Below are 286,538 nucleotides of genomic sequence, written 5' to 3'. Positions count from 1 at the left end.
CACCGTGAGATTTGTCATCCATCTCAGCAGTATTGCAAATGTCAGATAGTTTAGTATTTTCTCAATGAAGGCACCTTACAACTCAGTACACTTGCTTATTGATAAGTCTCGATTCAAAAACTGCTCAGGCTGGCACTATTTTGGGGAGTTTTCACTCACTTGCATTGTATTTGCTGCACAAAATACAATTCCATCGCCTCTTTACAGGCTTGACACTAACCAGGTTTCCTGCTGAATTTTTGCATCTTCTGCAACATGACACATCATGATGGCGTGAATTTTGGAATGGAAATAAGTGTGCTTAGCAGCTCGTAATGTATACCAGCCTCCTCTGTTGCAGAGTTATTGTTTTCTTGGCACAACCTGTCTCTTATTTTCATAGTTAATTTTCATAGAGAAATCATTTGGATTTGACATGATTTTAGAAAGCTGAGGTTTAAGGATAAACACATTCCTCCAACAGAGCGCAAACAATAGGTGATTAGGTTGTAAACAAAACATGTTTCCGTTTGCCTTATGTTACACCTGATGCTAAAGATAGCAGGTAGGAATCTTACATTTTTTATTTGAATTAAATGAATCGAGGGTGAATGAAACCCTGCAACCCCCAAAACCCTTCATTGCCCATTTTCCAACTTGAATCTCCTCATTGATTCAATCCACACCCCACCCCCCCCCACCCAATCCCACCCTTACCTCCACCTTGATACTCTATGACTCCCCCTCCCCCTCTCCCACTCCCAAACCTTTTAAGATGTCCTAACCTCTTTGGTGACTCCCTGGTGTCTTAAAAACAGGGTTCCTACACATTGTGATTTCAAATAAAGTACCCACCCCCCTAAAAAATGTCTGGCTATTTAAAGGCTTGTCAATGATGTTGCTCTGTAGTAGGGCTGCACGATTTTGGCCAAAATGATCTGAGATGATTATTTGGATAAATAATGAGATCAAGATTATTTATTTATTTTCCTCCTTTTTTATTTTAAAAACATATCCTGCTACTCACCTATTGCCAGGGCTGAAGTGAGGTAAAAACTATATTATGGAATTTTTGGCCCACGCTGACAACTTACAATAGGTCAAACATGACCCAGCAGTGGCGTTCAGTGTAAATCCTCCTCATTTAATTGAACTAAATATTTTAGTTTAATATGAAAGCTTTTGTAAGTAAGGTGGGCATTTAAGAGATTTTAACAGTGAACTGTTCTTTGCTGTGCTTTTTTTTGTCTTGTGTTCTGTTTTATGCTTAGTGTATTTTATTCCCTATTTGGAATAACAATTATTTTATTTTGGAAAAAAAAGAAAGAATGAACTTCCGGTTGATCAAAAAATATGAGAGTAATTTAACTACCTCAAAAGAAGCAAAGTGCAAGATAAGTGCAAGGATTGATGTCACACTGATCCGCTGTTGTCAATGGAATCAAAATGGAATCGTAAATGAAACACAAAATGTATTATTTGGATGACTTGATAAAATGTACATCTGATCAACAGTGCAGACACAAACAAGTTAAGACAAAAAAGGAGGTGGGGCAGGAGAAGCCACTGTGTGGGGCACAGGCTAAGTGTGTGCGCGTGCCTTTAAAAAGGGTAATTATTATGATAATAATTATCATAGTTTCTATGGGCGAAGCATGCATTTTAACGTCATAATTAACGGCCAAAATTGTGATCATGATTGAAATTTCATTCATTTTGCAGCCCTACTCTGTAGCTTAAGATCTGTTGTCCAAAAAACAACACAGGAAGTGACAGTAGGACTACAACTTAACATGGCTTTTTTTTCTGAAAGGTGGAAATAGAATTAAAAAAAATGTCCAGTTCTTTGTGCAATTAGAAACATGATTCAATTTGACATTTTTATACTCAAAAGCCTTTGCAGACCTGTGTAGGAACCCTGATTGAAGGTGACGTTAAGCTAAAAAGAAGGGAAACCCATAAATGTTGTTCCAAGCAGAACAAAAGATCAACAAGGCCGTTAGGACCAAATAAGTGTTGGTTCAAGGAATGGGCTTACTAACATCCCCCTGTCTCCCCCATATCTCCCCTTTTCTTTCTCTGGCTAGGTGGAGGAAGCTCCGTGGTTGGGCATGTTGGCCATGCTGCCGACCATGCCAGCCGCGCCAGCCATACCTGAGGGTCCTCCAAGAGCCGGAGGACTGTGCTTGGTAGGTGAGGTCATGTCGGGCCCACGCCCCTGGGCCTGAGCCTGGGGGACATGGTGGGCGTGCTGCAGGGCGTGGCGCTCCAGCAAGGTGCGGTGGGTAAAGGCCCTGTGGCACACGTTGCACTGGAAGGTGCGCTCGGCACGGTGGGTGCGCATGTGCACGTTGAGCGAGCTCTTCTGGGTGAAGCGCTTGCCGCACATGGAGCACTGGAAGGCCCTGACTCCAGTGTGCACCACCATGTGTTTGAGGAGGTAGTCGCGCAGGGAGAAGGAGCGCCAGCAGATGGAGCACTGATGAGGTTTTTGACCTGGTGAAACAACAAGTACAAACATGTTCATGTAGAAAAGTGACAGTTTGTTGTCCTACGCACCTACTTCATGAGATGGTTGGATGTGTGAACACCCCCCTTAAAAACATATTGAACCTTTTAAACTCATGAAAACTGTGACATCATTTCTTTGAGTGTTTACAAATGGTTCAACTTTTCAAGAGTCTCTAAAACCAAAGATTAAAGGTTTGGTCATGCAACAGTCCACATTTGTACAGAAAATATATGGATCCAAAACATTCCTGAATGTAAAACTTGAACACAACTTTCGATTACAGCATTAGTTTATTTAACTTTTTTCAGGTGCTTCACTTTTGTCAACAACTTGACTCCAATTTTGTCTGTCTTCTTTTTTGTGCTGCACAGGAATTTTGCTGTGGTTTGTGAGATTTTCTTGGAGGAAAACAAAAGAAACAAGGTTTCATAAGAAAGACTTGGATGCAAATCATCAAGTTTTATGCATTAAAACCTAAACTTTGACATTAAAGAGACAAAGCCACTAAGTCTGTGATGAACCTTTGAAGGGTAAAGTTTCAGGTTGATTCATTACAAATATTATCAGAAAGTTTATGCCCCAAACAGCAACAAGCTAGTTTCAAGCCTCAACAAGTTGAAAAAATGTCAATTTCAGCTGGTTTAATATGAAAACAGAGGAAGATCAACCACACACTAATATTTCCTCACTCACTTATTCACCATTTGTCGTAGTGTGTGTAAAGTTATGTGAGGATTCTTACTTTAAAGGCTTTATATGATTTTTCACACTTAAATGTAATAGAAATCAAGTATATCCTCTGAAAATAACTCTGTGAGTCATGACTGTCTACAATGGGTGTAACACCCGAGTCCCACTGTCTGTGATGCTTTCAGAGTTTTCAGAGTCCTATCTTCACTTTGTTTACATCGCCAGGACAGCCGGCTGATTCCTCCCCTCGTGTATAAAAGTTGTTTAATTGAGGGACTAGAGAAAAGAAGAATAACATACTGTACTCACTGCTTAACTGTGTTTCTAGATCACGCTCATTTCAGGTAAATTTACATGCAGTGTGAAGATACGAGCATAATAAAGATTGCTAGCATTAGCATGCTAACACAGCAATGCACCGCAAGTTGTTTTGGTTTCATACTGGTGCTCAAGGGCGACATCTGCTGGATCAAGAAATCGCATATAAAGACTTTAACTCCTGCCCACGTCTAATATATAAAAAATTTTTAAATTATTGACAGCCAAAATTAAACGCTCCTTCAGTAGCATTAAACCCAACACAAACCTTATTATTTCTAAACAAGGTAAATCAAATCTCATCCTCAAATAAATCGAATAAATTGAACAATACTGGTTTGCATGAATACATAACTACATAAACAGCATTCCACCACAAACATTAACCTTGAATCAAAATGAATAAGTGCTTCTCATACCAGTATTTATTCAGTGAAGTTTTGAGGTTTTCTTCCTTCTATGTCTGTGTGTTTGCTGAGATGCAGAGAGTCTGAGCAGGGGGTGTGAGTTTGCGAATTAGATGCTGTTACACTGAGAGCTCCTCTGTGGCTCGTCAATTTCAGTGGCACCACAGCCCTCTGAATCGCTGCTGCCCCTGCTGGGTAGGGGTTGCAAAGTTCCAGCCTCTCCTTTCTCCTTAATGTTAGTTTCCCCCCAGAATAATTTGTTTTTTCTTAGAATTGACAGTCAAAGTGTGTATGTTGTTTAGCCAAATAAGTCTCCAGTCAGTTTCATCAGGATTGATCAAAGGCAACTTGAGATATGAGCAAATATGTGATAGGCCACGCCCACTTTCATTAATCAGTGTAACACTTAAGATTTTGATCAATACTCACCACCAAAGCATCTGAAAATCTGGACCAGAATGTACAATGATTGGATGAGTGGTTAATGAATTTTGCCATTTCTCTGAAAAGCTCTGCCGTCAAATTGTATTACTGATCACGAAAACTAAATAAGCTATCAACAACCGTTGTAAATTATTTAATAAACCTGGTCCAATGAGCATCCACAGAAAATATGGTACCAACTATGTGAAAATGTTATTTTCCTAAAATTAAAAATGGCTGAAGATCCATCATGGTGGACTTTGATGGTTTTTAGAGCTCAAACTTCAAGTCGATCCAACTTACGCTATGGGGGGCATGGCCTGTCAAAAATCGTGTTTTGTTTCAAGTTATTGTGCAAAGTTTCCTGTTTCTATGTCTTTCCATCTCACAGGATTTTGAGCCGCGGCATAAGACTAAAAATAATTACAACCATAAACTCTCAAATAAATAAAAAGGTTGAGGAGAAGTTGGCGTGTCTTACCCGAGTGGATGAACATGTGCTTGCTGTAGTTCTTCCTGGAACGTAAAGATTTGCCACAGTGCGTGCAGTCGAACGAGGTCTCAGATCCCTGGGAAGAAGGGGAGGGGCCCGCAGAGCAGGAGGAGGTGGAGGGAGGCGGAGCCGGGGTCATGGACGCCGGTGGCGGAACTTGTTGACTGGGCTCAGTCGCTGCCATGCTGTCAATCCCTCCCATGGGCCCGCCCACATAGTAGGGAGCGGGCTGTGATTGGCTCACTGGGTACTGGAAAAGAAGCTAAAGAGGGAAAAACAACATCCTCTTTTAGCACGGGGTCATATATATTTATATTTACTTCATATAAATCAAATTAAAATGTGTTTAGCTTTTTCCCATCATTGATTAAATTTTTTTCTATATATGTAGAGGGCTGATCATTGTTGGGATTTTTTCTGATTTTATGGTTTGCTTTTTTTTAATATCACTGTTTCTTTGGGAAAAACAAACAAAAAAAGTTACATTGTTATGATATTTTTTACTCTCTCATACACCATCTTCAAACATTGCTTATATAAGCCTGTTCATTTCAATTATATTGACATAACTTTAGTTTTCCATTATTCTCTTTTCAAATCTTCAAAATCAGAGAGACTGCACAGATTCATATATAATACAGTAGTCCTCAAAAGTTTTCTGTCATGCCTACTCATGGAGGAGGAACATTTTTTTACCTCCCCAACCGGACAAATGGTGACTCAAAGGGTTAACTTAATGCTATTAAGAAGTAAATTAGGGACTATTGGCTGTTTAAAGCATGTCAAGTATGTAAATTCCCAATCAAAACAATAACAAAAGATGACGTTGAGGCTGGCGGGGAATCATGGGAGTTCTCTCTCCATCCCCAGTATTTTGTTTTTGTATGCACCAGGTAGAATAGCAAACAATATGTAAATTTTAACATAATCCAGATTTCTTTGGTCTGGACAGACCGCTCAGTTTTGTAAATGATAAGCACTGATTTCCAAAGCCAATCCGTGTGCACAGTCTTATAAACTGTTGGTATGGATTTGCAAACAGCTTTCAAACTCTTAACTAAGCCTTTGGGGGCTTCGTGCAACACAACTGGTGACCTTCGTGTGGGGAGGCTTGGTACTAAGACGCAGCAAAACCAAGAAAGCGGAATCACATTGGCAGCAAGCAGCTAACATCAATCAATCTATATTTGTATCTATATTTTGCATTCAAAGAGACCCTAAGAGTGGACATTGCTGCATGTGCATTCTGTACAATGTTTTTATAACATAATATAATTCGGGCAGTCAGCGTTATCACACTCATCATGATGCGATTAAGGCTTGAAATCACATTAATCACGTGCTACTTTGTCCCTTTAGGGACACCTTGGGTAAGACATGGCAGCATCTCCCTGTAACCACAGTGAAGGAAGACCTTGCAGCGCCATTGAATGGCTCATTTCACTTTAAAAAACTCCCTTCCAGCTCAGTGGGCCAGTCAAAATTATTATCCTTCTTGTGACATCGAACACTTCACTAATTTACCATTCCCTTTATTTGTTTTAATTTACTTTCCAATCTGCAACAAGTTCCTTTTTTCCATAGTTAGGTTAATGCCCTATAATTCAAAAATGTTTTGTTGGTAGTTTATTACTCTTAACACATTTCAATCCTCTGAATATAAGTTGATTTGGCTTACATAAGTTTTTTTAAGACCGGTTTTGTTGTTAAAGGAAGAATGCATGACTTTTTGTTCCAGTAGATGTCGCGCTTGAGCACTAGCATGAAACCTAAACAAGCGCTATTTAGAATCCTTCGCTCTCCTACAACGACACACCTCCAACTCCTCTCCCCTCGCGTTTGCTCGAAGGAGTTAGCAAATTGGAACGCAGCATAATTAAGCACTAAGTGCTAAGTGCACGCAGCGGACAAAATTGTGCTTGTTGCTGCATTGTCGTGTTAGCAGGCTAATGATAGCATGAATATTATATATATAATTGGACTTTCACAACTGGCTGAAAGCTTCTGAGAAACTCCTGATATTTGCAGAAGGAGCTGTATGTGTGAAAGCAAACAGCCACATGTCTAGCTCTGACTTCACACAGAGTTTCTTCTGCCAGACTCCTCGTATTTTTTCCACAGCAAGTCCAAGTTAGCTAATTTGTGAAGTTAGCAGGATATTATCCGGAGAATTCAACTCAAGCCAATGGGAGGGGGAGTAACGTTTACATACTGTGACTGCTGCACAATGCATAGAGTGTATGCATGCGACTGCTGTGATCTCCATGCACATAGACTATAACTACACATGACATAGATTTCCTCCATTTTTGGGCTTTTTGGGCCTTTATTGTAGAGATAGGACCGTGGACAGAGTCAGAAAGAGGAAAGAGGGAAGTGGGGAACGATTCGGAGGATTACAGCCTCCGTAAATGGGGCGCGAACACCAACCACTATGCTACTGGCTCCCCATGGATTTTCTTCTTTAACGCCCATGTTGGCTTATGCACACACAAAAAAAAGACAGAAAAAATAAAATATTTAGTGTTTGGATAATCTAGTGTGGGGAAAGGCATGAATTATTTACAATAGTCTGCAGTGAGGGTTAAGCCAAGCAGCATCCAGGCTGAACAAAGAGTTGAGATGTGTGTTAAAGTCAAGTGTGTTCGTTTTCCAACTGTAACTCAATCTGCCATTGTAACTCTGCCTTCATTTAACTCTATACCAAGTTTGTAAGAACATTCAGGACAGATTTAACATCATTACAGTGGATAGTATAAGACAGTGAGCACGCTGACCTGGTTGTTGATGGACTGTGTGGTTGGAGGTGGAGTCAGAGGCTTGTTGACCCTTCCTCTGGGGTTGAAAGCCATTGCCTGAGGAGGCTCACTCTGGGGCCAGAAACTCTCTGAAAACACCCCCTGCTCATCATAGAAGTCCTGAAAGACACACAATCACATATGGACTTTATTCAAGATCGAACACACACATCTCCAAACCAAAAAAATGACACCAGTTTTAATAGTTTCATGATTTGGCTACAGCTCAAGGACGGTTGAAAAAAAGATAAAACCCTCTTTCATAAAGCACCTTCTTTTTCAGGTCACAGGTTCTCTTATAATGACATTCCTTATGCATAACACCTTCCTGAGCTGTCTTTGAGAAGGACTCTTACCAGCTCCATGCATGTAGAGCCTGCAAGTCTCCAAGCTTCACCTCAACAAACGAGGCCATGTGTAAAAAATCAAGTCCTCTTTTGTTTACATATATAAAGACCTCATCATTTATTATTTGCATTACTCGGGCTTGACAGTTATATCTGTCAGCTGACAGGCATGTTTTTATCTTAAGGGTGTGGATACTTTTTTGACAGAAGATGTAATGAGAAAACAACGCTGGGGCTGATTTAGAAATGGTTATCATTTAGTTGGTTCATTAGGGACAGTTTACCCATTTTGTTTGACTAAGTGCAACGTAAAAAAAAAAAAAAAAGCTGACTAAGTAACTTAACATTGCGATACATTTTTATGAAATCAGTTCACAATCCAAACAGAAAAGATTTGTACATTCCAGTTAATAAATGCTCCACAATGTCCAACATATCTTTACTTATGACTTCCTTTATCGCTCTTACGGCTTCGGTTTAATGCATCCATGTATTTTATCACTGGCATGTTTTTCTGCATATCTATATATTTAAAAAAAATCTTTTCATAAAGTTTTTATTGAAATATTTTGCTTTTACTTCCATCTATTTTTTTATTGCCGCTGTTTCATTTTCATGTTTCTATTTATTTCAGTTGGTTATGTCGTCTTACATCTTCGGTCCTCCTGGTCTCGAATCATTTGTTGGGTTTATAAATTGTACTTTTTAAAAATGTTTTACTGTACGAGTTCCATTGCTGTCAGGTCATTATGTTGTTTGGGTTCTCTTGTGTTTGGGATCTTATGCTTTGTTCTTTCGCCTTGTTTAAATGAAATTCTCGTCTATGTATGACACAATAATAAAAGGAAAAACTAAAACTCTCTTAATGGAACTGCATCCTGATAACTGTTTGTAGTCAGATTTAGTCTACATGGATGAACAATAAATGTAAAAAGGTCTATTGGTGTTATCAGTTATATTTTTTGTTATCCGTGAATCATTTCACTACTATAATCGGTATTGGTTCCCAAAGTCCGATGTGTTTTGGACTCTAGTATTTAAAACCTGTCTTTAATCCCTTAAAATGCCTTTTATTGTTGCCAAAGTGCAGGGATGAGAAAGACTCACTCCTGCATTGCACTTACAGCAATCAAAGCATTTACGCAAAGAATCACAGAGGAGCATTAAGTTGTCAGCACAGGAACTGGTTAATAACGGGAAAAAAACAAAGGTAAATTATTTTTTAAGCAGAGGCCTGAGTACTAGAGATGAGCCAGAATCCAGTGTTGAAAGGCACTGACAATAAGATGGATGTGGATATTTTTCATATAAAAAAAATATGCTCGTTATAATCCGGAATTTAAAAAAAAGTCAAGTTTTATGTTACGTGCTTCATTGACGCAGCACGAGCCGCCTGAGTCTCTGCAGCTCCAGTCATATTCCTCTGCCCCTCCCTTTTGATTCATTCCCTGAGACCGTGGCTTCATTTCAGTTAGGCCTCCACAACGTACATCAAAATGAAGCTAAGAAAGTGTCCTTTTAACAGGAGGTGTTAACATCCTGTCTTTAAAATTGCTGAAGTCAAAGATCATTTAATTTAGTCCTCCACATTACGGAAGGTTATACACAAGCTCTTCTCAGGCAGTGGGCTGCACACCAGCGGTGTTCTTATTGTTCTTATCTTATACCTAAAGAATGTAAACAATAATACATGTTAAATACAGCCTATGGTTACATGTTGTATCTCAGTCAATTTACACCCATTTAAAAAGTAAAGCCATCATATGTTTCATTGTATTTTGACTTAGTGTTCAGATAGTTCATAAAACTTTAGTTAAAAGAAAGAGAAATAGAAACAGATTCAACTGCAGTGTGATATTATATATATGTTATATGCCAAAAGTAAATCCATTTTAATGCTTTGAAGGCCCAACTGCATTGCCAGAATTAACATGATGTGAAAACCCAATGTTCATTTGTAATTTGATTAAGATTTAATCAAATTACAAATAAAGATAAGTGTTGCAAGAAAACTGAACAAAAAAACCCACCACGCCCACTTCCGGTTTACATCCGAATACAGATATAGATCATTCTTTGGTTGAACAGATACAGATAGTGGTGTCTCTTCACACCCCTACTGTGTGCCTTTTGAAGAGCCACATAGGGAAGATCTATCTATTTAGATTCTAGCTGAAAAATTCACAATAAGAGAAGTCAATTATATTGCCCTCAGAAAGCTCACCTCAGTCGAGCTCTGGCATTTATAACCTATTTTTATCCCTCAACCCCAATATTGCCTATAGATGCAAGAGTACTTGAGTTGAAATGAGATCATCCTGCACAGTGCGGTCCGACCAGTCGATCTACAGTACTGTAAAAACAGAGGCAAGTTGTTTTTGGATGTATGGCTAGGCAGAAAACCTGATGAGTAATACTGGAGTTTAAACCATACATACAATGAAGGGTAGTATGGATTAAAACCTCATAAAGGAATAAAAGACCAAAAAAACAACTAATCATACACTGTATATTAAAACAAGTAACATGTACACAAAATAAATACATTTATTATAATACAATTAATACTAATAATAGGCCAATACAAGCAGTTACAAAAAACCGCCTCTTTATTTTGAAAGTTCTTTTAAAAAGTACAACTGACTGGAATATGAAAAGCTGCAACATTTCAAAAACAGTTTTTGTTACCAAACCAAAAGCAAAGTCTGTTAGAGGGTTACATCCAGTTATCCAACACAGCGCTCTGTAACGTAGTTTGTTTGTATAACTTTGAAGCTACAGACTACAGCAGGCTGTTTCTTTATCGACCACGCAGTTCTGATTGTTGCCCCCACCCCTCAACCACCAGCTGATGCCCCGATGCAGCCTGAACTCTGGGGGTCTTATCCGACGGGAGCATCCAACAGTATCTATCACGGACACATGAGGATCTCAGAGACGCAAGAGGATTTTAATCAATTTGTTTTCTTTCTGTACAACAGTAGTTAAGGCAGAGGGCATGTGTTGTTAATGTGGCTGCCTTAGCTATCAAGCGCAGCGAGAAACACTGAAAATCGAGAAATGGATCTAAATACTGCTCGTTTTGTGGAGTGCTTACATGACAATTTACATAAAAACAACCAGCTGGAATTCCTGAAAAAACAATGCATGTGAACACCGTGATATCATGCATTTTATCCACTGTTATAATTCATGGTTTCTGTATGTTACAATCTACACACTGTAGTAACATATGAGCTGGATAGATTTCTGATTACTGACCATTGCATAAAGAACTGGTAATAAACATTTTGAGAATTCTGACTTTTCCTATCAGGAGGCTATTTTACCTCATACGCAACAGCCTCAGCCTTGCTAATATTAACTGCTGCTAACATAACGTATGCTGAATGAATGTTATCATAACACATGTAGAAACTTGCTTGGAATACTTTAAGCCCTCGTTTGGCACATTGTAGAGTTACATTTAACACCTGATTAACTGATTCTTCTACAGGGGGACCGACTGACAGCTTGAAGAGAAGAAGAGGTAAAGTCTTATATATAAATATTATTATTATTTATATTTATTATATATAAAATAAATATTTTTCATAAAAATTGTCAAATTGGACAGATGTCATTTTCACCTGGCTGGGATCAATTACAGCAAGAGCCAAACAACATCTGTATAAAAGCCTAAATGAACTTTAGAATTAAACTATTTCCATACAAATGCATAATGGGGTTTAAGATAAATTCTGCTATAGCGCTTTTAATTTTTATGTTACAAGTTAATTAGTATACAGACAGAAGATATTGTTTATTAAAAGTACTGTGATATGCAAGTTTGCTTGACAACATGTCATGTGAACTGAAGAGTATCTTCTTAAAAACAGAAGATGTTATTATTATTATTATGAGTAGAGCTGGCCAAATTGGTGATCAAATGCTCTGCTGCTCTTAAAGAAAAACAAGACCCCTTAGTCTTGTCAACAGAGCAGATTTATCCATTTCTAAACTGACTTTCTCTGCAACAATTTTCAGAAAAAATACTGACAGGCAGAGCGGAATCCTTTTGACTCTGTGGCAGATGTTTCTTGTGTAGTCTGCAGGGTACAGCAGGCTGCGGCAGAAATCCGCTCCACAATTTTCTTCCCTCTTACTTCAAGATTTGTGACAGAAATGCTAAGAATACATTTAAAATACAAGCATCATTTTCTAAGTTTCCCTCTTAAACAATTTGCAACGGAGATATTTATTCCGTAAGATGCTCTGGATCTTCCTTCTGCAAGTAAGGCCTGATAAATTATTTAAATGTCCAGTGAAAATTAGCATTACATCTCTTATAACATTTAAAATATGACCAACTTGGTCTTTATCAGTAGGTCTTCTTCATTGGCCTCCAAAGCTGCAGCTCTGAGTAAAACCCACCTGTCCAAAGCCTGCCATAGATTCCTGGGAGCCATCCTGCTCTCCGCCTCTTCTACCGTCCTCCAAAGCATAGACAGTCCCATCTGGGTCCTGAACCCCCTCATCTTTCACCACCACTCCTTCTCCTCCCAGCACCTACAGAGAAAAAAGGTCCAATTCAGTCTTTTATACAGCATAAGGTCTACAACAGTGGCAGGAGCTAAAAAGCAGAAGATGGTCAGCACAGTGACCCTTCAGGCAGGTACTAGTAAGTTTAATGACCTACAGTAAACATGCAGAAGTCCATAGAACATCAACAAGGCAGTTACTGCTGAAGTTAACACGAGAGCTTCTCCTCAGTTGTGCAAAGTGCAGAAACATCTCAGCGATATACGCCAATGCAGTGCGAGAAGAGGGAAAAGCAGAAAAGGAAAGAAAAGAAAACCGTTGCAGCTCTGCATGCCTGAAAGCTGTAACCATGGCAACCCTTCCCCTTATCCCTCTACCTGGAGTCTGAGCGGCTGCCTCTGCTTGCGGCTGTGGCTCGCCCCCCTGTCTCTGTCCCCGTCTCTTCCCCGCTCTCTCCCGTCCAGGTCCTCCTCCTCGCTGTAGCGGTCTATCCCCACCAGGTCATCAGAGAGGTCGGTCGTGTTGCCGCGGAGGCTGTCCCTGCCGATGCTGTCCACGCTGCCCACACCGGAGCTGCAGCCCGCTGAGAGGTTCCCTGTGCTACTAGTGCTGGCTCCGTTGGCCGTCTGCGCCAACAGGTCTCGCAGCTTGTATCTGACATCCTGAGTGCAGCTGGGGCTCTGTTTCATAAGGATTGTGCCGGCCCCAGGGCCCAGTCCGTCGCCTCCACACATGGATCCTGGACCCATGTTGCCCAGCTCCATCAGACTCACGGTGTTAGCCTGATCCATCGGGCCTGGGCCTCCCTCACTGACGCTCGCACCCCCCATCCCCCCGCCCATGTTGCTCGCCCCACATTCAGCCATGAAGTTAGAGAAGTTTGCATATCCTCCACCTGCGGCACTAACAGAACAGCTTCCACTACTCCCTCTCTCTGCTCCTTTCCCACCACCGCGCTCCTCTTGTTTAGGGAGAACTCCACCAAGCATCGCGCTTCCTGCCGCTGCTGCAGCAGCTGCAGCCGCCGCACCCGCCGCAGCCTTCCTCTGAGAGATAATCTGGGTGCACTCGTCGATGACCGTCTTGATCTGCAAGATGCTGGCAGCAGTGAGAATGCAGAGGGCCTGAGACTGCAACACAACCAAAGAGCCGCTGTACATGAAATCAACAAGCTGCTTTACGGTTTCAGCCGGGACCAACGGTGGCACGGAGATCTCAGAGTGACCCAGCAACAGCTTGTCCTGGAAGAAGGGGCTACCAGCTGCCAGGACACAGGCGTGGGCACGTAGTGAAGAATCATGTATCCGCACGGTCACATCGCAGAAGAGGCCCTCCCGCCGCTGCGTGCGCAGAGCCTCCAGCACCGACTGGCTGGAGTTGTGCAGGTGGATGTAGTGCACAGTCTCAGTGCCAGGCGGCATGGGAGGAGGAGGCGAGTCGCTGGGGATGGGGTGGGAGTGGGAGTGGGGATGGGGGAGGGGGGGTAGGTGTCTGGGGTTTTGCGTCAGCTTGAGGGATAAGGAGGACAGGGAGGGAAACGGGTACAGTGCATGGGCCACGGTGGGTCCGCGTCCCCTCAAACAGTCATTAGTCTGCTGGAAGCTTTCAAACTGCTGCGCCGCTGAGGTTCAAGTGTTTGAGGAGCTCCTTTGTTAGCCTGAGAGAGAAGGACATCCACCAGCCTCACTGTCTGCTGAAAACCTGTGAAGATGGAAATGAATAAGAATGATTAATCATGAGGCTAATGTAGAACAAAAACCACAAATATTGCTGGACATTTATTTCAGTAAACAGAAAACAATGGTGCCAAACATTTCATTACTCCAGCTTCTCAAATGTATAACTTTGCTCAGAAAAACTTCACATCTTTGGATTGCTAAATTTTGACTGTAACATGCTGCGAGATTTTTCGATGGGAATGCGTCACAACTTTTTCAACATTTTGTTTTCGTAGACAAATTAAATAATCAAAATAGCAGAAAAAACCCCAAACAAACGGTATCTCCTTTTGTTGCGGTCAGATTCAGGTTTTCTGCACAGATTTGTTACAATTTCGAGTCAAGTCGCAAAGCTGCGGCTGAAGGTGACACAGGTGAGAATTAAGGAGCTGCTAATGAATCATCAATTAAGCCGCGTGCATCATCTGGAGCACCTGTGCGCGAGTCCAGTAGCTCCTGGGGTCAGTGTCTGAGGCTATTCTGCACAGTGGGTGGCCGTAATGCAACACTTAAGACAATTAGTAGCTGTCCGAAGCTCAAGGTATTCCTATCTTTATAATAAACCCATATTGTAAGGTGTATACAGGTGACAGTTCAGGTAAACAGGTGACTGACCAGCCGAGGTTGGCGAGCAGGTTGACGGGGGCAAGCTAACGTTAGCTTAGCGTTAGCTGTTGACATTAGCCGCTCGACTGCCGCTCGGAAATATGCACGAAATGCTCACATTTACACATGCAAACGAAAGCATCAGCATCGAGTAATCCCAAACATACATTGTTCAATGTCGAATGGAAACTGACGAGTCTGACGTAACACAGCAGCAGCTTTGTTAGCATGCTCCCACGCCTCAGTGCGATGCTAACCTTGCTGGATTACTAGCTAGCTAGCGCAAATTCCCGGAGACACAACTAGTAAAGTTAGCATGTCAGCTAACGGGCTACCACCCTTTTTTTCTCTCTCTACAGGACGTACTAATCATGACACCCACGTCAGTGCATGTTGTTAAATCGTGACTACATACCTGCGATGTGCAGTGACAGTTCAGAGCTTTAGTTTTCAGGCAGATGGATGCAGCAGGAAGCCCCTCAGTAATATCGCACCCAACCCGGTGAGAGCTGGAAACAAACACACATTCAAACAAACACACACTCCCAGACCCACGTATACATACAGGGGACAGGCACAAGAAAAAGGGGATGTGGAGTTTCTCCGGCTTAACGCCACATAAACCATCAGCAACAGTGAGTGTACATGCAGTTCTTTTGCACAGGCTCCCACCCTGCAGAAAGTAGGGCAAATACCTGCACACAGGCTCACATAACACACACAGACAGCAACATGGAGGGATAGAAACGCGTGGAAATGCACACCTGTAAGCACACACTAAACGTGTCGTGATTTCCAGATAAGCACAGAACAATATTTAAAATGTAGCATGCACATTTAATGAGGAATACTTGAATTTCTAAACTTGAAAGTTATCATGTCATGCTTTGTAGGCTACTGGATTTGGTTTAAAACTGACACACATACAAGATAAAGATAAACTTTATTGATCGCCCATGGGGGAAATCTTTGCATTACAGGCAGCTCAAGACAACAGGAAAAAGGAATAAAGTTATTCAAAATAAAAATCAAACATATGTACATCAGTTAAATGTTACAAGAACAATCATTTAGATGTACACAGATGAATACATTATAAAAACACTCATTTACACCCATGTTAGTCAAGTTAAAAGCAAGACAAGAGGTAAAGGTAACATTTTTACTATACAAGAAGTTTTTCTGCTGACTTTTGAAAAATGTATAATTTTTATCTACATGGCACTTTTATTAACAAGGTTAAACAAATTATTCACAAAAACACCACAAGAAAAAAAAGAAAGCAAACAAATCAGATGAAAAGAGTAGTTGTGGATAGTTAAACATTAAGAGTAAAGCTATTAAGAGAGGATTTAAAAGAAGCTAATGATCCAGCATATCTGATAGTAATGAGCAGACAGACCTTTAGATAGATCCAGAACTCTTATTGCTGTCATGTGGTTGTGCGCTCTGCTGAGTTGTAGTTTTCCCCAGGAAAGCTGACTCCGTAAAGGGTTTAAAAAGGAGGAGATATGGTGGATTTGATTAACTTGTTAAAAGTTATGTATTAGAGGTGGGGCCATACAATTAAAAAATCTTGTATAAACAACACAATTTTGAGAATAATCAAAAATGTCCAAAGCACAGAAGATGATGTTTAAGTATACTTATGTGATGGTATATAATAGTTTTTTTTTTTCAAGAATTTCTAAGGTTTTTAACAAAGTCTTGTGCTTTTTATTAATTGTATGTTTCTCATGGAGGAGTTTGATATTAAATGCATTCTATGAATAGAATAACATTGTAATAAAGAAAATGTATTCATATTAAATCATAATGAAATCATCATTGACAGATGTATAAATTGGTGGGTGTTTAAATGTACAGTTTGCGCACAGGATACATATGAATGTGTGTTTAAGGGCTATTCTCTCTGTGCTGTAGCTTTGTTCCGGGTTAATAAAGGTCAGTGAGGATGGAGAGTTACATAAAGTCACAAAAGAGGATCCAGGATCGGACTGTGCTTCAAGAACAAACACCTGAAGTGAGTAAACTGTAGTACTCAACCGATAAGGCATGTTTTTACTTGATATAAATGGTTAAGTTAGGGAATTATTGCAAAGGAGAATTAGGCTTGTTGTCAAATATGGGTAGGCTGGTTAAACATTTTAGGTGGGTTGTAGGTAGCCCAGCAGTTCTACACCAGGCAGGGTTCAATTAAATAAAGTGAGGCACAGATAGGAGGGGGATGGGGAGGTTCTCCCAAAGGAAATTTTGAGCAACCCTTCAACCCTTCATTCATGCATGCTGGAGAATGTTTATGCAAAACTTTGTGTTCATGTTGCATGACTTAATCTGTTATTTTTCACATTTTAAAACGGAGTAGTTTGTAAACACAAAACTCATGAGCAAATTCTGTTTACTGCTTTAAGACTTGAAGTAAACAAAGACTCTCAAGACTTTAAAACTGAAGTCAAACCTTAGCAAAACAGAAATACATGAGTTTCAAAACATCAAGGAGATTCATTCAATGTTTATTTTGCTTAAAAAATTAATTTCAAATTATTTTAGTATGATACACTTGAAATAAATGTATTTTTAAATACACTCTCCAGATAGTTTAATATTAGAAACTCTGACTGTATAATACAGACTGTTACCTGCATTCATGCTCTCTCTCTGCCTCAGTGATGGTTTAGAGTCTCCGTGGTGACTACTCTGAGTGAGTTACTCTTTAACTATTAACATGTAAAGTCTATAATGTGCCCTGTTATGCCTCTTACTGATGTGTTGTCATTCTTACTTCACTAAAACCGAAACGTCAGGAGGCTGAATATTTAATTTAATACTAGATATCAGAATTCATTGCTCTTTTTTTGAGCAGTATACTATAAAAGATAGAAACTCAAAAAACAACAACAACCCTCAAACCCAGAAGACGACAGCATGTCCAGCCATCACAAGAAAAGTTGGACAGGCCTGTAGAGTTGTTCAGTTAAAAAGTTTAAAGATTCAATACTTCCTATAAAGTATCTTATAAAATACAAACTATATTTTGATCAGTAATTATAATGCTTTAGATATTTTTAAGCCATTGTTTTTTTTTTTTGAGTCAACTAAATGCATGGCTTAATATTCACGCAAAAATGAAAGGTGTGTTAAAATAGCAGTCTTAAATTCATTCATGCAGCCACTAAAAGCGAGCTGTGCAACGGCTTGTAAAAGTCAAAGTTGAGCCCTCGAAAGTGGAACTCTACATAAATACAATCCAAAGAATTGCATTATCAAAAATCCATAACATTTCTTTATTTTTTTTATCTCTACACATCTGCAGATTATCAGATAGTATAAAACCTGGGCTGGAAATTCTGCCTTTTAGAAGACAGTTGGTAAAAATGTTTGAAAACAACGCAGTAGATTTTTTTTGTTTGGTGATAAAGTTCCCATGAAACAGACAGCAGGGTATTATGTGGTTTCCTATTTGAACATATTTTATTATGTATGCTGGAAGCTAGAGAAATACTTGTTGATAAGTATTTATGAGAAAGAGGAAGAAGAAGAAAAACACAGTGTTGATTCTGTTAAACACCACGTAGGTCCTCTGCGTCATGAGGGAGGCACTCTGACATCTCTGCCATCTCTCCCAGAGGCTGCATCTTCACCAGGCATTAGCCTGTGGGTTCTAAGCTTAGGAAAATATCTCCCTCGTTTTGTAAGGGTCATCATCTCAACTTAAAGTGTCTGGCTGTCATTGAGTTTTAAGTATTAAAGGCACACATCTGCTGCTGCTCCAACATTTAAATAAAGAGACACCAGGATTTACTCCACAACAAAATATAATTTAATGAATTCACTTTTCACTGTGTTGATCACAAATCTATGTTGATGTAAAAAAAAAAAAAAAAAAAAAAGAGCGAGAACAAAAAGAAAAAGATCCAGTGCTTTCCTTTGTCTTAATGTAAGGCATGCAGTCTCCACAAAGCTTTGGACATTGAAAGCTACAGGTTGAAACAGTAGGACACACTAACACGCTGCCACAAATACACACAGAAGCGCTCGTAGTATCCACTCCTCTCTTGGGGCCCAATAAACATTTATTCTTCGCGTATACAATGAGCAAAAATGGAATTCATCACAACACCAAATGTATAGTAGTTCACAAATAGCAACATGATACGCTAACACTTCCACTTCGGGCCTTTTCTACACTCTCGGCTCTTCGGGAAAAAATGGGATGGTGCTGCTGGAATTCTTATGTGAGTTACACTGATAGTTACACTGAAAGGGATTAGAAGCCAAACACATTGTGTGAACAAGTTGTACAGAAAATGCGGGTGATTTTAACAGCCGTGACTCTTGCATTCAACCCTATGCAGCAAGCCCTTTTGGAACAGTTTTTCTGAGCCGAAGGCGTCTGTAAAGATGTGTTTCATGTCATGACCATGAAGTTTAACTGCTGCAGTTCTAACTCTCATATAAAAAGTGCCTATCTATCTTGTGTCTGTGTTGCAAATACCTAATGACCTCTGGGGTTCAAAGTGGCCGCAGCTATATAAATACAATTATATATTTGCCTTCATATAAAAATAAAATTAGCAATACACAAATATTGCACAGCTAAGGAGTTTAGTTTTATCAGATTATTGACAAGCTATTGAGGAAATGTACAAACATTCAAATAATAAACCATCTGTAGTATAAATAAATATTAGATATTAATTCCCTATACATGCAGCATGTCTCTCTGCCTGTGTCGGGGGGCTGGAGCGAGGTGGGGCGGAGTTGGAGTCACGGCTGCCAAGTGGGTGGGTGAGTCGGGCAGTGCGGCGGGTGAAGGTCATGGTGGAGCAGCAGGAAGTTTCTCGAGGACAGATGGTATGGAGCTCCTCAGTGCTGCTGCGCCTCCAGCTCTCTCTGGCGGCAGCCCACAGCGGTGATGAGTGCGGCCCCCTTCCCGCTGCCATCCTCGGACAGCAGAAAATTCACGTCACATTTCGGGGCAAGTTCCTTCACTGTCTGCTGAAAGATCCTAGAGAAGCTGAAGAAAGAGAATTAAAGGAAACTGGTCAGAGGACAAGTAGCAAGAAGAACAGAGATGCTTTCCAGTAAAAGCAACAAACATGGGATTTCTTAAGCTTCATCACTGGTTGTAAGGCCTGTCACATGTAAGGGATGGGCGGGCGGGGGGGGCATGTGATATGATGATTTTGGATAACAGAAGATGGATAATAGACACTGGTATTTTTTCCGCAGAATATCCGGGTAAGCTAATGTAAGATTGCAGCAGGATATTATCAGGAGAATTCCCCTCGAGCAACTGGGGGCTGTTTATCTATCAGTGCATGACCATAGACTTCGCACTGGTACCATCTCCCTGCACATAATTAAACTGCTAAATTATGTTTTCTGTCCGCCAGTATGTTCCTCTCCACTCTTTTGTTGATATTGTGATTATCTCAAACTACACACAGCATTGGTATGAAGGCAACTGTTTTCATTATAGCATTGTAAAGGGGACTGTGTTGCTAGTCAGAGAAAATGAAAAACATGGTAATTTTCAATCAACTCACAAATGATAGCTAAATGTTTGATATATTTATTAGTGTTTCTTTCATATCAATACACTTACTGATGAATGACTGCTTCTTAAGCTTCCTTTTTCCGTGTTAAAAGCCATTAAAGAGCTGAAATGTCCCTTAATTAACATAATGTAAACTCCTCCTAAATTATTTTTGATCTACCCTTGTGAAAATACTGATACACAAAAGTAGATACAAGTTTTTCAGGCTGCTGAATGTGTTATATTCTGTTGTGTTTTGAAGGGGTTGAAACCCTTCCTCCCCTAAACACGCCCTCTATTATAGCCTCCTCCTGTGTCTTACTGTGGGTGCAACTTGTAGAGCGTGCCGTCTACGCCCACGGTGATATCCAGGTGGTCTAATCCTCTGTTCTCACGGATCTTGTCCACCACAGCAGCCATCCCGGCTCCACAGATCTGAGCTGCGCGGCGGGACACCGTGCCGCACACCTCCTTGACGATAATACTGTCATCACAGGTGCTGTCAAGCCCCAGCTGCTGCAGGATCGCCCTGACCTGCAGCAGTGCCAGACGATCGCTGTGGAGAAGCAGGGGCAGGGGGAGGGAAAGAGAGTCAGAGGTCAGCCAACAGCAGGAGAGTCACCAGATACCTCACAGCTGTTCCCAGAGGCTAAGGTAGGCTTAAACAGTGTATAAACTCAAGTCGTCACACTGCATCGCCCTCCTATACGCATACATAGGTGTGATATCCCCCTAGATGCTACTTTTCTGTGAACAATGCAGCTCCCACACATTTTTATGTGCGTCTCCTCTCAATCATACTTTAGTTGCTGTGTTTTTTAGCCATCGATTAAATATAAAAGATATTTTATTGCGCTGCAAACTATGTCTTGTGTTCAAAATTTTAAACGATCTTTTCCTACCAATGGGAAACAACTCATTTATTTTTTCTACTATAGAAATACATAATATTATCTAATATATTATTAATTTATTCATAGAGAGTATCTAACTTCTGTGTTATGACGTATTTCCTACTGAAACTGCATCGAACCAATCACAAAGCAGAACATAACAACGGGATGAACTTGATTGGATTGTTGTCTTCGACAAAGTTTTTTAATTGATCCAAATGAGTTAATGTCCCTGAGTGCACGATCAGTCATCAGACATTTGAAATGTTTGACAGTTATTTTGATGTAGAAAGTCTCAGATAATGCTTTAATTGAAATATAACATAAAACAAACAATTTAAATTGATTACTATTTTTAGTGGTTTCCATTCCATTCTCACTTAAATGATATAAACTTTTGTGGAGTAAAATATCTGCAGTAGTGTTTCTACCTCACTACAGTAACATGCAGAGGGATTTGCTTCTAATCGATTGGCGAGTTGAGTTTACAGATCATACACTTTTTTTCCCAAATAGACTAGATTATTGTTAGATATAAATTTGGGTTATTTAATCTGTTCAAAGGAAAAGTGAGTCATTTATTTACTATTAGTTCTTTCAGGAAATTCCCTTCACAAACTTAAATGCATTGCTCATTTAAATAAATCCCTAGATTTCTGATATCCCTGCTGGACACTTTCTATTTAGGTTAAAATGTTTTGTTTACTTGCACTGTTGTTAATTTACTGCTCTATGTGCCTTTGAATTGCCCCCCGGGGACAAATAAAGTTTTTTGAATTGAATTGAATTGAATTGGAGATAGAGGACAAATAAATCTCTTTACCAATAACTAGACATAGGAATTATTTTTAAATCCCATTTTAACCCAGTGTTTATCTGAATATGTGATTAATTTGAAACTATGCTCAAGTTAAAAAAGAGTAACTTATATTTTCTCCAAAAATGTACTTGTAGATGTAGTTTTTTTTTCCTTAAACATGATAGTTAACAGATGGCTTTATCTGCCTTTGCACAACCAACTTGATAAGTCAAGAAGCTACTGGGCTTTTGTTAAATCCCCAGCTCTATCTATCTCTTAATGATTCACTCACCTCTCTATCTGGGACAGGAACTTTGTCTCAAAGATGCCTCTGGTTTTCAGCGTCTCTGAGATTTGTCCACGGAAGAGGTAACCACGCTTGGTCAGATCAATCAAAATCTGTCTGACTATCTCTCCAAGGTACATACCGCTGCACATCTTCTCATATCTGACATGAAGAAGTAAGAAAAGTTTTATTTGGCATGCAACACGGTCTTCCTTGGTTTGATCAAATCTGCTAAACTTAGATATAGATTCAAACTGGTGGCGTCTTGTTACCTTTGTTTGCCTTCGTTGAGTGAGTTCTCATCAACTGCCTGGTCGTACTTTGTTCTGATATCGTCCAGGCAGCCGTTGTCTCCAAACGCCCCCCACTCCATATTAACACACATACGGCCCTCGTTTCCTTCTACTATCTCAATGTTCTTAGCCTCTTCCATGTAACAAGCATTACTACCCGTACCTGAAAAGACACACAGCAAAGAACTGTCTTCAAACTATCATAACAGAACCTCGTTTTCCAAGACGTGTGGATTAGAGTCTTTTTTAAGCTCTGCAAACTATGAACAAACTAAGGGATAGTATGCTAAATATGACAAAAAAATAACATTTCTGTTGTTTAACTCACCTGCTATCAGCCCCACCTCGCAGGTTGGTTCCTCATATGCACAAGTCATCATCGTACCCACTGTGTCGTTTACGATGGCAACCACGTCCAGCTCAAATTCCTAGGAAACAAACATGAATTAAATTTACAACAGGTAGAAGTATAATGAAACTACAAATCGGTAGCGATAAGCTCTGAAATCAAGAATCATGCGTTGTGTTATAATCAAATAGGCCATGTACAAAGTAGTTAAAGGTCCCATATTCTGCTTTTTCTGGTGTTATATGCTCTTTAGTGTGTTTTCCAAGTGTCCTGTGCATGTTTAGGCACATCTATGTGCATAAATTCAAAGTCCGCGGAAACGCAGCTTCTCCAACGTCCTCCTGTTACCTGCAGCATTAGCTGCATGTAACGCTCGGTTCTAGCCCCCCTCGATAAAAATGTGTCAGTGTGGTGTCATTGTCAGTGTGAGATCACTGATCTAAGTCCATTGGCTCGTTGTGGCAAGCCCAGCAGCTCATGTTTAAATTTCCGAGAAGCATGCTGAGCAACTGACCAATAACGACAGAGCGGATCGGCAGACCAATCAGAGCAGACTTGGCCCACGTGGGGTCTAACAGTGTGGGCTCAACAGAGTGCAGCTGACGGACTCAGAGTGGAGAGGGAGCAAGTACATGAAAACAGACACTTTTTTTTAACTTTAGCTATTGTGAACGTACAAAAGTAGGTACATAGATTAAATATACCAACCCCAAAAAGGGCATAATATGGGCTCTTTAAGTTATTTAAACCGTTACTATTTTAAAGCTTCAAAAAAATATTCCTCTGTAGAAAAATGTGAATGATGATGTCTTATCTATGTTTGACATAATCATTGTAAAACAGAAGTTTGGGTAGTTCTTTTAAACCTGCACCCTTCTTTTGCATCATTTGGTGTCTACATCACTAATAGTTCCAAACACCTTTGAAACTGCTCCAGAGGATGATTTGGTTGGCAGTTCTCAAACAGACTTGGATGGCTGTTTCAGGGGCAAATGTGTCCAAACAAAGACCACCTGCTAGTCATCAGATTGTCGTATTAGTGACTGACAACATGACAGGAAGGATAAACCATTTTTCAATCAAAGACTAAACCGCTTCTTTTAAACCACAAACAGTTGTTATCTCACTCCCTTCAAAGCAACCAGACTCCGTTAACTGTAATTTCCCAGGTTTCTGATCTTCCGCTGCCATGATCGGTTTATTTTTTTGTGCTATTGTGTGTTAGATCTAAGCTAAAACCTTTAAAACACAATATTCGCTAATCGCAATGACATAGCTAACATTTCAAAGCAGTGGTAGACCATTTCGTTTCAATCTAGTGTTTTTGAAGAGAGTGATATCACAGCTGGTTCTGGTTTAAAAGAAGGATCTAACAAACAAAAAGGCTGTCTCTTTGATCGTAAGCTTTTGCCTACTGTTATTAAGTTGTATGTATTGGAACATTACTTTTTGTACCTGTAAAAATATAATAATACTGTATGTCCAAAGTTTAAAAATATGTGAGATTTTTTACAATATTCATCTTGCTGCATACAGATTATTTGAAATCAGGCGATGCTGAGCACAATGCATTACACTCACAAGCTACACAATAAAATACACAAGCTGTTTCAGAGAGTTCAGGAGCTCTGCCAAACACACAAAGTACAGGGTACCATCCCTCTGCTAATTCTGAGCTTTAGATAGATCCCACACTGCACACACAGACAAACACTCCTCCATATTGTCTGACTCTGAAAGTAGTTTTTTCCGGTGTTATGACATGCTATTACTAGAAAAGTCATCACACACTGCGGCAGTCCTGCGCCGCTTTACCTGCCAGTTTAAGAATTACAGTGACAACATACTTACTCGGTTCTCCATCTAAAAGGGTGAAATCAATGTAAGAAACTCATGATGACATGATTATTATAACTTCCTGAACACACTTATCAGTAATAAAATGTCTAATGTATGTATGTGTTATTTATAGTGAGTAATGGGGGGGCGGACTGTAATGTATACCAGCACATAATACAGAGGTGGCATTAGCTGCAGGTAAACATGAAGTTTAATCGTCTTAATGCTGCTAGTGCAAAGTTGTGATTAAGTCCAAATGAGTCAGTATGGCAGGATTAGCATGGAGCTACTTCATGTATTGTAGTGGAATCTCACACATAGGTTGTACAGTTATTGTTTTGTGATGGCTGTCTGCTAATCTGCTTTAAAAGACCTGATCCAGAATAGGGTTTCCAAATTATTACCTGCCGTGTTTCAGAGTAAGGAGCATTTAAAAAAAAAGAAAAAAGAAAAGTCAAATAATAAGTAGTTCTTTACAGGAGGAACATATAGCAGCTAGACAGAACAAGCACATCATGCTAAAGTTCTTAGGATCTGACATTACATTACAAAGGATTTCTGCAAAGCTCAGTCTAATGTTTTATATCTAGCTTTGTAATACAGAATGAGAAAAGAATCTGAGCTACGAAGAACTATGTGCAAGATGCAGTGTTCCATAAAAATCTAATTTCTAGTTCAAATTCCAAGCAACAAGGGCATGGGCTAAGCAGCAAGCCAGTTTTAACCAGTAAACAATTGTTCATTTTCTAGCTCTGGCAGCAACAATGCCACAGAAGCAGTCATTCCTCACATGAAATGTTTTGTGTTGAAAATGATAGAGAACCCTTTGTGTTTGTGTTGAGGTTTGTGTTGCTGATCTTCCACAGTAGTAACGTTATAGCAAAAGAAGATCAGTTGTACTTCTTATTTGAAATTACCTCTTTCCTCTTGATGGCGTCCCGGAGAAGCTCGACCACATCCTCGCCCTCACAGTCTGTGGCCTTAAAGCCTTTGGTCCAGGTTACTAGGATACCCTGCAGAACACATTACACTGGTAACGTTTCTCACTATTCCTGAATAAATAATACAACACCTTATAGCTGTCAAAAGATTGAAGAGGTTACAGCAGTTGATTAAAAAGGTTAACCCTTAAACATCCTACACAGGGGACAACAATGGGGTGAAACAACAAAAAAAGCTATTTGAATGTATCCTTAAACCAGTTTAGTGTTATCTTTAAAAAACTTCAGCCACTTTTTTCCAACCCTTTTGGTCAGCGTTTTGTAATTATATGAAAGGGTATGATTGTTGTAGCTTCATATTTTACTGTAAGGTCATTCTCACACTAAACATTTCATACAGTGCACAAGCACGTTTGATCCTCAAAGTCCAGTTTGTTTAACGAGTTTGAGTGCTCCGTACTCTGCTCAAGCTTGATACAATTCCTTGGCCCTGCCACAGTTAGAAGATCATTGCCTTGCATAATTGAGAAATCTTGAGTATTAGAGGTTATCTGACCAAAACTACTCAAAATAGGCCAAAAGGTCAGTATAGTTTCAGTCATTTCCTCTTTGTTGGGCCTTATTTTGAAATAATTTGTACAGAACATACTGCGTCCAAGCTGGTCTGATGGCATGGGAAGGAGAAGGTGAAACCCAGCGGCAGTCGAGCACTTTTCATTCCCATGTAGTCCAGGAAGTCAGAGATGCAGTACACGATGTGGTCGAAAAGCTGGAAAGAGACATGCTTTCAGTGGGTTTGTGCACTGGGAGATATGGATATGTTGGTTTTGATTCTATTAGATCATGAAGCAGATACACAGTAGAAATATATCTTATTTGAAAATAGGCAAAGTACAGGTGCAAATCTGTAACTCTTCATTTATTTCTAAATAAATGAAATACTCAGTGGCATCAAAAAGAAAATTCTCACCTCTTCTCCAGTGCCCTGCATGACTTCGATGGGAATGGCATAGATTTTGTTATGCATCTCAACTGTTCGCCTTTTGCCACTGCGGATCTTTACCAGAAGCACACGGAAGTTTGTTCCCCCGAGGTCCAGAGCAAGGAAATCTCCGTTCTCTGTAATACAAAGGCGCTTCAAGATTAGGATCAAAGACATTACGAAAAAATAGACCTTTTCCTTAATATGTCCTGCTGCATTCCCACATTGGTTCACCCTGACTTCACATCTAAATTTAGCCTATGTACATGCAGGAAAAAGTTTGGATTATGGCTACTTGTGTTATCAATAGGGCTTTAATCTACCATGACCTAAATCAATTCTCTCTTATTTTACAAGATTACAGCTTTTTGATGCTTAAAAAACTCTGCTGAAAAAGCATTGAATTCGACTTTGTCTTCAAACTTCCAGGATTCACAACATTTCCAATAACCACTTTTTCAGTTTACTGACATACTGTAATTTACAAATGAAGTAGTTGGCTCTCCTCTTGGCTGTTATTTTCTCGTCTAAGCTTTCTAGTGCTGGTGATGTTAATCTTTTTGAGTGATGACGGTTTGAGGTAGATAATCTTTATGGCTTTTCTTTAAACAATGCAGGACAGCCTGATTCATGTGTGCTTATTATCTCTGCAGCTAGGATGTTGGGAAGTTGCCAACTAGACAAACCTTGCTTTTAATTGAACTGGGAATCCTCAACTGAACTGTTGAGTTTGTACTAAACAGTGAACACTGCTTTGAAACATGCCAGGGTAATTTAGAGTTGTATAACCTCTGATGATGTCATGTATTTAAACCTGACCTTAAAACAAGCACAGAGACATGGTTTGATTCAGAGAAAAGATGTTGATGACGTGTGAAATAGTAGAAACATTTATGAAGTGCAGCTTAAGTAGTATCTTAACAGAATGAATGTAAAATCACACACTTGGCCAGAAATACAATGGTACTGTGTGTGTAGATAAAAATATAAAGCCAGCTTGAGCCGGGGTTTCTTGTGACATCTCTGTATAACATGTGATTTAGTAAATCAATGGTGAAAAAAACTGTGTGATTAAAGTTATTGATAAAATCCACATCTAGACAATTATCTAACTGCTCTTAACCAACTTCAAATTAATAATAGAGATGAAATTAAAACAGCTTGAATAGGTGTTTATTATACTTACTTCAGCCTGCTGATGGGCGGCTTGGCTCATAATCAAATTTCATTTTTCCCTTAACTATATTTAACCATTACTGTGATTTATCAGGAGAATTTCTGATGAAGACATCATCACAGAAAAGTTTCTCATACAGAATAAACTGATTCTTAAAAGAAAAATGACATCAAACTAAAATAAATTGAACTTGAATAGATCGGGCAGTTTGAAACTCTTTTTCCCACTTGAAAGGAATGAGAGCACGTTTTTTCTCCAGCAGGCATTCTGGGCTGCTCTGATTAAATACTGTAAAGTAAATACAAATTATGATTCATGTGTTTTCACATGCATATAGAAACAAATCCTCACTCACCTTGTTATGTATTTTTGTTCTCATGTTTCATCTTAGTGACCTGATGATGGCACACTGTATACACTGTATTTACTTTTAATTTTGAAGCTTGAAACTTTTGTGTTTGTTCCCTTCATGTAAACGTTTATAAAAAGATAAAACATGTCCTCTGACACTAGAAAGAGTAGACATACTGATATATGAAATTAAAATCTGGAAATCAGAGTAAGCGTAAGCCACATTCCTGATTTTCCAACTAAGAGAGAAAAGATAGCACTTTTGAAGTTAGGGCAGAATGTCCTCCCCTTCATTCCTTACTGTGTGTTTCTTATTTGTATTCACCTGTTCCATCTGGTGTACTCCTCACAAAGGTAGGCAGCATTTTGACTGTAGCTTCCTTGTGGGTGTCCTCCTTCAGGCCTCTCTCGATCTCCACCCTCATGCGTTTCTTCACTTCTAAAAGCTGCGCTTTGCTCAGCCTGAATTCCGCCATAGTCTGCTGAATCTGGCGCGCCTGCTCCGTCAAACGGTACGCCACTGCTGTCACCATGGCTGCCCCTTTGGCACTCCCACTCTCGGACAGCAGGAAGCGGACATCTGAGTCTGGGACCAGGCGACGCACTGTCTTGTGCAGACGGCGTGCGTATCTGTTCAAAAGATTGACTCATTATACAGATGTGCTCAGTGAGACAAAATCCAAATAGTCTTCAAATTCTAAAACAAAAATGATGTTTTGACATCAGATCCTCTAAGAATGTAAAAAACTGAAGATTCTTTATGATAGTCTTAGGCGGTATTTTACACAGGCCAACTTTTTTCCCTACAGACTGAACTATGTCATTAAATTGAATCTCTTTACTTGAGTTATTACGTATTGTTATCAAAACTCACTGCTAGTATCAGCTCATGAGTACATAGGATTGAGTGATATTGTTGAAATCATTATCATAAAATGAATCTGCATATTCATCACAATATGGGGATGCTGGCATGATCACAGACTCGTCTGTCAAAAATGTTTAATAACATAAACTGGAAAGTGTAGTTTTTACTTGTTTTTGTTACATTTAGTCATTATATTAAAATACATATCCCCATTGAAATATGAACTCTATTTTTAAAGGAGTCCAGGGGCACCTAACCCAAGACAGCAAAAAAGTACAAATGTAAAAATAAAACAAGTAGAAATAATAAAACGATTGATAGACTTATAGCAGCAGGGTTTGTGCATTCATGGGCCAAATCATCCTGAAATTGTTAATTCTTCTATATATAAGGACGAAAATAGAGATCATATTATGATCGCTGAAAACAGCATTAATGAACAACCTGGTTTGCGTCCCTTAGGATTCTTTAGATCATAGTGCTTGCAGTGCCGCCTTTGATCCTCCAAAATGTTCATCTAATCAGTTTGATGTATGTTTTTGGAGTATGGAGTTGTTTTTTATGCAAACTACAACTTCTAGTATGCAGCATCACTGCACTTTCATCTCCACACAACTCTCCTTTCCGACCCTCTCTTAGAGAATACTCACTGAGGGTGCATCTTGTACAGAGACCCGTCGATGCCCACAGTGGTGCGGAGGCGTGCGACTCCTTTGTTTTCCTTTAGGCGGGAGAGGATTCCTCCTAGCGTTGCAGCGACCAGGTTTGCTGAGCGAAAGGACACAATGGTGCACACATGCTGCACAGCCAGACAGTCTTCATTTGAAGGCTCCACTCCGAGCCTTGTCAGGATTTCCATACATTTCTTCAGCCCTTCTTTAGTCCTGAATTGACAAACATTTATTGTTACTGAACGTCTCATCCTTGCTGCTGAAAACAAAAGCAACACACTACTTTTTTGAAGTCCAGACAATCGTGTGTCATTTGCAGATTTTTAAATCAATTGAACTTTATCATTCAAACAAAACATTTCATACATTGATGCCCTTAAAGGCAATAAGAAATGTTGATTTTTAATTTATGTACAAGCTTTGGGCAAGCACATCTCCCCTATAAAACCCAATTCTGTCTCTCTTGTTGCATTGCACTGCATCATATTCTTCCCACTCACTTTTCAATGGCAGAAACATGTTTTGTCTCAATCTTTCCTTTCGTCAGGAGCTCAGGAGTTATCCGTCCCTCAAACAGCAGTCCCTCTTTGGCCATCTTGACCAGAATGAGTCGAACTAGCTCTCCCATATACATCCCACTGGCCATCTTTTCAAAACTGAGAAGAAGAAACACAGCAGTATTTTAGATAAAGTATCATGGATGAAGTATCATGGATGCGCTTTGCGTTTGACATCTTAGGTTTAGTAGAATTGTTGCTCTAGGAGACACAATGTTTGAAGTCCTGCATCATATTTATCTGTTTCTTAAATAAATGTCACAGATGAACTTAGGAACAAAAAAATATATTTTTAGAATATTGTACAAGCAATGATGCCTGAAACAGAACATGCTCATATTTCATAGTAAATTAAACAAAAAAGTGAAATCAAAGACACTGCTTTATTTCACAAGATTAAACGTCTTAACTGGCACAGCTGCAAATTTATGCAACCCTCAATGAACTCTTAAGTGCTTGTTTTTTTCTGCAAAACTGGGTCCACAAAATGTTCTAAATGGTGGGTGTGTTTTGCATTAAAATTACAGCATTTCAGGTCTCTTTGTCTCTTATATAGCAGGTATTGTTTTTTTTCTTCCCCTTTTGGGACCGTGATCTTTTAGTATGGAGATGTTCTCGAGTTAAGAGATGAAATCACTAAACTCCCTAACTTTAACTCTATTAAAGTCTTCAGTTCAAAGTTAAAGTATGTTTTAAGCCAAAACCTGCTCAGAACATTGCTTTAATAGTAAAAGATTAAAGAAAAAACATCTTACAGCTGCTTCCCTGGGTTCATAGAGCCTCTGTCGATCTCACGGTCAAACTCTGTTCGAATGTCTTCCAGGGAGCCGTTATCCCCGAAGGCCCCCCACTCAGTATTGATGCACATTCGGCCTTCATCTCCTTCCACCAGGTCGATGTGACGCAGCTCCTCCATGTAGCACGCATTTGTCCCTGTACCTAAAAGGGTTAGGGTTAGGGAATTATTTTTTGCTCTTAGGAGTTCAGGAGACTGAGTGCCTTATTATTGCAGGGTTATATTTGTTTTACCTTTGGCGCCCTCTCGTGTAGAAATGTGCTCATTGTTCTTTGAGTTGCTTTATTTATGTGTTTATTGAGTTTACATTTTGGACTGATATAAATTTAAAGCAGACTACCAAATAATTGAAGAGCAAGTCGTTTGTTTCCAAAGAATATGAAGACTGTCTTTACCAATGATGATGCCGACTTCACAGCGCTGATCGTCAAATCCGCAGGTCATCATGGTGCCAACTGTGTCATTCACCACGGCCATGATGTCTGCCTCATAATCCTGAAAAGACAGGATTATATTTCACTCAAAACAAATTAAAAAAGAATCAGGCTGTCATGGCTTTGGTCTCAAAGGGCTTTTTAAAAGTAAACCATTATCAATGAATGTTTTATATGTTTTTTTTCCAATCAATAATTATATTGACCATATAGCCAACCACATGTAAATGTTTCATGTTCAAGAGAAAACAAACTTACCCCTCGTTTCTTGATTGCCTTGTTCAGCAGTTTCACAACATCCATGCCTTCTACGCCGCTGGCTTTAAACTTTTTTGTCCATGTCACTAAGACGGCCTATAAAACAAACATCTTTATGAGGCCAAGTTTTAAGTACCAGTTAGACAGACTTGGCAAAACCAGAGAGTCTTCCCATTGATATTCCAACCACAGTGCCTGCTTCCAACAGTACTGAAGGTCAAATTATACAATAGTTAGCTTTTTACAAAAGCAAATATTTACAATGGACGTTTTTCTTGAACATCCTCCAGATTGTTTCATGCTTTGCCTGGATAAGATCAAATTCAATTTAATCCAAAAATATCCCCCATCCCACATTTTAACCTCGAAACTTGACAAATGAAAGAATTAACTAACTGCGATATTGATTATATTAACGTAAAAGTTTATTGTGAAACAGTCATCCTTTTTGCTTGTTAGTCTACAACACATGAAGTGTTTACCTCGTCTAGTTTGGTCTGGGCACAGGGGAAGGAGAACGTAAATCCTACAGGAAGCTTTTTATCCTTGATCTGTTGCTTCTCCATGAAATCTCCCAGGCAATCTGCGACATGGTCGAAGAGCTGCAGACGGGAAACAGACTTTGTGTACTTACACGAGTAACACAAAATAATCATGACAAAAATAACAATACAAGCAGTTACATAAACCTGAACTCCTTTTTTAATTAGAAAGTGCAACGGACTGTGATACGAGAAAGAATGAGAAAAATACATCTTTCTGTGTTATTTATAGAAGCAAAGCAGCTACAGATTAAAACTGATTGTTTTCACCTGTAACTACCAGCTGATACCTCTATGATCGATACAGACACCGTGAAGCAGTGAAAAGCAAAGTTTCTGTGCATCACGTGCTGCCTGAACTGTGGGATGTGAACATATTTACACTGTTTGTCTCACTAACCCCCGCCCCCCCTCTTAGTGCAAACGTCCTTATTAACAGTATACATGTATAACATGTTACATGTCTGGCCAGCTGTCCCGTTGACATTTCATTAAACAGCATCTGTCTGTGCTCTGTCTGTGTAAGTCACGCTCTGATCCGATCACACGGCCTCAGACAATCCCTCATGTTTGGGTTATCATGTTACCATACGACTGCCGGCTGTTCTCTACAAGTTGACTGAAGGTTGCCGTGGCTTCTGACTCCACTTCACTCTTTATTCACAGTGTTATTGAGAAGGTCGTTTTACACACTGTTGACCCTCAATCTGACCCTTCATATACAACTGCGCTTTGTTATGAGGGAAGACAAAAACAGAAGATATCTGCATGGAAACAGTTTGAGTCATCCAGATAGTTTGGGACAATAAAATACGATCTTTGACCCTGATTTTCAAAAGTAAAACGTGAATGATATTTGAAACATAGTGAGTAAATATGTCTGTTTACCCGTGAGCCGCTACCATGGATGATGTCATCAGGTGTGTCATAAACCTGGCTCTCCATTTGAACCGGCTGCTTCTTGTCTCGTGTGACTTTAACACGCAGGATCCTGAAATTTGATCCCCCAAGATCCAGAGCGATGAAGTCTCCTTTTTCTGTCAAAATCAGAGTACAAATAATTGTTACAGATTTTAAAATGTTTTTTTATTGTGTACAAATAAAACAACAAATATTTCAGCTACAGCAGTCATCAACCGAACACTGTTTAATATATCTGAGGACTTCTTTATCAGTTGGGGCAAATAGCTTGATCAGTTTGCTTCTGATGTCACTACTTTGAGGCCAATGTATAAATAGAAGAAAAGTGTCATTTCTTTTTTATTTCAGTCGCTGGAGTTAGCGGTGGTGTTTGAGGACCCATTACAGTATTGCATGTACAGTATCGTTACCACTGCTCATCAGTCTGTAGTTAAAGTAAAACTCTTATTTATTCATGTAAAATATTTTTATATCAAAATGTAAAAGATCAACTTCATCATGAAGCTGGAATGGTGCCTTTTTATAAGCGTACAGTATAAGTGACTTTAGAGAATGGGTGAATGGGTTTATCATAAAATTGCAAACCACTGAGAATAAGATTTTCTTACTTAACACATGTTAGGTTCTAAATTATTTAATCTACAAAGACAAGTCTCCTTTGGGTCCCAAAAATGCTTTAATCCATTCTAAAATGAGGATTTTATCACTTTCTGTCTCTATCAATGTTCAGTGGAGGCATCACTAGTAAAAGAGCTTTGCCGATTATAGGCCATAGAGCACTTATCATGGTTATCTGCAAAAATAATAATGTAAGATACTCAGATGCCATTTCATCCCTGTCTATAAGAAATGTAATGCATACTATTATCATTTGTCTTTTATTAAAGGATCATTTTAATCTCCGTTATCTTTTTCTGGTTAGATAAAGGTTAGAAAAGATCATGTGTAATGCCAAAAGGAAGAAAGTGAATAAATAGTTGCAGTTGTGTCTTCACTCTCAGCTCAAGTGCATGGTCAGGTCTATTTTATTTATCTTGGCATGAGCAACACACTTCACTCAATGCTCAGTCAGCTTTAAGTTGCAGGGCATATGCAGAATACAGATCTGTGACCCAATAAAACAAAATGAATGATGATTAATGTAGGTAAGAGACAAATACAACCATAACTCTTAAGAAGCTCTTTAGGACATAATGCTTTGCATTAAGCCTGATACACTTTATATTCCATTAGTTGATGCTCAGTTGTTTTACTCTTATTGTTATACTCCAGATTTGTAGAGATTGTTCACTTAAATTTCCTTCTGGATTAATATAATCATATCTATTCTTATGTAATCAAACAACACAACCTTATTTTAAGATGCACTTTAGTTGCAACTACCAAAGGGGCTGTGGTGAATAGAGACAGTAATCAGGAACAAAGGTAACATGTCACTCATGGCAAGAAGCCAAACTGTAAATATATCCTCAGAGTTTCTTTCTGATTCTCTAACAGGGATACAACTGTGTTATATTTTATATATTTTGTAGTTGTTTTGAACCTAAAGGTCATTTACCTGCTCTGAACTGTTTAATAATTGTAAGTGAAAGGAAGTGAAAGAAGTTGTAACTTTGGTTTCAAAGTTATATTTCATTTATGACATTAATCTGACACTGATCCTAAGTTAGTACTAATTAAAAAAAAGAAAGGGATCAAGTTTCTTGCAAACAGACTCTAGTTTGTGGATATGCATTTACTGTGGCTGCAATTAGACCGGTGAGCTTTAAGTTACAGGCAAACAGCTCCAACATCCAGCCTCCCAACCGAACAATGTTCTTCATTTAGTGCCACCATGACGGCAGTGTTTGCTGCATTGCTCTTTTTTATCCCCTTGACCTGTGCGGAATGAGAAGTGACCGTGCCTGACATATAGATGTGTTAGTGATGTGCTGCAGAGTGTGTGTCCTTTATATTTTTCCTGTCCCACTATAACCTCACTGCACACTGATCTCCAGGCTACACCTTGGTTTAATAGAAATCAGTTTTACATGTTAGATTTCTTTATTTGTTTATACAGTTAAATCCCAAAAGTATCCATGTCTAACTTTCTACATGTGCAACTCCAACAGTTTCTGGCTTGTGAGTTTATTTGCCCTAACCCATCAAACTATTTTGATGGGTTGACTTTGCTTGTACAACTAAACAGCTTCATATAATTTGTTGGTAAAACTAAATGCATCCTTTTAGAAGTCCAACAACTCATACAACCCCAGAAGTCATTTTCATTGATAAAATCCCAATAGGAAAGGGTTAACACACACTTGTTCTTAGTACACACTTTGTATAAAACTATCCAGTAAGTTTGTTTTCATTACTTTAGGTAATATGTGCAAATCTTAAGCATTGCGCCCCCTCTGAGATCTTTGGCGGGCCTGGATCCCAGGTTGTATACCAATGTTCTAATACAATCTACAGGATTGATTCCTAAATAAGAGCCTCTGTTAGAAGAAAAATACGTCATCATATCTATTATCTATCAAGAAAAACACAAAGAACACATTTTATTCTCATTACTTGAGACATTCTTCCCGCCATATTTATCAGTTTTTACTGTCAGCCTCAACTCTGCCCTTTTCTGACCCCTCTGACCTCCTGTATTTGTCACAACCTGAGGCTATTTATAACGTGAGAGAAGTGAGAAGAGGGGCAGTGTGGCCTGTTTGGGGCAGCAATATGTCTGACAGGCACTTGATGTTATTTCTGTTTACTAAAAAGGACAAGCCGTGCTCTGGGGAAAACAGGCCCAGTTTGACTTTGCCCGATGTGAGTACCGACAATGGTCTGAAGGGTGATATCTTTGAGTACATTAAGCTCATTTAAAGCTGCATGTTGGCTCCGCTGTCCAACATTTAGTATTTAATCCTGTTCTACTAAAAAAAATATAATTCATTAATTTCTCTTGTTTTGCTTTTGCTATATCATTTGTCATTGTGTTACATTCTAGTATGTTATCGAGGACTCTTATTTCATTCCCATGAACATGCACATTCATAATGTAAAGCAGTTACTGTTTTATTACTGCTTGGCAATAACAGGAGATTTCCTCCAACGTGTGAGAATGAATATTTAATGTGCAAAGGTTTGAGTGAAAGTGTTGCTCATTAAATGATGTCTCAGATCAATAGAACTGACAGTATGTTTTTATCTGACAGTGTTGGTTATGAGGTGTATGCAGCCAGTAATCGGTCCTGTTGAGCCGTTTGGCCCCGGAGCTAAAACAATACTGAGGCCAAATCGAGAGCACAAAGAGGCTTATGTCACAGAGCGGGCGGGACAATTTGACCGCATCAGCACATTGTTTATAGCCAGATACAAACAGGAAACATCAGGTGAGGTTTTAACACACTAAAAGTATGGCTTCATCGATATACTTCCATAAAGAAGCTGTACTCTTTGTTTTTTAGTGTGTGAATGGGATCACTTCCCTTTCATATGAATATATTTGTCATTTTCCTGATGTTGATTATTTTCAGAAAATGGTGGCTTTCCTTATTTGTGATTGGTGAAAAAATAATGACGGCATGCATGGGCGCAGCAGCTCCCAGGACATGTTGTGTTCATTGGTTTCATTAATGCATCTACTGATCTGTTTTTAAACTAGTTTTAATGTTTCGATCATTTTTATGTCTTCAGTTATCTTTATAATTTATTCTGATATTTATTAAGTATTTTGTGTTTTGTTGTCTTTGACATCAGAATAATTACAATGAAGTTCAGTTTGTCACGTGAATTAAAGGTTGATAATAAGCTTTCAACATGCTGGACATTTTTAACATTTGATTTTAAAACAAAATGTGATAAATGTGGTCTGAAGTTAAAGATATATTTACTCTCTTTTTAATGTCTTCTTACGAGCCAATAAATCATTTAAATGTTTATTCTTGCGACAGTACTCTGTAACACTGTGGTATGTTCTCTGTGTTTCCTGTTATTTTAGATGGATGCACAGACACTGGGTGGATTTTGGTCTAAGGCGTGTATAAACCCAAACCTCAGGTAAAAGAGAGAGAGAGAGAGAGAGAGAGAGAGAGAGAGAGAGAGAGAACAGTGCAGTTTACACAGTGTTTGTCTCCAAGTTTTGGTAATTAGGAACAAGTAATTACCCAATATTGGCTACTAAGCATACAACGCATACAGTAGGGAAGGAGACGGTTTGGGGTTTAGAAAAGTGTCCATTTGCTGAGTTAAGTTGTTATTTTTCTTTGTTGTAACAGTCATAATAGTCTTGCTGTGAGTATTGTTACAACCTGAGATAACTTGTGGAATAACATCTTTGTCATAAATAAATGGCGGCTGTTTCCTTCATAGATTCATGATTTCGGCTTATCTCAGTGTTTGGATTCTTTTTGGCAGCAGGAACCAATGAAAGATGTTTTGGAATTGTTTGATTCTTACAATAATCCGTTTTTTAAAATATGATTTCTTGTCTTGTCTTGTAATTTCTTGTTCTGTGTAGACGGTACCTGATCCGTCAGGGATGGACCTGACAAAGGTGGGCAGCATCTTGAGAGTGGCGGTGGGGTTGGTGTCTCGGCCGAGCCCGTTCTCTATCTCCCTGCGGAAACGGTTCATGACATCTTTCAGCGTCTCGTCGGAGAAGCGCATGGAGTACAGGTACTTATCAATCTGAAGAAGCGGACACAAGAAAGAAACACAGGTGTCAGTGTATGAAACAGACCATATTATTAAAAACAAAAGTTATGAATTGTTTTATGTAGAGCCACTGCAGATTTTATAATGGGTTCAGACAGTTAGGGCATTTAAAGATGACCTACAGATGTGAAATACATTTGAAATGAAATGAAAAGAAAAGAGTAGCAAAGCGGTTCACAAAGGCAGCAAAATAAAACAGACAAGTCAAAGAACTCCAAGAAGAAACATCAATAAAAGTATGATTATCTAAAGGAAAAAGTAGGCCGTGCCCTGTTTCCTTTCACCTCCTTCATTATATTCCAATGCAAGGTCACCTCAGACTGTGTGGCCGCTCCTTGAACTGATTAATGAGAAGCATGTTGTGAGATTGGGCACCGAGATGGAGTGGTAGTTAAAAAGTCAATAGATTGATTCACCTAACACAAAGACTCACATATTGAGAGAGCTGCCGCCTGAACCAGGACAACTCAACCCTGTAAACCAAAAGACTGTTGTCCGATTTTAAAGTAATTCATTGGATAAGAATACCTACATTGAGTAACTGGATCTGTTGGATTACAGTTAAAGCAAATTATTGTTTTAATCCATGGACCTATTTTTAAATATTCAAGGGGTGCAAATGACAAATGGGAACAAAATGTTTTGTAAATTCTCCAAGGCATTGTTTCAGCAGCAGTAAAAAGGGCTGCAACGAAAGCCCTTGCTACAGCTTAATTTTATCGTGCATCCACTAAAAATGTTTTCCACTGACAGACTCTGAGTTTTATACTAAATGTCTGACAACATTTTGAAAGAAGTCCTACAGATGGACCCTGGGGTTTAAGAGTGCCGGTGTTATGTTGCATTCTTCAAAGCAACTGGCCTTCATTGATAAAAACAATAATTCTACCTCACAGAACACATACTGTATGTGTGCTGCTTAGATAGGTTAGTTATTTTGTGTTTTGTGTATTAGATTAATGTTATTAAGGTTCCAAACCAATGATTTAAAATACAAAAGTCACACAATAACATAATCAAAGTGACAGACGGAGAGAGTAAAAAACAATTACCTCCTTTATTCTGCAAGGTAAAAATGACTGTTTTTGTCAATGGAGTTTGGTGACGGATAGTAGTTTTACTGAGGCAATCTAAAGAAGCAACTTCTGAACTTTTTCTACCTAATAATCATTAAGAGGTAAAACTAATTCAAATAGGGTAACATGTTGAAACATTCCCCTATAATACTTTAATGAATCTCATGAATGGAATCTTGTGTGAGGTCGATTGACCTAGGACTCTCATCGTTATTGTTACATAATCACACAGTGCATGCAATGAGGAACATCACACTCACTAAGCTATACTGTGCCATGAAACACGTTCCTCACATTTGTGTCTCATCATGTTGCTCTGTGAGCCATTATTATTCTTAGCCTTTCAATCAGAGGAAAACTATGTATAGTACTGTGTCTAATTGTCTAAATATGGGGGGCTGCCATGGTTGATTTTACACAGCAGGTCACACCTACCCATTCACACACCGATAGCAGAGGCTTCTATGTAAAGTGTCCATCAGTATTATCATCATCATCAACCTTTATTTAAGTTCTCGCAGAGATCATTGAGGGCGACCCTCATTTACAATGATGCCGAGAAAACATACATAAATGATAAACAACGAGAAATGAGATAAAGCTACTACAGAAAATAAAAAATCAATAAAAGAGCATTAAGAACAATAAAATATATACATTAAAATAATTTAAAAGCTTGAAATTACTACAGTGATAAATCAGTAATTCAAATCAAATAAAACAGTTACGGTCAGGTATTGGGATAATGGAATCATTTTATTAATAAAAATTGTAAAAAAAAAAAAGGCTGGGCCTAAGATTGAACCTTGTGGAACACCCACAAGTAATGTTTCACACATTAACTAATATTCATGTGCTCACACACGGCCGACAAAGTAGTGGGAGAAACTTGGAGTTAAGTGGATTGCCCAAGGACACACCGACGTGTGAATGCAGGAGCTGGGGAACAAACCACTACATAAGGACACCTGGAAGAGAAGGGCATCCTGTCCAGATAGCAGTGTACTCTTTGCACTAACTGATTCATTCTGTATTTGAACCAGTCAAACTTTAGTTCCCAAGCCAAGTATGCAATTTCAAGTTTGTTCCCAATAATATCGGCATAATGGGTTGAATAGCCATCAATTAACTATACTGAGTATCCCGCTTCTTCAGAAAATGTTTAAGTCCTCCTGGAATTTAAAGAAAGTAAGTTTCATTTGACCAATTGTTAGCTGTTCTACATGATTTTATAAAGAGAACATTGTCGCTAAAAAGTCTCAAACATGATGATAATTCTTCCTTTTTCCTTTTGTCACTGTCCTTTAACAGAGGGGAGGCCGTTTTGTCAAATGGTAACTTCTCTATTAATATGGGCTGAATCATTTATATTCAAAACTCACATGGCTGGATAACTTCTGTCCATTCAAGGATTTCTCCCTCATTATGGACGACGATGGTTGTAAATTCCACTAACCTATTTCAGTTGAGGCACGTGCATCTACGTGCTGTGACATCACACATGACATCACAAATCTCCAATTCCCCTTACATCTCACTTAACCTCCCCAGAGATATCTTGCCGGTCTGACATCCCTTCCAGTCGCTTATTTGTACTGGACCTTGAGTCATTTTCTGTGCATTACCAGAGGTCAGATTTTACTGGTGGGGACATTTGTGTTCTGCCTATAAGTTTATGTTACCTCTGTCAGAAGAAATATGAGAATAAATGAGTAGACATGAGAAATATGAGAGAATAATGGTGATAAAGAGCAAGAATCTGTGAGTGGAGAAAGCTGCCACAGAGGGAGGAGATTGTGAAGCTCACGACTTTTCCCAACTGCTCCTCACAGCCACCTGTCTGCTTCAGACGCTCCGGAAACACTCTCTAACGAGGGTCTGTCTGTCTGCGGCCCATCCCCACCATCACCATGACCACAGCCCCTCTCAAGGACATCCATGTAAAACATGGCTAACCCATTAACAAACTAAAATAGAAATTACATTTCATAATGGCCTCCTCTTCCTCTATTTCCCAAATGCTGCATCCTACTCTCACAGCCTGAAACAGGCTAGTTATGGTTACCTGCTATCCATGGCTGCTGTAATATTACACAACTCTCCTGTTCAGCACAGAGAAGACCCAGGTTAAAGCTGCTTTCACCCACCTTCTTGAGTTGATCATCCTTCAACTCAGTGAAGTAGTAGGCCAGAAGCTGAGCCGCTATCATCCTGCCTGCACGTCCGCCCGCTCGGAGCTGTCAGCTGTGACTACGAGAGAGTAAGGAGGAAGGAAAGGAGTGAAAAGCTGCCGTGTGTTGTCTCCTATTCCCCCACGGTGATCCCCCTTTGTCCTGAAGTGAAGGAGGAAACAAAGCCTGAGCTCAGCAACCGAGGCAAGGCAAGGTTAAAGGGAAAAAGTGTGCTGAAACAAGAGTGCAGCAGTGTTCCTGCCTGCTAGTCTGCGACAGGCACACACTCACAGCCTCACACACATACACACACACGCAGTTTAACACACTAACACATACACACACAGAGAGGCTGGGTCTGAGCGTGTCTCCTCCCTCTGTGCTGCTAGCTCCCTGTTCGCTCTGGGGAGATGCAGCAGCTCCGCACTGGAATGGTAGTTTCTGTTATGCCCTGCCCCCACAGAGGACTCTCATTGGCTGGGCTGAGGACGTGAAGGAGAGGAAGAAGGGGAGGGGTAGATGAGAGGAGGGGGCTTCTCCTACAGCAGCAGGAGAGAGAGGCTGCATCTGCATGATAACCTGCCACACTCCTCCCAGCAGCACACAGACTTCCCCATAGCCGGCCGGCACGTCTTACATGTTGCCACGGCACCCAGAGGTGTACGTGCAGAGGGGCAGAACCACTACATGATGATGTCATCATCCTGCTTCCTGCTGCATCATAATCAGCATCAGCTACAGGCTAAAGGGCATCAGACACAAGCTGCAGCATCCAAACATCTCCTAACAGCTTCACACATACTGCAGCGAAATGAAACAGGCTTGTAGCTGACGGTTTTCTTATCTCCTGCAACACTCTCCCCTCGCAAAAGAAAAAAATAAATATAATAGATTTATGATAAAGCAAAATAAATTATGAACACAAAACTTCTACAAGATTATTAATGGTTCACATTTAGGTTAAGATTTTAAAAAGTAAGAAAAGGAGCAGTAAAGATAACAGGAGCAGAAGGATTCCTGCTTTTCTGACGCATAGACGAAAAGTGCTCTGCTTAGTGGACGTACTGTATTCTTCAGCAAGTCATTTAGGATTTCTCTGTATCAGCAACATTCGCCCCTTCTCACATTAATTAAGTGACTTTTTGTTTTGACATCAATAGGTTGACAATAAAAAATATATATTGTAAATAAAAATTCAAAGCCTAGACATTAATGTTAGTTGTGAACAAACTTCTGCTTAATAACAGAATATATGCACGACTTTAATTTTTTTAAAAGCATGTATTAAAGCCTTTTGTCTGCAGGAACGTTTGGCTAAGTGGGCAGCACCACTGTTGTGTTGTTTGATCCTCTAAGAAGGCGACAGCTTTTAGTCAGATAAACAACATCTAACCCTCAATCCTCTCCAACATGCTGTCATTTCAGATTAATTAAATGTGCTTTGAGAAATTAAAATAATTTTCAGTTTTCTGTGACACTCTTTAATATGTTTAAATAATACACATCACATTCACTGGGATCACTTTCTTAATTGCTGATGAAGTCTGATGCAACAAATATTGTCATTGCTATACACAGCAATAGACCCCCCCACCCCCACAGGATGGTTACGTCACCACGCTCTGCGTAAAACGACTCGTGTCTGCTGACTCAATGACGTGCAAAGCCCCTGACTTGCTATGATTTAGGACCTCCCCCCATTATCCGCTTCCATCCTGCCCCCTCCTCTGTCCTATCTTCTGCTGGCTGAAACCCCAAGTTAGTGAGTACATGACTGAAAAGAGCTGCTCCAAAGAGAGGCAGAGAGGGGAGGGGGGCTGAGCATTCATTCCCTCGCCTCTCACACAGAATATCCTACTTGGTGTTATGGCTGCTTCAGGGTCACCTTCTGCAGTGACCTTCACATGAGCAGTTTATTCAGTGTCCCTGCTGACACACAACCCTAATAAACTCTTTACAAAGCTTTTACTAAACATGTTCATTTATGTGTAACATTACCTACTTTTCTCTCTTAGCATTGAGTTAAAGTATCTTTAGCTAACACGGTATTGTTTTAATAGAATGCAGTGGTTAATAAATGTTTCCTGGTCTCTGAGAAAGTGATGGGAAGTTTTCAATACTGGTGGGGACATTTGTGTTCTGCCTATAAGTTTATGTTGCCTCATTGCAGAAGTGTTAGTTATAAGCTCTAGCTGCAAGGACCCATTTTAGTACATAGTACATACACAACAGTACATATGTCATGGCCCCATAGAAAGTATATAAAGATAAAGATAAAGATAAACTTTATTGATCCCCATGGAGGAATTTTTTTCGTTAACAACAGCTCAAGAAAACAGGAAAACGGAATATAATTATTAAAAATAACAAGAAGTTAAAAATCAAACATATTTACACCAGTAAATGGAGTAAAGGGAGAAAAGGGAGAAAAATGTGGGACAATAATACATCTGCGACCTATATTACTATTTTATTAAAGGCAACATTTTAAATAGTACAAGTGCCACTTTGTTATATTCTTTCCATTTTGACACTTTGACATCTTATTATTCAGTAAAGCTCAATTCTGTTATATTCTCCTCTGTCTTTTTTCATTCATTTAACTAAAAAGGCAAAAAATATATTAGATAATAAATCAGATGGGATGTGTCCAACTTGCAGAGAAATATGTTGTGTTAAAAGAAGATAGAAGTTTAATACCCTTTAAAGAATGAATTTGTAGGTAAAGTTTGATAATGGTACTTTTGAAAGGTTTCATTTTTTCCAGAGGATGTCACTTCAGAAAAGGTTTTGTTCGTCTATTTTCTTCAATGAGGTCAGAGATGTCTTCTACAAGATGTGAAAACTCATGCTAAATACGTTTGCAGTTTGTTGATTGTTAAAAAAAAAACGTTGGTTCAAAATATCCAAAAGGTTTTTCCCAATTCCATTTGATCTTTAGGAACATCAAATATCAAGAAAATTAAGGTTGAGTTAAGTTTATCCTCTTGAGTGCCTGAACATGCCAAGGAACATTTCATTGTAACCCTCTCAATTGATTGTGTCACAGAAAAAGAGCATAGCACCTTTGTTGGGAATACAAGCAGAGAGGGTTACTTATATCTTATGGAACTTTTCTTTTGTGGAAGTCAGGCCAATCATTTTCACAATGATTCTCCTGTCAATGTGTTGTTAGAGAGACATACTTGCATGCCAGTGTGTCAATGAAAAGGTCAAATGGTCACTCAAATTATTTGCAATCATTCTTTTTTTTTGATGGGGGTGGGGTGGGCAATGCATATCCAGTGCTCGATTGACCAAAAGGCAATATATATTTGAATTACCCAACAAAAACAAAACAGATAAACATACCTAATCATGCATGTTATTGCAAACAATTTGAGCCATGCTTGTCTAGAAGTGAGACTATTTGGAGGTAAATGTTGAGGCCCCTTAAACTTCCTGCTCCTCATATTATCATGCTCCAATAATTTCTTTTAATCCCCCTCCAAACATGCTGCGTGCTGCATGGGGCCAGAGAGAGGACGGAGGCAAAAATCCAGCAGCACTAACACACACACACACACACACACATATACACACACACACACACACACACATATACACACACACACACACACACACACACACACACACACACACACACACACACACACACACACACACACACACACACACACGTGTTAGTTACTTGGGGAGAATAAATTAATAAGAATCTAACTTAAAAGCAGCACTGCAAGCAATCCTCATTAGTCAAAACTCAAATGATTTTGTTTTTACAGTGCAGACTTGATGATTCAGCTTGATTCAGATGATTTTTGAAGGCACTGAGAATGAGAATAAGTAAATATCCCATTTTTTTCTGTTACTGTAAATTATGATCTCTACTGATTTGTAATGAATGGATGGAGTTGATCAAAGCTAACTGGACCGTTCATTGTCTGCCTCCATATTTAATGTGCACAACTATCGTCTGTATTTGTGGTGCTCAAATAAAGGAAAAATTAATTCAATAAAAACTTGTAAACAAATATTTATATTATAATGTTCATAATTTAGGGTGAAAAAATCAGAGTGTAAATTGAGTTTCAGGTGACGTATAGCTGGAAATATAAATTTAGGAAGATATTTCTTCCTTCATCAAAACATCAGGTAAAAATCCTAAAAGTCCTACATTCTTGGATCTTTTGTATTTAAACTGTATTTAGCAAATTTTTTACTGTTTTACTTCAACTTCATATAGTTTTGTTTAATAGATTGTTTTAACTGAAATGTTGTAGTACTGGTGATGAGCTATGTCAATGCATCTTGTAATGTTTTTTGAGCAGAGCAGTTAAAATATTATATATATATATATATATATATATATATATATGTGTAAAAGTCTTCGTCATGCTTTGTTTAGTGTCTCTGCCTCAAATAGACACCAGGTGGCAGCATTTATCAGTAAAATAAAAACAGCAAACTGAATGCTGATTTAAAGGAACAGTCCACTGAAGTTCAGTACCAGTTTAATGACTTTGACCTAATGAGGGGACTCATGAGTGTAAGTTGCATGTCTTCAGTTCTAATAACTGAAAAGTTAAAGGCTTTTTAAAATGCAACTGCAATTGCAATCAATTTGAATGTACGAATGAATTGATAGTAAATAGCTCTGTTTTGTCTCATAGGTGCAGCCTCAAGATTGGAGGTGGATTGATCCTTTGCAGACACTTCATCTGGACACTTACAGTAAGTCCCAGTCCAACAGACATTCACTATGTAAGGTGTCCCTTCCATCTATTTTTGATTTTGAAAAATCTTTCTTTTCTAGTTACTTTTTGCTTTGTTCAGAAGTGACAAGAAAATGAATGACACATGAACAAGGTTTAAACAGTGTTTTTTTTATAAACTTAAGTCCAAAAAATCGAAACGATGTAAGACATGTATGCAACGTATGAACGAGTGTAGTGTTGTGAAATGCAAACACAACCAAAGCAGCTGCTGGAGGCCTGAAAGAAGAGAGGAACTCGCAGCCCTAAACTCTATTGTATTTGGTCAAGTTAAAAGTAGTAGTCATGTTTCTTTAGCTAAATTTAACCGCCTTCAACCAATCTGCCGATATGTAAATGTGATATGATGGGGTGGCTGTGGCTCAGTTGGTAGAGTTGTCGTCTCTAAACTGGAAGGTTGAGGGTTTGATACCCAGCTCCTGCAACATGTCCGATGTGTCCTTGGGCAAGACACTTAACCCAAAACCTTCTGCAAACTTGCTTCAGCGATGGCAGCATATGAATGTGTATGAATGGGAGGAGTTACTTCTGATGGTTACTTTCCATAGAAACGTGTGAATCGTAGGTGTGACATGTGGTGTAAAAGTGCTTTGAGTAGCCAGAAGACTAGAAAAACGCTGTACAAGCTCAAGTCCATTAACAATTTACCATGATGTCTTTCTCAATACTACCACTAGAAGGCACCAAAATGTTTTTTTAATAGCTAAAAATCTTTTTTCATGAACAAGATTCATTACATTTTAAGGTTTTAAGTTTTGTGAGTTTCCCTGCTGCTTGATAATATCCTTTAAATGTGAGAGAAGCTGCAGGCCAGTGGCCTCTGACAAGAGAAGCAGAAACAATCTTTCAAGTGAAGCCACACGAGAATAACTGCAGGGCAAGAAACTTGTGGCCTGAGGCTTCTTTAGAGTACATTGTAATGTTTCAATCGTAAGCGTTTTACCTACTAGCAGATAATCTTTATATCTTAAGTCATTTAATATATTGAATTAACTTGTGTGAGTAAAAATAGCTGCTGCTGCCAAGGAGTCTTGTACAGTAAGAATTGGGGGTATCACTGTGAGGACTGGCTGTTAAAAATAGCCAGACTGCTGCCCACAAGTGTTGAGCCAAGGAGGACAGGCTGTCTTTAAAAAACCTAAAAAGGTCTCACAAGGCTATCAGTGTTTGGATTTGCCAGAAAATAATTTCAAAATTATCTTTCTGACTCTCGACTGAGTGAATATTTGTGAACGCTGAAGGTAAGGTACCTCTTGTTAATCTAATATGAAGATGTCCTGCCTCTAAAACGAAGGGTAGCTCTAAGCCATTCTAAGATTGATTTAAAGGACTTCTTAAAGGAGTTTCTGTCATTTGGAAATAGTATATCCCTTTAAGAAAACCAGCCATCATTAGTGTTCTTTTATTGTAAACTTCTAAAAGAAGTTTTAAAATATCCTTAAATTTGATAAATGCACTAGAAAAAAAACATACCAGTTTTTAATTCAATAAAACAGTAGTTACAGATGCACACTCTTCATCTCCAAAGTGCAGAATGAGAGGACAAAATTGGGGTAAATGCTATATATAGTCTTAAGTGCGTCCATACATGGGGTGGAAGGGGAACAGCATTCCTCCAGTGACAGGGTAATATTTTTGTTACCATCAGCAAGTGCTTCCCAAGCGGCATCAGGCTGGTCTGCCACCGCTTTGCGCTGTTTTAATCTCTCGGGGTAAGTCACCTTTTCCTAATATTTACTCACCAGAAGGCCAATTTAACTGGAGAATTCATTTTTGCAGGAGATAAAAAAAAAAGGCGAGAAGTGAAGGTGTGAGAAGTGAAATGTGTTAATAAAATGAATGGCTTTGGATAATCTGCCTCCCCTGTGTGTTGTAATCTCCCTGAGCTGTGCTCCTGTACATACCGGGGCATTACGGGGTTGCTGACCCTCTTCTCTTTTTTTTTCACAATTTGTGCCAGCTGGAAAACTATGGGAGAATTTATTTTGTGTTGAAACATTGATTATACTGTATGGAAACATAACAAGCAAGAGGCAGTTTTTTTTAGGTTTGACAGCTGGGTTAGAAGTTCATCTTGTTTGATTTAAAAGATCAGTCTCATTTCCAGCGTGATGGTTTTAATCAAATAGAGTGAGGTCCGGGCGCGGCTGGTAATCGCTCTTTTCTTAATTTCCCTAATCTTGGAATAGGCAGAGTGCTACAAGCTATTCATAGCTGAGCTGTGAGAGGTTGTAAGGTGAAACATTTCAAGTGCTGAGCTCTGGTATATGTAGAAACAATCGCAATGCCTTTTAAATACTGGACTTCTACAAGTTTTACCCCAGAGATAAATGTGTCCTCGTGATATTTATGTAATTCTTTAAAAAAGCAGAGTTATGAGCAAAGTGGTTTGTAATGTATGATGTGTATATTTTCACAGACACAACGAGCATTGCACTAAAATATGATCCTAATACACAGGTGGAATGGGAATGCATATTCTTTACCATAGTAAACATACTGACACTTGTGTAGGAATGGCTCTTTTTTCTAAATGTAAAAGTACTGATTCAACTTCTTGAGAGAAAAAAGTAGCTCAAAAGGATATTACTACCTGCTGTTTTAGTGCAAGTCTAATGAAAGTCGGCTTCATGATGAACGTCTTGCTGCTCTGAACTCACTATGACATCGTCAGCACTGTTGGCTTGATCAATATCAGCCGTGTCATTTAATTTATCAGATTAGCCATTTATTGTGTTTCCCGTATGTTATTGCCGTATCTTTAGAAGTGAAATTTGTTTTTAGGTTTTGAAGGCGGCACTCGATGCTGCAAAATGAAATAGTCAAGTAGTGATAAGTAATGCACCTGTTGAAGAAATGAGAGGAAAGTACAAATATTGAGTTAAATAGTTGGTGGTCATCAAGCATAGTTGGAAACTCTTAAGTAATGAAATATATTTTGTATTTTTAAAAACTCTTCAAGTAAAAAAGTTCAGGTTCTAAAATGTTCTCACATTGTGTAAGTACAAAGTTTCCCTCTGGAGGACATTTCTACCAACTGTTTCTGCAAGAAGAAAGCTCAACCTCGTGTCATATCAGGAATCTTTTAAAAATAAATAATTTTGACTTCAATCGAAATAAGAAATAACATTTAAAATATTCAACTTTAAATATGCTCCGATGTCCATATCAGCTGTTCAAGGACTCCCTTGCTGTTCAGAGTCTGCTCAGATGACGTCGCCTGATTAGCTGGTCCTCCACAATAATGTGTTCCTCTCTTGTCTGTTTTTATCTGTTTAGAAACAAAATCCAAATCAGGTTTCTTCTCATGTACGTAGGTTTACATAAACCACCAATTTGTCTATGTGTTTTTTGGTGCAGCACAATGAACAAATAGATTTTAAAAAAGTGAAAAGCTTGTGAACAGCATTACTCCTATTGTCAGGAACTGAATAAAAAAATAGAGTGAAATGTGTGTGCAAAGGAAAAGGAGAGTTTTGCAGGAAAATACAGGATGATGGTGAAGTGCAAAAACTTGGAGTAAAAATTCTAGACAGTGTGCATTGGAAACAGACTGTTCAAGCATAAAAACAATTTTAAAGTAGATTTTAAATTGAACTTTTTGAGATGCACTGACAGATACATTCAGTATGTGTTATTTTATGATATATGTAGGCTTAAATCTGACTTGATGTTGGGAAGGGGGCACCTAATATTGGAAAATAAAATTTGCATGAATTTACTGATCTTAAATGATCAAAGCCAAAGTAACAACCCAGCTCTGAAATATGAAGGAATAGAAAGTTCAGTTGTCAAAGTTAACTTGTCAGAAACAAATAAAAAAAACTCCAGTTTAATAGAAACCTGAAACTTTAGCTTGAGTATAGAAATAAAGATCATTTACTTCATTACTTTCCACCTCTGTTGCAATCGTGCTTTCAGTACCTGTCAATGCTGCATACTTTACTTTTAAAAGATGACGGCACATGTTCCAGTAAACAGGACAGGACAGACTTGTAATGAGATTGTTTCCATGGCTAACATGTGTTTCCCCTCCCCCTCCTGGTGCTCTTGGCCAGGTCTCCTTCAAGAGTTCCAGTCATGGCTTCCAAAGTCATACCTTGGTATAAGAAGAAGCATGTGAGCCAAGTCAAAACTGATTATGCTTATCATCACACACAAAGCGTTGTGAAGCATCAGACAGAAAGGTATGAAGGTGGTGTTCAGCTGCTGCTTTGAGAAGCTGCTTTGCCAGGTGTAGCAACAGGTAGAGCGTCGAGCTGCTGGGGGCGGGTTTGAAGGAGGCTAGCATACTCCTGCTGCACACGCTTCCTGCTGGCTGTCAAGATTTAAAGCATTGGGGGGCCTGATATTAATAGCCAAATCAGCCCATACCCCACACTTTATTGTCCACTTGGGGAATTTGTTTTGGTCTCCAGTGCTGCGCACCCTTAGCTGGCTCTAGAGTAGAATCAATAATTAAAAACAATAGAAACAAAATCCACATGTAAACATAAAAGCATATACACAAACAACATACATTGTACATTACCCATATTGCAAGATCTGCATAGAAATAACAAAATATATAAGAAAAATAATAACACCATGACACTATTGCACAACCCGTCCTGTACACTCTCCAGAAACATTTAAAATTTTGATCGAGGCTGGCACACAATGGGGGACTTTGTATCGTGTGCCAGATGGTAAGAGCTCATGTTTAGAGTGGAGGATGTGAGATTGGTGAGACAATTCTCTCTGAGCTTGCCTGAGAATGGACTGCTCGTATGTTGACTGGATGGAGAGGTTTTCAGTCATCCTTATAACCATCTCTAACCAGTCTGCACTACACGAGCTAGCTTGGTTTGTAACTGTGCAGAGAGATTATGTACCATGCTGTCATCCTATACATGAGGATACTCTCCAACACAGCCCGGTCAAAGTGATATCACCGTTTCAAAGGCTAATTATGACTTCATTAGCGCTCAGTCTGCAATCTCTGAGCAGCCTGTAAAAACAGTCTCCCAAGCAGCAAGCCCTCCATCCAGGAAACTATCGGACCATAGACTGCATATAAGAAGGAAATGAGGCGCCTAGTTTCTGAATTGAAGCCACTGCTGAAGTGCCTTAAAACTGCATTCTGACTGACAGAGGATAATAACAAGTTAAGTGGATTCAGTAAGAAGTCAAACTGTATTAAGTCAATGAGAAAAGTAAACCCCCTTTTCCCCCGAGGTTTATTACCATTGTAAAACGTTTCCTGGTTTATGGTCTTGATCCCTACTTTTAAGTCCTCTCCTTTTCAGCATGATGTTCATTGGGTATTTGAATAGACATCAAGCAGAGTATGCTGTCATGGTGAAACCTAAAACAAGGACAAAGGTATAGTAATGTGTATTAACCATGGCGTTCAAATATGGCCTCTTCTACTTTTGTAAAGTAGACCTGATAGTAGTACATACCTGAGCCTCTGGAAGCAACAGGTCTAATAAAATTACATTTACCTCTTACTAACTACTGGAGTCAGCTGTCTCAAGTTTCCTTAGGCTATTATGTCAGACCAAATATTATTTTATGACTCATGAGCAAAGCAAATTTAAGCAGTGAAGGTGATAACTCACAGTATATGAGTAAGCAAAATCCTCATTAAAAGGAGAACATTAGAGAGAGCTTGGTTCATGCATTTTAAAGAAAAAGTTTATTACCATATTATACTTATGGTGGTAAATAGTTGGAAAACTTGTTCATTGACCTGTTCATGTTATTTGTTTGGTGAATCATTGAGTCAGTAACCATAGGCCGCAAGTACTTAGGAAGGTATCTGAAATGATTGCTTGTTCAATAACAAAGACATAAAGCTTTGAGAAGATAACAGACCTATCGATACCCAACAACTGACAAAGTACCGCAGTTATAAAAAACTTGTGGAGTGTGTTGGAAATCTTACAGAGTCTTTGGCTGATTTTCTCTTGGGGGGGGGTCTGAAAGCTGTGGAGCTACAACCCTGGACTGGGATACAGAGAAGGCTGTGCTGCTGATGCTCTGCAGCTTCTGCCAGATGTTTTTGGCTTGTTTTGTTCCGCAGTTCATGAGGGACATGCTTTTATTTTACTGGATTGCTCTAGCATGCTTTTAAAAGGCAGACCTGGCTCTGCTATGCGCAGTAGTTTTGCTGAACCTGATACAGAAATTGGAGGCTGCATTAGCTTTGTTGCACCAGTGATCATGGCAGTAAAACAGCCTCAATGCTGCTTCAAGTCGGCGATCAGTTCTGATCATTGGATCCTCCTGTACAGACCTTATGTGTGGTCATGAGGCTCCTGTCTTATGTCAGAGGCCGACCCTTTGAACCTGACCTACCTTTGAGGCCAACTGTAGATACTGATATCAGTACTGACCAAGTTTGTCATGAAGATTTCCATTAGAGTGATTGGAAAAGAAAAACATTGAGGGCCGAGTGTCTTTGATGCAGAACTTTTTTTCTTTCAATTTGATTGTTAAATGGAAATGTATTTTTTATCTTTTAAAAGGGGGTTTTGAGTTTGTTTTTTGCTAAAACAAATTGTGGGTGGGGGGGTATTGGATGAGATTTGCTGAAGTATTTGTTCTTTGCTAGGCAAATAAATTGACAGACTAAGAATGGATTACTTAGGATTCTCTATTGGTGGTTTACAATTCAACTGTTACACAGAGGAGAGATGGTTCTTGAACAGCTACAGAGGAGTTACAACGAAAACTCCTTTTTCTGTGGATTGGTATTATATTTGTTCATCTTTATTAAATGATAAAAGATGGTATTATTTACAAGAAGGACTTCTATTTATCTCAAGATGTCATCATCGTTTTTGTGCTACACTCTGAACTCAAGACAAAAACGCTCTCAGTTTTGCAGATTTTAACACAACTGCTTCTGCAAAACTAAAAAATCCATGTAATGCCTTATGGATGAATTTTCTTTTGAATGTGTGTTCAATAATGAAGAACTTTCCCTCAACAGGAAATCAAGCTCTAAATCATTGAGCCAGGTGCAGGCCCAAGCCACAGAGGCTATGGCGGAACCAGCGTACACCATACCGGCGTTCCGGCAGAGGTGAGTTCTCATTGGCTGCCGTCATATGTCAGTCTATTTAAAGTGTAAGGTAATACAGAACTACAGGCCCTACAAGCTGACTCCAGTCAAGGCAGCACATTTCTTCTGTGTTACTAGTTATTTTGAATATTGTTTTGTAAGGTGTTCATGAGGACGTTTTTGCAGTTGTTGTTTTTTTGAGCTCATAAACTCATTTATCTCAAAACTGTTTGCCATGAGAAACCCAGTGACACTTAAATCATCACTTATACGAATGTAAACGGTTCCTGTATAAGAAGTGGATCAATTGAAGTCTCCATGTTTTGGTAGGACTGCTGAGGGGACAGAGGAGTACCAGAGAGTGAGCACGAATGTTGGGAAAGGATTGGTCGTTATTCAGGAGGAGCTGCAGAGGATGAGGGTTGCTACCAAGGCCAAAGTGGATAGTCTGGCTATCCAGAGAGAGGTGAGGAGAACATATGTACTACGTTAATGATAATATCCTAATGTTGAGTTGTTTTTTGTTTCTCATTGTATATTTTTTATAAATTAATGTTTCCTACAAATTGGCTCATAAACTTAATTTCCCAAACCACAATTTCCATTCACCAGATTAACTGCAGCAATCAGTTGGATGTCAGTGCATTTAATATCTCATCATATGCAGATCACACTTGACATTACATTTAACTGTGACTAACCACCTTGTGCACTGAAACATTGCTCTGACAAGGTGAACTATTTGGAATTTTATCCAGTTTTTAAAAGTACAAAACTGTGAATAACTATTTTTCCAGGGCTAAAACATGTTAGTATTATGAAGATGTAACAGGCTTTAAAACAGACTAATAGTAGATCCCAAACTCTGGAACGCCCTTCAAAGCAGGCCTATCACATTTTTGTCTCCAGTATCATTTTATAGGATCTAAATTAAATGCACAAAGACAGGCGCATGATGCTAACGTTTAAACTTGTCTTTGTCTTGAACATCAGTGCTTACTTCTGCTTGCTGACTTCACCTATTGAATCCTTTTGGTCTGTGCAGTCAGGAACTGTAACTGTTGACGATAACAACATATTTGCATAGAAAGGGATTATAATGATGTCCTCCTCTAGTATCAGTTGGTCTGTGTAGTTACCATGCACCTATCATAGAAACAAATATATAAAAAAGTTTCTCCATTCAGTTCATGTGGTTTTCTTTTTTCAGGTTAAGAACATGATGGTGAAGAGGCTGGATATTTTGGATGATATCCCCAAGATGCCGGACTTTCTGATTGCCCTGCGGCCCCACACAGTGTGGGAGAAGACCCCTGTCAAACTGTTCTGCACTGTGCAGGGAACCCCGAGGCCCATTGTCAAATGGTCAGAATCTTAACATCTCAAACTGATCAGAGATTAAACCACAGTTATAATCTGAAAAGCAGATGATATCGGCTGATTTAGTATTTAGTATTAACCTGAGATCGGCTATAATGAAGTGACTTGATTGAAAAAAAAAAAAAAGTCATGAATTCCCATAAGAATTTTAGATTTTCAAAGATGTGATGGATTCTCCGATTGTTTTGCATTTACAAGTTTTCACTCAAAGCATGAAGGTGTTTGAAGTTTACTGACTGCTGTCTTTTTACAGGTATAAAGGAGGTGTGCCAGTCGACCCCTTGAGTGCTCCAGGAAAGTACAAGATTGAAAACAAGTATGGAGTCCACAGTTTGATCATTAGCAGGTACGACACACAACTTCTTTAAACATTTCAAACAACAATTGTTTCATTTGAACAGTTTTCAAGGGTCAATAGTATCTTCATTAACACTAAACTAAACGTTCACTAAAAAAGATTATTACTGACCATTATTTTGTTGTATTGCTAACAAATTAAGCTGTGTAAGAATCATTTGATAACCCTGGATAATTAACCTCTATGGGCCTGATTTGCTAAAGGTTTGTGTGTCTTAAAACATGTGCAAACTTGATACCACCAGCAAAAAAAGTGCTATCTGATCTACTAACGGCGCGCAGTGAGGATTACGTCTTTCTTATGAGCAAAACAACACGCATTGTCCATTTAGTACATTTGCCTTAATGAATATGCAATATGGGGCATTTCTAGCGTGCAAAATACTGGGAGGAGAAAATGCAAAGAACTGAAGTTAGTACACACATTGCGATTTACCAAGCCTGGCAAAAACTGCGGTGATTGTGACGGTATCTGTATTTAACACCTTTGAAAAGAACGTGCTAAGCCAGGAGACCAGTGTTACGCACAACAGGCTGCTATTACTGAAGTTAGGAGGAGACATAGGTACAATCAAAGAAGGCATAAAGATCACGTTATTCCCTACACATGTTAATATGACATCAGGAAACACCATGATTATACTATATTGTTGCCTATTTATAGCCAACGAAACTGAACATTCCTGAGCGCCACAGAGGACACAGCTCGCACCTCCTGCGCAATGTATGACAATTCATGCAAAAGGTGGAGGGAAGAAAAGAGAGGCCCTGTTTAATGCCGAGGTTTTCTTATAAGCCAAATTTTCTTTTTGTAATATTCCGTTTTATCTGCCATAATTTGAAAATACTGTACGTTTATTTGCCTCTTCCACTGATACATATTTTGCGCTTGCAGTCATCCTGCTTTCCGACCATGACGTAAACCACTATTTAAGACCTAACTTAAATAGTACCGCCTCCACAAGGTTTGCACCTGGTGTCATTCACGCAAATGTTCCGCAAATCGCACACTAACCAAACGTGCAATTCTTTGGAATGAACACGCAATTTAGTTCTCTTTACTTGGGAGCTTAGTTAATCAGGCCCTACGTGGCTACATTTTTGGGTACAAGCTGGAAGCATTATGAGTCTAAGCAGTCGCACTCAGACACGGAACAAAACAAGTGAGCAGTGATCGCCTCGAAGAAAAGGTTTCGGCTCACATCAAATTAAACTATTGAGGAAAATAAGTGTTCCAACTGTAATGACTGGCCCTATGCAATAAATAAGCCTGTTCAAAGTCAGGCGTAAGAAGACTTGAGTACAGGTTGGAGTTCTGTTGGGCCTTAAATCAGAAGCCATACTTCTTATTAAATGTAAAATATAAAAGCCAAAAGCAATCAATTATTTTCATGACAAACAAAAAACAGCACTGAAATAAACTCCTTTGGGAGAGGTGATAATCCCCAGTTTATTTATCTTTATATGTTTTAATTCACTCTATCTTGCAGAGAGGGAAAGGTAGTGTTGTCAGATTGAGGTGTGCCGGCTGGCCGATTCGTCATCTTCAAGACTCCTCAGCTGTTGGCGTAGAAGTGCTGACCTTTGTGTCATTCGAGCCTAGAATTCCTCCCACTGTTGGCTCGCTCTCTCTCTCTCTCTCTCTCTCTTTCCATCTGAGGCATTGGATTTCTCGGTTCCTCGGTCATTGCATTACAGGATTATTGAGGAACCCGTTTTTGTGTCCCTAACTTCATTCCCTTTCTCAGACTCAAAGTGAACAGCTCTATCATATGAAGAGCACAGACTCAGTTTATGTCCCTCACCACATGGAAAATGTCTCTGGTCTTTTAAAATAGTTCAGTCCCGGGTGAAGGTCACATTTCTTCCTTCTATTCTCACCCTCAGTCTCCTCTTCAGTGGCTGTCACAAGGGCGCCACTGCCTGCACACAACTTGTTTTCAAACCTTCATACACGTGAGATTATTTTATCAAAAGAGGCAGAACAAGATGTCTTCTGTCTTTATCCAGGTTTGACTTGAGGAGTGTACAACAGACCTCCGTGTACTCGTCTTTGACTCTGTATATTTCTGCCAAGACTTTAAGATGTGCTGAATGTTGAAATAGTCTTTGTCTAACAAGTTCAACTTTAATATAACCCCTCAACATGTCCATTAGGGATCAATCAACAGCTCTTCAAATCCTGTAAAAGGGCATCCTGTACATGTATGAGCTGAAATGTCAAACCAAACATCTCTTCATAGTTCTTTTCAAGTTTCTAACTCACAACTGACAACTTGGCTTAGGAAAATGTAAACAAAGTAAAAAACTTTCATGAAAATGGCTAAATTGTCTCAATGACAGCCGTCGTCTTGCTTGTTGAACAAATAAAGATATCTATGTTGAATGATGTCAGTCTCATAAGAACAATTTCAACATTTTTGTTCTATTTAGATTATTAGTTCATTAAAAACCTCTGACTTCATTGTGTATTCAGTAACAGTAAAATATATATATCATCATGGACACTTCTTAGAAAATTGTGGTAATCAATTAAACAAAAGGTTTTAGTTAGTTTGAATACATTTGAATGATGTAGATTAAAAAAACAAAAAAAATACTTTGGGTTGCAACTGTCCTTCAGTAACAACCAAAGCTTACTGCAGGATTTATGTAAAACTGAAATGCCCTTAATGACTTGACGAAACGTATTTAAAAAATGGCTAACAGGGGCAAATCAGGGCCCTTATAAAGACCCGGGGTTCACTTTTTACCCACAGGTTTACCCTTTTTATCAGGTTAGATTTAATTTACTTCAGTGTATGATCAGAAATTGTAAATGTAGATAAGTAGTAGTGCTTAGTAAGACAACTTCCAGTGATCCATCTTTTCATTTCTTAATGACAAAAAACAACAACAAAACAAAGAACGTTTTTTTTTCCATTCATAAAAGAGCACAATGAGGTACACACATACATACACACATTTACACACATGCATAGACACGCGTATACACATGAGTTTATAACTTTCATAAAATGATGTAAACAGAAGGAGGGCATCTCAGGGAAATTTGATTCCCACTTCCACCAGAATCCCTCAAACTTGGTTTACTGAAGCCTCAGCAAGAAAGTAAAGAGTTCCTTTCTAAAGATTTCATAGCAGTCATGTGTAGAACAGGTGCCTGGTATGTACTATAGGCCTAACACAAGTGGTAGTACTGAGGTTTGCAAACTGGGAGTTCTTCCAGCAGCAGAAATGAATGTAATAAAATCTCCTCCAACCAAATGCTCTTCTCGAGGTTGAACTCGTTCTTTTTCACGTTTTGAAGTGCCCTATAAAAACTGCATTATGTTTAAATGCTGGTCTTGCCCTGTAGGTGTGTTGTGAGTGATACTGCTGAGTACAGCGCTGTGGCCACCAACCCTCATGGCACAGCTAGCAGCAAGGCAATGGTTGCTGTGAAGAGTAAGTTATTTTCTTATTCTGACTCTTTTCTATTCACATAAAACTCACTTTTCCTATTGCTCTCTTTAATTGTGAGTTTTCTTTCTTAACAGGACCAGCAGGAGCCGGAGAGCTCTGCCATCTTGGACTGGGTGAGGAGAGAGAGGGAGCAGTAGCAGAGGATTAGGATGTGTTAAATTTTTTGTTGGATTCTGGCCCGGACACAAACAAGTTTGTTCACATGTGATCAGTCAGCTACAAATAGCAGAGCATGTGAGAGGTCTGATAAGACGTGGAAACTATTGTAAGGAGCTGTTGTCCTCGTCTGCCCTAACACAAAGTCAGAACAACAGTGGTGTTTGGGAAATAAAATAACTAATCCATATCAATCGAAATTTAATTACATCCAGAACAAGTTGATTCAACACTGAATTTCTTTTAATTTCCTTTAAATTTATATTTTTGAAAACCATGAGATTCAGGTGTCAGGGAGGAATTTTGCACACTGATATTAACTTGGGCTCGTTTTGATAACAACACTCCAGTCCTTACTTGTGACCTCATGGCAAAACAGGAAAACAAATAAGGACTGGATATATTTTATTTCAGTTAAGTCATATGAAGATGACGGAACCACCAATATGGTGTTAAAGTGAATACAAATACTGACAGTGTGCTGCATTTGCGCTTCCCTACAATAAGTCAAAATAACAAGATGTACTGAACACTGATAATAATAATAATTTGTTTCATCTGAATTGGACAGCTTCTTTAAACTCAGTGCAATTCAGGTTTCCGATTAAAATATTTAGTTTTACCAACAACGCCATAAGGAAGTAAGTGGGAGGGGGGCTAAATCTGTTTTGACAAGTTTTTGGAATAAAAATCACAAATATTCACTATTTTAGGATCAATTCTAAACCGTGAAAATGAAAGACTCAAAGGCTGCAAAATGATGTCACAATGGTATTGATCATTTCATTAAACCAAAAAGTTAAAATACTAAATTGACCTCTGCATCATCATCATTTATATTATCCTTTATGTCAGTTCAATTGATCATGATGATTAACAGTGATGTCTTGCCTCACACCCAGTGCCCCATCTGACTGAGATCCATGCCAGTAAGCTGGAGGTGACCCTGCTCGATCGTTTCTCAGTGTCCTTTGGTGTGGAGGATGGCTCCATCAGTCTGGTGTGTACCATGGTGGTGGTACCCGACCTGCCTAACGTCCCCCCCCTCGCCCAGTGGTACAGAGACGGTGAGACACATGTTCATTGGTTCCTTCAAGTGTAGTGACTTTTCACTTTTCGCATTGTTTTTCTTTTATTTTGATTTCGGTAAACTCGGCTTTCCTCTCTCTTTTAGCCCTTTGATTCATGATTTTAATTTGCATCCATTTTTGATCAAGTTTATTTCTGCAGCTTCCTCAGAGTTAACAATTTTTATTGCTAACGGTGCTTTGGTTCCCCAAAACAGATAAACTGCTGAAGCCCAGCAGCCTGGTACAGATGTCTGTGGGTGGTGGTGTCGCCCGTCTGACTCTACCTCAGCTGGCCAAGGACGATGAAGGTCTCTACACCCTCCGCATCTTTACAAAGGACGGCACCGCTGAGCACAGTGCCTACCTGTTTGTCTCAGGTATGAACTCTCTTCATCAAGTAGAGTAAGAGGTTTGTTTGTTGACTTTACCTTGGAAATCCAAGCAGAAAAGAAAACAATTCTGAAGATCTTAGTTTGCTCTTTGGTGGCCTTGTGGCATTAAGTAGTAACTGCAGGTAATCATGGTTTACCTTCACTGACAGTCTGTAGTGTTTGTCTTCTTGATTTTCTAATCAAAGCACACATTCTTGAGGGTCTGTTGAAGTTGGTGTATTGTCATTGGCATATTGAAAAAATATATTTTTGATGCATTTTGTAGTTGTAAATTATTATTTTTTCATAATTTCAATTTGAATAGTGGTCTTAATCTCTTTCTATCTGTAGCCCTCTGTCCATGTATCACCCCTCCTGCCTCTCCTGGTACCATATGTCCTTGTTTCCTTGCTCCCTAGATGCCGCCTCCTCTAAGCCCGGGGCCCCTGGTGCACCAATGAGCGTGAAGGCATATGACATCAACTCAGACTACGTCTTGGTTGCCTGGAAACCCCCAAACACCGTCAATGAGGCAGCAATCACCGGATACTTTGTGGATAGGTCAGTCTGCACCCGGCAAACTCTTCAGCCTTTCTTTTTATAGCACAGAGCTGGCACACGAAAACAAAAACAGTCAAATTACACTGCACCTGAAGGGGAATTCCTGAATAATTCAAAATGTTCATATTTTTAGATATTTCAGACTTATGTTGATGGACTGATCAAAGTTCATCCTATAGAAGTGTTTGTTTTTGCCACTAACAGGCTCAGAATGTTGTTCTAATAGTTTATTAAAATCTTGGAGGGAATCCCTTATTCCTCTCGCCAACTCCAACTCTTGTTCCACCAACGTCTTACTGGACCAACTGAACTAACACTTTGAAATTTCAGCTGGATTTTTCCTATAACATGATTCTGTTTAAAATACCAGAATAACTTCTCGCTGGCGCTGTTCATAGCATTGGCATTCAGCTGTTGTTTAGTGCAGGAACTGTTACCTGGAGGACGGTGTCAAGTAAACTACAGTATGATGTCATTGTATTTGTTAAAAGTTACAGGTTTCAATAGTCTACATGCAGGCCGGCTCACAACAATGTTTGAGCGAGCAGCTTGTTGAGTTTCTTTCACCTTAGTGGAAAATAAAAAGATGCAAGTAATGCAGTTAAGAGACAAAAATAACAAGTTCAATGCCATTGATGTACAAACACGTTTCCACTCATTTTTTTAGTTTTTATTGAATTGCACGGTGTGAATCAAGTTTTAACACTTTTTTGGGGAAAGTTCTGCAACGATTTTTTAAATTGAGTAAGAATATGCACTTCATTAAAGTTTTCTGTGTACTGAGGGTTAGTTGAATAAAAGGGCTTCACTTTATGTTAAAAATGTTCAGATCATCTTCCCTCTCGGATGTGCAGGTGTGAAGCAGGAAAAGACTCCTGGGTCCAGTGCAACGACTCCCCTGTGAAGGTTTGTAAATACCCAGTGCACGGCCTGAGCGTGGGACACTCCTACCACTTCCGGGTCAGAGCCGTTAACAGCGCCGGCACCAGCAGACCTTCACGTATGTCGGACAAAGTGACCGCCCTTGATGCTGCCGAGAGCGAAAGGCTGCAAGGTACCGAGGAAGGTAAATCCAAAATGCAGATGGCCGGATGTGAAAGTTCCCTAACAGGTGTGTTGTTGTCGTTTCCTGAAACAGTGATTAAAATCGAAGGAAGATACGACATAGTCATCAAGGATGATGACCTGGAAGGTAGGGTAGTCTACAAGACTGATCTGGGTTCAGTGATTCACTTTAATCTTTAAGACTCTTTTTTGTAACCTCACAAAACCAAACCCTAACATCTGTCCCTCTTTAAAAACCTCTCAGTACATAACTGAACTAAACGTAACATCTGAACAGGACGTTTGAACGTAAAAACTGCAGTTTCATTTTAAGAAGAGGGGCAAAATAAATGTTATCCTCATTTACATTAAAGAGGCTATTTGTAGATCAACACATGAAGACCATCTCAATCTCCTACTCAACACCTTCAGCTTCTGATTAAGTGAGAATTCAAAGACTGATAGAAGAAAATTAAATAGATTTTTATGAATCATATCATTTTTTCTTAATCTTGTTTACATTGTTACACAAACACGGAGTGAAGAGAAAAAGCTGCATTCAGGAAAACCTGGTGTCTGTGGTCTATTTCCAGGAATATAGTCAGAAAAAAAGGTTCTGTTGAAGTTGTTTTAAACTTTCTCGAGACTTTATCTTGACATAATGAGCATCCATATAATCATGAGTAAGTATGCTTAGTTTTGTTTCTCTCACATTTGAAGGTAGGTTTGAAATAGCCATCAACATTTACAGGGTTACATCATAACAGCTGCAACATTATATCAAAATTAACATTTCTATCCTCTTATTTGTTAACCGAATGTATCACAGAAAAAAACAAACTCCCTCCCTTTCTAAAAGTTGTGGTGCCATCTTGGATCTAACTCCTGTTCCTCCTTTAAAGCTAAAATCAACTGAAATGTTCACAAGAGTTCAACCCCTTAAAGAGTTTCTTTCCTACTAAAAAGTGTGTCGAGTATCTTCCTCCCTTCTCTTTGGCAAACCTTTAACAGAAACCCTGATTTACACACTAAAAGTTTTCAACACGTTAATGAATGAACATATGACCTCTTGTAGAAGTCCCAATGTACCACTGCAGCTTCTAAAATATTACAAAACTTACAGTCTTTAAGTTCTTTGCTAAAGTGTTTATTTATTGTTTATTCTTATAAAAGAAAACATGAACTAGGCTCATTCAAACTATCAAAGTCAGCTCATTTAAATGTATGGTTCAGACTTTGCAGCCTAACTGGAGAGAGAGAATGTGTGTAGATGATGCAACAGATAAATCTGTAGGTCAATCCATCTGGGATGCACTCTTTACTTCACCTCTTCAAAACATTACGGTAAAAGAAAGGGGACTTCTGCATCAGGAGCTGCTGTTTGTACTTTAGGCTTTATCCCCGTTCACTCCTGATCTAGGCTATGTAACTCTACCGGGGGAGCCCACCGACGTACACGCGTCTGAGGTTTTCAAATCGTACCTCGTCCTGAGCTGGAAGCCTCCCAGCCCCCGTGGACGAGCTCCACTGTGGTACATCATCGAGAAGGTGTGTTGCTTCCTCTTAAGCTGTCCTTTACCATCAGTGTAGTCCAGTGATAATCAACCTATAATTATGAAAGCATAAAGAAGATTTGAACCTCTTAAACTCTGGGCCCGGTTGTTCAAAATTAATCCAACAGGGTAAAACTCTTGACAGAGGAATAAAAGTGAGCTGGATTACATGATCACCAAATCCCGATGATTTTTTTCAGGATAAAACCTTTGGAACAACCTGGCCCTGAATTTTCCCTTTAAATGTCCTCCAAAGTTTATTTCTACTAAAACAAAAAAGCTCTTTAAATAATTTCAGTGAAACTTTCAAATGACATTTTCTTTTTATTAGCTTCTCCTCTACTGTAGATGAAACAGGAATATTACAGCTATCTTACACAACATTATCTCTGTTATTCATCTCGATACACAGAATGTTCTCTGACTGATGTTCAGAAAGGGCTTTGATACACAACCCTGTATAATGAAGACACATATCATCATTGTGTATATTTTAGATTTTCATATCAGTCATTTACTTTAGTCTGGCCAAAATGAAACCCTAAGCCCTAATTTTGCAAACACACATAGTCTGTCTATGTGTGTCTCTTTGTATTTGAAGCACATTGATGAGGTTGTCACAGATGGCTGTACCTTCTCATGCCTCCCCTCCTCCCCCCACCCCCCGATTCTCCCACAGTGCTTAGCAGGCACTGGAGCATGGCAGCGGCTCAACACAGCAGTCAAACTTTGCTCCCCCCGTTACCCGGTTTATGATTTGCAAGATGAGCAAATGTACCAGTTCCGAGTGTATTCGGTCAACATGTACGGCTGCAGCGAGGCCTCAGCGCCCTCCGAGCCTGTCCAAAAGGTGGATAAAGATGGTAAGGGCTGCCGTGTTTACGTAAAGCACATTACATGTACATAAACATCTTCTATTTATAACTAACCTATTAGTTATCTACTATCAACTCTTTTTTGTCATCATATTAAGTATCTCTACTGGTCTTTTACTGATTTAAAATGAAAAAGAAAAAAAACTATCAAATCAAACTCTTGATTCATCTTAATGTTGAGCTGTGATTACAGTCAAAAACACATTTAAAAAAGTCTTTAAGAGAAGGAAAGCATTATTATGTCCCTTCTCTTGTGTCAACAGTTGAATAAAAATGGTTAAAAGAATTGTTAGAGTAACTTGATGGAGTCATCAGACAAAGACTGAATTAAATTGAAACAGCTTTGTTTAAAGTATTATTGTATTATTAACATAATCAAACATTTAAAGAATGTAACTAAAAGAGAAATTAAAAGAATATTTCAACAAACGTGGATGATTTTCAGAAATGACTTGATTTTATTGAAGTCATTACAACAATAAAAATGTATTGCTCATATTGTGTGAGCTCTTGTTTGTGCTTAAACATCTTTTCACATCACAATACACTTTCACTATGAAACGACAACATTCATTTCTCTTTTAGTTTAACAAAGTTGTCAATTTTTAGTCTCCTCCCAAATAAGATATGAGTCTCACTTACATTAGAATGTCGTTCTTGTCAACACTGAAAGGCCTCAAAGTATGTTTTGTAGAAACACCACAACAGTTTTATCAAACCGTTGAGCTCAAAACACACAAATGTAAGTTCAAGTACTGTTCCACAACGTGACACACTAAATCTGTCCTTTGTTCAAAGTGAATCACTGTTTGTTGCAGGTACAGAGGTGCCGGTTGGTATGTACAGTTGAATGTGAACACCTTTTAAGAGCACTGTTTCACTCTGCTTTAATATCACAAAGTACTTCATTCTTCTTTCTGTGTGATTGACTTATCTATGAGCCAAAGGTAGAGCATGCAGGACGGATCACTGGAATTTGTCAAATGATTTTTGCAGTGTTCGATTTATACTGTGCAAACGATGGTTATGTTCAGTCAGTTCGGAAAAAGCTGTTTCTTGAAGTTCTTCTGACTTGATACATGAGGGATGTTTTCTTTGAGTATAGGTCTGATGTTTTGATCTGATATCTCCAGGTGAATTGTATACCTTTTATTCCAAACAAAAACAGTGTATTAAAAAATGCAACAATTATTCTTTTTAAAAACATAATTTTAAAAAAATCACTGAAGTATCAAAAAGTGTAAATGTGCTTAAATCCAGTCCCCTCCTACTTCACTGTTGTTTTGTTGTTTCACTGGAGCTTGAAAACAAACTCACATGTTGCATTTTTCCCAGACACCAAACCCTATTTCACAGGCACAAATCCACAGTGTGTTTGTGCACGTTATACACATTGAAAGCTCATGAATCACGGCAAACACTACAGGGAGACACCTTCCACTAATGCACGTTTGATAGAAGGGATTCATTTTGTAATCCACAGTAAAAAAAAAAAAAAAGTTCATATAAAACCTACAGTGAGTAATATTTACAGGTTTCTGTTCTAATAAGAGTAAACATATAAGAATCAGTCTATTGAGAAAGTGTAGAATGACAAGAGTCCAAAAGTCAGGAAATAAAGAGCTGTGAGTAACAGCAGATCTGACTCTGTATCGTCCTGATTAGGTAAATCAAGCTCTCATTGTCCTTGTTTGAAACATGCAGTTTATACTGTATATGATCTTTGATAACTTATGATGTTATTATGAAGTTATTACAAGTTGAAATCAGTTTGTCAAAAGTGAAATGTTGATCCACCTTTGAGCCCATGATTTGAAGGAAGTCCTTCATGAAACCACTATGTTGATTGTCATATAGTATAGTAACATGAGTAGTGTGTAAATGAAAGCATCTTTTCCTCCTCAGGTGTCCCCTCCGCTCCCGGTAAGGTCGTTGCCACCAGAAACACAAAGTCGTCCGTGTTTGTGCAGTGGGAAGCTCCCAAAGCTCTGAAAAACCTGATGGGATATTATATCGATGGCCGCGTTGTCGGCGCCAAGGACTGGTTCCCCTGTAATCACAAACCTTTCAAACACACCAGGTAATTATCTGGAAGGTGTATAAAGACCAAACATCAAGCACATTAAGACTCACTATATTTGCTTTGTAATAACAATGGGAGTACTTTGTAACATTTTTGCAAATTTGGTTTGTAGTAAAGTACAAATGACAGCTTCGGTCAGAATTAGAATCAGAAATACTTTATTTATTCCCTAGGAGATATTTGGTAATGTCAAGTAACAGATACTTTTTTTCCAAACTCAAAATTTGCTCTCGGTGAAGACATTTTGACGTCAAGGAATTGTCAAAATCTGCAGTTCTTTGAGTGGCCACTAGAGGATGGCAGCAAATCTAAGTGCAAAAAAAGGCTTGATGCTGACAGTAAAAGTCATAGAAACCCTCTTTATGTCCAATATGAAATATCCTTTTTTACTGCAGAAATAAAAAGAATACATTTTCAGCCTTGTACAGAAAGCTAATTTATATATCTGTTAAAATGATTCAGGGTTTATTCTTTAAAAACTAAAACATCTGCTTTGATTATATGAAGAGTTATTCACAAATGAAGGGGTGTGACTGTTTTGACTGAGAGGTGGATGCATTGTAGCTGTTTGACAGGAAGCAAAAGACCCCCTCTACCTCTAAGTCTACCTCTGTCTGTTTTTAGATTGGTCGAACATTAGGTTACGATAGCATTTCCAATATGTTAACCGCCGTCATCAGGCTACATACCCCCTCTTCAGAAATCAGTGAGTGAGGTCACTGAGACTAAGTCCATGTTTTATACAGTCTATGGTGGAGCCTTGTGTCAAAATACCCAACTAGACAGCAGAAATAAACAGGTCTGATCCTTGTACAAAACACAGCTTTGGTCTTTTCAGCTAATGTTGACAACATAGCCAAAAAATCCTCATAACTAAAAAAAAAAAAAGGCAGAGGAACTACTTTATTTGTTCTAAATATCAAATTCTTTTTTTTTTTAAATGTTACAATTTCAATATGTGTGTGCACCTCAGGTTTGTGGTCCACGGCCTGATCCCTGGAGAGACCTATGCCTTCCGTGTTCAAGCTGTCAACGTCTTTGGTCTCAGCGATGAGTCTGAGGAGTCCTCTCCCATCGCTGTGGAGTCGGCCCTCGGTAACAACAAACAGACCTCATTTTACATATATAATAAAATGCTTTAAAATATATATATATATATATATATATATAAATAAAGCCTGCAGGCTAGGATAGGTTCTGCAAATCAAACTTGAGGAAATATGTAGCTGAAAACTAAAGGTGATAATAACAGAAACATAATCAATAAACAGTTTGATGTTCAGTTTGGTTACTTTCATTATCCTATCCAGGAAAAGGGGTGGAGTATGGTACGTACAAAAAGGTGTGTTAGTGTTTCCCCACCTGACTTACCCACTGCTCCCACTGTGTCCACTTCCATTGCATCATATGTTTTATCACAGAACTGCATACTGGTAATGTCACCTGCACAGTGGTAACACAATGCACTGATTTGTTCCAGAAAGATCACAAAATATTGTCTTCTCACATGAAACTACTTTAGCAGTTTTTCATCACAGAGGTTCAAACTCTTCTTTTATCATCATACTGTTGTCAGATTTCATACACGCTCTAAAAAAAAGCATAAAGGCCCAAAATAGTTTGCTATGCCAAAAATTTGCTTCACTCTGTAAAACTATGATAATGAAGTTTCTAAAGTGAATATTAAACATTTGATACAATGTGTTATTCAGCCACTCCCAGTGCTCCATACAGCATCACCTTGCTGAACAGCGACGGCTCCTCCATAACTATCGCCTGGAAGAGTCCCAAACACTGCGGCGGCTCTAAGGTCAATGCTTTCTACGTTGACAAGAGAAACGCAGACACTTTGGTGTGGAAGGAGGTCAACCTGCAGGCTGTCACTGAGAGGATCTGCACTGTGAGTGACATCTATCAGATATTCAAAAAGAAACTGTAGAGAAACTATCCCATTACATGTTCATGAAATCTCCACCTCAAACCTCTTTCTTTTTGTCTCTACAGATTGACAGCCTGACAGAGGGAACCTTCTACGAGTTTAAGGTCCAGGCCGCTAACATGGCCGGTGTGGGCGTGCCCTCAGCTCCCAGCGCCGCAATGAAATGTGAAGCTTGGACCATGGAAGAGCCAGGTAAGAGAATAATCTATATGAGATGAAAGTTGATGAGAAATATCTATCTCTGAAATGCAATTTTAAGGTAACTCTAAGTCAGATATTCTTTTTGTTCTAAGATGACCTGATATTTGAAATCTTGCTTAGAACGAAGAAATGAACCAACCTAGAACTGAAGAAAAACCTTGAGGATTCTAATAACAATAATAACTTTATTTATATAGCACCTTTCATGCTAGGTTCATTTCTAATCACATAAGTTTCTTTGTTACATGAATCACCTGTTTCTGCAGCCAAACCACAGACAGACCTCAGAGGCATACCCCTTCTCCCTTCAGTTCAGCTCATGGTTTTTGTTTGACCTCACCTCCAGGCCCCGCCTACGACCTGAGCTTCAGTGAGGTCAGAAGTCACTCCCTGGTCCTCCTGTGGAAAGCTCCCATCTACACCGGAGCTGGTGCAGTCAGTGGATATCTTGTGGACATGGCCAAGAAGGGGTCATCTGAGTTTGTCACTCTGAACCAGGAAGCTGTGAGCCATCGTTATCTGAAGGTAGGAGACCAACAGCTAGAATTATAGCTGTACATGTTTTGAGTAAAAATCCTATTCATGTTTGACCATACAGTTTGTCTATGTGGCTTTTTTTCCCTGGTGGATAAACACAGTAAACACTGGAGCTAGAATACATTTGACAGCCCCCATTATATAAAGACTAGGATTGCACCTCTGCATTTTACACTCCAGACAATTTACATGAATGACTTGAATGGTGACCTGCTGCTGCCTCTCAATTTAACAGATGTGGAGGACTGTGTGAGTGCATGGAGCAGGAGTTTGGTTTCAATCCCTTTCTGATGATTGATTGCATTAAAAAAAGACAGGAAGCAGGAAGCTTTCTGAAAAGTTCTGAAATGTTTAAGCGGAGTATGGAGCATCAGAAGGTTCTCATCCTCCTCCTCCTCCTCTCCTCTCCTCCCCTCTCCTCTCCTCTCCTCTCCTCCCCTCTCCTCCCCTCTCCTCCCCTCTCCTCTCCTCCCCTCTCCTCTCCTCTCCTCTCCTCCCCTCTCCTCCCCTGTCCACTCCTCCCCTCTCCTCTCCTCTCCTCTCCTCCCCTCTCCTCTCCTCTCCTCTCATAGGGGACACTTAAAAGTTTGTTTTGGGGGCATGAGTTAAAGTTTCAGTCTGCTATAGTCGCGTCACTCTGCACATGTGAAGACGGTCCATTGTTTCTTGCAGGTGTCAGGTCTGGAGGAAGGTGAAAGCTACGTGTTCAGAGTTCGTGCTATTAATGCAAAGGGTGTGGGAAAACCTTCTCAGGTGTCCGAGCCGGTCTGTGCCAAAGCTCTGCCAGGTAACAACAAATAAACTACTTTTATATTTACTTTGGCCACACCTTTTGTTGCAAAATACCTGAAAGCATTTTGTTAGTATGATGATAATTTTTATTATGCTGTCAGGTATTCTTATGTAGACATTGTTTCAGCTCAGGTAACACTAGCTGCATTCAAAATAAAGTTATTTAACAGATATACATAAAGCTGGCACTGAATGATAACATGACTTTAAACTTTATTTTTCATGATGAATACCAGATCGTGCTAAAAGAAAAATCGAGTTAAATATTTTAAAATGTTTAATGCAAATTAAAAAAACACTTTCCTGAATGGATTAAATGTATGAAACACTCAAATAAAATAAAATCTTAATTTGAAGCCACTTATTAAAGTCATAAGTGTTGATTACTTCTGTATCACAAACCCTGTCAATAATGACACAAGATCATGTTAGAACATTATTGGTAATTCAAATCTGAAAGTAAAAAAACATCTCTGATTTTGTACAGGTTTGTACTGTGTTCTGTAAGTCAAATAATCAGGTTCAGATTAGTAAGGAAATATATTTTTAGAAAACTTTTGAAACACAGACTTTCCAAATTATTTGGCCCCAAATTATTGAAGGTTAAAACAACAACAACAACATACAATTAGAGATGACACACAAAAATGAATAACATGTACCCTGAAGACAGATTTACCTAAAGAAAATATAGACATTTAATCCCCAAACCCGTATCCCTTTTCCTTTTTCCTTTTCTCCAGATATTTAAGGGAAAATTGTGCTGATATACCCACAATACGCACATAAAGGAAACGTTCTTGTAAATCTTTGAAATTGTTGATAAATCAGGATGTTTCCATCCACTGAACCCTTACTTCTGCTTCCTCTTCATGAGCAGACACTGTGTTTCTATATGTATGATCTATATGTATGATAATATGACAATCCTGAGATTTAAAGAGATACCCAAATTAACTCCAAATCATTTCTGCTGAATCTAAACCTCAGTGTAACATCAAAGATATCGAAGACAGTTTCCTTCATTGTATCTCATTGATAATGTTTATATGTTCTTTATGTTCCCAGGCACCCAGGAGATCGTAGCTGGAGTGGATGAGGAGACCGGAGATGTCTTCCTGTCTCTGGAGGCCTGTGAGATCTGTGACACGTCCAAGTTTGTCTGGTCTAAGAACTACAAACCCATCGGAGATTGCCCCAGAGTGGCTGTGACAAAAAAGGGCAGAACGTAAGAAATGACTGTGATCCTCCAAACATCTCAGTGTTCATTGAACTTCTTTGAAAAGTTTGTTTCCCTTCAAAGCTTCGTCTGCATGTCCCCACTGAATGCTCCGATGATTATAACCTGCTGCTGAGCAGGGTCACATTAACAATGTTTACTTTTTCCTGTGCTGACTGTGTGAGAAAGATGTCTTAAAGACATGGCACTTTGTTTACTTACAAGTCATGTTGTAACACACTTTTTTCATACATATCTTCACAAGATGAGCACGTTATGTAACATTCAGCTTTCTATAAATGTTCCAGGGAAATATATATTGAATCTAGTTCTTAATACATAGTAAACATTAAACAAAAGCCTGAGACTCGTGTAAAGCTCTGATGACCTCAATGGAAGTTTTATTGCTGTGTTTGCTTCTCAGTTCCAGACTGACTTTCACCAACCCTGATAAAGACGATTTGGGAAAATACTCTGTGGTGGTCACCGACACAGACGGAGTCTCTGCTAGCCACACTCTGACTGAGGACGGTAGGTCCTGATACTTCTACATATCTACAATCTACATAAACACTGAACAGATTTTAGATGTGTCTGACTTTAATGTGTTTTTGTTCATTCTTTCTGCAGCTCTGAACACCATGCTGGAGCTCAGCTACGCCATCAGACATCCAGGTGAGTGCTCGTGCGTTTGCAGCAGACTTGCTGCCTCAGTTAAATGAATGAAGTTTTATTTCTAACGCTGTGTAACCTTTGTGTTTCTTTTGTTCCCTTGTAGTTGTTCCTCTGAAACATGGTCTGAACTACGAGATCTTGGAGAAGGGTCACGTACGTTTCTGGGTGCAGGCCGTCAAACTGTCGCCATCTGTGTCCTACAGGTTCATAGTTAATGACAAGGAGGTCACCAACGGGGAGGTAAGACCAATACTGACTGAGTTTTTGAATGTTTCACTATACTGTATTTTTTCTTCCCTTTTTTCTGCGATGATTATCTACAAATAGAAGCAAAAGATCCAAATGAACAATTTGTACCCAGAATTAAAAACTGTTTCCCTCTGAAGTAGAAGCTTTTGATAAACTGATTCCTTTCATGTTTTAAAGAATGTCAACAACTTAAACAAAATGATGACCTTCCTCATTGCTAAAGCTAGCCAAAAGTAAATATAAAATGTTTACTGTTTCTTCTTTATTTTATTAATGAGTGTAAACTGGGAACTAAACTGATTTAAAACTAAACAGAAAGAAAACTGTAAACTTGTTATTCTTATGGCCATTTTAGATCTTTAATTATTAACTCCTTTACTTCTGATTTTGTTTATCTATGATGTGTATATATATATATATATATGTGTGTATGTATACAGTATATGCATATGCTTATGTGTGTATGTGTACATATATATGTATATGTATGTTTGTTATTTTTCATTGTTTATCCTGCTCGACTTCATTGTAAATGAGGGCTGTGCTCTCAATGATTTTCGAGTGTAAATAAATAAAGACATAATTATTGTAGATTTAAATGGATTTCCACTTTTCTCTGCAGGGACATAAGATCAGTCACGACGTGGCCTCAGGAATCATCCAGATGACGGTCGATCTTTTTACCAGAGCCAACGAGGGCACGTACACTGTCCAGATCACCGATGGCAAGGCCAAAACTCAGAGCTCCCAGGTGCTGGTTGGAGATGGTGAGTCTTTCTGCTATAGAGACGTCATCAGGTGGCGGACTAATTTTAAATTTTAAATTTTAAACTTGTTTAGTTTGAACTCTTTAGATTGAAATGATCATGTATTACAATGTGAGAAAAGATCAACAGTTTTAGACGGGTTAGAAAATAATTGAAATTGAAATTAAATGAAGAAATGTTGATGTCATTTTGATGCTTTAGAAGATCTGTAACATTTATTTGTCCACTAGTTGTGTGATAATTACTAAATGACTTTTAAAGAATTTTTAGAGAAAATGTATAAAGTGAGCTGCATGTTTCCTCTGGTTATCCTTCTACATCACAACTCAAACTACATCTATGTGTTATTACCGTTTACTTTCAGTATTAGAGGTGTCATCTTTATTTTAGAGAGAAAATTAATACTGGAAAGAATTTTAAGATTTCAAGATATTTAATATTCACCTTAGTTGTAAATCACAACATCAGCTGTGAGTCTTCTTCTGACATGTTTAATTTTTTTTATAATGATTTTTGCAGATTCAGAATATAACACTAAATGCTGACCAAACCCAATAATTATTCATCATGACTCTGATTCTGTTTCAGTGTTCAAAGTTGCTCTGAAGGAGGCTGAGTTCCAGAGGAAAGAGCACATCAGGAAGCAAGGTAACATGACACATATAATGATCTGAGACACCTTGAGTCTCAGCTGTGACCTTTTATGACAAAATATTCTGAACTCTTCAAAGAATCACTTCAACTTTTTTCCTTTGAAATATCTTCATTGAAATGTTTAATAATGTCAAGTGTCCTATCCATATCCAGAATTGAATCAAAGATGATTAAGTATTAAGATGATTTCCCTTTTTAAACGCCTTTCATTGTATCTCTGTATAAATATGTCTTAGATTTATGATGTCTTAACTTGCATGGTTACATTTTTTGATTCCACATTTCAGGTCCACATTTCTCTGAGTATCTGCATTTCACTGTCACTGAGGACTGCACTGTCATGCTCGCCTGCAAGGTGATGTCAAATGGACTCCGTCTTCAGCACTATTTTATTTACTTTACTTTCATTCTTCTCAATAAAACTGTTTTCTTTGTGCTGTAGCTGGCTAACGTGAAGAAGGAGACGACTTTCCACTGGTACAGAGAGGACGATGAGATCGTTCCAGAAACTCCTCCAAATGTCATGTCTGGAGCCTGTGCTCTCCCCATCCCTCTGGTGACTACATCACAATCTGTTAACTCCAAACATATATATCATATATAAACACTTTTATTATAACATACATCAAATACTTAGTAAACGTTTAGTCAAGTCGTAGTTGTTTTATATTTATAGATTTAAAACGGAAAAATAAATGTGTACAGTTGAAATGTGAGACTAATCTTTGAAATCTAGCAGGGATCATTTTCTCAAAATTAAACGATGGAAATTAAAAATGTAAACATTCAATATATTCATCCACGTGATTCGTTTTGAAATGACCATCTTCTGCAGAATGAGGGAACACGATTATTAATCAGCCGATGGTCGACTGATTAAAGCTCTATCTTTTGCACTTTCTTTTTTGTATATCAAACTGGGTGTTAAGTAAAAATGACCTGGACAGAAAGACATTATAAGTAGCATCCATCACCTGGCACTGGGTGGTCCAACAGAGAGAGAAGCAAAAGCTGTGTGCAGTTTTCAATTTTAGTTGTTGAGAAGAGCAAAAAGGCTTACTATCACACACAAAAAGGAAACTTTCATGACTGCAGACCATTGCAATTTAATGCCAATCCTAAGAAAAGAAGCAAACCTTTGGATGAAAATTACAGTCAGAACCGTAATTGAGGATGCTGTTTAGATTTTTGTTAGGCTGGAGTCTAAAAGTACAGCTGCAATTACTGCTTTTCACCACCAGTGGTGCTCAAGACAACAAAACTGAGATCCTGTTTCTTTAAATCCAAAATGTTTTGACCTCGCAGGGATTGTTTTCCTGTGTTGAAGCTTAAGTTGTTTCTTAAAAGGTGATGCATGTTAGTTCACTAGATAATGCTTCAGATATGAGTAAAATCATTTTTATGATAGCAATGTCCCTATAACATTCATACACATCATGTATCTTTATTTAAAGATTTAAATATTTATTTTAATTATTTGTATGTGTGAAAAAACTGATATTTCTGTGTGGAAGCTTCTCATTTAAACAAAAATGTTTTGTTTGTTTTTCAGTTCTCCAGGAAAGATCAGGGCATCTTCAAGGCCACACTCAGTGACGACAGAGGAAAGGACACGTCTGTGTTTGATATTTCAGGACAAGGTGCTTTTTTATTCTCTTCCCTGACATAACCAAGTTTTTACTTTTATTCTAAACATGTTCTAAAATATGCCTTATGCCTTTCTTTCTTCTCTTTGCAGTGTTTGATGACATCATTAACGCCATTGCTAAGATCGCTGGTAAGTGTGAGCAGCTGACTTCTGCTTCTTCTCAGTCTGTGACTCCTCATGTCACTCAGTGGATGTTGTGAATGTGTTAACCGACTAAAGAATGGACATATGATTCCTGAAAACATTTGCTTAAAACTATGTTCTCAGTGAATCTAGTACGACTTCTTTGCTTCATGCAGCTGGAACTTGTTTTAGCCTGAGGGTCTGTGTGTATCCCAAAAAATGTGATTTCACCTTTAAAAGAGCTGAAGAAGGGGAAAATGCAGCCCCGGGCACTCTGGTGGGAAACAATCTACAAAAATTACTAGAGAGGGAAAGACAAAACCTGCTGTAAAATGTACTCCAAAAACTGTTTTTGAAAAGTTGAGAACATTTTTCCTTTAATTCTTTCCCTCTGATTGTGTTTTGTATGTGTTGCCTTCAGGTTCATCTGCCTCTGATCTGGTGCTGCAGTGTACTCCAGAGGGCATCAGGCTGCAGTGCTACATGAACTACTACACAGAGGAGATGAAGACCATCTGGAAACACAAGTACGCCTAAACTGTTTTATCTGACTCCAGCTTCTGAATGTTTAGGTGTACGGGTGTTACGTTCCCAGAAATGGCTTTGGGATGAGGGGAGGGACAATATAAAAAAAACAAGGCAAAAGAAGGAAGGACCAAAGTATAAGCAAGGTTAAAGGGTTTAACAAACGACTTAAAAACTCAAAACAAGCCACTGTAAATGCAATAACAACAGGAACGCCGATATATCTGAAGTGAATCTAAACACACTAAACTAAAACTAAAATATTGTATAAACTCTAAGGCCTTGAAGAATCAATCCTCCTCCCAAAGGAGGAGTTGGCACTACTGCACTACATGAAAAGACACACAGCCGTAAAGCCCACAGGCTCTCTTTATACTCTGCCCCAGAGCAAGTCAGAGTTCCTCAGGCAGGCTGATCTTAAACTAAGGAGCGCAAACAACAAACACTCAGTCTCTTTATTTTTTAAGGGTGATGCCAAATGTAGATGCATAAGGCCCCTCATATGTTTGTGTCAAAGTTAAAGTAACAAGTCTGTTTGAAAATTTAAGGGAGAGAAAGTACTGCTGTTCCTGTTAACACGTGTTTAGGTGAGAATAAAGTCTTCAAAGAATTTAACTCTGAACTAAAGAACAGCCATCTGAAAACGTATGTACATCCACAAAGTATCCGTACTTCACTAATACCTGCCTCTGCTGTGCTAAAAGGTACAGTAATGTTCTGTGAAAATGATGTAACATTTCAACCAGCACTAATGAAAACTGAATTACAGAAAGCCAACCATGTTAATGTTCGTCTTCATTCTGGCCTCTCGCCAATCCTTTACATCAGAGCAGAAGTCTATCATTTGTCAAAGGAAAGTACTTCCACTGATTTATTATGTAATGGTTATGTTTAGATTATGTTAGGCTTCCTCATTAGCCTGCAGTAAAATCTGCTTCCTCGGTTAGGGTTAGGGTTATTCCTCTAAACACAGTACATAAGAAGCTGTAACTCTACTGAGAGATATCAGAGGCCAGATTTGAGTTTTCCTGATGTCTTTAATTTTCAGTACAAACTGAGAACTCAACTCTGTGTCGTGTGTTGTCAGGGAGAGTAAGATTGCCTCCTCTGAGAAGATGAGGATCGGTGGAACAGCTGAGATGGCCTGGATGCAGATCTGTGATCCATCCGACAAGGAGAAGGGTCACTACTCCATCGAGATCTCAGATGGCGAGAAGACTCACACCAGGACCTTTGATCTCTCTGGACAAGGTTATTAACAAAAAAGACAAGATCCGTATTTATTCTAAAATAGTTGAACAAATAATGATAATCAGAAGTTTAATTCTATGGTTGTTTTCTGGGTTATTTGTGCAATTACGTGTATTTTTTGTTCTCAGTTTATGTAAAGCTTGTTGTGACAGTCCTTATCTTCTTTTTGCAGCATACACTGATGCCTATGAGGAGTACCTGAGACTTAAGTAAGTTGTTTGGTTCTACAATAGTTTTGGAGCATACATTTAGATAATATCAAAATGATTTTAATTATGCCTTTTATTGTTTCCCTCTTTCAGGGCAGCTGCATTCGCTGAGAAAAGTAAGTCTGTTTCAACAACAGAGTTAGTGAGAGGAAACTGTTTATCTGTTCATCATTACAGAGCAGTCAGGTCGTAGTGTGTGAAGTCACAAAGATGTTTTCAGAGACCTCTCTGGCGACATTCTGAACATTCAAAGGCAAGTTTGCTCTCAAGGCAAAGTGTACATCAAAGTTCTCGTCGGAAAGTTCAAAGACTTCACATTCCTCCTCAATCTCCTTCTGAATATCTCAGCCCTGTAAAAGGTCTTACATCATCTCACTGTGCAAACAACGTGATATTCTTCAGTAAAGTAGAGAAACTGATTTTCTTTCTATGTAATGAGAACAGGAGTAACTTAAGGTTTTCTTTTCTTTCCTCAGACCGTGGCAGAGTTGTCGGTGGTCTGCCTGACGTCGTCACTATAATGGAAGAGAAGGTGAGGAGGTGTCACACTGTTCACCTTAAACAGTATCAACATTATGTCACTTTTAATACTTTAAACAAACAATAACAATTATAATGTTACCCTTTCTTTAGAAAGCACATTTTATACAAGGAATAAAGCTTGAAGGCTCAAAACAACTCAAATAAATGCACATGAAAATAAACATATTTACATTACACAAAGGCACAGTGCCACTTTAATTAGAGGGAAGGCTATAAACTGTATAAATAATATCAGTAAAAGGTGTTTTTTAAGTTGATATAAGTAAGAAGTAGTCAGGAGGTTTGGAGGAGCTGTACAGCCCTGACAGCATTCCTTTGAACCAGAACAAAATGTCAAAACAAAAGAAAAAGCTTTGAGGGTTAAGAGTATTGCAATTTTTGGCTTACTTATTTTTATTAGGGACATTCCTACAACTTATTTAAAATTCTGTTTTAAGACTATTTCAATCCAGACTAGTTGACAAGTCTAAAGGTAAGAAAACAATCCAGCAAAATGTATCTTACGCATCTAAACAAGGGATCACAGTATCTGCAGGTAAACAATGTAAATTTGGTCCTCCTCCCACGTTGATGTCCACATGCCTGCACTGGTTAAGCACGACTTCACTTTAATGGGTCTATGAAGTTTAACCTGACACAGCACGCATACAAGTAGATCTCCATTTTCTAGATCAAATACAACAAACCGTGCTGCTCCTATGAGATGCTATCGGTTCACTGTGCTTGTTTATGTCTAAGCAGCATTATGGCCGCGGCCATTAACCAGAGCTTCAGCCCCAGCTGATGGCTGCATTTGACCGACATTAAGCACCGACATTGCGGGCCTGAATTGATCAAAATATTAATAATTTAACCAACTAGTAATCCTGGTGCTGTATTTAATCATTTAATGGGCTAACCGAGGACATCCCTAATCTTTAGTCCATGGCATTTTGCTGATGTTGCTATCACCACACATTTATTGTGATTGCAAAGATAATTCTGATGAGAAGTTTTTCCTGCAGAGAAATTCACTTCTTCATTCTGAATGGGATTGTAGCTGTAGTTAAAATGTAATGCTTTTCAAAATGTCCCTTTAAGAAAAAAATGTTGTTCCATATTTAAGCAAAATAGGACAAATGTTGACTTTAGTTGACTCTTGCCCTCTCCAGTCTCTGAGCCTGACCTGTACCGTGTGGGGCGAGCCGACACCTGAGGTCACCTGGTTCAAGAATGAGCAGGAGGTCGCCTCCAACGAGCACACTAGGGTCATGTTCGACGGTGGCAAGTTTGCCAGCCTTGTCATCAACAAAGTCACTCCCGACGACTCGGGCAAGTACAGCATCAACGTGCGGAACAAGTACGGCGGCGAGTTCGTCGAGATCACCGTCAGCGTGTACCGGCATGGCGAGCAGATCCCAGTGGCCAAAGTAGGACAACCCAAAACACCTGCTGCCACGCCTGCATCCACGCCTGTGCCGCCCAGGTCCCCAGCTCCCCCCTCCAAGACCCCCACTCCCACCCCCTCCAAGTCCCAGACCCCGATGTCCATGAAGAGCCCAACTCCAGCCTCCACCCCTGCTTCTACTCCCGTCCCGAAATCTCCAACCCCGACCCCCAAGTCTCCAACCCCGACTCCATCTCGCGGTGTCAAGTCGCCAACCCCACCCAGATTCATGAAGTCCCCGACCCCACCCAGAAAGTAAATGGTGGTTGCCAGGGGTTTTCTGTTAGCATGAGTGTGAAACCGAGAGCTGTTCATTTAAAGTTTCTGTAGAGGAAGCTGCTGTAAAGTCCCTCTATGTGAGCTAGCTGCAGGAAATAAAACAAACATTAGAGGGACTTTTACAGCAGCTGCAAACATTCAGTAGATGTCCTGTATGGTTAAATCATTCAACTGGTCTCTATGAGGGGAAAAAGCAGAAACAGAGAAGTATAAAAGGCCAGGGTAGATGTTTATGTTAAATGTTTGAAGCGCTGCACCTTCCACCTTAAGGTGGAATGCCTGTATTCATTACTTTTGGATGTTAGAGGATGATACTGGTTTAAAACAACATGGGTCTAATTCTCACTGTTTCATTTTTGTAAGTGGCTTTACTGAAAGAGAAAAATAAGAGCCAAAATAAAAACCTCCAGATTACCTCCAGAGCTTTATTTCATTAAGCTTTTACATATGCACAGTTTCCTCTATAACCAAGGATTTTATTGACTGTGAGGTGTGATCATTATCTTACCACCCGTTGTTATTTTTAGTGAAGTTGGCAGGATTGGGGTTGCTTAAAAACATGGTTGTGATTCTTTATTTATTCAAGAGATGTTACTATTCTCTCAGATTTGATTGATTATAAAGTTATAACAACCAGTGAAAGTGGCAACCAAAAAACGATATAATGTAGACCAAAGCTCTTATAAATCAGAATGATTCTTCTTAAGCTGGATGACCGGGGAGCTGTGAGGCACAGAGCGTGGGTTAAGTCATCAACACCAGGATAACACATGATATCAGATTACTTTTGTTTTCTCTCTAGGTTGGTTTAGTTCTCCTTTAATGAACAGCTTCGTTTTGTCTGGGATGGCTTTCAACATCTGAAGATTGAAAACAAATCACTTCTACTCTGGTCTCTATGCCACAAGGTTCTGTCTCTTTTTTTGTGTACCCAAATGCTTTGAGATGGCAATAAACTGTATCAACCTCCTCCTGTTGTCTTTTGAGAGTTATCACTGCTTCATCATCTTCATCACCCCATCAATAAATAACTCCTGTGGCAGAAATGACAACATATCATTACATATAACAGACAAAGATTCAAGATGTAACAGACACAAGAGGCAAATAAGATTGGAAATCTACGACAGCAAAGATTTAAAGCAGAAAAGTATTCCCCAGCTGATTTAAACTCAGGCTCAAACAGGAAAAACAAAACCTGCTCCTGGCCTGAAACACCTGTGAGCTGAGGTGGGCGGGGCTTGTTACTGTAAGTGGAGCCGACAGGGCAGGTACGACAAGGTATTAGTTTGCACAGGCAGGGCAGTTTCAAATCCACACCTTAGTGCTGCTGGTTTACTGAGACAGACTGCAGGGCTCCACTTTGTTGTTGTGCTTTCAGAGGAAAACGTCATGAGGTAAGTCTGTTTAAGATCTTTTACTGTTATTTGTGAAAGAGGACAAAACTTGTGTTGTAGCATTTAGTGTTGATTGTGGTGGATCACAAGTGTTGGGGAAGTTACCTTAAAAAGCACAGCTGTTACACCCACCAATGACTGCACACTGTTAACACGTTGAACAACAACTACCTGAGAGAAAAATCTGTGTTTCAATAACTACAGCCAATTAGAACCTAGCACAGTCTTGTACAATACATTTCATTTATTATTTTATAGTATCATTCCTACAAAGCTGAACTTGATGTACTGCACAACAAAGCACTGTAAAGATCAAATAAATACAAATGTGAGTTCTAATATATATTTACAAAATTACAAAAAGCATGCTTAAAGTGACTGTTCACCAACCCAAACCAGTAAGACTTGCCTACTTATAAATAGTGGTCTTAAAATCATACATAACACAAAAAGTAAAGTACATAACCACACATTGGAAAGTGCAAAGGATATGAGCTTTGGTTAAGCCACCTGCCTACATAAACCAAAAGTCCATGTGGAGGAATTGCACTTAAATTACAGCCAGAAAACTCCCCCAGAAATATAGAACTCCTCTGAGCATGTGTTACTTATGGGCAAAAATCAATACCTTTGACCTTTGACTAATTGACTTATCTTATTGAGACTTTAACCTGTCCCAAACAGAATAATCCAATCAGGGCTTCACACCAGTATATGTTTGGCAGTAGGAAGAAAACTCAACATATTGCCACGTTTGATAATGACAACGGTGCAATCAAATGGTCTTTGTCAGGTGATCATTTTTTGCGCACAAATAAAACACATTAAATGATAAACTGACAAAGATTAATTGATCATTCATTGTGACTTTTTGTGGCATGAGAAAGTGTGAAGGCCTGTCTTCTTTTTCTTGCTGCTGATTTTTTATTTCCCTGCATCTACTTAATGTGGGTATAATGCCCCTGCTGCATATTTTTGCAGGAAACCTTGAAAATGTCTTATTTAACAACAACTAAAACAGCAAAGGAAACATTCAACCTAATCTCTTTGGATTTTCTCTAAAGGCTGTACAAGTGTTTGTAATTTTAGTACTTGAACTTTACAAGTTAGACCTAAGAGTGTCAAATCAAATGTAATACTCTACTTAACTGCAAAGGCAGATGGCTGTCCACAAATGAGTTTGGTTCTGCTCGCAGTTTCTGCCTTTTTCAGGAAAGTTTTTTTCATCGCCTCTGACTGTTGCCATTGTTGCTCAAGGTGGATCATTGTGTCTCAGTCAATAAAATAAAAAGAGAGAATGGCAGAGACATACCTTTGTGTAAGGTGTCATAAGATAACTGTTTTATGTCATTTGGGGCTTTACAACTAAAACATAATTGATTGATTTTTGTGTATCAACAAGCTGTTCAAAGTGAAGCTCGCCTGTCTCCAACACTGCATCACACCTGATGGACAGGTTTTTGTCACTTATCATGTATAAACAAGTGCTTCTTTTTAGTGTTTATTTAAGTTAACAGTCAAACTTTTTCCCTCCAAAGGTGAAGCAGAGGTCTGACATCATGTCCAATCTGTCCTGCCTGTCTTCTCTCGAAGAAGAGGACAGTACTGTTTATGTGCAGCCACATTACAAAGAGACATACCGGCTGGCAATTTACGCACTGATCTGCGGGGGTAAAGAGGCCTACGAGGAGTTCCTCAGGGCAGAGCAGATCAGCCACTTTCTGTCAAACGAGGAGATCTTATTTATACTGCAAAATGGAGAACTTTGTGCCGTTGAGGACAAGGAGGAGGACTCTCAAGAAAAACGGCTCACAGACAGGTGTGAGACCAGGACCTCGACATACTTCCCAACAGAGTCAGATGATGAGGTGCCCGACCTGGACCTGGGCTGGCCGGAGGTGTCATTGGAGGGTGTGGACACCAGCATCAGCCTGCTGTTCCACCCACCCCGCGACAATACGCCGAGCATTAAAGAAGTGGTGCGCAAACAGATCCAGGAGGCGAGGCAGGTGAGGAACATAAACATGAATGAAACACCTCTGTCTGGACAATTCATGTGCAACGACTCATCACCCTGTATTTGCCACACACATAATTCAATACTGAAGAACAATAGCAATCAATCACACAATGATAGGCGTTGCTTTGCACAAAGGAAAACACAAATCACTCCACATATTTCTCTGCACACAAAGCACACAATGTTTCATGCAGTCAGTATCTATTACAGGAAACTATTAATTAATCTCCTCAAGGTGTTAATCACAGAACTTTGAATCCCTCAATTCTGGTGAAGTACCGGTAAGTACCATACAATTGGTTTACAAGTGGTTCTGTCCTTTAAGGGGACAGACTACAAAACCTTTTGACAGGATTTTTAGCTTGACATAGTTTTGTTTGCTGCAGAAAGTTTCAATTCAATTCACTTCTGTTGCAAAGGATTCAAATAATGTAGAGTTTTTCAGAAATTTGGCCATTTGCAGTTGTGAATGCAAATGGAATAATCCATTCACCCCCACTTTATCTGGAAAGTTTCCTGCAGGCTCCCAGTAAACTTCTGGCTAAAAGGCTGATTTGTGAATGGGCGGATGTGTTTCAGTTGGTAAAGTCGGTCATCTTCTAACCGAAACGTCGGGGATTTGATCCCCAGCTCCTGCAGCTACATGTCCGACTTGTCCTTGAGACTCTGAACCCCAAGTTGCTCCCGCTGCTTCGGCGGCAGCGTATAAATGTGTATGAATGGGCCATAATGCAGCCAGGTACTTCCGATGGTCACTTTCACATAGAAACCACTGCCATCAGTGTGTGAGTGGGTGTGTAGGTGTGACCTTTGGTGTGACCTTTGGTGTGAAATCGCTTTCAGTAGTCAGAAGACTAGAAAAGTAAAATGGTAAATTGACAAGCTCAAGTCCATTTACCAGGAAAATTCTATATTTTTCAAGCTTTCAATTGTTCTTGAAATTTGTAGAAGGTGCCTAAACCCTTACATGAACGTCTCAGACCATTTCGGCAGAATTTTCCACTTTGCACTACTTATTAACATTAACGAGTTCGTCTCTAGTTTTAATAATACATTTTGTTAAGTCTGTCATGATGAGAAATCAAATGTTAAGAGTTTTTGTGGAACTTGTTGCAACTAAGTGACCAGAAAGTTCTTGAAAAATAAGTAGATGATGTGGTTATTGAGGCTGCTTCATTCAAGTAAAACTTGCAGAAACAAATCACAAAAGTTGAACAGATGCATTTCTTCTGACTCAGTCTTCATGTGAGCACATGTGCAGCCATCAGCAGACACAAATGTGTCACTGTAGCTCATCCATGGGAATAAAAAGATAATCCCTTATTTTGATAATTCTGTTTAGGTTTAAAACTGTCAAACCTGAAAAAAACAAAACAAATCAAACAACTTTGGAAGTTGAAAGAGTTTGTCTTTGTCTAATGTTGATGGACACATTTCTGAAAGTGAGTGAACAGTGTTTGATAAAACGCATAAAACAACTTAAGTTAAAAATAACAACAGTGAGACTACTGTATAGCTTAGAAGTTGTATTCGCAACACAATCATCACATTAAGAAATGGTTTATTTTGCAGATATATCTGGAGGGGCAAATTTTGCATCAATTTTGATCGGAAGACATGGTTTCTTCTCAAGCTGCTAATTGGACAATGCAGCATATGGAAAAGGAAGTCTCAGCTGGGAGTCATAAATTTATCTATATACGCCATCAGACAATAGCCAATGTGTGACAAGATGAGAGACAAACTTCGCACAAAATAAAAGATTGGGAGAACAGCTGTAGTAAAAAAAGAGAGACAATGCTGACAAAGCAGTTTTATGCTTCATTAATAAAAACAAGCCAAGTATTACATTTTTATAAATCTTTTTCAGACAGCAGGATTTTGCAGGAATATATTCCTCCTTATATTATTATATCAGATGCCATTTATTCATAAACAATGTAAACGTTAAGAGAAGGTGATCTTTGAACAATGAAACACACACGACTGTTCAGCTACTTTACTTTTCTGAGAAAACTGAGCACCTGAGGCAAACCGTTACTCGTTACTCAATGAACAAGAATATATATGGCCACAGTATGATCAATATGCAACACTATATAAAAACAAAATATTACTCTACAAACACACACACACACTGTGCTCAGCTTCACAGAGACAAAGAGTAAGTTTGCTGAGTATTAAATTAGTTCTGTGGAAAGGAGAGCATGAAGGTCGTGTTTCACTGTTAGATCATGACATTAAACAGCCAACATGTCTCAGCCTGAATCTTCTTCGTGTTCAGCTCCAGGATTTACCGTCTCCTGTAACTAATAATTCACAAATTACAGCAGGGTGTGTTTCTGTGTCTACATGTGTAGGAACTGGACGTTTGTTCTACAGATCTAAAAATGACTGAAGAACTGCACAAACTATATCTGTTTCATATGCAATGTTCAATGTACTCACCAACTGTAAAACCTGTTGTATTAATGTACCTGGAACATATAAACTCCCACTGATCACTATTAAGATCAAAGCTATAAATCTTCAATGCCTCTAAGCATGATAGCAGTCGAGCTTTATTACCTAAGAGAGCCACTTTGATCACAAGTTACAGATCCTACATCAATTACAATATGCTCTGATGTGCTTGATCTGATTTTTTTATCAGGCCAGAAAATGTGACTTTAAATCTAGCTATTAAAGAGGGTAAACTTCAGGGATATTTGTATATTTTGTGCATGGAAAGATCCCCATAAATCAAGACGTATTCATTCATCCATTCACAATGTTGGAATATTAGCAACTATTTTATTTTAAAGGGATTCTTCCTCAAAGAATATGGTAGTTGTTGGTTTATCAATGCTTTGATCTGATACTTTAAGGAACCTTTGTAGAATACAGTTACATGCCATTTAAACAGCTTCTGTTCTTACTCTTTATTCTCATACATCCTCAAGAAATCCTTTGGTGATGCTGAGTAAATGTTGTTTTTTTATTGTATTCAAATTCTTTGTAAATGTTGAATATGCCTCCAGGTTATTGCCATAGCGATGGATGTCTTCACTGACGTGGATATATTCAAAGAGATAATCACAGCCACATTGAGGGGAGTGGCAGTCTACATCCTTCTGGATGATTCACAATTCAAGAGCTTCCTCACCATGTCCCTCAGAGTGGGCATCAACCTCCAGGACTTCAAGGTGAGGCGAACACTCTCTGACAAAAAGCCTAAAACATGAGATCTGTAAATTGTAGGGTGAAAAGGTTGTATCACCAAATGTTCGGAAAACCAGAACACTACTTTTCTCTTTTTAATTTGAGAACATAATGATCATGTGTTAAAGAGGACATATTATACTCATTTTCCACCTCCACAGTCCCATGTGGTCTAAATGAAAGCTGTGTTTCAGTCAAAATATAACATGAATCAAGCACTAGAGGAGGTTTGTGACCCTGTATAAACCAGCTCTCTCAGAGCGTTGCGTTTTGTGTGTGTGTCTCTATGTGTATGTCAGTAGACATCACTCCTTCTCTAGCAAGAACAAAAATGTCAGACCTGCACAAAAGTTTTGCTCTAGTCTGGGGGTGGAGTCCAAGGGTGGAGATACCAGGGGAGGGGAGGGGAGGGTTTTTTTTTTTACCAGAATCCCACTGTGATGTCACAAGGAGAGCAAATTTGAAACGGAGCATTTTTCTCTGTGTTGCAAGATTTTTCATAATATGTCCCCTTTAAGACAAATAGAAACAAAGCACAAAGGTTTGAAGCTTTAAAATAATAAGCTACATACTTTTGTCTAAACTATACCTGTATTTGGGATGACAGGACAAGAAGCCTCAAATTAAACCAAGGAGTAGTGTTTGTTACAAATACATTCAAAATACTGTTACTGAATCATGCTATGCTAATGAACTAGCGACCTAGCTTACCAGCAAGCCTCTACAAGAAATCTTTATTGCTCTGATTAGTAAGCATATAGATGCATGTTGGTCTGCACCCATCGCTACCCTCTCTGGATTATGAAAAAATTAACCATCGGTTTCCTGACTGATTTTTGTTATTGAAGCAGCCTGGTAATGCTTGGTTACAGTATGCGCCAGAAAAGTAAAAACAAATCAGCATCTTAAGTTTATGTTGGACCAAACAGACACAAGGTAAGTATAATAATTTAATAACACATTGATTAAAAAGCCTTAAAACACCTTAGGCTTCCCGTAAAGTGCACCAACAACCCCTGTTATAAGCAAATCCTCCCTCTTAAAGTTATACTTAAAGGACTTTTTGTCTGTTTTAAGGACATACACATCTGTCTTTTGTGTGTGGTAATCCACCAATGATTTTCACAACAGGTGCTGCAATGCACCAACAAAGACCAGGGAAAAGAAACAGACTGCTAGATAGTAAAAAAGTGTAAACAATGCAAATTCATGTTTTTTCATATGGATGTACATGTGTTTTTTACGAAAGCACTACATGTAATGGAAATTTGAAGTGAACACGTCATCTCTCAATGTTAATTTGGCTCTTAAATACATACATGTCAAATGTACAATGTGGCTGACTACACTCCTTGTTCATTACATTATCCGAGTCATCAAAGTGTGAACAGACTGAGAAATATTTATGTCAACTTATGACTACATCTTTCCTCTTGTTCATTTTAATTTGTGCATAAAAAAGATGGTTTCTGACATTTTTTTTTTTTTTTTGGGGGGGGGGGTCATTTTTGTAGTTTGTATTCTGCCTGAGGATGTTTTGCCTGTGGCATGACCTTTCTTCTATTGGCAGAAGCATTTAGTGGATTAAGCCTGACATTTGCTCCACACCCTCTTGAGCTCGCTGTCATTTATCAGCATTCCCCTGCTGAGTTTCTACCTGTCATTACAATGATATGAGGCAGCTGCTGCAGCCGTAGGCCAGACCTGTTGGCGTGTCTGGATTTTCCTGTTGAACAGCATCAGGACGACGTTTTGTCAGCTCAAACAACAAGTAGTCGGAGCACACTGTGACGGCTGTGTGATGTCTGTTTGAATTGCTTAGCCAGTAGCCACATCAAAAAACATGCCCCAGAAATAGAGATATACAGGTTTGATCTTGTTGGGTATCACAAAGGGTAAGCACATTTGTGTGCATTGAAGCTTCTATTATCATGGAAATAGAAAACACTAGTTATACTGTCTTAAATCCCTACTTCCCTTTCCTAATGTTGCTTACTGTTAAAGGTAAATGTTCTGTCCTGCAGTAACAAAGACAAGCGGTCTGGAAATTTACAAACAGGGACAAATGAAAAAATAAGTAAAAATGGCAGTGGCCCCAATGGTCAAAAAATAGGGTTTTTCTTGTTTGATTGATATACATTTACTGTTTTGAATGGGAATATCAACACAATTCAAAGACATTACTTCCCCCTCCCCTTTCATTGGCTTCTTTTTCTAGCTTTAACTTTGTGAATCCTTTTTATGGTTTCTCCATCAGAACATTCGTGTTCGAACGGTTCAGGGGCAGCAGTATCAGTGTCAGTCTGGAGTGAAGTTCCATGGAGGTTTGGAGCAAAAGTTTTTGCTAGTGGACTGTAGAACAGTGGTGTATGGAACGTTCAGGTGAGTCAGTTTTACCTTTTCCCAATCACACCTTTCACCCAACAATTAAACTAAAACGAGCCAAGATTTGAGGAAGATTTTTTTTAAATGAATGGTGACTTTTATTTCTTGTCCTGGAATGTTTCAATAGTTAAAAATAGTAAACAGAAGAAAATCCAACATGCAGGAAACTGTTGTCATACTGAACCCAAATGACACCTGTCATTCATGTACAATCAGTATCAAGATATACTGGATATGATAGACAGGCCTATGATTTATAAAGCTGGTAAAGGGACCCAAATACAGACAACTATGCAATTTGAAAAAGTAAAGTGATTTCAAACAAAACATTATACTGCTTAAACATAAGGGCAATGAGATAAAAAAAAATAAACAAGTCAAGAGAATGCTTGCATGCAGAACATAATGTCATCAAAATATGGTAATATAAGCCAAACCACATCTAAAGGGAAGCACCATAATGAAATATCAGCCAGGGGCAAATCCAAGGTGTGAATGTGGTGAATGCGGTGAATGCGGTGAATGCGGTTTGGTACAATTTTAATAGAAGCTAATTGTACCTTTGTTTCCAAGTCCACCTTTCTGGCCTGATCAGGTACTTGTTTAGTTCTGAGCAATTAAACGATCAAGACAACGAGGAAAAGAACCCAAATGCGGATAACTAGGACACAGGAACTGTTCAAATATATGTGCAGTATATATATATATATATATATATATGTATATATATGTATATATACTGTATATAGATAGATATACAGTAGGCTATATGAGAAAGTTCGCAAATGCAAAATAAAATCCAAAGGTCAGGGCCAGAGCCATAAAAAAGGGAAATTAATATGTGGGTACAGATTCAAGTTGAGGTCAGTTTACTGGAAATCAAAGGCACAAAGCCACATTGACAATTTGGCAACTAACCATGGCAAAGGGGCTGGTATATTCGAACTGAAAGGGAATAAGACAAAGGTAGAAAGGGTTAATGGGTAAAGTCAGAGGACAACTGTACCTAAGTGCGATATGGCTGAGAAGCTTAAGAAAGATGAAGGGACCTAGAGCAGTGTAAATCAGATCAGAAATCAGAGGCCCTAATCCAGATAAAGTCTCAAAAGATTTTAGACATATAAGATTTGCTTAATTTTATTTGTTACTCTAAAAATCTATCCATCATAATAATAATAATAATAATAATAATCATCCTATCTGAATGTACTTCTTTTAATTTATTTTTCAGCTACACATGGACATTTGAGAAGATCAACCTTAGCATGGTCATGGTTGTCACAGGTCAGCTGGTTTGTACTTATGACGAGGAGTTTCGAAGGCTTTACGCTCGCTCCACAGTTCCTGTAGCGGAGTCCAGCAACAAGTTATCCATCCAGTACCTGAGAGATATTGTGGCAATGAAAAGTTCAAACTGCAGTCAACTGTCCGTCAACCAGATTCACATGAGATCCAGAGTGATGCACGGTATGAGAGGTGCTCAGGATGACAGGTTTAACAATGCCGCCATGCTGACCAGGGGACTGAGCATGCAGGACAGACTGCATCAATCTCATTGTGCTGAAATGGGGAATCTGGTACGAGGACACAGTTATGGAGGAGAACTTCAGAATCTACACTCCATGACTCGGCTGAGGATGGGGACCAAAGACTTTGGAGTCCCTCTTGCTACAGAGAGGACTGGATCTAATCTGAGGGTGGGTGGTGACCCGCTGCTAACTAACAGGCTGTCTCAGCAGCATCTTAGGCACCGGACTCATTATGGAGCAGACCAGAATCTGCTACCATTCAACTCTGAAACATCCCTCAACAGGTGGAAGATGGACACATACCTCAACAACAGTGATATGCCGCTAGATGCATCATGTGATGCAATATCCCCAATGACATCTCCATATAGCAGTCATACAGGCTTGAATGATTATCAGTCACAAATGATTCACAGCAGGTCCAGGGACATCAAGTCCAGGATGGAGGAAATGAGAAATAAAAGACTTAGCTTGCAGGAATACACCAATCTCAGGCAGAGTCAAGAGTCATTGAGGTCTATGTATCCGACTCTGGACAGGCCTAAACTGATGACTTCGTTAAGAGGTCTGGACATGAGGCAGAGTATGTCAGAATTAGAGCCAAATCCACAAAACGGTTGGAGCCTTGAACCACCCAACCACAAAGACAGTGAGCCAAAGACAGAAGGCGACAAAAGGGAGCAAATTCTCACTGATGGCCACCGCTCTGCCTCTCACAATGATGTCAAAATGGTTACAGATCGAAGGACAATGCAGACATATGATTGGCGTGAGCCTCTTTCAAGGACAACCTCGGCTGCAAATATAGAGGTGAAACAAAATGATCCATCTCTTAAGCTTTCTCATTTGCAGCCTAGTGGTCTCAGCCTCCAGCACCCAAGAGCTATGGAGTCTTTGACTGAAATCCCTGAAGAGAAAGAGGGTTCGAATTCCCATGTCAACAGTTCAGACTCTGCATTCAAAGAAGGAAATGAGGAGATTCCCATTGAGGACAAAGCTGTTCCAAAGGAGAACTCAATGAGATCAAGCTTACCTTCAGATCCACAGCATCAAGATCTGCCTGGAGGAAGTCTTGGTTCTATAGGTAAGGTGCGAAAAAGCTCAGAATCAGTTACTCCTAAAGAAGCAAACAAATCAATATCCAGTGAGGCAAAGAACTCAAGCACTTCTTCAGGATCTCAGCTTACAATAGACGGTAAGAGTAGTCCCACAACTCAAACAAAACACGAGGAACACAGCCTTCGTAAGAGTAGTCCCACAACTCAAACAAAACACGAGGAACACAGCCTTCATAGGAAGAATTCCTTGAGAAAGAAAGTACAATCACTGCTTACACCAGACGATAAGAAAGTCTCCAAAAAAGAGGAGAAATCACTCCAAAGAAAGGCGTCATTGAGATCACAGAATACCTCAGGGTCGAACCAGTCAGTTAGATCTGACCATTTGCAGGCATCTTCAGAAGAGAAATCTACAAAGAAGGGTCAATCGCCAAGCACCTTAAGGTCTCAGAGCTCCGACAGTGGTGAAGTGGAGAAGCCTAAATCTCCATTTCCGAGGTTATCTCCTCACCGTTCAAGCAAGAGAAAGACAAGCCATGCAGCAGATCAGGACCATGGCAGGAGTAGCACTCCGGACAAGGAGGGAGCGACTGTCTATCGGAGAGAGAAAGTCTACAGTCGATTTGAATATTTGCTCAGCACTGAAAGTATTCCTCGGGATAAATCCATGCACTCCTCAGAGAAAGACAAAGGCTCCTCCATGAACAGACCTGACTCTAACTTATCAGGGGATCAGACACAAAGTGGTTCTGAAAACAAACTGGGAAAATTCATGCAGCGAGTCGGAAATCTGATAAACAAGAACAAGTAGAGTTGCAAGAAGAAACAATCGTCACTGAGATCAAGAATTAAGTCAATTTTAATATGTAGTACTTCTTTTGATTGGTTTAATATTGGGGCTTTTTTATTTGGGATGACATTCATCAGTAATGCCAAAACACAACGTTTTGATGTAAAAATACCAGTAAGTCACGTTGAATGAAGTTAAACAGGCACTATGTAAATTCAGCCGCCAGGGGTCTCTCAATCAAAACAATAACAAAAGATGTTGTCAAGGCTACTCCGCTAGGAAGAGAATATGTTTACCGATGATGTATCCAAGTATAATTTGTATTTTAAAAATGTATCACAGCAACAGATACAGCAACAGTACAGCAGCTTTTAGTAACAGTTGAAGTAACATCCAGTGTTTCCACAGCAATGATAAACTGTCATGTCTGTCATGGCGGCCGCCACAACAACAGGCGTCCCGTTACAACTGTAAAATTATGGATTTATCTGGATTTGATAGATTTTGAAAATATTTGAGCTAATGTAAATGCACAACAAAAATATATAACATAGGTTTAGTCCTTTTTTAACTAATTCAGATATTTTAGTGTAGAATTCTAATCAAATCTTACATATTGTACATTTGAAGCAGAGTCTACGTTGCAAAGAGCACTTGCAGATATGAATGAAAACATAGTTCGTTTTATTATAATTATGGTTGGCAAAAATACATGTTTGCATAACTTACATGTGTTTGTTCTTTTTGGAATTAGGTTAAAGTTGTATTTAGTCCACTCATCAAAATCCAATAGAAAGACTAAAACCAACAGTACATGAAACCTACCAGCATATCTGTTTGTAATCTGTTTTCATTAATCATCCATAATGTTCCTCTATTCCATATAGCTCCATTGTCACCACCTGCTAAGTGGATTTATACCCACTGAAAATAGTCCCCAACGAATGCACTGTTTCTTTAAGTTGCCAAACACATAGGCCGTGACCTGCATTTGGAAAATACCTGGCCCTTTAGAAAATTTAAACCGACCTGCTTTTAAAAATGTGTACCTTAACTAGGAACTAATGGGCTCATGCATTGACAGATGGATTGTTGATTTTTGTCTTAAATGAAAGATTTTTTAAGAAATTCAAGAAACGCTTGTAAGTAAAAAGAAAGATAAAATAAATCATTCTCTAATGATTTTTTTCTTTTTTAATCTGTACAGAGCTTTTATTATTTCATTATCTTTTATTTTAATGTATTGTTAGGTATGTTTCCTATAGCGTCTTGACTTGTTGAAGACAGTCATGTTTGAGGCAAAATTTGTTGAACTAATGGGAAACATTTATTATTACTAAGTTTACAGCATAGACAGCCAAACCATTGAAGACTTAGTCCATTCTCAAAATAATCACAGTAAAGCCTGTTAATTATCAAAAGTTACCAATAAATATAAGCTGCAACTGAGTCTATATTTGCAACCATATATTGTTGGAAAAGTGAATGTAAAAAAACTACAATGTTCACTTTTTGAATGTATACTGTTAAAATAAGCATTCATTGTCAAAACAACTCTTATTAAATGAACCAACTTCTTTTCATAGAACACACATGTCTTGATATTAACACCTTTACCTTTTTTTGTGAAGAGAAGAAAGGTACAGATGAGAAGTCAGAGAAGATAGGTAAGATGTATTTTGGACTGCAAGATAATATGTCAGAAGTGACACTAGCGGCCCCAAGAGGTTGTAAAATTTACTACACGTCAGAAAAAGAAGTTAAAGGGTCGGAAACTTTTTTCCTTTACTTAAGAGAGCCACATGATTGATTATTATTTGGATTTTATTTTCTTCTTGGTCAATCTTGCTCAGTGCCTAAGTCAACCTCTTTTTATTACATTAATAAATAATTGATAACCATTAACAACAGCTACTGTTTGTTCTTGAAAGAAATGAAAGAAATATACATAAACACAAGAAAATTGCATCTCACTGCTTTGCACATTCAGGGTGTACTAATTTCTTTATTTGAAATAATTGAAAATATCTACAATTTGTATAATAATAATAAGATCAACATGATGTATAAAATAAAACGTTTTTTATGAAGCTGTCTCTTATCATGATTTAATGTGTTGGGCAGGAGGAGGCGTGTTTCTCGTGATGCAAAAAGAGAAAACTTCTAAATGAAATACTCGAGGCACTTGTTCCTCTCATCATCTAGTTCTTGTGTCTCAATCTCAAACTTTTTCATGGCAATAAAATACTGAACAAACGGCTCTCCAAGTGCGCTGCGGATAACATGATCGTCCCCCAATGCCTCTAGAGCATCATCAAGCTTTACGGGAATGGCGAACTCCCTCTGCTGACTGGGGGCTTTGTTTGGACTGCTGTCCACGTACAAGTTTCGTCTGATTCCGTCCAGTCCAGCGGCGACAGTAGCAGCCAGCACAATGTAAGGGTTGGCCATGGCTGAGCCCAGCTTGTTGTCAATGTGCGTCTCCCTTCCGCCATGACACTTGATGTTGAAGGAGCTGCTGTTGTCATTGCATCCGCATGTTGCACACAGCACGCGTTTGGGGTCTTTCATGGCCTTGGCAATGTGGCTCCGGCAACCCAGGCCAGGTGACATCAGGCAGCTCAGGGCAGCAGAGTGGGTGAGGAGCCCAGCCAGCCATTTTCTGCCAATCTCAGACAGCTCGCCCGCTTTTTCCCCACTCTGGAAGAGGCTGCGTCGCCCGTTGGCATCCCACAAGCTGTGAGACATTACGCCGGCATTGTACAGGCCATCATCAGTAAAGAAGCTAGCAATGTAACTGTGTTTACGAGCCATTTCTTTGATGCCAGTGCGGAAGGTGAAGGCGCTATCTGCAGCCGCAATCCCAAACTCTGGCCTAAGGTTGATCTCCATCTGGCCTGGACCACTTGCAGAGGCAATGCTGTCTATGTCTGCTCCCATGCAGTACATGCTGTCCACCAGCTGCTGGAAGAACGGCAAGTCATGGTTGCTAAGAAGGGTGGTGGCTGGGAACATGAGAGTCTTTGGTCCAATCCGATCCGGCGCCCCAAGGACGCAGCATTCATATGTAAAGGATGAGTGCAGTGAGAATCCCATGCTTTGTAGCTGACCAAGGAGCTGCTTAGCAATGAGGCGAGGGGAAGTGCGAAGAGGGCTTCCTGTCACTGTGCAGGGGTCGCAGATGACTCGGGCTGTTTGCTCTGCCCAGGGTAAGACCCTGAAGGTTGCTAAATCAGGGATCAGGAGGACATCACTGCTGAAGTTTGCAGCGTTTGCATGGTCCACTTCATTGCTCTTAGGGCTAAGGGTCAGCTCCAAGTAACTTCTTGGCATTGGTATCCCATAAACTGCTTTCTCCTGTGGATGCAACATTTTATTTAGATGAGATATTACAGTTATGTCTTAAAAACTGGGAAATAATGGAGATTTCCTTAGCCTAGAATAGCTAGAGTGTGGGCGGAATCAGTTATTCCTGCTTAATGCAAAGTTCAAAAACTTACATTAAATGTAGGACATTATCAAATTACATCATATTTTCTCATCATCCATAAACAGATAGGCAAATATAACCATTGTGTGTTTAAAGGGTGTTTTGTAGTGTTATTTATTTCTTGAAACATAATGTAACCATCAGCTACAGTTCAGTTGGAGTAATTGTTTCAGAAATATTGGTAGCGATCTACACATTCATGGTTTGGAGCATAGATAGATAGATAGATAGATAGATAGATAGATAGATAGATAGATAGATATAAAGAGTGATTACATGGAAGAAGCGGACAGGTACTGTCTTGGACCTGGACACCCCGTGGAGGTCGGTGGCCTCGAACCTGACGAAGTTGATATTTTCTCTTGCAATCTGCTGCTTGATCTGCTCCATGGCTGAAATGAAACTCTGATTCCCAAAGATCTCAACAGTCTCGTTTTCGTTATCTGTTGGAAAGAGAGGGAAATAATGAACGACTTAAAACACTAAAGCCCAGTCCCAATTGCACATTCAATCCATAATGCCATACTTAAACTGGGGTGTAGCCCGCTCAAGTAGAGCTAAAAGGGCTTTAAATACTTATCTGTGAAATGGGACAATCATATTATGTGATGGACAATTTTACAATTTCTAAACTAAGATATTTTAGCTACTTTTAAAGTTTATCAGGATTATTTGAACTATTGACAATTTGTCAACCCTACATCACCAAATTTTTGATGCCAGCTCAACAACGGAATTACTTTGCCCCATCAATACACCTCATACGACATTAACACTGATAATGGGACATAACAGGGGTGTAAAAGTCCCACCTTGAATTGCCAATATAAATTGCCTCAGATCAGAAAACTATCTGGACATTTTCAGAAACAAGATGACCAGACCTTTTCAGGAGTGTGCACAATGCACAAGTAATATGGCCAAGTGGAGAAAGTGTTCCATTTACGAAAAAATGAACAAAACCTAAACCCAGGTTTCCCTGCAGCATATTTCAAAATAAAGCCCCATTGAATACAAAACCATTTTATACACACCACAGTTATATTCCACACAAGTTCTTTTTGATTTCAAGTTAACACTGAGTAAAGCTGGACTGAAATAATCCTCACATATGTGTACATGTAGGTGAAATGGCATTACAGAAATGCCAAACTTGGTGTAAGGTAGGCTACTGAGAAAAACTATGTTGAGAGAGCACCGACACAAGGTTTTTCAACTGTAAATTACTTGCCTCAAAAAAAAAAAAAACCCGGTCATAATTAGATACAAATGTATGTATTGAAATTGTTAAAAAGATTATGGCCCAGATTTTTTCTTATAGATTTTTAACCTTCCAAATAACTTAAGATCTACTTCAAATATCAAAACTGTGAGCAGACACAACCCATTGAAAAACTCCAAACAGGAAGCAACCCATTGTCGTTAAAACAAATAATAGAAAAGAGTTGTAGATCCTTCTCCTGGATATCAACGCCAAGTTAATACCAACCAATCCTTTCAGAGATTATCACAAATTAAAACAGCTAAATTTTAAAGTCCATTAAGTCAAACATTTAGTCAAAATCCATTTAGAACATTGATTGAAAGTTTGACAATGAAGCCACATTTTTTAAACAAGAAAGATAGAGGCAGGACTTAAGTGATAGAGTCTTGTACCCCAAAATCTTCCAGTGATTTGTCCTTAAAGAACTCAAGCATTTAATTAATTATATCAAGTAAAATGTTGTGATCAAACCAAAGCTTTACTAACCTGTGTGAGAAGCTCCACTCTCTCCCCAGGAGCTGCTGGTTGCATATGTGTTTGTTGTATCTCGTGGCTGTCTATTTGTGTTGGCCTCAAACCTGAACGAGCTGGATGAATCCATGTTGGGAGGTTGCAGAATAGATGTGCTATCACTGGACCTTTGCCCCCCTTTTCCGGAAGCTTCATAGTTGGGTTTGAAGGTGCTAAACGCCCTGTTGGGGTTTCCATCATCCTTGCGTCCATTGGGTCTTCCACCATGGAGGTACGTGTATGGACTGCCAGGCATCCCATTTTCTCTACCTCGGATGCTGAGCAGAGGACTCTCCCTCAGGATGGTCTTCAGCTCCTCCATGGTCTGACGAGGGACTCGGCCAGTCTCGCCATAAGACACCCTGTTTTTAGATGCCGTCTCTGTGGTCCAATCCTCTGTAACTTTAGGTACATCCATCCTTAGATCATCCACCCTCTCTGATGGCTTGTGAGGAAGGTGGCCGATGGAGATCACAGTTGGGGTGTCTGGAGGTAAAGCGGTGCTGGGTGGGGAGTGGATGATACATGGACCTCCTGCTCTACTGCTCCAGTCCACAGGAGGAGCATATTTCCCTGTCACCCTTACTCCTTTTTTGTTGTTCAGACTCATTCCTGTGCCATCTATTTGGTCTTTGCTCCTGCTAGGAACCCCCTCCTGGAAAACACACAATAAGTCTATCACAAGTATGGTAAGATATGGTCATGTTAATATTCATAAAAGACTGCAAGAAATCAAGAAGCAAACAGGTCAACAAAGAAAATAAAGATATATATTAAAAGCAGGAACTGGAACAAATTAGAAAGGTTAGATGATAAGTTGTTACCTTAAAATCTTCAGAGTCATTCATTCTTTTGTTTGCACTCTTTCATAAAATTTGATTTGTTGCTCTCATGTGAAAGCAACGCTTCACACGCACATTAATTTTTATAGACAATTGGTACAATGGTGATGGATTAGAAAATTCTCCAGCAGCCACGGGAGTCCAGCTGGAAACTGGCAGGGACCAGGTGCTGCTAGACTCTGAGCCACTGCTGCTGCTTCAAGCTCATTGGCTGCTCATCGAGGACAATTCAGAGCTGCTATTGTTATGCTGTAGAGGGAAAGTGCAGTGCTCAGCAGCTGTTTGTGCTTCCAGAATAATATGTTGAGCAAAAGTATTTATTCCAGAGAGATAAAAACACAAAACTATGAGGAGCAGACAATGGCTATACATGAGTGATGTGTTCGTTAAAGAGCTGCAGTCTGAGTAAAATCCATCCGCAAACAATGATGTAATCAATATGGAACAAAGCAAATAAATGAGCAGTTTCCAAAAAAAAAAAAAAAAACTCAATCTTTTTAACTTTCGGCTAAAATTCGGTTTCTATAGGCTGCAGTCAGTCTATAATATTCCTTCCTTCCTGCTACATTGTTGTATGAAAAGTGCCATACCAATAAAATGTGATTCGTTGATTGATAACGTTAATATTCATATGTTCTAAAAGGATATTCACAGTGCTCTGATACAACAAAATACCACAGTACATTCATACATCAGTAAAAAAAATATATATTTTAACATCATAACATTTCATACAAAGTAAAACATAAATATGGATGATGTGATAAAGCTGAAAGCTTTGGGGCAACTACTCAAAGAACCTAGAGGGATTGATTGGTCAAAGTCAGTTTGTATTGCTGTTGATTAATGATCATAACTAAATCATAAATACTTCAATCGTGATTAGCTATAGTGAGGTTATAGTCAGTTATATTTTTTTAATCTTATAAATTAAATGTTTTTCTGATGCATGACAGACTGACCCCCAGCAATGTGCAGAACTCCTTCCAAAATGTGGAGACAAACTGGGGCCCAGTCAGACTCCAAATCTCTGGGGAATCCTTGGAGACACAACACGTGAGAGAACATGACCTCGGCCAAACTTGGTCAGAGGTCTGAAGTGAACCATTTTGTTGGTGTTACCTTTAGAGGGGGCAACACTGTGATAAAGTACAGGGAGATCTCTGACCAGTGGTGCTGGGGAACAGGTAGTGGAAGCTGGACACTGGAGGCTGGCTGGCATGAGGACTTGCATCAGGCACATACACTGTAGGCAGCTACATAATCTTTCATAGCCATCCACCAGAAGTCTTGCTGAGCGATGAACAGCCTTAGGCGAACTCAAGGGTGATAGGCCATGCGAGCAGTGTAGGCACAGTGGATGACCGGAGAGCCGATACTGAAAGGCACAACAGTTTGGGGCCAACCAGGGGCAGCCTGCAGGTCCCGGTTGGCATTAATTATCCTCCTCTCCACCTCCCAAGTGTAAGCCTAGATAATGCTGGAGGATGGCAGGATAGTAGAGGGAGACTCAGGAGCAGGGTTAGAGTCAAACAGACGAGAGAGGGCATCAAGCTTAATATTTCTAGATCCTGGACGTTAGGTGAAAACAAAGTTAGCGCTAGAACAGGGCCCACCTGGCTTGCCTAAATTCAGACTTTTGGCTGATCTGATGTGCTCAAGGTTCTTGTGGTCTGTTGAAACTAGGAAACACTTCCAGCAAGTGCCACCACTATTCCAACGCCATCTTAACAGCCAGAAGCTCTTTGTCACTCACGTCATCATTTATTTAGGCAGGACAGCTTTGTGGAGAGGAAGGCGCAGGGATGGAGCTTGTTGTCTTTGGAGCGTTGAGACAGAACTGCCCCTATCCCAGAGTCAAAGGGGTCAACTCCAAAACAAACTGAAAGTAGGGGTCAGGTAGGGTGAGGATGGGGGCTGAGGAGAAGCTCTCCTTGAGCTTCTTAAAGGCTGTGTCGGCTTCAAGTCCACTGAATCTTGACATGGGGTTAGGTTAGAGCATAAAGGGGGGCAGCTATATGGCTAAAGTAATGTATGAAATGTTTATAATAATTAGTGAACCCCATAATTATCTGAACCAGCTTAGAGCTGGTGGGAGTGGGCCAAACAGTCACAGCACTAACGCTGATATATAGTCCGTCTGAATACCTTGCAGCGTAACCATAAAACACAGAAATTATACATTGTCCATATAAAACTCATATTTTTCAATTCATTCAATTCATATCCCCCATGGGGGTTTTCAGGGCTAGAAAGGTGAATGAGGATTCTACCAAAAATTTATTCCAAAGTAGCAAAGTTAATTTTTTGACCGAGACATTATTTTGTTTCGTACTATTGCAGATAAAATCATTTGACTTATAGACTTATTGGAGCTTCATGTGTGAACACAAACAGCTGAATTTTTCACTCTGTCTTTATCTATATTTTCTCCTGCCAGCACCCTAGTATTTTTTCTGCAGAAAGTCTGGGTGACCTGATGTGTGAACGGAGAAGGACGTAATCAGGAGAATTAGCCCCGAGCAGAGTAGGAGGGTTACTGATATTTATTCCCTGAAATCCGTGTACAACCATAGATTGTATGCACACGGCCGGTGCAGTCCACGTAAATGTAATTGAACTGCTGCATTATGTTTTCTGTTCCCCAGTTTGTGAATGCAGTGATTCTGTTGAACTACATGCATCATCATAGCATCATATGGGAAGTCTGATGCTTTGTCTGCCACTTCTGCATCATTCTTTTTACGTCATGTCTTGCCTTTGGAGACCCCTGTCCCCTCTCCCATTTGACAATGATAGTCTCATGCTGTGAAGTTCATGTGTGAACAACCAGATCTGGAAAATTTAACAAGTGCATATGCAGGATTATATGGGATTAAAATGTAAAAAAGTATTTAAAGTATAGCATAGTGTGGAATTTTCTATACTTACCACAACCCAGCATGTGTTTCAACCTATCCTGAATCCCGATAGTGGGGTAGGTTGTAACAAAGGAACACTGTGTATTTGACATCAATTTATGAGGTCTATGATGTTCTTGCAGAGGTTTGAATTTGCTCCATTTGTTTTTTTGTTTGTTCCAAAGTTTGTAAACTCTAGATAAAAAATTCTGCGAGTTACAGCTGCTGAAGCAAACTGTGTTACAACCAATCCATGGTCTCCCATACTATGAAAACATCCAAGTCCCATTTCTTTATTGCCCATATAGAGAGTAAAATATGTTGTTAATAACAACAGTGAATTTTTTCATTAAAATTCTACAAATATAACCATCCAAGGTTAAAAGACAGGAGTGCACACCAATGCTGCAGAGACACTCATGGAAATGATGCAAAAGGTTAAATGTATGGAAAATGTTGTACCCAAAGAAGACTTAGTTGTTAGAATGTTGATTGCTTGCCTTATAAAATAGCTCTTCAGTTTTGAATATGAAAGTAATCAAGCATGTTTTTTAAAAGGTGTTTGTTTAAAGGATGATTTGCGGTGTCTTCTGTCCACAGTGGTCCCAGGAGGTGAGGGGGCAGTCCTGCCTCAGTAGGCCGACACCACCTGACCAGTGCAGCATGGAGGGAGAGAGATGTCTGGGCAGAACACCTCACATTTTTCAGGGTGGGGTTTTTAAAGAGCTTCATCAAGCTGCATACAGTTATATATAGGAGGATTCATGAACTTCCTGTAATTTTTCTTCATAATAAAGCTTAGGGTGTGTCATTCATTTGATAAAGAAATATCTCCAGTTCCTTGTTAAAAACATGGGGGAAAATGTACTGGTAATAGAAAATATAGACTTTAATATGTAAAAGTCTTATAATAATCCTGTTTAATCTCCCTGTAAAGAAAATATATTTTAAAATATATAAAATAATAATATAAAATATATTAGTATGTGTTTGAACTTAACTTGAAAGATCACATGGACCTCTTTGGTTTTAATTCATTCACCTACAGGGTGGTGAAACTGGTTTGACATGCATGACTGAAGTTCAAACTGAGAACAAGACTGTACCTTTTGGTTGATAATTACAGGGTTTAAGTGATTCACATAGGCTATTTTAGTTGTAGTATTTGATAAGCCAAATATTGTCCCAGATGGTTGGAGTGTGGACCAATAGCTAAATTTCTCTTTAAATTATCTTAGAAATACTTAGTTCATTGTTCAACAGTTTACAAGAAGATAGAAGTAGATAATAAAACAATCTTGTGAGCACAAGTTAATATCTTTGTGCACAAGTTAATATATTTTTCTAATTGCTTAACTTTTAGATGACAAAAAAATGAAGAAAGATGAAAAAAGAAGAGATGTTAATCCCATCTTTAAATGCTTCTGCCTTCAAATTGCTTGTTTTCCTTCATTATCTTTCGCATATCAGCTTAGCCGGGTCGTGGTGGCAGCAGGCTAAGCAAGTTGCCCCTGAGCGATCCCAAGGTGTTGCCAGGCCAGAAGTTATAACCTAATCCCTCCAGCAAGCTCTGGGTCTACCCCTGGATCTTCTCCCACTTGGACGTGCCCAGAAGACCTCCCGAGGGAGGCGACCAGGAGGCCCCCATGTATCGCCACCCTATTGTGGTGGAGGGGTTTGCGTGTCCCAATGAACCTGGGAGCTGTGTCGTCGGGGGCACCCTGGTAGGGTCTCCCAAGACAACTTGAGGGTTCAGACAAAGAGCGATTTACAAACCTCCATGAAGACGCAGAAGGGGAACAAAGACACCTTGCCCAGAAGTGGAAGACCCGGGCATCTCTCTGGAGCCAGAGACAGCGAGTGTCTGGTGGCCCGGATTTCCTCCATGGGGCCCGGTCGGGTTCAACCCAAAAACACAACATGGAGCTGCCACACTGTGGGATGGGCATGGGGGTCGGGTGCAGTGCAGTGGCCTTGGTGGGCTGATCCTTGGTGGTGTAAACTGCAAGTTTTGTCCAATAAGAATATATCAATATCAATATATTTGTATTTGTAAAAAAAAAAAAACAATTAAGCAAAAGCTTTCCATTGACAGGAAGACAACTTTTGTTGAACAAGACCAATATTGAACTGCTCCAACTCTGTACAGCAAAGAAAGAATAAATGTTCCTTTATGAAAATTGAATAGGCTACATCTAATGAATTCAACAGAACAATTATCTGACATGAGAAGATGTTAATCAAACCCCTTGGACGTGTGGGGAGCATAGACTGTACATATTACATGCTGGTGGAGAGCAGTGGTACTATATTTGTGTTTTATTTTGAAGGTCCACACAGGAAATGGCTTCGGCTTTCTGTCGAGGCTGCTTCTCGACAGCTTCAGGAGACTTCGGCTCCGCTCGGAGGAACAGCGCCGCACTGTATGGTGGAGAACCGTTTTACCTTTTTACCTTTTTTCTGGAAACCGGCTGTATGATTAAGCTACAATCTTCAATGAGTAAGCATATCCCAGTAAGTAATATGTTTCATGTGGCTGCCATTTTGTTTCATGTTTGTTATTTCTTCGTCTTGTGTTCTTTAAATCAGTCCGTTATGGTTCACCAGCTGGCCTTCACGTTTCTCCGGTGAAATCACGGCCTCCTCGACACAAACCTGCTCTAATATCTCTGTGACCTGGACGTTTTGTGTTTAATATCCTATTTGACGGCAACATCTTTGAAATGCATGTTTGCGCCGGTTTATTTAAGGTTAACTAATGTATGTTCTTCATCATGGAAAGGAAGCGACTGTCGGATCTGCAGCTCAAGACTAGTCACCCGAAGTTCCTGTGTGTTAAAACGGAGGCATTTTTACGCGAAATAACTTCAAAACATTGCAGACATTTTGCACAAACTATCTGAAACAGAGTGCCCTCCTGCAGCTTTGACGAGGCGTCGTGTTTGTCACCTTAAAGAAACGTGTGTTTGTCCACCTCTCGGCTCTTGACAGGGCCTCCAACGTGATATGATGGCGCCCAGTCTACCCTCACACAAAGGACACTTTACAGCAGGCCTGCGTTTTTAACAAGAAGCAGTCTGCAGCATACGATGCCAATAAGACGGCTATTTACATTGTCTGTGTCGGAATATTATTTTTGCATGTTGCGCCGAATGGTAACCATCAATACATGTATGTGTGTATATATATATATATATATCATTTGGTTTTGACTCTCCCGTCTGCCAAACTATCTTGCCCTAATCGTTTCTACGAAATTTCTTCCAATCCTCTTGGTTGGAAAACATCATTGTCTCTGACTCCAACCATGTTCTGAGCAGCTAATATTTATAAATTATACACCATCCAATCCTAAAAACCAAATACAAACCTTATTCTGATAACAAAGAAACATTGCAGGTCCGTACATGCTGTGTGATGTAATAGTAATGCTTTGTGTATGTATGCATGTTTATGTTTTTATCTTTTAAGCTTCTGTCGTAGAAGAAAACAAATCTAAAGACACTGAAGTATCAGCACATAGTATTGATTTTGGTCTTTGTCAAGTAGGAAGAGCAAATATGGTCTGAAATGATTAGATCAAATTGGAGCTGTGGTCTTTGTTTTGTTAGAGGAGTTTAAGGGGACTTTGTGTTGCCATAATTGAGCTCAGTATTTTTCTAATCCAGCCTTCTTACTTAGGCTGTAATACATGGTATATAATTATATTATACACTGGATTACTGGAGAATTATACATCTGCTGGAAATGGCAAAATCAAAAGGATTGTATCTTCTAAAATGTCTTTTTATAAATAGGTGTTTATTTGTAAAAAATGTTTTAAAGAGGATGGTGTACTAAGTACTAAAACAAACAAAGGAGCTTAATCCACCTCCAATATAACCAAATGATTTCACTTTTTTCTTTTACTAAGGAAAACGATTCTTGCAAATACTGTGTTTCAGCAGGAGGTTATAAACACTACTGTCCACTTTTAGTATTTAAGCTGGAGGTAAATGGGGCCTTCAGATATTAACACCTTTCTACTCCTTGTTCTTGTTTTTATGGGAGTAAAAAGCAAGAACATTAAGAACTAAATGGCAGTGGATGCATTTGTGAGTCAGATTTGAGGTGTGTGTGTGTGTGTGTGTGTGTGTGTGTGTGTGTGTGTGTGTGTGTGTGTGTGTGTGTGTGTGTGTGTGTGTGTGTGTGTGTGTGTGTGTGTGTGTGTGTGTGTGTGTGTGTGTGTGTGTGTGTGTGTGTGTGTGTGTGTGTGTGTGTCCTGCTAAAGACCTCGTGGTGAGCTCAGCTCTCACTAATATGACCTAGATGTCAGAAATGACACATCTCTCCTATTGTACATCAGCGGCCATTAGGTAGGATGTAGCACAGCACTGCAGTGTGGCTTTATATAACAAAGTCAGAGGTATAGTTTATTGTTGATATCCCATATTTTCCCCTGGCCCTCTGTGATGCATTAGATCTCTTTTTAAGGCTTGTTGGACAAATGTCTCTTTCTACCTTAACCTGCTCAGAATGGGAATCAAAGCTGTACTGTACTCTTGTGGGGCAGTCAATAGGGCCTTTAAATGTTAATATTGCATAGAATCAAAGCAGTACAGTACCCTAAACAAAGTACAAATATAATGTTTTTATTAACACACATCATCTGGGAAGTTTTAAAGAGCATTTTTTCCACAAATTGTAATGTTAATCACAAAAATTTATAAGAAAAATAATAATCACTTGACGTCTTAAAAATATATTTGAAAATGTATCCTTGAGTCTTGGGAGCAGACGTTGTGTATTTTCCACAATTTACTGTCGCGTAAAGACATTACAGTTGATTCAGAAATGTTAAGGAAGAGAAGTGATGGTTGTAGGTTCAATTTAAATATAATTTTACTGTCACTTAATAATTATTCATCACAAAAGATTCTTGTGCTTTCTAGACTTGATTGATTCGTAGATAAACTTATTGGACTTGTTCAGAAACAATGAAGTGTTGGTTCTTGGAGATTCCTAAAGATGGTTTAAACTTTAACTCCCATAGAATCTAAGCCAATGTCCAAAGGAACAAGGGAAACAAACTTTGGAAAAAAGCCTTTTAACTAAAATGACATCACCAAAACAACCAAAACCCACCACAGTTCCTCTGTATTTGTACCTGTTTTAAACCCATCTCCTCCCTCCTTGTCCCCCTGTGTGTCCTGCAGCAGTTCTGTGGTGTTCTGGGTCACACATTTATGGAGTTTCTGAAGGGCAGTGGGGACTACTGCCAGGCTCAGCACGCTGCCTATGCAGACGAGTGAACAGCCAAACTCGCCATCGATCCGACGCACTTGAGCCAAAGGAGGGACCCCGGAGAGTTGGCAGGACCGGGAAGCCTCCCAGAACCAGCGACAACTCGGCCTGGATGGGGTAACTTCACCCGCTGCACACTGCCCTTGTTGGCTTCTGCCTGGCCAGAACCAAGGTGGAACCAGCCTTGGTTTCCCCCCCCCCCCTTCTTTTTCTTTTGTTTATTCCAAAGGAGAGGGTTTTGAGTTGTTTTCTCTTTTTGTTGGCCGAGAACTACACAAATTTCCCCGTTTTTGCCCATTGCAGCCTTCGTATTTTTAGCCTAGCCAACCTCGAAGGAAAGAAGAGCGGAGGATTTATGTTTCTAGGTTTCTAGGAGCAGATTTTTGTTTGACATTCCCTCCGAGTTTTAACTCCGTGCTTACATCAGTGTTATTACTCTGTGGAAGACTTTTGTTATTTTTAAGTTGTCACAATGGCTCGTATGAACAGACCTGCCCCTGTGGAGATCACCTACAAAAACATGAGGTTCCTCATTACCCACAATCCCACCAACGCCACCCTGAACAAATTCATTGAGGTGAGCCAAAGTGTCATTCTTCTCAAGTTTACATTTATATAGTCCGATAACGAGAGACTTTCAACTTTACAGATATCAGAGTTGACTTTCTCCTTGATGTCTCTAATAAGTATTGATTCGTGTTCGTACAGGAGCTGAAGAAATATGGAGTGACCACCGTCGTGAGAGTTTGCGAGGCCACCTATGATGCCACCCTGGTCGTGAAAGAGGGAATCCAAGTTCTGGTAAGTTCTGGTGATATCCATACATCTAAGCGTACTCATTTTACTTTTTCACATTTTTCCAGCTTTGACTTACATGAACAACGTACCTGGTCAGTTCTAGACTAGAACACAATGTTTAGTGCATGTTGCTGAAAGTCTTCCAATAATTAAACTTAAATGATAATATTGTGTTCACATCTTGGCCTGCTTTTCAGTTGTCCACATGTTGAATAAATCCATCAATTGAATCCAAACAAACCTACACTTATCTGGGTTTTCTATGACTATACAAACAGTCCGCCTCTCTTTAAGGATGCGTCAGACTTATATTTAGGGATTCAAATACTTAGGTAAGGATTATTTTCTATCCTCTATTTTCTGATTTGGCAAGGGCAGTATAACAGGAAGTCAGAAATTAGTTTGAAAAAGATCAATACAGTTTCCAAAAGCCTGAGTTTGTATCTTCACGTTGCCTCCTTTAATTCAAATATATCTTTATGATATATAATATCTACGTCTCATACATAAGAAGTTAAAACCAGGTAGAAAAGAAAATATCTGTTGATTAAACTATCGATCACTGCTCTCTTTGGTTCAGTTAAAGACATAAAACAGCTTTGTGACTCTAAACTCTTTAACAGATTCTTTCTGACACAACAGTGTAATTTTGATTAACACTTTATGTGTAACAACTGAAAAAATAGACTCTGATACTGAAAGACACAGTCCCTCATTCTACAACAACATTTGTGTTTCCCTGTAGATGGTTTCAGCTTTCACACTTCTTTTGTTATGGTTTCCGAGAAACTGGGCAGATGACATCATTTCCCTCTTTCTTCCCCCTTCTTCTCGTCTAGGATTGGCCGTTTGACGATGGAGCTCCTCCCTCCAACCAGATCGTGGACGATTGGTTGAACCTGCTGAAGCTGAAGTTCAGGGAGGAGCCCGGTTGCTGCATCGCCGTCCACTGTGTGGCAGGGCTGGGGAGGTGAGTGCTCGCTGTGGAGGAGGATTAAAGTATTATGTTCTTATCACACCGGATCATATTTTACACGTGATTTCTGATGCTTAGGGTTTGGCAAATAAAAGTGTGGCATTTTCCTCTGTTTGTATTTCTCTGAAGAATATCAAAATGGTTGTTATTGATGAATAGAAAATGAGTTAACAGCAGTTTTTATTTTCCGTCATTTAAGGCTTATTCAATCAAAAATGTCTGGTCCTATCTTATTAAGAGTGTGTTTAGATAATTTGTTTTATATTATTGTAATATACTGTGTGTATATATATATGGAGCTTCAGCACTCTGTCAAAAACTAAAAGTGTCTTACATGCCGGAATTAGAAGCTTTTACTTTACTGAAAATCTCAATATGGACTCGTTTTAAAATCTATAACTGGTGAAATTTTAAAAGATCTTGATATTTAAAGTTTCATACAGTGGTATGGTATTGAGTTTAGAAATTACATGAAGCAAATACGACAGTGTATCTTCTGTTGTGGTTTTATAAAAAGCAGGAGAGTTAACAGTCACATGGATTTCTGGTCATGACTCATACAATCACTCACATTTGTCCCACTTGTGTGTTTGCTCAGCTTTGACAACCTGCCAAACTGTTTTCATCTAGTTTGCTATAAACTGATCCAAGATTCATAAAAAGCTAAATGTCAACTCCCTACATTTTTAATTTGGTGTTTTCATAAATAACAGACAAAAGACCAAAGCTGGTGCATTATTAACCATGGCCTTATCTTTCTTCACATATTAAACACCAACAAACAAACAAAAAAATCAAAGCTACAGTCTTTTTTCAAATCATCTTTCTCTTTAAGGATGATCTCTTAATGTTGTCAGACTCTAAGAATAAGAAACAAAAACAAAACCTTAAATTGACGTATTGTGATCTGACATCCATGATGTCATCATGGATGAAGATGCAGCAGTTACAACAAACTCAAAACATGTGTAACTGTTAGTCGTTATGTTTTTTTAAAATGGAGCTCAGGTTAAAACAGCTGAATTCCCATTTCAGCTCAGCTACAGATTAACATTTTTGATCTTGAATTACTATGAAAAACCCTGAATAAATGTGTTTCTGCTGATAAATGAAACTAGACATGAGCAGTAAAATGACTAGTTTTGAATTAAATCAATTAACAAAACAAAAAAACATCTTTTTAACCAACATACTTGGTCTGTTTTGTTCCTCTGCAGAGCTCCTGTTCTGGTGGCACTGGCCTTGATAGAATGTGGGATGAAATATGAAGACGCTGTCCAGTTCATTCGACAGTAAGAACACGTGACTTTTTGAACTTTAAAAAGTTAGACTGAACTACAAGTTGGCTCAGAAGAATTTCAAGTTTTGTTTGATGTATTTACCACTAAGTGAAACTGTATTTTTCAGGGTTATACTGTTTTCATATTTAGAGGAATGTTTTTTTATAGTTATGTCTTTATATATAACTTTTTTCAGTATTAACTAAAAACACTTTTAAAGATTCTTCATATTTGGTTCTCTTGGTTCTTGAGTGCAGGATATGCAGGGGCAGTACATTTTACAGTTGAATACGTCATTAATTGGAGCTCTCTGTTGTGCAAACATGTAATAGAGACCCGACGATCCCTCAAACATGCAGTATCTGTGATCTGTGTCCTCTATACACAACATATACTTTGTATGAACCTCCTGCCATATGCTCACTATAGTTATATCACTATATAGTTCAGTTATATAGGCCATATATATAGGCCAGTTTTGAGATTTTCCTGCCTTTCTGTAAGTCATATTTTCACAGAATCTGAGTGTTTGTGTTAAAGCAAGCAGCCATGAGTCAGTACTGTAAATAGTTGAGGTATCAGATGGTGAGATAAGAGTGATTCAGTGGGAGGAGTGGAGAGTGCTTCATAGTGTGATGTGTCATCCCTTGTAATGTTTCCAGGTCTCACGTGTTTACTTTGAAATGATGGTTTTGGATTTTTATACAAAGCTAAAAGAATAATGTTCAACATTAAACATATTTTGCCCGTTGATTTGTATGTCATGCCAATTGGTTTAGGATTGAATCTTTTCAGATTAATAATAATGAGCTGCTTCTCCTAATTATTTTCATTTTCACTCAATCTGACAACTATTTCCCCAAAGAACAATTTAGTCTTATTGTCAAAACTATATATATATACTAAGCTCCCAAAGCCTTGCTGCAGAGCTTTATTTGGTATATTTAATGGTTTTCATCTCCAACTCAATTTCTTTTGGGAAGGAGAACTTGACTGATAATTGCACTCGGTGTTACATCATTGTGAAAGATGAACATTTAGGGTTATATAGGGTATATATCTCTAAAAGAACACAAATAACTATTGTCTGCCTTTTTACATAGCTGCTGTTTTCAGAGTATATATATATAGTATATAACAAAGAGCTTCCAGATATTCTGTTTACTTCTCGTGATAGAAACTAAAGAATGATCCAAATCTGCTGAACTGATCTTTATCTGTGTCCTTTTGTTTTCTACAGGAAGCGTCGGGGAGCATTCAACAGCAAGCAGCTGTTCTACCTGGAGAAATATCGTCCAAAAATGCGCCTGCGCTTCAAAGATTCCAACGGCCATCGAAACAACTGCTGCATCCAGTAAAGCCAAACCCCGAGCCACGCCAACCCCCCAAACCATCCACCCCCAACATCAGAAAAGTTAAATTCAACTTCACTGGCTTATCACCTGGCAGTCTTGTTTTCTGAGTTATTGTGTTGACGTTTTTTTTGTTTTTGTTTTTCAAAAATACCCTTTCCTGCCCCTGGTTCAAAATCAAGTGTCATAAAAAAGAAAAGAAATGATTTGTGTGTAACGGAGTCACCGTATTTTCTCTTCATGTGCCCAAAAAAAGAAAAGAAAAAGAGGTTAGTTCAGAGTTGTGTATCGTTGTAAAGTGGGATTAATTCTCTGCATCCCAAAGATTCTGATTGGTCAGTTTACATCACCTGAGAATGTACTTAAATAGACAACAGACTTTACTTTCATGTTACAAATTATTATAATCCCTGTACAATTTATGGGATCCGTTTCCAGACTGACGAGACAGAGGTATGCCTTCCTTAAGATCAGATGGTTCATCCATTAATGCCTTACAATCGAAGTGGAACAAAGGCAATCGAGGCGGGAGTCAACCCCCTCTGGCATTTGGTAAAGGTGTTTCATTTTTCTACTCGGAACAAAAAAAACGTTGCCTTTGTCTTGTGCAGGAAGTCTTACACTCACTTATGCCCTTTCAGTAACTATTTTTAAATATAAAACGCTTAATTGTTGCAATATTTATTTGTCAATTGAAAGTCTAGGACCTTGTTTATTTTCTCTATCAAATCTTCTGTTTACTTATTAACTGCCATGTCAGAAAATGTGATTTTCTTTTTTCTTTTTTTGCTTCAAACTGGACTTCCAACGTCTGCGATATTTTGTATGCCTTTTTATTTGATGTCCGTAACTTAAGACTTGGATACTTGATGATTTTATGTATTTGAAAATGTGTACTATTATTATTAGGTTGGCTATTTATACTATCAATGGATGTGTGATTTAGTACCGTGAGCGACAGTTGTAACTGTTCACCAACTTGTGAGAGTACATTAAATGATACACTGAGAAACAAAAGAGTGGATGAGTGGTTATTATTAAATCACATCTATCACATCTCTTTATTTCAACACTTTGTAAATAAAAGACAAGACTTGAATGAAGAGTTTCTTGACTTGTCCTAACTTTAACCTCTTATCAGCTTTCTTTGTACTGTGTTTATCAGTAACTTCACTGAAATATTGCAACACAACCCTTAAGTTTCCTTACATCCAGTTGCAGCTATGAACAGCAGGCATGCTGTGTGAGATGTGTGATCCATGCTGAAGTTAATGAGGTTGGGAAAACAATTTGGTTTATTGAAAAAGTGTGCTTCTTCTGAAATAAACAGCTCAAAGGACTTCGTGTCTTGTCAAATAAAACGAAAATAAGCAGCAGAATGTGGTCTAAGTGTTATCAATTTGCATTAAGATTTAAACTCAATTGTTTTGGATGATGGGGTGCCACCTTGTGGTTATTGCTAACAATGCACCCTTGAGCATTAAAATCCAATCCTTTATAAACCCTTAAAACATAGTTATGTGCATGTTAAAATGATTTCTTGTTCTCTTATTAAAATCCATTAGATGATATAGAACCTAAGTACTTCTTATTTACCTTGACATGACAGCATCATCTCTATCAATGATAAGTTGTAAAATAAACATTCAGTAATCAAAATCAACTCGCTACGCAGGTACAATCAGCTCAGGTGAAGAGAACACAAGGACCCTGTTCAACATGGTCATCAGAACCCGAACGCTTAACCAGCAACTGACTCCAAACATCCGGCCTCTCCCAGTGTTCTCACCCACTTTCTCCCACTCTCTTTTTTTATTTTACTTTTTCAAGATTTTAACTTTATTGTAGAGATAGGACAGTGGACAGAGGTCGGAAATCAGGGAGAGAGTGGGGAATGACATGTCGGCAAAAAGCTGCATACCTGGAGGACCATAGCCTCCGTATATGGGGCACGCACACTAACCACTACGCTTCCAGTAGTAGCCCAGCTCTCACTCACTTATACGTTTCAAACTTTGCTCTGTTGCTGAAATATCTAACAAGATCCACAAATCAAAGCCATCTACCTGTCTGTTAGAATGTCTCCCTAATGTCCTGATAAAAGCCAGCTTACCCTCTGTCCTCCCTTTCGTCCTATCTCCAACCTAACTTTCCTATCTAAAATCTTCAAAAAAAACAGTTGCATCTCCAGTTCATACTAACTTGACAGACAATAACCTCTATGAACAATTCCAGTCTGTTTCCCCCCCACCTCCATAGCAACAGTCCCCCAACAGAGACAGCACTGTTAAAAGTCCGGAGTCAGCTGCCATGATTAGCTCATTTGTGATTTTTACCCTCATCCTCCTTGATTAGAGTGCGGCCTTTGATACCTTATCTCACAACATACTCCGTGACAGACTAGCTTCTATTGGAATCGCTGACACACCCTTGCTCTGGTTTACATATCTCTCTGGCCGCACTCAGTTCAATCAACTCAAAACCTTAAATTCCCACCCATTTCCAGTCACTACCGGTGTTCCTTAGGGTTCTGTCCTTGGCCCCTTTCGGTTCATCATCTATCTACTTCCTCTTGGTCATATCTTCCGTAAATCTAATCAAGTTATTTTGCTACGCGGATGACACCCAGTTCTACCTGTCCATCAAACCTACCTCCTCCCTCCTGACTTCTTCCCTGTCTGACTGAAGACAGGAAATCCAATCCTGGTTCTCCTGTAAGTTCCTCAAATGAAACAGTGTCACAACCGAGGTTCTTCACATTGGCACCAAATACACAATTTAAAACCTTGACAGTTTTTCTCTCTCTATTGATCACTACTCAGTTTCTCCCTCCCCTCAGGTTAAGAGTCTGGATGTCATCCTCGACAGCGCACTACCATTCCAACCTCACATAAAAAATGTTTTACTCTGTCCGCATATTTCCATCTACATAACATTAATCCCCTCCGCCCTTCCCTCACACCCAACAGTACCGTACCGCCATTCTGGTTCACACCCTGGTTACGTCTCGCATTCATTACTGAAACTCCCTTCTCTTTGGTCTTCTGGCAAGTCCATCCACAAACTTAACTCTGATGCCGCTCGCATCATTTCCAGAACGCCCTCCATTAATTGCATCACTCCTGTTCTTCAGCTCCATTGGCTCCCAGTCAAATATAGTATAGACTTAAAGATTCTGCTCTTCAACTTTAAGGCCTTGAATAAACGTGTGAAATTATCACAACCTGAATCAATTAAGTATTCAAAAAATGTAACTCTGGAATGTATATTTTATGATACACTGAATCTTCTGACATACAATACTCCAATAACTGTTTCAATAAATTACAACACCAAATAAAAATAAAAACATGTTTAACCTCCCACTTCAGGTTTACCTTGTAGGAAGAAGCGTCTTAAGCTGTTGAACATAATGATCAAACTAAATGTTTATAAGTGTAGTCTTGGTAGTTTTTGGCCAGGCTTGGCTATAGAAAACATGCAAAAGGTTATCAAAATGTGTTTATTTCCTCCTTTGTACAACTTGAAGATGTCACTTTGAACTTTGATATAATAAATAAGAAGTCATAGAAAACTGCTAACCGCCATCCAGTCACAAAAACAACAGTCGTCATGACAGAGATATCATTAAACATATTCAACATTTAGGGGAAAAAAGGGATTTAAGTGGATAAACAACAAAGATACAACAAAATGTATGTCATCCAGCAGTGTAATTTTTGTATTGACACATTTACATAAACATACAGAAAACTTTTGGACTTGTCTTGTTGTTGCTCAGAAAGAAATGGGACTGGTAGTTTTATACAAAAACAGTGAGCTCTTAATTTTTCAGCTTTTACTGTACAGAGATGGAAAAATTGAGGTAATTTTTTTATGCAAAGGAGCTTCAAAATGCGAGGTGTGCTGTTCATTGTCCACCTTTATAACCACAAAGATGGCTTCAAGAGATAAAAATAACTTCAAGACGAGAGGACCAAATGAAAAGAAGAAACATACAAACCAAGTGACAAAACCAAATGGTTTTCCTCCAGTCTCTCAGATTTCTACTCTGACTCCTCCTCACATTTCATTTGGGCCCTTCATGCCGGAGTCCTTTGCAGAAACTGGCGATGCCACCATGGGTAAGATGCACTGTGACGACTCACAGTATCCGTTCAGACCTGGAGTACCAGGAGGCCCAGGAACGCCCACTGCTCCAGGAACACCACGGGGTCCTCGCTCTCCATCACGGCCATTTGTGCCATAAGCTGCCCGACCGGCATTACCTGAAAAAATAGAAACAAATAAGAACCCAGGTGAAACAATGACCTAAAGGCTTTATATGCCTTTTTTCACACTTAAATGTAATAGAAATCAACTATATCCTCTGAAAATAACTCTGTGATTCATGACTGTCTACAATGGGTGTAACACCCGAGTCCCACTGTCTGTGATGTTTTCAGAGTTTTCAGAGTCCTATCTTCAGTTTGTTTACATCGCCGGGACAGCCGGCTGATTCCTCCCCTCGTGTATAAAAGTTGTTTAATTGAGGGACTAGAGAAAAGAAGAATAACATACTGTACTCACTGCTTAACTGTGTTTCTAGATCACGCTCATTTCAGGTAAATTTGCATGCAGTGTGAAGATACGAGCATAATAAAGATCGCTAGCATTAGCATGCTAACACAACAATGCACCACAAGTTGTTTTGGTTTCATGCTGGTGCTCATGGGCGACATCTGCTGGATCAAAAAATCGCATATAAAGCCTTTAAAACTAAGTCACATATAATATTAGGTCTTAACCTTTAAATCGAAGCAATTTTCAAGTTACTGTGGAATCAAGCCGTTCAAGTCATTAATTACAGTCACGGGCCAAATCATTAAAACTTTGCTAATGCATCCCATTTTCTACATTTAAAAGTTTAAAATTTAAAATGAGATGTGTTAATGTCATGCTTGTCATTTACCTGGTAGACCAGGGGCACCTGGAGCTCCTTTGGCTCCTCTCTCTGTAGGTCCTCTATCCCCTTTGTCACCCTGATCACCTGCAGAGAGGAAGCATGATAATTAACACCAAGAGGATAACATTTAATTTAATTGACCACATTAAGCAGAAGTTCAAGCTCAGACTTCACACCTCATCTGTTCCTTCATTAACATGAAGATGAACCTGATTGGTCTCTGAGGGGGAATGATGTAAAGTTCAAGTATGTGTAGGATGGTGTAAAAGAAAAGGGTAGGAAAGTTAAACTAGTTTAAAAAATATTTGGATAACATGTTTAACCTCTAGTATTCTTCATACTATACAGCTGTAAACTTCTGCATTACTACACAGTATACTATCTGCTGTAAAATATTTTGATCCAAACCTTACCTTTGATTCCTTTGCGACCCATCACCCCAGCTGGACCCTTCAGACCGGGCAGTCCTCTTGAGCCGGTGTGTCCAGGGAAACCGTTCTCTCCGGTGACTCCTGGAGGTCCAGGAGGGCCAGGAGGACCGGGAAGCCCTGAGATACCTGACTCAGGTCTACTGAGGCTGGCTGCTAGCTGGGCCAGCTGCTCTGTGACACATGAGGACAATTTAGACATTTAGATTTATAACAACAAAAACAATCATGAATATCTGAAGATTTAGAAGTTGCTTTCTCTTCATTATATAGGAGAGAGTGATCTATCTTAATCTTGCCAGTACCAAAACATTTTTTAAAACCAAGACTGCTTAGTCTGATATAAATGTACATTTAATTGATCAACTACATGAAAGTTTCCTTACATAATATGTTAAATAGCTTTGATAGCCAAGGCTTAAACCTAAATGCCATTTTCTTTTGCTTCTGATCCAAGTTAAGAGTTAGTGTGGAGAAATTGAAAACCACAAATGTAGAATTAACAATCAATTAAAAAAAGAGGAAAGTAAAGATAACAAACTGGGTGATAACAAACACTTACCTTGCATTACCCTCATGCAGACTTGTTTGATATGTGTGTCTGTTGGGGTTTTTCCCTTAAAAATTAAGGAAACAAAAGACAGAGATGAGACATTTTTTATTTACGTATATTGTTCAGTTTTTAGCATGATGTTTTTTTTCTCACTATAATTTTTTTTTTCTGTACTGTGAGATGCATTTCTTATAATAAATGCGCTTTAAAAACAATGTTCATTATAAAACTTTTTTTTTTTTTTTGCAAATATTGTATGGAAACATAGGCTGGAATAATTGCCTCAGTAAAGCAAATATATTTAATTCCATCAAACTTAACCCATTATGAAAAACTCTCCTGAAACATTAGGTGAGTTTTCTGTGAAGTATTATCAAAACTTTTTAGTAGGATTATGATTCTGAACATTGGCTATCTTATTTTTTTATCTTAAACAGAACAGGGAATTTAGTCCCTGATTTACGACAACCAGAACTTTCGTTCAGTGCCAAGCAAATCTGATACAGCAGAGAGCTGTCACACAATAGTCCAGAGATAAAATGTCTCACCGCTGGGCCCTGACCCCCAGGCAGGCCTGGTACCCCCATGTCTCCCTGCATGCCGCGAGGTCCTGGCTGGCCCAATTTGCCTTCTTTACCCTGCTGTCCTCGGCCACCCTCTGGTCCTTTATTTCCTGTCTCTCCTGGTGGACCTGTCTGAAATCAACAGCAGCAGTATAAGATGACGTGATGACAGCAGACACTAGCACTTTAAAGAGGACATATTATCCCCTTTTCCACCTTTTCAAACAGTCCCCTGTGTTCTAAATAAAACATCTGTAGTGCTTGGGTCAAAATATAACATGAATCAAGCACCAGAGGAGGTTTGTGACCCTGTATAAACCAGCTCTCTCAGAACGCTCCGTTTTGGTGTGTGTGTTTAAATGTAATGAGCCCCCCTGAGTTTTCCCAGTAGACATCAATCCTCTGTAGCGAGAATAAAAATGGCAGACCTGCGCAAAAATTTTGTTCTAGGCTGGGGATGGAGTCCATGGGTGGAGATATCAGGGGAGGGGAGGGTATTATTTTACCAGAATCCAGCTTGTGTCATCACAAGCTGAGCAAATTTGAAACGGAGCATTTTTCAGACAACAAACAAAGGACTGGATGGGTTTATTTCATATGTTGTGGGTCAGTAGACACTCAGGTTACCCAAATATTCATTCAAAAACACTGTAAAAGTGGATTTAAGAGATCAATTTAAGAGATCAATTAGCAAACACATCTAAATATCTACACATGGTAACCTTTAACAGGTGACATGTTGGTATTTGTTTCAATAAAAAATGTATCTTATAGGTGAAATGTAGGAGTTTGATTTTAAACAAGAAGGAAACAATGTCATTTGTGGTTTGCTGCCAAAAAAAAGACCAAATCCAGACAATAATGGACCAAAAAGCATTGACTGTCCAATGTCCTTTTGTTGCTCCACAGTGAAAGCCATAAACTATACAAAACATGGTCTCAGTCTAAGTAATGTCATCCAAGGACATAATGCAATGAAATTGATATCAGACAACTAACAAGGACCCTACGAGAATCATTCAGTCAGTAAAAACGATGTAGGTCAACATACCGCTCCTTTCTCTCCTGGTTCTCCTTGATCCCCCTGAAAGATACAAAAAAAGTACGTCACTGTTTATTTGTCTGTAGAAAGATCCATTCAGAATACATGTTTAAAAGAAATGTTCACGTCATAGTACCAGAATCGTTTTATATCTTAACAACTGTTAAGTTGAAACTTCAGACTTTTCAGGACTCCTTTTGTGTGTTTCCATCAGGTCACCTCAAGTGTATCAGCATTATTTCCTGGTTTATTTTGTTTTTACTTTCCCAGTGGTACTGTATTTGGATTTTTATGTTGCTTGTTTAATAGAGCTTATCACCATATTTAAAAGGCAGGGTGCTTGTGTGATGCAACACATTTCCATATGAAGTAACATTTTGTTGTGTTTTGTCAGGACAGAACTAACACAGAAAGCACAGTCCTCCCACATAATCAATTCACTTCCTGCGTCTTCATGAGCCTCATCCCCGTATTGAACTAATCCTTTATTAAGTGGTGTAAGAATAATGAAGAAATTTTGTTTTTAACTGTGAGAAATTAATGAAAAAGCCTTCTTAAATCGGAACATTTCCACATAGGCTTGGTAAAAAATTTGATTCACTATTTTTCGTCACAGAAACGTGGCGGCCAATTGAAAAAATCTTTTTGCCTACATGTAATTTATAATAAGTACAAGTTACCAGCTACTGGTTCTTGTGCATAAAACATAACCTACATTAAATCGGAAAAAGCACCCATATAATATTTTCACCACACAACTTGAAGCTAGTGAACAAACCAAAGTTGGAAGCACGCCTTCTTAACCACATCATGGGACCGTATGAGGATAATGTCAACGCAAGGTTGGTCTCAGGCGACTTCATCATGTTCATTTCTGTGTTTGTAAGGATTCCCAGCATTGGTTTTCTATAACTTGTGTTCTTGCATTTTGCCTTCTTTCTGACAGTTTTGTTTTCTTGTTGTCTGACGGTTGTGCAATGAATCTTGTTGTGCCAGTAAAGACTGTTTTATATCACTATACTAGTCTTGTTCGCTGCATGGAGCATTTGAGCTCTGTTATTCCTTTCCAATTTCCAGTCGTTACATATTCCCGGAGACACACTGATGTCTGCATGAAAAAAATGAATTAACATACAGGTGTTTCAGTACTCGATCACTCACCAGTTCTCCGCTCTCTCCTGCTGTTCCTTCAGCACCTGAAGGTCCCTGAAATGAAGATGCATGATAGATTTTTGGCATTTTGTGTGCTCCATCTCAGCGCTCTCAAGTTCAATATTACGATTAATAAAACATACCTGTTCTCCCTGTGGACCGTCAAGACCAACTGCACCCTGAGAAAAACAGAACAAAAAGAATACTTAACAATCAAAGCTGTTGAATTATTCTGAGCAACTAAAACTGTAAAATCTATAATAAATTAAGAACTTTACATACACAAGAATTGTTTGTTCCTTGTTCGGTCGGATTTGACATTTAATTCATACCTTCACATAGAGACTCATGGTTACTTTAATTTTACCTTTTTGTGGTCCTCACATTGAACTTGACATTTTGTTTCAATAATCAGCATTTTAAAAATGAACTCCTTTAAAACAGCAGTATTTGTCTACTTGGGAGCAGCAAAAAAAGTGGGGTCATCATTCAAACCTTCTACCAGCCCCCCCTTTAACAGATGAAGATATCCCCCCCCCCCCCCATCCTTCACCATACATATTAACATACACTCTTTGCTAACAAATTCCTAGATTTTTAGAATTTATCTAAGATTTATATTCAAATACAGCCAACAAATGTGTCCTCTTTTTCCCTGGCGGAGCTTAGAAACGATAAACGAGAAAACGAGTATGATGGGGACAGTTAATGACACAAACAAAGGCTGGGTCCTTCAGAGGACAACATTCAGCAACCCAGACTGAGTGTGGCGTCAGGGGTAAATGGCTACAGTGAATGAAATCAGTGTGTTCACTTATATTGCATTTTTGTGATGTAAGCCAGGGTACTTAAAAAAAGAAAAAAAGAAAATTAGATGTAGATCTACAACTTCTTCATCTTGATTTTTGGGCTCACTTCTAAACTGTATTTATCATGCTGTCATTTTTTGAGTTTCTTACTCTTTCGCCCTTCTGGCCACGATAACCAGCTGGACCTGGAAGTCCTGGGAGTCCTGGATCCCCTCTGCTTCCCTGTAAAATACACAAGTACAAAATAGTAAAGAGCCCTTCGAGTACTAGTTAAATATACAGAATGCACATGCCCACACATTAAGTCATAACACAAGACCAAGTGTGTGAGGCTCAGAAAACTTGACCCAACCACAGAAAAAAGGAAAACATTTTGAGTGTCACATCATCTGAACGGAGAGCTTCAACCTGTCCACCCTCCCTCACATGTTTCTGGGTGTGTGCGGGTCCTGATTGTGGTGAACTGTGGGCCTACAGGTTTCAGGCATTCCTGGGGAACAGAGAGCTCTTTCAGGGGTTCTCAGCTTCTTTTCCTGCCCCCAATTCCCCCCCTGATCTGCAATAAACCCCCCTTGGGCTTTCAGATTTCTGTAACAAGGGGCTATTCATGCCCGCTCACCGTTGGATTAGAGACTTAACAGCAGGGACAGGAGTTCATAAAAGAGCTGCCACTCTTTCATAAAAGCATAGTACAAGGCTTCACTTCCCAGATACTGTACAAAGTGTATCTTGGTGAATGATCCTCATGTTAAATAATACATTTCAGGATAATAGAAAGTATTTGTGGACATTGATTGCTTGTTTTGTATTTCAGGGTTCCAATCTCAAGGTCGGATTGAGCTAAACTCTCAGCACAGAGCAGGAGGTTCAGCTGGAACTTTGTTACTAAATTTTACCTTGTCCTGATTTCATGGATACCACTTCCCGTAACAGTATTACAACAATCTTGTTGTTTTCCTCTGAGGTTTAATTGGTCTAAACCCTTGATGTTTGTCAGCAGGCCAGAAGGAGATCTCAGAAGCTCCAAAAAGCTTACAGAAAGATTTGATTTGACAAAGTCATAGTGAAGGTCTTACTTAAAATGACTCCTTCTTCAAAGTTTTGTCCCCTTTTTTGGCTGTGTGAAATGTATTATTTACTACATCTTTATTTATAAAAACATCAAAGGAACAATGTGGACAAATGACACATTCTGAATTTCTGAATATAAAACATGGGTGTGATAGGGGTTTTCAGTTCATACAACCCAACATTTTATCGTTGATGGTAATAGTAAGTGAGAACGCTTGAAGTATCACAAGCATCTTCTTTAAAACTTTTTGTATAATATAACATAAACTGTAATTCAACAGAGAGCTGTTTGGAGTGCCACAGGATTATGTGCTAGAGCCACATGCTTTATGAGAACTTCTTGAGGCTTTCATTAAACAAACTTTTGGTCCTACTTTCTGTCTTCATCTAAACATTTTGTTCTTTGTTCATATATAAAAAGTATTCAGATCATTATTAAGATGATCTGATGAAACTGTGTACATTAATGAAATACATTTTACTGTAATCAAATATGTAAAAACATGGGGTTATCTGGAGTTGATCTTGCCTTGATCAAACTGGTGGGACTTAACTTGTAAAGCACTGATAAAGGAGTGTGTCAGAAATTGGTGTGAATTGTATTTGAAGTGTTGTTTATACTTTATCCTTTAAAATTTAGACTAGTAAGGTCTTACCCTGGCTCCTGGTAACCCGGCAGGTCCCTGGTGTCCTCTTTCTCCTCGATCTCCCTAAAAGAAAATAGAGAGAGAGAGAAGTAAAATCTGGGTAGAAACACAAATAGATTGTGTAATATTTGTTCGCTGAGGCAACAGAAAGTTTGGTTTGTTATCAGCTGATGTCTTGACTTTTTGTTCATTTGTGAGCAAGCCAATAAAGTTGTGTATTATTCCAAAGTAAATAGTTTGATCATCATTACTTTACTTTCCCAGTGGAAACCATTAAACCATTATCAGTCAAATTTAAATAGTGGCCTCGTCCAAATCTTTTTTGTTTAGAGGGGTACACAAATATATTCCCTATCTCAGAGATGGAAACTGTATCTTACAGTTTTTTTTGTGAATGAAGTTGACTTACTGGTCCTCCTCGGGGTCCCACAGGTCCGACTTCTCCCTGCTCACCACGCTCGCCCTTATAACAAGCAATCATCCAATCATTATCAGAGCAGAGAAACCGAATAAAAGTTGAGGAAATTTCCCCAATTCTATTAATAAAATAAAAATAATAATTATTAATGCTAAATCACTGTTTCAAAGAAGTGTTTCCTGCTTTTTAATTTAAAGCTCCTAAATGATATGAACTTTTCTGTAAAACAACAATTGTGTTAAACGCATACTTGTTTTCCTGGTGACCCCATCAGACCAACAACTCCTGGATCACCTGTGACACCCTTGGGACAAAAAAAGAGACAGCATGGTTTGAGGAGATGTCTACATTTGGCCTATTTTTGTAGTAGAAAAAGCTGTAAATGATGGAGTTTCTTTGTATTGTATACATTTTGATCATACCTCTACACCAGCATGACCTTTTTGTCCATAAGCGCCTGGCAAACCCTGCAGTCAGAAAATAGGATCAACATCTAAACTCAAACGTCACACTGATATTAAAGCATCAGGGGTCAGCGGTTACACTTACAGGAAGCCCTTGAGGGCCTGCATCACCTGGAGCCCCACTTTTCCCTGGAAGACCCTAAAAACAACAGAAACAGAACGGGACATTTAATGAATGCAAACTGCCACATCACAATCCTAAAGCAATCTTCTTTAACTCTCAAAGACTGTCACTGTTCACACAAACTACTGTGAAATGTTAATTAAGAATAACAAATATTTGTTACCTTCGACGCTGGCAGCCCAGGTATTCCCTCACGTCCGTCTGGACCATGGAGGCCCTATCAATAAAATAAATCAGAGGTTTACATAACTGATTATACAAATGAGCCTCTGTTTAAATAAAGAGAGCACTCAGAATAAAAGTGGTAAAAAGTATCAAGCTATTGAACAAATATGATGCATACATGTATTTTCATGCCAATGTGTGAAATACTGTAGTAAGAATGTAAGACCTTATTTAAACTTGTTTTAATTGTTACAGCTTGTGCTTAATCCACTCAGATTGTTCCAGTGTTAGACTGTAATAGATCTCTTGACTTAGACTTAGATTTGCCTATACTGCTAATGAACACAAGAAAAGGAGAGATGATCCTCCTCTGCTGACATTTATAGTGAGCATTTTCCATTAACAAGATGTAGTAGTGTTTTGTAAAAAGAGAAAAGCTATTCATCACTGAGTGTAATGTTTTCCATTTAGATCATTGATATTAGGTATGGAACATTCTTGGATGAAGTAATAGCCTCTGGGAGCGATGGGCACAATTTTTGAGGGCTTCAGGCTTGGCCAGCAGTTAGTGATGAAAGACTTGAAGCCGACACTTCGCTTTCTGTGTGTCGTGTGAGAAACAAAGCCTTAGGGTGGATCATTGGTGGTTAGATGACTGCTGATGGTTTCTGGGTTTTCATTTTGACCCGTGAGTTCCCCCTCTTCTGCTCTCCCCTTCTCCACACAGACTGTTTTCTGCATGCAGGTAATTCCCGCTAAAAGTTAATCTGATACAAATTTGACAATAATGTTATACTAATTTAGATAAAATTTCCCTGTTAACTCCCAAACCCTACGGAGAGAAAGATAGTTCATGGGAAGAAACAAAGTAACGATATAATACTCCCATTCAAGAGCTGTAACTCCATCAACTAGCGTAAATTTGAATGTAGAGGGCCATTAGTAAAGAGGAAAGGAGATATATTGATTTATAGGATAACATCTCACAGGCTCTCCTTTTGGCCCAGGTACTCCTCTGATTCCAGGTGGACCAAGATCCCCCTATGACGAGACAAAGAAGTAACCAACAAATCAATACCAATGCTGTTGATACATATCCAGTGGAAACAGGATTTAAGGACTTTTTTCATCACAGGTGAAGAAATTATTGTTAACTCTATCAGTGTTAATTGTTAACACTGTCACTGTCATGAGCGCTTCATTCTCTCAAAGCTGTTGTCGTGGGGTTTATTTGTGTTTAAGATCTTACATGAACTCCTGCTGGGCCTGGCTCACCGATGGCTCCTCTTTGGCCTCGATCACCCTGGAAAAAAAAAGTTGTTGCTGTTTTTATCCAAGTTTTGTAAAAATAAATATAAGTTGTTTAACAGAGATGATATTAAATGAGTACTCACTGGACCTCCCTGAATTCCCTGAGGACCTAAATCACCAGGTTTTCCCCGAGGTCCCTGTTTGTACAGAAATATAACAGTTAAAGTCAAACAAATGTTTATTGAAGATGCCTTTTCAAGCAGATTAATGGTTGGTTTAAAGTTTTAAAGCATTAAATATTAAGCTTGTTGTTTCTTTCACATTGCCAGTCCGAGGCGGGATATATTTACAACCCTGATACACCTCGCTTGGAAAGTGTAACGCACAGAAGCATTGGGGCAAAGTCATTTTGCCCCTGATCAGCTATCAGACGTTTAACAGAGGCGTAACAGTCGAGACAGTGGCAATGTGTAAAATCGGCGGGGCAGAACAGCACAATTTATACAATGTTATAAACAAATGTTTATATGAAACATGTGTTGAATTCATGAAACATCGCAGCAGTTCATGACTTTTTGATTTCTTACCCTGTCCCCTTTGGAGCCCAATATTCCTGGGAGGCCTCTTGATCCACCTGGTCCCTAAAATTACTCAGCGGATAGAGAAAAGGCACAGAAATGTCCCATGTTAACATGTTTGACTGTGGAGGAGTCATCAAATTTAAAACAGGCCTTATATAGAGAGATGTCAAAGAGAGAAAGGTGAAATATTTTACTGGTAGTCCTTGTGCTCCAACTTCCCCAGGCAGTCCTTGATCACCCTCTTCTCCCTGATAGAGAACATAGATGCAGTTTTAGTGTGTACATTTCAAAGCAGCAAGAAAGATACTAGGGTTATTCTTGACTGTCAAGGGCCTGCAAAGCATATGATTTGTTAATTTTCAGCACACACCGTTCTCATTTAGTAAAACATCCTTTGTTGTGGGTATAGATCAATAATTCTGCACAGTGGGAGAGAAGAGGACTGTACCTTGTGTCCTTGTCTTCCAGGCTCACCAGATTCACCCTTAACTCCTTTGTGGCCCTAAAGGAAAGAGTAACAAGGCAAATTGATACAACAGGACAATGCTAATGCTAGATCTAACGTGATGTGAATCCAAAAAGTCTTATCAGGATCATTATATTTTACTCACCTTCATGCCGGGGAGACCAGAGTGTCCGTGTAGACCAGAGGGGCAGGCGTTGGGACACTGAAAAACACATCAGCCTATTTGAGGTCATGGAAGAGCCCTGCCACCAGGGGGCTCCACTGACAGTGAACCATTGACCCAGCATACAAACAAGTACATTACGGTTGTCATTTTATTTTATTTTATTTTTTGGGGCTTTTTGCTTTTAGTGGAGAGACAGGACAGTGGATAGAGTTGGAAATCAGGGAGAGAGAGTGGGGAATGACATGCAGGAAAGGAGCCACAGGTGGGAAAGGAGCCACAGGTGGGAAAGGAGCCACAGGTGGGAAAGGAGCCACAGGTGGGACCCGAACCTGGGCCGCCTGCCCGGAGGACGACAGCCCCATACATGGGGCGCGCGCACTAACCACTGCGCCACTAGTGACCCACGGTTGTCATTTTTAATGCCATGAAATAATTATACAGAGAATCTAGAGTTACAGGGGCTCTTGGTTGGTGGCAGTTTTTTTAAGTTAAAGAAATTGGAGCTTACCGAGCACGTGAAAACACCAATCTGTCTTTAAGTTGCATAACCACCAAGTGATGTTGAGAATAAAGCAAATGCAGATGAGGGGAAAAACGGCAGTTCCTAAAGTGTGCATTTGAGGCTGGCTACAAAAGGTCTCCATTAGGTCCCATGTTGAAATGTCCAACTTAACACCAGTAGTAAACATGCTAACACCCTGGTATAATAATCAGTTTATGATTAATAATACATTTTATTTAAAGGACTCAAGATCACCTTACAAAGCAGAGATAAAAACAACAAATGTAGGTCTCAATAGCTCATTTATCTTTTTATGGCAACTGTGCAGGGTTGAATCTACTTACCACTAGACATCTACACAGACATTTCAGCGACTGGCTGTGTGTTTGGTATTATCATTCAAAAAAATTGACAAATTATTTGTCTAAGAATTTTGGCATAAATCTGGGCTTGAATGTAGTCAGTACTGGCTCCAGAAAACTAACATGGCAGTGGCAGAATACCAACCCCATTATAACCTTTTAGGAAAAAGAGAGAGCAAATTTGAAAATGGAAATTGGATACTTTTGGATCAAACTTACCAGGTCCTCGCCTTGATATACACCTGGTAGACCCTAGATACAAATAACAACATTTAGTTGACATATAATAATGTTTCCTCTGATTGTGTTTAAAAGCAGTACAGATGAAAACAGTGATATTTACTCTTGGCCCAGCAACACCAGGAAGCCCGACTGGACCTCTCTTTCCTCTCGCTCCCTGTGAGAGACAGACTTTTATCAATAAACTTGTATTCTTATCTTCTATTATATTACGTTTTTAATGTTTACTTTGAATTAATAACATCAAAACTCCACTCACAGCGGGTCCAACTTTTCCCAGTTCACCTGGTAGTCCATCTGTTCCAGGAATACCCTGTTAACAAACAACAAAGACATTATCTGACAATCTCTCTTTTGTAATTAAACTTCTAATATTATTATACTCTTATTATGTAGGCATGGACTGCTATAAATGACTTTGCATTAAGAAACTAAAACTGATCTACATGTTATGACACTTTAATCCAACCATGTTAAAGAGAAACTTATCACTTCAAGTATTCCTGTTTATTTTCTTCCCTCTGGTGGTTAAAGGTATCATATTGCTGCAGTGATGTCAGAGTGTACTGTGGGTTCGGTCAGGGCACTGTGACATCACTTGGTCTTTGATTGAGCCAAAAAACAAAAGAATGTGTTAGTATGATGGGGCAGCTGTGGCTCAGTGGTAGAGTTAGTCTTCTTTGAATCTGTAGGTTAGATGTTCAATCCCAGCTCCTGCAGTCCACAAGTTGAAAGGTTCTAGGGCAAGACACTGACCCCAAATTGCTCTCTATGGCATATCCAGCATCGTGTGAATGAATGTGTATGAATGGGACTGGTTAATAATACTGATGGGCATTTTACATAGCATCCTTTGCCAACAGTGTGTAAATGTGTGAATGTAACATGTAGTGTTAAAGGGCTTTGAGTGGTCAAAAGACCAGAAAAGTGATTTATAGGTGCTATATAAATAAAGCTGTTGTACTCCATGAACCATTTTATAATACAAAAAAATAGAAAAAAATTATCCCAAAATAAATGTTTCCATTCTCAAGCAACACAACTTGCTACTTAATACTTTCCATTTGCATTATGTTACATATGTTTTTAGATTAAATACAGTGCTTATATCGTATGCTGGTGAACAAGTTCCCTTTTAAATGTTACTGTGAAGCTTTGTGTTACTGTAGTGTTTTACCTTAAGCGTTTACAGTATGAAAATCGGCAGCCTACTCTATTGACCTGCTGACGTGTTTAACTGTGAGCTAGTTACCAACCTTTGAAGTATAGCCTATTAAGTGTGATACTCACATCGAGCCCATCAGGTCCTACACCCTGTCAGAGAGAAATCATAGATGGACAGTGTCAGACTGAAACTGGTTAACAGAAGCAAATAAAGAAAACTGTAAGGATTTAATGGCAGCATTTCTCTTTGACTGTATTATTTTTTGTAAACAGCAAGTATCAGTCAAGATGAATTTTAACACAGTGTTGCTGTTGCTTCTAATACTAACTAATAATGAAGAATGTAAACTTGTTAACAATTAAATCTGTGTTTTATTAAAAACGTTTATGTGATAGTTAATGAAAAAAAAAATCAAGATTAATATTTGTACTTACAGGCTCCCCAGAAGGTCCACTAGGGCCAGAATCTCCCTGAAAAAAGACGAGAACAGACATGTTCCAAAGGGTGTTAAGAATAGTTACTATGTTGTTTTGACAAAAGAATATATCGACTGAAATATGTTAATAATAATCTTACTTTAGGCCCCTGTTTGCCCACTGGGCCTGGATCTCCAGGCGGTCCAACAGGTCCCTACAAATATGACACACAAAAATCAAAAAAGCTTACAAATATGTTTATTTAAAAAAATATATATTATTTTGGTAGCTTTGGTTCAACATTTTTTTCACTGTCAAGGCACCTAAACCGATACAACTTAAATCAGGGATCCCCATCAATGAATTTTGCTTTTATACGTTAAACTATAGAAAATCTAGAAAAACAAGTTCTTCATTCTGTCTTATCACACTTAATGCATTTCGGGGACACCCTTGATGATAAAAAAGGTTTCAAAGTTTTAAGTCAATATGATTTCAGACAGTTAGTACCACCTATTTAAAAAAGAGTCTTTTGAATGATCGAAACCAATTAACACGTCCAAATACTGAAACTGTTCATCTCTTGCATGAATTTCTCTCTTATTGTCGTCAATAAATGGAACTATGCATCTTGTAACTTCCACTGCACTGTCACAAGAAACAAGGTGCTGTTACACGACTCTTACTACATGCATTTCTGTACAAGACGTTTTGATAAGCCAAAATTTTACCCAAGTTTGGCAAATATGACTCTGCAAGCATCTTCCGCCTGTTGTTTGCAAACTGTTTGCATGTCGAGTTTGTGGATGTGTTTTTTATCTGTTACCATAATGTCTATGGGCTGTGACAGCCAAAGTTATGTAGTGCAATAAACATCATGCAAGGTCATCAGGCCATGCTGTGGACATGAGAGAGACGCCATTTTCACTGTTGGAAGTTATTGTGCTAATACATTTTAAGGTGGAAAAGTTACATATTGTTGCTTTAAGAGAGAATTTAGCACTATATTGAAGAGACTGGAAGTAAGAAACACAAGCTTTAAACAATCAGATGGTTGGAAACACAACGACAGATAACCTTAACTTCTTATTTATATGCCTATTTTGTCTTCTAGTTGACCTGGACTTTAGGGATACAAACAAGCCAATTGTTTGTAATAATTAGCATCCCAGTGTGTACAGATACACCTTGCTGAGTAATCAGCTGGCTGGTACATGGTCACTTCTCACTAATCAAATAAGAAGGACAGGGGCCAAAGTCAAAGGATCAAAACAGTAGTTCCAAAGCTTATTGGTGATGTCACAATTGATACTTCCACTTTTTATATACACTCTGTGGATGCATTAGCCTTGCAAACAGCCTAAGTACTTAATGAAATAAAGCAATTTGACTTTGCATGTGGCCTCACCAGTAGAGATCAGATGGGTTGGGTATTTAAGGCAGGATAAGGAAGACAAAAACAAAATGCCAATTTTTACTGAACCCATCTCAATCATCATTCATGACCCACTCAGTGGGTCAAGTGTGTGGCAGCTGTCTTCGTACATAAACTCTGCCTTCTGTATCTGAGATGTTTCTGTGCAGTTATGCAACTTGCAGGGCTGACAAATATAGCCAAAAGTAACATCAGAAAAAGTTTGCAGTTCAACAAATAAACCTTTTGAGGCTGGCTCCAATAGCAAGCCAATCTGCATATAGTACAATGTTGGAATGCTCATATTTTCATCTCAATGTTTACAGACATTACAAATGTAATTGTTAATCACGTGTTGGTTATATCATTGGGCATGGTTTACTTCTGTGTATCGTTTTCTGGAGCTGAGTTGGTCTATCTCGCATCCTACCTTATGCAAAACAACAACCTTGAAGCAACAAGCAAACAAAACATAACACATTGGCGGCGACCAATGCAACTGTTGCTTCCTAAAATTTCCAAACTCTGGGAACAATTCACCCTTGATGCTGAAAATAAAGGTTTAGCCTTCAGGGCCCAGGGTGTCGCTTACTTTGGCGCTTACACGATCACTAAGGCCCAGGAGAAGTTTGGCGATTATTGTTGCACACATGCAGCTTAAACGGAAAAAATAATCCTGATATTTCTTGCAGCTACCAATCACATTTTCTCTGCGGCCTTGTCATGATGACAACATAACCCTTATACCCACACACTCTCAAACCCCTGGTTTCTCTCATCACTTGCTCTACCACCTACACTTACGCATTCAGTTATTCACAAACAGAAGTACACTACTAATATAGCCTAACAAAAGGATTGCCAGCGAGATATGTAAAGCGGCACTTGCTTGTCACGAGACCATGTCTATGACAGACATGGTCTCATGACAAGCAAGTATTTAAAGAGAAGGCACATTGGATGTCTCTCTTTTGAAAATCATCTTTCACATTCAACTTAATAGTCCAAAGTTAATGCCACACAGTTTTCTGCCACTTACATTTTCAGTCCCTTACCTTTAAACCTTTCCCCTAAAACATTACATCTTTTTTTCTCCTTCTCTTCTCTTTTTACCATATTGCTATCATTACCAGGCTTCACGTTGAAAAAAAGTATCTGTCTTGCATAGACACTAGTTATGTTTAAAATAGGGCTGTCAGCATTAACAAGTTAAGCACAATTGATTACAGTCTCAAAATGCATCAACTTTATTTCATCGCAATTAACCCGTGCTTTTTTGTTTCTTAAGGCACACAGTGGATAAGCCTCCGCTGTGTCTCTCTGTGGTCACAGTGATGGAAAATAAGAACATTGCTGTATCTTTGAATGTCTCATTTCACTTTAAAAAACGTCTAGACGGCTCAGCTGAAGTATTATCCACCTTGTGACATCAGATATTCCACTTTTTTACTGTTCCGTTTGGCCGTGTTCATTCAGTTTTTATTCTTAACAAGTTTCTTTTTCCGGGGTTAAGTTAATGTCGTAAACTTGATCTACCAAAAGAAAAAAAATATGGCTTGAATTCAGATTTGTAATGGCATATTTTAAGTTTGAGTAATGTTGGATTTAAAAGCTGACAGCTAGATAAGAGCAATTAAGTAATTGTGTAAAACATTATCTTATTAGTCTACTAAGCAATTCAGTAGTCAATGACAAGTCCACTGCCATCTGTTAATTCCTGATAAGGGGACCTTATTGGGCATTATTCATTATCTACTGGACTGGATTGCATAAAATTAGAATCATTATTCACCCAGACCAAAGACTGAAGCTCTAAAATCAAGATATCATTGATTCAAATGTTGGTTGTATCAAGCAGATGTAAGTCTATATGCCCTTTTTACTTTTTTGAGTTAAAAAGGGTGTGGTCTTCCTGACATCCTTAAACCCCTCCCCTTTTCTGTCTCCTCCATGAATAACCCTAATAACAATCTTCACCTGGTCAAAGGGCATCACCAAACGATGGAAACCAAAGACACCTCAAACCAGATAATTGAGGGGCGCTGATAACCTAGTGGCTATGTTGCACACTCGGTGCCCAGAGGCAATAGTCCTCATTGCAGCGGCTGTGGGTTCAAATCCGACCTCAGCCCTTTGCTGCATGTCATTTCCCAATCCCTCTCTTCAGCTGTCCTATTCAATAAAGGCAATAAAGGCAAACAGGCCTAAAAAATAACTTCAAAAACAAACTGATAATTAAGCAATGATGAAAAAAGAAGACACACGTCCCTCCCAAAAATACTGTCTACTACTGTAAAACATGTCTCTTTCCTCCGCCTCCTCTTATAACTGTATACACTCTGTGTAAATTATTCTCTCTTTCAGCCTACATGAAGCTTTGAATCTCCTGGTCTGTCCTAAGCACGGTCACCACAGCCGACAGCAAACACACTGAGTCCTTTCTGCACCACCTTTACTAGCACACGCTCTCTCCTGTCAGCCATCTCTGAGCAGCCGATCCCCCCACACTAACTCCTCCATCTCACACAAAAGACCCCTGTTTCTGTCAGGAAGCCACTCGAGACTTTCCCCTAAATAACCAGATTGATTCATCCAAGCAACATTTTTTTTACTCAGAGGAAGCCAAGACAAACTGCTCACACAGCAGCAGATCTGAATGTCTCAAGTCCTCCAGCTTTGATCTTATGGACATTTAATACATCCTCTTATTGGGTTTTGACCTCCAGGACAGAAAGACTCTCATCTAATAGATTAAAGCAGAATCTCATGTTATTTCTGCAGTTTTTTAGAGACAAGCCAACAAGCAAGCTGTAAAAAAAAAAAAAAAAAGTCTTGTAGAAAGACCAGACACAACAAAGACCTTTCACACTGTGGCTGATGTTACACACCAGTATTTTAACATGATGTTTCACTTACATCTGCGCCTGGAAGTCCTGCAGCTCCTGGAGCTCCGTCTTTGCCGTTATCACCATCAGCACCCTGGAAGCAGAACAACTCTTGTTAAAAATGTTAATTTAGGTGCAAAGGCAACATCCTTGATTATATCTTTTATAGTTGATGGGATAAAAAGTCCACTCACTGGTCCGCCGTTCACTGTTGCGTCTTCTCCTCTGTCGCCCTGAAGATACATAAAAAGCATGTTCAGTTGGTGATAATTAATCCACTTTAAGCCCAAAATGTAAATCGTTTTTTTCAATAACACTGTTTACTTTTTACACAGGACTTGAGATGCATTGAGGATTCCTGTCCATCTGCATATTTTCTTGGAAAAGTAAACCTTTCTTTAGCTTGACTGCAATTTTTTAAGACTAACATACACTTTTAAGTTGAATGACCACTGAAGGAAAGTATTCAGGACCAAAATCATCGAGTTAATATTGAGGAGAAAAGTGGTGCAAGTTTAGCTCACTGTTTAGCTCAGTAACCCTCAAGGCGGAAATCAAATCTGACCCTTGAATTAAATGCAAGTTGCAGTTTAACTAAAACAAGTTGTATAGAGTCAGTTGTACATTGTTGAATAGTATTGTTATTGATAAAGATAGTAAATAGAAGAGGGCCCAGAACAGATCCTTGTGGAACACCTTTTGTTAAAAACAGAAACTCTAAATATTGCCAGTCTTTGCACACTGTCATTTATCAGATAGGTAATTCTGGAACCATTTGTAAGTGCTGGAGTCAAACCCAATGTTACAGGATCTAAATGAGATGACCATGATCAACTGTATCAAAGCTTCTGGTCAAGAAAGTCAAGAAAAACAGAAGCACAATATCTCTCCTGCTTGTGACAGTATTACTAACAACTAAAGTGACAGAAGAGACAGTACTATGCATAGGTATGAGAACAGATGGATGAGTGCTCAAATCCAGGTTATGGTCCTGTGGTTCGATTTTATGGAAATAAGGTGAATGTCAAGGTAAATATTTTTCCGCCCATATTGCAGTATTTAATCTTGCAGTTTAACCAAAGAAAGAAATGACCATAGAATGCTGCTTACACATTAAAACTTGTTTAAGCAATTTATGTGACTTGGAAAGGTTTTTTTAAGTGCCACATCACTTTTTATAATTAAGGGGAACTAAGTCAGGATTGAGTCATATAAGGACCTTTTTATTTATTTATACCTTATTGTTGAAATAGCTGCAGCTTTATCTCTTTCTTGTGTTATATCCACATTACTGTTGAGCTGATTAACTGCTGATTAGAAGTGAACCAGTCACTGCACTGACCAACATGGGAAACCTGAAATTTTTGACTGAGAAACTTGACTCACGTCGATGCCGTCCACTCCGGGCACGCCGGATGCTCCAGGCGGCCCTGCGGGCCCTCTGGGACCAACTGGGCCCCTCTGCAAAGCAAACACAGAAATCAGTTTGTTGGTTTTTCCCCCTTAAATTCATCTCTTAATATCATCCATTACTGCTGCTGTTGCTGGAGTGAAGGGCGGCTAACACAGAGTCTCTTTGTTTGCTTGAATGTAAGGGGAAAGGTCATGAAACTAAACCTGGTGTCCCATTTTAGTCCCATTATACCACCTAAGTAACCGCATGTGCTATGATTACTGGTAATGCAAGAACCTTATTGGTGCCTGGTGTGCACACGGACATGAATGGATGACAGTTTGGACCAGATTAAAATATCAAAATGTTAAAAATATTTGGCAAATAATGCTGTATTAAGGGCCAATTATATCTGAGTTACACCTAAAAACAACACATTTGAGTAATCAGGTCCTCCATTAAGTCATTATATGAATGTATCATACAAAAAAGGTACAGCATATATAGTATCAGAATATTCAATATTAAAACCACAGATATATAAATTACAATGAAGTACCTTAAATAAACATACTTCAGAATATCTAGAAGAAATTTCCTCTTCTGTGAAATCTAGGAAATGTAAAGAAATGGCATATACGTGGGAATATCTTATTAGAACTCACTAGCCAAACTCCATTAGTTTTTACCAGGGATAATATGAACGTTTTATGTAACATAAATAAGAAATGAACTACCAAAAACTACAAAAGAGTCGATTCATTACTGAGCAAAACAAATCAGCTGAAAGGTGCTGATAGCAATATAATATATGATGCCATAGGAGACTCAAAAAGTAGTTATTTATAATATAAATAAAATATATAGGAAATTAAAATAAATAATCTCTCTATAAATCCCTCACTGAGCCTTAGACGTGTTATAAGCACCTATAGAAGAAATACATCAATATACATACAGTACATGGCTTTCCTCTCCTGTATGGGATGAAGAAGAGAAAGAAGGAGCACCTATGTCTCACCTGAGCCGAGCAAATCAGCACGATTTGCAGTAAAATCACCAGCAGAGACTCTCGACGGATCCTGGAGAGAGCCATGGTCTTCCCAGGGCCGACGAAGATGCTGAAAAGTCCCTTGTTCCCAGATTAAACGGGGCTCACAGACGGTTCACTTCTCAGCCTCCCCCCTGACTGAAACCCCAGCGGCTGCTAGAAGGGAAGGATGTTAGTAAGTCCTGATTATTCATGAGACACTGGGGCTCTGCAGGAGGAGGAGGAGGAGATGGTGGAAGAGGAGGGCGTCCCTGCACAGTCAGAAAAGGGCAGTTCATTGGAAATTACATCGTTTTAAGATGGAATTGACCATGACAGAAAATTGCTTATTATTGTCCCTAATCTGAATCTGTTCAGAGTATACCTTGGTTTTTGTGGAAAAAACAAACAAACAAAAGATGCTCTGTATATGTTTTAAAAAAAAACATTTTTTAAGAGAAAAAAGGGTTATGGGAAACTTAAAGGAAATATAAATAACCATATCTTTAATTATTAAGTTTTGTTTAACTTTAAGAAGAGATTTGAAATATATTGACATTTAGAAACACAACAAGTGCATTTAAATCTTACTTAAATAGAAGTATGTATGAGCAAGACAAAAAAGTAGTCAGTCTAGTAAAATGATCTCACTCTGTGTTTTCCTATAGCTGATGTTTGTTAGATTCATATCACTGCTGTAATTGGTGTGTTGTGTTATGCCACTGTAGATGTTTAAGGTATAGCTACTTTTAACTACTTTGGTGGCTATTTAAATCAACAACTATGCATTATACTCTACAAGCTGTAAGTGTTCCTGTCCTGTGAGAACCACATGGCTCTAAACAGTCCACTTCTCATGAGCTCAGAAACACAGCTTTGTTTTCAGCTTCGTGACAAAGGATTTTATGGCTAATCCAAGTGGAGTTTCATTTTTTTATTCAGTCCAAAGAACTAAGAGAATTTTCCAAATCCACAAAAGAACACGTAATCCTTTCATAAAATCTCTACTTTCAATACATCAAAATTGATGAACAAATGACAGCCTAACTAGGACTGACAGTAAGCTAGTCTGTGAATATTTGTAGTTTTAGTAATGTAAGAACATTTTTTTGCTCATATTACTGTATGTCAACTTACGTGAACTCTTTATCGTGACTACAAATAATTAAGAACTTTGTTGGTATTGTTTATTTAGCTTACATAAATAATTTGAATACTTCTTCTGGTGCTAAAGTATGGTGCTAAATGTTTCCTGGCTGGATGGGGGCGGCGCTACAACACAAGATTGTCGCTAATAAAAACCACGAAGAAGAAAAAACCGGAAGTTTATAAAAAAGTGAGCAAGGCGTCGTTTTCAAAGCTCGTTAACGGCTGTTGTCTTGGAGCTGTGTTTTCTGAATCTGTAAACAAAACAACTTTGTGTTGATAAACTCACACGGAGATGTCGCCGTGACGAAGGCAGCATTACAGCGAAGCGGCGCAGGTGAAAAGCAAACCCATATAACGTCTCCCTCTGGTTTACATTTATTTATTGTCTTTTTGAACGCTAACTGTTAGCCTAGCTCACTTCTGTGTTCATCTTTGCTTTTATGTAAAAAACTTACTTTCAGAAAGGCAAACATCTGGGCTGTTTCAACTCGTAATGGTCTACTAATGTCGGCATGCATAAAACTTCTGTCTAACTTTAGTCGGTAAAAATAGCAGCTCATTAAGAGTTGACAAAGCTTTTATTATTTAATGAACTACATGTGTGTGTGCTTGTGATGTATCAATAATGTATTTTACTTTGTTTATTTCTTAAATATTTTGTGATTTCTTATGGCAAATAAATGTGTACCATTTTTCTGTTTTAAAAACAATATGTGAACAATTAAATTATGCATCATGTTTTCTATGATATTATCTTATTGTATGCAGATTAATTGTAATTTCTAATAAAGGTTGAAGTATTAATCACTAAAATTGACAGATTCAATAAAAGTAAACCAGTAAGCACTGTAATGCACTTCATGTCAGAGTTAACCAGGCTGCTGTTACATAACCTTCATCCTGGTTTACCTCCACTGGCTCCCTGTTGATTTTAGAATTACTTTTCTTTTTGCTTTTATATCTTAAAATGGATAAGCACGTCTCTACATTTTTGACCTCTTACAAATCCATATCTGGTCTATTGATCAGCTTCTCCTTGTTGTCCTGAAGACCAGGCTGAAATAAAAGGGTGATTGTTTTTTTTTTTCAATAGTTGCCCAAAGATATTTCTTGAAATATGACTTTCGCCCACCTTACCAGCCTTTAAAGACTCTTTAATCATTAATATAACAGATATTGAATATATCCTACGGACCTGCCCACTCAGGGATGCTGTTAGCAGAGGCTGTCTTATTTTTTATTCTTTGGCTTTTATCTCAGCATGAAGGTTGTGTGGTGTCTGTTTTTCTGTGTCTTTTACAAGAATTTACACACTGCCTATGTGCTTTAATGTGCTGTCAGGTTTGATGTTTTTTATGGCGTATTTATATCTGCTGTGTTTTTATTTCCGCATTTAAGTCACTGTGCAGCTCTTCAGTAAACGTCAATGTTTTTAAAAATGTTCTATATCAATAAAATTGATACATGATTAAGTGGATTTGATTTAATGGGTTGGTGCAATACCAGCTATTTTTCATTTCTTGATATTTTTTGAAGAAATTAACATGTGATGTTTTTGTTTTTCCTTTAGATTTTGTGATACCTCCTTGCCCTGAAGAAAAAATGAGCAAGGACAACCTGGATTTCACAGAAGAGGAAATTCAGGAACAACTGGAACTCCTGGGATACAAAAACATACCAAAACACAGGCTACGTGAATTCAAACATGGTTAGACTCTATAATATATTTTCTTAATGTTGATAGTATTGTATCGTTGTCAGTTTTTAAAAAGCAGTTTAATAACTACATCTCAAGAAAAGATAAAGGAGATGGGACTTCTGTAAAACACAGGTACTGCCCATGTTTAGACTCCTCTTAAAGAAATCACTCTTTTTGTTTAATTTCAGATCTTGATGAACTGATTCAACAAGAAGAATGGAAAAGCCTGACCTCACCCACTCAGATGAACTCCACAAAAACGCACACAGACACATGTCGACCGAGTCCTCCTGCCTACACCAAAGAGAAAAGTCAGGAAGCTCATCTAACTATTAGAAACAAGTATCAATATTTCTTACCACTTTTTTTAAGAGTAAAATATTTTGATCTTCCTTTAAAAATGTTTTTCTTTACAGTTAGCCACAGCCACTTTGAAGAATGTGGTGAAGGATTTTTCATAAATGCTGGACAGGCTTACCATGACAGACAGGTAAGGGTTATCCACCAGTTACACCACACTGCTTCTGAACAGGGGCTGCAACTAATGATTACATTTACTGATTCATCTGTGGATTGTTTTCTCACATAATCATTTAGTTGTTCAGTTAACATTTCAGAAATGTATTTATTTTATGCCGACCAAGCCCCTCTTTAAAACATCAAATTTCTTGTTTTTCTACAAGCCAGAAATGTTAAATTTAATGTCATAAGAGAGGACAGAAAACAGAAAACTTTCACTTTTGGAATCCGAGATGAAATTCTCAAACTGATTGATATACAAAATAGATTTTGATGTTAGTTGAGAACATATCACTTAATTGCTGTAGTTCAACATGTATGTAAATATATGAGATGCAGTAGCATCAGGTCCATGTTATTGAGTAACCCTATGTATAATTTACCACAGGTGCTTACCACTTGTCAGAACAGAGACTACAGATGGCAGTGGGGACTTAGTGACTCGTACGCCCAGCACTCAGTGGCTTCGAAGGTCCAGCTGCCTCCAGGTGCTCCCAGCAGGCTGCAGGTGGAGCCAGATCCTGACGACACCCTCCACCCGCTCACTGATAGCTACACATCCAGTCCTGACACCCATGGGAGAAGCTTCATCAAGAGAAAAGTCCTCAGGTCAATATTGTTATTAAGTACATTTGTCTGACATTGATTTTTATTTCTTTGTCTCATTGATTAAACAGAGGTGAACCAAATTTTGTTTTATTCAGAACTCAAGTAGGTAAAACATCAAAATATCAGAAACACAATAAATGTATTATACTGTGTCCATAAAGATGCTTTTTGGTCTACAACTTGGCTATACATTAAGTAGAGTCTTTATACTTTTTCTTAAAATGACAATAATAATGACAAAATCACAATAAGAGCCCAAACTCATGTCAGTTTTTAAATGATCACATTTTTTTCTTTTTCTCTGTGCTCTGATTTGAACATTTAATTTAGTTTCAATCTAGCAGTTTGTGCTTTTTTTAAAAAGAGTTTGTCTTTGCTGAAATACGACAACAATAATCAGTGTTTTTTTCCTATACAGGAAACATAAAGGGCAGACTCTTGTGTGTGATGAATCAGTCTACAGTGAAGACTCAGGTAATGTACACTGACTCATTTTCTGATCATAATGGACAGTTTGTTCTTTTGGCCTCACTGAGCCTTATCTACTAGTCGCTGGATGGCCCATGATCAAGATTTTACTCCAAATAGGCAAGATGTAAAAAAATAAAATTTTCAAATTTACTACCGTTGGGGAATTGGAAAATATAGAATCATTTGGAAGAAGTAAATACAGAAGAACACAGATGTAATCCCATTGGTCGCCTGCAGTTGGAGCTGTTTCAACTTTGAGAACATGCCCAGCAGGACAGGAAGTTGAAGCTCCTGGATATCAGCTTAATCCTCTTTTCTAAAGCCTTCTGCCTCCACAGAGCTCCCACTCGAAACACACCTTAGCAGAAAGTCACCAAAATGTACAACACTCAGAGCGACGAGGACGATGAGAACTGTCTTTACTCCTCTTTTTGGTCGGATGGTGAGAGGCAGGAAGATGATGAGAAGGAAGAGGAGGAAAAGGTGGAGATTGGGCGAGGGATCCGAGAGAAAGATTTCAAACCTGTCAAAGATGTACGGCACGATCTACAGGAGGGTTCAGATAAAGAAAAGTGTGAGCTGAAAAACCAGGAAAAAATGAGTTGGGAAAATTCAGAAAGCGGAAATAATGACGATGAACGGGAGGAGGAAAAAGAGGAGAACGTAAAGACTGGGCTTCTGGTAGGAAACATAGACCCCAAACCTATCAGCGAGACTGATGAGTCTCTTCAGGAGGATTCAGAAGAGGAAAAGTCAAACGATGAAGAAGACTCAAGTGGGGACAGTTCAGAAGGTGGAAGTGAAGAAGAGGCAGAGGAAGAGGAGAAAGAAGAAATAAGTGAGGAAGACTCTAAAGCTGTTGACAATACAGAGGATTCTCTCCAGGAAGATTCAGAGGAAGATGAGAAAACTGAACTAAACATTAGGGACAACACAAGTGGGGACAGTTTAGAAAGTGAAGATGAAGAGGAGGATGATACAAGTAGTGCAGCGGATTCCCTCCAGGAGGCTTCAGAGGAGGAGAAACTTGAGTTAACCAACCAGGAAAACATTAGCGCGGACAGTTCAGAAGTTGGAAGTGAAAAGGAGGAAGAGGAGGATAAATATATCAGTGAGGAAGACCCCAGGGAGGCTGACTTTAAAAACCCTCAAAACACAAGCGGGGAAAATTCAGAAGAAGGAAGTGATGAGGAGGAACGAGGGGAGGAGTGTGAAGATATCGGCGAGGAAGACTACAAACATGTCAGGGAGGCAGAGGACTCTCTCGAGGAGGCTTCAGGGGAGGAAAATCCAGAGTTAAACCAGGAAAACACAAGCAGGGATAGTATGAAAGTTGAAAGTGAAGAGGAGGAAGATGAACAACTAATGGACGAGGAAGATCTCAAACCTGTCAGTGATAAAGAGGAATCTCCATATGATGCTTCAGAGAAGGACACACCTGAGCTCAACAACCAGGACGACTTAAGCTTGGACTATTTGAAAGGTAGAAGTGAAGAAGAAGAAGAAGAAGAAGAAGAAAAAAGCTGTTGCAGCAGTTCTGACAGTCCCGCTCCAAGTCTAATGACCTCCGGCTACGGCACGTACAGACCAGAGGAGCATGAAGGAGGGGACTACAGAGATGACCACACCATAACTGAGTTTGACCAAGACAGCCGAGGAGATCTTTCTGAGGTGAGGGACGAAGAGGACGATCGTTCCATCTGCAGCTTCGGAGGGCTCGACACCGAACAAACACACAGAGACTACAGCCAGACCCAACCACTCAACATGTTAGCAAACAGCACGTTTGAAGCTTATTCTGAGTTTTGTAGAGATGAAAAGGAGGTGGGCATCAAGGACATGAAGCCAGAGGAAAACAAAGAGCGGACAGAGGAGACATTTGAAGATCTGTATGCAGCATCCAACAATAAAGTGACAACATCTGAACATCTCTTTAAAGTAGAAAGAGACAACGAAAGGCGTTTGGAAGGTGGAAGTGTTGACGTTCAAGCATCAGAAGAAGAGAGGCACAAAGATAATGAAGAGTGTAATGTCGGGAGAGAAGCTGAGGACAGAGCCGAGTCAGACGAGTCTTCAAGCAACAAAGATATTAAGTTTATTGACTCCAAAGCCGATGTCAGCTGGATGACGTACAACAAGAAGTATGAGGAGTGGGAAGGAAATCTTAGACAGAAAAAGGGTACCTTTCCTCTCAGTTTTTCTATTAAAACAACTTGAGTTGCGTAAAAACCAGAGTTTTAAACTTCAATACAAAAGAAGTCTTAGAAAACAATCAAAAAATGATTCTTTTTTCCATGGCACAAAGAAAGATAATCAGGACATGAGGTCAGGAATGTCACCAAGGATATACAATTGATTTGAACTAAATGATGCTTGCTGATGGACGCGTGATAGTTTGTGCACCCCATGTACAGAGGCTGTAGTCCTCGAAGTGGGCGGCCCGGGATCAAAACTGTCCTGCGGCTTCTTTACCTCATGTCATTCCCCACTCTCTCTCTCTCTCTTTTTCTACCTGATTTTCGACTCTTATCCACTATCTCCCCAATAACGCAAAAAATACCAAAAATAAATGTTAGTCAAAAATAGAATTGATGCTTTGATGGTGAAGTAGTGAGAGAGAAATAGGAGGTGAATTTGTATGTTTATTTAATTATTAACAGTTATGGGGTTATTGTGTGTATGTATTTTTAATCATAATCATCTCTTCTGATTTCACTTTGTTTCCAAATGCAGTGAGCTGTCTGGAGGATCGGCTGGCGGAGCTTCGTTTATCCCCGTCGGCGCAGCGTGAGTTTGAAAGCGAGAATGAAGACGTCAGCAGTCCAAGTGAAACACTGAGCTCAGAGGCAGAGGGAATTTCTATGAGTGCCTTCGAATCCTACTTTAGAGGCATGGTGGGTAATGTAGTCCTCCAGAATTTGGTTTCAATGTGTGTTACTGTACAAAGTGAAGGGGAGCTTATCTGCATTAAGAAATAGTCCATCAATCTTTTTTTGTAAAGTGTCAATTCATAAATGTTTTTTAAGACACTTTACAGAAAGAGCAGATCAAGACCTGACTCTTTGATATATTATTATTATTCTCTACAAAGACCCAACATTAATCCACTATGAGCACAGCACTCAGCAACATTAAAAAATGATAAATGTTTTAATTTCTTGGAATGTCACTAAAAATCCTTTCACTGATTCATTTGGACAGACTCGATCTCACAGCGATGGGGACATCAGACCAAAACCAAAATCCTGTAAGCAAACAGAAAAGAATTCATGTATATAGTTAACCTTTTGTTACACACTAAACTGTTTTAATTGATTTATTTTTTTGTTTCAGTCATCAGACCAGTGATGAATCCGCAAACCGTAAAGAAGACAGACCCAGTAGCCAAGTAAGTTAAAAATCACAAATAAGACTCCCTCTCTCTGGTCTCTCTTCTCCCCGTCAATGCCATCTAAAAAAAACTTGTTCCCTTCTTGTTTTTTTTTTTTCTTTCTTTCTTTTTAGTTGGCTGTATTTGTTAATTTTCTTTATGTCCAATTATTTAGCAACTGTCTTTACTGTCCTCCAAAACCATGTTTTATATTGTTTAGCACTTTTGTTTTCACATTTCTGCACAATGAAGGTAAAACAAATCAGAGACTGTCCTTCTATCTGGAACATAAGTGGAGTAAGATGTGCAAAATATGTGACTGAAGTAAAAATAATTTTCTTTCAATTAAGGTTTAAGAGTTCACTCTTCATATTCTTGTAACTGCAGGTATTTCCATTATAAGCAGCTCTGGGAAATGTTTAAACTTCCGGGTGAGACGGACAGGAGGGTTCTCCGCCGGGAGATAAAGGTATGACAAGATATCTTAACAAGTTTAAAAACAGTTTCTTTCAAACTCCTCCCAGAATGGGAGTTGCAGTCATACTAAAATCATTCATGCAATCATCTAATAATATAATGTGCACAATAGATTACCAGTGTTTTTGCCAACGTGAGGATATTTCAGATTTGATATATGTCTTGAAAACAGCATGTTCTGTTCTGCACCGTGGTTTGGTTTTTACTACTCTTTATGACACACTGCCTCCTGCCTTTTTACGTCCTGCTATGTGCATTACAGTTCTATTAGCCCAGTGTTTGAAGGGGTTAATAGTATTTTGTACTGCTGCAGAAACATGAATATTAGTGAAAATTCAAGTTCATCATGAAAATGTATGTGCAAACACAGTAAATGTTAGGTTTACACAAACAAAATAAAATCTTCTGCTTCTCTGAATCTTGTAACTGACGTTACACCTGTCAGTCAAGTGAGAAACCACAGTGAAACTAACATACCCTGAAAATGATTCATGTTTTTTTTTGTCCAGGAACAGCTTGCATACCAGCCTCCACCTGTAAGTTTTTCCAAATAACTTCTCTGTAAAACTTCATTTATTTAACATGTTTTCTCTCCACATCAGTTTGTTATGATAAAAGCAGGTTGTATATGTATAAATATGTTTTGCGTTTTTTATTTTTTGTCCCAACAGTAATTATTGTGTCAGTTATGTCTCCAATAAACAGAAGGAAGGAAAATATTTTCTGCAAAAATCAGACAAACCAAACTTTAGAATCCCCAACAATTCTTTAACAAACACAGCATGGTCTGCAAAAACAAAACGTTTACACCTTAAGAATGAATGAAGACATTTATGGAAAAACAACATGTCTTTCAAGTACAAAAATGTTCAAGACCAAATAAAAATGACTTTTGGAACTCTCTCCTGCCGTGATTGTACTGATGTAAGTTATCCTCCACAACAGCAGATGTTGCAGTAGGTCCATTTAAGGTTCTAAATCATTTATACTGAGTCGGTCCTAAGCACCAATGAGTTAAATAGTTTCTTCTTTAGTACAAACATGTTTTGTATTTGCTAACATCTAGCATCTTGTTTATTATTGAACATTAGAGAGTTTATAAAACATTTCGACCTCTTTCCAAACAATAGTGGAGAAGAAACTAGGCTTTTTACTTTGGACAGAACTTGTTTGGTGAAAATCTCTGAGCTTTTACGTTGTATAATAAATTCTTTCATACATAGTTTTTTCAAATGAATCCACATTAGTGATGCAGTAACACAACCGTTTCCTTTTGTTGCAGCCTAAACCTCGCAGAGTTTATGTGCCGAACACCTACACCGTGCCAACAGAGAAGAAGCGCTCAGCGCTGCGCTGGGAAATCAGGAACGACTTGGCCAACGGTCTCTTGCCACACAAATTCAGTTATCGATTTTAGTCCTTTATGTCCATCTGCCTTTAAGAAACTTTTTATAACACTTTTTACTGTTTTTTATCATTGCGATATTTATTCTTTTGTTTTTGTTGAATGTAATAAACACAAAGAAAACATTTGTCACTGCAGCGTGTATATATTACAGGTCATTTCATGTCTTTATGGGAAATCAGAGTACGGCAGTTTGAATGGGTAAAGAGGTGAATATCGCTGGTCGTGCCACAGCAGTTTGTCTTCCAGAAACTTGATGGTGTTCAGAGTGAGGATGAGTGCTTCGTGTTTCAGCATGCTGTGGACGTTCAGACCTGACAGAGAAAACACAGATCACCTTCTAGAGCAGTAAAACCATACTCCCTTTTTCAAGATCTTCAAAAGGTTCCTTAGCTTAACATGAAACATGTTGATAACTCATTACTTTATATTTATATTCTTGTTCTAGTTACACTCATGCATGCTCTTCTTGTCTTTTTACTGCTACGACACTTTAATTTCCCCACTGGGCATCAATAACGGATTATCTTATTTATAATCATCAGATTGATATGGCTAATGAGGGTAGCTCATAAATAATTGTTAATGTTATTTACATGCACACCTGAGGCTTCCAGCTCACAGTCTGTTTTATATTACAGACATGACTGTTTAAACTCACCAACGGCAGGAATAATGTTCACTGTCTTCAGACTTTCTGTTGCCTGAAGGATGTTCTCAGGAATCTCTTCACCTCTGAAAGCAATGAGACAAATGTCAATCCAACAAGGAGCCAATGAAGTTTCTTGTTTATTTTTTAACTTGTATAGCAGATGATACTCACACATCAACTATTAACACGGACTCTCCCCAGTGTCTGTGTCTGATCAGATCCAGCAGGTACTGAGGGTCAGGGGTGGGGATGTTCAGAGAGTCCACAATGTAAAGATAATCCTGTAAAAAAAAAATATATATATATAGAATAGAAAGAATATTCAGCTCAAAATGGAGTTTTAACACTTCAAAGCACAAACTCAAATCAATCTACAGGTTTAATTATAGAGTAAGAAATGCTGAATATTCACTTGTTTCTGCTTCTTAATTGTGACGATTCACTGCTTTGCTTGTGACACCTGATTGGAATTTAATTATTCTTCAGGAAAAACTTATTATCGTGCTAAAAGATCCCTAGATTCAGACTTTTCTGTACAGGCATGAAAAAGGGCAATTGTAGGGGTTTAACCGTAACGCATTTATTTTATATATATATATATATATATATATATATATATGATTATATTAGAAAATGTTAAATTCTATAACAGTCTTATAAAAACTAAGAAATAGAACTCTCTAAATTACCGAAAGGAGAAGTTTTTTTATTTTTACATTAGCAGGAATGAAATAAAAAAACAAACCACTGGTTTTATCAAGGTTCCTGAAAAAGTCTAATATTAGGATTTTTGAATTCAAGGTCATAAAAGTCTTATTTGTCTTGTAAAAGCTTTTAAATTTAAGATGGCACTTTGAACCATGTCTGAATAGTTTAATAAAAACTCGACACTGTCTGGTTAGTGCTGTGATTTCTTTATCATTTTTTTTATTTTTTTTTGGATTTGCTTGTTCACGTTATATTTCTCAAAAACAAAGGAATAGAGATTGACAAAAAGTTGATGGAAATATTGCTTAAAGATTAAAAAGTCAGGGAATGGTTAGCAAACAATTATGAGGTGACTTTCAAGATAAGTAAAAAAAATTGATCTGGGGAAAATGGAAATGAGTCCCACGTGAAATTCAAAAAGCACCATACATACATATTTACAGGAATTGTGTTTATTTTAATACTATTGGGCCATAAAAAGTGTGCAGCATCCCTGTTGACATGTTTATGCTATTTCAGGCACTTAAAGATGATAGAAATACAAGACAGTCTTCTCAATAATGTGTGAACTCATTTAAATTGGACTTCAGATTCATTTGTTTTCATTCATTCTTTTCGGTTACCTGAGCCATCTTGGAGCTCAGAGCCACTTTAAGTCCCTGCACTCGGACCTTCATGGGTAACATGTAGTAATAACTGGTCGGCCCTCTGGGTCCATGAGCCACCCCACCTGAGAGAAACACACACACACAAGCTGTCAGACTCACTCTGATGTACAACCTGAGAGTCAGTCAACATCGAAGTAATGAAGGAAGAAAAGGTTTGTCTCTGCTGAGGGAAGAGCAGAGATCGATGTGAGACCTGAGATTCATTTACATAAAAATAAAACATTTAGAGCACGTTAACACAGAACTGGACACATTTACCTCCTCTCCATATCGGTGAGCGGATGCTTCCGTGTCGTGCTCGTCCGCTTCCTTTCTGTCGCCATGGTTTCTTGCCTCCACCTCTGACTTCTGACCTGACCTTTGTGTGGGCGTGGCTCTGACAGATTGAAACAACTGTTAGTTAAATGATTCGATTATGAGTTTAATTTGAAGGTGTTACAAACAGTAGAATTAAATATTATTGTATCACATTAATTCAATTTAACTTAATAAAACTCTTCACCCCAAACATTGGACTTTAAGGAAATTATTTTTCAAAATGTTCATCAGAAATACGCACAGAAAACAATTCAAGCAAATTTCCTAATTTTCTAGCAAAGGATTTAATATTGACATGCACTGCACAACACATTTAAAAATAATAATCTGATTCATTCTTTCAAAAGGGGTTTGAGAGAAGTAATCTTGTCTCATACTAGAGGTGAATACCTTTAAAATATATTTTACAATAAGCCAGTTCATAACATTGAAACACCACATGTATGTTTCTGTCTCAAAGCATGAAGCAGTCTGACAACATTCAAGAGAAACATTGTATACACTACTTGATTTGTAACTTACAATTCTTTTAAAATTTTTCTGCCATATTTCAACCTGATGCAGAATGTCGAGCCTGAGAGGAGAGAAAATAAACCACTGATTAATCCAGGATTTATACAGATACACACTGTTTTTGTGGCCTCATTCAAGATTTGAGTTTCAGATATTTCATCAGTATCAACTCTACACTGCATCAATATAACAGAGAGATTACAATTAGCCACAGATTGTTTGTTCAAAACATTATATGATGCTCTTGAAACACAGAGTCTGAACCTCACCATAGATAACAGCAAATGATGACAGATGTTTTGAAATGAGTGCAGAAGATATCAAACTCTCCTGAATAAAAATATTAAATGTTTGGACAACAAACCTAAAAAAACCCAAAAAAATAAAAACTATACCTTGGAGGCACTGCGAACACATCCGGGTGTAGCTGAGCCAAACCCAACGGTTCACTGTCCCGACTCTCCAGAGTCTCCACCCACGTCGGGACTGGACTCAGGTGAGCTGGAACGACAGCATCACACCTCCTCAAGAGAGGCAGAGAGCAGTCAGCAGGAGGAGGAGGACGCTCTGCAGGAGGACACACAACACCAGTCAGAGTCAGTTGTTGTTTTGAAAATGAGAAATCACAGCAGAGCTACAATTGTAGTGAGGCTTTGAATTTTAATAGACTTGATAATATTGTTATAAATCAGCAGGTTGAAAACTTCAAACCACAAGTCTTTACTCACTTAATCTTGTAGGATCTACAAGGTTTGTGGGCAGCAGTAGATTTGGAGGCAACGCACTATCTCCAGTGAATGACGAGGCGAACTGGAGAGAAGAAAACTTTGAGTAAGTGGAGCAGAAGGAGAACACCCAATAACAACCTCACGAAAGAAATGTAAAGGTTTACACAAGGTAGGTTCTACAACAGAAGCTCATGTTATGATTATGATCTGACCTCATGTCCTACAGCATTCTGAATCACTGTGGTTCAGACATGATTATTTTCATATTAGAAATTCAACCAAACAAGTTAATAATCATACAGTTTTATCAAGCCGTTTAATAATGGTCTTCTTATACACACTCACACGGTGGTCTTGGAGAAATGTTGCGTTTAACAATCAAATCCGCAAAATATTCAGTATTTTAAGAATCATTTAAAAAAATGTAGCCCCGATTTTTTGATTTTACTTTATATTTACTCAACTCTAAAATATATATATAATATTCTCCCTTTCCTTGTTTCATAAATTACTAATTTATTTATTGTTCATCTTGTTTTTCTCACCTCATCTTGATGTTTTAAATGAGTTTCAATTGTTTAGCAATAAACAGTAAAATGTCACTTTAAGCATCGATACAAAGTGACTTAATGAAGTAAAATGAATCAATTAAAGAAAACACAACCTGCGTTGAAAGGTTGAAATATATTCAAACATTACTCACCCTTTTAGCTGCTCCTCTACCATGAATCACTAAAGTGTAACGAAACATGTCGCTCCCGTTTTCCTTCTGCAGTCTCACACACACTTAAAGTCTAATAAAAAAAAACTGAAGAACACATTATAAGCTGAATCCTGTGCAGTCTGCTGCATGAAAGGTCGTGGGTACTTCTCGTACTTCTCCGTGTGGTGTTGGCGCTGGTTGATGACGTAGCAGCTGCGTTTCTAGCTGTCGAAAGCGGAAGCTCCATGGTCTGTGGCATAGACTGTAAATATTACTGTAGATATTATATGTAGGCTATTAATATAATAGGCTATGCTTGAATTTAATCGTACCTAGGCCTTCTTAGGGGCTGTTAGACTGTAAATATTAAGTGTTAACTTAAATTTAAAAGGTTTTGGATAATAAATCAACAAGCAGCTTTGTGCAGTAGAATTACGTCACTCTGGTAATAAGCTTTTTACTTGATAATTACTGTATGTGAGAACATGAATAAGACAGGGTTATCAGAGTGGTTGAGAATGTTTTGATCATTTATTTCCTCATTATTGTGTTACAATTCAGCGGGCAATGTCTCCTCTAAACCCTCAGCAGCAGCAGCAGCAACATGTTTAATTTAATCCCTGAGGGTAATTTTGGAATTAGAGTAGGGTCAAGGGGTCCTTCTCGGAGAAAACGGGAAGAACCACGCTGTTTTCTGTATTTTGAAATATTCATAATAAAAGGTTAAGTGGATATTATTTCTCGGCCGGTCTTAAAGTCGGAAGAAACTTTAGTCAAATCATGAAACATTCCTCACATCCTAACTGTCTTTAAATATTATTCATCATTACGACATGTTATATAAACATTTAAAACATGGTGATATCTCTGTTTAGTTACGGTTAAGCTTTGTTACAGCTCACCGGTGCGACAGTAACGATGAACCGTGAGTGAGAGTGATCTCCCCGCACATGACTTGCTGCTCTCTTCCCCTCTTCACATTAAGACTATACTTTCAGGGATCATTTCTATAGTTTCTGACTTGAGAAATGTGTTTCTAAAGTGTTTGGTCTCGCTAACCACGATGATGAGTCGTGATATTCTCTTCTGAGCGTGAAGCGGACACAGAATAATGATTAACTTCATACGTTCTCTGTCATTGATGATCGTTCATGGCTCTCTCTGTAGAGCTTTGAGGAAGAGAATATGATCAGAGTGGTTACCATTTATGTCAAAGTAATATGAAATTAAATTATGATCTTCCCCGATATCATATACAGCATTAAAATGTTGAATTATTTAGTGTATAAAATAAATTTAAATACATTATTTTCATGTGTTATGTATATATTCATTATTATTAATAAGTAGTATTTTATTATGTAGTCTATTAATATGTGCATCAGAATTTTGTCACTTTGGTAGTAAACTTAATTACTTCATGATTGCTTGATTAGAGAATAAGAGAATTAATTAATTAATTAAATTGAGAATAAGAGAATAAGATATGGTGAATAAGATACGGTGATCGGATTGGTTGTGTGTAACCGCTGGTCCACTAGATTTTTCTTGCAACCACAAATGTTAGGTTTCCTGCTTTCTATTTCTTAATTTTTTCAGTTTATTCTTCATAATTTGAGGGTTTGGACGTAAGAACACGTGTGTGAAGAGCTGACTCATCTAATTATTACAGTGACAATCAATCACTTAGGCTAATTATAACCTAAAATAGCCTGAAAATGAATCCTTCATCAAAACGATTGCAATGGTAGTATGTTAGTGCCTAGTGCCAATAAGCAGTGGAGGACAGAAACAACGTTAATTAACTTCAGTAGCCTACTGCACTTAGCAAAATAGGGCATTTTTAATAGGCTCTCTGTACTTCACTCTCAGAATTATCTTTTGGGGAAACCACTTTAGGCTACTCTTCCACATTTAAAAGACAAATATCATAGGCTACTTTTGACTCCAATTTTACGTTTTATAATTTTGTCTTTACTTGCTAGTTTTGCCCTCATTTATTTATTTAATTTTTCTAAAATCTGATCTGAAAGACATTAAACTGTGTTGTGTAGTTCTGTGTGTGTTTTCTCTTGGTATTGCCCCACCTGTACGTTGTGCGTCTCCATGGTTGAACGCAGAGCAAAATGTCACTTAGCTCCACCAGTTCACAGCAGTTGATGATGAAGTTGTCACAGAGGCCCTTCTCTTTTATATGTTTTACTATATCTATGGTTGTTGCTAACACCACTACGGAGTAATCAAAAAAGCAAAGCAGCACCAGTTATAAGAATATGTTGCACGATTGCGTAATTCAAAATGCCTTGCATCCCCACTGAAAGGGCTATTTAAAAACAATAAGTTATCTGAATGTGTAGAGCTTGGCTGCGATTTCTCTGGTCATCAGATATTTTTGGTTGTAACTTTTACTGTTCATTTTATTTGCAAATCTGGAAATCTGTAGCATGTAAGTAAACAAAATTTAAACAGAGTTTTTCTACACAGCGTAGTAGTTCTATTGTGGTTGAGTAAAAAAAAATAAAGGTTTACATTCCTGCAGAAATGCACAAAGCATTGAAAATGGAAGCTTTAAAGAAATGTAAAAAAATTGTGAACTTAACTTGTGTCAATGTCAATAGTCCAACCAACATTTTCAAAAAGTAAAAACAAGATGCAAAGAACCTTTTATCTGCCTTTGAAAGCTGAACTGGTGTCTGTTTACTAAACAAAATGTTTAATCTTTTAATTTTCTATCTCAAAACCAATCAACAACCAGAAAGCATTATGAATCAACTTTATTTGTATAATTAATATCATTTTTTTTTATTCTCTGAGTTAACTATTTTGGATTTGCACATGATGTAACAGCTTGTACCTTTTCTTATAAGTGGCACAAAAATATTTAGAAAGCAATAACTGGATATATTTGTACGTTTCTTTTTTCATACAACATAATAACACAATTATACATGGTGTGTTCATTTCAACCAATTTATAAAGCCTACTGGCCCCCTCTTAAAACGGTCTTGGTCAGTTGATATACTTTAGTTTATGAATTAATTTTACATCATTTATCATGTACTTCAGACTGCAAATATGTCAAAGCAAGAAAGCAAGTATAGACATGCAGTACAATATCAACATATGTACAACTGGGGATATTATAACAACCACTTAATAAAATATAACTAAACAAAATGCATGCTTTGATCTTGTCAGGTTCCCTAAAATCCTCAACTTTATTCCCTACAGGGATTTTCCTTATTTAGTAAACTTGACAGGAAATTAAGGGATTTGGGAAGTTTTTGGTGCTATAACACAACTTAAATGTTTTAATACTTTTCAAACAAGTACTGTGTGGATAATACCAGACAATACAATACAAAAAAACAAAATGTGTGAATTTACATATATAAACAAGGGCAAGAATGCTGATTTATATTCTAGGTAAGAATATTTAAGGGATGGCAGGATTGGCTTTAGTTACAAAAAACAGTGTCAGCAAATGACGGATTCAAAAAACACAAGCATGAATCATGCAAGAACATGTAACAGGTAAGTTGTAATAAATAAACCTGAATATTTAAACATCAATAGCTTGAAACCTACATGAGGTTTGAGAAAAAGAACGTTGATCCTTTTTGGTTATTTCCCGCTGGAACTTCAAGATCAAAGTTTCTTGGATAAAAGTCACGCCCCCCAAAAGTGTTGCGGTTCTGCATCCTTGGATTTTGTGATTGGTTTGGAAAAACTGTGACATAGTATCCATCTGAACTGTCAGGTACCCTTATTCTTGAGTCATGAGTAAATTGAGGCATATGTTGGCGAGGCATTGACTGCATTGCTCTCTGAGGTTTTGCATACATGTCAAAATCACCAGAGGGAATTCTTCTGGTATGTCTGGGGTCCCTCATGCCAACATTGACACCTGGTGGTGACATGACCTGCCCACGGTTATGTGATCCCTGGTGGTTTAGTGTTGAACCTCTAGCCCTAAGCACATGATCTTTTCCTGTAAAATCATCAATATTGAGATCTGAACGGTTGAAATCAATATGGGTGCCTAAATGAGGATGCACCATGGGGTAGCTGGACCCTGCCTTTGCCCTTGGTGACCTTGTATCACTGTACCCAAATCTGGCATCTCCATCAACATCCAGGTCAGGTATTTTCATGTTTACCCCTGGGATATGTGATCTGCGATTCTCATACAAAGATCTTCTGAAATTTCGTGAGGAATCATCAATGTTAAAATTTGGTGATCTGAGATGCATTTGTGGATTTCGCATAGGCATGTTGAGGTCCATGTTAGGAGAACTAACCTTTCCTTGCAGCTGTCTGGGTTTCATGTTCAGTTTTGTATTTGGAGGAGTAATATCCAGATTTTTAGATCTCAGTGCAGCATCAAAGTCAATAGCAGACCCCCTACCAAAGTCTGGGCCTCTTATTCCTCCTCTGACTTGAGGGGCACCAAAATTCATGTCTGGTTGGCCTAGTTTGGGACCTTTAAACCTTGCCTCAGGCATATCTAAATCTGGCACATTTATACCAGGACCCTTTACTCTAGACCCTGAAAGATTCATATCTGGTATTCCTGCATTAGGCCCAGATAAATTGAGGTCTGGCACATTTAAACTTGGCATTTTTACTTTTCCTCTTGGACTGTTAAGATTGACCTTCGGCATATTCAGGTCGGGCACCTCAAGGTCACCATTTATGTCAATGTTGGGGCCTTTTGGCATCTTGATTTTAGGCTTTTTGAACTTTGAATCAGGAAGACCCAAGGTGACTTCTGGCGTGCTCATATCTAACTTTGGAGCTTTAAGATCCATGTTTGGTAAGTCTAACTTGGGTGCATTCATTCCCCCTTTAAACTTTGGGGTTTTGAGATTCAAATCTGGAGTTTTCAGGTCTGATTTAAAATCCAAATTTGGTCCTTTCGGTAATTTGGCATTAAGAGCTGGTGATTTGACGTGAAAATTGGGGTTATCTAACTTCGGACCAGAAAACCCCACATCAGGCATTTTCAAATGTGGCTTTTTAAGTGTGGCCGATGGGCTTCCGAAATCAACATCTGGGACTTCAAACCTAGGCTTGGATCCTTTGAGGTTGATGTTAGGTGCATTGATGTCCATATCTGGGCCATCAAAATCTCCACCAGGTCCTTTAAGGTTTGGTAGATTAACTTTAGGCATTTTTAATTTGGGCATTTTTATCTTAGAATTTGGTGAACCAATGTTAAGATCTGGAGTATTCATGTCTAACTTTGGAACTTTGAGATCCACGTGTGGCAAGTTCAAGTCAGGGGCATCAAGCCCACCCTTAATCTTTGGGGCTTTGAGACTCAAATCTGGTGATGTTAGATCTGCATTTAGTTTTGGCATTTTCAGTTTACCTGATGGCATGTCCAAGTTTAGCTTTGGAGTGTTTAGATCCAGTTTAGGGCTTTTGAGATCCAGCTTGGGCATATTTATGTCTGGTGCATTTATTCCACCACTGAGATTTGGTCCAGAGAGATCTAGGTTAGGTGATTTGAGGTTCAAGTTCGGGCCATCTAACTTTGGTCCAGAAAGGCCAAAATCAGGCAGGTTCAAGTTTGGCTTTTTGAATTTTCCTGATGGACCAGCAATATCAAAATCTGGCATTTCTAAATCACCTTTAGGACCATCAATGTCAGGTCCTTTCAGGCTCGGAAAACCAAATTTTGGCTTCTTGAATTTGGGCATTTTAAATTTCCCTTTGGGTGAACCAATGTTGACATCTGGAGTATTCATGTCAAATTTTGGGGCCTTCAAGTCCATATTTGGTAGGTTCACATCGGGGGCATTAAGTCCCCCCTCAATATTTGGAGCTTTTAAACCAAAATCGGGTGACTTTAGATCTGCATTAAGGTCCAAGTTTGGTCCTTTTGGTAATGAACCTGTAAGATTGAATTTAGGCATTTTCAATTTCCCAGAGGGAGCGTTAACATCCCAGTCTGGAGCATTTAGCTCTGGCATTTTCAGTTTACCTGATGGCATGTCCAAGTTTAGCTTTGGAGTGTTTAGATCCAGTTTAGGGCTTTTGAGATCAACCTTGGGCATATTTATGTCTGGTGCATTTATTCCGCCACTGAGATTTGGACCAGAGAGACCTAGGTTAGGTGATTTGAGGTTCAAGTTTGGGCCATCTAATTTTGGTCCAGAAAGGCCAAAATCGGGCAGGTTCAAGTTTGGCTTTTTGAATTTTCCTGATGGACCAGCAATATCAAAATCTGGCATTTCTAAATCACCTTTAGGACCTTTGAGATTGACTTTGGGAGCATTTACATCAACCACTGGAACATCTAAGTCCCCATCAATCTTAGGTCCTTTCAGGCTCGGAAAACCAAATTTTGGCTTCTTGAATTTGGGCATTTTAAATTTCCCTTTGGGTGAACCAATGTTGACATCTGGAGTATTCATGTCAAACTTTGGAGCCTTCAAGTCCATGTTTGGTAGGTTCACATCGGGGGCATTAAGTCCCCCCTCAATATTTGGAGCTTTTAAACCAAAATCGGGTGACTTTAGATCTGCATTGAGGTCTAAGTTTGGTCCTTTTGGTAATGTACCCATAAGATTGAATTTAGGCATTTTCAATTTCCCTGAGGGAGCGTTAACATCCCAGTCTGGAGCATTTAGCTCTGGCATTTTCAGTTTACCTGATGGCATGTCCAAGTTTAGCTTTGGAGTGTTTAGATCCAGTTTAGGGCTTTTGAGATCAATCTTGGGCATATTTATGTCTGGTGCATTTAGTCCACCACTGAGATTTGGACCAGAGAGATCTAGGTTAGGTGATTTGAGGTTCAAATTCGGGCCATCTAACTTTGGTCCAGAAAGGCCAAAATCAGGCAGGTTCAAGTTTGGCTTTTTGAATTTTCCTGATGGACCAGCAATATCAAAATCTGGCATTTCTAAATCACCTTTAGGACCTTTGAGATTGACTTTGGGAGCATTTACATCAACCGCTGGAACATCTAAGTCCCCATCAATCTCAGGCCCTTTCAGGCTCGGAAAACCAAATTTTGGCTTCTTGAATTTGGGCATTTTAAATTTCCCTTTGGGTGAACCAATGTTGATATCTGGAGTATTCATATCAAATTTTGGAGCATTAAGGTCCATGTTTGGTAGGTTCACATCGGGGGCATTAAGTCCCCCCTCAATATTTGGAGCTTTTAAATTAAAATCTGGTGACTTTAGATCTGCATTGAGGTCCAAATTTGGTCCTTTTGGTAATGAACCTGTAAGATTGAATTTAGGCATTTTCAATTTGCCTGATGGAGCGTTTACATCCCAGTCTGGAGCATTTAGCTCTGGCATTTTCAGTTTACCTGATGGCATGTCCAAGTTTAGCTTTGGAGTGTTTAGATCCAGTTTAGGGCTTTTAAGATCAATCTTGGGCATGTTTATGTCTGGTGCATTTATTCCACCACTGAGATTTGGACCAGAGAGATCTAAGTTAGGTGATTTGAGGTTCAAGTTTGGGCCATCTAATTTTGGTCCAGAAAGGCCAAAATCGGGCAGGTTCAAGTTTGGCTTTTTGAATTTTCCTGATGGACCAGCAATATCAAAATCTGGCATTTCTAAATCACCTTTAGGACCTTTGAGATTGACTTTGGGAGCATTTACATCAACCACTGGAACATCTAAGTCCCCATCAATCTCAGGTCCTTTCAGGCTCGGAAAACCAAATTTTGGCTTCTTGAATTTGGGCATTTTAAATTTCCCTTTGGGTGAACCAATGTTGACATCTGGAGTATTCATGTCAAATTTTGGAGCATTAAGGTCCATGTTTGGTAGGTTCACATCAGGGGCATTAAGTCCACCCTTAATCTTTGGAGCTTTTAAACTCAAATCTGGTGACTTTAGATCTGCATTGAGGTCCAAATTTGGTCCTTTTGGTAATGAACCTGTAAGATTGAATTTAGGCATTTTCAATTTGCCTGATGGAGCGTTTACATCCCAGTCTGGAGCATTTAGCTCTGGCATTTTCAGTTTACCTGATGGCATGTCCAAGTTGAGCTTTGGAGTATTTAGATCCATTTTAGGGCTTTTGAGATCAACCGTGGGCATGTTTATGTCTGGTGCATTTATTCCACCACTGAGATTTGGACCAGAGAGATCTAGGTTAGGTGATTTGAGGTTCAAATTCGGGCCATCTAACTTTGGTCCAGAAAGGCCAAAATCAGGCAGGTTCAAGTTTGGCTTTTTGAATTTTCCTGATGGACCAGCAATATCAAAATCTGGCATTTCTAAATCACCTTTAGGACCTTTGAGATTGACTTTGGGAGCATTTACATCAACCACTGGAACATTCAAGTCCCCATCAATGTCAGGTCCTTTCAGGCTCGGAAAACCAAATTTTGGCTTCTTGAATTTGGGCATTTTAAATTTCCCTTTGGGTGAACCAATGTTGATATCTGGAGTATTCATGTCAAATTTTGGAGCCTTCAAGTCCATGTTTGGTAGGTTCACATCGGGGGCATTAAGTCCCCCCTCAATATTTGGAGCTTTTAAACCAAAATCTGGTGACTTTAGATCTGCATTGAGGTCTAAGTTTGGTCCTTTTGGTAATGTACCCGTAAGATTGAATTTAGGCATTTTCAATTTCCCTGAGGGAGCGTTAACATCCCAGTCTGGAGCATTTAGCTCTGGCATTTTCAGTTTACCTGATGGCATGTCCAAGTTTAGCTTTGGAGTGTTTAGATCCAGTTTAGGGCTTTTGAGATCAATCCTGGGCATATTTATGTCTGGTGCATTTAGTCCACCACTGAGATTTGGACTAGAGAGATCTAGGTTAGGTGATTTGAGGTTCAAGTTCGGGCCATCTAATTTTGGTCCAGAAAGTCCAAAATCAGGCAGGTTCAAGTTTGGCTTTTTGAATTTTCCTGATGGACCAGACATATCATAATCTGGTATTTCTAAATCACCTTTGGGAGCTTTGAGATTGACTTTGGGTGTATTGATAGCCAACTTTGGGCCATCTAATTCCCCATCAATTTCAGGTCCTTTGAAGCTTGGAAGACCAAATTTAGGCATCTTCATCTTTGGATGTTTAACATCTAGATCTGGCATTTTCAGTTCTGATTTTGGGCCTTTGAGAGCAAGGGAAGGTGCATCATTGTCAAATTCTGGCTTTGGCAAATCTACATCAAGACCACCTGATGAATGAAGGTCTAAATTTGGAGCTTTAAGATTTATGTTTGGCACACCTCCTTTAAACTTCTGTCCAGATAAATCCATGTCTGGAGTTTTAAAGGCATAATCTGGAACTTGAATGTCTGGTAAATCAAATTTGGGCATTGAAAACTTAGGAGCTTGGTATTTCCCAGAGGGGCTCTTGATGCCAACTGATGAAGAGTCAGAGACTAAATTTGGCCCTTTAAGGTCAACTTTTGGTAAATCAGGTACAGAAATCCTTCCTTTTACCTGTGGTGTTTTGAGCCTTAGTTCAGAGCTTTCAACACCTGAACCTTGTAAGTCCTTACCTATTTCTGGAGAAGTTCTATTCATACCAAGACCCATTGGTGGAAGATTCAGATTGCTACCATTTGATAGTTCTACTGCATCACCATAATAAGAATCCCCATGAATATCTGTGCTAAATTTCTTGGTTTTCAGAAGTCCAAAGTCGACTCCAAGACGAGGCAACCCCGAATCCTGCTTTAGGTCGGCCTTGGATGAGCTTTGTACAGTTGGAATGGTAGTCGGCTCCCCATTCACACCAACATCATCAGCACTAGGAAAGTCATCTTTCATAAACTTCTTGATTTTGGCATTGTAGAGTTTGCAGTAGGAATCATTCAGTATCTAAAAAATATAAACATAGGCTTGGTTACTTGAATGAAATGTTAGCAAGACTTCTTTTTACTAAAGTCTATCAGTCTGAGTAGGGATCAAGTTTAGTATCATTTGATGAAAGTCAATGCAATGCACAATGTAGCACAAAAACAGCTTCTAGTGGGACATATTAAATGAGCTAATAGAATTAATGCTCTTCAAAGTACAGATGATCATATTTGACCTTTTGTGTTGTGGAAGATGATTAATAAACCCATTAACTAATTCAGTTTATTTTTTGCAGCCAACTTACCGTCTCGGGACTCTTGGTACCCTCAAACAGATTTCCGACGCTCCTGCTTTTGTTCCTTTTGAGGACTTTTATCTTGTCATCATATGGCTTTGATAGTTGATCAGAATTGATTGTTGCTCCTAACAGTCCGTCCCCTGAAAAAGAAAAATCAAGTATTTGCATAAAACATTATCAAATTCAACTACAATTAAGGACCACATCATACTTTTCTATTTGAAGGATAGCGTTAGAATCCATATGCTAAACCTGGGAACCCTAATAATATAAAATATGGGTTTTTATGTGAAGGAAACCCAACAAAACTATTCAGCAAAGTACATTTCAAAATAGTCTCAATGTTCTTCTGCTGAAAAAGGATTTCTAGAAAAAAACTATTGTGCTGTATTTTAATTAAGACTATTTGTTTAACATTCAATTTCACTGCCAGATTGTATTAATAGAATATTTACAATTGACTTGGCACAGCTGTTGACTGGGTTTGTATTGCATTGGACTGAATATTGAAAGGTTCTACATAAAATATGTAGATTGTAAACTTAACGAAAGTGGCTGGGCTTACACAACCTTGAGTTTGTGTCTAGTGTGAAATGATTTCCTTCAATTGGATCACGTGTTCTTGTGAGGAACAAGTGTTTATATGCTATAAGCTAAGACTTTATATGGCTTGCTTTAAAAAACAGTTAAAAGTAGCAAGTCGGGGTCATACCTTCCATTATTCCCTGATTGGACCGGGCACCGTCATTAATGCTGGATATCACCACTCCACCATCCTCTGATCGCTCCAGGGTCAAACCCTCAGAGAGGCTCCTCCCCCTGCGGTGTGTCGGCTAAACAGATAGGACATTTCATTTCAGGGAGGCAATAAAACAGAGGCACTCCTCAACAAAATAATATTTACCTGCAACATACAAAAGAAAATTAAACTGTTATAGGAAATTTCAGTACAGAACCCTTTTCACGTACCATGATCACGGTGTCTTTGTCACAGTTGCATTGAAAAATCCTCTTTGACTAAACCTTTAGAAGGAAACAAAATGGACAGTTAACAAATTAATTTATTAAACCTAAACCTAAACCTCTGGGTGTGGCACATTTATTCTGCCAACTCAGTATTGTCAAGGAAACTATTCTATTGTTTTGTTTACTACAGCTGCAGGAATCAACAGATGCAAGGGGACTGGTGTAGCGTATATTTACTATTCACGATTTACAAAGCAAACTTAACAGTCGAAAACAAGGTAGTGTGACTGTACTGTACTGTAAAATTGAATTGAATTGAATTGAAATTCAGGTGACTTTGCAGGTGCATCTCAGGTATCCCAGTTATGTTCTTCGTGCTTTTGGGCCATAACTGAGGAAAAACCAGTAACAGGTTTATCAAGAGAACTGCAAAGAAGTGCTTGTTGGGTGTTTCCTTTTTAAGCACACTAAGTGAAACGTAACCACACCCACCCCTTTCCAGCAGAGAAATCCTTGCAGAGCCCTGGCAAACCTCCAGTGAATCCAGAAACAATATGTTCTATTTAGAGTGTGAAATAATATGCATGACTGAAACTTGACTCAGGTGAATTACTTCAATGAATTTCAATACTCCACACATTAAAATACATTTTGGAGACCCAATAAACTTGAGTTTATGCCATTTGAAAAAGTATCAAATTCAGAATTTCTCCAGGCATTAAGAACTAAATTAAATTCTTACTAATAGTTGTGGCATTATTTCAATATTGTGATAGACTAAATCGTGTCATCATGAATGTAACTAAATAATGCGGTGATTGAACTATATTGTGTACATCCCTTTGCACTGAACTTATAGTCAAACACAGAGACATTTTTTATGAATAGTTGTTGTGAGTTTTTTGACATGTTAAACTGGAACAGATCTTTCACCAATCTTTTTTGAAATCATTTATTCAGATATGACAACATCTTGTCACAATACATTTGACAATCAAAAGACACAACAGTGCCAAAATGTAATGATTCAAATACCTAAATATGATTCAGTCAAATGGTCTTGTATACTGCGTAGTTTAGAAATGATGGACATTAACTATATAAACCTAATTACTACTTCCCCAATTCGTAAATGGCATTTTGAGCATGCATGCAAACAAGAAAGATTATGAGTTAGAACAAGAAAAATTAAAAAATAGTATTTTTATCATTTTTTCTTTGAGTGCTTATAAATGTAACTGTTTTGAATGGGTCAGTAATATCTCTTATCTCTTAAAGGCCCCTTAACTGATTTGAATCAATGTCCTATTGTGGCTGAGTTTGCACCATCACAAAATACTGTATTGTTGTAAAAAAAATAACATTATATTGTACAATGAAGAAACTTGTGGTAATTTTTTATTTTCAATTTGATCTGTCTTAAATTCTTCTAATTCAGCCTTTTTTTTACATTTAAATATGCATCTCAACATTTTTTTTAAACCAGACTTTTCCATCAGTCAGACTTTGGCATTTAGCTCATATTTCACACCGCTAATAATGACATCAATGCAAATAAAGCCGCTGATTCACTGCTTAAAAAGTTAAACATTAATCATTTTATAGATATGCCAATGTGCACATGCTGAAAGTAATAAAACTGAAAATGTTCATGGTCTGCAGCTTGATCATGATGCAAGAAGATAAAAAAAGAAAGAAAAAGGCCTGTATAACAATTTCGCAAGGAGTCAAGCTGAACAGCATGCTGACTGAAACTCAACAGAAACTACCTGGATGACAGCACCCAAAACCTGCTACCTGAAAGGCAAAGCACCACAAGCATTGAAGCTCAAAGATCAAAAGGTACTCATAAAGAAAACTGACCTCAGGGTCCATCAGGCAGATGTTTTTCGAAGCTGTCCGGGCCTCTGTGTTGTGAAAGATATGTCCCAGAGTTTGATCACAGAGATATCAGCCCATGCTGTTTGATCTGCAGGCTGTGACTGAGGAAAGGAGCGCCAGACAGTTGGACGAATACTGGTCTCAAAGCAGACAAACAGGTTCTAACTTTAAAGTATTGCGTCCCTTAACTGTCAAAGGACACACAGACACATGTTCACCTCACACACCCTCATGCAAACACACCCTAACTACCACCTGCCTGCGGCTCATATGCATACAAACACAAACAACAGCACAACTTTTGGCTCTGACCCGCCATCCTTCTTACAAAAACACTGATTCCTGATTTAATTAAAATGTTCTTTCAACTGTGATTTATTTCTGTAAAATGTATTTAATTTTCTAGTTTTGCCTCAACTGTATTGAGATCTATTTTTCTCAACCTCCAGATTCAATTACTTGTCTGTTTTATTCTCTGCCAATATAAAGTTATTTTTATTTGGATTTTTTAAAAATCCTAAAAATAAAGGTAAGTTAGATTTGTCAACAAATCTGTGCCCACATAAATGCAAATGCACACACACTCACACATAAATAACATCCATAGCTAAAACCTAGACTCGTAGGAACAAGCAAAAAAGAACAACACAACCCAGACACTCCCCCCTTGAAAACATGCTAAGTTTGCCATCATGAGAAGAAATGCCTACCTGTGCCAAGGGAGCGGCAGGCGTTCACTGTTTGAGTCACTCTGATTACAGTCACCTGTTGGTCACAAAGACTGCTGTCAGTGGGAATCTGGGTGGAAAGAAAAGGAGAGACAGTTTAGAGCCATTCAAACTCAGTTATTATGTAATTTACATGGCCAGGTAAGGCTGAGGCGGCAAAAGGACTCTGTTATGTAAGAACGACTCTCAGGCAGACCCAATGACAATAAAATTATATTTTGAAAAATGTGTGAGAACAATGTTCATTACAAAAGAATGATTTATTGTTTATTAAAGTCTGAAAACCGTAGGATATTTTTATTATAAAGTTATTTTTTGACAAACCCAAAAACAATGAAAAGCAAAGTAATTCTCACAAAATTAGTAAGAAAAAATGTGTTTAATAAATCACATTTAATCAACTTGTTCACAAAAAAGGTCAAAGTCAATGGTCTCAGTGGAACTGTTGCATATATAAGCAACACCAGCTGTACAGAGGACAGTTTGCTCTGGAAGACTAAACTATAAGATAATGTTGGATTAAAAGCTGACATAAAAGCTGCTATGATGACTCAATTAATAGATTATGTAAATAATTGAAAATTATTCTAAAACTATTACAATAAGCCAGTAATACTTTTACAAGAAAATATGTTTGAATTTGATATTAAAATGAGCCTTTCCCTGGTATCACACTAGGTAATCAAATTTAACAAAATGAAATAGACCTTAACAAATGTACCAACAGTATAATCAAAAGATTTATCAATGCCAAAAATAATCAATAGCTGTTGGATTTTAAATAAAACACAATATAATTGTGCCCTAGGATAAGCGCTCAGTGGAGCAATCCCTCCCTCTTATGCACTAAAGCCCTGCTGATCTGTCACATAACCTAGTGCCTAATGGCCCTCACAACTCAAAGGTGTACACCATTGGGCAGTAAGAGCCACAACATCACTGGGGTTATGTTAGGTGGGGGTTTGTTTCTAATGTATAAATCCAATGAAGAAATCGTGAAACAGACTGGAGATTATATAGTTGGCTCCTATCCAAACATAGATCTGCTACTACTTAGGTGCTTCACCCATATAAGGTTACAGCTTCAGACACCTAAAGGTTGGAGTGTTAACAGGTGGTAGACAGACTTGAATAATACATTTCACAAAGTTACCAAGATGAATGAATTTCATGAAAATTCGTACTAACAGGTTATCATGCAGGCGTCTCCCTTCACTGATGTTTTGTTAAGCTAGGCCCAAGACACCTCAGGGAGTCTTAACTGTAAGCCCTGGTGTCCCAGAGACATCCCCATCTATGCTAGCTCTCACGTCCCATCATACTCACATCTGTGGAGAGACGTTAGAAAGAGGACACATAGGCAGTGCCAGCGTGAGAAGCTAGAGCTCAGCCCTGCTGTTTTTATGAGGGTAGAGAGGAGAGAAGAAAGAGATTAAAAAGGAGATGACAGGTTTTTTCCTTACCCTTGTTTTGGTCCCTCTGTCTCATTACATCAGTTATCTCATTACAGTTCTCCCAGTAAAGAGATAGTTGATTATGCTAAACCCATATATCCCTCCCCCACTGGACAAAACTTAACTTTCTATCCTTGCTGTTTAGCTTCTGCTGCCAAATCTGCTTATCACATTTTCCCCCTTTCATATGCTTCCTCAACATACTCCTATACCAGAGCTCTAACAGATCTATAAAATAAACTAGCTTGGAGACCACACAACATGTCAGGTCTCAAACTAGTGGAATCCCAATTGTTCTGCATATCTACCATCTCCCAATCATTACTGCTCTTAAGGTGGTCTAACTGGTACCTGCTGAAAAATCTACTTTTGCTGCTTCTGAACACAATGGGCGCAATGGGCTCAAAATGGTTGAAAATAAAAAAAATAATAAAAAATTATCCTTAGGGCCGAAGGAATCCCTCAAAAACTTGATATTATTGAACTATAACTAATTTATTTATGTTTTACCTTCAACAGAAAAGTAGACAGGGTATGTTTTTGCATTGTTTGTAGCAACAGAAATACAAAATTGTTCATCATCAGCATACAGCCATAATAATCAACATTACCACCCAAGAAATGCACATGTAGCAAAAAAACAACAACAAAAAAAAACAGGGGACCAAAACCGCTTCCCTGAGGAATATCAAATCATTCAGTAAGTAGTGATTAATATGATGTACATTAAACCAATTGAAATAATTAGATAATTTATGAAAATGTTGAAGGAAATTGTACTTGGATCAACACGAAGCTGGCGTGAGGGTTCATCAGTAGTGGTTTACTGTAGCAATCTCTGTGCTGTTACTGATTAAACTTGCTTCTATATGATCCGTGTCAGTTTTTAAAGGCTATTAGCTTCTAACCTTCAATAGTGTAAATTGTAAACCTTCACCAATGACAGACATTCAATTAAGTCTTATTTCAAATAGAAAATCTTAGAATATTAAAAAAAAGTTTTATTTTAAAAATGGCTAACATAAAGGAGAATCATTCACACAAGACTGTTTTGTTAACAAGTATTGACTCATTCATTTATAATGAAGCAGTAATACAAAGATGATCTTTGATAACTGCCTATTCAATAAAATATATCTTTTACTGTCTTCGGTAGGGAGAAAAAGATTATTTCATGTTTAAATTTGCCTTTTTTTTTACCTTTTGGAATGCTTCTCTCGATCTAAACAGACAAGTGTAAAAAAGAGGTGATCAAGGTCTGTTTGACCCGTCTGACAGCACTCACAGTTTTAGACCTTGTGTTTGGTTGTTTACTGAAAATACCGCCCTGGAAAAAACTAACAGATATAAATTTCTTAATATCCTCAGCCATTCAACTGATGAACTTTGATAGTTAAAGGTAACATCAGTTCAACCTTCATTAGTAAATATTGCTGATATCTTTGTAGAACTTTAACACAGAGCAATATGCACTTTATTTTTTCTACTTCTTGATAGTTGTTGTACATAAATATGGACTTCCATATTTTCAAAACAGGTTTAAAATTAAATTAGTTAGTTACTGTTGCTACTTGTACACAACTTATTGCTGCTCTGCGTACAATTATAGTTCTTCTTTAGTTGACCTTATTTTGTGGTTTCCTTTGTATTTGTAAACTGGATGAATTAGGGTTAAAATTTTAGAAGACTGAGAAAATATATTTCGTGTTTAGTAGCAGCTAACAAAAGAGTGCAATTTTATATTTCTTCATTTTAACATTTTTAGTTATTTGCAAAATGCACAAACGCACATGTACCCCTCCAAGAAAAGTGAATCAGTAAAAACAATAAATAGGTCACATGATAAAAGACTGGGTAAGTATATCATTTTACCAACAGGCAACACAACTGTATGGCTTTTAAAAAACAACCAAAATGCAATCAGGAAGGCAGAAGGCATCTTCTTCTTATAAAGAAAATACCCCGGAGAAAAGCATTCACAGCCTCTACACTTCAACAGTAGGACAGTTTTTTTAAATACGTTTTTAGTTTTTCTGTAAAAATGCAGCAGGAAAGTACATAAAAAGCAGCAGGTTCTCTGCAAACCCTCCAACATAAAAATATCAAATCAAAATGTCAATTATTAAATGAGGTCTCTTTTTTTCTTCAGAATCATTGCAGTCATCTGCTTTCTCTTCTCTGACCAACCAACCCCTGGAAGATCGAGTGGTCAGTTTGGCAGAGAGCAGCCGGCGTGTCGAACTCCATCACCTTCCCAGCATGCATCACCAGCACCCTGTCACAGTCCATGATAGTGTTGATCCTAGTGACACAAACACAGATAGGCGATAAAAATCATTTAATTAATTTCAAGATTTTTAATAAACAGTTGGCATGTGATATAAAAAGAATAAGAAAAGATTTAGCGTTTATTTTTTGGAGGCATTTACATGAGAAACCCTTTACCTGTGTGCAATAGTGAGGACAGTCTTGTCCTTAAATGTCTCTCTTATCGTCTGTTGCAGCAGTTTGTCCGTCTTCTGATCCACGCTGGCTGTGGCTTCATCAATACACAGAACCTGCATGACCAGGATAAAAAAATTGTTATATACAATGTTGTGATTTTTTTCTGAAGTGATTTTGTTTTGGAGTATGTTTATAGAAAAGGAACATTTCTTGGTCAATTTTGATTATATAACAAAACATCAAATATTTGACTCAAAAGGTTTAGAATCTGTGTGGCACACAACACACTCTGTCTGTACAGCCTTGATTTGGATAAGTTACAAATAAATAAAAATACCCTTAATTAACAACTCAACCCAAAATGATGAGACTAAGTGGGGAAGTGAGAAAATGTAATAATGCACCAAGTACTCTTTCTATATAATGTCCTTCTTCATATAGTTTAAACATTTGGACCAATACAAACTACAGAATGTAGAATTTCTATCTATTCCCTTTTTGTTGGCTGTTTATGGTCTCACCACTTCTTGGTAGTTCAGAAGGTTTTTGTCCTGGCATTAAATGCAGCTGGTATATTCCCTAGATATATTGTTGCAAAACTACCCTCCATCTCAAAACCCAGTACTGATTGTGTGGTTGCTGTTAACTCTGAAAGAGTTATGTGCACATCACGTAAGTGTAGGGCAATACAAAAAACTACAGGGAGAAGAAGATATGCCTGCATACTTGCTCAAATGCCCCACAAAGTTTTTATTAATAATGTTTCGGTGATATTTTCTTTGTGTACCATTCTTTTGGAAACCCGTCTCCCCTCGATACTTTGTTGGTTATAAGTCTTGATATTAAAGATAAAATGAAGGACTCAATTAAATTATACATGAACAGTCCTGAGAACATATCTGGGAGGACATTAACATTAAAAAATGCAAGCAGAAGCTGGTATGTACAAATACATTTTTAATTGATAGTTAATAAATTAAAGAGCATCCGCTGAACTTTGAAGTGGATCTGTGTTGGAGTGAAGGTTTAATGATACAGGTTAGATGTCTCACCTTAGCCTGAGTCAGCAGAGCTCTAGCCAAACACAGCAGCTGTCTCTGCCCCACAGAGAAGGATTTCCCTCTTTCACCAACCTCAGCATCCAGACCACCTTACACACACACACACACACACACACACACACACACACACACACACACACACACACACACACACACACACACACACACACACACACACACACACACACACACACACACACACACACACACACACACACACACACACACACACACACACACACACACACACACACACACACACACACAGCAAAGATTGTATACATGACAATGAGAGGATGCTTCAAATATTGATGTTGAAACTACAGATTTTAATTCATAGAAGCTTTACAAACATCTTCAACCCAGCAGCACAGAACTTAGCAACCAAGATCAGTATCCACAGGGACGTATACAGGACCCCCATGTGACAAGACACCTGAAAGGTTAAATAACAAATAGCTATAGATTTTGTCTGTTGATCTTTACAAGAATCCAATGGAAGTTTAAACATCTGGTATGACAACCCTAGTGTATTACATGTCTTTGCTTTATCATTTATTCCTAGTAGGTATTTGTGTTGTATCTTGTCATCATTACCAAATACATAAGTAATGGTAAAAAAATCGTAAAGTTACACTGATCTTTGATTGGGTTGGATGGGTGTACATGTTACTAGAAAATAAAACCAGTGAAAGCAGAAGGAACATTAAAAAATAAAGAAGTTCAGATAAGATATTAGTTTTAACTTCTTGTTATGTACCATACTCATCAAAGCATCCTGTGACCTGCTCGGTTTATAACATGCCTCTCACATAAGGCGTGCTGGGAAACGTGCTACCCATTACAGCAGGAACAATGGAAATGAACAAAGTGAAAAGAAAAAATATGGAATTGTCTTCAAGGCAAACACTGATGATGTGACCACAGAGGAACGAGGAAGGGTGGAGTGAATTGAAAACAGTCAGTCAGGTGGTTTAACCCAAAACAGACACACCTCGGCTTAATGAGCATCACTCTGCTTATATTTCACTAGGTCATCTCATTTTGTACATCTTTTTTTTTTAATCCCCTATCTGTCTCAGTCTCTCACCTATCCTCTGGACCACCGAGCTCAGGTGACACTGGTCCAGGACCTCCATCAGCTGCTGGTCTAAGTGTCTCCCACACGGGTCCAGATTCTCCCTGATGGTCCCGCTGAACAGAAAGGGGTCCTGAGGAATAATGGCCAACCTGGACCTGCAGAGGGCACCAATAGAACAAATACAACATATACAGTATAAGCTTTGACTTGTTCAGTGACTGCATGTAAGACACTGCACAAAATAAATAAATATGTTAAATAGTAATGAAACTACACCTGGTGTAAAACAACCACATGCACTGCAGGTCATGTTTCAAGTGTTAAATTGCAATGTATTATAATTGTATTATTCTGTTGTTTCCTTATGAACCTGCACATTTATTTTAAAAGACAAAATGCAATAAACTAACTAACTGTGAAAATTGTAAATTGTGTTTGTTTAATTCACTTAATGGTATGACTCCTTAATATCTCTCTGACCTGCTCAATGGCTACAGCCCAATCAGATCCCTCAGATGAAGTGTTGGCCTCCGAAAGATGTCTAAAATCTAGATCTACCCAATACTACCTAAATGTGGTAAAGGGGCATTTATTCACTATAGTGCTGTTCTATGGAACAAACTGCCTGCTGACCTGAGGTCCATGGAAACAGTAAGTTCTTTTAAAGTAGTCTTAGAAACTTGTTTAGGCCTCTTATGTCTTTGACAGTTAGTCTATGCGTATGTGAATGTATATAGAAGAGCGTTTTCCCCTAGTAGGAACAGGTACACCTGTACATTAGTATATGAGTGTGAGTGCTGTAGATCATTTTATACATGTGTTTTGGATTCAAAGATAACCTATTATGCTGATCCCAATTTCAAAACTCACATTCAGTGTTACAATGCTGAATACCTACATCCATGGGCATACATAGTTTCAGATCACAAGGTCGTTTAACCCACTCTGCAGACTTACCCTTGGAATTAGTCATTATGTTGGAGTAATTATCGTTGAAAAACACTTTCTGTTGGAGTAATACCAGGATAAGTCTGCGGAGTGCGCTAAACTGCTGGTTCTGCATATCACGCAATAGTTCCCAGATATGAAACAAAGAATGTCCTGACAAGACTTCAAGCCTCTACGTCAGCCACTGAAACCTGATACATAGCAAAATCTGCAAATCATGCAAAGCTACTCTATGGACTTCACAGACCGAGATATGTTTTGTGAATTAATTTTCTTATTGTTTTTATTGTTTGTTTGGTGTTTGTTTTTATTTGATGTGCTATACAAATGAAACTTCTTGAATTGAAATAATTCCTGTTCAGCTCTTATGTGGATCTTTGAACTGCAAGAAAAACAAAAAACTAAATGAAACAATTAGTCTGGGCAAAATTCTTGAATTAAATTTTAAATTAAATGTTCTAACCATTACTTAGTGTTGGTACCTTTTGATTCTCTTTTACCATCTTCTCAGGAACTACCGCCCTCTATCAAGAGTAAACTGGCACATTTCCTGTTATTGTCTGTGACTGTTTTTTCACTTCTGGGTCATGATGCAGAATTATTTTATTCTATGAATAGTGGGGTACATTTCTAATCAAAATACCAGTGTCAAATGGTATTGTGAAAAAATAAATAAAGTGAAAGGGAAATCTTTTGACTGAAACCAGTCAAATCAACCCCAAAGCAATACTTCATATGGAAACCTTTTTCACCGCAGACACCAGGCAACTCCTATATTGTGTTGGTTTCTCCATGTTTACCACCTCAGACCTACCTGAGCTGAGCGAGACCCACAGTGGTGATGTCCAGCCCGTCCAGGAGAATCTGACCCTGGTTCAGCTCCACCATCCTGAACAGGGCAAGGAACAGGGTAGACTTTCCAGAGCCTGTCCGTCCCATGATGCCCACCTTCTCCCCAGGCCTCACCACCAGACTCACCCGGTCCAGAGCATTAGGGAAACCTTCTCTGTAAGCTAGAACGACATCCCTGAACTCCAACCAGCCCTGCTCAGGCCATGAAGGGGGCAGCTGATGTTTGAAACAGAGGGTAAAGTGAGAAAAGTGCAGTGACAAAATTGACAAGAAAAATATATCTGCAAGATTCCCCCTGAATAATTTTCTTTCATTTTTTAAATAAATGTTTATGTTATCTTTAAATCCCTATTTAAAACCCCTACTTGTTTTTTATGTTAATTTGGTGAAATAGAATCCAAGAGGAATCACATTTTTTCCAATGGTATGGAAGAATAAAAATGAATTAAACATTAAGATATCAGCACTTACAATAACATTTATATGTGTGTTGACAAACAGGGTTTGACTGCTCGATATATTCATACTATCCATAACACCCTCAATCTAATTGTTGCTATAAAATAAATCAGCATACAGTATAATAGTGGCAGTTTGACAGCCGGTCTGACCTGTGCGTTTTGCTGCTGTGGCTCGGTGGGAAGTCCAGTGGAGTACTCCTCAGTCCTCTCCACACTCACCAGCTGCATCTCAGTTTGTGTAAAGCTGAATATGAGGCCAGACAGCAGCGTTGTGATGGACAGAGCGTAGGACAGGGACAGACCCACCAGACCTGATGGAGACAACATACACACCCTCTGAGAAACTGAGCATCTGTTATACGTACGTGTAAACTGGTGCACAGTCACTAAACTCAGCTGTGTGCTCACCTGGATCCACTTTGTTATACTGGTGCTGCACGACAGCGATAACACCGAGGCATGTCACCACGGCAACACCAATCAGCTGCAGGCGGATGTCCAGCCACTGCATGGCGGCATTGCTGAGGAAGAGGCAGCGTTGGTTCTGCTCCAGACGCCTGGCGTTCTCCTCCTCAAACCTGGAACAACAACACTGAGTCATGTACAGTATATACAGTAGAGCCACTAAGACATGTTAGATAAGGCATTTACAGCTTATTCTATGTGATGTATTTCAAGGTGAAACAGCATGTGTGAGAAGGTTAACATTTTAAGAGGTATATAATAAAACCTTTGAGAGGTTTGGTGTTTTCTAAAGTGCAAGTATTTCACTTGCAATTGTCAATAAAAAAAAAGAATAAAATCAAACAAACCAAAAAAATAACTAAAATAGGCGGTGTGCAAGCTAAGACTGAAAGCTGCTGAATCATCACTTTTTACTCCTGCTGCTTGTTTTGCAGATACTACAAGTCAACATTTCACAAGCAGCATTGTACAGATCACACCGAGGATCCCTGTAAAAGAGGAAGATGCTGTCAGGGGTTAACAACCCCAAAAATATTGGTATCATTCACAGACTGGGACATGGAAGTGGACATAGACATAAAGATGTTGCCTATCAGATAATTGAAGACGTTATAAAGTCAGGCTTCCCAGTCTTCCCCAATTTCAATGTGTCAATTTTCCCTTTCAAAACATATTCTCCTCCAGAGAAAAAAAGTCATCCTACTCCGTATATTTCAACCACTAAAAAACACAAATTCAGGACAAACATCCAGTAAGTAGAAGTTCAAAAAAGATGTCAACATTTGTATGTTCATTAAAGAGCACTTGCATGTCTACATTCCAACAGTAAAATATCTAAGTTTGCATTTTCATCAGAATTCTTCAATAAGCAGATTTTAGAAAATTATGTTGATCATCATCTCGTTCATGGTTATCATATTTTTTATCCTAAAGCAATAATTTCAGTATAATATCCAGTATCCTAAAAAGTACATTTCTCACCTGGCAGAGCTTCCGCTTGCCCTGATGGTCCCCAGCCCCGTCAGCGTCTCAGAGAAGTGTGAGTAGACAGGCGACAGAGTGAGGCTGCACAGGCGCTTCAGCTCGCGGGAGGTGTGTCTATAATAGTGCTGGGTGCAGTAGTAGAGCAGAGCAAGCGGCAGCAGGGGAACCAGGACCCAGGGGAGGCCATAACTTATCACCACCAGCATGCCGAGCAGGCCGAAGACGTTGGCCAGGAGAATGTTTAGGATAAAAGGAAGGCTATCGTCCACGCTGTACAGGTCTGAGGAGAAACGGTTTAGAATGCGGCCCATCGGGGTGGTGTCGAAGAAAGTCACTGTGGCCTAGAAGGCGGGTTGAAAACAGCGGGTTAAGATTGCTATTGTTTTTATTTTATATTTTCACTTAACATTTGTGTGTAAAACTGAGAAATATGCTTGAGTATTATTTGAATGTAAAATATCTGTCATATCACTTGTCCCTTCCCCTTAGCTTTACAGAGCTTTGAAGCGTCTTTTAGCTCATTGTTTCAGTCAAACTGTCTGTTGCTTTAACGATTTAAACTAAGGAGTATCGAAAACACAACCCAGTCATTTAAAGTCATGTTTTTTATATCGCCTTCTTCCTGCAGTAGATATGTTTAGTTTGATGACAAATTAAAGCAAATAAGTGAACAAAAAAAACAATATACAATGAATAAAGTTATTTCTTATCTCACACACAAACAAGTTGATATCTTGTATACCTTCCATTAGCATGGTGATCAGTTAGTAATGATTAGGACACAACAGCATATATTGTTTAACTGATGCATGGTTTTAGGGTCAAAGTCAGTCAGCTTGCATCAGTATGTGCAAAAAGCATCCCCAGTTGTAAATTGTGCATTTATGAAAACTGAAAACTTTATTTTATTGTTCTGTATTGCAGCATGCTGACTACTTATCACCTCATGTTTTTTAATAAGAATGGCTTGCTGACAGTTTATTAAAATTGCACACATTACAAGCTTATATACTTGGCCAGTGCTGCTAAAATCCCCAAAAACTAAGTAATCTGATATATGAGTCTCCCAGTGCAGATCAGCATAACCAATCACAGTGCATCATCTTCAACCAGAGAAAACAACTTCACACTACCTCACAAACTAAACAGCTGAGAGATCACATTAAAGCACAGCTGGTAAAAATGTGGAGCATTCAGAAGTGATGTAAAAAAATGTAGTAACTTAACAAGGAAACACAGTGGATTCTGCATTAAAAACAAGGTGAGCAGTTTTACCTGTTTCCAGGGTATTAAGAGGAGCAACAGCCCCCTGGGAGTGAAGCCAAAATATTTAAAGCTGGCTGCAGCACAGGTCATGGTCATAACCACCATTTCCTCCATTTTCACAGACAAACATGAGTCAAACTGGGAAGTAAAAATGAATGTCAAACCGGTATTCTGTCCTTAGGAATTTGTGCTAATATTTGTCAACGTTTTCATTTTTCTGAGTAGTTTTTTTTTAATTAGTTAGTTGTGGATGTAACTTCTTGACAGAACAGAAGCTCTCTCATTTGTCAACAGAAGCTCTGTTGACAAATGCGTCTCTGTCCAGCATTTTTTACCCTGATTAGCAAGAGCAGAGGAAGAACCGTGAGAGGAAGCAAGAGGAAAACTTAAAAAACCATCACTTTAACTTTCCATAACTGTGAGTGTCTGCTTTAAACCAACACAATACAGCAATTCTGCTGTAGACTGTACCAACCTGAAGGATCTCTGGCGTTTGATCTGTAAGTTAAATGCTTTAAAAACAAGCCAGCTCTCTTTGGCGCATGTCTTGGCTCCAAATTAGGTCCCTAGCGTTAAGTCACTGCCTGTCAAAGGGGTATTCTGAAAAAAAGTACATTAAATGGCTTCTCTGACCATCATCTCCTGCTGCCAAACCTGCCAAACATCAGCTCGAACTTTCGGCCTGAGGAGCTGGATAGTTACTTTGAGCAAAGTTGACGCACCTTAAGGACCCGGTCCAGCAGTCTGTTGTGGATGGTTTTGGCAGCACAGATCGCTCCGTATGCAAAGAGAAAAGCTCGGAGTGCAGTGAAGACGGTGTTAGCCCCCGCAATGGAGCCATACACAACCAGGTAAAACTTGACATCAGAGCTCAGGTTGCTTGGAGGGAACGTTTGAACAGAGGAGGATGGGGAGGACCTAGATGTGCAGAGGTACATATTTTTATTTAAAAAAATTAAGAGAAAACAGTGCAAAAACAGAAAAACTTTGGGGCACTGGTTTAGCTCAGTTGGTAGAGCGGAGGCTATAGTCCTCATTGTAGTGGTCGCAGGTTTGAATGCTGGTCCTGGGGCTGTTTGATGCATGACATTCCTGACTCTCTCTCTCTCTGAAGCTGTCGTATCAAATAAAAGCCAAATAGGCCCAAACTTTTATTTAAAAAAAAGTCTGGTTTAACCTAGAATTATGTAGTTTAATTTATATTTGGTATGAATTGAAGCTGTATAAATAAAGACTGACTAATTGTTTGACTATCAAAGCAAGCTTACTTTGACATACAATCATACATAATGTCATGATACTACTTGTATATGTTTTAAGCTAAGAAATGGTCAGTGTGATGACCGTGCCTGTAATCATATTAAATCCTGAATCTCAATCTAAACTGGCAGAGAACAAAAAGTCATGTTTATTCAAAATAAAAATAAAACTGCTTATCTAAGGACTGTGTGAAAAAAATTGTTGATACGGTGTAAAATGAGTTAAACAAAGTTCATTTGAAAACATAATGATGCATTATCATATCATAAACATTAGAATCACATATAGGTTTAGTCATCATACATCAGTTTCCAATCCATAATTTGTTTGAGTAATAAAGTCATTTTATTCAAATGTCGGTCTCATTGGGTGGTCAACCAACCAACCCTCAGCATAAAAATCATTTTCGTCTCCTGAAAGTCAAAAAGCAGGATGATTGGATGACTCACATTAACCCTCCAGGAGAGAAGAGCAGCAGGTGAGGTGAGCTGAAGGCACCTGATGAAGAACCATTTATTGTAGCAGAACCGTTGTTCTTCAGCTCTGATATCCAGTGGGACAACCACCAGTCAGAGACGTTCTTAGAGGCTGAAACATATTTAAATACAAACAGCAGAATGTTGATAAATATTAAATAAATAGATAATAAAATACTGTAAAAAAATTCACAACTTAAGCATTCTACAGCAAACCTTTACGGGGTGGTCAGAGCCTTTGAATTAACTGCAACATTCCCCAAATTAGATCTTATCAATTTTATTTATTTATAGCTGTGTTTTTACGAGTGAAAATTTCCCCAAAAACTTTTTGCAGAAACTAAGTGCCTTTTCTACTGCAGGGACCAAAGTCTAGATACAGTTTTTGTGTTACAATAAATAATAAAAGTATATATATTTGCATGTATTGTGTGCTGATAAGTTGTGGCATTTCCTTTCGCTCTTCACTAGCTGCAAGGAATCCTTACCTAACATTTTTGTATGTTTTGTATTTCTTGTGATTTTATATGTCCTTAAACTTTCTCATTTTTTTGCACTCAAATCTGAGGAGATATTGTTTCACAGTGGTTCCTTTCTGGCTAAATAAGGGATAAAAAACAACATAACATCTTCATGTGGTCGATCCAAACCTTGCATGAGGAACAGGCACATCAGGATGGAAGTAGCTAGCACTCCGCCCGCAGCAGCCCAGTAGGTCTTGTAAACTGTCCACGCCAGACCACCCACTTGCTTCTGCTCTGCCCCCGACAGGTCAGGGTCATCATCTAGACAAAGCTCAGGGGAGGAACCCAGCTCCTCTTCCTCCTGCTCCACACCATCTGGTTAAAGGAAGGAATATTAGGGTGATATACGCTGCGATATGACACAACCCTACAAGAAACAATACAATACTATACAATCAACAATCTAAACAATCCACATGAATACAGAGAGGCACATACCAATGACAACCACTAACGTCATATTTCGCACATGTTCCGATGTTTACACAATATAAAAAAAAGTTCACATTTGAATTTGGCTTCCCCACAATAAAAACAGTAAACACGTCACTGAAATTGGTTTGTTAAAGGTCTTTATGAACATCTTTTTCACTTGACTCATTCTTAACCACCTTTTTATCACATTTAATAATTTGATCAGTTAACTTATACACTGGCATTTTTAACTAACTAATTAACTGGTTTAATGTTTAACCAGTTCCTGTCTTTGACTCTATTTAGCAATTGAGCTGCCTTTAATATAATTTATAATAAACTTTTTGGTCCTTATGGTTCAGTGTGTTCGAGGTACTTTGATTTATGGTGTGCTTGAGGGGTAAATCCTGGAACAATCCAAATTTTCTAATTTAATCAGCTGAATCCATTGATGGTTTCACGTTTCTCTTCTTAATATTGGCCTTTCTTTCATTTTAAAGACAGTCAATTGAACCAAAGTGTTGGAAATCCTCAGAGTTTGGGAGCATCATTCCTAGTGAAGAAGTCACTTCAGGTGAACATACGTACCTTTCTCTTTCATGTTGTGGTCATTCTTCCGTTTTTTCGGCACTGCCTCTACCAAAGGAAGGATTTCAGCTGGTGTGCCTGTTTAATAGAAAATAAGTGCAGTCAGGTACTGAAATGATCTTGGTTCCCAAAAAAGAATTGCTTTTGATTTGAGCTTCCCTACCTGCCCCAATACAAAATGTCTCTAAACTTAGCACATGATGGTGATGATAGAACACTGCATGTCAGAGTTATAACAATTTATTTTGTTGGCGGCATGCCAACAACGTTATCAAACTTTGACGGTCCGCCACATCCTATGGTGAATCCTGGTTCGCACAACTTTGAATCTTGAACTTGTCTATTTTCATTTTATACCAAACTTGAATTGATCACATGAAAGCCCTCGGACAAGTACGTTCAAATAGGGATGCTGTGAAATCTGAAAAATCTCAAAATTTGGGGTCCTCACTCGTTGGTAGGTACTCGGGCCTTAAAAATATCCTAATTTTGCTGATAACCCCTAACAATTAAGTACTTTAAACAGTTGAAAATACATAAACTAACACAAGAGAAATTTAACAGAACTTGACAACAACCATGTCATTTTTTTTTTATTACCATCGAGATTAGGTTCTGTCTTTTGTTTCTACCTGTTTTGATGATTGTTCCGTTCTCCATGAGGACAACCATGTCTGCTTTGTCCACAAACTCGAGGCGGTGTGTGCAAAGGATTCTGGTCTTTTTCCTGAGGAGCTCCATGATGCATTTCTTCATTAGGTGTTCAGCCACGTCAGAATCGACTGCCGCCAAGGGGTCGTCAAGGAGGTAGATGTCTTTGTCCTGAGGTGAAGAATCCAGGAAAATAAAATATTTGAAAACAATCTCATCACATGATGCATCTGCTGATAAAGGGGTGTTTCTTCTGTTTTCTTTCTAAGAATTGCTGTATTGAAGATTTACACATCAGAGAACATACAAACTCTGGAGGATGAAGCAGTTATACTCATAATGATGCCCTATTGCCCTAATATTTGTTATTACTTTCCAGGTTTTTTTTAGGTCTAGATGTACTTCATCAATAGAGTGTCAAGGAATTCTTGTGCAGAATGAATGAATATTTTTCATTGAACCGCAATTTTGCCGAACTTTAACTTTGTATATTTAGTGAGGTTATTCCTATCTATTCAAATCTTAGGCTTAATGAGCTATGTTGATATTTTGAATGTTGACTGGATTTGATTGTTTTTAAGAGATTTAAGTAGATCTTTTAAAGGGTTACAAGTATATAAGATGTAATAAAGATTGTTATATTAATCATAACTTGTAGTAAGCATGCCAGGAAACAGGATGAAGGTGAAGCAGGTGTGCAAACCTATTTTTTTTGTTTTACAAGAGTCTTTTGTGTCTTTCTGCTGGCACAAAGAGCAGGTAAGACACAATACCTGCTTCATAGAGTTACATAACATTTAACAAAAAATATGCAATTCAGGAAATAGAATATTAATACAAAGTATCAAATTCTGAAATGATGTATCCTTGTTTCCTGCAGCCTGACACTTGTTTATTCATTGAAATATCTGAGGTGTCTCTATGTGTTCAGTGCAGAGGACTGACCATATAAACAGCTCTGGCGAGGGCCAGACGAGCCTTCTGTCCTCCGCTCAGTGTCACTCCATTCTCCCCCACTTCTGTCTTGTCACCATTTGGCAAAACCTGAAGACACATTATACAACAAGGATATTTAAACATGTTTAATAAGTATTTAAAGTGTATGCAAACACCGTTTATTCATCTTAAAGATCCTCCACTTGAAGCAACAATATGTAGAAATTTGGTTTGGTGTGCTTTAGCGCCCCCTCTCTGAGTGCAACTGCACTGCAAGACACAGTGCTTCTGTGCATTTATTTACAAGCAGTTGGTGTGAAGCCACAGAAGACATTCTGAGAAGCTAAATATCCACGTCGACCAACAAGACAGAAGCGTCTTCAGCCCCATTGTTTTGCAAACTTTTTGGATGTGTTTTCATAGTTGATGTCTATTCTCTGTGGCTAAATGGTGTCATTGAAGAGGGTAATTCATCATACTAGATGCGATAAGTTTGTAAGGTTCCACTTCCAAACTTATAAAGCTTACTTGAAGATGGACTACAAAAGATACAACGTTTTGGTGTAAGATGGATTTTTTAATTTATGTCCAAACCAGAAACAAAACTTGGATTAGATGACTTTCTGCACCTGGTAAAGCTGCTTAAGATGAGACAACGATGTCACAGATAACAATACAGACTAATTTTACCTCACAATCTGTTATGAATAATATCTGCAGGGATGAACACTCTGCCATCAATTGTTGCTGTATTTCCGGATTCTTACTCCGTCACGCTCTCTAACTCTCTTCTTAGTTTCATCTGAAACAGTCCTCCTCTTCCTCTTAGCCTCAGCCAGTGCATCAAACAGTACAGAAACGGGGTAACTGGCTTCTTTTCATAACTGAAGGCTTGTGTGTGAACGAGTGCCATAAAGTCTAAGCACTTTGACCTGGACCCACTGTGGAAATGAGAGACCATTTTCACTGTTGAAAGTTATTATACTATTAAACTGACCTTTGAAGCTTTTTTTAAGGTGGAAAAGTAACATATTACATATGCTTTAAATGAAAAACAAATCAAATAATAAACCCATAATCACAGGGTAACTAAGAAATATACAGACAGGAAAAGAAATAAACCATAAGCATGGAGTAATCTTACGTTGAGGTCGTCTGACAGAGCACAGGCCTCAATCACAGACTGGTATAAGGCGTGGTCATAGACTTTTCCAAACAGGATGTTGTCCCGTACTGATGCATGCTGGATCCATGGCTCCTGAGAGGCTAGACCAAAACCCACCTCTCTGTCTGCGACGTACACCACACCACTCAGCCTGCACAGACAGGAAGACGATAAAAAACCTCTTTTTCTCCTAATAGTATTTAATCTCCTCTGAAGGAAACACTCAAGACTGTTGTGATGATTCATTTTGACTTAAAACTATGTTGCAAAACCTTTAATTATTTTTGTCTACTCCTAAAATGTATATATACATTACTGCCTTATCAATAAAAATCTCTTTAATGAAAAGCAGAAAAGTCCAACTCCCACCAACACCAGGATCAAAGTATCAAACATTTGAATAAATGGCTACAAAAACTCCAATCATATATATATATATATATATATGTATACACAGGTATTATCTGTAATTTAGCTTATAATGTTGCACAATACTTCCTTACTTACCAAACCCACTAATATAACGCCCCTTCTTTCTTCTTTAACAATAATCTCACATACATAGGGGTTGTACCTGCTGAGTTCTCCAGTGAGGGCAGCCAGTAATGAACTTTTCCCACAGCCGACCTTTCCCACCACCACAACCAGAGAACCCTGAAACAAAGAAACGTTCATAGTATCTGCTCTAACATACCAAACACTCAGAGCAAAAAAAAAAAAAAACAGCACAACAACCATTTCTAAACGAGAAAAATATGGAAGAAATTGATTTCAAGGCAAGTTTATTTCTGTAGAACATTTCAGCAACAAGGCCATTCAAAGTGCTTCACACAAGGCATCAAAAGCATTATGAGAGGGGGAAAAGAAACACAAGCAGAAAAGTAACAGTGCAGTGTTATTTATAGTTAAAACAGATTCTAAGATAACTTATTAAAATCAGTTCAATAAAAGCAGCTGTAAACATGTGAGTATAGTCTCTGGTTAAGCTCAGTTGGTAGAAAGAGGAGTATCATGTATAGAGGCCATAGTCCTCATCACACTGGTCACAGGTTCAACCCTGGATCCTGACGCTATCTAGTGCATGTCAACCCCCACTCTCTCTCTCTCTCTCTCTCTCTCTTTCTTTCCTGTCTTCATACATCTGTCCTATCAAATGAAGGCCCAAAAGCCAAAAAAGCAACCGAAATCCAAGTACAGTCTTAATTAATGGAGTGAAATACTTTGAGACTAAGCCTTTAATTTGGTTTGCATCTTTATCCAAAAAGCACCTCAAATTACCCTACCCTGAGTTCAGTGAGTGCTGCTATCCTTTGTTATTAACTTGATTTATTTTGTTTTGTGCTTATTTCAAGAAAGTGTGGCTTAATCATTTTTCCAATGCACTGAACCAATTGTGCAGTAAGGATGATCCAATGAGAGTACTTCCCATATTATCCTATGTGTGAACAGAAGGCTTGTACCTTTGTGATGTGTAGATTGAGACTATGCAGCAGCAGACTCCCTCGAGCAGCTCCACATTCACTTTCTCCTTCGTTGTTTTGGTTTGAACTGTTGGGCCCCTGCCAGGAAAATTTCCCCTGACTCAAAAGGATGGATGTTTGGCTGTCTTCAGGAGTCACTGGGGTAAAAGAGGTACGTTTTAATACAGTGTAAATGTGTTTATCATATCGATTATCATGATACACATTCAGAAACTTGTCAGAAGGCAGATAAGTTTGACTTTCACTATTTTATGCACTAAAGTAAGGTGCACTTCCGTCTTTTCTAATTTCTACTCTCACATTTAGTTTTTATGGATTATTACTGAATAACACTTGTCAATATTACTTTAAATGCAGAACTTCTGGGTGTGTTGAACTATGTATGATTTGATAGTTTCATACATCCATTGCTGTTGTGAAGAAAGGGAGCAGAAGTTATCAAAATGCTGCTAAACTTCATGCTTAAATTCAATATGTTTTGTTTGCGGCGACTTTTTTAAAACATGTAATTAACATAATCACTCCTCCCTGTTTCATCATCATTACAGTTGCTAATGTTAATATTTGACTCATCAGTCTATTGTCATACTTAGCTGTCACTGCTAATATTACACATACTTTTACCATTATTACTTACATTGTAGCTATAAATCAATCTCATTCATTGTTGTTGTTGTTGCTCTGTCTCTCTCTTTCTGCATCTCCCTCTATCTCACTTTACACCCCAACACAGTTTCTGCTGACGGTTGTTCAATTTGAGTTTGATTCTGCTCGAGGTTTCTGCCTCTTAAAGGCAGTTTTTTCTTGCCACTGTAACTTTGAATGAACTTTGAATGTATGGTCTCTGTCGATAATATATCAAAGAGAGAGGTCCTTTACCTGCTCTTCTGTAAAGTGTCTTGAGATAACATTTATTATGAATTGGCCCTTAATAAATAAAGATTGATTCATTGATTAAAAAAGCCTAAAAAGAGAACAACAAATGGTATAAATAAACTATATGACCTGCTTTGACTCACTGATTGAACACAAAACACACAAAGTTGAAAGTGGCAGCATACCCAGGGCGTAGTACGCCTGCAGATCCTGGTTGGTCAGTTTAAAGAAGCGCTGGATTCGCTCCAGAGACACTTTGGCCTCCAGGATGCCATTGAGCACCCAGGGGAAAGAGTTGAGCGGGATGATCAACATTCCCACCAGAGCCAGCGTGGTGAACACCTACAGAAGGGTAAAGAGTCTGAACTTGAATGAGTCATCAAACATAGTACAACATAAATAACAACTACCTCTATGTTTGTTCACTGGAGGGCTGAGGAGCTTGTATTTCAGGAGTGTGTACTTGAGTTACAGAAACATAAATAGTAAATAAAAAAACCTACCATACAATTCAAGTAAAAGCTATAATACGTTTGAAAAAAAGAGGCTTCATTATTAGGTTAAGGCAAAGTGTTAATAACTGTAAAAGTACTGTTTTATATAGAAATGGTGCAGTTATTCATTGATGAAAAAAAATCTACTTTTACTTTAGAAAAAATCAGTACCTCCTGATTCTCATGACACCTAAGAAAATCTATTCTAAATAATGCATTTGCTTCATGCCAAAATAAATAATAACTCGAGTGCCAATGCTTTGCAGCAATATATGAAGACTTTTACTACCACTGCTTATTAAAATGACTCGTATGTTAGGATTCAGGGAAGCTGTCATTCCAGAGAATGCTCGTACATGAAAGGGGACAAAATGATGTAGTCGGGTCCACACCAAAAAAAGTTATAGGAAAAATAGAACTGAATAAAACAGAAAAGATTAGAGGAGGATAACTAATTATTGATTATTAGTAATTTTACTATTGAATTATGAATCATTACTATTAATTCCTATTATAATTGTATTCTTATATTATTTGGCAAAATGGTCACATTTATGCCAATAAAGCTGTCAAAGTAGAATAGAATAGAACATATTAGAATAGAACAGAACAGATCATAATGTAATAGAATGTAATAGAATAGAACAGAATATTTTAGAACAGAATAGAATAGCTATTGATTGCCTTTTGCGCAGGTACAGGACAGTAGAGTTTATTGTGATTTTTTAAATTACCATAACTGTGTAAAAGAAAAATTAAACAGTAATTGAAAACTTTACTCCAAATATTTATAAATATGGAGTAAAGACATGACTGAGAGGAGATTACCTAGCCAAGTGACTTTAACATATATTGGATATTTAACAAAATTGTGCAGCTCACTACTGGCATCAGCATAGTTAGAAAACATTCCGATTTAATGTCAATTCAATTTAAAACTACTACTTCCTTACCTTAGCTGCAGTCAGCTGGTGTCCCAGTAGGACGTATGTGATGAAGGTGAGTATGGAGATGACCACAGGCAGACCAGCCCAGGTGTAGACACACAAGGCATCCAAGTACTTGAGGGCTTTGAGGTGGGACAGCTCTAGCTTACGACAGTCTGCAACTTTCTGAGTGAAATGAGGCTCCCAGTTATAGAACTTGATGACGCGAATACCAAAAAGGATTTCTGTCATTAACTGGGAGAGAAAGTAGAAAGAAAGAAAAAACGTCACAATCAAGACCACTTTATATACAACTACAGCACGATTGAGGACTGAGTGATTTATTAGATGCAGTCACTTTGTTAAAAATAAATGTGACAGCACACATGAATATGGGCTAAACTGGACTTCTGAGGTTGATATCAGAATTGGACTTTATGGACATTATTCACCTTTTCCATTGTGTAAGTGCAAATCTTAATTAGCCTTGTGATTGTCTGTTATATCTTAACCTCTTCCTTCTCTAAGTTGTTTTTCATTTCTTCTGATCTACTAAAATAATTTCTTCGTTATTATAATAACATTAACGTCATCACCACTGTCATGTCTACAACTTCTTTTTAATCACTACCATAGAATCGTAGCAGTTCTTACCTTAACACGGCTGTCTTTGTGCCTGAGCATATGTTGGTTGTTGCTAAGTATACGTGAAGCAAGGAACTTGTTGAAAGGCACCAGCAGCAGCGCCACACAAAGCCCACCGAGGAAAGCAACACCCACCTGCAGGTACAGCAGGTAGAGGGTGATGCTAAAGCAGAAGGGCAAGCTCCATAACTGATGGAAGCTGTTGAAGAAGTTAACCACGCGGTCTGTGTCTGTGCTCATTAAGTTTACCACCTCGCCCAGAGTGAAACCAGCCAGGCTGCTGCCACTGACCCGCAGGGCTTTAGCATAGATGGCCGACACGAGAGCAGTGCGTGCAGACAGCGCCACTTTGGACACCTCGAAGACGAACACATTTCTGAGGACAGATGAGAGAAGAGTGGCAGCAAAGAGCCCCAGAGCACACCGGACACCCCAGCTTACTGGAGCTCCCTCCTCCTCCATGAAGTTCACCAGACTGCTGAGGAGAAGCGGTCCTGCAAAGCTCAGCATGTTCACCGTCACCTTCAGCACACCAAGCATATAGTACCGCAAAGCAAATGCCTTATGCAGCACCCTGAAAAGTCCTACATTCCCCTCCAGCTCCAGAGGTTCCTCCTGGTAGTGAGAACTCCAAGTGCCACTCAGGAGGTTCCTGCTGACCGGCCGGGGCCACTGATCCTGCCCATCAATGACTGTTTCCCCTCGTCTGCAGGCTTCCCAGCACTGATGGAAGTATCGACATACCACACTAGTCCTAAGTTTTCTTGGGAGGTGATAAACATCGGCCGGTCTGTCTAGCTCCCCTTGTTGCCCTCGTCTGAGCAGAGGAGTCAGCCAGAGGTAGAATAGCCGTGAGAAGCAGCTGCTACCATCCTCAGCCACCATCTCACCGGTATCCAGCTGAGTGCTGTCTGTGATGAGCGGAGATCCATCCTCAGTGTTGATGTATAAAGTATATCCAGCGTCACTGATGCAGGGGAACACAAAGGCCAGAAGATAAACCAGAAGGGGAAGCGTCCGGGCTAAGACTAGCACGAAACGCGTAAATTTAAGAGGTTCTTTGAGGTTCAAATATTCCTGATTGTCACAATAAATTATCAGAGTGAACACCAGGTTTGGTATAGACAGAAGAACCAAAAGCAGCAGCAGGGTTGGTCCTCTGGTTCTCTTGTAAGCGGTCCTCTGGAGCACTGCGATGGCACTGAAGTGGACCAGCCAGGCCACGATTGCACAACTGTCAGCCAGGATGTCCAGATACATATCAGCCTGCTGAAGGAGACTCACAAGGACGACGTCTGCAGTGAAGAGCAACGCGGCCAACATGGCGGTTACAAGCCTGAGCGTCCAACCACAGGGAAGAGACGACTGCAGGAGGTCACATCTGTAAAACAGAAAAAATGATGACACCAGAGCTGCGTTGATATTTCTGATTCAGGATAAAACATATTTAAGGTAAGATAAGATAATACTTTATTGATCCCCAGAGGACAATTTGGGCGTTGCAGCAGCAAGGCAGAGAAGTAGGTAATACAATATGAAAATCATTTTTACAAATTACAAATTATTTTTTTAAATTGCCAATATGTCAAGAAGATAAAGCAAATGTTTTTGGACTAATGGTTATTTTATTGATGTTGTGTGTAGCTACATTTCCTTCTGCAAAGACACTGTTATTCCTACCAAATTGATCAAGTCATTCCCCTCAGCAGCTCTCAGAGGTCTGTTTCTTAAAAGAAGAAATACTTTTAATAATGGCAACACCACTGAGGTTATAGAAATTAGAAAGGAAATCAGGAAATTAAGAAAGCTAAATTACAGTATAAAGACAAAATCAAAGCAGAGCTAGGAAGTCATAATCTCAGGGAGGCCTGGTGTGGTATGAAACACATGACAGGCACTCGTGAAAAAGGCATTAAGATGATTGGTCTTTCTGGGTTTAGTTCTGACAAGCAACTTGGCTTGACCAAATGGCTTTTATGCCAGATTTGATGTTCATGATTTTTCAGAAAATCTACATGTATTAAGGAAAGCACCAGAGCTCTGTCTATTGATATTAAAAGTGTGAACAACACTTTAGACAAACAAAGTCTAGAAAGTCTCCTGGGCCTGACAACATATGTGGTAATGTGCTTAAAATATGTGCTTAGCAGCTGAGTTACATCTTCCGCTTTATTTTTTACTTTGTCTATCCAACAACAGAAGGTTCCCAGGATATGGAAACACCCTATTATTGTCCCTCTTGCTAAGACTCAAACCCCTGCATCAGTTAATGATTTTAGACCGGTACCCTGGACATCACTAGTGATGAAGTCTTTGGAAAAGCTCATCAGAAATGAGGTTTTATCACAGGTGGAAACATTTATTGACCCCCTGCAGTTTGCATATAGGTCTGGCAGGGGGGTGGAAGACGCTGTTGTCTCTCTGTTAAATCTTTTGTATCGTCACCTTGATGGGATCAAAGCTCATGCTAGGCTTTTATTTATAGATTTCTCTTCTGTTTGTAATAACATACAGCCTCATCTTTTAGCAGAAAAACTCATTCACAATTTTAAGTTGGATCTTAATCTTGTAGGCTGGGTACTTTTTAACTGAGAGGTCTCAATGTGTGAGAGTAAACGGCTCTTTTTCCAATCAGCTGTACTCCTCCATTGGTTCTCCTCAAGGATGTTGTCTCTCCCCGTTATTATTTATCTTGTACACAAATGACTGCTGTAGCAATCACATTAGGAGGCATGTATTTAAATGTGTGGATGACACAGTCATTTTAAGTCTTCTTGAAGGGGAGGAGCATCACCATGGGCCTGTGGTTGATGAATTCACATCCTGGTGTGATGAGTCTTTCCTTCAGCTAAACGTACTGAAAACAAAGGACAGGATTATTGATTTTAAGAAGACTCAATCTAGTCCTGTGCCAACCATATTAAAGGGTGCTGGTATAGAGATAGTGAACAGCTACAAATATCCGGGCACTGTGCTGGACAACAAACTGTTCTTTGAGCAACATGCTGTTGTTACCACAAAGAAGGTCCACGATGGCACAACTGTCATCTAAAGAACTTTTTGTAAAAGATTTATTGAATCGGTTTTAATGTTTTGTATTATTGCCTGGTATGGTAATCTGGCTCTAGCCAATAAAAACAGACTTGGTCGCCTGGTTAAAGTGGCGAGCAAGATTACAGGGAGGAGTCAAGTCCAGCTGAGCGACCTCTACAGCAGACAGGTTTTCAGAAAGACAACTTCTCTCCTGCAGAGCCCAGATCACCCTCTCTTTGCAGAGTTTGGTCTTCTCCCCTCAGGCAGACGGTACAGACTGCATCGGGTCTCATTTGCTATTTGTCTGTTAAATAGCAGTTGAATTCTAATTCCTTGCTCATTGCACTTTATCATTTTTATCATTTTTATCATTTTTATCATTTTTATCGTGATGCTGGAGCATCTCTGCTGGGCTTCATGTTTCATGTTGTATGTACTTATGCACTCGATGTTTGGATGATTTATTAGTGTTGTTTATGTATTTGTATGCCTCCAGCTGCAAACAAATTTCCCTGTGGGGACAATAAAGATACCTTTGACCCTTTGATTTTCCTTCAAAATAAAGCATTGTTCAGAGAACTCTTAAAGACCCTTGAGTAAAAAACAGATTCAGATCAAAAATCTGCCAAAACAAGCTGAAACATTGTTTGTTTGAAGGACTATGTAACTTTACCTCTTAGATGAAAATTATGAAGGCCATCACAAAGCAATATAAGAAACCTCCATAAAGGACTCCAGATGTGTTAATAATTAATAACCAGCAGTAAATGGCTCTGTGGTGTGAGTGAACTTATTATCTAAAATGTCATCATCTGAACACCAAAAATTTAATTTCTCTATTCAATCAACGAGTAATACATCAATATAGTCTCTGACTCCAAAACACATAAGAAGCATTGAAAAAGACTATGCAGCATTAAAGAGCACAAACGTCTTTCAACTATAATGACCTGTTTATGTAAATGCAACACAAAAATCACTGGTCAATTAATTTGTTAAAATGATTTGATTTATTACATCTATATTAATTAGGTTGTAATTTGCAGTGGTTATGATATGGACTACACTTTCTTAAGAAATGTATTATATTTCATACATTGTATTATATTATTGGGGCGGCAGTAGCTCCGTCTGTAGGGACTTGGGTTGGGCACCGAAGGGTCACACGGACCAAGTCCACTTCCTGAGCACTGCAGAGGTCCCCTTGAGCAAAACTGCTTTGGAGCGCTGGCTGTGGGCAGGCCCCAAACTCTGAGACCTCTCCATTAATTTATTTTTTATTTTTTTTAAGAACAAATCCCTTAGTTACTGTGTAATTTTACATTATTGTATTTTTATTGTATTTTTTTATTTAACTGATGTAAATATGTTTGATTTGATTTTAACTTCTATTTTTATTTTTAATAATTATATTCCTGTCCCCTGTTTTCTGGAGCTGCTGTAATGCACAAATTTCCCCCACGAGGGATCAATAAAGTTTATCTTTATCTTTATCTTTATTAATGCATGTCCATAGGATCCTGTTTGTTCATTTGTGTGTATTTCAGCCTGTGTGTGTGTTCATGTTCAGTAAACAGAGTGTAAAACCGCATTTCCCTTTGCCGGATTGCCTGGAGAGGCAGAATATTATAGAGACACTTTTCATGAACCACCCACTACGAGCTCAGCAAATAATATAAATTATATTAATAGAAACTGTCTTTGTTTTGTAGAACCATGACTGTTGCAGTGAAATGCTGTTGCATTTAATCACATCAGGCTTTAGAGGGGGGGACCTACTTCAGAATGTCTTTTCAGTGTGAATCATTTCCTTTACATAATGAGCTTATAAAGATCTTCAAGAACTGAATGTGTTTGTTTCGAGTTCTTAAAAATGCTGTAGCTGCATTATTTTAGTCTCTAAATTTACAGCATCACAGAATAATGATGAAATATTCTGATGTATAAAATAACAGTTGTGACCGACCTTGCCATGCCGAGGTAGCAGGCACTGAACACAGCCATCCCTGCATGAGGCAGAGCTCCGAGGACGAGTTGGTTAAAACAAGAGCTGATGTGTCCATTGTGCCACAAGGGGAAAGGATCCTGCTCCTCTGTTTGACAGATACCAGAGAGAAGCTCTGACGGCCTGAAGGCACTCATCTTTACTCCTATTTCACTGCCATCATTCTATAAAATATCTGTAGAGCAGATAAAAAACACAAACTGTAAGTCTTTAAAGAGCCATGACTGAGAGATAACATCTTAAGACAATATAATAGTAGGTTATATTTAATTACACAGGTTTTCACTTACATTCGTTGGCTATTTTATATCATCACACTCCTCCTTGAACCACGTTTTGTAGCAGCAGAAAGAGACCATTTAAAACGACATAAGCGTGGAGAGCTCAGGGCTTCCTGACTGGAAGTTATGTATGTAAACAAATGAGGCTAGCTCATCAGCTTAGCAAACAAAATGTCAACCCGTTCGGTTTGTTGAATGGCACTGGCATGCTAAAACAAATATTATATTTATAAACACTAACGAGACAATAAAAAAAACTATGAAACATAACTCAACGACGCCGCTATTGCCGTATAATTCACACGAGTAGCCTTTAAATATTACCGGCTTCCACTAGCTAGCATGAAATACTTGCGTCGCGTATTGATGACGCACATCACAAACTCTTCAAAATAAATGCATAATTTTACTAGAGATATTATCTTAAATCTGACAAGAAATAGAGTACTTTACAAAACAGATACACTATTAAACTACCTATTACAATATATATATTTTTAATCAAAAGTACTATTTTATATAATTTTCACTACCTGAAAAGTACATTTTATTTTCACTTATACAAATAAAGTGTACAGTTTAAATTGATTGAGTGATTGGTGCTCATACATTTTGGCTATTGTTAATACTCTTACTCTGTATACAGAGTTCATAAATTGATATATGCAGTATCAATAATATATTGATAGATTTTGATGGGCAGTTTATGCTTTTCTTCATTGAAATATGTTACATGTTAAATTTATAAATTATCCCTGCACTCATGTTCACTTCATTTGTCTGTCTACTCGCCGTTATATTGTATAGTTTATGATTATAATATGTCTACACTCATGCACTTTAACTTATGTCAATACTGTCCATTTACAACTCTGTTTTTGCACATTTACATTGAATCTTCCATATTTAATCTTTCCTATTTAAGACTAGTTAAATCCTGGTTCTATATATTCACATTCTTAGTTTTGATATTTTTAGTACTTATTTACTTTGTATTTAATATTATATGATGTTTAGATTTGCTAACATTGTGTTTGGACAACCTGCTGCTGTAACGCCACAATTTACCAGTTTGGGATCAATAAAGTAATTCTATTCTATTCTAAACATGGATTAAAACTTCAGTTCTTTTTGGCTTTCCACTATTCATTTAGTTGTTTTGTCAGACATGCAATTCCTTTCAATATCTACTGTAATCGATAGTTTGATAATAATTTTAACTTGAGGGGAAATTACTTACATAATTCAAGGACTCCACAGTCTGATATATTAGTTTTAATATGCTAAATTATGGAACTGCTAATTCACTTTAGTCACGTAAGTGTTTTGTGTGCACGATACACTATAAGATTCATGTAGGAACAAATAAAGCAGGAAAAGTAAAAAAAAACAGAGTTCTTTATTGAGTGGTGACTGTATAAAAGGAGCAAATTTTATGTTAAGCACCTTTAAACAAGTTATATTACAAATTGCTGGTTCACTGGTCTATGCGCATTAAAAATGGTTGCAGAACCCTTTTAATGACATCTAGGCTTGGGAAAGGTGACGCATTTAACTCACTCAAACCAAGCAAAAAATGAAATTGGAAAATTTGGTTATATTAAATTACAATCAAGATCAGAATTACAAATTTTGGAAACTGGAATCAGTGCACATTTCATTGGTATGTAACATAAGTTAAAAGAAATAATAACAAAACAAATGTTGCCAGGAGTTAGAAAATAAAAACCTTTAATACTTGGTGCATCTGTCTGAGTCATCTTTAATTCAATAGAAAGAAAGATCTAGAAGTCTTACACAAAGCAGGAATGAAGCTATACAATGTCACATTATATTTTATTCCTTACACACTGTACAAAATCCATTTCCTTCATGGCTGGCCACGCCAACCACAACTATAGGCAGCTTAACTTTTGTTCACAAATATTCTACATTGACCGTGTCTTCCAGACACACGCTGTATTTACAGATTTAAACATGAATGACGAACATAAATATGGGCAGGTTCTGTCCATCAATCCCAATGGCATTACATGTCCTCAGACACATTCTTGAATAATAATACACCAAATATTGGCCACCTAAGATTATTTGTCTCCCCTGTGTAACACTTTCACCTTCAAAGTACTTCCAAATCAAATGTGGACTTGCACTTATTGGTTGAATTTCTCAGTTGTGAAGAGAAAAAAAAAAAGCCCTTAGGCAAGGTGGAACCATCCGCCAAATGTGTTTATCACTGTATCAAAACTTCCCCAGTGAAAACACAACACAGCTACCTGCTAGCTACCTGCTGTTTGATGGCACCAAAAAAGCTTATTTGTAAATGAGTTGGTGTATTTCTTTAAATGAAACGAAATCCAAGACAAAGACAGTTTTTTAAAGACTTGGAGAAGTTCAGGAAATCCAAATTGTAGAAAAACAATATAATCAACTAATTGTATTCTGTTAAGCAAAGGATATTTACGTTACTTGAATACTGTACAGTAGGCCCAATGCTTGCCTGAATGTATATTAAAAATTTCAAGTTTTAAATCAAAATTAAAGCTATCACATAGCCGGAATAATAATGTACAAAGAAACTGACCAAAGGCCTGAGAAAGATGTGGGGTTTTTTTTCATTTTGGGATGTGATTGTCAGGCAGGCCATTGAAAATCTGATCATATGTACAGCAATGCAAAGGCTACAAATTTTCAATCAAAATCATACCCTTAGCAAAAGCAGAATGACAGAGTTACCCAGGAAATAAGTGGGTCATATTTCTAAGTACAGAAAGTGTAAGTAGGGCTGGGTACTAATTGGTACAGTTACCAATTTATTCCTTTTTTGACACCTCATTTTGAAAAGTATAAAAATCTTTTTGGAAAATAGTCTTATCATAAAAAGTCAAACCTTTAAATTGAAAAAGAAAAAAGACTTTTGGTTAACTGAAGAGAGAGTTTTTAAGTTAGATTAAAACATGCGCAGTAATTCAAGAATTTAACTTGAAACAAATGCTGAAAACCACAAAACTTCAAAATCTAGAGCATTGTGATAAAAGAACAATTAAACAGTGAAGTGAATCTGGTCAAAAATCGAATGCCAACTTTAAGTACTTGACAGTTTCAACAAATAGTGCTGAGGACACAATTAAGTACCACTCAGTATCATAACCATACACAGACCTTAGAAGCGTACCTGTTGTGGCAACTAAGATGGATAACCAGCTACTGTGTGTAACAACCTGGTTGAAAGTTGTGACTGGGTTCATTATCACTAATTTTTCACTTGATTAAACTCTTAGCACCTATAGACCATATTGAGCCCAATCTTCAGACTATTAGAACGTTTTGGACTTGGGGGCGCAAGGCTTTGTCTTCCCTGAGGTTGTCAAATTTTGATTTGCACATGTTAACCAAAATCATGAAAACACACCAACTGGATAGATATGAACAGGTATTTATGAACACACATTCTGTTGGGATGTTAAAATAATGTCAAGCTTATATTAGAAAAAAGACAATTATTAAGGTAAAGAATCTAATGAATGTATCACTTTTCATCATGTGGGTCCTGGGGGGACTAAGATTTTCTGGGATACAAGGGGGTGGCTCCAAGGAAAAATGGTTGGGAACCACTGTTGTACATTGTTAAGCAAGATGACAGGAATCAAATTCTTAATGTGTACAGGTATATTAAGAGAAAAACTGTTTCTCAGTTTGACAATTTAATGTGTCTTTTTATGGTGTATATTAAAATTATGAGCAAACTATCCCATGCGGTTTTATTTTCACAGGGTCCTAACTTTAAGAATCTGCCATCATTGATAACAGAAATGTTTGTAAAATCCATATTTTACCTTTTTAATTATTATTTTAAAGTATTGAAAGTTACAAAAAGAGTGTTTCCTTAGAGCTTATAACATTTTTGAAGAAATTGAATAAGGTATTACAAAACATCTTTCAACTGAGATGCAACTTTGTATTTAGAGGTGACACCCTGTAACGGCTTGACCATAAAAATCTGCTTCACAGAAAACTAGAGAAGAGAATTTGATGGAGTCGAAAGTTGGGTTTTTAAAGTTCAGTCCTGGGTCCGCTATAATTTTAAAATTACATGCTTGCAATGTATGCTTCTGATTACTGATCATCACAAAAATACTATCTCAATTACAAAATGGGTTAGGGTCTGGTGTTCCACAGGGATCAGTCCTGGATCCTCTTTATTTTCAATTTAACATTTCTGCTTAAGTATTTTATAAACCATTAAATGGTCGATTTAGGCTTCTTTGAAATCCTCAGTAATGGCCTTACAGAAGGTTCTTAATATTGAAAAAAAAAGTCTTATTAGTGCAGTCTGTGCTCTTAACTGCAATTAACCAACTTAAGACCTTAACTTTAACCCGAGTAAGGTTTAAAAATTGTACCCTTGATTTGGTGTCTATCAAATGTTTTTCTTCTCTCCATTAAAGGAAGTCCTATTTCAAAGAAAACTCCAATTGAAATGTGTACATTCTTTCATCTTTTTGCATTTAGCTTGGTGGTGTTAACTTCCAGGCTGGAATCAGTGTGTTCTCAAAGATTTAATTGTACCTATCACATTTCAGCCACTTGAGTAGAAGTTGATTTAAAATTTAAATGACAACTTCTAAGGCACAGGGTTTTCAGTTTCTGAACTGAACATTAAACCTCTTTCATGCCCGAGCCCAGCCTGAAGTGCTGCTGTTTTGATTTGAGGTCTTGGCTGCCAAGTGGCTGCATTTCAAATCTTGGGTCGATCCGCTGGAGGAGCTCAGACCAGCTTTATCAGTACCCTTAGAGTAATCGAGCAAGGGATAAAATGACAATATAATTTTTTACATTCTCTGTCTCTCTGCTGCAAGACTTATAGCCTGCTGCTATTAACTGTGATTCTCATTAAGTCTGTTTCCTTTGTTTTGGTAAAGATTTTCTACATGCCTACTACATAAATCAATGTGTAACAACTGTATTCAAAATACGTATTAGTTTATTCATTATATTTAGTATAATAGTATGCATATACGCACTTTAAAAATAGCTGGTGTAAACCTCTAAAGGATTTTTGAAAGTATTGTATGGTGTGTTTTTATGTAATGTAAACAAATTCTTGGGGGAAGTCAAACTTTGAGCTAGCAGTGATTTCTTAAAACAGATTTCTTTTAAATAGAAGTTTAAATACAAAACTTGGCGATAATTTTTCTCTTTTTTTTGGTGAGCCAATTTGTTAGAGCTCCCAATGTTCACAACAAACAAATAAAAAACCAAGCAGCATTTGGGGAAAGAAACAAACAAAAAAATAATACTTTTGACTGACTGGAGTCCTGCGGTCCCGTTGTTGATAGTTGGATAAATGTGTCACTGTTCCTTCAGAGAATAAATAAGCAAGCAGAGCTGAGCCTCCAGTCAGAAGCCTGGTCATCTTGTCATCTGACTGGTTCAGTTGGAGCTGATTCTGGTTACCGCTCATACCAGAGGGTAATAAACAACAGGATAAACTATTATTTATTAATTTACTGAAGGATTTTTAAGTCCACCAGAGAGGATATTTTTGTACACGACGCTACACAGTGTCCTAGTGGAGTGAGAGGGAATATAAGGGACTTTTTTTGAGAGTTATTTCCCATAATGGGATCACAGACACTCCCTTGTTATCATCTCCTCTGTCTATACTTCCTCTTATTCAGTCTTCAGTTTTAGAGAGTTTGTCTGAGTATACACTCCATAAACAGGCAGCTCACAGGTTTTTTGTGTTTATGTGAGTCTTGTAATGCTTCGTCAGGTGGTCACTCCTCATGAAGCGTTTTTGACACTGGCTGCATTCAAAGCGCTTGTCTCCTGTTGGGCAAACAAAAAGAAGTGAGTAGTTAATGTGATTAAAGTATTATACAAAAGAGGTGGACTCTTTCAAAGAAGACTGGTACAACAAAAAAGTTATTTTTCTGGCAAAAAAAGTAAAAACTCATTTTTAAGTTTTAAGGTTTTTTTTTTACTAAACAAAATCCCTTGTGCTTTGCAAACCAAAGAGAAACATTTAAAAGAAGAAAACTATAATTATACACAGCCAAACATAAACCTGTCAGTGATCTCTGGTGGTGAAGAGCTGTGCACTAATGCCACTGTTTTTAAACAATATATCTTTTTGTGTTTATATACATACCTGTGTGTGTCCTGGCATGCCGCTGCAGCTCGTCACTGCGTGTGAAACGTTTCCCACAGAAAACCCAGTTGCAGACGAAGGGTCTTTCACCGGTGTGTAGCCGGACATGAGCTCTGAGCAGCGATGTTTTCCTAAACGTTTTCTCACAGCCAGGAACGTGGCAGATGTGCTTCCTCTTCCCAATCTCTCCTGGCCTGCAGAGAGTACACAAACACAAATGAATTCAGTGAGATAACTTCATAAATAAAACCAGTCCCATTCAGGTCAGTTAAAATGCTGCCTTAAAATAATCAACCTCAACACATCATTTATAATTACAAATTTTTCATGAGTTACTCCTGTTTTGTCTGTGATTCTTGTGACATTATCTTGATAATTACTTTTACAGAATCAATGTTATCATAGCAACAACCCAAGGTTTCTATGAGCACATTCACAATAAAAGGGCGGTGTTAGCTTTGTATAACCTATCACAACCATGAACAAGTCGGCTGTTTGCAGATCATTATATTTACAAACTTGATCAACACAACTGCAGTGACAAATGCAGGGAGAACTGGCAGAATAAAACAAATGAATGACAAATTACAGGCCCAACAGTACTTGGGGTGGAATGGGCCTTATAAAAATGAATATGATAACATAATTGTAAGTGGTAAGTACACTTAAATTAAATTCTTTTAGTACCAAAAGTAAAACCCATCCATCCATCCATTATCTTCCACTTATCCGGGGCCGGGTCGAGGTGGCAGCAGGCGAAGCAAGTCGCCCCCGACGTCCCTCTCACGAGCAACGTTTTCAGGCTCGTCTTAAGGGACCCCAAGGCGTTCCCAGGCCAGAAGGGATATATAATCCATCCAGCAACCTCTGGGTCTCCTCTCAGTTGGACGTGCCCAGAAGACCTCCTGAGGGATCGACCATGAGGCATCCTTATCAGATGCCCAAACCCCCTTAGCTGGTTCCTTTTGATTCGAAGGAGCACAACTCCACTCCGAGCTCCTCACCCTATCTCTAAGGCTGAGCCCAGCCTTCTTCCGGAGGAAATTAATTTTGGCCGCTTGTATCCGCAATCTCGTTCTTTCGGTCACTTCCCACAGCTCATGACCAGAGGTGATGGTTTGAACTTGGATCGACTGGTAAATCGAGTGCTTTGCCTTCTGGCTCAGCTCTGTCTTCACCACAACGGTCCGACACAGCGTCCGCTCCACAGTAGCAATCCATTTTACCCTCACTCGTGAACAAGGTCTCGAGAAACTTGAACTCCTTCACTTGAGGCAGGGACTCACTCCCCACCTGAAGAAAGCAGTCCACCATTTTTCGGCAGAGAACCATGGCCTCGGACTTGGAGGTGGTGACCGGCATCCCGAAAGCTGCACCCTTAGTTGCAAACCGCCCCAATGTCTGCTGGAGGTCCCAGTCTGAAGAAGCCAACAACATCATCTGCAAAGAGCAGAGATGAAACTCTGAGGTCCCCAAACTGGAAACCCTCCTCCCCTCGGCTAAGCCTTGACATATTGTCCATGAAAATCCCAAACACAATCAGAGACAAGAGACAGCCCTGGTGGAGGCAAAAACGCACAGGGAACGTGTCCGCCTCTGTGCCGAGAATGCGGACACAGCTTTCACTTTGGTCATACAGGGACACAATGGCTCGCAGCAATGGCCCCAGGACCCCATACGCCAGCAGTAACCCCTACCGTAACCCCTACCATGACCCCCGAGGGACACGATCATAGGTATTCTCCAGGCCTAGAAAACATGTAGACTGGATGAGCACGCTTACTGTATACCCACCGTGAGTAAATGTAACACATGCATGTATTTGTTTGACACAATTACCTCTTGTCTGCATCTTTACAGTTGGGACAGGTGCAAGCCATCCGCCGTTTTTTCTCTCCTGGCTGGCTAGGCAGCTCCAAGGTGAGGGTCTGGTCTACCTGGATGGCCTGCTGGCCCTGCGTTGTTGCCAGCTGGAGTCCTCCGCCCTGCATTGTCTGCACAGTGAGGTGCTGCTGGCCTGACAAATACAGAGAAACTCAGTCTTAAAGACATAGCAGGGCTCCAGTCAGAGCAGCACAGTTCCTCTAAAATCTATCTTAAACTATCTGCCAACTGCCAGTCAAAGTGGGCAGACTCTCAAATTAAAGATAAATGAATACATTAACTAAGTTAACAAAATGGCAACTTAGTTTTTACTGAATTTCTGGGATTTTTTTTCACAATTATAAATTACAAACTCAAGCTAAATCTGGTTATATTCCTGATGTTCTTCTTTAGCACATTTTCAACAAATTGAATAGCTATTAATTATAGATGTATTAATTCAGCATTTTAACATTGAAACAGTTGTGTTTTTACCAATCATCTATACTGAAGCATATTTGTAGTTATTTCTCAACCCCCCACCCCCCCATGTTTCTGTACAAACAGATTTTTAATTCATTCACCGCTGCAAACCGTTTTGATTCCACCGTCAGTTGTTTCACTTGGTCACTTTTAATTATTTTCTATTGCCTTTCATGTCACTGCCTTTTCACTTTACAGAATAAAAAAGATTAAAAAGAATAAAAGAGCAGAGGGTAAAGAGATGAGAAATATTTTCAAATGGCAGAAAAAGGTCTCAGTAACATCTGTAAGTATTAAGTAGAAAATAGCATAGCATAGCTTAACATAGTGTTTCAGTTTTTGCAGGATAGTTGCTTTGAAAGTAAGCATAGAAGTTAAAATGTTGTTGTTTTTTTCTGCCATCACACTCACCCCCTGCGTTTGTGATGGTTACAGGAACCCCCTGAACTTGGACCCCGTTGATGCTAATCGTCTGCACCGCCTGAGCTGCTGAGGATAGCGGGGATGCATTGAGCGATATCATCCCCCCCGCTGGTGCAATTTTTGCCAAAGTCCGTTCCTTCCGTCCCCCTGCCAGTGTCCTCTTGGCGGTAGTTGGTGGAGAGATGGTGGTGTTGGTGGGAGTGACCGGAGTGGTGGGTGACGTTGTTGTGGAGATGGAGTCCTGGAGCTGAACAGACTGCCACTCACCCGACGCTGTTTTGAAGAGGAACTGAAGGAAGAAAATGAAAAAATGATTACCCTGCATCCCCTTCAGGTCTAACTTCACTGTTATGCACACACATGTAATTAGGGTGGGCATCGTTAAGATTTTACCGACACCAGTACTGTTGATCGATACCGATACTTATCGATACTACTCTTTATTGTTTGGTGCAAAAACTAAACGTATGACATGAAAGATGTCTAAATGTAAAATATATAACTGGAGATTTCATCACAATAAGGGGATTACTTATATGTTTATACTCAAGGAAACATTTGTAATATAAAATGACTATATTTGAAGTTAAAGTATGGAAATATATGCTATTTTTAATTACACTTCCCATACAGTTAAAGTAACTTCAGAAACTCTGACTGTAACATACAAGCTCTTATGGTTATACTCTGTTTTTACCATTTAATTGTCATTAATGTGTAATAGTCTACAATGTGTTCTGTCATGCTTCTTGAGGTACTTCAGAGCTTTTCTATCACAGAAACATTATTTAAAAATGTTTAAATAATGTCATCTTCCTGAGACCAAACACATCAGAGTGATGAATATTAACGTGAATTAACTTATATAAAACAGATGAACATAAACAGTTACAATGCAACCCTAAAGTGCTGATGCTGAGCTGGTAGTATGTTAAACATATTCACCATCCTTGTTTTATGGGTAAATGAAAGCAACATATCTGAGAGGAAATATAAATGTTTGTACCCATTTTTTGGCAACACATTAATGTAATTATTGAGAGATTACACACAAACCAAAATTGTCAGCCTACTGGTCAGGCTAGGGAAATATCAAGAAATATCTTAAGTCATTAAGGTTAAAGATCTAAATGGCACTCAGTGCATCAAATGTGAAGTTTATAAAACTGCTAATTTACACACTTTTTGTTTGAATAGATACCTGTGTCGGTGATGGTTCTGTTGGAGTGACCTGCAGGCTTGTGGGGACTGACTGTCTCTGTGGGACCTGTGGCAAGGTGGCAGACGCAGCTTGCACCACCTTCAAGGCCTGCTGGGGTATCTGGACCACCTGAGACTCTGGTTTGGACTGGACCAACTGGACCTGCTGCACCATAGCTGGCTGTCCAGGACTCTGCACAATCAGGAGGTTGTTACCTGCCTGTAGATAGAGAGACAGGGGAGATTACCCTGTGATGTTCAGGTATGGGGCTTTAACCCTAATGCTTACATCTTCAGTGGTAGCATCGTACAGAGAGGGTAGAAATTTAAAGTTTGGTTTTGGAAACTATTTTCTCATCATATCTACAGAATTAATTCATATTAACTTGTTTTAGGTAGATCAGTAAGTTTCCTTTTTAAAAGACACTCAAACAACCAAATGCTGTAATCAGCTCAGGCCCAGGTAACTGCATCTTGCTGTTTATCCAGTCACCATTCTTTTTATCTCTAGGGGATTTCCTTAGGAAATAATACAGCTTTTAAGCTTTGAAATTCTTCTTCTTAAATTATTTAGCATTGATGGTAATGTCACTATTCGACAAATGCACCTAGGATTTGAAAAATCTCCTGACAGATACTGAATACTTTCCTATGGTCAAGAATGACTACTGTATTAAAATAACCATAGTTCAGTGAATTACTGTATCTGCTATAAAATCAGTCAGGAGTCACCACAACAAAAATGTAAAGAAGGTTCAAAGCAGCACTTGGTGCTTGTGGTGATGTATAGGCCAGTATGAGATAGAAAACTGAGCTTTGTGTCTCTTTTAATTCTTTTGTATCATTAAGACTTACCTGTATGATGTTGTCTCCAGCTTCTATCAGGATGGTCTCCATCTGCTCGGGGGGAGGGGAGGCAGCCTGTGCAGGGGGGAGAGGAGGAGGCTGAGCAGCTAGAATCACTTTCTTCTTTCTCCCTCTTCGCCCTTTTCCTGGAATCGGTAGAGCAGCTGCTGTCTCTGTGATGATTTGAGTCCCTCCCATCTCACCTGTCGCTACATTAAGTGGCAGCGTGAGCCCGCTCGGCAGCTGAACCATGTTTGTCGTAGAGTTGTTTGGCTTGCGCAGCTTGGGGGAGGGCTTGATGGCTACAGTCTTCTGTGGGGTGACGGGAGCGGTGGCAGCATTGGGAGCTTGAACAGTCATTGGGGTTGTGATGATGGCCTGGTTGGTGCCCGGTATGAGCTGGATTTGTCCTCCCTGTTGCATCACCTGGATAGTCTGGGCACCCTGGATCTGTGGCACCATCTGGTACTGGATGTTAGCGGAGGAGGTGGTGTTGTTGCGGGCCGGGCTCTGCTGGATAGTGAGTACGATGGGACTACCAGAGGCCTGGGAGCCCAGGCCGGCAGGTAACTGGATCACATTGCCCTTCGCTGACAGGAACCCCAGGTTTTTGGGTGGAGCAGGGGCGATTGGAGCTGGCTTTATGGGGAGGAGCCTGCGAGGCTGTGGCTGCGGTGGAGGAGAAGTGACAGGAGCCTGAGCAGCAGGAGGGCCTATTTTACTACAGGTGGCAGCCAGGAGGGCCAGAGGAGAGGGCTGGGTGTCCTGTAGGGGGGCACAGTCAAACCAAACTTAGTTACAAAGAACCATCTGCATTCGAACCAAGTTGAGCAGACAAAGTCCAGCACCAAGAGGGAGATAAGACAGAGGAACAAAAGACGTTCATTACTACTGAGGACTGATTTATGTTGAATCTATCTGCACAATTTCAGTACCTGAAACCGGGCTGCCGGCATCAACTAATTTATCGCAATTAAGAATTGTTAGGCTCTTAATTTGACTTTGTACTGTTTTAAACTGAGAGTACTTTGCTTGCTGTGTGAACTCAACCCTGATTTTACTTTGAAGTAAAGTAAGTGGTAGTTTAGAAGGGTTGCAACATTCATTTAACCATGGAAAAAAGAACTGTTTACAGTTCAAAAACTTAATTAAACCAGTTAAATGAAATGGTAAAAAAGTTAAATGCGCTAGCTGAGTTTTTTTTAAAGTGAAATGAGACATTCAAAAATGTCGTTCTTTTCCATCACTGTGACTACAGGGAGACACTGCAGAGGCTTAAACACTGTGTGCCTAAAGGAACAAAAATACACGCCGTTAATCGCAGCAAAAAAAAATATGCATACATTTTTTTATTATTTTAACTTGTTAATGCTGCTAACGGCCCTATTATAAGTCATTATTTGTAAATCTACGTTTATTAAAATATTCTGAAAAGCATAAACTTTGTTTTGTTTAAAAATAATGATGATTTTCAGAAGAGGGTATCATTATTTATTCTAGATAAATAACAATGTTGAAACTGAGACGTTTGGGTTTTATATTTACAATAGAAATTACATTTCTGTTATAACAGAGAAAGTATTAGAAAGGGTACCATTGGTTACCAGTACCCAACTCTGTACAAATACTGGCTCAAAAGGGAATCATGCCCAACCCCAGTGAATGGACCCATGACTGTATGGGAAAACTGCACTTAGATGCTCAAATATTCTATCTCAGTTATTGTAATAAAATGTTTAACTGAGTAAATTTGTGATCATGCTGCTTAACTTTACAATGTGAAATTCCTGCATAAAATGTTTTCACTAATACAAGTTAATTCATTCAAAGCTTCCACTTCACTCACTCAGTGCCATCCAAATTGAGTCTACACTGTGCAGTGACATGAAAGCAGTGTGGGTCAACAGAGATGATGACGTCAAAAGAAACAGTGCAAAAACAGGAGCACGACATCTGGCTGTTACTCACTTGTGTGGAAGCAGTGGAGGGCTGAAGGTATTCACTGGGACTGACAGCAACAGTGGTGGCCATACTGTCCTGTTGTTCTGAAAACACAGACACAGCAAAGTCACATTCAGGCTGCCTGTGAGATCTATTTTCAGTGTTTAGGCTGTTTGAGGGCATCACAGGCAACTCCTGTAAAAATAGCGTCGGATGTGAAAAAGACAAATTCTGCTGGAATTTAAAAGAAGAATTCATGCTCTTTTCATGCACTTTTTTTCATTTAGATTTGCCAGGATTTATAAAAAATGACGTCCCCATAATTATAAATATTCAAATGTAAAAAAAAAAAACATGAAGTTATCTTATTTTATTTCTAACTGCCTGCTAACAAGTTTGCTAATTATAAGGTGAATATTGGTTGTTGAAGGGTACAATTTCAGGTCATATGCGACCGAGGCTGATCGTTGTTGTCCTCATGAATATTGCATTTGTTTGACTTTTTGTTTTCTTACATTTGTAGGCCAGGACATCTCTACAGCATTCAGTATTCAGTATTTTTAATTCAGTATTTAAAATAAAAAGCAGTGTTTCAAATAATTTCAGTAACAGTATTTATTAGCTCTGTAGATGGACATCAACTTTACAAATAAGTAACAGAGGTCTTTCTTCAGATAACAAGTTTTTCGATCAACTTTGATCCAATGTACCACTAGACAGAACAAACATTTTAAGATATCTTTTGACCGTTACAACTATAATCACAAAAATATTGAAACAAATTGAAAAGATTAAGATGCTCTATAGGTAAGAAATGCACTTTTTGAATGCACACAGCAACATTGTATGAGGGAAAGACAAAATATATTGAGCTCAATGTTTCTGTTAAGACCGTCAGCATAAGTACACTTGATGAAAGCTGCCCAATAGGTTAAGAGCACAGTAAATCTGTGATTAGATATCAGATTAATATCAGGTGATATTAGCATGTCCAGTGACTATCTGTATCGGCTAACTTTAAATCGCAGATATGTGCCAATATTACTAGATGTATTCACCAGTTTAAGTTTTGTAGTACACTAGCAGTTATCTTTCTGGCTGTCCCCAGCAGAATGTGCTGTATGGATTACTACAAGCATTATCACCCTCCAGAGTGTCAAGTGGTGATGCACATACATGCATACTTTCCAGTTGAGTGATCATCTTGGGTTGCTATACTGTATCTATTTCCACAAGTGTTTGATTCTGTATTTGAGGGATTCTGCATTCTGCAATATGTTGAGGCTATTATTGTCAAACAAAATTGCCAAGTAAGGTGCTACTCTCAAGGTTTAGTGACCTATTTCACAGAACTCTAGCTTGTGTAAAAACCACCATTACACGTTTAAAAAATATATACCCAAAATAAATTCCTAGTGCAGGAAACATTGAAAGAATGCAAGTCTGTTTGCTGTTGGCAACCTGAAACGTATGTATTTGAAGTTGTATGGAATAGTCATAGCTTGAAGTTGAAAGTCTGTAACCATTGATGATCTAAATTAGCAGAGTCCCGCAGTCGACTGAACCTCATGACAGGCATAAAGCAAGGTTAATTTGTACCAACAGCACTTCTGAAATGTAAACAGGTTGCAGGAAAAGGACTGGCTATTAAAATATCCACTCTGCTGTAGTATAACTATTACATTGAGTCAAAACTCTTAGTATTTGTTGTTGTATTTAAAAGGAGAGGACCATCTAGAATTAAAAAAAATACCAGTATAAAAATATAAAAATAGAGCAGAACATTATTGATAACAGATGCACATTTTGGTTGAATTTCTACAACTGTTCAAGGCAGATTCAAACTACCATCTTTGTTTGGATTATTAAATATGCACAGCTAGGGAAAAAAACAATCATTTGATGCAATGTGTCATGTGATACCTCATAGATTGCCATGTTTTTATCTTCTGTAAACATATGCTCAGCTCGTGACTGCAGGTAATGGTAATGCATGACAGCACAACCTGAGGCTTCATTGAAACCAAAACTGAATTATTAAAAAAAAAAACAATATAAGTATCTTGTTTTGATTACAACATACAGATGAATTCATACAACTCTGTTCAATATTACTTGTGCAATAACTTCGTAATTCACTGCTTTATAATTGTCTATTTATTTACTCAGTCACTGCACTTTAACTGTCTATTTATTTATTTACTCATTCAGTCACTGCACAATAATAACTGTATATACTTTCACTGCACTATAACGTCACTTATTTGCACTATATCTCTATAATTATATTTGTTTAATTAATCAGTCACTGCACAATAACAACTGTATATATTCTTTCAGTCACCACAACTGTCTATTTATTTATTATTATTATCATTCATTCACTGAACTGCAATTGCTGTGGCCACTTTTTGCATACTTCTCTCTCATATCACCACAAATATATTTTTGTTGTTGTTTTTGTAAACGCTGCTGTTTAAGATTGCTGTTAACAAAGTTTCGTTGTGCTGCCAGTGCTGAACTTTACTTTAACATAAACTACAGGGTCTGTATTCACTGTTTGAGCTTCCTGTCTCAGTAAGTGAAAGTGTTGTAAATCCAGCTGTGGATCATGGTGACTAAACTTCACACTGTGTGAACACAGAAACTTTGACACAGGGGTGATGATCACTCTTGGCTGAGATGTGTGTTTTGTATATTATGCGGTGGATGATGGGACTGATTACAGAGCTGCTGTAGAAACTTTAAACAATCACACTGCCTCAGCTATTTGTCCACCAACTCCAGATATGCGAGGTACACACACAGAAGAGGGAAAAAAAGAAAGAAAAAAAAACAGTGCGGCCTCAAAATAGCGCCGCCATCAACACATACTATGGGTCTGGTTTGGACAGTCAGCTAACCTAGCTAGCTATCAATACAGACTAAACAGAGCTGTGCAGCTAGCAGCTAGTCTAAGCTGATTTGCTACGTGTGTAGCTTAGTTTTTACTAAGCAAAATGGGTCCGTTACTTGCGAAATCTAAAATAAACTCTGTAGGTTATTGTAGATAAAGGTAGTTGGGTGAACCGGGTTAACAAAAAGTAATAAGACCAACTACAACGCGTACAGTGGCATATTTAGCTAGCAGACGCTTAGCTAGCAAGTCAAACTCTCTTTGATACAGAAAAAGGCAGAACCTTTTCCGGAAGTGCTTTGCTTATTTTGGTTAACATAACTGCCCGAGCTCCGCTAACACGCACGTATTTGTACGGCTGAAAGTCAAGTGCTTTTCTGTTCAATGCAAATATACGTTTTACGAAGTAGAATGTAATATAAACACCAATGTTTTAATTCCTACCCACCGCTCATGACGACATTCGCTCTCCGCGACCCTTGAAGACCGAGCCCAGGGAGGAATCCGCCCGCGCTGCTGCACCAATCCACGGACAATGGAACGTTGAGTGACGGCAGTGCTGACCAATCAGCTTCGGCTGTCTATGTGATTGAAATTCAACTGAGCCCATCCTGATGCTACAATTCTGTACGTTAGTCGATGGATGACGTTTTGGCCAATCGGATGTCGAGAATATGACGGACGGGGGCGTTTCCAAGGATACACCTCTAACAAGCTAGTGCCCTATTACGGCAGGAATAAGGTTTCAGTGACGTCCCCAACGACCAATGTGAACATAGAGGGGCAGTTCTGTTTGGACCAGAATGACAGCCGAGTTGATCAATGAGCTTTGAGTCACTGCAGTGTGACCTCTTTAAACTGTGCCATGTTTTATTATAAGGACCAGACCGTTATGTGGGAGAAAACACACAGAATTAGGACACTCTAAACGGATTATAATGTTTGCTGCAATATTCATTATTTGCCTTGTGATGACTTGTAGTTAATTTTCATACATTGACACCTGGCTGAAAAAAATATATATATTTTTTTAATTTCTTATTTTTTTTAAATCTATTTTTTAGTATCTATTTTTTTGTACATTTCCTTTTTTTTATTTAAATTGTACTGTGTTCACTTTTTGTTTGCAATCTTTGCTCTTTGCTGCTGTAACAATGTAAATTTCCCTGTTGTTGGATAAATAAAGGATTATCTTATCTTATCTTAAATATGTAGTCCTATAACTTGCATGCTGTTGTCTGCTTAGATAAAAAAAAAAGGCAATGTTTAAAGCAGGAACTCTTTATACATATTTTAACTTTGTTTGTTTGTCTAACATGGTGGAAAAATATTCAAAAGTAACTGTATCAATCAAACAAAGTAATCACACATTTTTCAGCAAACGTAAAAGTGCTAGTTCAATTCAATTCAAAAAACTTTATTTGTCCCTGGGGGGCAATTCAAAGGCACACAGAGCAGTAAATTAACAACAGTGCAAGTAGACAAAATTAGTTCCATAATGAAAGGACCCAAGAATTTAATGACAGGCACCTACACCTTACTTCAATGCATTAGCTAATTCTATAGCTGGGTTGAGATAACCTGACAATAACAGCTTTTGGTATTTGTAGTCAAATTGTTCCCAACCCTGCAGCCGGGTCCCTGTAAAGGAATATAGGATAAATCTGAGGGGTCATGAGATGCTTAATGTGAGATGAGAGAAGACACATTTTATATCCATTTTTAATGGACAATCGTTGCTTTTTAGATCTTATTGCATAACATTAAATTGAACCCCCTGTGGTCTGGACATTTTCCTAGCTGAAACCCCCAGGAATCTGAATTCACAATCATTTATCGTTTAATCTTAGTCCTTCCATTTTACATTTGGTTTATTAAATGCTAAATTGTGAACTGCTACCATAAGATGTTAAATACATATCATTCAGTACAAATAGAGTATAAATAAGTGTGAAATTTCCCCTAGAAAACACTTTCAAAAACAGTAGAAAATACCTTATTACCACTGCAAATTCATCTGATTTTCAATAACAACTGTTACAATTTGTATCCAGACCCAAAAGCAGACACAGCAGCGAAGTTGAAGGGTTTGAGGTTTTATTGCAGGGTTTGGGAAAGGTGGATGGCTGACTGGCTGGCTGGTAATGACGGCGTGGAGGAGACTATGGAGTAGCTGGTTCTGTAGGCAGGCGGGTGAGTGGTTGAGTTGTCTGTGAGGAGAGCAGACTGGAGGAGATGACACCGGAGAGAATCTGGACAACAGGAGAGAAAAATCAGTTAGGATCCACTAGTAAAACGCTAGGAACAAAACTCTAACAAATGTTAAGAGCAGCCGATAGTATCTACCACTTCAGTAGACTCAATAATCTGGCAATGAGTCGAGTTGAGCCCAGGGCTTTTAACTTGAGGCAGATGAGCAGATGAGCTGCAGGTGTGAGTAGTCACCCAGTGTTGATCGCAGCCACACCCTCCAGAGACACACACACAGACAGACAGACAGAGGGGGAGGGGACACAAAGGATACACAGAAACAGGATCACAGCCAGAGCCGTAACAACAACAGGTTTTTGAAATATTTTGGTCATAACAACAAAACAAGGTTTAAGGTTGAGTTGATTGATTAACATGTTATTTGTTTCAAAGACATTTTAACAAACATTTTTCAACATATCCACTCGTTTATTAGACTATATGTTTCTTAAATCTGGTCACAGCATAATCGGAGAATGGAGTTTACATATTTAGGTCAAATTAAAAGGGTTTTGTGTTGCTGTATTTTAAGTATAGATTATTTAAACTAAGACTTTTAACCTAGACACAGAGTATTTTTGTGTGCTGTTGACCATTAAAACCTAAAGGGGAAAAAGGCCAACATGATCCATGCAGACCTTTGACCCTGCAGAAAATGTTCCAGTCGTGACTGTATGTTGCATATGTTGTCAACGTTCTCTGACTTACCCCCCAGCTCTTTTATCCAGCATGTAGACTGTCCCTTTTTCTCATTGGATCCCTCCCTGTGACTCTTTTCACATCCACAATGCATTGCAGCCCCTTTTCATGTAAGCTTTTCCAAAGACTGCACTTGACCTTATTCACATGCAGTTGTCTCGGTTTCTCCCTGGTGCATTCTCTCCCTGCGTCACTGCAAGGGTTTTTTGAAATGCTTAGGAAACCAGAGTCCTGCTTTTAGCTGAAGCACCCTCTCCCTCTTCACCTCGAGTGTGCTGTAGTTAGCAGCAGAGGATGCAGCTATGCTGTCTATCACCTTCCCCCCAGGTGCCTCTGTGGAGAGCCTCAGAGAAAAAGAGCTGTATAATTTAACTTGGATATCTCACTTTGCTGTCACTTAACATGCTCCGTGAGCTAGCCAAAGCTTTTACTGTGGATTTTTCAGCCTCAAACTTTCCAAAGTGAATATTTGACGTTCGAAATGTAACACTTTTAATGCCTCTAAACTTGCAACAGGAACTGATTAGCATCTTTATAGTGTTTAACTCACTTAATTGCACTAAAAGCCTTAACATACAGGGACAAACAGAGCTGCATTCAACTGCTTATGCATGGAAAGTTACCTTTTAACATGCTAGAGCGTAAATTATTTGTCAGTTAATTCATCAAGTTGACAAAATATTGGCTGCAATTACTAGAATTGCTAAGTAATCTAAGTCATGCAATAAAAATATGATTGTTTCAGCTTCACATTTTAAATTGCATACATTTTGTAAATGTTTTAAATGCAGTAATGGGATGCAATAAATCCGTAATGTAATTAATCTTATAGTGGAAGAAAAACATTTCCCAACTTTTTGAGTTAGTTGCCATGCTTTTGTTAAAGATAGAAATTAAAGCTCCAGTAAGGAGTTAGCTGGTAGTGAAACAAACTGAGATTCATATTGATTCCTCTTTATGAGCTTCAAAAGCAAACGAGACTACCAGGGAGAAGATTGATTATGTAGTTGTTCTATGTTATCTCTGCCACAGGGTAGTTTTTAGACAAACACGCTGCAGAGACAGCCTTTTTTATATTTCCATATAATTACTCATTTAAAATTGCATGTTATACATTTGAAATAAAGAAGGGTGAGATTTTTTTAATCAGAAATCATACCTCACACATGTACAGGAAATGTTTAGAAAAGAGATGAATTGTCATGCTTCGTCTACAGGGGGCGCCATAATCAACACAACCAGAGAGTTCCTCCCAGGAGTCTTGAAATATACAGTATATTCCAGTACAAGGGAAAGTTCTGCCTATGAAATGTTGCTGCAGTAAAAGCACAGAATTATTTAAGGTGTTAAGTTAACTGAAAAGTAAAAAGTACTCATTCTGGAGGAAACATCTCCCTTTAATTTATATATTATTATATTACTTTGATGTGTGAGGCATGATTGTAGAAGGGTGCTGCCATAGTGTACTTGAATGAAGCTAGCTTTAGAAAACTAATCTTGGCTGGGAAAAGAAAAAAATGAATTTAAAATAGAACTAAATTCAGCTCCCGGTAAGTTCAAAAGAAAATAGCATAAACATAGACTTTGGTCAGGTTGGTCTGCACAGTCAAAACATTTAGCAGCCTCAGAGTAAGATATTTTCACTGAGAGTAAATAAAGACAAAAAAGACAATTAGTTCCATAAAATAAAAATACAAAATGATGCCACACAAATGTTTATTTTTTTCTTATTTTTTACTGAAAATGTTGAGCCAGTAGCCAGCGTCAGGGCACTGAGAAATAGAATGAGCAAAATACACCAGGGCATTTCAACAAATAAAACGGACAGGTAGAGAGACTTCATGGCAGATATACGCACTTTGAGGCAGGGCATTGTGGGAAAATTAGGCATCTGGGAATTATATAATAACCCAGCTCATAAACTGTCAAAGAATAGTCACCAAATGAATACAAAAATGTTGTTGCTGATGCAAACTCTAGAAAACTTTTGTCCAAACTCTCTAATGTTCAAGGTTTTATTTGTATTTGCCGGCCCTCAGCACAAGTAGGTCAGACATGGAGACACATTCCTGATGAAGAAACTTCTGCGAAAACATTTTGTCAAGTCACAAAAATAACTTCTAAGAGAAGCAACGCAGCTTCCTTTTTGCGCTGTGTTACCTTTAAATCCACGGAACCAGTGGAATAAAGAAGCATGATGTTGTTTGTGTTGTTAATTGCAATCTGAAGATTTATTTTTCCCTTGGTGTATGTTTCCCTTTTAATGTGTATACATTTCCAATGGTAAACAGCAGCTATATGTTGTGTCATATAGAAGACTGACAGGGCCAAGCTTAATCTTAATTTTTATTTTCTATTTAGAAATATTTCAAATGTAGAGGAGAAAGTCCTTCACTGTTTCTTTTTTTTCTTTTACATGGCTTATTCTGAGTGTTTGACTTGTGTCTTGAACTAGTCTTCCAAAACTCTTCCTTTCTCTTTTAATATGTTGCCCTAATACTCTCTAATAGCATATAAGATCAACTGATTCTAAATAATCCACCAACTGAGCCTTAATGGACCAGAATGCAATGCAGCTTCAGGGAATGTTGTGCTATAAGTATCTGGTGCAGCTGATGTGCATCATGGACACAGTCCAGTGTAAACAAGCCAGCTGCTGACCAGCTAGAATATGATTTGAAACCCTTAAAAACAAACCTTATCTTAGACACAGGTGTGTGTGGTCCTTATTCTCATCGAGGAAAGTCTCCCACATCCATAAAAGTTATAAAAAGAAAAAAATATATTAAAACTTTGTGTGACTGACACAGTTGTTCAGGCTGTTCTTTAGTTAAATTGTATAGCTAAATTAAGTCTCCCTCTCTTGGCATGAGACCATAATTAGGTAAACTTACAAGCAACTGGTACAGAAACCTTCATGTAAACTTAAAATCAGCTGGATCATTGGGCAGGATACATCGCTAACTGCTGATTGGTTGAAGTACAACAAATTACAAAACACAAATCTGCTAACAAAATGTTAGACCAAATAATTGAAACCAAATACACATTTGAGTTTGTTTATAAGGCTAAAACATTCACAGCTTGAGAGGGGTATGCTTCAGGAACCAAACAAGTATATAGAAAAAGCTGAGCATGTTTCATTAGTCTGGTTGCATTACAAGCACGTATGGTAAAATAGGATTTTAAATTCAATGTCAAAGTTATTTTAGGTCAGATATGTCTGATTAGCATTAGCATTACTTTAGCCCTGCAGCTAACATTGTGGTTTTGTCAACACCTCTCTCTGAAAGCTCGCGGACGTGCCTCTGCTACCCTGCGTCTGTTACCCTGCCTCTGTGTGTATATCTAGCCAAAGGGGAACTTTTAATCCAAAACCCTCATTTTGACAGAATGGAATTAAGGAAAAACAAGGAAACGGCAGCAAACAACAGTTGTACAAATTGACCAGTGCATTGTGTTTTAAAAGTCCAGTTCAGCAGGTTCAGAAAATCTGCAAATCTAGTTCATAATTGCTGCTCTCTTTTTGTTCAGAAACAAACGTGTTTTTCAGACGAGAGAACATCTCTGCAGTCCCTCTGAAGACAAGGCAACGTCCCCTGAACGCAATGACAGGTATCTCACTGTCCCACAGCAAACACTTGTCCCTCCTTTAGTTTAGTCCATTTGAAGAGAGAGGCCGGTCCATCCAAGTCCTTCTTGACACATCAGATTTTCAGATACTCTGATTGGATGATGCTTCAGACCATAATAGATCAGTCCTCATAACAGAAACCTGCATAGATACAGATTTAACACAAAGTTGAAAGAAAATGCATTCAAACCATATCACATTTGTTTGAAATTATATTATATTACATTTAAATTATATCTACATTTTATATGAATAAAAAGGTAAAGTCTCATAAAACTTTTCACTTACTCAGTATACCCAAACATGTGTTTTGTGTCACTGGTGCTGCTCTGTAAAAGTACCAGTAAAGGACTTACATTTACGGTTTCTCTAAACTAAAGTACAAAAATATATTAGCTAAAAAGTTTGAAGCATTAGAGCACAAACGCCTGTCAGGCAGAATGATCCTTATCATGTATGCTGTAGTATTGCAATATTATTATAAATACAATATGTACAATAATGTAATGTATCCATTTTCTACCCCCTCCCTGTGGAATCAAGAGCAGATTTTTACACACCCTTTCTGGAAACCATGAACTGTTTTCCCACATAGTTGGACAACATATAAAAAAGTATTCCCACACTCACTTGAGCTCAGAAGATCTCTGCTGCTACGTCTGTGACTCTGCCTCACGATCTGCTCCCATCACCCTCCTGATGGTCTTGATTGACAGGTACATCTCCTCCTCGGGGTCGTAGTAATAAAACTTACTCAGGTAGGATATAAGTGGTCTGGGGAAGAGATGATGATAACCATTATAAAAAAAATAAGCCTGTGTTTGTTGAATTAGTCCTTTTCCTGCACAATTAAATCAACATTAAAGCCAAATTAAAAGCTCTGAACAGAAACTGATTATTATTGTTGAGACAGCACACAGGTAGATTCCTGTCAGGCCTACGAGCGACAAAAGTGACAAAAATACTTTTTTGGTAAAAAAAAATGTTTTTCCAAATAATTATTTGATATATAATTGTCATGAAAAAGGAAAAAAAAATAAAGACAGGATTTTCAAGAGGAACTGGGATGAAAAGGGCTTTGAAAATCACCAGTTGATTTTTACAGGAATCATTAATCACTGATTTATTTTATGAGAATGAACTATAATCAAATATTGTGTATAAATTCATATTTTTACATATAAAGAGATAACCTTTATTTTAAGTAAGAAGAATATATAATTTGAGAAGTCACATTATTTTATATGAATAAATGTATACCTTGTAAGACAAAGATAATAAGCAACAATTATTAAATATTTGGACAAGTTTAAGAGAATGTATAGGGTTAGGATTTAATATGTGAATACTTGTTCCCACTCCTTTTTGGACATGTAAAGTTAATGTACTAAGTTTATTAAAATGTCATTAGTGTTGTGCTTTTTAATTTTAAAAAAAATAAATATGACCTTTTTCTCCACTCTGTGTCTTTCTTTGTAGGTTTGTTTCTTTTTTCAAATAAAAAAAAAAACAATCTCTGCCAATTTTCAACTATTTATATACCTGAATTTGTTAAGATCTGTGTGACAGCAAAAATAAAAAATTTAAGTACTTATTCCTCATCATCAATCATGCTTGCTGCTCTTTTCAATAGATTTAGTTTTTTTAAAATCAAAGTTAATAGTTTTGTGTGCAGATTTAAGTTGATGAGTAATTGATATTGTTCTCACAGTAAAACTAAAGGCTGATTCCTCAAGATAACAAGCATTTTTCCATATAACAGAATAATAGAATAATTAAGGAAACTTAAAAAAGATCTGTGCCTGGCTAAATTAATCAGATCTGATTGTATCCTTCAGGGTCAATAAACCTGACATTCATATTTAAAATCTGAGGCTATAGTTGTCAAGACCCCATCTATGCATGCTGACATAAAACTCCTCATCTCTAATAAACAATTGAAGTAATAAGAGGAAACCATTTCCTGCTCTTGATAAAGGTTTGATTTATATTTTGCCTCAGCTAACAATGTTTGTTTTCTTCAGATAATGGAACAATTGAACTGTGATCTTTATTTGCTTTATTAAAAAATGAACTGCACAGCTTTTTTTTTGTAAACTACAACTTCCGAAATGATGAGCAAACTAATGATGACTGAACAAACTTTAGATGTCACTGTGGAACTCCTGAGTTACCATTCGTTTTCAAACGGTTCAGCTTCTTGTGTTTATAGTGCCATGCTTTATAGCACAGCCACTGTATTCACCAGCAAGGAGTTCAAATGATCCTGAAGGAGGTGAGTACCTGGGCAGTGGAAGCTCCTGGATGTGGTCGATGCGGACTATTTGTCGGATGCAGAATCGACAGAGATGCTGTAGAGACTTCACATTACTGAAGCGAGATACAGGATAGAGCAGCTGAACCGGGGTGGGAGGAAGCCCTGCAAGACACACACACACACACACACACACACACACACACACACACACACAGTGCATTTAGCGCTTTTAGCCTAACTTGAATAATAACTTAGGAAAAAAAAGTTACGTCTTGTGTATTTCTTTATTTTTGATATAAAGTCCCTAAATTTGTTCATGTCGCTGTCATTTTCCTTGCACAGCTGCAAGCCTTAGATTTTCAATCAAACACAGGAGAAGATAACGTGCATTTGTTGGGGACTATTTTCAGCAGTGGATTAATCTACATTTGGTGCTCTAGTGAGTATTTGGGGCAGCGTGTACCCACGTGTGGAATTGAGTCAAAATAAACTGCAGCTCTGGTCATTGTCATGAATATTGACTGTATATATAAAGAAAAATGTCTTTGCCTCCTCCCATTGTACAAAAGTGAAGCCATCCTGAGACAGGTGCTGATTATACATTTGGAGCCAGAGTGTGGGCAGAAGAGATTTGCTGGAGATGACACAGGAACGACCTGTCCCTCCGGGGAACCAAAACACATGTTCAAGTTACCAATAAAAACATCTTTCAAGTTTGCACAGTCCACAGCAGAACAGATTTTTAGGTGTTTATTTTGTTGTTTCATAACTAAACTGCTCCTTTGAGCTGTTAGAGGCTTGTGGTTTTTTACATGACAGTTACTGGTGATGTATTGGCTCTTGCAATTATAACATAACAGATTCCACTTGTGCTGAGAAATTACCTTCTTTATAATAATGAGCTTATAAGGTGCTCCAACAGCATGCCAATAACTACTTCTTCAGAAAAAGTTCCCTTCAGTCTGAAAACGTCCGGGGTTATGTTTTTACAGCTTTTAATAGTTATTGTACAAATTGGAACAGAGGAAGAAGATACAGTATGTAAGGCTTAAAAAACAAAACTAAGAAGGATTATGATACATGTTTTGTTGTTTTTGGCTTTCCATTATGTTTGGGACTGAGTAATAATAATAATATTACAATAATATCACCAGATTAAACACTAAATTAAACCTACTGTTGCTATTTTAAGCTTCAACAATATGAGTAATTTTATATTTCAGTGCAGTATACTGCAACGTATGAAAGGAGACATTCTGATCTTCAGAGACAATCCAAGATGAACATAATCAGATTTAACTGAAGATATACTTCCACATGTCAGTACAGCAACAATCAGCAGCTCCAAATCCCAACCGCTGCTTCTAGCTCACTGCTGATGTTTTAAAAGTCAACTGTAAGCAGCCAAGTTACCAAACATCAACCAGGTGATTGAAGAAAAAAATGGGATAAAGTGGTTCATATAAAACATTCTAAAATAAACTTTAAGCTCAGTTAATGACTGTGTTGAAAACCATTCAATATTATGTATCACAACACATTTGGGGACCTTATCTTTTATGCAATAAGTATTCACTCTCATTGTGTACACCCTGATTTAAAACGTATCCAGCAGTGAGTGTTCCAGATGTTCCTAATGTTTTGTCTCAGTGTTTTTGGATTTGTGCCCTGTTTTCCTGGATGTTGCCGTTTTTGGATTTATAAAAATTGAGCCAATAGAAAGTGTTTTCATTATTTGGGGGAATAATCCGTTCATTTTAAGATTCATTTTTGGGCTCTTATTCCTGTATTTAAGAAACAGGACTGTGGATAGAGTCGTAAAACAGAGAAAGCGTGGGGAATGACATGACCTGTTTCGAACCTGGGCCGCTCACTTCGAGGTCAACAGCCTCTGTACATGGGGTGTGTAAACTAACCACTAGGCCATCAGCGCCCCAATGTGTACATTTTAAACACAAGGATAGACATCTTCCTCTAATTTGAAGAAAAATATTTTAAAAATATAAGGCAGATATTTGAAACACTAATAGCTAAATACTAACATATGGGACAAGCCAAACACATTAATGCATTCTCTCATTAACAAATCATCCATAGGTCGAATGCCAGACAGTCACGTATATTTGTATTCTCCTCCGTCTCTAAGCCACTTATTACTAAGTGGCAGGTCACATCAATTTTTGAACAGTCCGGGCTAAGTGCAGATGTATATGACCTATATTTTACCTGGGACTCGGGAGCGGAGGAAGTAAAGGAATTTGCCGTTCTTGGAGTGCATGATGGCTCGCTCGATGAACTCCACCACCGAGTGGCAGCGGTCCTCAAACTTCGGGTGACACCACAAGCTGAACGTCCCTGGAGGCAGAGAAATGTATTTCTTTACGTAGCATTTTATCATCTGTAATTCATATCCCCATTAATTATAAAACATTCATATATGTACAGGATACACATATGTACAGGATACACATAAGACTTAGAAAGCTGCATCAGCCTCTTAGTTTTAAATTATGTCCCTGGTTTATGCATGGAAATTTCATTTCCTTTTAAGGGATTGTTTATAAGTGAAATCCCAAAGTTCCCAAAACATCCATTAACAACCCCAACAGTAGAGCCGCACAAAAAGCAACTTAATTGGTTGGACTATATCTTCTGCAGCTGTAGGTCTTAACATCATACCCTGGTTTTTACTGCTTGGCTAGAAGATCCCTTCTGGGAAAATGATGCATCTTTAATGTTTAGCCCATGCTGCATATGTAGATAATTCGACCAACATTTCAAACACTTTCAAAGTGTTGAATGAGCTTTAAAAAGAAAAAGAGAGAGTAAGAATTCCACATTGTTTTATTTCTTCAAATTGTGTATTTTTGTTTCATAAAGTGGGTTAAACAGTGTTGTCACTGGCAGGATAAGAAGTCTTTACTGAAGATTTTGTCAGGACGTAGGCCAACAGTCTCTCTTTTTAAAGTGTAATTTTAAACCACAGATGAGATGTAAATACAACATTTTTCCTTTCTGATAACATTTTTGATACCTGAATTTGTACATTATCCATTTAAATCAACATTATAATATACTGTAAATATTTCCCTTTCACTTCAAAGCTTTCTTGTGTAAATTTTGCCAAATCGCTCAAATTTTGGAAACTCTGATTCACTTTGCTAAGCCTGCACTGGGGTTGTCTGCTATCATCAAGTGATAAATTATTAAAAAAATTAATCACCTCTCCTTTTGAAAATAGTATATAATATAATTAAGCGGTAAAGAAGAATCGATTTTAGGTGACCATGTTGATTTTTCTGTTGAGGGAACAAATGATGGCAACGATCATGCAATCGATGCATTGATGGGCATAGTCACCTAGAGCCTGTGTTTTACTGTCTAATAATTGAAATTAAAAAAACGTATTAGATTATAATCTACTATTAGACAACAGCTAACGTTAGCATAAAGGTTGTTTAAAGGTTATAAGATACACTTGGAAAAAGTGTGAATTCCAAGCTAACAGTTTTGTGCAAGCTCAAAGAAAAGCTTTGTGTCTGTCTGAGACACTAGTGCTAAAGAGACATATGTACTGGATAGCTGCTCTGAAGTTGCATATTGCACCTTTAAATTCTGTGACATTAGCTAGTTCAAGTGCAGCTGTTGAGGTTGCTAAGCGACAGGGACAAAGCTTTAAAATGAAAGGGTAATGCATGCTAAGAAGGCGGGGTCCTTCAAAGGTTGCTTCCAAGGATTGAATTGAGACAAACCCCATAACAGCATTTGAACGAGAAGTCAAAAGAAAATGGTTTCCGTGTGAATATGGTGAATTTGGTTCATTCTGGTGAAGATATTGGTAAAACCCTGATGGTGAAGTTAGAGGAAAAGTCAGGAAATCACCCGACTCCATAAAATGTATCATCTAAAGTTCCTCAACATATGTGTTTTACATTTAATGTAAACCCATCGAGTAGCTGTTGAGATATTTGAGCATGTACAGAGTTGGTGAAAATTTGAGAGCAATGGCGCTAATGTGGCTGAAAATAGCCCATTATCTGAACACATGATGGACATGTTCATAGCTGGAGTGTTTGTGTGCGACTTCTTGTTGACTGCTCCATGGTTGTTCATATCGGAAGTCCTCTGTGCCCTGGTTTCCCGTCAGGCCGCAATGCGTTCATGCACACATGATCGTGTTGATGTGAATTTGTTGTGTCATTCGGGGCTGCACGTCTGAATAATGAATGTGTTTCGAAGCATGACTCTATAGCTTTATAACGGTGACTCATTAACGTGGAGCCCCGTTTATGTATGTTTGCCTGAGTATACGTGTGTCTGAGTTTGTGTGTCTGCTTTTATCTCTATTCTGAGTCATGGTGTCAGATTGTCGCACGTGTGGTGTTGTGTGTGAATATATATGTGGCGTTTGTACTTCTTATTTTTAATGTAAAAAAAACTAAATAAAGTTGCATTTAGCCACACTTAGATTTAAAACCTGTTCTATTTTGAAAGTTATAGAAAGTATTAGATTTTAATAATTACACACAAAGCAGATTTTTGCCAAGCTTTCGGTGCAAAAAATATAGTGTTTGGTTGCCGAAAAGGAATGTAAGACTAAAGTAAGATATTTTGCTTTGGCAGAGGAGCAACACGTCAGTACCATATGATGTATTTTACTTTATTTTACAAATTCTATTCAATATAGAATTTGTAAAATAGTCATATATCTATTCAATATATGACTATTTTTATGCATTACTTGCATACTTGTAAATATTGACTTGGTTCTATCAAATGGGTTTTGATTTACTATCTAATTCTATCTATTTTCTACCAATATAAAATAATAATTATTAACACATTAATCATTTGCCAAACTTGCAAAAGTGATTTCTATTAATTTGGTTTGACTTCTATCTTGTTAATATGGCACTCTTTCCCGGTTTTAAGGTTTCTTTTTGTATATTTTATTTTACATTAATTTCCAGTTTTGTAAAGAACTTGCAATATAAAGAAAGTTATGATAGGTATTAATGTTAATACAGGGAAATAAAAAATATTTTATTGATTCCAATCCTGTATTCAAAGTCTTTCTTTAGTAAAAGCATTAAAACTAAAGCATCACAATATTCAAGGATTAAAATAAATTCTTAGCCAAAATGACCTTTTTTCCATTCAATTATATATTTTTTCACCATACATGGCTCAAACTTTCTAAATAAGGCAAGTTCATTGACTTAACTGAAGACAGTTTGAACAAAATAGGGTAAAAAATCAATTTCTCTAAGTGCAGTTGGTATGTGGTCACTAACATAGGGATAAAGGTCTCTTGTGACTTCTCATGGTTGTCCTTATTACATGCCTGAGGAGTTGGATGGCCAGTGTATGGATTCACATGTTCCTATAGGAATGATGTGTGTGCTCTGAGCATGCATTAAGCTTGTATATCTGCACACATATGAAGCATATACAGTATGAAGAGACATGTGTATTTATGCTGTTATGGCTCCATGCTGTGAGGGCCTTTTTATGAGTTTTAGGGCACCATCACAATCCAAGCAAGATTGCAAACTTAAATGTCAACGCCTGGACCAGCGGGTACAAACATGCAAATCCAAAGAACATCTTAAGTGTGCAATGTCAGGCAACATTAAGGAAACAAACTTCAGTTTTCTTTGAATTTAGCAAAGAGCTTATTCAAGTGTTTCCATGACAAAGTAAAAATGTTCTGCATTAATATATAATCAGACAGTGATAAAGGGCCATAAACATGCCACTCCAAAGTGTTAAATCTAACAGTAGGCATGTGGCTGTAGTCAAATGTACTTTAACTTAAAGTGATGAATCTGTCTCTACTATACAAAGTCCACCTGTTCTTAATGTGCCCTGAAAGGCGTGATGTTTTAACACAGCCATGGCTTTGTTAATGGAGAGAACCAAACAACAACATTTTAGAAAATAAGCTATGGAGAATTCATGAAATGCCCTTAGATCTCTCCCCAATTTTCAGACAAGGAACAGATTTCAACATGATATCATTAAAACTGCTTCTACCCCAGCACACTGTTTAACTTTTGCAAAACTATTTATATTTAATATTTAAACAATATTTAAGAACAACTTGTTAAGAAAAGTGGATACATTTGTAGTCCTAGATTTTAGGGTTAACATTGTACATTATTTCAGGTCAAATATAGGTTATGAGGAAAGGTTTTGCAACAACTTGGCATGGTTTATTGTGAGCTATGATGACACCTCTAGCCAGAATAGACTGTATGACATAAATGCCATTTGAATATGGCAAAATTGGTTTCGCAGACTATATGAACTTGAAATGTCTGTGAAAGAACACACAAGTATGGAGTAAGAGATAGTATATAAAGCGCCTGGACATTAGTCTCACCTCTGTAATGCTCCATGCGTGTGTGGTGTGTTACTCCCTGTGACCTGAAGCTGAGGCTCAGGATATATCTGGGGTCTGAACTGTCTCTGACCAGGAACGATCCGTCTGGTTTCCCCTTCAGCTTCATCTCTGCGTCCTCCCAGTTCATTGGACCCCAGTACCAGCCACACTGAAGAGAGACCAACAACACCCTCCATTACACTGCAAGAACTAACATCACTGCTGCTCTCTGATTGATTTCTATTTCTCATGAGCCTTCACCAAAATGAGCTAACATGCTCTTCACTACAAGCATGGACACACATAAGTTGCACCAGAAAAGAAAGCATTATCCAGAAACATGCTCATCCCAGAGGATGCAACTTAACATCCTTGATGCTTTTTTCAGCTGCATAATAGTGGATTTCCATAGCTGCAAAAGAGGCTATGATGACTGCAACGTAATCTTTCTGTAGTACATCCACAAAAAGTTCAAATGGTTATTCTAAGTGTCTGACAACATAAGGGAAAAGATCTCTAAAGAGATGGAGGTTTTTGTTAAACTCCAAAAACAAAAAAGAGCTTTTAACATAATTCTCTTAAAAACCAGCAGACTATTGACAAAAGAAGTTAATTACCTTGCAAAACAGGTAAGCTGCTAGTCTACCAGTAATTGTTTTTTGCTATAGTTTGTTAAACAACTACCAAACCAAGTTTAAAGAACAATTCAAACAACCAAACTGGTCAAAGCCACATGTATCCAGCAACTCTGTTTTCTGCAAAGTCAAATTCCTGCTTTGTCAATGAAGCAATAAATGTTAGTTCAATGAGCCAGCAGGGACCATGTTGCTGCTTGCACAGCCTGTTTTCTTTTTTCTCCAGACACATTTACTCAGTTTGTCTAAGACTGTTGACAGTTAGGTGGTAAAAAGAATACAATTTAAGACATTCATCTTTTTAGGGGATCTTGAGAATTTTCCTGATTCATTTATTGAAAGTAAATCAGTTGGTTGAGAAAAATAATCAGCATGGATGGATAATGAGAATAATGTTTAGCTGCTCCTGAACGATCAGGAAGTTCTCAGCATGAATATATCATGGGAACTTTGTCCAGTTTAACAAAAGACAAAGTTGGATGTAGGAAGACTTTCGACGATCTTTTCCCTTCAGTGTAACTCCTACCTTCTCCAGCTCTCTCAGACTGGCGGTAAAGTTGCTTGCTTCAGACCTCCTCAGTGCACACAGCATAGGGGGTGGGGCTTGTCTGGAAGGGGGTGGAGCATCAGCAGTTGTTGAGCTTGAATGTGGGAGGGCCCGTAGGAAGGCGTCTAAATAAGGAGAAGAATGCCAATGGAATTAGAGGGGCATCATTGTTTTAAGTTGAACTTACAATCGGTGTAATCATAGACTGTAAATAATAAGTGAACAAAAGCACCATGATGTCAAACGTTGGGTTGTGTACTAATGTTAAGAGGACTCTAGTTAGACATTTTGGCAGTGGCCTTTTTTTTGGAGCCAGGAGATATAAGACAATGTAAGAGGAGTGTGCAGGAGCGGGGAATACATTTTCATAACATCCTTATAGGAGATATAGAGTGATGCTTAATTTACCTAGCATACAACAGGCTATAAAATAACTGTATGTACAATGGATGTTTATACAATTGTTTTTATCCCATGTGTTTACTGTCTTAATAAAAGAAAATAAAGCGGCCTTTGTCTTTACAACATTTGGAAGGACTATTCATGTTAAGTTAAGTAAGAACTCTACAATAGAAAGAAAAAGCTTATTAGCCTAGCTTGCTTACTTTCTTGCCAACATTAGCAGCAACAGCTCTGGGCCAATTTGAAAAGAGGAATTCAAAGCTCTTTTGGATGTCTGCCAGCACATACTGAACTACACTGATAAAATAACCAGTAGCATTTTAAAAACATTATAACATCATCAAAATAAACAGGTGCTCTTAGCATTCATATTTTAAGAGCTGTTATAGCAGAAAGAATTAATACAATGTCATGTTTTCTAGTTAGTTTACCCCACATAAAAATAAACAAGCATACTAAACGTTTTAATATCAGTTAGAACGACAGCATCTTGTAGTTTACATATAGCTCAATATGTTTAAATAATGTGCACTATACCTTCAATATATATCTGTTCTGCCTTAAATGTATATATTTAGCCCTAACCCTCAAACATCCTTATTATATTTTATGATTCTTTATTCTGTTGTTAAATTTTGTCTTATTATTTTTACGTCTTACATTTAATTTTAACCCTTTTTAAATAGAGCTTACCAACATGCATAAGAATTTCATCTGACCATACTTTCCTCTAGATTCACATTTTGGAAGTACATTTTGTATTGATGAATAACTCTCTAAACCGGAGAGTTGCTTCATGATTGGCACGTCTTACCATTGAGGCTGAGACTGTGTTGGATGGTGGCGTGGGAGGGAGGAGGAGGAGGAGGGAGAGGCAGGGGAAGGGACTGCAGGGAGGCACCCATAACACTCACTAGGAAAGGCCCAGGCTGAGGCCCGGCTATGTCATCTGGAGGAAGGAGAGGAAGGACAGGAGGGGAAGGATGTAAGGGCATGAGGGAAGAGGGATTGAAGGAAGGAGTTTGGTCACAGACAAGGAGGAAGGAAAGGAAGCAAAGCAAGTGTCAGCATAGAAAAAGAAAGGTGAAAAAGAAAAAGAAAAAAGGGAAGATTGAACAACAGAGGAGACGAGGAAGGAAGGAAGGAAGGAAGGATACATATTTCTCAACACCATCAGATTAAAAGCCTTGGTTAAAGACTACACTTTATTATGATTGACCAAAGTGAAAAAAAAGCCTTTTTTTTAAAACATAAGACTTTTCCTGTCTTGCCTGTACCTTACCCACCAACTTTAGTGTACAATTTAAATATTTTAATAATATTCACTTTATTTACATTGCACCTTTAAAAACTTAAAAAATGTAATTTAGACAAAGCAACACACACGGAGCACAATATGACAACAGGGCAACAGGACAATGTGGCCACACAAAAACATGACAAAACAAAGATTTAGTTAAAATAAGGTCAATGAAAGAAGACAAAATATGCAAAAACGTAGTAGAAAGAGGACTGGTGATGTAAAATAAGGACAGTAGGAGGTAAAGACAGAATAACATAAAGTAAAAAAGTAAGAGATATAAGATAAATATATTTTTGAGATTACTAAGAAAAAGATCACTGATTCTCTTAGTCTTCTTTTTTTAGTCAAGCTGCACCTAATGCAAAATGCATGGTCAATCATATAATAATAGAATTTAATTAAAATACAATAATATTAGCATTTGAGTTTTCATTTCAAGAGACCAAAAGGGGCTTTAGCTGAGGATCTTATGTTGCAGGATGCCTCAACTCAAGTAATAAGAACATTTCTGCTATAAAGCAAAGGACCAGAACAAGAACTACTTAAAAAATATATTTGTTGTAAGTGTTTGCCTTGGCTGTTCACTGCTTTCAAAAATCAACTACAAGGTAAGGGCATAAACCCCCCCAAACCTCGAGGAATGGATGGAAAAGTTAAATGAATCTTTGTAATGAAAAGGAGGATTTTCTATCAAGCACTTAAAGGAGCAACCTTCGCAAAGTAGAGGGAGAAATGAACTGACTTTGGCAAAGGAGGAGGACGCTGCCGTCTTAAGACATGAAAGGAGTTTGGACTGATACATCAGGATTATTTGCAAGCTGAGGTACCACAAGGTGTTCTTTTGTATTATGTTTGTTTATTTGTGTTGTTTGTGTCTACATTTAAATGTGAAAATTGAATAAAAAGAACCAAAAAAAAAAGGTTTGGCTTGCGTACCAACATTTTCCAAAACTCACCAGTTAATGTGTCAAATCTTTTGTGATGTATGTTTAGGATGGTTGGTTGTTATTGCCACAAAAAACATTTTGGCCTGCATACTGCCAAATGTATGTGGGTGTAGTTTGACATCCTGGTATTTTACATCCACATACCTTCTGAATGTTTTCTGGCATACTGAACAGTATTAAAGTAAAGGTACTTTAATTAAAGTAGAGAAAAAAGAATAATCTGACACTAAAAGAAGTCCCCAACAAATACACTAATTCCTCTTATTTTAGTAACATTGCACAAAACTACAGTGAACAGCTACTTAAGGGAATTGAATGGAACCCAAAAACATTTAACTTGTTTTAAAGATTGCAGTAATCAGAAAAGGCTTTTGGGCTTGGAGTTGAGAGTCAGTGACAAAGTTGAGAAGTCTGTAAAAGTGAATTGAGCTTGCATTAGTGGGTAATGTTGATATCTTTTCTTTTAAGCTTGTAGTGTAAGTGGGTCAGAAAATAACACCAGACTCATTGGCAAAAAATAAATAAAGGCATTTGCAAAGTCAGAGAATGAGCATGAAATCCGAAATGTTCTGATATTTAGGAATACAACTTTTGAATTCCACATTTTTCTAAAAAGGTCTCAGGTAAATGTTAAAAATGTGTGTGTTTACCTTTAAAACATTTTAAGAAATGACAACAGAAATCACGATGCATCATGAAAGCACAAAAGTAACACAACAGAAGATATACCCAGGTATAGATTGCTTTCCTGGGTAGAGAGGAAAACTATTTTTGTCTTCGATTGAGTCATCTCAAACAAAATCTGCTGTTTTAAGCTGACCTTTCAAAACTACTCCAATCAGATTACAGAAGATTACAAAAAAAACTTGTCTGTGTATGTTTTTAAACAGAAAACAAAATTTATTAGAATTTGACTTTGACAGAAATATAAAGTATAAAGAGAAACAGGCAGAGCTTTTGTATCATTTCAATTTAGACAGACTGGAGTAAAGCACTCTGTTTAGCTCGACTGTTGGGCTTCAGCTGCTTTCTTTATCATTTACAACATATTGTGTTTATTCTTATTCTTATTATTAGTAATATTATTGTGGAGGTATTTATTTTTCCGCACCATTTGAATCCAAGACAAATTTCCCATGGGGACAATATAAGTAGTTCTACCTTATCAAATTGTTTGTATCATATTAATTATTATGGCTTCCTGTAGTACCGTATTGTAATGATCAGGTAGTATCGTTTTAATGACCTATCATGTTGGATCGTATCGTGTCATATATTGTATTGTGTGGTATTGTATCGCATTGTGTTGTATCATATCCTTATGCTTCTTAACTTATCATATTGTTTATATGAAGTTGTTTCATGTTTTATCATATTGTATGGTGTTGTATTATTGTATTGTTTGTATCATATTCTATCCTATAGTGTCCTTTTGTATCATATCCTATGTCATGTCATATCATATTGTATCATATTGTATCATGTTTTCAATTATTTAGTATTGTAGCGTGCTGTATCTCATTATCTTGCATCTATCTGGTGTACCATGTTAGTTGTATGACATCACATTTTATTGTACTGTTTTGTATTATTTTTACAGTCTATGCTTTGTATCATGTTGTGTCACATTTTAGCATGTAGTGTGGTATTGCACTGTGTCATCATATCTACTTGTATCCTATCCAATCTGATAGTATTGCTTTGTATTATATAGTCATGTGTTGCATTGTGGTGTTTCACATCTTATGGTATAGTATAGTTGATGATTGAGTGTGAGTTTAAGTGTTTAAATGTTGAAACTGTGTTTTGGTGCTATTTTTGTCCAGGTCTGCCCAGGACTAGCAGTGCTAAATGAAGGTAAAATACAATAAAATAATCCATCACTGTGGCTGCAGGAGAATTCTGCGGTGGCTTCACTATGGTGCCCCGAAAGGGACAAAACACCAAGTGTTAAATGCAATATTAAAAATGAACACGTGGACTCTTAACACTGAGATCGCTAATAGTGACGTATCATAATGTATCACACTAAAACGTTTTGTAACATATGATATTGAAGATATGAAGTGTGTCTGTAGAAAAAAGCAGAGATGGATAAAGGAAGGATAGAAATGTACCTAACAAACTGAGACTTCGGCGTGGAGGAGGGGGAGGCGTGGGAGGGTGTGGCGTGTTTGCACCTCTCCGTGAAATATCCACATCCACCAGGGAAACAGTCTCACCTGAAGCCCGGAAAGATAACAGAGTAGAGAAAGAAGAAGAAAGTCAAATAAAGATACAAACATTGAAGTGAAAAATGAAAGCCTTCCTGGTTTGTGTATTTGTGATTGTGTTTTGTTCTTGTAGAGTGAGGAGGAAACATTAAAACTGCACCAGGCAGGACATTTATGGAAAATTACACCCAGCTAATCAGCCTAAATCACGGCAATAAAGGAGAACATCCCAGCCCCACTAAATGAGATTGTGCAGATTCACTGTTTATGTGATATTCTGCAGTTGGGGACTGTTACTGGCAGAGAAAGAAACAAATCCAAACATTTCGAGCCAAATCCCCAACGTCTCATGAACAGCAGTGAGCGCTGGACTCTCCCGCTTTAGATCTCTTCTTCTATCATCTCTTCTTCTCCCTTTTTTGTTTTTGTGGTGATGAAACATCAGAGATTCTAACAAATCATCCTATTGCCTTTGGAGTCACCAATGTGAAATGTTTCCTCCTTGGTGCAACGTTTATGTTTCTATTTAATTGGTTAGCCCTGTGTCGAGAATTCATTTAACTGCAAAAAAAAAAACACTATATTGAAGATGCAAATTTAGCACACACAAAAAGAGCTCTATGAGCAATGTGGGGCACCAGCATGTTATCCTGAGCCCTGCAGAGGTTGTAGGCTGATTCTCATAAAGTCAGCTAAATCATTTTTGCCTGCTACCTCCCTTCCCTTCTTACCCATAGGCCTTTGCTGCTAAAGCCGGTCTTATCTTATCTGGTGCATCAGTTTATGTGACTGGTACAAGTAGTTAAAGGTTGCAGTTTAATAAATGTTCATCATTTTTGAGCTGATATTCTATTGATAGTCTTTTTTAAAGGAATTAAAGCTAGCCAGAAAACAGGGAAACAGCTCTCCAAGAACTATGAAACAAAGTGGTCCAGGATGTTATCATAGTCTAGCCCAAACATTGAAAGCATTGTTAGTCTACATCTTAACTTTTTTAAAATAATTTAAGTGAATTCATTTCTAAGCCTGTCTTAAATAAATGTATTTTCATTGAAGTTAACAAGCTCATAACTGATACATTGTTAACGAACCTCAGTTTTGTTTACAGCCAGCAGTGTGCAAAGCTAGCAGTAAATAATAATATCACTGGTGAACCTAGCTGTTTGTTGTCAGTATGTGGGTTGCTGCCGACTTTGAAGTTAACAACTCATTAAATAATAATGTCTAAGTTTGCACTCTTCATAAGTAAAACCCCTTTTATGAAGAGAGATAAATAGCTACCACTTTCTTCCAGTGATTTTCCATTGTCATCCAAACATTGGTGACTGCAGGGAGATTTAATTGATGACAATCTTCTAAGCTAAATATCAATAATTTCATTGTTAGTATGTATTTTATTTAGACTTTAAAAAATTTCTTTATGAGCACTATGACCAGTATCAACAAAATGAAAAAGCTTTGCAGAAGAGACAAGAGTGTCTGCTGGAGCTGAGACACACTAGCTATCTTGATGGTTTGTTGCTGGAAGGTCATAAAACTCAGTCTGAGCTGTCTGTTTCTCCTCTGGACATTAAAATAAAACCAAACGTGTAGTATATTAGTTTAAACACCGAGTCTAGGCTCAAGCAAAAAGGTCATTTAAATGATGTAAACTCTGTCAACAACTTACACCAAGCAACAAGCAACAATCTGGGTATATAATAAGCATGAGAGGTTGCATGGGCTGCCTTCACTGTCTCCTAACGAACCTTTCTGGCTAACGTTTGTTGCTGTTAGGACACAGTGTTAGCACAGCATCGCTTAGCTCAAGTGGAGGTTTGAAGGATGAAAATGCCTCCAAGCAGCCTGCTAGCTTGTAATAGTTTGGCCAATAGCTGCTTCTACATTGTTTGTCTTCTTGTAGGATAGGAAATAAACCTCGACGGAAATCAAAGGCATTTTTTTAACATGCACAACTGAAAATTTCCAAAAAGTTTCAAGACAGCTTGCCCGTGACATAAAAAGGATGTTTCTATGTGTAACTGGACATATCCACAGTATAAACGGAGAAGTGGAAAGAACACACTGTGGAGCAGGAAACAATGCAGCTTTATTACATGAACTAAGACTGAACATATCAGTTCACCGCAGCTCACCTCACAAAGTTACAGGACATTTTCAGGAGTTTGCGCATGTTTGAAAAAGCTATCTTCTTTTCTCAAATGACCCTACAAGATGCTTTGTCTTTGTAAAAACATTTGTGTTATTATTGTTAAGCTATTTTATCAGGGCCAGTTTGCCTTTATTGGACAGGGCAGCTGAAAATGACATGCACCGAAAGGCAGAGGTCCGATTTGAAACCACAGCAACTGTAGCCCCCATACATGGGGCGCTCGTCATAAACTTGGCTATCTGGCGCCCCAAGTCTTTTTAAAAATGTGAAATGGTGCCAGACTTCGGTCTCCTGTGTGTTAGGAATCAAACAACAAACTGCGACTGTATCTGTATCTCCATCCTCTTTAGATTGGTGTGACTTCTAAAGATAAATGAGGGAACTCTCCTTTGGTCTATAATAGTGGGTAAATAAGGGTCTGTGGCTGCTTGGATTGGAGGAGTCATTGGGGGACAAAAGCTATTTGAGGACGTTCCCTTGGGTATTTTTTATGGGTGGTCATTAGGGACAATATTCAGAATTACCATGCATACAGGGATGTAACAGTACACAGAATTCACAGTTCGGTTCGTGTCTCAGTTTTGGGGTCACGGTTTGGCACAGCAGGAAAGCAGGAACAATAAGTCCTGCATTTCTAATTCTAGGTTTCTCTGATTTGTTATGAACTGACAGTTGTGCAAGTTGCAATTTGTTTGATCTTATAGTGTTATTTAGATCTATGTGATAGTATCTTCAGACTGTAGTTTATTAAATATTAAACAAATAAAATGAGGACAACAAAACAAATAATGTTAAATAAAAAGCAACACAGAAATAAATGACATCTCCTGATTTTAAAATATGAATTAAAAAAAGGATAAAATAAAATACAAAATAAAAATATGTGCCATTAGAAACAACGTGTGATAAACTTGTGGTTCTGGGAGGTTATTATGGACCTCTTAAACATGCGTAATGATCACTTCCAAATGATGAAGTGCGGGGTCGCTGTGAGAGATAGCTTTAAGTGCCATGGGAGGTCCATCCATCTGTTGTTAGTGCAACAGCGGGTGATGCAGTTATTTGTGCTCAATCACCGCTCGTGTACTCCACTTAAGTGCATGGACCACAGCTTGGCTTATGTGCGCACAGGATGGAATATTGTAATGAGGTTTGGGAACTTTTAATAAATACGTTAAGTCATGGGGTCCTCTCCTACTGAATATTGGTGCATAGCCATTTAAATGTATATGCAATTAGTTTCAGGAGCGTGATGTTTTTAAGATGTTTGTGTGAGAGCTTTTCAGTTATGTCAACATGGTTATTCTGAATAATGTCCCCAACAGCCCCCCATCATTTTCTCACATTTTTTAAGACTTTGCAGAATAATTTGCAAGTAATAAAAAAAAAATATATTTCAGAACCTCTGGAGGCATTGTAGTGGCATGTGGGCCAGATAGGGTGTTTTACCCAGCAGAGACAGCATTCCTGAGGGGAACCAGAGTTACAGAAAAGCAGTGAACAACTCTTACCCGTGAAAGCAGAGAGGGAGGCAGAGAGGGATGCAGGGGAGAAGGCACTGTGGGCCCTGGTCAGTCTGGGCTGGCTGTGGCTGCAGGACACACATCAAGACATGCAGAAAAGAAGAAGAAGAAGACGAAGAAGAAGAAGCAGAAGAAGAAGAGTGAAAGTGCTGTTAGCAGCTGCAGAGGTTCAGAAAATTAACTTTTCAGTGTGAGCGTGTGCACTTGTGTCCTGCAGGTTTTTTTTTTTTTTTTTTTTTTACTTTTTCAGTTTGATGCTCTTAGTCCTGGCAGTCCAGACTTATAAAGCTATGTTTTTTTAATCAGCCTTCCTTCAGCCTGCTGCTGTGAATAATGACTAAACAGTGAGTGGTATAGAAGGTGACAAGCAACAAAGGTTTAAAAAGAATTCTGCATCCACTCACACTGTGAATGAAAAAGTTTTTGTATGCCTTAAACTGCCAGTTGAAAGAGTTAATTCAGGCCATTAGAAACAATATCTGTCAGGTTTAATACAAATTAAAGTCCCAGCAGAAAAGAAAGAGATTAAAAGAAAGAAACATGTCTGGTCTCATTGATCACTTACCAGGAGAGTAAACAGTGGCTGGATTCAAAATGTGTCACTGCTCTTAAAATATTGAATGTGTACTGCCCATCAGGTCTGTCTGAGGGTTTCTGCTCGACTTCCTCATGTCCTCCTGACCTGCGTCTTGGAAAACACTGGCTTTTTCTCTTTTTGAGCTTTCAAGTTGTTCCATACAGTTTCATGGAATAACAAAAAAAAACCTTAACAAAAGAGGAAACCTGTTTAAAAATATCAATATATTTACAACCACATTTCCTAGAAGTTAGGATGTGTAACATGTAAATAAAAACAGACTGTTGTGATTTGAAAACAAACAAAAACTCCATATTTGATTGAAAATAGCACAAAGACAACATGTAAAATGTTGAACTGAGTTATAAAGCATGAATAGTAAAACAATGAACTTTCAAAATTACCTATAACTTTCCAGAAAATATAAACACTTTACACAAATTTGTGTTGAATCAAATATGGGGTTTCAGTATTTTGCAAATCATCAGATTCTGTTTTACATGTAGGCCAACATTTTATACAATATCCCAACTTTTGGAGGAAATGGTGTTGTACATATATTTGATATAGCCTACCTACTTCACTGTTGATCTTGGCCTTGATTGCCTCCCTCAGATGATATTCCATGTGTTATCCATGGATGACGTGGAAAATCAGGGTCATCCATTAGTTTTATCTTCTAAATAAAGGTACGAAATAAGAATATAGCACTCTACGGCTAATCTTTGGGGCCCCGTATAGAGCTGCTCACCTGTCTGCATCCTTCTCAGCTCCCGTGCTGCTCGCCATGTCCATAAGACTCCCGGCAGACGACACTGAGTAAGTCACTGAGGGCCTCTTGTCCAGCAGGTGATTGGAGCCGCTGCAGCTTTTAGTTCGGAACAGTTTACTCAAGCGAATCTTTAAACCCTTTTTGGACTTTCCTGGAACTTTAAGAGATTTATCCCCACAGGAGGCTCTGCCTGTGGGAGTCCGTGGCGCGCTGGCGCACCGCTCCGGCCGCCTCCTGGGCGTCGACGCTTGGCTCAGCGTCGGTGTGTTTGCCCCAGGTGTGCTCTGGGCCGGTGTGGGTGCGGATGACATGGCTGAGTCCTGGCTGACGACCTCAGCATCCCCGGTACTTACCTGTGACAGATGGCTGGATGAGTTCCCGTGGAGGCTGCACACCTGCGCGCCTTCTACCGCCACCGGGGCCATCACCTCCACCTGCCGCCTCAGCTCCGCCTGGAAGCTGCTGATGGAGAAAGTCCCGGACATTTTCTGAACTATTTCCCTTTTCCTGTTTAGTAAAAACTCCCTGCGTCCGTTGTCATCGTCTGTCTCTGCCTCCGGACACTCGTCCATGCCCATGCCGGCAACATCCCCGCTCCCCAGCCCCTCCAGGACCAACAGAGCATCGCTGGTCTCTGTGGGGTCATCCCCGGGCTGCCCCCCTGCTCCGGGCCTGTGTGCCCCCTGACACGAGCACTGCGGGAGTTCGCCTGCTTTGAGCAGCATCTTTGGGACCGCACCGACCCCCAGTTCCCCGAATCGCCGTGCCAGCTCGAACACGGCTCCCTCTCGGTCCCTGGCTGCGCATCCCCACTTAGATTCCATCACGGTGAGAGGGTTGGACCTCTCCGACAACAAGGGCCAGTCGGGCGGGGTAGTGATGAGTCGATGCCGTCGGCACAGCTCCGCTGCTCCCTGCATGTCCCCGGTTAGAGACACTGGTGAATGAGCCCCCCATGTCCGGTCCAGCAGGTTCTGCTGGACGTCTCTGGGACTCAGGGTGTTGTTGTTGACGGTCGGGCCGGAGCAGACGGTCCCCGCGCTCTGCTCCAAACCCAGCGCATCCCTGCTCTGATTCAGACGATCTAATTCTAAAATCCCCTCTCCGTTCCGCATTATGTTAGAGAAGACGAGCAGCTGAGGCCGTAGGCCGGGGCTCGGGGCGAAGTCAAAGCCCTGGGCCTCCATGGGGCTCTGCGGCGGAGGAGTCGCGGACAGAGGGTCTCGGCTTTCCGTCCCCCTTGTGTCAAGTGCAGCCGTGCCCTCCCCGCTCGGCTGGGCTTTGTTCAGGTGGGTGCTAGGATGCTCGAGGCCCGCCGTCGAATCTCGGCTTATATCCAACCCCGCTTTGACGCCACTGTGAGCCAGGACCTCCTTCCCCAACCCTGCCACCACTCCACCCGGCGGCAGATTCCCGTTTTCTGCGTCCAAGCGGTCATCCTCGGCCGCGGAAACCAGGCGCATCAACACGAAATCGGGCGACATATCTTGCGCGTTGTTCATAATTATTCCTCAGGATCGCGAAATGAAAATGATTGGGCGATCTGCTCTTCACATAGCTAACCGCGGAGATCTCATTCCTATAATAAAGAAAGGGCCAAGCCGTCGCTGCCTCCGATACATAGGCTATGAGCGAAGGAGCCAACAAATACATCAGGCGATTTTTTCATCCTCTTCCCTTCACAGGACAGCATCCATCTGTCAAATATCGGGGGAATGAATGCAGTTTGCTCCCGGCAGCAGGCGGACCCCTGGGTCAGACATGCGGTCTGATTTGAGCGGAATAAAAGCAGCAGAGTCTCCGGTCAGTGACCACAGTCTGCCTCCCTCTGTGTTCACAGCCAGGCCCCACCCGCTCCTCCTCCGCTCAGCCCATAACAGCGCTTTATGAGCGCCGATCATGAGAGCTATAAATTAGTCTGAGGCATTTTAATATCATATACCTGAATCCGCTCTACTTCTGATCAGCTGCTTTCTGTTTTCAATCCTTATAAGGAGACACAGAATAAATCAGAAACAAAGCATTCTTATGATAATCTTAATATATTCAGCCTATGCAGGAATATACTTGTTTCTGCTGCGTATTTGCAGGTTGTCATCTGTTGGTTTCATTTGTCTGCCAGGCCTCTAAATGCCAATTCTCGAGTATTTTTGTAAACAATACATTCTGCTACTGTAGCCCAACTTAAAATGTATCAAGAGCAATTGTTGAACATGTTTCAAGTAAAGTTAAAATCGTGTTACAGGTGATTGGATAGGACTATCATTTGATTTGTAATCTTGCAAATATCCATTAATAAGAGTAGGCTAAAGAGTTTCAGCTTTGACAGGTCACAAGGAAAACAATGATGAGTCTAAGAGGAGAACATTAACCTGATGTCATCACTGGGATGTCTCAGGGATGTTAGGGACTTGGCTTGAGACAAAAAAATAAGTAGGCTATCTAAATACAGCCTGTAGACCTGAAAAAGTGAAGTCAAAATGGAAGTGCTTTAAAACTATATTCTTTCTAATGGACAGCAAGAGCTGTTGCAAAATTAAGCCTGAGAAGTAGTTGTTTGAGAAAAGTAGCCAACTTTTCACTCTGTTTATTAACTCATTTAACATTTTTCTATGAGTTCATATTCTCAATCTCTAGTTTCAAAGCAAGATGGTAATTTGGTAAATTGTGAACCAGTTTAGAGGACACTCTCTCTCTCTGTATTAACAATAAAAGAGAAAGCACATGAATTGGTAAACACATTTTGTCTGTGGTCATCCATGTCATGGTACGTTTCGAAGTCCAGTTGCCTTTGGATTAAGCTTCAAAGTAAGCTAATTTGTTTAATTGTATATTTATTTTTTAAACAAGTCCTAATTTAAAGCCAGATTAAAAGGTGTCGGATTTCTTCTAAGAATCAGTTATTATTACTATTTTAATTTCCATACATTGAGTTCACTTTGCTTATGTTAAAACATTTTTTCTTAAATGATGATCTGAATGCAGTTGAGTATTTGTTCAGTGCGGTCTTAAGTCCTTTAATAAAGTAAAGGCTCTGCATTCTTCACCAACCACAGCTTGACATGGACTACTTTAATTGTCTTTAACTATTTTACAGCTCACATTTAATGAGGTGTTGGGAGAGTAAGTGCTTCTTTTTGGCTTTCTCCCAGAATTCTGTGTGAGCTTAGAACAAGTTTATTAAGTCCTCAGCCACAGCGGTGTCACTCTGTCCACCCAAAGATCTCTTTCTTGGCTGCAAAGTCCCTGATTCTGACTGACTCATCATTATTTCTGTGTTTACTACCTTCTCCTTCACCTATCTAACACTGTATACATAAAACTTAAACCACAAATTGTCTGACACAACGTAACTGTTTATAACCTGAAAAAGGATTTACGTAGCCTATATATTTCATCCATATTGTTGTCACAAAAAAAGACAAAACTTAGAATTGAAATCTGAAATCATCATCAATAGAACTTAGATGTACTTCACTTTTGGCTCTACGTTCATATTTTTGCTAAAATGCTCAGAATTCAAGTTAATGTTGGACAAATTGGAGTGAATAGCACAAGGAGAAGAAACAAAGAGAGAGAATCTAATGAGTTGTAATCAAAACAAAACATTTGTCAGGAACAGGGTGACTGCAAGCTCAAGCTTTGGCAAACGTCAACCAAGATGGCTGCTGCACATGTGGAACATTATAAAGTGCATCAGAATAAAGGGTCTTGGCTGTAGTCTTGAAAATGATCGGTGTTGACTATTAAACCATGTCAGGAGTTATCAATGAGCACAGACCAAATACCTCTAAAAGATTTAACAAACCAGAGCAAAGAAACATGTAACGTAGAAGTCATTTGCCAAGCATGTAGCTAGTACTAATTAATATTCCTTCATTTGCAACATGATACAGTGACATTTGGAATTAAATTATTTAAAAGTTAGGTACTATTTGTTCATATTGTGAACAATTTGTTCATTTTATATTGTCTTCCCACTAAAGAGGCAACCAACGTTTTTTTTTTTTTTCTACAAAATACCTCAATGGTTTTTAAAGGAAAACAAAATGAGTGACTAATCAGTCTTGAAACAGGTCATGTTTGGATAGGAGGGGGGCCTATCTGCCAAAGAAAACAAAACTTAAGCTTGAATGTCTGCCTTGTTTCTGCACTGTTAATTGCATCTTCCTTGCAATTTATTCAACATTTGTATTGTAAACATTTGAACCATGTGGTTCATTTTCTTTAATTACACTTTTATGACATTTTGTCATTTGTTTTTACTTTGTTCCTTGTTTCTTTGTGTAATCTCCCTGTCTATTTAAAAGGTGTTTCTAATTATTTAAAAGATTAAAAATCCCAACCTCAAGTTGCATCAAAAATAAAACAACACAACCTCTGGAAGCAATGAATGTCTGTACAAAATTCATGCAATAAATAAAGAATACAAACAAAACATCTTCAGTTTCAGTTTTAGAAAGTAAAGTGCAGGATAAACAAAGATTCATATTTCTAGCACAAAGCTATAAAAAAAATGACTTTGGCGTCTGCATGATCTCAAGCAGCAGATGTTTTCATCACAGACAGCAGTGAACACACCCAGTCGAGTGTGATCTGATAGTAACAACACTGAACTGGACTGATGCTTTATTGCAGTGTGGCAGGTAGAGGGAGCTGCAGGCCAACATGCAATGATGGATGCTGCTGCTGCTGAATACATATAATGATGTGTGAGTGGATGAAGGGCCATCAATCATTCCTGTGTGTGTGTGTGTGTGTGTGTGTGTGTGTGTGCGTGTGTGTGTCTATGCTTGTACGTGTGTGTGTGTGCGTCTATGCTTGTACGTGTGTGTGTGTGTGTGTGTGTGTGTGTGCGTGTGTGTGCGTGTGTGTGTGTGTGTCTATGCTTGTACGTGTGTGTGTGTGTGTGTGTGTGTGTGCGTGTGTCTATGCTTGTACGTGTGTGTGTGTGTGTGTGTGTGTGTGTGTGTGTGTCTATGCTTGTACGTGCGTGTGTGTGTGTGTGTGTCAGTGTTTGTTCATACCTGAGCTTTATGTAGACTAATCAAACTAACGACCTGCCTGCACAGCTGAATGATGATGTGATTTATCCTGTATCCTGTAAGTTAGGGTCAGCAGTTTACAGCATTAACATTACATCACAGTTTTATTGTTTTGTGTTGTAGGGTTTTATTTTGTGTTTGTTTTGTTTCGCAGAATGAATCATCTGGCATGTTCTTTATCTCTCATCCTGTCTGACATTGTTCTGATCTGCAACACAAATCAGTGAGCATAGATTATATTTTCATTGTAACATTATAATGAAAATTTGGTACAACTTAAGTGCGCGCAAAAATGTGTCTTACTTTTGGATTGACCTGATTATATCCAACAAAAATCTACTTTACTGAAAAGGGTCTGTGGTTTGATATTAATTTAGTAAGCTAACTGCAACAGCATCATTTTGTTCATGAAATGGTTAAGTCATGTCACCAAAACTCCTTGGTATAATTTTAAAAAGAAAAAAAGGCTTTCAACTCTTCAGCTGATGTCTGAGAAAAGATGTGCAACTCTACTAGCCATGACTGTTTGGGGCTTCTGATGTAGTAAGCGATTGGCGTCAAAGTACTCCTGACCAAGACTTTTCTTTTCCATGCATTAGCTCTGTTTACAATCCCACTTATAATTTAAGAAATGACAATAGACATGTGAAAGTCATAAATCAAAGCAAAAACATCACTAGAGCACCATCGATGGACTTCAGGATTTGTTTATGAGGGGTTGTGTTGTCCTTTTTACCTTTCCACATGGACTGTTTTCTGCGCACAGCCAAACTGCTTTAACACTAACAATATACTCAGACTATAAACTGAAACCAAACCAAAATTCAATTCCTTACCTATTAATTCTGCTTTTTATGCAGAGTCTTAGGGACAGATCATTGTACTGGCTTAAATAATACCTCAATGTTATATTTTGGTGTCACAAGGAAACAGTTTTTAGTGAGCAACAATGAAACGTTTTTTGTGGCAAAATGATTGTTTAATGTTGGACTGAAGACAAAAGTAATCTGTATTGTAATGTGGTTATGTTCTTGTCTGAAAAAATACTGCAACTATACATTGAGTGTTTGATATTTAATGTGGGCTTGAAAATGAGCTGGAAGCAATGTATAGGAAGAATTTAAAATGAACTGAAAGTTTGAATGAATGTAGAGAAAGCTGTTAGTTTACCCAGAATGGGGCACATTTATTGAAGCTCAGGACAAAGCAGATTTACGAGGGGATACCTGGAGTCGAGGCACCTGAGCCAGTAATGTACCAAGAATGGAATATAGATAAAAAAGATGGAGAAGAGGTGACAAAAAGGGGAAAAAGATAAATGATATGAAGGATGGATGTATGGGTATAAGTAGGATTTACAGGTTACAGGTATTATTGAGGCCTTTTTCTGCTTCTGAACAATACATTTACTCATAATCCAAAAAGCAGACAGCCCAGGTTCAAATCCGACCTTCGGATTCTGTCTCGCATGTCACTCACTACCACTCTCTCTTGTCCCAATTTCCATCTCTACTCACGGTCATGTTTCTTCAAAACAGGTGCAAAAAGCACATGTTAAAAAAGTGCAAAATATGATTCATGTTGTGTGTAACTGATGGCATCTTCTAGTTGACAAACTTGTTTTTTTCCCTTTATGTTTTACCAGAGAAATACATGAAACAAGGCAACATGTGTCCAGGGCTCCCATAAACACAGTGACACTCCCTCTGTCTCTCTGCCTTGTTGTCTTCTTTCGGCTCGACTGCAGCACCTTTGATGCTCTGCAGTGAAGTCAGGGTGGGAGGTTGGAGTGTGCACATAAATGTGTGTGTGCATCTGTGTGTGTATAAGGGGAGTTGGGAGGTGAGGGTGGTGGGAATGATTCTCAGAAACTGGTTGCCATGGTCACCAAAACAAGGATTCTTGGCTGCATCACTCCTCACTGTGAGAATGCTCTCTATCTTTCTTCCCTTTTTTCTACTCACACTTCTCATGCAGTATCTTTCACTCAGCCAGACTTTGAAGTACACACACACACACACACACATACACACACACACACACACACACACGCACACACACACACACAAATGCCGTGTATGCAAACAGGGGAATCCCTGACGCTGCAAAATTCTACAAATAAAACATTCAGATCTTGTGAGTGTGCGTGTGTACGTGTGTGTGTGTGTGTGTGTGTGTGTGTGTGTGTGTGTGTGTGTGTGTGTGTGTGTGTGTGTGTGTGCGTGCGTGTGTGTGCATAGTAAAAGAGCGTCCTTATCCTGTGTGTGTGTGTGCGTGTGCGTGCGTGTTAGTGTGTGTCCAAAAGGGGTTAATCTATTCATCCAGCCTGCAGGTCCTTGATGGGGTCCAAATGCAGCAGGGCTTAACTTAACCCTGATCTCTGACTGGATCATCTCCTGTGTTCACTCACACACACACACACACACACACACACACACACACACACACACACACACACACACACACACACACACACACACACACTATATCTCTCTCTCTCTCTTTCATCACCTTTCAACAATAGAGCTTTCCTGTCGATAAGGAGGATGGGGAGGGAGGGACAGGTGAAGAGAACAGGGAGATGATCATCGGACAGAGGAGGGGGAGGAGGATGATGGACAAGCATCAGAAGTCTCCGTCAGACGTGCTGGAAGCTGTTCGGAGCAACAGATAGCAGAGCGACAGACAGACGAAGAGAGCTGAGTGGAGAAAAAACATCTGCACTCCTCTCTCTCTCTCCATCCATCCATCTCTGCAACTCACGACTTTCCTCCTCCTCCTTGTCTCCTCCTCCCAGCAAGTACGGGATTCCCCCAGTATTATCCTTTTCCCCCTCCTACTCCTTCTTCTCTTCCCCGCCTCCTCTTCTTCTTGCACTAGCCGCATTTGCTTCGGATCTTGGCGCACGGCTCTGCGCCTTTGCATCGCAGGTTGGCTAAACAAGACGCAGATATGCGGGGACTGATCCTCACCTATACCCACGCCACAGAGGACACCGAGCATTCATGATATTTTCATGCGACATTTTGAGCCAATGTAGGAGCGCGCGTGTGCGTGTTGATGGTGCGCACAGATGGAGCTTTACGCGCAGTGTGTGAGTGTGAGCGCCGCTGAGCGAGGAAACGCGCTCCTCCCGGACACCTGCTGCTTCGTTAAGATAAAGAAAGTCCAACTCTATGCCAACATGTGACTTTCTTTTCTCCTCAACGGATCTACAAAAGGGTTAACTGGCAAAAAGAGACGGTGTTGTGGGGTGTGTGAAACCCTTCTCCTCCTCTTCTTCTTCTCTAGTGAGTGATTTTGCGATGGATCCTGTTTGGCTTCTCCTTCTGCTCCCTTCCCTTCTCAGAGCGCAGGTCACTCCAGACTTCCCATCAGGAGTCACGCTGGTTACAGACAACAGCACTGATTCTTTGACAAACAGCACAAGACAAGTAGACCTCCCCCCAAGGCCCCCCAGCTCCTTCAGAATCCCTCAGCCCTCTGGGTCTGCAGTGATGTCTTCAGAAGCTCCTACAGAGCAGGAGGACGACTGGACCCCAGCAGAGGCCTTCATGTACACAGGAGACCCCCTTACTCTGGAGGGGGGCCGCTGCTCAAAACCGTACAGCCCCCCGGGGCAGACGGGTTCCCTGCCCGGCAGCTTCAGCGCCCCCCTCAGACCGGCTCTGAACGCACTGGCAAACACAGCAAACTTCCTGAACATGATCTTCCAGGCGAGTGACCTAAGAGAGAGCACAGTGCAGGAGGACATGGAGTGGTACCACGCTCTGGTCCGCGCCCTCCTGGAGGCCGACCTGCTTATCCAGCGGGCCCTGCTCACTTTTGACGCTGACCCGATGGCAGCAGTACCACAGCTGGTGCTCCGCGCCTCCAGAAACCCCACAGCTAAAGTCCAAACCATCATCCTTCAGGATTTATCCAAGGCCTGGGAGAGCCTGCACCCACCTTCCCCCGCCCCTGACGACAGCTGGTTCAGAAACTTTAAATTCCCCGAGTCCAATCAGCCGATGGCAGCACTGTCAAAGCGGGTGCTCCTCAATGACCTCAGCACCCTTGATACGCCGAAGTGGAGACAGGGCGACAGCTACGTGACCAATCGCAGCGGCGTCCGCTGGGCCAGCGCCCCCTTTCTGGACTGTAAGGATGGACGCTTTGTGCCCCGCTGGATGCTCACCCTGTCAACGTCCTTCTACGGCCTAAAGCCTGACCTCACACCAGAGTTCAGGTTAGGACACAAACACCGAAACAAACTCACACATTCATGCAAACCCTCAGAAAAAAAAAAACAACAACACAATTTTAAGAGATCTTAATCGTATAAACCTAAATGTTGAAACTTAAGTTCTGCAGATTCTTGACCTTCTTGCAGGTTAACAAGGACTGTCCAAACTGTTAATTCAGTCAGTCGGCAAGGTTCCTATACTGTTTCTTAAAGTTTGCGTAGAGTGCAGAATTCCAGAAATAAACGTTTCTCAACTTGACAATCTGCTAGCCATCATGTGTCCCTTACATGTAACATAGACTAAGAATTTGACTGAATCTGTCACTGAAACAGACAACAACTCTAACTAATAATGATGCATTCAAACTCTTGATTGTACAACATTAAAGCTCTTGACTTTGTTCAGTCTGGAATCAAATATACTTGGTAGAGAAACATTGATCAAATTTCATTAATAAGGTTAATTATCTTGCATTACTGCCAGGAACCATTAAAAAAAAAAAAATAGATGTGAGTAAAAACCAAATATTTTTTAAGCTCTTAATCACTGAGAGGATGAAAGATTTGAAGTGGAAGGCAGCAGTGTTTGTATATGACCTGTTTTTCTAGTTCAGTGTTTGGCTTTGAGAAAAGTTTGAAAAGCATTTTTGAATAAAATGTGTTTAAATCAATAGACTTGGATCAAATCCATCATCTAAAGGGAGATTTGAACAAGGTCTGCACAGATTTCTGCAGCAAAATGAAGAGCTGGCAAAGAAAAAAAGTAATTATTGTAAAAAGTAGAATGACAGTGGGGGGGCTTTCTTCATTCTCCACTCTAAAACACATCTGCCTCCGTAACCCATCCTGTGTTTTTGTGTGTGTGTGTGTGTGTGTGTGTGTGTGTGTGTGTGTGTGTGTGTGTGTGTGTGTGTGTGTGTGTGTGTGTGTGTGTGTGTGTGTGTGTGTGTGTGTGTGTGTGTGTGTATGTGCGTTTCTGTGTCAGAGGTGTGGTCCGTGTGGATGTCAACATTCAAGACATTGACCTGGACCAGTGTGCTACAGGAGATGGCTGGTTTGCAGACACTCACCAGTGCAATCGCACCACCATGGAGGTAAACAAAATGATGTAGTTCAGAATAAAAGAAGTTAACTGTTTTGCACCTTTGTATTTATTCCATTAAGCATCAAACTGCTCAGCTGGAGGGACTACCTCTAACCTCTAACTATTCTTACCTCTCTCCATTTTTCGGAAGCATCTCGATTCTTTAATCTAGTTCCTGGCTACCATGTGACCTGTCAGCGAGGATAGAGGTGTAGAAATGCACCTCCTTTTGCCAAATATGGTCACTCAGAAAAATAACAAGATGGTGACAACTGAAACCCAAAAGGATTGAGGCTTTATAAAAAATAGTCCACAAACCTCTAAGTTGCTTAACCGTGTAATGTAATGTCCGAGGTATACAAGCTTTAAATCATGTGTATGCGTGCACATAGTGGCTGACTGCATACCCTGTGTTGTTTCAGAGTGTTGGCTGTGCATCGCTGTAGAAAGTCGCAGAATGTGCACGGACAGTAGGGGCAGTGCTGGGCTTGATTTGAAGCTATACACACAGTGGTCTTAAACCACATGCACATTGCCACAGTCTTGGTGTGAAAAAAATTAATAAAAAACTGTCGGACTTTCTCGACTTGCAAAATAATTTCATGTTGTAATTATAGTAAGTAAGAAAAATATTTTTTGACTCTCACCAGATTTACATATGTTTTTATTTTTAACAACGTCCAAATTGGTCTACCTCTATGGAAGTGATTTTTGCCAAGGCATACAAGAAGTAACAAAAGAAAAATGGGCAAAAGCTGCGGACAATCAAGGATAGGATAAACACAGCTGTACCCCATATATATATTTTTTGCACCCCTAATATCTATGAAAGTATATCTTCTTTATTATGCATATCTCTGCAGATTCTATGTAAAAATGTAGAATCTGCGCATGGGTAGGTGTTCCGGTTTCTATTTGTAGTACATGTGTAGTCTGAGTAGTTTTGACCAATGAGGTATCGGCAAGCTTTGGTGTATGCTCTCCTTATGGAGGCAGGACACAATCCAGTGACATCCTCTCAACCTCTCTTGAACACATACCTGACAATGCTTGCATGTTCTAACTGTAACAGAGCTTCTTACAAATTATAATGTTTTTATTTCACCAAACCTGAGACCCGTAAACAGCAAATACAACACAAGAAAAACAATTTATTTTATGGGTCATTCTGCTGAAGTAAACACAGAGGGAATACTCTGTGTAATTCACTATTAAAACTGAGACTCACAAGAAACAGATTGAGAGGCTCCTCTTCAGGAGAAGTCATTTACCAGGAAATTATAGCGTTCAACTAAGACATAACTGGAGGGGGGGGATCGCTTCTCAACTTCTATATGGGACCCAACTGTAAACAATGCAGCGCACAGAAAAGAAAGTTGGCTAGCGCTAACAGCTGGCTAGAGTGGAATATTCTGAATGGAAGTACAAGAAGTTGGCATCTGTTTCCAGGGTCATATATTATTGTCAGAAAAAAAACTGAATGCCTCTGAGATCACTTTATGCCTACACTAAAATACTTTCAAAAGATCTAAAAGATTTTAATCATTGATCATGCGGCAGGAAATGTTCAGGGAAATTCACAGAGCGGCCGGTGAAATCCTTGTGCACATAATAAAGCTGCTTCATATGTTCTTTACTGCTCACTTAGAAGCTTTGATATAATGACAAAAACTCATTGTGTCAGGCTCTGTTGCTTTTTTTTTGCCACCTTGGATACGTTTTTAATATTTCACAACATCCTTTGTACATCATGTCTTGTCTCATGAGACCCCCCAGTGTGGGACTTGTGTGAAAGGGCAGCTCTAGAAGATTTCATGGGCAGTCTGTCCTGAAATTTTCTAAACATTTTCAAGAGTGCATGTGTGATAGGGGCTTTAGTTACATCACACAAATAGTTGTCCTTTTTTTTTATCCTTTGCTCATGCTTTCGCTCATTCAAACTTAAGCACTTCTGTCTGCTGCTTCTCCCTTTCCCCTGCCAGTGTGTCTGTACTGACCCAATCCTCTAACTCTCGTCTCAGCCATCTATTTAAAGATGGTTTCTCTGGGTGGCATGCTGCAGGATGATCTGATGGATTATGACGATAATCCAGGCCTGCTGACATACTTCGCCTTCACGTACAGGAGTCTGAAACACAAGAGGAGAACCGTCCTAAAAAATCTCCAAATCCACCTGGCACCCATTGTCCTGTCCTACCTGGCTTAGAGGATTCAAACCTGGCTGAGCAGAGCAAATACCAGGTCGCACATTTCCTGCTGTTTTGCTCAGTTCATTCCTCTCTCCTTTCTAGGCGGGTATTGTTTTGGATCTTGTCCCAGCTCATGTCAATCAATCAATCAATCAATCAATCAATCAATCAATCAATCAATCATTATGTATTTGTTTAGCAACAATTCATAACAAATGTAACATTTTATGTTACAAAAGGGCAGGTCAAACATCTTACTTTTTGTTATATTATCTACGAAGAACCAACATTAATCCATCATGAGCACAGCACTACACAATATTTAGCAAGAGGAAAAACTGCCTTTAAGAGGCGGTCCGAAGAAAAATACGAGAAAAGGTAGTTCACAAACTCTGAGGAAGATATATGGTTAGTAACTTACATGGTACATGGAGATTTACAGACTGTGACATGCAAGTGTCAAAGAGAGAGAGAGAGAGGGAGAGATAGGGGCTCAGTGTACCAGGTCCCCCATCAGCCTAAGCCTATAGTAGCATAACAAAGTTTTAGGCTTACTTTTAAAGTACAGAGGGATTCTGCCTTCTAGGACCCTGACTGGTAGATGATTCCAAAGGAGAGGCCTGATAGCTGAAGGCTATACCTCCCATGAGCAGGCCCGCATTCTGGGAACGTAATGTTCTGGGGGTAATAAGGCACCTGGCCATTAGGAGCTTTGTAAGTGAGAAAAGGGAATTTTAAATTATATTCTAGATTTTATAGGGAGCCAGTGTAGAGAAGCCAATACAGGAGTAATGTGTTCCCTTTTCCTAGTTCTGGTCATTACTCGAGCTGCACCTTTTTGGACTAGTTGAAAAGTCTTTCCAGGGCAGCCTGATAAAAGAGAATTACAATAATCCAACCTGAAGGTAACAAATGCAGGAAATTGTTTTCTGCATCATTTTGCAACAAGATATGCTTGATTTTAGATATCAAAGGTGAAAATAGGCTGTCCTTGAAAAGTGTTTTATGTAGGAGTTGGACATATATTGATCTAATATACAAAACCAAGATTCCTAACAGTGGTGCTAGATGCCAGGCTGATGCTGTTAAGGACAGTTGTATCATTAGAAAAAGTCTCTCTGAGGTGTTTAGGGCCAAGCAATTAACTTCAGTCTTGTCTGAGTTAACATGGAAAAAATGTTGGGACATCCAATCCTAAAGTCTTTAAGCAATGCTACTAGTTAACATAACTGATTGCTGTCATCAGGCTACAATAATATCAATAGTTGAGTATCATCTGCATAACAATGAAAATGTGTGGAGTGTTTCCTCATAAACACACACACGGTCAGTGTGTTGAAATATAGTGGACTTGCTAGTATCTGTCTCTTTTTTTTTAGATTGTTGTGTCTTCTATTATATTGGTAAGTGAGCATTATGATGTTTTGTTGATGTACTACAGTGAAATACTATCTACTGTCAAAACTGAGTGTTTTATTCTGAAAATTAACCGGATGTTTAAATGTTGTGTCTGTATGTGACTTCCTATCCTGCTCGATCAGCTCTGCAGCAACTTGATACACCCTGCTCCAGCAAAAATGGAAGTCTTGCATATTTGCTGCAGAGGACTCAGAACTGCCAGAGCTGGGACAAAGCACAGTGAAGCTAGTGGAATCATACACATTGACTAAAGTTAAACCTATCAGCTCAGCTGCTGTGGCAGAGCGGACACAGACTGAACATGCATTTGGTGGAATTTAGCAGTTAATCCTCCTTGAAACCTTGATATATTCGAATGTACCAGATTTGGTACAAAACGAAAATCAAATACGTCCAGCATTATGTAGAGGAGACTTCTTGTTATTGAGATCAACAAATAGCATTAGAAAGCATTTTGAAAGTTTGAAGGCATAGCTTCATCATGAAGTTCAAGCCAGAAGGAAACAGGACTTGGTTATACTTTTTCCAATCTTAAAACCCTTCGGCTATCGCCTGATGACCATATATCCTCAAAATCAAATTTTCAGATTTTCCAGTGTAGCCAGTGATGGGCAACAAACAACTTCCAGCCAAATATGGCTTTTCTGTGCACTCTTTTGTCTACTGCCCAATCAGGAACTTGTGTAGTGATCAGATCTAAAGTGAAGCAAAATTTGTCTGTGCAGCTGGGGGCGGACGGTTGGGGCTATTGTCTCAAGCGAATCCGGCCACTCCCCTTTTTGCTCTTTAAGCTCTTTGGTGAAATAACAAGTGGTGGAGGTGGAATCGGTCATTTCTGATGCTGAGGCCTTCACGACACAGTGTGGTTTTTTTTGTCTTGTGGCTCAAGTGGAAATGTTTCATCTAGAACGGATTGTTCGCTTGCATCTTATATTTAATTATAGGGACAAATAAATCCCTGTAAGATTACTAATTATGGGTGGATTGTTTTGCGTCGGCTTTTCCTCTCCATACGGACAGATTTTCAGCATTGTCTGCTGATACCTGATTGGCCAATTCTAGTTGGATGACAAATGAACTACACTTTCAATGCAAAAATCCAGACCCTGACAACGTGTTCTATATTTGTAAAATGTATGTAAATGTAAAATCTGAGAATAGATATTATACCTCAAGTGGCCTTCTGGGTTAAAATTTAAGTCTACCAAAGCCACAAAAAAAACTGTAATTTCTTCATGTCATATACGGTATATGGTTAGTTAGAAGTTGGTTGTAGGTAGATTAATGGTAATTAAGTAATCAAGCATCATAGTGCCTTTAAATGCTGCAGCAGTAAATCAGGTTTCGATGTATTTTCTTGTCATGTTTGATGATTGAGTCCTTTGATCTACTACAATTTAGTACGTCTTCACTTTGATAGTTTATGACCATAAGGAGAATTAACTCCCTCTATTTAATCCATATCACATTAATGTTCAGCCTGTAGCATTAGAGCTATGATGGGGGGAGGGGTGTTGTATACATATGAGAGGACAGTGTGTGTGTGTGTGTGTGTGTGTGTGCGTGTGTGTGCGTGTGTGTGTGTGTGTGTGTGTGTGTGTGTGTGCATGTTTGCATGTGTGTGCATGCGCATGTGTGTGAGGGTGGAGCCAGATTTCTCTAGAAAAGGATAATACCCTCAGTCAAGGCATTATGTGTCCATTTAGCTTTTAACTTAGATTAACAAACAGACAGACAAAGTGTGTCTGTGTGTGTGTCATGATGGGCTGAATTGAAGTTAGAATCGGAGTGAGAGTAAGAATCTCTTGTTTTAACCTTTATTTATTTAAGAACTGAACCAGTGGGAATAAAATATATTAAGTCATTAACAGGGATGTGGACCTCAGATGATACCAAATCTCCATACGGCTACGATCCAATTCAGGAACGAATCATAAAAATTATTGAGTGATCTGATACGATCAGATGCAGCTGAAAAATTTTCAACTTAATGAATGCGAAAGAAGATGTTACTATAAAGGGAATTTTTGTGATTTTAGTTGTATAGGACTAAATTATCAGTGAGCAAGACTAAAAAAAGGTCAATACAGAAAAGACCTCTCATGTATTAAAAGTAAATTGAATGTATAATCATCTTTTATCATTACTTAATAGAGGACGTTCAATCTTACTCGGCAAAGAACATACAAATACAAGCATGATCAAAACAATCCCTCTGTCTCTTGCAGTGTGTACCTGTCCCAGGCAGGGGTTTTCAACTGGGTCAGTACTGCTGCCGCTGTAGAGAAGGTTACTACAACCCTGAGATTCTCATTCAAGACTTGGGTAAGTCAGTTATTAATCTCTAATTATTTTTGATTTCCTATGGTCAAATAAATGAATTGTTGTAGAAATCAGATTATTTTTATATGTGTGTAGGCTTTTCATAACTCATCCCATAATTGTCTAACTGAATTTAGCTCTCTTGTAAATCACAGAGATGAGGATGTCGTGATGGAAATACAAGTTCACCTAAAATAATCTTTACCTGTTTGCTCTGATGGCATAATTGGCAGCTGATCAATATGCCCCTGTTTTACAAAATTACCAAACTTTAAAGCTCCTTTATTTTTCAAATACATTTAGGTTTCACAGCCAACACACATTAACTGAATAGTTTAGTTAAAGCCCCTTTCAAAGCCTCTAAGACCTTATTGATAGCCATTTACCTGAAAAGAAAAAAGCACTTATGTGGACCAAAGGAAAAAACACAATTTGTGATTGACTGCTGAAAAAGTTCAGTTGACCAAAGTGCTGTACAGGTTAAACAAATATATAATAGGCCTATATATAGTAATAAAATTGGATACTGGTACCTGAAATTAAAAAAATATATTTTGAAGCTTGAATTGGCCTTCAGTTTGTTTTAGTTGAAACCAGATACTTACATTTAAAATTGTTTACAATTGCTACTTGACAGTTAGTCATCTCCTCTGAAGAGCTGCGCAATGAATCTCAAGATAGGTTCAGCCACAAACTATGGACCCAATGCAACAGTCCTGGGAAAGGACGTATTTGTCAATCATCCTTGAAATGTGTCCTTCAAAACTTGCAGACCCCATGTTGGCACACAGCATATATTTGGATAAGAGGGTGAATCCAGTGATTATCAATATGCATGACTAAGTCACATGAATTTTGAGACTTATCTATGGAAAAAAATGTTTTTAGTCCAACTGAATGCTGGTCAAAATATTTGTCACATTACTGTGGTAGAAACATATCAATCACAGGTAGCCTCGCCCTTAAACGTGCCCCGTGTTATCGTCTATTTTATAATTTAAAAGAACATGTGCTGTGCTGAAGAGGACTTGAAACTAGAGACTGAGACCATGACCCCATTAGGAAATGTTTACTCAGGTAATAATGATAGAAGAAGTAGGCTCATTTTCTAAAAAAAATCTTTGGAATCAAAACTATTTTTGCATCCAGTAGAATCAACCCCTGCTGGCCTTTTGAAAGAAAGTGGTTAAAGGCCACACAGATTTTCCTTATACAAATAAAGGAAGTCGTGTTTTCAGGTACGTTGATGTATGAAGAAACTGGTAATAAAAGCCCACAGTTCTTTGTATTGGTGTAATTATTTAACACAAGCATAATTAAGACTCTGCTGTTCACAGAGCTTACTGCTGTATGTGTTATGTGAGGTTTTAAGTCACATGTTCATGAAGCCCTCACATGGGTTTGTGTGGGTGTTCGTGCAGATGGCGGCCCTGTGAACGGGAGTGAAGACAGTCGTGTGTGTTACCCAAACTTGCCCATCTGTCTACCATGCTGGCCGGGCTGCAGGAGCTGTCAGGACGGCACCCCCTGCTGGGTGCAGGAGGCCTGGCTCCTCAGGGCCACTGTGCTGGCCGTCCAGGGGGTCTTCATGCTCCTCATCTTTGTCAGCATGCTGGTGGCCTACAGACATCGGAGAAACCGGGTGAGTCAGAGTTCTTTGGCTCAACACAGCCACCACACAGATGGGATGGAGAGATGATAAAGAGAGCTCATTCAGACAGTGAGCCTCATGCCAAGAGTTCTTTGCTTCATTTTGTGATCCGTCCTTCAGTCTAAATGATTGTTATCAATAGTTTCTTGCAACAAAAATAAAAGCAAGAAAATAAACTAATTTCCACTTGGAGTTGAAGCCAAAGTTCTTCTTGAAGCCTTCATCAGGCTGATAACATATATTATTTCCTCAATAAACATTATTCCCCCAAGTCCAAAAATGAAGCCTGTTTTTTCCTTCCCATGTTTGTGTCAAATGAGCCTCAACTACAACTTAAAACACCTAAAACAGCTCAAATATGGTTTATATTGTTAGCCTCACACAACAGTAGATCAGTCATGTTGTGTAATCAGTAGAGGAATCTGAAAACTTTTGAAGTCCTATACTATTTTTATTTATTTTTTATCTATTTGTTTATTTGACATGGACATTATGTTACATATATATGGCATTAAAGATCTTTTTGTTCTCCCACAACTACCCTTTTTGATTGGCTCAAAAATGATGGACCAACCAATTAAAACTAGGTCAATTGGGAACAACTAAAGGCAGAAGCCAAACAAACTAAAGGACATTTGGCAAAGAAAGTGTGTAAAGATAGTTGGAGAAAAAGGGGAAACCCAACAAGAAGGAAAACGTGAATGTTCCATGTCCTGATGTGATGAGGAGAGCCGATGCCAGCTACCAGCTGTGACAGCGAGCAGAACTAGATCATTTTAATTAGAGCTGTGCCAGCTTAGACAAGAGCACACTTATGTAGTAAACAAAAACAAGAAAGCTTTGCCAAGACTTGAAAATAAGGTGAAGGAACTGGAGAGGGCAGCCTCGTTGTGGCAGCTCACAGAAGTTATGGAAGAAAAGTTGGGAGGGACGGAAGACAGAGCGATGCAGTTGGACCAGACCGTTCTGTCCTTTCTTCTCTACCAAGAGGCTAAGTAGAAGTGAAATGCGACTACTTTGAAGCAAGATGAAACAATATTAAGATAAATAGTATTCTGGAGGGCTCTGAGAAAAATGAGTTGGATTTGTTGCTTGCTGGTTGTCAAACCAGAGGGCAACATTGCGCTGCCAAGAGCAATAATTGTTCCCTTTCTGGACTATCAAGTGAAAGAATATGTTATACAGCAAGCTTATGCAGAAAGAGGAAACAGGTGCTGGATGTAATAAATGACTGAAGAAGAAGAATGTGTTGGCACACGGTCTGGTGGTTCCTGACTGCCTGAAACGGACCAGAAGTATTAAGTGCCTGCCATCATAAGAGCTGTTTTAATTCACTTAATATGAAAGGAGCTTTGTTGTTTCCTTTAGCATCTTATTTAGCATAGGATACACTGGGTCATCCTTTAGGTAAGTAGAGAAGAAAAAATACCCAATTCCTTGCGTTAACCTTTTCATCTTTCAAACGTTCATGAAATACACAACATTTTTTACATCTATTTTTTTGTCTGGTCGCTTTGAAGAAAGCAATGTAACAGCTGCTACTGGTTAAAATGCTATTTTTTTTCTCAAAAGGGTCATACTCTGTAGGGCTCCTTTCTGTATTGTTAGTTAAAATAACATTCTCAAACTGTCAGCGACAAAAACAATAACTAAGTGGATGGAAGTACTGTACTTTATTTTGAAAAATGTTATTACATAATAACCTATTTAATCCTACTTCAGTATCCTTTGCAGTTATATATATATATATATATATATATATATATATATATATATATATATATTTGACGGCTTGTACGTATACTTGTGTTTGTATAAGATTATAGTTTGTTTGAATTATTGTTTTGAATTAGAGCAAGCTATTTAAAACAAAAAAAGTCACTCCATACCACGAAGAACTGATGCAGGCAGTGTAAAGTAAGGAATTCCTGTGTTCTGCAAGGCATAATTGCGGTGGATTTTGGTGAGTTTGTAGAGAGCAATGTGAAGGCTGTCTTGGGGTTAGAAGTAAACGGATGTGTAGAATAACAAGTAAATAGGTCATGATGTGAAAATACAACAAAATTGATTTTTTTTATCTTTTCTGTTTTTCCCCCCCCCTTAGAGGATCCGAGCGTCTGGCCTTTTGCTGCTGGAGACGATCCTGTTCGGGTCTCTGCTCCTCTACTTCCCGGTGAGAGTCTGACAGATTAATCTCTTTACAGATCACTGCACAGCACAGCGCCAAGGATTATATTATAATGGACCATTTGTGGGAGGGTTAGTGGGTTGAGGGCGTGTGTGTGTGTGTGTGTGTGTGTGTGTGTGTGTGTGTGTGTGTGTGTGTGTGTGTGTGTGTGTGTGTGTGTGTGTGTGTGTTCAAGAGGAATTGGGGTGGGGTGTGTTGGGATCAGGGCAAGCAGTTTTCATAACAATTGTCAATTAATCTTTAGACACATAATTATTAATTAATTATTTACCAAATAAAAGAGCTGTTCAAAGTCTGACGTAACTCTTTATCAATCTGTGTGAAAGTGTTGGTCGACTGAAACTGTTCCTGCTGACTCTGGATGTTTCAGTGTGTGTGTGTGTGTGTGTGTGTGTGTGTGTGTGTGTGTGTGTGTGTGTGTGTGTGTGTGTGTGTGTTAATACTGCATTGCAGGTCATTGATTAAGTTTTACATGTGATGTGCGAATATGTTTATGAGATTTTGTCATGGCAGCCGTGAATACCTAGAAAATGGTTTTAAAAGATTGTAAAATAATCTCTTCATTCAGGATATAAAAATGACATTTTTCAAAAATGAACATTTATATTGTAAAGCCATATATTTATTCTCCATTGACATGAATTCCTCAATATAAACTTGTTATTTTTTCCCTGAACCAAGGAAATCATTTCCTAACGTTTGTAGAATAAACTAAAATAAGTTTTGGAATAGAGCAGACATGATTGTATAGATTACATACTGTGTAAAACATTTACATATATGTACAGAGGCAAGTCAACTGGAAGTCCACTCATTTCTATGTGAATCGCTGTTATATTTGATGTGCCTGTGAAACTCCTTCCCTCCGTAATAACTCTGTCCCGAATTTACCTCGATTGCGATTCAGCCAACCAAGTAAGAAGGCTATTTCCATCTACTCAGTTGCCTATTTTGATGGTTAAGAGAGTTTGTACAATTAAAAAGAACTTGTTTATCTAGTTTGAACACATTTTAAATCTGTGTAGTTATTCTGCTAAAATATGTATATACATTAATCTAAATAGCCAACAGTGTACCCCGTGCACAGCCTATACATTCCCAGGTGCGTACAGTTGCAGGAACATGCAATGAAAAATAGATAAAAAAATCTGTGGCACACTGAAAATGACTTTACTGTATGCTGGGCGAATTTTAGGAAGCTACAGGCGAAACGCGAGTTTGTTTGGTATAAATAAAATACAAATTGCAGCCCACATACCTGACTGTAGTCTTGAAAGTCCCAGAAGAATAGCTCTCATCAGGACCGTTCATTTGATCTACAAACAGAGCCCATGTTGCATGGGTTTGAAGATATTGGATTGAGAGACCTTTAATTTAGGTGTGTGGGTTTTAGCAAATTCTATATAAAAATAAAGTAGTCAAAATTGAATACATCTAGTGATAAAATAATACTCAGTACATTAAGTGAACCACTGTACTTTTCTTTCAAATTTGGGGTACTTTAATGAAACTTACTTTCACTTGTTGCTCCACAATATTAATGACAGCTTCAGTTACCAGTTATTAGCAGCTTGCTTTTATTTCTTTGCGAATACATTGCTCATTTTATTCTTTTGGTTTTTTTTATGAACTCAACCATCAGTAACATAGTATTTATAAGATGTGGTATTAGTAACTAAAAAGTAATGTAAGTAGTCCAACTATTACAACTTTTGCAACCACTTCAACTAGTGCTGTTATTACCTTTACCTTCATTTACCTTCACCAGGGAAGGATCCTTTGAGTTGCCCAAGGGTTAGCAGGGACCCACCTTGAAATCTGATTGGCATCACCTGGCACCACCCCAAAAGTTCCTTCAAATTTATACACATATTATAATATATCCTACACACACAACACAGACCCCAAAACCAGCCCCATCCACTCCACCACAACTTTCCTTGGGTCTACAGTGACAATGATTGTACAAATAGCTTACATTTATCAACAGAACCACTTCAAAAACCCTAAACCATGATTGGCTATTTGCTCTGTCAGAGGCAGGTGTGTTAATCAATTATTTGGGCTGTGTTGCAACAGGCTGCATTTCAATGCATTGCATTTGCATTCATCTGTTAGCTTTAAAAAGTGTGACTAAAGTTAAAAAAAAAATATACACATAAATATAACATCTATATGATCCTTTTTGTGTTAGTAGCTAAATAAATAAATGTTGTTTATTATTTTGTTTGTGTATGCAAACTTCATGCCTCTGCCATAAAATGTCATAAAATGGTGAATCCGACCCTGCATTGCTGCATATGGCTTAGTCCTTCTCTATTCCACCAGACACTTAACAGATCTCATCCGCATTTCAAGATATGAGCTGCCTCTTTCTAAAGCATGACCTTTGAGTTAAATATGGGTTATATTATATATACTTACAGTCTGTTACACTGAACAACAGTTTGTGCTTTGGTGTCTGTAGTGGCAAAGCAGATGACTGTAATCCAGGAATTAAAGCGTGGCCCGCACTGACAGTCGCTCTCTGTCACTCTAGATAAGAGCATCAGCTAAAGCCTAAAATGTGAACGCAAATTTACATAATTGTGTTCAAACCACTCATAAAGGATAAACCACAGTACTCAGAGTGAAAACATAGTCAGAGACCACGTGCTGTAAACATTAAGAGCAGGCAGCTTTAATCAGCAGAGATGGTCTGCACTCAGGGCAGATCGGGGTCTTGCTTATAGACGGAGAAGTAATCTGATTGGTGGACCTAAAGTGACATTAAATGGAGAGAGATAAGCCTAATGCTGCTGAACAAAAGTTTCACAGATCTCTGAGGCACGTTTGTTAGCTTAACAGGTGTTCTTATACATTGAAAACCATAAAGTCAATTGGGAGAGAACATCACTATGAATTGAACCGTAACATTATTCTTCACTCCGCTAACGTAGTTAGTTAACTAAACAGATACGTGGAAATAAAGATTAACGGTCTTCCTGTTGAATTCGCGATATGGGTCCAAAAGGCTTTATTGTTGTTCCTACCAATGTTCAAAATCCTGGGCGATCTGAATTTTTTTGTAATTATCGTCGGCGCCACTGAGTCATTAAGCCACTCCCACCAATACAATTCATTACAATCATTTCCTTTTATCACAGGGCTTTTTCCTAACAAATGTAATGGCTGTACAGGTGTTTTAAGGCCCTGAAAAAACTACTTCATGTTTCATGGCAAACAAAACATCACCATAGCCACATCATTTGATGTAGACTTTTGACTTTCAACTTAGAGCATGGCTGAGTTCAGATGTGCCTGAGCAAATTTAAGTGTGATATAGCCAACAAAGAATTGCATTCAGGAGCCGTGACTTCCTGTTTCCAGAGGGTGGTGCTGTGACTATAAGAAAAAATAGAAAAATGAATGTGCACAGGCTGGTCCTTGTATTACACATGTGAGATTTGGAGATAATTGACGGCTGTATATCAGAGTTATTGTGGTTTATTTTTGGGCAGTTTACCAAAGAACACAGCAAAATTTGACTGCCCGACACACTCTTTGATGACCACAAAATGTTGGGATAACTTTTGCTCTTTAGGGCTTCTACAACACACTGATCTGTGTCCCTGCAGGTTTTCATCATGTACTTCAAGCCGAGTACATTCAGGTGTATCCTGCTCCGCTGGGTCCGAATGCTCGGCTTCTCTATCGTCTATGGCACAGTCACTCTGAAAATGTACAGGTAGGTTAGCGATTTTGTTTCTCATAATTTTAGATAACATACAAACATATCCTCAATATTTAGGAATTTGAAAAACTGCAGAACCTTGAGTTAGATGTTGTAATTTTTAGATCTTCGATTAATTTTGTCCAGATTTACTTGATAGGATTTGAAGGGGAGGAGTAAGTAAAACAACACCTGCTCTAAGTTTGCATGTGTGTCCCAGCTCAGTCTCTGTCTTCTACAAAATAAACCTGGTAAAGAGAAGACCTCTTTCGTGGCCAATCATTAAATGTTTTTCAATTAAGACTAATTGTAGTTAACTAATTCTACCATTATAGAAAAAGAAAAATGACATGTGCATTTCAGGTGTAATGTTGAGCAAAAGATGTTCTCTCTTCAAGGTCCAAACACCTCCAAAGTAAAGCTCTCAAATGGTTACAGTTTTCTATTTTTGTTCAGTAGACAAATATTGGATAGGTTCTTGCCTCTTACAGGGTTCTAAAGGTGTTCCTCTCCCGCACGGCCCAGAGAGTTCCCTACATGTCCAGCCTCCACCTACTGAGGATTCTGGGAGTGATGCTGATGGCAGTCAGCTGGTTCCTGTGTGCGTGGACAGTTGGGGTCCTGCAGAACCGAGACAGGAACATCCCGGTGTTCATCACAACAAGCACATCAGAAGGCCAGGGGTTTAACCTGTGTTACCTGGACCGCTGGGACTACATGATGGCTGTGGGTGAGTGTAAGCAGTAACCTCTGGTGAGGATTAGTCTGAACACTTTGAGGGGACAATTAGACTATACTTGAAAAGAGAAAACAGCGCAGCTAATTTAGAGTCTAACTAATTAGCCTACAAGAAATTTAAATTGTTTTCGAGGTTAATTATTTTGTGACTATAACATACAACATACAATAATACTAAATGTGAGAATACCAGAAATGTCAGTACAGTAGAGCCAAAAAAATAAAAATAAAGTTGTATAAAATAGGTATTAAGTAACAGCTTTACTAAATTTATAAACCAAAACCGATGGTTGATGTGTACCGGTTATCACTGACCAGCATCTCCTCCCATCCTCAGCTGAGCTTCTGTTCCTGTGCTGGGGCAGCTCCCTGTGGACCGCTGTCAGGCCGGTCCCCTCAGCTTTCCACGAGCCTCGCTACATGGGCATTGCCATCCACAACGAGCTGCTTCTCTCCACCATGTTTCACCTGTTCAGGTAAACATCTAGTGTGTGTCTGTACATCTCTAAAGCAGGACAACTAAAAAACCCAGATATGTCTCAGCAGCGTTTCCATACACTCTATACAGACACAGTGCAATTATATGACATGGCTTTGTTTATTCTGGCTCCCTCAGGTTCACCTTTCCCTCTCTCCATCCTGATTGGATGTTGCTGCTCTCTTTCACACACACCCATGTGACCATCACTGTGACACTTGCGCTGCTCTTCATTCCCAAGGTACTAAATATCAAAGTCGGAAAAAAAGTGTTAAATTCGGAGATAGATGAGTGACCTTGATCTCCTGTTAAAGGGCCGATATTATGCTTTAGTGTGTTTTCCAAGTGTCCTGTGCATGTTTAGGCACATATATGTGCAAAAATTCAAAGTCTGCGGAAACGCGGCTTCTCCAACGTCCTCCTGTTAGCTGTAGCATTAGCCACATGTAACGCTCGGTTCTAGCCCCCCTCGATAAAGATTTATCAGTGTGGCATCATTGTCAGTGTGAGATCACTGATCTAAGCCCATTGGCTCATTGTGGCAAGCCCTGCAGCTCATGTTGAAATTTCCGAGACGCGTGCTGAGCAACTGACCAATAACGACAGAGCGGATCGGCAGACCAATCAGAGCAGACTTGGCCCACGTGGGGTCTAACAGTGTGGGCTCAACAGAGTGTAGCTGACGGACTCAGAGCGGAGAGGGAGCAAGGAGGAGCAGTACATGAAAACAGACACTTTTTTCGGACTTTAGCTATTGTGAACGTACAAAAGTAGCTACATAGATTAAATATACGAACCCCAAAAAGGGCAGAATATGGGCTCTTTATGACGTCCTTATGCTTGTTATTTTTTTAGGTGACAACATTAACAGACATGTCAACTTACCAAAGAGCAACTGCCTCTTCTTTGCATCTACTAAGAATTCAAGTGTTGTATGTGGACTAGAACGTATAAAGATTTTTTTCTCTATTCTTTGTTCTTATTATTTATGAGGCGTTTATAACATAAATTGGCAAGGGTCAACAAGCTTATATTTACATTTTTGTGTAACATGCTTACATTTATTATATTGAGGGGGTAAGGTAATCTTTTGGGGGGCCATGGAGGCCACAAAAATTAACTCACCCTTAATATTACCAATTTTAATTTTGAACCCAAATTCTCAGTTTTCTGCTCAGTATAGAAAACTAAAGTAGATATTTTATGTACAATACTTCAGTAATATGCAGTATGTACATTGACAAAAAGTTAATTCCCTGTCCTGAAGGGTGCTTTTGTTTGTTTCATATTTGGGAAGGGTCCTTGGACCTTTCAGGGGCCTAAACATTTCTACGGGTGGGCTTGTGTTGGGGTGTTGGAAAGTCAAGTCTTTATCCACTTTTTTTGGATGATTATATGACAGTGTGTTTAATATTGAAAGAAGATTTTTGATTTCTTTGAGTAGAAAAAGGGCTAGGAGAAGGATAAATAAAATTTGACAGGGTAATGCAGGGGGATGATAACCAATGTCCCCAGCTAAAACAACAATAAAGACAAAATCAACGTGACAAAGGAAAGAAAATATATAAACCAAATAAATGACATATGTAGCTTAGATGAGGAAGTGACTAAGAAGGTTCCAGCACATTAAAGAATGAAATTACAAAATAATTAAATTGTATCAGTAGTGAGGGTTAAGCACCTACGTTGTGTAAAGAAAGATATATCATTATTAAAAGACTTGGTTAAATTGTTGGGCTTACGTTTTGGAACCAACTGCCCAGAGCATCATATATTGTGCATCTTACCTATGGGTTTGCCCTATGTAAAATGATAACATGCTATACCTGTGTGTCCACAGTTCCTTTATGTGTCCAAACCTGGGAGAGCGGAGATTGCAGCAGAGGTTTATGAAGATGAAGTGGACTTACGGCGGTCTGGCTCCTACCTCAACAGCAGCTTTCACTCCGCTTGGAGTGAACCCAGTGTGGACCCAGAGGACTTTAGGGTAAACTCCTCAGAACGATGCTATCACTTTTCATTGGGACATGATTTACAAAAGGTGGATGAAGTCCCAAAGGTCACATTTAAATTGGAAGTATAAATGTCCCTTAATTATATTAATAAAGACATGAAGACTCCATTAAATTAATCTTAAACATATTATAATTTAAAATCATAAATATAAATGAAATTAAATAATCAGTCAAATGATTATGTTGTTCTTTATATCTTCTCTCCACCATTTATCCTTCTCTCTTCCTAAACTCTGTCTTTAAATGAAAACCTGCCTTACTTTTCCTCTGATTTGATATTATCCCCATCTTTCCATCTCTTCTACCATTTCCTCCATCTTTTCATCAATTCCCTCCCTTCTTCATATATACCAGGATGAGCTGAAGAAGTTATATGCCCAGTTAGAAGTCAACAAGACCAAGAAGATGACAGCAAACAACCCTCATCTATCAAAGAAGCGGAGTTCTCGATGTGCATTGGGGAGATCCATTATTAGACGCATTGCTGAGATCCCAGAAACTGTGAGTCGGCAGTGTAGCCGCGAGGAGAAAGATGGATCCTTCCACAGTAGAAAGGTGACTCAGTCTGACTCTTTCAGGAGGGCCCCAGATACTGTTAGTATTAGTTACAGAAGTTCAATTAAATCACCATCACCATCCTTGCACAAATCCCAAAGTGATCACCACTATGTCAGGGATAGAAACACTTCATGGCGAGACTCCATGTTAGACAACAATTCTGTGAGGAGATTTTCCCGGCGTTCCGATACCGACTCCCTGGATATTCCCCCGGGGGTTTGTAAGTCAGCCAGTGCCCAAAATCTGACAATTGACACCAATCTCCTGCATCCTGATCACACCAGGCTTCATAAATCCTGGAGTCTAACCTCCACTACAACTCATTCTATGGAGAACATGCCCAAGGTTAACAGAGCCAGCACAGTGCTGACACGATCCAGGCAGAGCATGTCCATTGGTGACCAGACAAGGAGTGCTCTTCAGTCAGAGTCATTTGACAAGGCTCAGGTCTGTCCTTGGGAGGTGGAGCAAGAAGAAACAGAAGTCAAGAACCAGAAACATGTCACCTACGCTAACTCTCAAGATAGTGCAGAAAAGGGGCCAGCATCTCCAGAGGTATTTATCTGCCCCTGGGACCACGTACCACCTGTAGAAAAGACCCCTTCAGAGGATAAGGGATTACAATGTGTGACTGATTCTATCAAGAAACAGCTCTCTGTGTCTGCAAGTGCACCAGCCTCACCAAGACCAAAGGTCACAAAAGATCAACGTGTATTCTCTTTCCGCACCACCACCAATAAGTGGCTCTCTGTGAAATCCATTATTGGATCTATGGATGCCGGAAGCAAGGCTGGAAAGGATGGAGATCCACACAAAGAGGATTCTGTCTCACAAAAAAGCCAGGAAAGTACTTCCACTACACCAAGATCAGGAACAACTAGTAGACGTCCAAGCACAGAAAAGAAGTGCCTGCAAAAAAGAAGTATGACAACAGGAGACGGAAAACCATGCCTTGTCAAGCAAAATGCCATTAGACTGTCATCTGGGGATTCTTCCGACAGAAGTCCAAGAAGGCTTGTGATTGTGAAATCTGCTGTCTACCCTTGGGACATGGATGATATGCAAAAAGATGGCAATTACGAAAATGTGTTTTTATCAAGGCAGAACAGTAAACGTAGTAGTGTAAGTTCTTGGGAAACTTCCAGCAGCTGTAGAACTCCTTCAACTCACAGAAGAGGAAGTAATCGGATCACACCTGTTCGTAATGTTTCCCATGCTGATGTATGTCCATGGGAGGCTGCTGGAGAGGGACCAAAAAAGCAGCAGAGCATCAAAGGAGATGTCTGCCCTTGGGAAACGCAGGTATCTGAACCTTCTAATGTATGTCCATGGGAATCTCAAGAGCATGGGAATGTTAGAAGACAAGGAAGTGGTCTTGGTGACGTGTGTCCTAGGGAATCAAAGGATATTCCTGTTATTTATTACACTAACAAGTCCAAAGATTCACAGACACAACCGTCTTTGACAGGTGCATCAGACATATGTCCCTGGGAGACAGCTGGAGCTCCAAAACCTTCCATACAGCAAGATAATGAATATGCTAATGTTTGTCCTTGGGAAGTTCAGGACAAGACTGAGGTTGTGTATGAAAACCTCAATCCTTTAATGAACAAGGGATCCTTAGCAGTGCCCCTGCGACAAGAAGTTGTGAAACCTGTTGTCTATCCTGGTGCACTGAATGAAATTTTAAGTAATGAGCAACAATACCAAGCACAATCACCTGCACTACATGTTAGTAAAGAGGTAATCAAGACAACAGAAAGTTGTCCATGGGATTTCCCTGAACCCCCTAAATTGGAAAACATTTGTCCATGGGAAGAGGAGAGCACAGAACCAACGAATACAGACTGTACTTCACCAATGACCATCAAGGTAGACATTTGTCCCTGGGAATCTGGACATCAAGACAAACCAGAAGACTCACAAAAAGTCATCTTGCCTTTGAAAGCTGCTTCCATACAATCTGAAGATAAAGACAGCCAAAAAGTAAACATCTGTCCATGGGAAACAGAAGCCCCTGAAAAAAATGCAGTAACAAAGATACAGTCACAAGGAAAGGAAAGACTAGCAGATGTTTGTCCATGGGATAGTGGCCAACCAGACTCAGGTATATCACAGGCCCCCATATCATCAGAGAGTCATGTAAGGCAAGACACAGTTCTTGTGAATGTTTGTCCATGGGATACAGAGGAAGCTGGGGCAGTCAAAAGTGAAATATTAAATACATCAGAGACACAGAAGCACCAAAAGAATTCTCAGGAAGATGTTTGCCCATGGGAAACAGAAGCGCCAAAAGTTCTAAGAAAGCAAGACAGCTCTCGGGTAGATGTTTGTCCGTGGGAGACAGAAGACACCAAAGTTGCACAAAAACAAGAGAGTTTAAGCAAAGATGTTTGTCCATGGGAAACTGAAGCGCCAAAAGTTTTTAAAAAGCAAGACAGCTCTCGAGTAGATGTTTGTCCGTGGGATACAGATGACCAAAATGTTCTCAGAAAGCGAGATAGTGCTCAAGAAGACGTTTGTCCATGGGAGACAGATGATTCAAAAGTTTTAAAAAAGCAAGATAGCGCTCGAGCAGATGTTTGTCCATGGGACACTGATGAGCCAAAAGTTTTAAAAAAGCAAGATAGCGCTCGAGCAGATGTTTGTCCATGGGAGACTGATGAGCCAAAAGTTTTAAAAAAGCAAGATAGTGCTCGAGCAGATGTTTGTCCATGGGAGACTGATGAGCCAAAGGTTCTCAAAAAGCAAGACAGCTCTCAGGCAGATGTATGTCCATGGGAAAATGAACAACCAGGAATGGTCAAAAAGCAAGAAAGCTCTGAAGCAGAGGTATGTCCCTGGGAATCTAAAGATCCTCCAACGTCGACCGAAAACAAGGCTGGGAATCTCATTAGTGAAGAAGACAAAGTCACAGAGAACCAGGAAAGGCTCAGTATAGAAGACACTCCAGCAGATACCAGCACAGAGCAGATAGATGGATCAAAAGAAAACTTAGCCCTGGGTCGGCGAGATGCTTTGTGTCCATGGGAGATGGTCAGGAGCAGTTCTGGTTCATTCACAGACAATACTTCAGACGTTTTTACATGGGAGCCTGAGAATATTCCAGAGGAGGATGAAGAGGACGATGCAGAATGTGCTGCAGAGGCTTTTGTATTCCCCCCTGACCTGTGACATAAATCTAGCCAGCATTTACTTTTGAGCCCTACTACTTAATCGGGGGTATATTAATTTTATAAAACCTTATCTTGGTGCCCTGTTAATGGTCAATGGAAACTTTATTTTAGAGTCCTTACCTTCACATCGGTGTCAGAGTGCAGGGTCATGCTGCTGGAAAGGTTGTTACTTGAAATAATCAAAGACAGAAACCGGGCTGTGATGAATGGAGACAATAAGCTGTGCAAAGAGAGAGGACATTAGCACACATGACAGAAAGGTTATGTTCTCCACTAATCCAGCAATGTACTACAGACAGGCATTTCTTGACTGATGAAGGGCATCTAAGGCATTTAGATGGACTCCCTTTTCTTCCTGTGTCTATCCCCTCATTCAAAAAAAGTTTGTCTTTTTATAATGTAAGTTGACAATTCACAAATTCACCATGCAGGTACTCTATGTTAGACCTGACTTGAGTGAATATGTTGCAATGTCCATGGTTCTCACAATCAGAAAATATAACCCAAGACTTAAGAGGTGGAACTCTAAAAGAAAAAAAAGCATACTCCACATATCAAGTGTTAGTCTTATGCGCAAATTATATTTTAAAAGTAGAAGAAAGTGTTGAAGAAAGTATGAAGCTGTCCTATCGGTACCACAATGGCAGTCAAATCCAAAATGATTGATTGAACTATGCATACCTCTCAAAGTAACTTAATGACTTAAGGCCAATGATAAATGTTCATTTTTGATTCAATGACATTCCGCCATTCAAAAAAAAAAAAGCCAAAATGTAGAAATCACCATATACTGACTTGCAGCTTTATAGTGCTGCCCCTAATAATTGAGTAAAGGCTACAATAACTAAGAATTTTTTAAGTAATATCTATGTCTTTTCATGTGAACACCAGTTTCACTTAAGTAGATATTTGGATTTTAAAATGTTTTGGAAAAACTTTGAATGTATGGTTATTGCAAAGAATAACAAAAATGTTATTGTTTGGGTTGTAGCTCACATGACCTTCCCAAACTTTATTTATGTAAATGTTCCATATACTGTAATGAGAGCTATTATGATGAGGCCCTAGGTCCAATTGGAAAACACTAGGAAGCATCATTTGTGTTACAGATATTTGGACACCAGTTTCATACATAAGTGAAAATGAGACATGAGTCATATACATAAAGTCTCTATCAAGTCAGCACCTAGTTCCTTAAAAATTGGGTCCCCCTCAAAAACAGAATGTGATGATTTGCAAAACATTGAATCTCTGTATTTAATTGAAACTAGCACAAAGACAACATGTCAAATGTGGAACATTTCAAAAAAGTTGGGACAGTGGCAGCCTGGAAAAGTTATGACATTTTAAAAAATGCCTTATGGAAAATCTCACGGTTTACAAGGTTAAATGACAACAGGTTAGTAAGATGATTGGGTATAAAAAGAGCACCCCAGAGACACAATGTCTTTCTGAAGTAAAGAGTGGGAGGGAAAGACAGAGTCAGGAACAAGTGCAACACTTTAAGAATAATGTTTTAACACAAAATATCAGAAGATCTGGGAGTTTCATGGTCTAAAGTACATCCAGAGTATCTGAAAAAAATCTCTCAATGCAGGGGACAAAGCTTCAAACCAATATTGGATGGCTATGTCCGCCTCAGGCCCTCAGTCAGTCCTACAGTAAAAGCAGACATGGGCTCAGAAACACTTCCAAAACCATCATCTGTGACAGCAGTTCACCTCCGCATTCACAAACACTAGCTGAAACTGTACCATGCAAAGAGAAAGCCAGATCCAGAAACACTGCTGTCTTCTCTGGATCAATGCTCCTTAAAGATTGTCCAAGGCGAAGCACAAAACTGTCCTGAGGTCTGAAGAGTCAAATATGTGAAGGCACCATTAATGCTGAACCATGTTTTCAGGTTTTGGAGCAACACATGCTCTCAAATAGACAACTTCTTTTCCAGAGAAGGCCGAACCACATTCTGGATGTATTCCAATACCATGGCTCCATAGTAGGGGTCAGGGTCCCCAAGAGTCCGGGTAGTAAACTGGCCTTCCTGCAGATTCGACCTGTCACCCTGCGACCCTGTTTGGCACATCTGTGCCCAGTTGCATCAGCTGAGTATAAATTCTGTCTTAAGTTACAGTGTCCGCATTAAACCCTTTGTTGAAACTAGTTAGGTTCTAACTCAAGTTGAAGAGTCTATGGTTGCAAATAACTTCAGTTAACTGCCGTTATTCCACAAACAGAAACGAAAATGTATTTCAAATCTGATGAAGTGATAACAACAGATAAGCAACCTTAATCTACAACTTGTTTAAATTAACAACAGGGACATCGAATGGTAAAATCTTCAACTAAAACACAAGTATCTTCATTCATGATAAATGACAGCAGAATTACAGATCAGAATCATCATGCATTTCTGAGGGATGAATCTTAGGAACACACAACCAACACTAAACAGCCGGTACAACCCTTTAGCCATCCTCTTCCTCAAAGTTATCCCACCCCTCAAAACAATACACCATGACAACTGTATTTAACTGAGGACTTTACACCTACTAGGAGATACTGTAGGTGTATGATTTCAGTCATGCCTAAGTTGGAACTATCTCAGCTGTTGCAACACCTGAAATGTAAATAGAGTATAAACTCCATCGTAAGGTAGAACTTACATTCCAACTAGATTATGTTTAGACTTGCGCATAGTTGCTGCAACCGAGTGCAGGGCTTTCCACAGACATATGGAGTAGTCAGCCAGTGGGAAAGAGTAGCTAGCTAGGGGGGTCCAAAGCCCCTTTTTCCACGACAGGTCCCTGGAACTAAATGGTTCCTGTAGCCTATTGTTGTCAGCATTTTCACCGCGGACTGAAGTCCTGAGAATATAATGCCAATCAGGCCAACGACATATGGAGAAGCAATAAAAGTAACTGCTCTACATCTCCAGTCCAGAAGGGGGCAGTAATAAGACGACAAAGGACAGACATTAAGATGAGACCTTATAAAGTGACGGACTCACCAACATCATCTTTTTTTAGACACTAAAGTTAGCCTGTTAGCATTGATGAGGTTATCAAATATGGGTTTCAATGTTGTGCAAATCGTAACATTCTATTTTTATTTACAGTTTACACATGTCCCTTCTTTTAGGAATTGGGTTTGTATTAGCAACTGAAAAAACAATTGATAGTACAATTCCAGATGGATTTCTAGCCATATTTCATTTTAAAAACAATATATTTAATTACCTAGTAGCTACCATAAGACAGCAGCTAATGTTACCAGCAGTACAAGTTATTTAATCCAAAGTTATATTTAAAAATAATTTTACTTCCCACCCTCAGTATGTCAGAGCAAAATGGCTGGAGCGTGAATAATGCAAGTTAAGCAAATGGTCTGTAGTACTACAGAAACAGTGGATGACACTTTTAATTTAATAAATTTATGGATAAGTTGATATTTTTTGTAAAAAGCTAATAATGTGGACCCTTAATTTTAGTGTCTGGTACTATTATAGGTTATCTACCATAACTCTAAGTGCCAGAAAAAGAAGATTGCAACTTTAAGCATTATTGTGTGTCATTAATTTAAATTGTGATTAACCAGCAGTATTAACAGTTTTCTTTATTGGTGTAATGAAGTCACATTTCTATGCAAGCAATCGGTCTATACAAGCAGGTGTCTGACTTTAAGTATTTCAGCTACAGTGACTCCAGGTTGCTTCATTAGGTGATCTCATGTCACTGTTAAAACACAGCACCAATTATTTTGTGAGTTGAGTGACCTAGTATTGTGGCTTTGTTGCATGTTTGTGTGTTTTTGAATGAGCGTATTGTAAAATGTCTTCATGTTAAAGAAAATGAAATTGTTGTAAAAGATCTTCTTGGTTTACATAAAGATACAGCCTATATTTTAAAGTGAGTATGCAATGTCTTCTACAAAAGAGTTAGAAGATAAGACAAATCCACTGACATGTATTACAGTGAGGAGAAGCAGATGGGACCTTTTATTTTTGTATTTCCTGAGGTCAACATGCAACATATTCATCAGAAAATAAACCACACAATTTCTGGAGATCGGTACACTTTATTTAATTTATATGAATATTAAGTTATTCTTCATGGAAAAAAGAAAAATGTGTAAAACAAGGTATAAGTTGAAGCCATGAATTTGTAATTATTATTCCATTATGTGCTGTTGTATCTGCTGCAGTGAAAGACACAGCTTAACTGGCTTATGGACAGTCGCTTGTTCGTTCTAAAACTCACCTGCTGCTTCCAGCGTTTTCACAGCCAGCAGCTTTTTACACCAAACAAGAGACTCCAAAGGAAGCATGGTTTTCTGCCAAAAAAGACAAACTAACCAGCCCCAGCCAAAATGTTAACTGTGCGACTCCAAGTCCTACTGTGGTTTGATGTAAACAGCAGCGCCACCTGGTGGTCTATTTATTCCACTGAATAGCCTCAGGTTTGGGAACTTGATAGCTGAGGGCGTCAAACTCTTCTCCTGGCTTCAGTTCTGGACCAGGAATCATGACAGTCTGGAGGGCGATAAAGGAGCAGATTACAGTTTAGTAAAATAAATAGAAGTCAACATATAATCCCCAAAAATCTCTCAAGTCAATTCAAAAGCTTTTGTCCCTTCTCCCTAGTGACACAAAGAACACATTCTGAAATTTGGAAAAGTCTTTGGTTTGTAAGAACTCTGTTTCAGCTTGGAATTACTTGAGTATGCCTTCACTATTACCACAAACGAGTATTGTAACTATGCTGCTAGTGCCATAATGCATACTAAAATAATTAATGCATAGAAAATTATTACCAAGGAGCACTTAAAATGTGTTTTGGCAGACAGAGCCTGATATGTATTTATTTATTAGACCCAGAGTTTACAGCTGTAGAAATGAAGCAGATGGAGGCTGAGGATGCTCACACATAATGTATCCTGGTACCTGAAGGCCCTGCTGGCATGTCTTTGGAAGCAGGAAAACTGAGTGCATATCAGCTATAAGTCAGTTTGTGTTTATCTGCTGTTCAATTCCTGTGTTTGCAACATGTCCCTCCAAAACGCCAAATTAATCCAAAAAATAATTTCTGCACCACTAAATTAGCATCAGTTAATCTGAGGTTAGCCCAAAGATAGCATGAAATCATCTGACTGCATCCCAATGGTTTAAAAGCATGGCCATAAAACCCAGGCCTCCAAACAACAAGTACACTGCATGCCAAGCGAGAAGGCGCTACTTGTTTACATCAAATATATTTCTTTTAATCATTGAGATTTATTTATTCAGACTTTAACAATGTTTTTATTCAAATGCTCGCAATAATGATGACATTGCGATAAATTGTGCAGCCACAGAGCAAAGTTTACTGTCCCAGAACCCTAAAAGCTCTTTTTTTATGAAATCTTAAATCCTGTTTAGTTTGATGGACTGCATCTGGTGTCCTGCCTTCATCTGTCAGTTGGCATGACAGATTGTAATCGACAGGTTGCGGTGACTAAAATAACCGCGCAGAAAATGAGTCACACCTCAGAGATTTTAAGACATCCGTTACATTAGGTTAGCAGGTGCTGCAAGTTGTTGTTAAACATATTCTGATATTCACTTCTGTGCTATTGTAAGAAAGGAAAAGAAAAAGTGGCGACTTCTTTTTTCAATCTACAATTTCTAAACAACTGACACGAATTAAGAATAATTAGACACCAGCAGGTATTATGATAACACTTAAACAGAGAACTGACGATAATGCTTAGTAAGATTTCTTAAAGAAGAGTGAGAAAAACCTTCCAGGCCACATTACTGCTCCATCTGTCCAGTTCGTCTGAGACACAGCAGGGGCTGACACACAGATTTAAGGGGATTATATTTTGTGTTTTGCACTGATTGGTTTAATGCCAGTCAACCTCTATTTCCATCTGATGTTGTGAGGACTAGAGAACCTTGAAGAAGAAGTATTTAAATGGCTTGTTCATCATTCAAGGAGTTTTTTTTTTTTCCAGAACATGATTGTTCAGTTGTATAAGACCCCATTAGTGTCGATAAAGCTAGATGATGAAGGACTGCAGTACAAGTGGACTGTAACCAAACCGTAACTGTTTTAGGAGACAAGCAAAGGTTGCACACAGCGGAGTGTAAAAGCATCCACAGTAAGAAATACACGTTGGTTCTTTGTAATATAGCACTGAGTAAGGTCTTTTACCTGCTCTTTTGTAATATTAGACAACAAACAGTGAGGTATTTTACGTGCTTGAGGTAAGAATTGTTGTGAATTGGCGCTATACAAATAAAGATTGATTGAGATTGATAAAACTGTAAACACACCTCATCAACCTTAATCTTAATCAAGTGATGTATGAACTGTCCACTTAATAAAGGTTTTTTCATTTCCTTTGGACAGAAAATGGGGCTTGGACCTCTTCCTTTATCTCACTAAAAGATGTTTAAAAACTTTGTTGTGAGACAGTGTAGAGTAGTGTCACCTGAATAATGGGGTCTTTGGCAGGAGCCCAGGAAGGAACTATCTTTCCGTGTAACCTCCAACGGCTGTAAGGGTTGACGAGATGTCGTTCAATGACCAGGTACTCCAAAACGTCCTTCAGGTTCTCCTCGCTGCCCAACATCAGCCTCCCGAAGCGGTCGTAGATGGCAAGTGTCTAAGGTTCAAGTAAATGTAAATTAACTCCATACAGTCATGTAAATCCTCCACCACCCCTAATAGAACCCCATAGAGTCCAGGTTGAAAATATATATACATTTTTTTTTACTTGTTTGATTCTGTTCACTTTTGAGTTGTACCTGTTTGGAGTGCATCCGTACTGTCACCTGGCCGTACAGGTTTCCTTTGGTGACCATGTCGGGGCAACGGGCGTGGACTACTTTGGGCGGCTCCAGGGACTCTACAAACCTCCATCGGATAGTTTTATAACGGTTCCCCCGTGTCATCTCCTGAATGTCACAGGAATGGGAAGGATAAAATGTAAAAAAAAAAAATGATCTCATGAAACCCAATAGGTAACAACTTCAGCTACGCTCAAAAGAAGAACTCACAGGATAACATCGCTCTGTCACCAGGGAGTGAAGGTTCTCCTTGTTGAAGCTGCAGAAACAACAACAAATGTTTATCTTTCCCTCTAACACTTATTATACAACACTAAACCAAGCACATATTGGACAAGAAGCATCACATGAGCAACGATATGGGAGAACAACATCACTGGGACTTTTCACAATATGCATCACTTCCACCTCAGCCAGGAGTCCTGAACACTTAATTTCCATTCATCTTTTTCTTTCTCCTACCTCAGAATGTTTGGGTTGCTTGGCAAGTTAGTGAAGTTGAAAAAATATCTGTTGAAGAGATTTACTTTTTCCAGATTTTTACTACCATTTGCTGCTCGTATCCATTTTTTATAAAAGCAATATCACGAGAGGGAGTGATGTACTGAATGTCCGCACTGCTGTGATTCAGACATGCAGCCTCATGCCAAAGATAATCACAGCAGTGCTATGTTTTTTTAGTACAACATATGAACTTTGACTTTAATGCTTAAATCCCCTCATGCACACTTTAGACATTTTGCTTTGGCAGAAAGAGAAATAATTGTGAGATTATTAGCCATGTTTGTATTTGAGAAACATTACAAGTTTGAATTGAAGTTGTCATTATTAAGGTCGTGTTTGTGTCTGCAATGTCGATTTGAGATGTTTTCTGCAAGTTAAGCATTTTTTCCACTTTAGAGTAGATCCAAAGGAAGTATGAGTCCTCCTCTCACCTCTATAAGAAATGTCTCACTTTGATATTCAGTGTAAACCCTTCCTGACTATGAGGCTAAGTTGAGCTGTGTCAGCTGGCTGAGAGAAGACAGAGAGAGGTGAGTTCACTTTCTTACTGTGTCAGGGCGTTGTGAGCCTCGATGAAGATCTCTTGCGCTTTCACGGCAAAACCTTTTGTGGTGAACTCTGAGTCGTGCTCTTTGATTTTTCGAATCCTGAAACAAACCCATTAAGAAAAACACACTCAGCTTTCCTGGTACAAAGAAACAGCAGTAAGGAGGTGACGCCGTTTCCTAAATTTAATGACACAACAACAAACTCTTTTCTTTTAGTAAGGGAACAACATTAGGAGTCAGAAAACAATCTTACGCTAGCTGTGAAGCAGCACTCTGTCGTATCTGCTCAGTCCGTTGCTTCAGGCCTTCTTTAGACAGACTGGAAAGACGAGCATCGCCCTCTGGGGGGATGTAGGGGTCGAATATTCCCGCTAGAACACATGAATGATAGGTCAGAATATACCTTCACACTTTGCTGTTGAGAACAGCTCTATTGTTAACAGTTGAGGACGAATGTATTTCTATTACTCAAAAACCACTTTCTACATCAAGATAATAGCTGAACGCACTTTTTTGTGCATCTCCAATCAGATATGCAGCTCAAAGATGAATACTCAAGTACCAACAATTTCCTCAGTTGATTGCTTCAGCGAGCAGCAGGGAAGCAGGCTGTAATGGCTGCAAAGTAATTCCTAGTTTTTGCAACTGACAGGCTCAAGATTATTTTTGTGTTCAAGTGTCTGACGACATTATAGAAATGACAGTGATAACCATATTGTTGAAGGGTAAGATGTTTCATTAAATCAAAAATAGCCATTACAACACTAAAATAATTAATCAAGGCAAAAGTAGACTATCCTCATGTTCTATGAAGTAATATTACCGTTTTTGTCAATGGAATCTGGTGAGCCTTGAAGGAGCAATGCATTCGATTTGTGAACTTACTTTGATTGGAAGCATTTGTCCCAGACATTTGAGCCACTGTAAGGGGTTTTGTGGCTGCTGTCTGAAGAAATCTACTATAATAATTACAAACCTTTTAGAATCTCTTCGTCAACAAGACCCCAAAATATGCAAAACTAGGCTCTAGGTTTCATTACACCATCAGTCTTTAAACTGTAACCAAAATAAACTACAAAAATCAAACAACATCCCTAAAGTTTCATAAACCTGGCAGAGAAACAAAACAAACTCATCATTACCAGAGCAGGCGATATTGATGGGCCTCTCAAAGTACTCCTGTCTCGAGACAATGCCTGCTGCTCGGGCTTTGGCCTCATTGTTCCCTTCACTGTTCCCCTTTGACCGCACCGCTGGAGGGATAAAGTACCGCTTCTTGGTCCGGACCTGGTGGAAAAGTGGGGCAGGATGCCTCAAATCGAGCGATGCCTCAGCATTCTGAGAGAAGAAGGACAAAAAGAGTTGTTATTTTTCATGGTTTCAAAATATCTCAATCAAACAGTTCAATTAATTGACTGACTGCCCATTTTCTTACATAGAGAAGATCAATAAAGTTAGTTACTGACAGTAGTATAAGCCTCAGTCTGAACTGCCAAGACAATAGTGCCTTTGCTAATGTACTTAGACACAGCCTTGACTTTCACCCGTATCCGCTTAAGATTTTATAATACTAGTTTATGTAACATGATTTTTTATTTCACTTGAATTTGAAGCTATTTTGTAGCACTCTTTTTGGTAATGTTGCCAACCTGCCACCAGAAATTCCTTCTGGGTTAAAAAGGTATATCGTATCTTATTTTAGTTGTGGTATAGCACAATAATGAAGATCATTTTGACCCCTCATTATAAAAGAGCAGAGAAAAAATAAGAAACTCATAAAGTCAACATAGAGCCAAGTACATCGCCAACATATTGAGAAATGAAGTCAAAAATCTGGCTGTTAGGTTCAAGTAATTCAGTAGTCACAATGTACCTTATTTACAATCACAATGTTGTGATTCAGTTCATTAAAACTTGTAATGCAGAAGAGAGAGAAAATACTTGATTAATATTTACGTGTCATCAGTTTAATTTGTTATTCTTGCGTAAATAGGCTCACGTCCAATGATACCAGTGTTTTAAACTCTTGTACAATACTAGTATTACATTAAAATCGGAAATACCAAATTGCACGAATATTTTTTATTTTATTTGTAAATTTTATTTCATTCAAACAAACAATAAAGTTAAGAAAAACAAACAAACATAAAATCTCGAATTTTGAATGAAAAGGAGCAGAAAGAAGATTAATCTTATAATATCTGCCCCTCTTTCACAAAACATCAATTAAAACAAAACAAAACAAAACGTTTCAAAAAGCATGGTGTCAGAAAGTATCAGAGTATGAATTTGTTTCACTGCCTCAGTGTAGAGTTAACCCATCAATGCAGAGGGTAGTGTCCTGACTGTAAGCTAACCTTAGCTATGTTAGCCCGGCATTGGATATGTGCAGAATAACGCGTTTCAAAAAGTCTACATAATAGTGTTGTTTCTTAATCATGTGTTATTTCTGAATGTATAAATGTCCCTTTTATTTAATAATGTATTACCTTAAAATTGCTACATGTTGCCCTGCGAAGAGCCACCAGCGCCCTCCCCACGGGCATCGCCATCTTGCCAGAATTTCTTCTTCTTCTTCTTCTCCTAATGATATTCCGGCAGGCTTTACACTGTAGAGTGTAACGCTGCCCTCCACAGTCGAGGGGTAAGTACTACTGAACTCATTTCATATGACAGTAGAGGAGTAGCGTCTACAGTAAGTACTGCGTATAACATTTAGATTTAACATTTAGATATAGATATAACATTTAGATATAGATTTAACATTTAGATATAGATTTAACATTTAGATATAGATTTAACATTTAGATTTAGATTTAACATTTAGATATAGATTTAACATTTAGATTTAGATTTAACATTTAGATATAGATATAACATTTAGATTTAGATTTAACATTTAGATTGTGAAAGATATTAACTAAATATTGAAAATATATCTAAAATATATATATAACAACGTTTTTACAATCGGCACCCCATAACTGTGCCCCTAACAGATTGAAAGATTGTAACTGATATATGGAGTGTGTATGTGGACTTAAAGATAAATATGGACTTACTGTAATGGAGAAAGACGAGAGTCCCAGGTTAGGCTGCTCCTTAAATAACTATTGCTTTTCAGCCCTATATTTATTTCACACAAAAACAACATTGGACTGCACATGTCCACACTGACACAGACAATCAGGGTGTTTAACAATTACTTTTAAATAACTGACCAGACCGAAATATCCTAACCTCTGCCTAGTTGAAACCACATCATCCTTTCTGCAAGATTTTTAGCCTCTTCCTTTTTTACTGATGGTTGCAGAGAGAAATAATGCCTACCCTTTCTCTCTTCATCCCATTCTCTCTGCCACAGAAATTCTAGCTTCTCTTTGCAAATACTGTAGCATTCACCTTTCCCCAAAGGAACATTCATCTCAATAGACTGTTTAAAGAGAGACTCTATTGAAAGCTTATCAGAGATTGTATTCCCCTCAATCCCTGAATGATCTGGTACCCATAAAAACTCAACATGACACCCCAAATTCTCAACCTGAAGTAAGCAGTACAGGATCTTCTGAAGCGAATCAGGGCAAGATTCTGATGACCCCTCTTTCAATGCCAACAAGGCAGCTGCAGAGTCAGAACAGATGACAGTCTTTGGAGGTTTAACCTCCCGACCCACCATATGGCCCATACAATAGCCAAAAGTTCAGAAGTAATAACAAACAAATTATCCGCTATGCAGACTATCTGTCGGATCTGAAGATTAACCACATACTTGCCAAACCTTGCTTTCCCTGAGACTGGATCCAGGATTTGACAGACACCTTTTTCTTGTTTTATTTGATTTGCTTCTTGAGTTTTTTATGGCAGTTGGCAAACAATGTATGTGAATTACCGCCAACAGTTATTGAGTGTGAATCAGGAACTAAAAATTCCCTACTTTTGATAATCAAAAAGGGAAATTTATTACTAAACTTAAATAAATATATTTTATATATTTGCACCACAGAACGCCACAGGAGGTCATTCCTGCCTGTTGCCATCAGACTTTATAGCTCCTCCCTTTGAGTGACAAAGACTCTGTCAGAACCTGGACTATTTCAGCCTGAAAAAATAAATAAATAAAAAGATTTTAAAAAATAACTGAAAAACTGTAACCTCCACCATAACTCATTATTTATTAAAACTGCAATATAATAATTATGAATAATAAGTCCATGATAACAAAGTGCAATATTGAAACAAACAGTACAATAATCTTGAAAATGTGTGGATATATTCCATCTTACTCTTATTCATGTAAATACTTCTTGTACCTATTATTGATATCTTAATTACATTCCTATTCCATTTGAGTAATATTTCTATTACTATATTTCTACTGCTATATTGTATATTTTGGAGCAACTGTAATGATCAAATTTCCCTCTGGGATTAATGAAGTATTTCTGATTCTGATTCTGATTACCACAAAAATGGCCAAGATATTATTAATCAAATATGTCATTTGATTAACACTTAAGTAGCCATTTTCTTATGTTACTCGATGGCACATTCATATATCAGTTATTGTATTATAGCCTGGGCCTCTCCTCATCAGAACAGACTATCTTCAGAAACGAGCACAAAGAGTTAAAAGTTGATCAGAGACATTCCTCTCAGCCTTTGTTTCACCAACTGGGCTAAGCTTCACCAACTTGGCATCCTCCAGGTGGATCAGGTGAACTACTTCCAGATTGGCTTATTTGTACATAGCTCCTTAATAAGAACTCTTCCTCCTGCACTCTAAGAAATGTTTTCATATAAATGCCATAACTACTCAAGGTGTAATTATTCTCTTCTTAGACCCCCTTATACAGGACTTCCCAATCTCAGTTAAGTATAATTTACCAATCTATGGAATTCTCTCCCTTCAAATAGTTTGAACTTGTCTTCATAGGAGTTTAAAAAAGATCTGAAATCAATAATTTTAACTAATCAATATTTCCATTCAAACTGCCTATATAAGCTGATAGTATTCAATATATAGTATTTAGCCTATATCTTGTCATGTTAATCCATTGACATATTATGACCATTATGTATTGTATTTAATTTTTCCTGTTGTTGCTTTTATTTCTTGTTCTTATGGAAAGCTCTAAGCTGTACAGCTGCATGTTTTTAGACTGTAATCACCACTGTTGATTGCATGTAAACGCCTTGAAATAGGTTTGTGTTGTGTCTGGGTGTGGCACAGGTACAAGATTTTATATATTTGTACAATATATAAATATTTAGTGGTGCCTTGCTGCCTAGTACTGTATTATTATCATGCATACTATCCTTGTTTTATATGTCCTAAACATTGCAAGACGCATAGGTATTGTGGATAAATGGTGCATTCACTGCAATAATTATTTCCTTATTATTCTGCCTGGGAAATGCCATTCTATGAGCGCCTCATGGGGCTTCTCCCTCACATACTTATGTAATATTGTTCGTGTTCTTCCTGTTTTATTTTCATGTGAATAAAAGAAATATAAAAAATAACTGTCTTCACATTTAATCCATGAGGTCAAACTTTTGCATATATAAAATATATTTATTTTCTTTTTTTTCCCATTAACTCACTCATTTCACTCCCTTTTTAATAGATCGATGCCTGTTTCATTTAGCTGATAGAGGGTTAACATTCTCATTCTTTCTATTGTATGCATGTGTCTAAGTGTGTGTGTATGAATACGTGTATAGGTTACTATATATGTGTTTATATTTAATTTTGAAATTGTGTAATTCGATTTGTTTAGTTCATTTATTTGTCTCTTGTATAAGCCTGTTGGCTTCTTGACCTCTCCTGACACACCTTTTATGTTTTTGTTAATCCTATTTTGATGTATTCTTATATGTGTGCTAGTGAAAAATAAAAAAGAATAAAAAGAATAAAAAGAAAACACTTGTATTTACAGTTTCAATTCAATTTTCCGAATTTTAACTACTTAATTTGTTCACTTGCCCAGACGGTCAACATCAGTGTTGTCATGTTGTCTTAATCCAAGCCTCGAAAGGAAAATTGTAATTGTATTTGTTTGCTATGGAGGACGACATCTGACAGAAGTATAAATAAATATATAAATGTATAAATAAATACTGGAATAAATAAAAAAATGAATGAATGAATAAATAATTAAATGCGTGAATAAATAAATAAAAACTGGTAAATAAATGGGGCATAAATAATTGCACGCGTATGTCACGTACGCCGAAACGTGATGACGTAAGTGTCTGTAGCTCGACGCTGCTTAACTTGAGTTGTTTGGTCTACGAGGACAGAAGTGTAGCTGGCAGTGCTGACAGGCTTTCAGTTGATGTTGTTGCTCCTGGGCCGCAGGGTTCCGCTGTCATTCGTACACAGACTCACTTACCTGCTGTTCATCCTCACTGTCGACTGTTCTGCTCAGCTCTGTACTAATAAAACTAATAACTAGAGTAACACACAGCACCGTCTTCGTTAGCGCAACCGGCCAAAATACAGGAACCATGCCCGAAAGGAGGCCCTTCGTACGGTTACCGACTGACGTGTACCCCGTCAACTACGGCTTATGTCTGAAGCCCGACCTCATCGACTTCACTTTCGAGGGCAAACTGGAGGCGCTGGTGGAGGTACGTGAACCGGAGCGTGTAGCTGGATGGATTTGTCTGCATGGCGGGGATTTTGTTATGTAATCTGACCAGCTAACGTCAAACCAGCAGCTAGCTAATTTACTCTGTTGACTGAAAACGGAAACTGTTAGCCATTAGCCAGGCACTGGTGACCTAAGTAAGCTGAGCTAATGTAACGTTAGCTGGCTGCTGCTAACAAGCTATTTGTTTCATAGGCTGGACATGAATGGGGAAATAACGACATGGTATTTCTGCTGCTAGCCACTAAGCTAAACGAGCCAGCTAGCACAGCAGTAACATACTTGCACTCTCATGTTAGCTTAGCTTAGTCTCATTATCGTTAGCATGCTGACAGCAGAGCTCTTGACGTGTTTCAAGAGCATTTTGTTGAGTGCCAGCAGAGGTAAACCCCTTTTAATAGCAGTGGTGCATTGCCACCAGACACAATCGATTAATTGGATATTGATTACCGAAGTTGTTTACCAGCAAACTAGCGGCTCGCTAACGCTCACTGGTGTTTGCTAAATCATGGCAACATGATGTGGCCCCCTCCCACCCCCTGCCTTACTCACTCATTCAGATATGTGTTATAAACATGACCTTAAATGACTAGTGGGAAGTTGTTTGATAAATTGAACCAAAGGGTAGTTCTTAAAAACATGGTAAACATTGTATCTCATTGGTACACCCATCAGACTATGTGCAGGTAAACGGGGCAGTAGTTTATAGTCTTATTTGGGGTCAGTAATGGAGCCAGACGAGGGCGCATTTTGTCCTTAATTCTTTTTAATCTTTACACTGATAGTCTTTGTAAGCTATTGAAACCCTTTGAGACTAGGTGCATGATTGGTAAAACTTCAGTTAACCATTTAATGTATGCAAATTATTTTCATGTCCTTAGTCCATGTACTGCTTATCTCCCAGCACCACAGTGTTGAAGACAGTATCACATGCAATGCCTTCATTTTGCAGGAACAAAGTAGAAATGAGTCTGAAATATCCGTACTTCAAATTCAGGTTGTCAAAATTGTTAATAATAATAATAACTTTATTTCTATAGCACCTTTTAAAAACACAGGTTTACAAAGTGCTTTGACAAACAGCAAAAACAAGAACAAACTAAACCAAACACAGAAGAACATAAACAACAGTAAGAACATAACAAATGCAAAATACTAAAAATAATTAAATACAATTCAACAGAAAAGAACCCAAAGTGCACGATACACAACCAGACATATATAACCCGACTATCACAAGAACCCAGGCAAAATGTATTTGTTGTATTCAAATAAATTCATGTTTCATGATAGTAAATGCTTGGTGGATGATATTAAATGGATGGTATTGGAAAGTGCAAAGAGTAAAAAAAATAAAAAATGTTTAGGCATATTTTTAACTAAAAGCTGGTGCAAGAGACAATGATATAGCTATATATCTATATATATTGGCAATGTTTTGGTACAGAAATGGGGCACACATTTGTGTAATTTAGACAGTCTGCAGGAGTTTGCATGCATTTTTTGGCAATTGCTGAGGACTTCTTATCAAGTTGATGTTATTAGAATCTGGAGTTGTTACGGTCCTTCCTCAACTTAAGTGCCAAAGCAATCATACTTTCACTCATGTTTGCAGAGATGTCTCTGTTCAGACTCAGGAGTCTGTTTTTCATCTCTATATAATACATTTAATTTGATTTAGGGCACAAGTATCCTGTGTTTTATTTCAAATCCATGCCTATGGTCAGAATTCAAGAAAGTAAGCTTACAGATATTTAAAGTATCTTAGAATTGTTCTTTGGCAATATCATTAAAGCGACTTAAATGTCATAGTGCTAAGTGAAATCTTTGTGTCTGCATGAGATGAAACTAATTGTCAGGTTCATGCCACAAGAAATGAAAACATCTCGGCTTTGGCGACATTGGTACGGTTTCCTCTTTGTAAGACATTACAGTATTTTTAGAATGTTAAACCAACTTTCATGGTTTCATTTTGTGTTTGTAAATTATTTAAATGTTCTTGTCTTTTACATGTTAACTAGTTCAAGTTGATTCAATATTTCCAATTGCTTACTTTCAGAGCAGCTCTAGTTAAAGTTCAGCTGTTCTGAAAACAGTATTTTGGTCAAATATGAAGAACACAAGCTGCCATTGCTAACTTTAGTTAGCCTTCAGTTGCCTTAGTAGGTTAGTGAATCATTTGGTATTGATGTGGCTGTTTTCCCTCAAGTCAGTGTAGATATAAGTTACTGTATAACTATCACACATAGCAAACACCAGCCCACTTTGCATTTATATCTGAGAGATACTTTGTGCTCCCTGCAAGTACAAATTGCTCAATTGCGAAGGAACAGACACCTGTTAGCTCACTTTCCCAACACCTTTGCCTGGTTTCTAACACTCCCATCTCCATCACAAGACACACATACGTCCTGTTAAAGTTGTCTGAAGTATATATAGTAAATATAAAATATAATATAGTCGTGTAAAGCTATGGATTTTACACATCACAAAAACCCAACAGATGAAAAGCATGCAGAGAATAGCAATACAATCAGTAATTGTATAGAAACTGCGTCACTATCAAGAACAGATGCAATTATATTGATAAGTTCAAATGGTTCAGATAACACACATTCTAAGAGCATGAGTAATATCTCAAACACCAAGCAGACTGCTTTAAAATGAATTAAGCTATAATTTGCACAAACGACAATCGAGAATCCAAAAGTATAGTTTGCCAATGTTAAGCTGTTTAAACTGGCATATTTCTGTGATTGGTGATCAGAAGTGCTACTGAATAGTGCTGAGAATAATTGTGTTTTTCTTACTGCACATGCTTTATATCATGGTTAATATATTTAAACTAGTCTCATGATACCATGTCAATTAACAGTAATGTTTGTGGAATATTGTCATAGATATGATTATAGTGGAAAAGTTGTGGAATATAATTTTCTTTTACTGGCGTATGTGTAATTGCTTAAAAAACTTTTATGTCAAAAGTAAAGTTTGGGCTTTAAGTTGAAGTAAAATTGAATCCTGGACTTGGAGAATATTGACACACTCTATTTTGAATGGAATCTGACTTTCTGTTCTTGTGCTAAACATTTCATCTACATTTATCTTTGTCATGTTTCACAATTCCTGCTTCTCTGCTGCTATGTCAGCCTCCAAGTCTCTCAAACAACAACAGCGTCCAACCAGCAGTGCCACAAACCGTGAATGTCACGATTACTGGCCTCTTTGAAAACTGCATGGCATCCCAGTTTGCTGCTGTGTTTCACAGTCACATCCGCTGTTGTCACATCACAAGTCAGAAGCCTCAGAGTCTGTCTTCTTCTCTCCTTGTTTGCATCACTTTCTTTGTTTCCACCGCTGCTTTTTCATACCCCAGCTACTTCTTTATCTGTGAGCAGTCCTGCGTTTAAGCCTCTTAAGGTTTAGCCCGCAATAAGTCCATTCATTAGAGTCCCTGCTATCTGAAAATCACCCAAAACAGTTCTTCTTCTTTACATGCTCAAAGTCAAGACAGGGTGATAGTGTGATTGAGGTTATTTTTTAAATTCATATAAACCAGGTAGATTGGGATTTGAATTGAATGCACAAAGTATAATGAATGTTGTGTTCCGTCAATATTTACAGGTGACACAAGCCACAAATCAGATTGTGATGAACTGTGCCGACATCGACATAATCACAGCTTCCTTTGCACCACAGGGAGGAGAAGGTGAGGGTTCCTCTGTGTCTGTTTCCTGCCGATTTCACTGTATTAATGACATTATTTCAAAATGAACATTTTCCCATTAGATTAGATCTCTTATCTAGATGTAAGCATTAAACCATGGCTTGCTTCCTCTTCCTCTCTTTCATTTACTCTAGAAATTAATGCGACAGGATTCAACTATCAAAATGAGGATGAAAAAGTCACCCTGTCATTTCCTAGTGCTTTACAGAAAGGTAAGAAGTGGTTTCACTTGGCTCTTCTGGCTCTAGTCCCTGCTTTGAAAACACTATTCCATCATCAAGCTGTTGTAGAGTAACAGACTTTACAGCCTCTGATCGCGGATGAATGAACATTGCAACTCTCCTCCCCAGGCTCCGGCACGTTGAAGATAGACTTCGTTGGGGAGTTGAACGACAAAATGAAGGGATTCTATAGAAGTAAATATACAACCTCTGCTGGAGAGATCCGCTACGCTGCTGTCACACAGTTTGAGGTGAGTGAGTGAGTGAGTGAGTGAGTGAGTGGCCGCCGGGGGATTAGATGTTTTCTTTTGGGAAAGTTGAGTGTGTTGCTTAACACACTCCTTGCCTGTTTTGCAACACAGAAGGGCGTGACGGTCATGTGACTCTTCTTGGTATGCTGTGACTGTAACTTTTATGAGTCAATAACTCAGATATCCTTTTATTTATATGGTTGGATTGGAACATTTCACTATGTATTGGTAACATTCTGGGTAAGTGGAGCCATGATAAAGGTCACTTGTGTCTGCTATATAATTGGGGGTTGGAGGGACTCAGTCTTTTTCACATGCAGGGTATACACCTGCTGTTTACACAGTATGTGCACACGGGAAAATATGTAGCTATGAAATGAGGGTCTCCCTTTTGGGCTGTGCTACATGACGCCCCATTTTGTGTGATGATTAGAAAATGTTTTGGTCTATTTACTTTTAAAACTTTTTTTTTGTTTTGTTGTAAATCATAATGAAAGGCAATGTTTTTTTCATATGGGCACTGCTTTTAAGTTTTCCGCTCAGGTGAATTTCTTGCATGCATCAATCCTGACAGTAGCAGCAGTGCTGATTGAGAAAGCTTGGTGAAAAGCCTCTTTTAAACATGCACTGTCCTCCAAAAAATGTCCTGACATTGTCTGAGTTGGGTGTTTGTGTAAACACAAATGGCCAAACAGTTGTCTGCATTCTGCTTTCTACTGTTCTAGAGAACATAATACAGTTTGTGTTGTAGAAACATCCAGTGATTCCTGCAGGAAACTTTGCCAGTTTAGGTGGAAGCTTATTTATTTAGAAAGTACAACTGACTGTAATGTGAACAGCTGTATCATTTCAAGAACAGTATGTATCGTCCTCCATCAGGGACATAGACTATACAAAAAAACAAAAATACATCTTTCTGTGAATAGCAAGTTTGCAGTGGTTAACAGAAACAAGTTGTGTCTCATATAAGCTTTGACAGTGTTCAACACATACACACCGTTCATTTAGCGAATGTGTGTGTGTGTGTATGTGCAGCTTCAGCACATGCTGTGAAGTCAGACCAAAGGAAGCACATGCGTTTAGGGACTATATTTTCAGATTTCAGAGCGAACACAGCGCTCTGTCACAACATTTTATTTTTTAAATCTGCAGCTCCAGACTACAGCAGGCTGTCACATTACTGATGATAAGTTTCAGATTCATGTCACACGTAACCTCCAGCTCATACCTGCACTCAGACACAGTGAGATGAAACGGAGAAAAGTGGCATTAGAAACAACACTTAACATGTTTCTGTGTGAAAGACTTCAAATCACTAAAGTAAATATAAATTTAATAGACTGAAATGACAATGTGTTTGTTTTTCACAGGGGTAGTTAAAGCTGCCGACTTAACTATAAAGCACCGCGGGAAACACTGACATCCTTATACATGATGTAGCTATATCAACACAGAAACAATCACCAGTGCTGAACACGCTTCCTCCTGCTCGACCAAAGTTGTTCAGCGCTTCAGCTCTGTTCTGGAGTCCTATCAATAGGACAAAAGAAATGTGATAACAACAGGCAGAAAATCATTTCAAAATGAACTTCAAGATGCAGAAGCTCACCTCATCTAAACAATCTGATCTCAATCTAACTCTCACTCACTCTCTCACTCTCTCACTCTCTCACTCTCTCACTCACTCTCTCTCTCTCGCTCTCTCTCACTCTCTCCCTCCAGGCCACAGATGCTCGCAGAGCTTTCCCCTGTTGGGATGAGCCAGCTATCAAAGCCACCTTTGACATCGCTCTGATAGTTCCCAAGGACCGGGTAGCCTTGTCAAATATGGTACGTGTCATGTGTTTACTTCTCCCTAAGAGAAACGGCAGACCCAAGACCGCCTGAGTCTCTTTCTACTGCTGAGTTTCTTTAATGTGTATCTGTGGTTATGTTTGTGAGTGTGTGTTTCCCCTCCTCTCTCTTCCTTCTCTTTTCTCTTAGACGTTTACGTAATAGAGGGCAGACAGTCACTGCATATTATACTGCTCTCTTATTTTATCTATTTAACTCCATGTGAAGTGTTACTACTGTACAAATCAAATGAGGATGCTCGTCATAAGAAACATCTTTTTGGGTTTATCAGACTCTGTCCTGTCTCAGTGATTTCAGCTGAAGGCGTTTTCAGCTTAATTGCATCAGAAAACATCATCTGGTTTAGATTATTTCAGACAACCCCCCCCCCACACACACACACACACACACACACACACACACCGCTCCAGGCTAACAGGGTTCAATTGAGGGTTGATGATGAAGCTAACAAAAAATTCTGATGACATGAATGCAGTCTGTCATTTTTAGAATGTTGTTTGTTTTATTTTCTGCTCCTGTTGTGTCAGATATCCGATCCAAATGAATTTTCCACAAGACGGACAACAAAATTCAATTAAAAAAGATAAATTACCTCAGAATATTACACTTCAATAACCTGAGATAATGTTATGAAGTTACATCAATCATTTCAGTCAAATTGCAGACCATCCAGCGCAGGAATTTGATTAGTCCGGCCAGCAGGGCCAAGCCCTGCACACATCGATGCTGGTCCAGCTCTTGACCTTTTGTCATCACGTACCTGCTGAAATGTATTTTCTCAGCAAGTAAAGTGTGACCTTTAAAGCCCACTGCAACACAATGCTGCATTTAATTCATCTGTTGTAACGGCAGGGTGTAAACATCAGCACACATGCGGAAATATGCCATACATGTCAGCATTGATATTTAAAGGATGAGTCTGTTTGTATACTGATTTTCTCCTTTTCTCAACAAATCTTTTAGAACTCCAAAAAAAAAATTGCACTACCTTCTAAAAATGCTCTCTCTCTCTGATTCCATAGAGCTCCATTGTTGACAAAAACTAATAAGATTAGGCTTCATTCAGGTTTCAATTTAACATCTAATTTTAATTAGATTAGATAATAGTTGCCATGAAAAATTACAGAAAAGCCTACAAAATCCTGTGGGGACTGATTTATAAGGATATGAAATAATAACTGTTTACTCTTTGGTAATGATCTACTATGAAGAGTCGTGCATAAGCACAGTATTACTAATATTATGCTTTGTCGTCTGTAATCTGTTCCTTTGAATTCCTCTTTGCTCATTCACTTTTCTAGAATGTCATTGATCGAAAGCCATATCCAGAGGATGAAAATCTTGTGGAAGTGAAATTTGCCACCACACCCATCATGTCCACGTACCTTGTAGCTTTTGTCATCGGTGAATATGATTTTGTGGAGAGCCAATCATCAGACGGTATAACAGTGCGCGTCTACACACCTGTCGGGAGGGCAGAACAAGGGAAATTTGCACTGGAGGTGAGGATGTTGTGTAGAAAATAGATCAAACAAAAATATTAGAATGTCATTCATTGTTTTGATCCTTTTATTAAGTTTGTTTTTCTGTTTTGCAGGTTGCGACTAAGACCTTACCTTTCTATAAAGACTACTTCAATGTTCCTTATCCATTGCCTAAAATTGATCTCATAGCTATTGCTGATTTTGCTGCTGGTGAGTTGCTGTCAGTCAGCCTACATCAACTAATGAGATATTTCATCTTAAAATGTTGAAACTAAATATGGTTTTCTTCCTCCTTTCAGGTGCCATGGAAAACTGGGGCCTTGTTACCTACAGGTTAGCTCAACTTTCTCTAGACCATTACACACTATTTTATTTTTAAACAAAATGGAAAAATTAACATGTTTAATTAACCAACCATATGTGGCAACATTTAAGAAATATTCTACTGCTGCAACAATTTATCAAGAACTTGTCAAATGTTATATTCATCTAATTAAAAAAAAAAAACAGTTCAAAGAAGAGTTAAACATCTCAGAGTTCAGCTTTCTGAATTTGAATATTTTCTGTTTTTTTTCCCTCTGAATTTGATATCGGATGATGAAATATCTATAATTTATCAACCAAATGACTCATTTTTTAATCACAGAAAAGAATCAACAGGTTAATCATTAATTGCAGCACTTAAGTACTCTAAAGTTACTCAATGTCCCTTTTAGGTGGTTCAAAGTCTATGTGTTTAAGAGTGTATCGTAGTTTTAACTTCATAATGAATAATCATGTATTACTGGTTTATTTCCAATACAGCCCAATGTGTCATTTGCCCCATTAAGTCCTGTATACATTTAAAAAGCCTTCGAAAATAAGTCTGAAAATAAAAAATAAATATTGTCAATTTGAGTGAAATCATTGAAAGATTCACGTATGCATCAATATGTATTTTCAAGTGCTAAAGATGAGTTTTGTAATGTTTTAAACATTTGTCTCTTGCCGATTATGTGCCTTTATCTAAACATTTCAAAGCTCACTCATGAGATTTGTTGCTCGTCTCAGTTTTACATCATTTTAGATTAAAGATCTTTTGGTTGCGGCCGTTAATCTGTAAAATAAGCGATTTATAATAGGTTGCTTCCTTACATCTTGATTAAGCCCCCGTAGCGTCTCAGCCACAGAGATGGAAAACAGCATCACAGCTGCCTGTTTGAATAGCTTATTTCACTTTCACTGTGAGAAACTCTGACAATTCAGTTGACAGGCCATAAGTAACAAACACCTTATGACATTTCACTTTTTTACTTCCCTTTAGCTATTTTCATTTACTCTGGACTTTTCCATCTGTAGCAAGTTCCATTTTCCATCCTTAAGACAATGTTGTTACTTTTCATCTACTGTATGTTCTTTATTTTCTTTCACAATGAAATATGTTTTTATCCGTACAGGACGTAAATTACCCTTTGCTTAGAAAAGTACAAAATTAAGCATAATAATTGCTGTTTTGAAATGCAAAATAATAGAATTTCAAACATGCAATTATTGATTAATTGTTTTTAACTGTTGAAATATAGCAAATAATAATGATAAAAAAAAAAAAAAAAACCTATAGTTTCAAGGCTCTCCTTTTTAATTATCCCCTACTTATCAGTACCGGCTGCTACCAGTCACTCGTTCATCCACCAAATGAAGTGTCTACCTTCAGTCTTAACCTCGACTTTCTGTTCTTTCTTTGTTTTGTTTTTCAGGGAGACAGCTCTTCTCATCGACCCCAAGAACTCCTGCTCGTCCTCCAGGCAGTGGGTGGCACTGGTGGTCGGACACGAACTCGCCCACCAGTGGTTTGGGAACTTGGTCACCATGGTAACCTGCCATTATGCTGCATCAGTTATTTGTACCTAAAATAACTTCAGACAGTCAATTATAAGTAAATGTTGTGAGCAGATAAAAAAAGAATAACTATATGATAGCCAAAGTCATAATAAGAACTATTGAAAACTATAGCAATACCGGCTAGAACACGTTATGAAATAACAAATAGAAGTTGTTTAAAAAAAGACCTAAAGCACAGGTACAGATATAGTAACCTTGAACCTGATTCTGTTTAGTGCGTTTTGGTGCCCACTGAAGGCATCTGAGTGCAACTGCACTATGTGTGCAACACACAAAAGGCCATTCCACCTTCTTAATGAAAGAATAAAGGTTTAAACATTTTTGGGGGAATAATTACCCTATTTCTGTGGAAGTCGATTGCCTCTCCAGCAGCAGAAAGTAGTTGATTGTTCAGTGAGTCTGCCAGAATAGAAAGCTTGATACCATTTTGATAGTAGGAACGACCTCACCCCACCATTCTGCCGCCATGCATTTCACATGGCGGACAGGTGTAACAGGGGAGAAGATATGAACTGCCAATCTGTAATTTCCATGTGTGTGTGTGTGTGTGTGTGCGTGCTTGTGTGCTTATATAGGAATGGTGGACCCATCTGTGGCTTAATGAGGGATTTGCGTCCTGGATCGAGTATCTGTGTGTGGATCACTGCTTCCCAGAGTACGACATCTGGACCCAGTTCGTCTCAGCAGACTACACCCGAGCTCTGGACCTGGACGCACTGGACAGCAGCCATCCTATAGAGGTGAGGAAGGATTTAGACTTACTATAGTGCAAGCTGCTGAATCATTGGTCTTTAACAACTGATATTTCATCATCATGGCAACAACGTGATCAATTTTGTCAATTTGAATATATTTTGTATTTTTGTCCTACTTTTGCACAGTCATATATCTTTTAATGATCTTTATATATTTA

The 286,538-nt window shown here is 38.6% G+C and overlaps 16 protein-coding genes, 2 long non-coding RNA genes and 1 other non-coding gene across 28 annotated transcripts in view; 8 read left to right on the top strand and 11 right to left on the bottom strand.

Annotated features, from left to right (window-relative positions):
- Positions 1–708: 708 nt before the first annotated feature.
- Positions 709–16,618, bottom strand: zbtb45 (zinc finger and BTB domain containing 45). 3 transcript variants are annotated; one of them, XM_020639583.3, is made up of 6 exons: positions 15,228–16,618; positions 12,866–14,189; positions 12,381–12,515; positions 7,600–7,740; positions 4,811–5,084; positions 709–2,475 (listed from the first exon to the last, which is right to left on the bottom strand). In XM_020639583.3, exons 2-6 carry the CDS (start codon positions 13,907–13,909, stop codon positions 2,063–2,065), a joined length of 2,007 nt encoding a protein of 668 aa, XP_020495239.1. In that variant the 5' UTR covers positions 13,910–14,189; positions 15,228–16,618; the 3' UTR covers positions 709–2,062. The 3 variants fall into 3 exon arrangements, with proteins under 3 accessions (XP_020495239.1, XP_020495241.1, XP_020495240.1); XM_020639585.3 differs by lacking the exon at positions 15,228–16,618 and adding an exon at positions 14,980–15,178; XM_020639584.3 differs by lacking the exon at positions 15,228–16,618 and adding an exon at positions 14,822–14,941.
- A 2,063-nt stretch (positions 16,619–18,681) lies between these two features.
- On the bottom strand, positions 18,682–41,660 carry LOC109988211 (hexokinase-1). The gene is made up of 18 exons (XM_020639631.3): positions 41,227–41,660; positions 37,814–37,976; positions 33,276–33,424; positions 32,328–32,447; positions 31,846–31,941; positions 31,549–31,648; positions 31,113–31,296; positions 30,301–30,456; positions 29,780–30,013; positions 28,587–28,891; positions 26,722–26,870; positions 26,401–26,520; positions 25,728–25,823; positions 22,951–23,050; positions 22,602–22,785; positions 22,336–22,491; positions 20,674–20,907; positions 18,682–19,829 (listed from the first exon to the last, which is right to left on the bottom strand). Exons 1-18 carry the CDS (start codon positions 41,287–41,289, stop codon positions 19,679–19,681), a joined length of 2,760 nt encoding a protein of 919 aa, XP_020495287.1. The 5' UTR covers positions 41,290–41,660; the 3' UTR covers positions 18,682–19,678.
- A 5,491-nt stretch (positions 41,661–47,151) lies between these two features.
- On the top strand, positions 47,152–79,995 carry myom2a (myomesin 2a). 4 transcript variants are annotated; one of them, XM_065952469.1, is made up of 37 exons: positions 47,565–47,734; positions 50,081–50,209; positions 53,002–53,094; positions 53,404–53,539; positions 54,284–54,438; positions 54,707–54,799; positions 58,169–58,257; positions 58,350–58,388; positions 59,334–59,498; positions 59,717–59,878; positions 60,292–60,433; positions 61,288–61,487; positions 61,572–61,625; positions 62,898–63,025; positions 63,710–63,893; positions 65,811–65,985; positions 66,962–67,083; positions 67,701–67,888; positions 67,993–68,119; positions 68,475–68,653; positions 69,338–69,452; positions 70,526–70,685; positions 71,101–71,207; positions 71,307–71,351; positions 71,455–71,591; positions 72,223–72,367; positions 72,956–73,015; positions 73,309–73,376; positions 73,464–73,577; positions 74,574–74,661; positions 74,760–74,798; positions 75,214–75,319; positions 76,405–76,568; positions 76,741–76,777; positions 76,871–76,893; positions 77,254–77,309; positions 78,472–79,995. In XM_065952469.1, the coding sequence occupies exons 1-37, from the start codon at positions 47,580–47,582 to the stop codon at positions 79,003–79,005; spliced, it is 4,713 nt and encodes a 1,570-aa protein (XP_065808541.1). In that variant the 5' UTR covers positions 47,565–47,579; the 3' UTR covers positions 79,006–79,995. The 4 variants fall into 4 exon arrangements, with proteins under 4 accessions (XP_065808535.1, XP_065808541.1, XP_020495285.2 ...); XM_020639629.3 differs by lacking the exons at positions 61,572–61,625; positions 62,898–63,025; positions 63,710–63,893 and having other exon boundaries at positions 61,288–61,499; XM_065952463.1 differs by lacking the exons at positions 47,565–47,734; positions 50,081–50,209; positions 61,572–61,625; positions 62,898–63,025; positions 63,710–63,893 and adding an exon at positions 47,152–47,263 and having other exon boundaries at positions 61,288–61,499.
- Positions 79,996–80,330: 335 nt separating this feature from the next.
- On the top strand, positions 80,331–93,495 carry LOC109988191 (protein FAM83B-like). The gene is made up of 5 exons (XM_065952409.1): positions 80,331–80,422; positions 81,961–82,431; positions 85,463–85,627; positions 87,901–88,025; positions 89,260–93,495. Exons 2-5 carry the CDS (start codon positions 81,982–81,984, stop codon positions 91,424–91,426), a joined length of 2,907 nt encoding a protein of 968 aa, XP_065808481.1. The 5' UTR covers positions 80,331–80,422; positions 81,961–81,981; the 3' UTR covers positions 91,427–93,495.
- On the bottom strand, positions 93,391–97,829 carry lgsn (lengsin, lens protein with glutamine synthetase domain). 2 transcript variants are annotated; one of them, XM_029278399.2, is made up of 4 exons: positions 97,494–97,829; positions 96,646–97,324; positions 95,172–95,338; positions 93,391–94,762 (listed from the first exon to the last, which is right to left on the bottom strand). In XM_029278399.2, exons 1-4 carry the CDS (start codon positions 97,515–97,517, stop codon positions 93,569–93,571), a joined length of 2,064 nt encoding a protein of 687 aa, XP_029134232.2. In that variant the 5' UTR covers positions 97,518–97,829; the 3' UTR covers positions 93,391–93,568. The 2 variants fall into 2 exon arrangements, with proteins under 2 accessions (XP_029134232.2, XP_065808502.1); XM_065952430.1 differs by having other exon boundaries at positions 96,646–97,344; positions 97,494–97,826.
- On the top strand, positions 97,023–102,728 carry LOC136178533 (uncharacterized). The gene is made up of 3 exons (XR_010665933.1): positions 97,023–97,161; positions 97,274–97,358; positions 101,012–102,728. It is a non-coding gene; the product is annotated as an uncharacterized lncRNA (long non-coding RNA).
- A 65-nt stretch (positions 102,729–102,793) lies between these two features.
- Positions 102,794–111,199, top strand: ptp4a1 (protein tyrosine phosphatase 4A1). Its single transcript, XM_065952433.1, has 6 exons — positions 102,794–102,911; positions 105,607–106,271; positions 106,403–106,495; positions 107,332–107,462; positions 108,686–108,760; positions 109,989–111,199. The coding sequence occupies exons 2-6, from the start codon at positions 106,167–106,169 to the stop codon at positions 110,104–110,106; spliced, it is 522 nt and encodes a 173-aa protein (XP_065808505.1). The 5' UTR covers positions 102,794–102,911; positions 105,607–106,166; the 3' UTR covers positions 110,107–111,199.
- A 2,387-nt stretch (positions 111,200–113,586) lies between these two features.
- Positions 113,587–134,563, bottom strand: col9a1a (collagen, type IX, alpha 1a). The gene is made up of 32 exons (XM_020639642.3): positions 134,344–134,563; positions 133,316–133,390; positions 132,124–132,162; positions 131,961–132,023; positions 127,791–127,844; positions 127,649–127,684; positions 127,340–127,363; positions 126,309–126,362; positions 126,153–126,206; positions 126,029–126,061; positions 124,925–124,981; positions 124,762–124,815; positions 124,508–124,561; positions 124,320–124,373; positions 123,876–123,929; positions 123,731–123,784; positions 123,469–123,522; positions 122,480–122,533; positions 122,278–122,331; positions 122,151–122,195; positions 121,979–122,032; positions 121,720–121,773; positions 121,320–121,373; positions 119,743–119,814; positions 118,927–118,962; positions 118,793–118,837; positions 117,641–117,673; positions 116,575–116,721; positions 116,036–116,090; positions 115,459–115,647; positions 115,052–115,129; positions 113,587–114,368 (listed from the first exon to the last, which is right to left on the bottom strand). The coding sequence occupies exons 1-32, from the start codon at positions 134,416–134,418 to the stop codon at positions 114,163–114,165; spliced, it is 2,064 nt and encodes a 687-aa protein (XP_020495298.1). The 5' UTR covers positions 134,419–134,563; the 3' UTR covers positions 113,587–114,162.
- Positions 134,564–135,688: 1,125 nt separating this feature from the next.
- hyls1 (HYLS1 centriolar and ciliogenesis associated) lies at positions 135,689–144,183 on the top strand. Of its 3 annotated transcripts, XM_020639644.3 has the most exons (12): positions 135,689–135,835; positions 137,072–137,209; positions 137,389–137,511; positions 137,617–137,690; positions 138,108–138,328; positions 138,747–138,802; positions 141,533–141,693; positions 142,001–142,046; positions 142,133–142,187; positions 142,557–142,638; positions 143,156–143,182; positions 143,929–144,183. In XM_020639644.3, the coding sequence occupies exons 2-12, from the start codon at positions 137,104–137,106 to the stop codon at positions 144,061–144,063; spliced, it is 1,086 nt and encodes a 361-aa protein (XP_020495300.1). In that variant the 5' UTR covers positions 135,689–135,835; positions 137,072–137,103; the 3' UTR covers positions 144,064–144,183. The 3 variants fall into 3 exon arrangements, with proteins under 3 accessions (XP_020495300.1, XP_065808462.1, XP_065808458.1); XM_065952390.1 differs by lacking the exons at positions 135,689–135,835; positions 137,072–137,209; positions 137,389–137,511; ... (1 more) ...; positions 138,108–138,328; positions 138,747–138,802 and adding an exon at positions 138,866–140,978 and having other exon boundaries at positions 143,162–143,182; XM_065952386.1 differs by lacking the exons at positions 135,689–135,835; positions 137,072–137,209; positions 137,389–137,511; ... (1 more) ...; positions 138,108–138,328; positions 138,747–138,802 and adding an exon at positions 138,877–140,978.
- On the bottom strand, positions 143,284–148,543 carry mrpl4 (mitochondrial ribosomal protein L4). The gene is made up of 9 exons (XM_020639647.3): positions 148,342–148,543; positions 147,639–147,720; positions 147,306–147,477; positions 146,920–146,971; positions 146,338–146,455; positions 146,035–146,141; positions 144,875–144,984; positions 144,713–144,786; positions 143,284–144,365 (listed from the first exon to the last, which is right to left on the bottom strand). Exons 1-9 carry the CDS (start codon positions 148,387–148,389, stop codon positions 144,220–144,222), a joined length of 909 nt encoding a protein of 302 aa, XP_020495303.1. The 5' UTR covers positions 148,390–148,543; the 3' UTR covers positions 143,284–144,219.
- A 780-nt stretch (positions 148,544–149,323) lies between these two features.
- Positions 149,324–149,540, top strand: LOC114920518 (small nucleolar RNA U3). The gene has a single exon (XR_003808838.2). It is a non-coding gene; the product is annotated as a small nucleolar RNA U3 (small nucleolar RNA).
- A 1,452-nt stretch (positions 149,541–150,992) lies between these two features.
- Positions 150,993–161,612, bottom strand: si:ch211-69b7.6 (neuroblast differentiation-associated protein AHNAK). The gene is made up of 5 exons (XM_065952380.1): positions 161,254–161,612; positions 159,394–159,447; positions 159,137–159,257; positions 158,431–158,564; positions 150,993–158,147 (listed from the first exon to the last, which is right to left on the bottom strand). Exons 2-5 carry the CDS (start codon positions 159,394–159,396, stop codon positions 151,926–151,928), a joined length of 6,480 nt encoding a protein of 2,159 aa, XP_065808452.1. The 5' UTR covers positions 159,397–159,447; positions 161,254–161,612; the 3' UTR covers positions 150,993–151,925.
- Positions 161,613–163,927: 2,315 nt separating this feature from the next.
- Positions 163,928–189,126, bottom strand: abcc10 (ATP-binding cassette, sub-family C (CFTR/MRP), member 10). The gene is made up of 22 exons (XM_020639620.3): positions 188,781–189,126; positions 188,452–188,665; positions 183,462–184,833; positions 182,835–183,062; positions 181,573–181,729; positions 180,491–180,648; positions 179,605–179,684; positions 179,010–179,181; positions 177,875–177,973; positions 176,911–177,100; positions 176,279–176,356; positions 175,403–175,591; positions 174,726–174,864; positions 173,739–173,934; positions 171,748–172,091; positions 170,710–170,879; positions 170,452–170,612; positions 169,803–170,056; positions 168,050–168,195; positions 166,951–167,048; positions 165,899–166,011; positions 163,928–165,755 (listed from the first exon to the last, which is right to left on the bottom strand). Exons 2-22 carry the CDS (start codon positions 188,625–188,627, stop codon positions 165,614–165,616), a joined length of 4,662 nt encoding a protein of 1,553 aa, XP_020495276.1. The 5' UTR covers positions 188,628–188,665; positions 188,781–189,126; the 3' UTR covers positions 163,928–165,613.
- Positions 189,127–190,513: 1,387 nt separating this feature from the next.
- sp2 (sp2 transcription factor) lies at positions 190,514–205,128 on the bottom strand. The gene is made up of 8 exons (XM_020639617.3): positions 205,026–205,128; positions 201,709–201,785; positions 199,750–200,505; positions 198,896–199,114; positions 197,683–197,983; positions 196,765–196,942; positions 194,926–195,119; positions 190,514–194,603 (listed from the first exon to the last, which is right to left on the bottom strand). Exons 1-8 carry the CDS (start codon positions 205,030–205,032, stop codon positions 194,503–194,505), a joined length of 1,833 nt encoding a protein of 610 aa, XP_020495273.1. The 5' UTR covers positions 205,033–205,128; the 3' UTR covers positions 190,514–194,502.
- Positions 205,129–206,653: 1,525 nt separating this feature from the next.
- LOC114920513 (uncharacterized) lies at positions 206,654–207,623 on the bottom strand. The gene is made up of 2 exons (XR_003808833.2): positions 206,924–207,623; positions 206,654–206,829 (listed from the first exon to the last, which is right to left on the bottom strand). It is a non-coding gene; the product is annotated as an uncharacterized lncRNA (long non-coding RNA).
- A 1,605-nt stretch (positions 207,624–209,228) lies between these two features.
- socs7 (suppressor of cytokine signaling 7) lies at positions 209,229–232,741 on the bottom strand. Of its 2 annotated transcripts, XM_020639635.3 has the most exons (10): positions 230,853–232,740; positions 229,513–229,592; positions 225,754–225,858; positions 222,201–222,335; positions 220,964–221,109; positions 219,803–219,971; positions 215,644–215,772; positions 213,444–213,579; positions 211,791–211,934; positions 209,229–211,301 (listed from the first exon to the last, which is right to left on the bottom strand). In XM_020639635.3, exons 1-9 carry the CDS (start codon positions 232,373–232,375, stop codon positions 211,814–211,816), a joined length of 2,544 nt encoding a protein of 847 aa, XP_020495291.1. In that variant the 5' UTR covers positions 232,376–232,740; the 3' UTR covers positions 209,229–211,301; positions 211,791–211,813. The 2 variants fall into 2 exon arrangements, with proteins under 2 accessions (XP_020495291.1, XP_020495292.1); XM_020639636.3 differs by lacking the exon at positions 222,201–222,335 and having other exon boundaries at positions 230,853–232,741.
- A 3,119-nt stretch (positions 232,742–235,860) lies between these two features.
- gpr179 (G protein-coupled receptor 179) lies at positions 235,861–265,494 on the top strand. Its single transcript, XM_065952281.1, has 11 exons — positions 235,861–240,146; positions 241,129–241,237; positions 247,064–247,160; positions 248,579–248,799; positions 250,913–250,981; positions 254,614–254,723; positions 255,200–255,438; positions 255,784–255,922; positions 256,063–256,165; positions 257,765–257,974; positions 258,294–265,494. Exons 1-11 carry the CDS (start codon positions 239,224–239,226, stop codon positions 261,669–261,671), a joined length of 5,598 nt encoding a protein of 1,865 aa, XP_065808353.1. The 5' UTR covers positions 235,861–239,223; the 3' UTR covers positions 261,672–265,494.
- A 233-nt stretch (positions 265,495–265,727) lies between these two features.
- Positions 265,728–272,197, bottom strand: mrpl45 (mitochondrial ribosomal protein L45). Its single transcript, XM_020639639.3, has 8 exons — positions 272,044–272,197; positions 270,697–270,892; positions 269,808–269,925; positions 269,555–269,653; positions 268,713–268,761; positions 268,461–268,610; positions 268,145–268,318; positions 265,728–266,201 (listed from the first exon to the last, which is right to left on the bottom strand). Exons 1-8 carry the CDS (start codon positions 272,104–272,106, stop codon positions 266,103–266,105), a joined length of 948 nt encoding a protein of 315 aa, XP_020495295.1. The 5' UTR covers positions 272,107–272,197; the 3' UTR covers positions 265,728–266,102.
- A 3,744-nt stretch (positions 272,198–275,941) lies between these two features.
- The window catches only part of npepps (aminopeptidase puromycin sensitive), a 21,400-nt gene continuing 10,803 nt past the window's right edge, over positions 275,942–286,538 (top strand). Inside the window, exons 1-10 of the mRNA XM_020639616.3 lie at positions 275,942–276,187; positions 279,832–279,916; positions 280,069–280,146; positions 280,285–280,406; positions 282,129–282,236; positions 283,562–283,762; positions 283,858–283,954; positions 284,044–284,077; positions 285,481–285,595; positions 286,201–286,365. Coding sequence (XP_020495272.2) covers positions 276,065–276,187; positions 279,832–279,916; positions 280,069–280,146; positions 280,285–280,406; positions 282,129–282,236; positions 283,562–283,762; positions 283,858–283,954; positions 284,044–284,077; positions 285,481–285,595; positions 286,201–286,365 — 1,128 coding nt within the window. The 5' untranslated portion in view covers positions 275,942–276,064. The remainder of the gene's footprint in view (positions 276,188–279,831; positions 279,917–280,068; positions 280,147–280,284; positions 280,407–282,128; positions 282,237–283,561; positions 283,763–283,857; positions 283,955–284,043; positions 284,078–285,480; positions 285,596–286,200; positions 286,366–286,538) is intronic.

Source organism: Labrus bergylta, chromosome 1 (assembly GCF_963930695.1).
Source record: "Labrus bergylta chromosome 1, fLabBer1.1, whole genome shotgun sequence".
In the NCBI taxonomy this organism is placed as follows: Eukaryota; Metazoa; Chordata; class Actinopteri; order Labriformes; family Labridae; genus Labrus; species Labrus bergylta.
The sequence above is the reverse complement of the archived record's forward strand: the minus strand, read 5'-3'. Positions and strand labels throughout refer to the sequence as shown.

Excerpts from the sequence above, each read along its gene's own strand:
- sp2 (XM_020639617.3), bottom strand. Across the intron at positions 197,984-198,895 it reads CAGAACCATCACCGACACAG|TTCCTCTTCAAAACAGCGTC; the intron begins GTATCTATTCAA and ends TTCTTCCTTCAG. Across the intron at positions 196,943-197,682 it reads AACCATCACAAACGCAGGGG|GCCAGCAGCACCTCACTGTG; the intron begins GTGAGTGTGATG and ends TGTATTTGTCAG.
- zbtb45 (XM_020639583.3), bottom strand. The coding sequence starts at position 13,909 with ATGCCGCCTGGCACTGAGACTGTGCACTACATCCACCTGCACAACTCC. Across the intron at positions 7,741-12,380 it reads CTATGGCAGGCTTTGGACAG|GACTTCTATGATGAGCAGGG; the intron begins GTGGGTTTTACT and ends TGTGTCTTTCAG. Across the intron at positions 5,085-7,599 it reads CACAGTCCATCAACAACCAG|CTTCTTTTCCAGTACCCAGT; the intron begins GTCAGCGTGCTC and ends TTCCCTCTTTAG.
- abcc10 (XM_020639620.3), bottom strand. The coding sequence starts at position 188,627 with ATGAGTGCCTTCAGGCCGTCAGAGCTTCTCTCTGGTATCTGTCAAACA. Across the intron at positions 170,613-170,709 it reads GTATAACAAAGTGGATCCAG|GTCTGGTGGGTCTGTCCCTG; the intron begins GTGAGCACACAG and ends TGTCTCCATCAG. Across the intron at positions 165,756-165,898 it reads GTCCTCACTATTGCACACAG|GATCAACACTATCATGGACT; the intron begins GTAAAGGGTTTC and ends TTGTGTCACTAG.
- LOC109988191 (XM_065952409.1), top strand. The coding sequence starts at position 81,982 with ATGTCCAATCTGTCCTGCCTGTCTTCTCTCGAAGAAGAGGACAGTACT. Across the intron at positions 82,432-85,462 it reads AGATCCAGGAGGCGAGGCAG|GTTATTGCCATAGCGATGGA; the intron begins GTGAGGAACATA and ends ATATGCCTCCAG. Across the intron at positions 88,026-89,259 it reads GTGGTGTATGGAACGTTCAG|CTACACATGGACATTTGAGA; the intron begins GTGAGTCAGTTT and ends TTTATTTTTCAG.
- col9a1a (XM_020639642.3), bottom strand. The coding sequence starts at position 134,418 with ATGGCTCTCTCCAGGATCCGTCGAGAGTCTCTGCTGGTGATTTTACTG. Across the intron at positions 121,774-121,978 it reads TGGGGTCACCAGGAAAACAA|GGCGAGCGTGGTGAGCAGGG; the intron begins GTATGCGTTTAA and ends GCTTGTTATAAG. Across the intron at positions 114,369-115,051 it reads AGGTGCCCCTGGTCTACCAG|GTAATGCCGGTCGGGCAGCT; the intron begins GTAAATGACAAG and ends CTATTTTTTCAG.
- mrpl4 (XM_020639647.3), bottom strand. The coding sequence starts at position 148,389 with ATGTTTCGTTACACTTTAGTGATTCATGGTAGAGGAGCAGCTAAAAGG. Across the intron at positions 146,456-146,919 it reads AGAAAAATTTTAAAAGAATT|AGCCACGCCCACACAAAGGT; the intron begins GTAAGTTACAAA and ends TCAATCTGTCAG. Across the intron at positions 144,985-146,034 it reads TGAGCTCCAAGATGGCTCAG|GATTATCTTTACATTGTGGA; the intron begins GTAACCGAAAAG and ends TTTTTTTTACAG.
- socs7 (XM_020639635.3), bottom strand. The coding sequence starts at position 232,375 with ATGAACAACGCGCAAGATATGTCGCCCGATTTCGTGTTGATGCGCCTG. Across the intron at positions 225,859-229,512 it reads CTCCCTCTCTGCTTTCACGG|GTGAGACTGTTTCCCTGGTG; the intron begins GTAAGAGTTGTT and ends TCCGGGCTTCAG. Across the intron at positions 221,110-222,200 it reads ACACAGTCTCAGCCTCAATG|ACGCCTTCCTACGGGCCCTC; the intron begins GTAAGACGTGCC and ends CTCCTTATTTAG.
- gpr179 (XM_065952281.1), top strand. The coding sequence starts at position 239,224 with ATGGATCCTGTTTGGCTTCTCCTTCTGCTCCCTTCCCTTCTCAGAGCG. Across the intron at positions 240,147-241,128 it reads GACCTCACACCAGAGTTCAG|AGGTGTGGTCCGTGTGGATG; the intron begins GTTAGGACACAA and ends TTTCTGTGTCAG. Across the intron at positions 241,238-247,063 it reads GCAATCGCACCACCATGGAG|TGTGTACCTGTCCCAGGCAG; the intron begins GTAAACAAAATG and ends TGTCTCTTGCAG.
- mrpl45 (XM_020639639.3), bottom strand. The coding sequence starts at position 272,106 with ATGGCGATGCCCGTGGGGAGGGCGCTGGTGGCTCTTCGCAGGGCAACA. Across the intron at positions 269,926-270,696 it reads CATCAATATCGCCTGCTCTG|CGGGAATATTCGACCCCTAC; the intron begins GTAATGATGAGT and ends CATGTGTTCTAG. Across the intron at positions 268,319-268,460 it reads TACGGATGCACTCCAAACAG|ACACTTGCCATCTACGACCG; the intron begins GTACAACTCAAA and ends CTTGAACCTTAG.
- myom2a (XM_065952469.1), top strand. The coding sequence starts at position 47,580 with ATGCTATATATAGTCTTAAGTGCGTCCATACATGGGGTGGAAGGGGAA. Across the intron at positions 71,352-71,454 it reads CTACGCCATCAGACATCCAG|TTGTTCCTCTGAAACATGGT; the intron begins GTGAGTGCTCGT and ends GTTCCCTTGTAG. Across the intron at positions 75,320-76,404 it reads AAGACCATCTGGAAACACAA|GGAGAGTAAGATTGCCTCCT; the intron begins GTACGCCTAAAC and ends GTGTGTTGTCAG.
- LOC109988211 (XM_020639631.3), bottom strand. The coding sequence starts at position 41,289 with ATGATAGCGGCTCAGCTTCTGGCCTACTACTTCACTGAGTTGAAGGAT. Across the intron at positions 33,425-37,813 it reads GTCCATCCCTGACGGATCAG|AAAAAGGAGACTTCATCGCT; the intron begins GTACCGTCTACA and ends TGATTTTGACAG. Across the intron at positions 22,492-22,601 it reads CTCAACGAAGGCAAACAAAG|ATATGAGAAGATGTGCAGCG; the intron begins GTAACAAGACGC and ends TCTTCATGTCAG.
- si:ch211-69b7.6 (XM_065952380.1), bottom strand. Across the intron at positions 158,565-159,136 it reads CAATCAGGGAATAATGGAAG|GGGACGGACTGTTAGGAGCA; the intron begins GTATGACCCCGA and ends TTTCTTTTTCAG. Across the intron at positions 158,148-158,430 it reads GTACCAAGAGTCCCGAGACG|ATACTGAATGATTCCTACTG; the intron begins GTAAGTTGGCTG and ends TATATTTTTTAG.
- ptp4a1 (XM_065952433.1), top strand. The coding sequence starts at position 106,167 with ATGGCTCGTATGAACAGACCTGCCCCTGTGGAGATCACCTACAAAAAC. Across the intron at positions 106,496-107,331 it reads AAGAGGGAATCCAAGTTCTG|GATTGGCCGTTTGACGATGG; the intron begins GTAAGTTCTGGT and ends CTTCTCGTCTAG. Across the intron at positions 107,463-108,685 it reads TGTGTGGCAGGGCTGGGGAG|AGCTCCTGTTCTGGTGGCAC; the intron begins GTGAGTGCTCGC and ends GTTCCTCTGCAG.
- lgsn (XM_029278399.2), bottom strand. The coding sequence starts at position 97,517 with ATGAATGACTCTGAAGATTTTAAG. Across the intron at positions 97,325-97,493 it reads ATGACTCTGAAGATTTTAAG|GAGGGGGTTCCTAGCAGGAG; the intron begins GTAACAACTTAT and ends TGTGTTTTCCAG. Across the intron at positions 94,763-95,171 it reads TACCTGTCCGCTTCTTCCAT|GAGAAAGCAGTTTATGGGAT; the intron begins GTAATCACTCTT and ends TTGCATCCACAG.
- hyls1 (XM_065952386.1), top strand. The coding sequence starts at position 139,178 with ATGTACAACACTCAGAGCGACGAGGACGATGAGAACTGTCTTTACTCC. Across the intron at positions 141,694-142,000 it reads AATCCTACTTTAGAGGCATG|ACTCGATCTCACAGCGATGG; the intron begins GTGGGTAATGTA and ends TCATTTGGACAG. Across the intron at positions 142,639-143,155 it reads TTCTCCGCCGGGAGATAAAG|GAACAGCTTGCATACCAGCC; the intron begins GTATGACAAGAT and ends TTTTTTGTCCAG.